This window comes from Bos grunniens, chromosome 15 (genome assembly GCF_055505025.1).
Source record: "Bos grunniens cultivar Pamir isolate PY7600 chromosome 15, Bosgru_T2T1.0, whole genome shotgun sequence".
In the NCBI taxonomy this organism is placed as follows: domain Eukaryota; kingdom Metazoa; phylum Chordata; class Mammalia; order Artiodactyla; family Bovidae; genus Bos; species Bos grunniens.
In genome coordinates this window covers 67,294,033-67,536,439 of record NC_141179.1, presented here as the reverse complement: position 1 = coordinate 67,536,439, position 242,407 = coordinate 67,294,033, and the positions used below count along the sequence as shown (strand labels likewise).

At 44.6% G+C, this 242,407-nt stretch overlaps 2 protein-coding genes across 14 annotated transcripts; one reads left to right on the top strand and one right to left on the bottom strand.

Moving 5' to 3' along the window:
• The first annotated feature begins 30,916 nt into the window (after positions 1 to 30,916).
• On the top strand, positions 30,917 to 52,067 carry TRAF6 (TNF receptor associated factor 6). Of its 6 annotated transcripts, none has more exons than XM_086341165.1 (8): positions 30,917 to 31,114; positions 37,826 to 37,900; positions 38,506 to 38,826; positions 43,051 to 43,201; positions 44,098 to 44,256; positions 45,631 to 45,702; positions 49,531 to 49,608; positions 50,929 to 52,067. In XM_086341165.1, exons 3-8 carry the CDS (start codon positions 38,528 to 38,530, stop codon positions 51,796 to 51,798), a joined length of 1,629 nt encoding a protein of 542 aa, XP_086197291.1. In that variant the 5' UTR covers positions 30,917 to 31,114; positions 37,826 to 37,900; positions 38,506 to 38,527; the 3' UTR covers positions 51,799 to 52,067. The 6 variants fall into 6 exon arrangements, with proteins under 6 accessions (XP_086197291.1, XP_086197292.1, XP_086197290.1 ...); XM_086341166.1 differs by having other exon boundaries at positions 37,821 to 37,900; XM_086341164.1 differs by lacking the exon at positions 37,826 to 37,900.
• A 27,600-nt stretch (positions 52,068 to 79,667) lies between these two features.
• PRR5L (proline rich 5 like) lies at positions 79,668 to 237,600 on the bottom strand. 8 transcript variants are annotated; one of them, XM_086341163.1, is made up of 10 exons: positions 158,432 to 158,563; positions 135,500 to 135,786; positions 133,374 to 133,454; positions 117,669 to 117,717; positions 103,663 to 103,720; positions 98,998 to 99,089; positions 93,661 to 93,801; positions 89,927 to 90,053; positions 81,848 to 81,963; positions 79,668 to 80,925 (listed from the first exon to the last, which is right to left on the bottom strand). In XM_086341163.1, the coding sequence occupies exons 2-9, from the start codon at positions 135,661 to 135,663 to the stop codon at positions 81,890 to 81,892; spliced, it is 786 nt and encodes a 261-aa protein (XP_086197289.1). In that variant the 5' UTR covers positions 135,664 to 135,786; positions 158,432 to 158,563; the 3' UTR covers positions 79,668 to 80,925; positions 81,848 to 81,889. The 8 variants fall into 8 exon arrangements, with proteins under 8 accessions (XP_086197289.1, XP_086197284.1, XP_086197288.1 ...); XM_086341158.1 differs by lacking the exon at positions 81,848 to 81,963 and adding an exon at positions 157,387 to 157,575 and having other exon boundaries at positions 158,432 to 158,562; XM_086341162.1 differs by lacking the exons at positions 81,848 to 81,963; positions 158,432 to 158,563 and adding an exon at positions 237,494 to 237,600.
• Positions 237,601 to 242,407: the final 4,807 nt, after the last annotated feature.

Below are 242,407 nucleotides of genomic sequence, written 5' to 3'. Positions count from 1 at the left end.
ACTCTGTGATCACTTTTACTATAATTTTGAAATGACCTACCTGGACAGTTCTCAGTAAGGGAAGTTTGTGCTCCTCGAAACAACACTACGTTTACATTACTAGAGTTTTGAAGGAACAGACTAGGATCTGTGCCTTCAATTGCTTTGGGTCTTGGATATATTACTTAAATCCAAGTAACAGATTTATGAGATGCTATCTCCTCGTCTACATCCCAATATTGATTATATTAGCCCCCTGTTATCCAGAGCAATAGGCCAGGCTTCCAAGTGCTTTACTTTACTTACTCTCACTTATTTGTCACCAAAACGCTGTGCATTCGACATTATTTTTTCTAAAGAGAAGCCACAGAAGTTTAAAGCAATGGAGAAGCTTACCCGTGGACACACACCACTAAATAGTGAAGTGGGATTCAAAGTGCATGTTCTCAACCACTTCACTATTCTGTAAAAGGAGAATACTGAGAGCCATCGGCAGCAAGAGTGTGAGGATGACTCAAAAACAAACTTCAGTCTACCTAGCAAGGTCTCTGTTTCAAATCCCCTTTATATTTCTTAGACCCAAGTACCCCTGTGCTCAGCTGATATGTGAGGGGCAGCCTTGTTCTCATCTTCAGCAAAACCTGTTAGCATCAGTGTGAGGATTTCTCTGTGCTGTGCTGCCCTCTTTAGACATTCCTCAGTTCAGTTCAGTTCAGTCGCTCAGTCATGTCCAACTCTTTGTGACCCCATGAACCGCAGCACACCAGGCCACCCTGTCCATCACCAACTCCCAGAGTCCACCCAAAACCATGAGTCCATTGAGTCAGTGGTGCCATCCAACCATCTCATCCTCTGTCATCCCCTTCTCCTCCTGCCCTCAATCTTTCCCAGCATCAGGGTCTTTTCCAATGAGTCAGCTCTTCACATCAGGTGGCCAAAGTATTGGAGTTTCACCTTCAGCATCAATCCTTCCAATGAACACCCAGGACTGATCTCCTTTAGGATGGACTGGTTGGATCTCCTTGCTGTCCAAGGGACTCCCAAGAGTCTTCTCCAACACCACAGTTCAAAAGCATCAATTCTTCAGAGCTCAGCTTTCTTTATAGTCCAACTCTCACATCTACACATGACCACTGGAAAAACCATAGCCTTGACTAGACGGACCTTTGTTGGCAAAGTAATGCCTCTGCTTTTTAGTATGCTGTCTAGGTTGGTCATAACTTTCCTTCCAAGGAAGAACATGTCTTCCAAGACATTCCTAGTATGTTGTTGTTGTTGTTTAGTCAGTCTTATCTGACCCTTTTGCAACCCCATGGATTGTAGCCCGCCAGGCTCAACGAGATTTCCATGAGATTTCCCAGGCAAGAATACTGGAGTGGGTTGTCCTTTCCTTCTCTTGGGGATCTTCCCAACCCAGAGGTTGAATCTATGTCTCCTGTTTGTCAGACAGGTTTTTTACCACTGAGCCACCTGGGAAGCTCCTCTCCTCGTATATCCCCATTGTTTTTTACTCAGGCCTGTCCAACCACGAAACAGTCCTAGGGGGACACAGTTTCCGGTCATAAAGATTGAGCAGGAGCCATTGCAGTAATATTGGGAGAGATGGCCTGTGTCTTGCAGGAGCTTCTGTGTTTATACCCAAGTTTCAAACACTATCATGAGGCTGGGTGGGTGGAACCTGAGAAGTTCCTGGAGAACGAAGCCCATGTTCAAATCAGCAGGAAGCAGGGCCTCCAGGATGTGACTTATGGTCTTGATATCCTCTTTGTACTATGGGGTCATGTAGAGAAGCATCAGAGCATCGCTGATGCAGAGGAAGTTTCCCTTCCCCTCCACTCTCCCACGCTGTAAAACCCTGCATCTCCACTGGACTCACATAAGGAGGAAGGGAGGGCCACCTCACCTTACCTCACCTTGAAGGAACCAAGGCAACAGCCACATCTCACAGAACTGGAACAGAGCAGCAAGTCCCAGCTTCCAAGGGTCAGCTTCAATTCCACAAACCCACTTAGAAGTTATGTAACACTAGAGGGCCCATCTGTTCCACTCTCCTGGAACTTTCTTGGGTTCGGCCCTGAAAATCCAAGGCAAACAGAGTCAGTGGGACATCCTTCAACCCCAAACCAGAGCTGGAAATTTTCTCTAAGCTCAAATATTCATAAATAGAATCCTTTTCAACTGTTCTTAGGAAAATTAGATGTTCAAAGAGACTCATTAAAGAATATGCATCAGGCCATAGGCACCAGAGACAAACCAGAGCTTTATCTGAGCTTTATCTTTTATCATATTTGCCAAGGATTTCTGTGTTGTTTAAGCTTTTATCAGTCGTATGTCTCCTTTAAAATAGAAAAAATCAAGATAACAAATAAAATATTAAAAATTTAAAACAAGGCAAAATAAGATATTGGGTACATGTGAAGAAACACTTCTAATTTTTTATATTTGAAAATCTAGATTTTTATACATCAGATTCTTCAGGGAGAGGATTTCCAATATTTTCCTGTCGCTCCCCATCACACCTGGGGACCTCTTTTTCCTATCCATGTTGAAATCTTGCAGCTGTCCCGTCTTCTCTGCTGAAAGATGACACCTCCATTGGATCGCCAGCAAAACACGCTGAGCCATGAATCCATGCCCCCTTTCCCTGGCCACTGAAATTCCACCCACTATTCCCATTTCAAGTCTTTGCCATGTGACAGACCCCCACCTGGAGCAAACCTCTTCTTCCATCACGAAACAGCAAAGTCAGAGCTGCCAAGACTTCCATGTTGTTCCAAGCAGATTAAAAATAAAACATGCCCGACTGATCTTGACCAAGTTTAGCAGGAGGAAACAAATGAAAAGGGCAAACTAGACTTTAGACGGTTCAAGGCCAGGCAGGTCCCAGCACTGAGTGGAGCCCTCCTGGCTGAGAGACTAGCTGTGGTTAATCCTAGAAATGTCGAAGGGGCCAGCACTGGCCCTGCTCCGTATGGTGCACAGGCAGCCTACTATCTCTCACTTCACCTGCCTCTCCACCCAAGCCCCAAATCCTCCTTAGCAGGTTTCCTCCACTCATTCCCCTGGACTCCCTGCAGGCCCTTTTAAAAGACCTTTTCAAATTCAATTTCCTCCCAGACTGCCAGGAGCTCCAGTTGCTGATATCAATCAAAATCTACTCCTGCAGCTGTGTCTGAGTGTGTGAACACTGCCTTCTCTGCTCTTATCATAATCCAGCAGATGCTGTTTACCGACACTGTGATTACATATAGAAGCATGTATCTGTGTATCTCCAGCTCACAAAACTCTTGTCTTCCAACATCACTGAATCGAATGCCAGAGCTGGAAGGGAACTTAGAGGTTATCTGACCCAATGGATGTCTCTTAAAAGTGAGAAACAGTCCCCTAAAGGTAAAGTGTCCTATTCAATGTCATAGAGGGAATGAGAATTAGTAGCAAAAATAGCATTACAAACGGGTCTCTGGAGTCCTAGGAAGAGATTCTTTCCAGTACATTGAAAAGGGAGCATCCGTCCCCCGCCCACCCCGATGCCTTCTTGCTTCTCTTAGCCTGGAAAGGAGCTCCAGTTGGCGATGAAGCAGAACCACAACAGGCCACTGCTAGGCTAGAGCCTTCAGTGATAACGCAGACTCTCACAGAGCTGGTGGTGGAGAGCCGGCACCCCACCCGCTCGTTTCTCCCCCACTTCCCCAGTCTTGAAATTGCTTTCTAATTAACTCAATGTGGATTATCCCTGTTAGTAAATTTTCTAATGCATTATTAATTGCTATAAACGTCAGCTGCAGCTCATTCCCCACAAATTCAGGAGTGCCTTGGCGGGCTTTCTGGCATTATTAGCTAAGCTGTTTTCTAAACAACTAGTGCCATCGTGTGGGCAAAAAAAGGCTGTGTCATTGAGCAGTCAGAAAAAGCCATCAGGAGAAGTCTTAGGAAGTTCATGAACTGGTTCAGAAGCAGTTAATAAGTTTGGTTCTCTTCTCTCTTCCTGTATCCTGACTTCCGTCTTTCTTACCCATCTCCTTCACTATCTCCTGCCTCTGTAGGGATCTCCCGTAATTCCTGTAGACTAAGAAACAGCATCAGAAGTTGAGATGGTCAAAGTAACTTGCTCACGACCTCTGACCTAGTTAACTCTAGTCTTCCACCAAAGTCAAAGGTCTGACATGGAACTCCCTACTTTGCTACTGCTAACTGGTCCCAGAAAATATTTAATGAGTGCCTTCTCCCCCTTCCTCAATAAAGTGAAGACCTAAGGATCGTGTCTTCATGAGGGAGTTTGAGGACTGAGAAGTGCCATCCAATGTTTCAGACTTTATTAGATATCCTTTCTAAACTGGAGACATCTGTTCCACCTTCCAACCCCAAACATTGAAAGGCATTTCTTTCTGCCTCATCTCATTCAGCTGTACAGGGTCTGAGTTCAAATATCAATGTAGGATGAATTTTATCCAAGTGCCCAGGGGTTAGAATTCAAGTCTGAGGAATGAGTTTCTCAAGCCTGGAATAAACATAATGGCCTGAAACGACTAATTCCAGGACAGCCACAGATATGTTTACAAAAAGCCAAACTGGGCATCTGTCTTAAGCTCTACAATTTGGGGGCTCCAAAAATTTTATAATTGTTTTTGGAGCGTGAGAAAGGAATACTCTTAAATGAAGGGAATTTAACTGTAATTTAACTGTGTGTCTATATATAGTTACTATGTAGCTTAACTTTTTCTCTAATGAGAACAGTTGCTAAGTTTTTAATAAATTTTAATTAAAATTATATTGTTTTTCAACTTATGAATAGATTTTTGGAAAGACATAGGTAGAATCAGCTTCTAGTTATATTTGTACAAAAACCTGCCATTGACTTGTCTATAATATGTTTATCAAAAAAGTTGAAATTTTATGTGATTTAAATGTATATCTTATTATAAATTTTTTTCTGGGACATTTATCCCACTCAAAAAAGAGTACTATTTTCAAATGCAGATAAAAGCACACTTTACCACTATCGTTACAGAAAAAAAAAAATTGTATCTTTATTTCTGTATCTGAAGATACTATTATTATTATTCATTTATTTATTTCATTATATAAGTTTCTATTAGAAAGTCTGGATTCTATTCTTTCTTATCCACATGTCAGTTTTAAAAAATAACTCTGGGGAATTCCCTGGAGGTCCAGTGGGTAGGATTTCATGCTTCCACTGCCTTGGGTGGTTTAATTCCTGGTCAGGAATTATTATTATAGTGAAGCCAGTAATAATAATAACATACATTTTTAAATAATAAAAGTAAAACATAACTTTGCTTTGTGATAAATAAGGGGAGACCAGCTGAATTCAGCTTGAATTGAGATGGCTGGATGGCATCACTGACTCGATGGACCTGAGTCTGAGTGAACTCCGGGAGTTGGTGATGGACAGGGAGGCCTGGCGTGCTGCGATTCATGGGGTCGCAAAGAGTCGGACACGACTGAGCGACTGATCTGATCTGATCTGACCTGATGCTCTTTACTTCCATCAAGAAGAATTTACCTTCACTCTCCTCAGGCTCCCCTCAACTTTTCCAGTCTCTCCCATGCCCTCCTACAATTCCCCCAAATCACCAGCCACAACAAAACCCATGAATACCTCTAATATGTACATATTACATATGTTATTCTAGAAAAAAAGAAAGGCTCTCAGTAGCATGACATCAGAGTAGTGCTCAAACTTCCTCAGTGACTTTGTGGCTTCTCTGTTTCTCATGGACCACAGACCATTACGTAGAAACTGCTGTAAGTTTCCAGGAATCTCCCCCGGGTTCCCGGGCCTTTTGGCCACCTGGACTCACAAATCCCTTTTTCTAACAAACCTATTCCTCCAGGTGGCAATCAATAACAATATAGTGTAATGTTGAAGTAACTTGTGGTTTGTGTCTGTCAATCTAAACGTGGGCTTTAGATTGAAATGTGAATGTGAATGTGCTGAAATGTTCACCCCTAGTACCTCAAAATGTGACTAGACTTCAAGATAGAGTTTTGAAAGAAGTGATTAAGTTAAAGTAAGGTATCAGAGTGATCCCTGCATTTCCCTGGTGGCTCAGTGATAAAGAATCCTCCTGCCAATGCAGAAGACATAGGTTCGATCCCTGATGTGGGAAGATCCCACGTGGGGAGGAGCAACTTAAGCCCGTAAGCCACGACTACTGAGCTCTAGAGCCCGGGAACTGCAACTACGGAAGCCAGAGCCCATGCTTCACAAGAGAAGCCACTGGACCGAGAAGCCCACACATCACAGCGAAGAACAGCCCCTGCTCGCCACGACTAGAGACAGCCCTCGCACAGCACGAAGACGTAGTACAGCCAAAAATAAATAAATAAAAGTATATGTTAAAAAATTTTGTAGAGTGAATCCTAATCTAATCTGACTGATGTCCTTATGAGAAGAAGGACACATGCATGCACAGAGGAAAGGCCACGTAAGGGTGCCATGAGAAGGCGGCTGTCTACAAGCCAAAGAGACAGGCCTCAGGAGAAACTAACCTGAGGGCTCCTTAATATCTACCATCCAGCCTCCAGACCTGTGAGAATATTAGTTTCTGCTGCTTAAGCCACCCAGTCTGTGGTATTTGGTTCTGGCAGCCCCAGCAGACTAAGAAAATGGGGATCGGTCTCTCATCTTGGATATTCCTTTCACCTCCCTGTGTATCAGGCATTACCATTGTGAAGGTCCAAGCAGATGCAAGGCCAACTCAGGTTACTTCTGGGCCAGCATTTCTTCCTTTGGGGCATCCTAGTCATAATAGCGGAGAAGGCAATGGCATCCCACTCCAGTACTCTTGCCTGGAAAATCCCATGGATGGAGGAGCCTGGTAGGCTGCAGTCCATGGGGTCGCTAAGAGTCGGACACGACTGAGCGACTTCACTTTCACTTTTTCACTTTCATGCATTGGAGAAGGAAATGGCAACCCACTCCAGTGTTCTTGCCTGGAGAATCCCAGAGACGGGGGAGCCTGGTAGGCTGATGTCTATGGGATCACACAGAATCGGACACGACTGAAGTGACTTAGCAGCAGCAGCAGCAGTCATAATAGATCCATGCATGTGTGCTAAGTTGCTTTAGTCATGTCTGACTCTTTGTGACCCTGTGGACTGTAGACCCCTAGGCCCCTCTGTCCATGGGATTCTCCAGACATGAATACTGGACTGGGTTATCATGCCCGCATCCAGGGGATCTTCCTGACCCGGGGATCGAACCTGTGTCTCTTAAGTCTCTTGCATCAGCAGCTGGGTTCTTTACCACTAGCGCCACCTGGGAAGCCCCAGTCATAACAGATGCCACTACTCAATTGTCTCATCTCTCCCAACTCAGCCTCTCGGTGAAACATTACAAAGAGGCCTCAGTTTCTCCATTTGTAGACGCAAAGGGGAGGGAATGGGATAGCAGTATCTCCATAATTTCACTCTGACCACATTCACGATTTTTGCCTCATCCAAATACCACCTGCACTATTATTTGTTTAATATTTGTCTTTAAAGGAAGCCACCTTCTTTACTTATTAATTTACTTAGAGAAGGATTTTTATAAGCTATCAAATGTTTGTAGCCGAAATACAATGTAGGAAAAAAAAATTCTCTCTGTGTTAGAAAGGAAGGTTAGTGAGTATAAAGATCTACCAAACAGATACTTTTTCCTTCCCAAATTTAGAAGGATTGAAAAAAAAAACAGAAAAAGCAATTCTGCAGTTAACTTGCACACGAAGCTAATGTCTCCACCTAAAGTCATCTCATGTGCTACCTAAACTCATTTCATGCTGCGCAATGAGACTTTTCAGAACACCAAAGGATGTGATATTTAAGAATCTTCCCAATTCTAAGAAGCTGCGACTTGTGTCTTAAAAATCGTGACACACCTGTCACGAAGCAGCTGACTGTGGAAAGTCAATTCAGGAATCCGCCCAGTAGGGGGCAGGGTTGAGGCAGTGCTGCAGATGGAGAGCTTTCTTAATATAGCGTCGCTTGTTTACAGCGCTCGGCGGGCTCTGCTGGGGCTCTTCCTCCTCACCTGCTGTTTGTCTACATCTTTCTGGAGGTCCCTGAGGAAAACAACAGACCAGCACATCACTTCATGTGGAAATCAGACTGGGGACTCCAAAATACTCACATTGTTGGAAGAAGCCCTAGTTCCCTCAGTCCCCTTGGAATCTGCCTTCACAATCTAAACTGAGGAAACAGGATCCCTGTGCCCTGGATCCAATTCAGGTTTTAAACCAATCGACCAAATCTCCAGCATTTTTAAGCATGAGCATTGTGTTAGACAGAGATAACAGAATTTAATAACCTGCTGCTTGCAAGCTAGGTTAATTGGGCAGATGATATGAAAGCTGTTGCTATTAATGAATGGAACAGATAGGGCATAACTTCTAAATTGCATGCTAGAGACCATAAGAAATGTACAGTGTCAGAGGAGATTAAGGGAAGGCCAAGGAGACCCTTCTTCTCCAATGCCCCCTTGAAGATGCCCATAAAAACATCCCAGATGAGAGAAAAATTTCAGCAGGACCAGATATAAGTGATAAAAATTAGCCTTATGCCAAGATCTCCAGAATCTCTATAGATTAGGAGAAAGAAATTGGGTTGCATTAGTTTGCTAGGGCTGACATAACAAAATACAAACTGGGGGAGTTAACCAGTAGAAATTGATTTCTGACAGTTCTGGAGGCTGGAAGTCCCAAGAGCAAGGTGTCATCAGAGTCAGTTTCTCCTGGAGCCCCTCTGCTTGGCTTAGAGGCTGCCTTCCTGATGGGTCCTCACATGGTCTTTCCCCTATGCTTACAGATTCCTGCTGTCTCTTCTATTTCTGAAAAGGACTCCCATCCTATTGGATTAGGGCCCATCCACATGACCCCATGACCTCTGTGTAGTTGTTCAATCACTAAGTCATGTCAGACTCTTTGTGACTCCATGGACTGCAGCATGCCAGGGTCCTCTGTCCTTCACTGTCTCCCAGAGTTTGCTCAAATTCATGTGCATTGAGTCAGTGGTGCTATATAACCATCTCATTCTCTGCCACCCACTTCTCCCTTTGACTTTAATCTTTCCCAGCATCAGGGTCTCTTCCAATGAGTTAACTCTTTCATCAGGCGACCAAAGCATTGGACCTTCAGCTTCAGCATCAGTCCTTCCAATGAATATTCAGGGTTGATTTCATTTAGGATTGACTGGTTTGGTCTCCTTGCAGTCCAAGGGACTCTCTAGAGTTTTCTCTAGCACCACAGTTCGAAAGCATCAATTCTTTGGCGCACAATCTTCTTTATGATCCAACTCTCACATCTGTACGTGTGTGTGGGGGCATGTGTGTTAGTCACTCAGTCGTATCCAACTCTTTGTGATCCCATTAACTGTAGCCCACCAGGCTCCTCTGACCATGGGATTCTCCAGGCAAGAATACTGGAGCGGGTAGCCATTTCCTTCTCCAGGGGATCTTCCTGACCCAGGGATCAAACCCAGGTCTTCTGAATTGCAGGCAGATTCTTTACCATCTGAGCTAGAGGGGAAAAGCCATAGCTTAGACCATATGGACCTTTGTTGGCAAAGTGATGTCTCTGCTTTTTCATATGCTGTCTAGGTTCTTTATTGCTTTTCTTCCAAGGAGCGTCTTTTAATTTCATGACTTCAGTCACTATCTGCAGTGATTTTGGATCCCAAGAAAAAAAAAATCTGTCACTGTTTCCACTTTTTCCCCATCTATTTGCCATGAAGTGATGGGACCAGATGCCATGATCTTAGTTTTTTGAATGTTGAATTTCAAGCTTTTAATTACCTCATTAATTTTAATGAGGTAATTCAAATTCTCAATGTTGAATGTTGAAATTCAACATTGAAATTCAATGTTGAATTTTCACTCTCCTCTTTCACCCTCATCAAGAGGTTCTTTAGCTTTCTGCCATTAGAGTGGTGTCATCTGCATATCTGAGGTTGTTGATATTTCTCTAGGCAATCTTGATTCCAGCTTGTGCTTCACCTAGCCCAGCATTTCACATGATGTACTCTGCATATAAGTTAAATAAGCAGGTGACAATATACAGCCTTGATGTACTTCTTTCCCAATATTGAACCAGTCAATTTCATGTCTGGTTCTAACTGTTGCTTCTTGACCTGAATACAGGTTTCTCGGGAAACAGGTAAGGTGGTCTGGTACTCCCATCTGCAAAGAATGTTCCACAGTTTGTAGTGATCCATACAGTTGAAGGCTTTAGCGTAGTCCATGAAGCAAAAGTAGATGTTTTTCTGGAACTCCCTTGCCTTTTCCATGATTCAATGAATATTGGCAATTTGATCTCTGGTTCTTCTGTCTATTCAACATCCAGCTTGTAGACCTCAAAGTTGTTGGTTCAAATAATGCTGAAGCCTAGTTTGAAGGATTTTGAGCGTGACCTTGCTGGCATGTGAAATGACCACAATTTAATGTTAATCACCCCTTTAAAGGCCTTATCTCCAAATATAGTCACACAGGCAGTTAGGGCTTCAACATATGAATCTGGGTAGGGGTATGGATATAATTCAGTCCATAACAGGGCTGCAATCCACTTCTCAATTTTTGCAGAGAAAATAGCCTGGAAGGAAAACAGGCAAGAAGGGGAGAGGGAAGAAGTAGAGAAGGGGAAAAGTGAGAACAGGGAAAGCTCAGTGAGAAGTAACTTGAAACCCCTTTCTTGACACCCTCAGGTATACCTTCCAACTTGGAGCTGGGAAGGGAGGCTGCCCTGATGAACAGGATCATCCAAAGCACAGAGGCTTTGGAGCCTAGAGGAAACGAGAGAATCTGCACAGAGAAGCAGCTGTTCCAAGCATCTAGAAGCTAATTCCAAAGGCACAAATGAAAATCCATTTCAGGCAAGCAGCAATGCATTAGCCAGGAAGTCAGGCAGAAACGACAGGTTAAAGAGCACCCCAAGAAGCCTCTCCCTAAAACCTCTTTTGCCTGACCAATGCTTCAGAGGCATATAAAATTTATTCTCAGTTCAATGACAGTGTATTTGTTTTACCATATTAAATTCATGCTAAGAGACTAAAAGGAGCCTGCAGAGTATACAGTCCTATCCCTATTTGCCTCCTTATCCTATCAAATAAGAAAGAACTTGCTGAATCAAGTAAGAGCAATTTCTCTTTGCATTTGCATTGAAGAGCTTTATGTTCAGAGAGAAAGATAGCATTGTTTTTATTGTAAGGAGACCTCATTTTTACTGTGCTTCACTTTATTGCCCTGTACAGATGCTATGTTTGTTTACAAATCAAAGGTTTGTAGTAACCTTCCATTGAGCAAATCCATGCCATTTTGCCAGCAACATTTACTCACTTTGTGTCCCTGTCACAATCTGGTAGTTCTCATAATTTTTCGTATTTGTTATGATGGATGATTTTTTTTTTTTGGCTGAGTAGCATGCGGTAATCAGTTTCCTGACCAGGTATTGAACTTGCCCCTCTTGCATCAGAAGCACGGAGTCCTAACCACTGGACTTCCAGGCCAGTCCCAATCAGTGATCTTTGATGTTACTACTATACTTGCTTTTGAGCTGCAACAAGCCATCCCCAAATGAGGTAGTGAACTTAATTGAAAAATGCTGTGTGTGTTCTGACCATCATTTCTCCTACTCCTCTCCCTATTCTTGGGTCTCCTTATTCCCTGAGATACAACAATTAGGGTTGCATTAGGCCAATTAATAACCCTGCAATGGCTTCTAAGTGTTCAAGTGAAAGGCTTCTAAGTGTTCAAGTGAAAGGAAGGGTCACACGTCTCTCAGTCTAAATAAAAACTAGAAATGATTAAGCTTAGTGAGGAAGGCATGACAAGAGCTGAGATAGGCCTAAAACTAGGCCTTTGATATGAAACAGTTGGCCAAAATGAAAGGTGATACTCCAGTGAACACACAAAACAAAACAGCCTTACTGCTGATTTGGAGAAAGTGTTGCTGGTCTGGATAGAAGATCAAAGCAGCCACAACTTCCTTTTAAGCCAAAGCCTCATCCAGAGCAAGACCCTAACTCTCCTCAGTTCTCTGAAAGCTGAGAGGTGAGAAAGCTGCAGAAGGAAAATTTGAAATAGCGCAGGTTGATGGGTGAGGTTTGAGAAATGAAACCATCTTCATAACATAAAAGTGCAAAGTGAAGCAGAAAGTGTTAATGTAGAAGCTGCAGCAAGTTGTCCAGAAGACGCAGCTAAAGTAAATAATTAAGGTGGCTACACCAAACAACAGCTTTTCAAGATAGACAAACAGCCTTGTAGAGGAAGCTGATGATACCTAAAACTTTCATAGCTAGAGAGGAAAAATCAGTGCTTGGCTCCAAAGCTTCAGTACTCGGCTTTAAGCACCAGATCCCCCTTTTGTTAGGGGTTAATGTCGCTGGTGACTTGAATTTGAAGCAAGTGCTTATTTACCATTCCAAAAATCCTAGAGCCTTTAAAAATCCTGCTAAATCTACCCTGTCTCTGTTCTATAAATTGAAGAACAAAACCTGGATGATAGCACATCTGTTGACAGCATGGTTTACTATCCCGAGCCCACTGAGATCTAATGCTAAGGGAATGGTGAAGGTGGCTATGCTAAACAACAGATTCTCAAGGTAGACAAAACAGTTGCCTTTCACAATATTGCTGCTCATTGACAGTGCTGCTGGTCACCCAAAATCTCCGATGGAAATGCACCATAACTTTAATGTTGTTTTCATGACTGCCATCACACCATCCATCTGAAGTCCGTGGATCAAAGAGTCATTTTCACCTTCAAATCTTATTGGGTAACAAATACATTTCATAAGGCTATAGCTGCCATAGATAGTGATCCCTATGTTGTATCTGGGCAAAGTCAATTGGAAAACCTGGAAAGGATTCACCTTCTGGATACCTTTAACAACATCTGTGTTTCGTGGGGAGAGGTCCAAATATCAATCTTAACAGGAGTTTAGAAGAGTTGATTCTAACACCTATGGATGACTTTAAAAGGCTCAAGACTTCAGTAAAGGAAGTTACTACAGATATGGTAGATATAACAAGAGAATTACAAATGGAGCCTGAAAATTTGACTGAATTGCTACAAGCTCATAATAAAACAGATGAGGAGTTGCTTTTTATGGATGAGCAAAGAAAGCGGTTTCTTGAGATGGTTTCTACTCCTAGTAAAGATGCTGTGATGATTGTTGAAAGGACAACAAAGGTTTTAGAATATTACATAAAGCTGTTGATAAAGCAGAGACAGGTTTTGAGAGGACTGACTCCAATTTTGAAAGAAATTCTACTGTGGGTAAAACGCTATCATCGCATGCTACGGAGAAATTGTGAAAGGAATAGTCAGGTAATGTGGCAAACTTCACTGTCATTTTATTTTAAAACATTGCCGGAGCCACCCCAATCTTTAGCAACCACCACGCTCGGAAAGCAGCATCAGCATCAAGGCAAAACTCTGCAACAACAAAAAGGTTAGGACTCTCTGAAGAGCCAGATGAAGGTTAGTATTACTTAGCAATAAAATACTTTAAACTGTTTATATTGTTTTTGTAGGCATGCTATTATTGCATACTTAATAAACTACCATATAATGTAAACGTAACCTTTATGTGTACTGGAAAATGAAAAAAAAATTATGAGACTCATTTTTTGTGATATTTGCTTTTTTATGGCTGTCTGGAACCAAACCTACAGTATCCCCGAGGTATACCTACTGAAGTTCTAATACTTTGGCCATCTGATGAAAGAGCCAATTCATTGGAAAAGACCATGATGCTGGGAACGACTAAAGGCAATAGGAGAAGCGGGTGGCAGAGGGTGAGAGGGTTAGAATGCATCGCTGACTCAATGGACAAAATTTGAGCAAACTCCAGGATACAGGAGGACAGAGGCGCCTGGCGTGCTGTAGTCCATGAGGCTGCAGAGTTAGACATGACTCAGTAACTGAACCACAACAGCTATATGCCTGTATGTGGTAGACAGGCAGCCTTAAACTCAAGCAGAAATGCAGGTAGCCCCTCGTAGGAAAGTGTGAGGGTTCTGATTGAAATAGACAGAAATATTCTTTAACATCAGTTCTATAGAGACTTCTTCTCTTTCTAGGATGAATAATAGAACAAAATCAATACGATATCTGTGAAGAAACTCTACAGCATGAAGAAAAGCCTTTGTAAATGACCAAATCATTCAGTGGGAAAAGCTTTTTCTGAAACAGAAGACAAATGGGTAAATATTTATTCACTTATGTTCCTATAAGGAATTGCCTCTGTTGAACAGGCAACCTCCTTGAAGAGAAGATAAGCCAAGATAAGAAGGATATGTAATGAAACTAACACTCAGGGAGAAGAAATAAAATGGATACACTGGGTGGGATAAAAGACACATTTGCAACTTACTGATCTAGAAGACAAACTGGAAAAAAGTCTCAGGTCACACAGGAAGTGAATGCAGAAATGAAAACAATGAGAAAAAAATAGGGATAGATATTATAAAAGAAATAATATAGTGAAATGAAACCCACAGATTGGTGTGTGTTCCCCCCCAAAATAATTGAATCCTGTCAAATCACGTGGAATGAAAGCATTATTGAGGATAGCATTGAAGTCAATTTTCCTGCACTAAACAAAGCTTTAACTCTAGAAGAGTTCATCACTGTGTTCTGAAAAAGGTAATGAATAGAGAGATCTCTTCCAAGGTGCATTGTGTTAAAATGCTAACATTTAAAGAATAATAAACATTATGAAAATATCCACTTGTGAAAAAAATTACCTTTGAAAAGCAAAAATTAAGTACAATCAATATAAAATGACCTTCATTGTGCTTGTAGATGTTCTTTCTTTGATTCCACTATGGTTAAGATACACTTAATGCCTTGCACTGGTTTGCTTTTGTTTTCATTTTTAATTTACCATAGATTGATTATGGTGATAGGTAGGTAGGTAGATAGAAAGGCTGACTCCATTCTTTTATATATCTATGCTACTTCTCTTTTTAATTTATTTGTTTTTTAATGTACTATAAGATATATTACATATACAGAAGACTGCATAAAAGCATTCATGTATAAATCGCTTCCCCTTGAATTCAGGTAGAACCTATGACTTGACCAAAGCCAGGGAACAAGACACAGGTGATAATCTTGTCTTGACTGTGCTACATCGTGTAAGACGCTGTCTTAATAGCCAGAGAGAGAGACTTTTCTCCTCTGCTGCTTGGAAGAAATAAGTTTCCACATTGCAAGAGGGCCTATGGAATATGCTACCAGATGAGGAAAGCCTGAGCTTGAGCCTTAACTTGAAAGCCCCAGGCAAGTGTCTGATGAAATTCAGTTCAGTTCAGTAGCTCAGTCATGTCCGACTCTTTGCAACCCCATGGACTGCAGCATGCCAGGCTTCCATGTCCATCACCAACTCCCAGAGCTTACTCAAACTCATGTTCATTGAGTCAGTGATGCCATCCAACCATCTCATCCTCTGTTGTCCCCTTGTCCTCCCACCTTTAGTCTTTCCCAGCATCAGGGTCTTTTCAAATGTGTCGATTCTTTGCATCAGGTGGCCAAAATGTTGGAGTTTCAGCTTCAGCATCAGTCCTCCCAATGAATATTTAGGACTGATTTCCCTTAGGATGGACTGGTTGGATTTCCTTGCAGTCCAAGGGACTCTAAAGAGTCTTCCCCAAAACCACAGTTCAAAAGCATCAATTCTTCGGTGCTCAGCTTTCTTTATAGTCCAACTCTCACATCTATACATGACTCCTGGAAAAATCATAGCTTTGACTAGATGGACAATTGTTAGCAAAGTAACGTCTCTGCTTTTTACTATGCTGTCTAGGTTGTTCATAGCTTTACTTCCAAAGAGCAACCATTTTTTAATTTCATGGCTGAAGTCACCATCTGCAGTGATTTTGGAGCCCAAAAATATAAAGTCTCTCACTGTTTCCATTGTTTCCCCTTCTATTTGCCATGAAGTGATGGGACCAGAGGCCATGATCTTAGTTTTCTGAATATTGAGCTTTAAGCCAACTTTTTCACTCTCCTCTTTCACTTTCATCAAGAGACTGTTTAGTTCTTTGCTTTCTGACATAAGTGTGGTGTCATCTGCATATCTGAGGTTATTGATATTTCTCCCAGCAATCTTGATTCCAGCTTCTAAGATCAAATTGCCAACATCCGCTGGATCATTGAAAAAGCAAGACAGTTCCAGAAAAACATCTATTTCTGCTTTATTGACTATGCCAAATCCTTTGACTGTGTGGATCACAATAAACTGTGGAAAATTCTGAAAGAGATGGGATTACTAGACCACCTGACCTGCTTCTTGAGAAACCTATATGCAGGTCAGGAAGCAACAGTTAGAACTGGACATGGAACAACAGACTGGTTCCAAATAGGAAAAGGAGTATGTCAAAGATACTGTTATTCAGCCTTAAAAAGAAAGGACATTTTGACATATGTTACATCAATGAATCTTGATTCAGTTATGCTAAGTGAAATAAATACACAAAACAAATACAGATTGATTCTACTTATATGAGGTACTCAGAAGTGTTAAAGATGTTAATGAATTAAAGCCCTTAACTCGTTACATTAAAGCCCTTAATGTTGTGAATGCTCTTTATCAAGTTGCAAAAGTTCAAAGAGCTGATGAAAGAAATCATAGATGATGTAAACAAATTGAGACATATTATGTTAATTAATTGAAAAACTCAACATAATAAAGATGTCAGTCCTCCCAGAAACTGAAACATAGGTTTCAGACAACTCCTATCAAAATCGTAAGATTTTTTGCAGATAGACAATATTATTCTAAAGCAATATATATGGAAAAGCAAGGGAACTAAAACAGTTAAGTGAAGTGAAATAAAGTCGCTCAGTCGTGTCCGACTCTTTGTGATCCCGTGGACTGTAACCGACCAGGTTCCTCCATCCATAGGACTCTCCAGGCAAGAATACTGGAGTGGGTTGCCATTTCCTTCTCCAGGGAGAAGTTAAAACAGTTAAAGCAAGTTTTAAAAAGAAATCAAAAGTAGGAGTAGCTCATTTATTTGATTTCATGGTATTATATAACTATAAAAATCAAGACTCTGTGGTAATATTGAGGAGATAGACATACCAATCAATGGAACAGAATAAAGGAACCAAAATCGACCCATACAAATATACCCAACTAATTTTTCACAAAGGTGAAAGAAACAATTTAGTGGAGGAGGGCATTTCAACCAAATGATGGTGGAGTAATTGGACATCCAAAAGCAAAAAAAAGAAAGTAGCAAGAAAGGGAATGAGGGAAGGAAGGAAACCTAGTTTCAACAAAACTTACATGAAAACTAATTCAAAACGGATCACAGTGAAATGACTAGCAAATTAGAAAATACCAAAAGACATGAAGAGACATTTTGCCAAAGATAAGGTACAGGTGGCAAATAAACACATGGAAAGCTGTTGTATATCATGAGCCATTAAGGGAATGAAAATTAAAAGCACAGTGATATATCACTATACAGCTATCAGCATGGCTAATATAATAAACCTGAATCACTACATTGCTGGTGAGAATGTACAATAATAGAGCCACTCTGGAAAACTATCTAGAGGTTTCTTAAAAAGCTAAAATGCAAATACAATATGACTCAGGGATTGCACTCCTGGACATTGACCCCTAGAAAAAAAACATTTATGTTCACACAAAAATCTGTATAGGAATGTTTATCACCAATTCCAATGCAAAAGTTTCCATGCTAAGTGATCCCATTATTGTAACATTCTTTTTTAAATTTATTTTTATTTTTTAAATCTGTATTTATTTATTTGACTACACCAGGGCTTCCCTAGTAGCTCAACTGGTAAAGCATCTGTCTGCAGTGCAGGAGACCCGGGTTCAATCCCTGGGTTGGGAAGATCCCCTGGAGAAGGAAATGGTCACCCACTCCAGCATTCTTGCCTGGAGAATTCCATGGACAAAGGAGCCTGGAGGGCTATGGTCTTTGGGGTCACAGAGTTGGACACGACTGAGTGGCTAACACGCACACACACTGGGTCTTTGCTGCAGCACACATGATCTTCAGTCTTCATTGTGGGATCTTTAGTTATGGCACGCAGGATCTTTAGTTGTGGTGTGTGGGATCTAGTGCCCCAATCAAGGATCAAACCTGGCCCCCCACACTGAGGGTGTGTAGTCGTAGCCACTGGACCATCAGGGAAGTCCTGTGTGACATTCTTGAAATGGTAAAATTAGAAATGAAGAACAGATTACTCGTGGTCCCCAGGATTGAAGGAGCGGGGAAGGAGGAGGGAAGTGGGTGTCGCTATAAAAGGGCAACATGGGGGATCCTCGTGGTTATGGAAATATCCAGTATCTTGACCAGATCAATATCAAGATATTGTGATATTGTGCTATGTTTGTTCGAGATATATTACCATTGGTGGAAATTGGGTAAAGGGGAAATGAGATTTCTCTGTATTATATCTTGTAATTGCATAAGAATCTACAATTATCTCAAATTTAAAGTTTAATTTTTTTAAAGGTTCTATAATGACAAGCAAATACAATTGCAAACTTGGGCTGGATCCTAGATGGAAAACCAAACCAAACTAAGAGCTCTAAAGGATTATTTGGAGTAGAATTGGGGAGATTTAAATACGGATGTATGCTAAACAGTAATTATTGCACAAGGTAAATTTTTAAGTGTGATCATAGTGTTATGATTATACAGGAGCCCATATAACTCATTGTTACACTGAATTATTTAGTATAATAAATTATTTAGGGATAACATGTAACAACACCTGCACCTAAATCTCAAGTAATTAGTAAATAAGTTTTTTTAAACTCTCAAATAATTAAGGGGGCTGGGGTGGAAGGAGGGCAAGAGTAAGCAAGCCAAGCGGCCAACATAGAACATTCCTGAAAGATGAACAAATAGACAAGAGTGATGAAACAGCCTCCATAATCAGTAGTTATGAAAGTTATGAACTCTGTCCCGTACTAGGAATCTTTCACTCCCTGCTTGCCTAGACAAACGTTGCCTACTTTTCTATCCCTATAGGTAATGCTATAGACTTTTTATAAAACATTTTACAGATCAGATACTGGAAACATTTTCAAATGTACATTATCAGTATCTTTAAACAAGTTTTTCAAGTTGGCCAACTTATAGCTGCAAAGTTTACCTTCCCCTCCTGTCCAAATGCCGTGGGGTCTCATCTTCTCCAGTGAAGTGCTAGGCGGTTCCCAGAGGTGACTCGATTGTACTCTCCTCGAAGTGTTGTGACAGTGATAAATGGTCCCCAAGTCCGAGCAATAGACATTCTCCTCCTTCCATAACATAGTCAGATGAGGAGCAAGGCCTTGTTTAAAAATGTTAAGTGAGTCATATTTTTTCCTTCACAGTGGTTTCTTCAGGAAAGTAGAACTGAGTTTCAAAAATGTAAGGAGAAATCTTTTTTTACCTTCTGTAATGAATAATTTATCTTGCATGTGTGTTTTAATTTCTTTCCAAAGTTATAGGGATATGTGATATGTGTTTTGTGTCTCTCTCTGTGTATGTGTTCATGTGTGTTTTAAAATAATACTCTACCCTAGAATCCTAGGGAGAATGAGTAAGAGACATACCAAGAACTCAGTGGAACAAAAATTGACGGTCTTTCAGGGAAGTCATTTGAAACAGTTATAAATATCCATAGCCTCTGACCTGCCAATTTCCATGTAAGGAACCCATCGTAAAGTTATAATTTAAAATGTGGACAAAGATTTATCCACAGAAGTTCACTGACACATTATAAAAGCAAATACTATATGAATAACCTGATGTTCCATTTAGAGGAATAGTTAACTTATTATACACGCAGGCATTTAGATAGGAAACTGTACATTCTTTACTATTATCTTATAATCAATAAAAGTAAATATTTTAATTACTTTGGAAATGTTTTATATGAGAAATAAAATAAATATAAACTATTTTATGGGCCACAGAACGAAAGCTGATGCATCATTTCCAGTTTCCAATTGTGTTCCAATCTCTCAGACTTTGTTTCCTCTTTGGAGTCTGTTACTTGGCTCTTTCCCAATTTAGCTTTGAGGAATTCCCTATCCGAAAACAATGCCTCTCTGGTCATGGCTGTAATGATATCTTCTTGTTCATTGATTTCTTTTACTGACCCTTATATCCCTAGTTCACTGGCACAGAAAAACAGAAAAGTGTAAATGATACTTAATAAATGCCTTGAGAAGAAATTACCACCACCATCCTCAAGAAACCGTTTTAGAAAAAAGGATATGTACATGTAGAGTTTTGAAAGATCATTATTAGTTTAACAGAATTCTTATATGGTGTATCCCCTACAGAATCTCCTTCAGGAAAGCCTGGAGGATTAGCCATAATTCAGAACATGAAGATTACTCTGTTACAAGAAAGTAACCATTCCCACATTATTCATCAAAGCAATGTTTTACTTAGAAAATCCAGAAATAAATTCATTTTGGTCTGGCAGAAACTGAGGTGAAAGTATGATACTTTTGGTGGATGAAATGCTGAAAGTTCTATTTGAAACTGAAAATTGTTTTGTCTTAACAATCACAGGCATTAATGACAGCACCACATGAAAAAGAAAAACACAAAGGTTTTAGAAGCCCAGAATGTGTCTTACTAGATATGATAAAAAATTTAAAGGAGTGACACCATTACCAACACACACACACACACACCCTTTCCATTCCCTTTTACAGTAAAGCAGCCTTTAATTTACTTGATTTTGTCATTGTGGTAATCCTCATTTAGGCTGTTTCCAAGCTATAAAAAATTGTATATTCTCCCCCAAAGGAATTTTATTGAGCTGTTTCCAACAAACTACACATGTTCTATGAAAACATTGTTAAAATCGGGACTCACTTTCCCCCTCCCCACTTCCACCTCTGTCTGCCCCACGAAAGACAATTTCACTCACACTCGTATCTGAAAAAAAGTTTGCAATGAAAGAGATATAGTTTTGAAAAATAATACTGTTGCATAAAAGACAGATTATCTCAACGTCAATTGTGGACAATCAGGGAAACGAAACATTTATTTAACTGCCTTTTGGGGAAATTATATTATAAAATCTAATGAGGAACACTGGAAATGTATCTCCTGTTCTTCCCACTAAGTTAGCTCAGACCGCAGTTCTGGACACTTCCTCTTTCGTGTCTCAGATTTTGTCTGCTTTCCACTGCAGCTGTGAGAATTTCCACACCTGGCAAGCAGCAGGAACTCACACATAAGAGGCTTTTGAACTTATAGCCTTCCAAACAGCAATCCTCTATTTGTTTCAAAATGTAGATAACCCAAACAACTATACAGTGCCATGATTAGGATTTTTTTAAGGATCCCAATGTCCTGAAAGGTTTAACATTGTTGTATTCAAACATCAACCAACCCTGCAAAAATCTAAGAGATTCATTCAATATGCAAATGTTGGACAGAAGCAGAGTTAAGCAGGAATGTTGTAATGTTAAAGCATAGTTTTCAAAAACTTCAACATGACTGCCACAGAAATCAAGAATGAACATACTGTAAGATTTTATTCAACCCATTAATTATTGAGAGAATTTTATAGTCAGTCAAAAGAAAGCGGAAATAGATTTACCAGCTTAACAGATACGAATTGGTTAATAGCCTACAGTGCGCTAATCTCTGGGAGTATTTTTTTTTTTTTACTGAACAAATCTATGAGTTAATGTTCAACTTCAGTGTCTCATCTCTAATCAAATAGTAAATAGCAAAGTCAAACAGGTGAATTATCAGACACAGATATGTGTTGTGTGCTTAGTCGCTCAGTCGTGTCCATTCTTTGCAACCCCATGGACTGCAGCCCGCCAGGCTCCTCTGTCCATGGGGATTCTCCAGGCAAGGATCCTGGAGTGGGTTGCCATGCCTCCTCCAGGGCAGACATAGATAGTTAAATGTAATAGTTATTATATGAGCATGGTAAACAATGACACGGTTGCCTTCTTACTGTGTTTCAAATTTTGGATGATCCTTCTTAACAATAATGCCTTCAAAAGAGTTTAGAAGAGAATGTACCAAGAGAAATCATAACGTATTATTTACCTTGGTAATATATTCTGACTCTTAGCTCTTTCAGCTCAAAAACTGATTTTTTTTTCCACGCAGTGTGCCTGTACACTAACTCAGCTCACAGGAAAAACAAATCTACAAATCAAACAAAAATAATCTGTTTACATTAAAAACATAATTCTTGTAGCCTATGGCTGGTACATTCTTCCTCTAAGGAAAGCAGTAAAATGGGTCAATTTATCCTCTCAATGGGGCTTCCCTGGTAGCTCAGCTGGTAAAGAATCTGCCTGCAATGTAGGAGACCTGGATTTGATCCCTGGGTTGGGAAGATCCAGTGGAGGAGGGCATGGCGACCCTCTCCAGTATTCTTGCCTGGAGAATCCCCACGAACAGAGGAGCAGCTAAGCATAGCACAGCATCATCTCACTATTGCTTGATGAGGTGTAGTGAAACTAACTAGGAAAATCAGGCTGCAATGCAGTGAAAATGCCCCCTGCCTCCCCATTTTTCCAAATGAAGCCGGGGGGGAGATCATCTCCTTTCTTCAAGAGCAGAAAAAATGAGTATGGCCACAGAATGTCCAGGTTCTTGACCAGCATTTGGGAAGAGGGAAGTGAAGTGAAATGAAAGTCGCTTAGTCGTATCCAATTCTTTGAGACCCCATGAACTGTAAGTCCATGGAATTCTCCAGGCCAGAATACTGGAGAGGGTGACCTATCCCTTCTCCAGGGGATCTTCCTGACCCAGGAATTGAACTGAGGTCTCCTACATTGCAGGTGGATTCTTTACCAACTGAGCTATGAGCAAGACTGGAGAGGGAAGGCAGGTACTTTTACTTCTTGCTAGTGGACAGGTTTTACCAAAGAAAACTCATTGTCAAGGACAGTATTAGGAACTTCCATAATGTCCAAGGCAGTTTCCAAAACTAACCTTCCGCCTCCTGGCTCAGAGTCCTACTCTCAGTCTGAATAGTGAAATGAGCCAAGGGCATAGTCACAAAGCCTGTTATTGTTTGCAGTCTCCCCAGGGGCCTCCCCATACAATCTGCCTGTCCACACACCCCACTCCCTTTACTACTCACCCCCTTCATTCTTCACCACGCATGTCCTCCTCCCTCTGAAAACTGTCCCTTATTTTGGTGGAGTGGTGTGGGAGGAGAGGGAGAAACAGTGGAGGCTACCCTGAGACTTACTGTGCTTGGAGTGTATCTCAGGACCAGAGCTCTGTACTGGGTAACCTCCCTCCTGCACTCCTCTGGCTTCCTTTAGCCAGTATTGTGCTTTGCGTGCTCAGCTGTGTCTGACTTTTTACAACCCATGGACTGTAGCCCACCAGGCTCCTCTGTCCATGGATTCTCCAGGCAAGAATACTGGAGTAGGTTGCTGTTTCCTACTCCAGGGGATCTTCCCAACCAAGGAATCAAACCCACGTCACTTGCATCCCCTACACTGGCGGCAGATTCTTTACCACTGCATCACCTGGGAAGCCCAAATCATCCAATAATTGAATTGCTTTTGCAGCTCAGAAGTCAAGGACATCAAAAAAAAAAAAAAAGAAGAAGAAGAAGAAGAAGTTAAGGACATCAAAAAAAAAAAAGAAGAAGAAGAAGTTAAGGACATCAAGACATCTCCAAAATCCTGCCTGCAAAAAAGGATAGCTAGGGGGAGATTATAATCCAGGGCTCTTCCTTCCCCAGACAGAATAAACATGAGAAATGCCACACTGAATCTCTTTGACCTTTTTCTAGGTTTCATCAGATCTAATGCTTCCTCTGATTAACTCAGTCTTTCTTGGTCTGTGATCTTATCCAAGGTTAACATATTTACTTTCTTACTGCTTCTAGTTTGAGAAAGGTTATGATTCTTGGGTTCTTTTGTAAGATGGTATATTCCACCACATGGACTTCCCTGGTGGCTCAGACAGTAAAGAATCTGCCTGCAGTGCAAAAGACCTGGGTTCAATCCCTGTGTCTGGAAGATCCTCTGGAGTAAGAAATGGTAACCCACTCCAGTATTCTTGCCTGGAGAATCCCATGGACAGAGGAACCTGGTGGGCTACAGTCCAAAGGGCCACAATCAGACATGACTGAGTGACTAATACACACACACACGCACACACACACACACATTCCATTGCCAACTCCAGATTGGCATGTGTAAAATTTTTTATGATAAGTTCAAATAATTGCAAAAGATACAATTCTGCCATACTGTTTATCCAGTACCCCACTCATGATACTAGAGAAAAGTGTGAGCATCAACAGAGGCCCTGTACAGCTAAACATAAATAAATAAACAAAACTCTTTAAAAAATCTAATAATATGCATCATGAAGATGATCTCATTTGTGAATTTTAACTTTAAAATAGACATAGAGATCATAGATGGGTAGATAGACAAATGAATGAATAAAAAAAGAGAGAAATGATAGAGCAAGGGGTCTTGTTTTGAATTCGTTATCTAAATAAAGTAAGATGGAATCACTTAGAAAATTTCTCTCTGAATCTGTCCTTTTTCACCAAGAAATTCTCCCTTAGCAGCTATGAATTCTTTAATTGGTTCCTTCCGTATCTTGGAGACTACCTAGTGTAGGAAGTTGCATTCTGTTATTTTCAGAGCATCCCATTGGTTGCAACTTTTGGTGCACTCTGTTCCTGTGGAAGGGGATCACACAAGGGCCTAAATATCATCTTCAAGGTTGATTGCCATACACACATGATGGTTGTTCAATATATAAGTTTTCAAGTAAATAATTTTGTTCTACCTTTATAATTTAAGACTTAGAGACCCACCTTATCTCTAAATAACTTAACACTTAGAGACTCTCCCACCCCCATATTGGACAGCCTACAAGGTGAATCATTTCAATTTTCAAATAGAAAGTGAAAAACAGCAACCCAGAAGTGATACAGTCATGATATTTTTGCTCACTTCAAATAGTTAAACAGGACACTGGAAAATATTTTAAATTAGCGGTATTTCAGGAAACTTAGGTAGTGTGGTTGCTGTCATATCAGGTAACCCTATTAATCAGAATTTTCAGATCCTTGCACTTGCATAGAGCTTCCAGTTGTAGAAAACATTTTCACATATATGATCTCATTTGCACTCATAAAAGCTCTGAGAAGACGGAATAGATTTTATTCCAACTTTACATATGAGGATACTTGACTGGGTCCCAATTTTACTTTTTTTCTAAACTTTTTTGGCCACGTTTTGTGGCATGCAGGATCTTAGTTCCCCAACCAGAGATCAAACCCTTGCTCCCTGCATTGGGAGCTCTGAGTCTTAACCTCATGTGTGTGTGTGTGTGTGTGTGTGTGCGCGCGCGCACGTGCATGCATTCAGTTGTGTCTGATTCTTTGTGACTCCATGGACTGTAGCCCACCAGGCTCCTCTGTCCATGGAATTTTCCAGGCAATAATACTGGAGTGGGTTGCTATTTCCTACTCCAGGGGATCTTCCTGACTCAGGGATCAAACCCACATCTCTTGCATCTCCTGCATTGGCAGCAGGATTCTTTACCACCGTGCCTCTTGGGTAGGTCCCAATTTTAATAAGCATAACCAGGAGTAAAACCTTGTTTTCTGATTCCTATTCCAGGAAGGGTATGAACTATCAGAAAAGACTTTGAGGAGGAACTTGCATAGGATAGGCGGGTTTTGCTACTAGAAAACACAACCCCAACGTCTCAATGGCTCAAAACAACAGAGATTTGTCACATAAGTCCAACGCAGACGGGTTGACTTTTCAAGGCAAATGCCCTCCACACAGCACTTTAGTGATCCACCCTTTTAAAGCTGCCCCATGGTTACCACGTGGGGAAGAGGATCTTTCAATGGAAGTCAAATGCTTTGGTTTTACAACAACATTTGCTGCCTCCCCCGACCCCATAGCCTGTGGGCCAGAACTACTCATAACATGCTATCTGACTGCAAGTTGTCCGTGTGCAGATTGGAAAAGAATTTCCAGACAGGAGGCAGAATGAAAGGAGAATAAAATTTATTAGAATGAGGGAGGAGGGGGGTTGCTGCCAGTACAGCAGGCCAGCTTCCTGATAATCAGGGAGAGCTGACCCCTCACATGGGTGCTTAGTCTGCTTTTATAGCTGGAGAACAAAGGAGCAGGTTAGGGGTCTTGCAAATCATTTGCTGATTGGATGAGGTATGTGTGCATTCCCTATATAGGGGTGAATGAAGGGTAAGACATACCTTTCCTTGTATGGGACAGATAGGGGACAGGCCATGCTACACAGGAGGGCTCAAAAATTCTGCAATGGTTACAGCATGGCGGGAAGGGTTATAAGGGTCTGGGTTTTTTCCTGTTCCTGAACTTCAAGACCTTTCTTGCTCATCTTGTTCTTTTTTTTTAATATTTATCATTTTTTAAAATTTTGGCTGCATCAGGTCTTGGGCTTCCCAGGTGGCCCAGTGGTAAAAAATCCACCTGCCAAGCAGGAGATGCAGTTTTGATCCCTGGGTCAGGAAGATCCCCTTTCCGAAGAGGAAATGGCAACCTACTCCATTATGCTTGCCTGAAAAATCCCAGGGACAGAAGAGTCTGGTGGGCTACAGTCCATAGGGTTGCAAAAAAGTCAGACACAACTTAGTGACTGAGCATGCCCACATCAGATCTTAGTTGTGGCACATAGAATCTCAGCTGCTGCTTGTGAACCTCTCTATAGTTGTGGCACTGGGCTTGGTTGCTCTGAGGCATGTGGGCTCTTAGTTCCCTGACCAGGGATCGAATGTGTCACCTGCTTTGCAAGGCAGATTCTTAACCACGGGACAACCAAAGAAGTCCCCTCATCTTGTTCTTTTTTCCTCAGGGCACCATATAAGGGGACAGGGAAGTATACGTTTTCTGTGTTCCAAGGGCATGGGTGAGCACCCACACTCTCCACCATGAATAAATATCGAAGAATAAATAGCATTTGTAGAAGTAGGAGGAGGCCCCTCAAGGACACTAATGAAAACAGTGAAATACACACATAACACCAAACCTTTTTGAAAGCTCAATGCTGGGTTCTCTCACACACATTTTTATTAGTTGATTCTGACAACAATTCGCCTGGAAGGTGAATATTGTTCCTTCTTTTATGGTTTAGGAAACTGAAGTTTATAGATGTGAGAAATGGAATATTTCCTGCCATATCATTAAACAAGGATGTCACAATCATCAGCAATTGCAGCCCTCCAATGTGGGATGGTGAACCCTGAGGGAGCTCAGGAAGGAGAAGAATATCTGCTATCTAGATGCTGGAAAGATTGAAGGCAGGAGGAGAAGGGGATGACAGAGGATGAGATGGTTGGATGGCATCACAGACTTGATGGACATGAGTTTGAGTAGGCTCCAGGAGTTGGTGATGCACAGAGGAAGCCTGGTGTGCTGCAGTCCATGGGGTTGTAAAGAGATGGACATGACTGAGCTGAGCGACTGAACTGAACTGAGCAGCCATCTGACTGTAGCCACTCCCCATGGTGAACCCAGAGGCAAAGAAGCTCAGGAAGTGAAAACAAAGGATACTGGCCACAGATTAACTAAGATGTAGGGCAACGGCAACCCACTCCAGTACTCTTGCCTGGAAAATCCCATGGACAGAGGGGCCTGGTGAGCTGCAGTCCATGGGGTCGCTAAGAATCTGAAACGACTGAGCGACTTTACTTTCACTTTTCACTTTCATGCATTGGAGAAGGAAATGGCAACCCACTCCAGTGTTCTTGCCTGGAGAATCCCAGGGATGGGGGAGCCTGGTGGGCTGCCGTCTATGGGGTCGCACAGAGTCGGATACAACTGAAGCGACTTAGAAGCTTAGCAGCATATCAAAGGAACAAAGCTGGTGGAGGTGATGGAATTCCAGATGGGCTATTTCAAATCCTAAAAGATGATGCTGTGAAAGTGTTGCTGTCAATATGCCAGCAAATTTGGAAAACTCAGCAGTGGCCGCAGAACTGAAAAAGGTCAGTTTTCATTCCAGTTCCAAAGAAAGGCAATGCCAAAGAATGCTCAAACTACCACACAATTGCACTTATCTCAAACGCTAACAAAGTAATGCTCAAAATTCTCCACATCAGGCTTCAACAGTATGTGAACCGTGAACTTCCAGGTGTTCAAGCTGGATTTAGAAAAGGCAGAGGAACCAGAGATCAAATTGCCAACATCTGCTGGATCATTGAAAAAACAAGAGTTCCAGAAAAACATTTACTTCTGCTTTACTGACTATGCCAAAGCCTTTGACTGTGTGGATCACAACAAACTGGAAAATTCTTCAAGAGATGGGAATACCAGACCACCTGACCTGCCTCCTGCAAAACCTGTATGCAGGTCAAGAAGCAACAGCTATAACTGGACATGGAACAACAGACTGGTTCCAAATTGGGAAAGGAGTACGTCAAGGCTGTATATTGTCACCCTGCTTACTTAACTTGTATGCAGAGTACATCATGTGAAATGCCGGGCTGGATGACGCACAAGCTGGAATCAAGATTGCTGGGAGAAATATCAATAACCTCAGATACGCAGATGACACCATCCTTGTGGCAGAAAGTGAAGAAGAACTAAAGAGCCTCTTGTTGAAAGTGAAAGAGGAGAGTGAAAAAGTTGGCTTAAAGCTCAACATTCAGAAAACTAAGATCATGGCATCCGGTCCCATCACTTCATGGCAAATAGAAGGGGAAACAATGGAAATAGTGAGAGACTTTACTTTTTTTGAGCTTCAAAATCATTTCAGATGGTGACTGTAGCCATGAAATTAAAAGACGCTTGCTCCTTGGAAGAAAAGTTATGACCAACCTAGACAGCATATTAAAAAGCAGAGTCATCACTTTGCTAACAAAGGTCCATCTAGTCAAAGCTATGGTTTTTCCAGTAGTCATGTATGGATGTGAGAGTTGGACTATAAAGAAAGTTGAGCACCGAAGAATTGATGCTTTTGAACTGTTTTTGTTGGAGAAGACTCTTGAGAGTTCCTTGGACAGCAAGGAGATCCAACCAGTCAATCCTTAAGGAAATCAGTCCTGAATATTCATTGGAAAGACTGATGATGAAGCTGAAACTCCAATACTCTGGCCACCTGATGTGAAGAACTGTTTCATTTGAAAAGACCCTGATGCTGGGAAAGATTTAAGGCAGAAGGCGAAGGGGATGACAGAGGATGACAGAGGATGAGATGGTTGGATGGCATCACTGACTCGATAGACATGAGTTTGAATAAGCCCCGGGACAGAGAAGTCTGGCATGCTGCAGTCCACGGGGTTGAAAAGAGTTGGACACGATTGAGCGACTGAACTGAACTGATACCAAAGGAATGATTTCAATGAGCCCAGAGTCTTGCATCTTCCCATACCTAGAAAAGCGCTAAATTCCTTAACTTGGGACATCTGGTTTCAATTAACAATAATCTTTTGATGTTCAGACTATCTATCCTTTACTGCAAAACTTCTAGATAACCTGGCTCCTTCCCTCACCTCCTTGGAGCATTTCTCTCAGAGTCACTTGAGATGCTGACTCCCAGGCTTGAAGTCCTAAAAATTCCCACTGAGTAAAACATAACTCTCAACTTCTAGGTTGTGAATATTTTTTAAGTTGACAGAAACTACAAAACTTGCCCCAGAGATCATATTAGTAAGTGGAGGAAAGTCTAACTCTCTTGAGCTTCCTTTTCTCCATCTCTCAGCTTCACATAATGATCTCTTCACCATTGCACAAAGGATTTATGTTTATGGAGCCTAGGGAATCACTGGGGAGTGATACAGAAGAGCTGGCAATCCTACTGGCCCTTTAGCAAGCTGGGTGGTGAGCACATAAATGTGTGTCTAATTTCTTTTATATCTTAAATATTTCAAAATACTTTTTTTTAAAAAAGAGAAGGGGGCAGATAGAATTGAAAACTTGTGACAGTTTCTTAAAGACATAAGTATTTTTAAAAAATAGATCAGCAATGAGAAAGCAGGAAATACATTATTGTTAACATTTACGGAGCACATACTACATCCTAGATAGTTTTAAAAATTTTATTTCTATGTACTAACTTATCTCACTCCAACATGCTACCAATGAGGTAGATATTATCATTATCCTTATTTTAATATGAAATCAAAAACTGAAGAAAGATTCAATACATTATTTAAAGTTCAGTAATTTATAAAACAGAAAAACTAGATTGGAACGAAGCACTCTGGTTTCAGGATGTGTACATATAAAATCCATCACCTGGCAATACCTCCGCTAAAAAGGTGAAGGATGAGTCAGGTTTGCAGCGGTGGGTCAAAATCTTTCAGGCATCTCCTGCGTGTTACATTCTTTACATGTCTGCATGTAGTTCCGCGGGGAATTCAAAACAGCTTTCTTGTGACAGTGACAGAAAAAGAAATGATGTGCTTGGCAGAAGTTTCAAAAAATTTTTTTAAATATACGGGTTTGACTCCCCTGGACTGGTTGAAGGGGAAGGTGATAAGAGGGTTCTCTTTTTGATGGAAACTTCCTTGGCAAGTCCGCTGGAGTTGGGGAAGGATTCAAGGATTCTCGAAAGTCGAGTGATTTCGTTGAGTTGGGATTTCTCTCCTGCTTGGATAGGTAAGCTGTCAGAACAGTGTGGAATTACTGCTATTGCTGCCATACACACACACACCAGTACACACACACACCAGTTCAGGAACACACACACACACACACCCCAGTTCACACACACACACACACACACACACACGAGTTCAGGACTGCGGTGTAAAGAACCCAGGTGGGATTCCCACCACCGAGGGACAGAAGCACAGCGGGAGAGCGCTAGACTGACCGCCTCGCGCCTGCGCCACAGCGCGCTCGCGTGGAGGACCGCCGCCAGGGGACGCCCCGCGCGGCTCGGCCCCTCTGTCTCCTCCCCGCCCGCTCCCCGCCCGTCGCTCCTCCTGCGAGCAGAGAAGGCGGAAGTAGGGGTGTCCACCTCTGGGGTTCGGGCTCCGGGCGCCCAAGAGACGCAGCAGTGGCGGCCTTCAAGTTAGGAGACTGGCTTTCCGGCCGCTTCGGCGCGGAGCGCGGCGCCTTCCTCTTCTGGCGCCTTGGCCGAGCGGAGTCGTGCTGCCGGGTGGAGTCGGCGGCCCAGCGAACCCGAACGGTGAGTCTTCTGACGGCTCTTAGAGGTCGCGGCCTCGCTCCGCACGAGCTGGGACGTCTCCTTCTCTCCTCTCGCTTCCCAGGGTTGGGGTCGCTGCCCCTGCCCCCTGGCTTCTGACGGGTTGGGGATGCCGCCCCTGTCCCCTCGCTTCCCAAGGGCTGGGGACGCCGCCTCCTCTCCCCTGGGCTCCTACAGGTTGGGGACCCCGCCCCCTGTCCCCTCTGCTGCGCCGGCCTGCGGGCACCTCCTCTCCGAGTCACTCCAACTCCCAGCGGGAGTCGCGCGCCAGCTTCCTCCGCCCGACCTGCCCCACTCCGCGCATTCCCTTCCCAGAAGAGGAAATCGTCTCCTGGATTTTCCCGTCGCTCGGATGTTAGCAGCTTTAAAAAAAAAAAAAAAAAAAAAAATCCCTCTTAAGTTCGTAGCGACTCCCTCTGTCACTGTCATGGGAAAGCTATTTTGAGGCTCCATGTTGAACTCGGTAGACTTCCCAGGCAGCAAGCTTTTTTTTTTTTTTTTATTCAGCTGACACGAATGTTTCCTCCCCCGCGCCTGCACTTGGGAGTTCTAGCGATTGTTCCAGACGCTGGGTTGATAAAGCTGTTCCTAGTATTTGGCTTCAGGGGAACTCCAGCTGAGAGTTAGGACTGTCTTGAGTGAACAGAAAGTACCTACAAGTTTTAGCGGCTTGAACCTGTAATATCTGCGTGTTTTCTCTGGTTTCTCGGGAGAGTAATTTACTACTAAATGCCTTGCTGTACACAGGCATAGAAACAAGAAAAACTTTCTGAGTGTTGGCCTTGAGAATCTGGCCACAGGCGCTTTATCCATCCACTTGTGAATGCTAGGGAAAGAAGAAGGGGCTTTTCTGATCTTAAGGCTGGGGGTGGAGTGAGGACGTTGTGGCCCCTTTCATGACTCAAGGAAGGACTGTGTCTCAGGCACTTGGTGCCCGTGTGAAAATCAGTTTGAACCTGCACGCGCTGCATACAGCACAGTGTTTCAAAATTGTAACTTGAGGGCTTTTCTGTGACAGATTTGAATACCTGATAAATTTGTGGCCTCTTAGATTTTGAAAGAAGTTGTTCAAATCTTTGCCTCCTGGAGGAGAACAAATAGTGCCTAGAAAGGGGAATGCCCCTCAGATTTGTGTTCAAGAATACGGGATAGCAGTTGACTCCTTTGGCCCGCACTTCTTGGCCATTGCAACACTTTTGCAGGTCTTTGCAATTTTAGGAATATATTTTAAAAACCTAATAAATAGTTCTTGTTTCTAAAGCTAATAGCAAATTAGAGGTGATTTCTCAGTGTTTTGTATTAACACAGTTTTACTTTATGTGAGTTACATGTTTAGCTATGAACAAATTTCCGTTGACTTAAAATTGACCATTTCAAGATATAACGTTGATTTCTTTAGCTTGGTGGGTTTCTCTTCCTAGCATCTGTAGATCTTACAGAAACAAATTTTTGTGCATAACTCTACTCCCCCTCCCACAAGATAATTTAACAGTATACTCTTTAGACTACTATACACACCATGCTAATAGGGGAATGTAAGCTATGATTTCTTATAAGGCTATTTTCAATATTCATTTTGCAGTCAAAATAAGTTGGCAGTGGATACATCCTACAATATTTAATTAATGCAGTGCTTACTAAGTTCACAAAGAGGGAATTAGTCATGAAACTCTTAACCTACTAAGGAACCATGAACTTTGTACTGTCTCTTCTGTTAATTCATGTAGAAAGCCCCATGAATTCTAAATGTTAGAATAGAAAAGAGGCTGTAAGAAATCTTTATTTGCAAGTAAGAATATCTGTTAACTCTATTTTAGCTTATGAAAAGCCAAGCCTACCTCTGTAGCATCTCATGCAGTGGATACCTGAGGCACCATGTGAAAAAAAAAAACTAATAGAACATAATATTTTCTAGTTGGTTGCCAGGTCATCTTCCATTCACTTCTGTAGCTGACTGTAAGCACTATTTTTTTCATTGGTGTTAATTAAAACAGTTACTCATTGTAGTTAGGAAAATGATTTTCATTTAAGTCATCACAATCCCGAAAATCAAAGGGAAAAATTGTTTTAACTTGCCAGAAAGAAAGAGTAAACCTAAAAATACTGAATGGCACTTAAAATACTGCTTTAGCTTAATTTTCCCTTTGCAGTATAGTTACATGGGACTGTATCCTGTAGACACAGTGACTACCTAAAATTTATTTGAAAGGTGTAAAGCTTCTGTATTACTTCTTAAAAGCTTGAAAAGTAGTGGCAATTAGATTTTTAAGACATGCTTACTTTCGTGTCTTAACACTGCATTCCCACAGTGGAATTCCTTTTAAGGAATTGTGACTGACTAGACAGGTTTTCTTAGTAACATATTTGCTATAAAAGGTCTCTTTCAACCTAAAGACCTTCAAGTTTTTTGAACTGGACAGCAAGAGGGCAGTATATAAACTATCCAATAAACTAAATTTTAACTGGACATTTGGGCAGAAAAAGTAGACTTGGCTCAATGACTTTTGCTTTTGTCTTCTGGCTAGTACTTTGATATATGCTGTATAACCAAACAAACATTAATTTCTCAAAAGTGATTTTACTTTAAAAAAATGAATAAAGTTTCAAAAAGTAACTATATGTGGAATTATCAAAGGTATATAAAATGTGTTCTCTCATACTTAATCTGCTCTTGGGAGTAGGAATTAGAAAGCCTTTGATATTGTGTATCAAAATGTAGCTCATGTTGGATAACCAGCATCATCTATAAGAAATCATAAAAAGTTATATACCTGAGCTAATAATTCTACTTCTAAGAAATTTACCTAAAGTAGTAATTAAGCACAAAAATGTATATGTGTGTGTGTATTTAGTTGCTAAGTCGTGTCCAGCTCTTGAGACCCCCATGGACTGTAGCCTGCCAGGCTCCTCTGTTCATGGGATTCTCCAGGAAGAATACTGGAGTGGGTTGCCATTTCCTTCTCCAACAAAAATGTATACGGGAAAATAAAAAAACAAAGGATATAAACCCTAGTATAGCATCACAGTGTCATCTGTCCTCAGATTTGGAGGGTGTAACAGGGGCCTTTCACCCCCTCCTGGAGCACAGGTGTAAAGACTAATTCTGTTCGTTTCCATTATCTTGCCTTTCCTTTCCTTCTCATCTACTTGTACAGCCTTCCCTGGGAATCTGCATTACCTGTAACAAGGATTCTTGAACTGTTTTTAACTCTTTGAAAATATTATATCAAAAGTAAAAAAATGAAACAAAGCATCAGCCTTTCTTTACTGATTTTTTAGAATTCTATCAACCCAACCTGATAATACTGGACAGCTCATGTTTCATTAAACAGCTCATGTTTAATAGAAGCTGTTGTCAGCATCTTAGTCTAGTGTCATAAAAATAATTGGAAAGAGTTTTAATACAGCTTGATAGACAAAGTTGTCAAAATATAGACAACTATAGGCTAGTACAAATTGCACAGGCTCTGGGGTCAGGTGGTCTTGAGTTCTGATCCTAACTGTTTCTTATTAGTTGGTTAATCCTTGGCAAGTTGCTTAGCCTTTTAAAGACTCAGAGTTTTCCCTTTGACAAGGGGGAAAGGGGAACAATGAAATTGTTAAATAAAATAACTCTTATGGAGTCACACAGGATAACTCACTTTACTTCCAAGCACAGTTCTAAGTGTTTTGCACATATTAATACACTTAATCAAAGTCTAAGGTGGATTCTTTTGTTATCCCCATTTACAGATGAGGAAACTGAAGCACAGAAAGGTTATGTAATTTGCCCAGGGCATACACCAAATAATGGAGACAGAAGTTAAACTCACATCATCCAATTCTAGCACCTAAGCTTTTCACCACTTCATGGTATTGCCTCTCCAGCCAGAATATTGTCTCATCCTTTGTAGGCGCTCATCAAATGGTTCTCAGTATTTCTGAGAAGGAAAATAAAGATTTCTATCATGGTAAAAAGATTGAGGATTACTGTCTTAATCCACTGTTTGTCATGGTGGCAGACAGGATTTTTATATAGAAATGAGACAGTGGAAGTGAGAAATAGATTTAAGGGATTAGATCTGATAGAGTGCCTGATGAACTATGGAATGAGGTTTGTGACATTGTACAGGAGACAGGGATCAAGACCATCCCCATGGAAAAGAAATGCGAAAAAGCAAAACGGCTGTCTGGGGAGGCCTTACAAATAGCTGTGAAAAGAAGAGAAGCGAAAAGCAAAGGAGAAAAGGAAAAGATATAAGCATCTGAATGCAGAGTTCCAAAGAATAGCAAGAAGAGATAAGAAAGCCTTCCTCGGCTATCAATGCAAAGAAATAGAGGAAAACAACAGAATGGGAAAGACTAGAGATCTCTTCAAGAAAATTAGAGATACCAAGGGGACGTTTCATGCAAAGATAGGCTCAATAAAGGACAGAAATGGTATCGACCTAACAGAAGCAGAAGATATTAAGAGAAGAACTATACAAAAGATTTTCATGACCCAGACAATCATGATGGTGTGATCACTGACCTAGAGCCAGACATCCTGGAATGTGAAGTCAAGTGGGCCTTAGAAAGCATCATTACGAACACAGCTAGTGGAGGTGATGGAATTCCAGTTGAGCTGTTTCAAATCCTGAAAGATGATGCTGTGAAAGTGCTGCACTCAATATGCCAGCAAATGTGGAAAACTCAGCAGTGGCCACAGGACTGGAAAAGGTCAGTTTTCATTCCAATCCCAAAGAAAGGAAATGCCAAAGAATGCTCAAACTACCGCACAATTGCACTCATCTCACACGCTAGTAAAGTAATGCTCAAAATTCTCCAAGCCAGGCTTCAGCAATACGTGAACCGTGAACTTCCTGATGTTCAAGCTGGTTTTAGAAAAGGCAGAGGAACCAGAGATCAAATTGCCAACATCCAGTGGATCATGGAAAAAGCAAGAGAGTTCCAGAAAAACATCTATTTCTGCTTTATTGACTATGCCAAGCCTTTGACTGTGTGGATCACAATAAACTGTGGAAAATTCTGAAAGAGATGGGAATACCAGACCACCTGACCTGCCTCTTGAGAAATCTGTATGCAGGTCAGGAAGCAACAGTTAGAACTGGCCATGGAACAACAGACTGGTTCCAAATAGGAAAAGGAGTACGTCAAGGCTGTATATTGTCACCCTGCTTATTTAACTTATATGCAGAGTCCATCATGAGAAACACTGGACTGGAAGAAACACAAGCTGGAATCAAGATTGCCGGGAGAAATATCAATAACCTCAGATATGCAGATGACACCACCCTTATGGCAGAAAGTGAAGAGGAACTCAAAAGCCTCTTGATGAAAGTGAAAGTGGAGAGTGAAAAAGTTGGCTTAAAGCTCAACATTCAGAAAACGAAGATCATGGCATCTGGTCCTATCACTTTATGGGAAATAGATGGGAAAACAGTGAAAACAGTGTCAGACTTTATTTTTCTGGGCTCCAGAATCACTGCAGATGGTGACTGCAGCCATGAAATTAAAAGACACTTACTCCTTGGAAGGAAAATTATGTCCAACCTAGATAGCATATTCAAAAGCAGAGACATCACTTTGCCAACAAAAGTCCGTCTAGTCAAAGCTAGATGTTTTTCCTGTGGTCATGTATGGATGTGAGAGTTGGACTGTGAAGAAGGCTGAGCGCTGAAGAATTGATGCTTTTGAACTGTGGTATTGGAGAAGACTCTTGAGAGTCCCTTGGCCTGCAAGGAGATCCAACCAGTCCATTCTGAAGGAGATCAGCCCTGGGATTTCTTTGGAAGGAATGATGCTAAAGCTGAAACTCCAGTACTTTGGCCACCTCATGCGAAGAGTTGACTCATTGGAAAAGACTCTGATGCTGGGAGGGATTGGGGGCAGGAGGAGAAGGGGACGACAGAGGATGAGATAGCTGGATGGCATCACTGACTCAGTGGACGTGAGTCTGGGTGAACTCCGGGAGTTGGTGATGGACAGGGAGGCCTGGCGTGCTGCGATTCATGGGGTCACAAAGAGTCGAACAGGACTGAGTGACTGAACTGAACTGAACTGAGACAGGCTGAGGATACATTGTCTACAACATTGGCTGGAGAGTTACATTCTGTTTTCTAGAACTCTGGTTGATACTTGAACACAAGTTTGAACTGCATGAATTCACTTATAGGTGGATTTTTTCCCAATAAATACTACAACATTATGTCATCAGAGGTTGGTTGAATAAGTGGGTATAGACACAGACCATAAAGTTGTATGTGGATTTTTACCTGCGTGGGAGTCAGCACCCCTAACCCGCATGTTGTTCAAGGGTCAGCTGTATATCTGGCACATAGACAGAATTTTCCTTCAGTGTAATTATCTACAGGAGGGACCTGGTTAACTAGGCTGTGAATTGCTTTTATACCTTAACTTGTTAACTTGTAAATTCCAGTAAAGGTTTGAATTTGAAAGCATCCTACCTACCCATGAAAGGCATAGTTTTCCATAGGCAAACAAAACCTCATTTTTTTTTCCAGTCATTAATAATGAAACATAGTCACTTGACTGAGGGCACGGGGACGTAGAAATAATACGCTTTTTTAATTCTGTTCTTCCTGCATAATAGAAATTGCCACACTGAACATTTGGAGGTACAGTTGACCCCTTGAACAACACAGGTTTGAACTGCACAGGTCCACTTATATGCTTTTTTTTTTTCCAGTACAGGATCTGTGGTTGTTGACTTCAAGAATGTGGAACTCTGAGAACAAAGGGCCAACTTGGATATTTTATCGTGTGCAGGGTGGCACCCCTTACACCAAGTTGTTCACGGGTCAGCTGTACCCAAAAGAATTTTAGGTCTAGAGGAGGAAACTGAGATCCAAATGGTTACATCGCCCTAAATCACATAGCTAATAGTTTCTCACGATCCTCTTATCCCACGTGCACTGGTCTTCCTTGCACTGCCTGCCCGTCGTACCGTTGCCTTCCGCTCTGAATACTTGAAGGAACTCGAGCCTCATAACTAAGTTCATTTCAGCTGCTTAATGAACACCTGATGGGTGAAAGAGCTTGTGCTAAGTACTGAGGAAACAAATATTCTTGAAACTCCAGTCATAGAAAACAGACATTTAAACAGATAATTATGCTAATTATTACAACTGAGGTATTTTTCTTCTGTTAACCTTATTCCGGCTTTCTACAAGCTCACGAATTTCTTAACTTATAAAATAGTATGTTTATGAAGCAAAGCTAAAAAAAACTTTGAAAGTTTTCTGTAAATGATATTAGCATAGCTAATGTATTAATATATCCACTAAAAGGTGGCTGGCATAGATAGCTATGATATATACGTGTGTGTGAGAATATATGTTAAGGGATTTTTTTTTTCCTTGCTGTGTCTACAGAGCAGTTGATGATCACGTTACTATGAGTCTGCTACACTGTGAAAACAGCTGTGGATCCAGCCAGTCCGAGAGCGACTGTTGCGCCGCCATGGCTGCCAGCTCCTGTGGGACTGCAGCAAAAGACGACAGCGTGAGTGGGACGGCCAGCACAGTGACTCTCTCCAGCTCTTTCATGGAGGAGATCCAGGGGTACGACGTGGAATTTGACCCACCCCTGGAAAGCAAATACGAGTGCCCCATTTGCTTGATGGCTTTGCGGGAAGCGGTGCAGACACCTTGCGGCCACAGGTTCTGCAAAGCCTGCATCATCAAATCAATAAGGTGCGTGAGCATAAAGAAAGAATCAGATGCTGTAACAACCAAATGGAACATTATTACACAGAATAATCTTACACATTTATAAAAAGCTGCCTCAGGGAAAAGAACAGTGGACAGAAAACTGAGAAATTTACATTCTTATTCCAGTTCTTACTGTAGCATGAAAGGTAATTACTATCTCCTTCCCTCTTTGACTATTAGATAAATAAACAATAAGTAGCTCCTTCTACTTAAAGCAGTTGTATTATAGTCTGGAGTGTGTCTTGAAGCTTTAAGAAAATAATATAAAAAGTACTTTAAATGATGATGCAGCTAGAATATGATCATCTCGACAGTACAAATAATGCTGACTCTATAAGTAATCATTATTCTCGTTTTAGCCACATTACGTTTTTGTCTGCTACCTGAAGCCTATGGACCACTGTAAAATAACCAGTTCTTTTAAGGTATTGATTGATGGGACTTCCCTGGTGGCTCAGTGATAAAGAATCCATATGCCAATGCAGGGGGCTTCCCTTGTGGTTCAGCTGGTAAAGACTCTACCTGCAATGCGTGAGACCTGGGTTCAATCCCTGGGTTGGGAAGATCCCTTGGAGAAGGGAAAGGCTACCCACTCCACTATTCTGACCTGGAGAATTCCATGGACTGTATAGTCCATGGGGTCACAAAGAGTCGGACGTGACTGAGCAACTTTCACTTTCACCTAAGGTATTGATCAACAGGGCTTCCTTGGTGGCTCAGTGATAAAGAATCTGTATGCCAGTGCAGGAGATACAGGAGACTTGAGTTCGATCCCTAAAATGAGAAGATCCCCTGGAAAAAGAAATGGCAACCCAGTCCCGTATTGTTGGGACAGAAGAGGCTGGCAGGCTGAAGTCCATGGGGTTGCAGAGTCGGATGTGACTTTGTGACTAAGCAACACTGATCGATGGCTCTGCCAACATTCAATGTCTCCTCACTGCCACCACCCTGCTGAATCCCCATCAGCTCTCACAGGCTGCCCTGCTGCTGCCCTTGCCTGCTTCCAGACTGTTCTCGATATAGCAGCCAAAACGAACCTGGTGAGATACATAAGATGATGTTATCTCTGCTCCAAGCATTGCAGCCCGTCATCTGGCAGTACACGCCAGAGCCCTTGTAAGACCTTAGTTCTGTCACTAAGTCATATCTGACCACCTTTCTATTAGATTCCCATTCCCTCTACCTGTTCACTCTTTTCTGTTCCTTGAATTTGCCAAGTATGCTCTTGCCTTGTGTAGTTGGCTATAGCTGTTCTCTCTGCATCTTATCAGCTAAGTGTTTAGTCAATGCACTTTACTCCTGAGTACCTCTCAATCTCACCTTCTTGTAGGTACCCTGGCCTCCTTGTTTATACCACAGCGTGCCTTCCACCTCATCTCCCCATACTCCCTTTCTCCCTTAAGTACTTTTTTTCTTCAGCATTTTTCATCTTTAAAAATGTAGATAATTTGTGTGCTTTTTGTCTGCTTGCCCCCCTGGAAGATAAGCTCCTTGACAGCAGGGATTGAGAGCTTTATTTCTTGATATTTCCTAAGTGCTGATACGTAGTAGGTGCTCAGTAAGTCATGACTGCTTCAACTGAATGAAAGTATTTGGGATTTCCACAAAGGAATAAAATTCATCTCCTAAGAAATAGATGTATTTTACTGTTATTCAGAAGTAGATGGGAACATTTTTAGGAATTCTATACAAGACCAAAAAATGGAAGAAGTAGAGGAATTTTAGGTTCTTCAATTAATAAGCATCTACTTATATTGGTGAAATCATTTCTAAGTAGGTTATCTGGCCATTCACTCATCTTGTAAGCTTTTCTTGTGACTTTTAAGTAAATTATTTTTTTCTTGTGGCATCCCTTGTCTGGTTTGGTGTCAGGGTTAACGCTTGGCTTATAAAAGGAGTTTGGAAATGTTCTTTCCTCTTCTGTTTTTTTTTTTGGAAGAATTTGAAAAGGATTGGTATTCTCCTTTAAATGTTTGATGGCATTCACTAGTAAAACCATCTGCTTCTAGACTTTTGTTTGTTGGAAGGTTTTTGATTACTGATTCACTCTCCTTACTGGTAATCTAGTCTGTTCAGATTTTCTGTTTCTTTATGATTCAGTCTTGGAGGTTGTATGTTTCTTGGAATTTATCCATTTCTTTTAGGTTATCAAATTTGCCGCCATATACTTGTTCACATGAATCTCTCTGCATCTGTGGTATCAGTTGTAATGTCTCCTCTTTCATTCTGATTTTATTATTTGAATCCTCTTTTTTCTCTTGTGAGTCTAGCTAGACCTTTCTATAAAATTTGAATTTGTGGTAACCTCATCCGTACTTGGAGAAGGCAATGGCAACCCACTCCAGTACTCTTGCCTGGAGAATCCCATGGACGGAGGAGCCTGGTGGGCTGCAGTCCATGGGGTCGCTAAGAGTCCGAAACGACTGAGCGACTTCACTTTCACTTTTCACTTTCATGCATTGGAGAAGGAAATGGCCACCCACTCCAGTGTTCTTGCCTGGAGAATCCCAGGGACAGGGGAGCCTGGTGGGCTGATGTCTGTGGGGTCGCAAAGAGTTGGACATGGCTGAAGTGACTTAGCAGCAGCAGCATCCATACTTGGGAATTGGCTTAATTTAAATTAAAAGGGAGCATGTGTCTCACTTCAGTTTTGGAGAAAAATTTGTTAACCAGTGGTGAATTGCCAATGTCTCTTTAGGGTTGGTTTTGTCACCCTCCACACTATCAGCAGTCTGAGCCAGATGGTTCTGAGTTGTGGAAGAATGTCCTGGGTGTTATAGGATGCTTAACTGCGTCCTTGACCTCTGCTCACTGGGTGGTGAAAATAGGCCCACTTCTGCAGTTGTGAGAACCGGAGCATCTCCAGACAGTGCCAGATGTCCCTGGGGGCTCAGAGGTGCCCCAGCTGAGACCACTGGTTTAGGGCATACGTGAGACTGTTAAAGGCTTACCTTTTCTTTTTTCTTCTGTTTATAGTGATTTTCAATTTATATTATATTTAGATTGAATCAAGACCACATTGTGAATTGTTGGCTTTTTCTGTAGGTGTACAGTATTTCACCCATGCCCAGGAAGGTAACTAGTCTTTAGCAGGTTTTTAATAGCAAGATATTCATGAAAGTAGTAGAACAGTGATCTGAAAAGGAAGTAAAACCCACAAAAGGAAGTCGAGGTCCTTTTTCTTTTTTTCTATCTCCTAAACTAGAAATGACCACTAACTTTGACTTTAATGTTCTTAAGGAACGGCTCAGGAATTTCTCGTCGGTATAGTCATTCAGAGCATCAAAAGACATCTCAATCAATTCCATATTCTTTTGGAGTGATTGCTTATGCAGTGGGTAATGATTTCCAGTTCACTTTGAAAGATTCTTCTTTCTCTTAAACACCCAATCATCTAGGTTTGGGGAATATATTTCAGTAAATTTGTTTATGTCCCTGCTTCTCAAAAAAATATTTGACAGTGTAATGATAACATCATGCAATGTGAGAGAGGCCCGGTAAACACTCTGTCACACCATTTCTGGTTCTGAGACGTTGGACAGCACAGCTTATTTTCAGCACTTTACCTCCACAGGAACCACCGCTGTTGTTCACACATAGGAAGTGCACCACCAGTGTCTGAGTGAAGGACGCTCTGTGGCCTCCCTGACCTGCCACATTTTGCGAGTGAAGATTGAAACATCCCCAAAAGTGAAAGGGGCATGACAGACACCCAAGCTTCTTGGGGATAGTTTTTCCCATAATTGGATGGAATAAACCATGGGGAAGCAGGACGTAGAGGTCCTTCTAACTCCCAACTGCATTGTACCCATGACACAAAGATACAAGAAACCGGTGTTGTCCATGAGCCAGTGTTGATGACTTTCAGAGTAAACCTTAAAAATGTGGCCTCACGGGGTTACTGCTAATGGGTGTAATTTTTACTTATGACTAATAACTGTAGACATGTTATTAGTGTATTCTGAGCAGCATATATTTAGTTACATCTCCCTAGTATGTTAAATGGCTGCTGTCAGAACACAGGCAAGACTGGTTCATAAACTGTCCGTAAAAGGACAGTTTATTTTGGTGATATTATACAATACAATGTGTTTATTTTCTATAGGAAATAATATATGAAGAATTTATATATGTGATGTATTATTGTTTTGTATTTTCTAAGGTGAATGTTTTAAATCTACTAAATAATGTATTTGTTTCTTTTAGGGATGCAGGTCACAAATGTCCAGTTGACAATGAAATACTGCTGGAAAACCAACTATTTCCTGACAATTTTGCAAAACGAGAGATTCTTTCGCTGATGGTGAAATGTCCAAATGAAGGTTGTTTGCACAAGATGGAACTGAGGCATCTTGAGGTATTAAAGTTATTTTCTAGCCATGTGCGTTTATGCAAGAAGTTCCTGGAGAACAGGGATTTCGCTTTGTCCATCTGGATATTGCCACTGCTTAGCATATAGTGATTGGCTAGTAAATTCTTGCTGAATTAATACCAACCCTTTCATTATTGAGTATAAATATAAGTAGAAACCAGAAATTTCTTTTTCCGTCTACTCTGGCTTTACACCCTGTAATAATAAAAAATAAATCAGTATTCTTCTAAAAGCTTTTTGGGTGAACTTTATCTGCAATGAAACTGAAGAGCGTTTTAAATGTGTCACGTTTTAATCCCATAGCTTCATTTCTCTCATTTTGAAATAAGCAACAAGCCCCAAGTAGTCATCATCTTAGCACCCTCATCATACTTGTTTCTCTGGTTTTCTAAATTATTCATTTTATTTTGAACTAAATGGAGTTCTCCTATAGCTTAAGATGAACTGAAGCCACCAGATAAAAGAATTTGTTTTTAAGTTAATCCTTAGTGTGGTGGTTTTTATGAGAAGTTAAATATCACTTAAGTTCCATTTGAAATTAAGCATTTAAAATATACGTATAACTTACTCCCTTAGCTCCTTTTGAAAGAGTGGCCTTTTGGACACAGCACTAAATTGACGATGAGAAAATCTGCTTCTTTTCATCTCTCTTCCCTAATTAGATAAATGAACCTGAAAAGTAAGTCCTTTGTATAAACTTTCAATTCACAACCATTATTTGAAAAAAATCCATTAAAGCCTTCATATTGTGGTTCTGTGGTGTGTACTACACAAAGCAGGTTCAGTAGCCAAATCTATAGAAGAGAACAGTATATTCTTAGAATATATTTAGAAAATTTCTCAAGGACTGGCAAATACTGCTTATTTCTTTTTCTTCATAGGAGCATCAAGCACACTGTGAGTTTGCTCTTATGAGTTGTCCACAATGCCAGCGTCCCTTCCAGAAATGCCATCTTAATATTCATATTCTCAAGGAGTGTCCAAGGAGACAGGTTCCTTGTGAAAACTGTGCTGTATCAATGGCATTTGAAGATAAAGAGGTATGTACTAAGTTGGATTTGTTGATTCAACTACTGTTTTATTTTTTTAATGTACAGTGGAAGGAGTTAGCAGAGATGAAGATGTTAATCTAGTCCTGAGTCTGTGTTATCAATTGTGAGAAGACTGAGTTTTAAGAAAGTAAGTTAAGTAAACCATTTTAGTAAATGAATGTAGGGTTTATATTTTCGTCTGTTTCTTAGAAAGCATTATTTCTGCTCCTTAACCACTGTAGAAGATATACAAGTAACAAAATCTTCTAGGAAAGTATGTGCTGATCTGTTTCCCTATGTGAATTTTAATAATCAGTTTTGGATTAGAGACAAATAATTACTGTATAAGACTTACATTTTTCTCTTTAAAAAAGAGAATGAATTGTTGAAACTTTGAGGAGATTACATCCACAAAGTATGCTTCTTTGGTGATAATTCATTGAGCTGTACACATAAAATGAAGTCACTTTTCTGTACTTATACTTCAATTAAAATGTTTAGTTTTTAAAAGAAACTCCATGGCACCTGACAGCATCATGATGATAGAACATTTTTTCCATTTATAGACAGATTAAGTGATTTTATATGAATGTTATCAATGGGAAGGCCAGCACAGAGATCCTAGATCTGTATCCCCATCCTATGTCCTTTTTACTAAAATGATGTATGTACAATTTATGTTCTTTTTACTATCAAGGTATTTCCTTAGACTTTATTTCTTGCAGGTTCATCTTGGTAATGTCCCTACTTATGAGATCAAGTGTATTACGCTTATTAAGTTGATTAATTATTCAGTGTCAGCTAACTTGCTAAAAACAGTGAAGTCTGAGGCATAATTACAGCCAATTGGTGTGTTCTTAAACTTTAAAAATGGGCCTAACCAGGAGGGTTAGTTATTTCTTAAATTTATTGTATTCTAGAAAACAAGACTCATTTTTCTGGGGCCTTCAAGAACCTAGGCAACCTGCCCCAATTATGCGTCTGTTCTTTACCCTCCTGATAAGAGTTTTAATTAAATCATCTTGCTGCTACTGGAAATTTCTGAAAAGAGGTCTTTGGAGAAGTATAGTATTGATGAATGATGTCCAAACAGTCACAGATGCTCTATGACTTTTAATCAGGTTTTCAAAAAGTGACTTAAAAGATTCTCTTATGCATACTATCATATTCTCTCAAAGAGCTGGAGGGTGAGATGAATCTCATTTCTTCACTGGCGAAGGGAGAGAAAATAACCATTATAGATTATTCTCACATTTTTATTTTACACATACCAGTGTCCCTAATTTATTCATAGTGAAAAATATTTCTTGTTATAAAAATGGGTTGTTTTTACCTTTTCAGATTTTCTCACATTTTTTCTTATATTTCGCCAATAAAATTTAGATTCATGAGCAGAACTGTCCTTTGGCAAATGTCATCTGTGAATACTGCAATACCATGCTCATCAGAGAACAGGTATAGTGATTCTCTTTCATAAACCAATATTTCCATAATTAGATTAAAGAAGTAAATTAGGTCTTTAATTGAAAATTTAAATCAATAAGGCAAAATGAATGCAGATTGGAGAAGAATTAAAACTTTGTGAGTTTTAAATGCAAATCAGAGTCACAATCAGTTGTCCTCTCATACCAGTCTGAATGGCTGTCATTTAAAAGTCTACAAATAATAAATTCTGGAGAGGGTGTAGGGAAAAAGGAACCCTTCTACACTGTTGGTGAGAATGTAAATTGGTGCAACCACTGTGGAAAACAGTATGGAGGTTCCTTAAAAAAATAAAAAGTAGAACTACCATGTGATCTAGTAATCCTACTCATGGGCATATATCCCCCCAAAGATGAAAAGTCTTAATTTGAAAAGGTGCATGGGGAATTCCTGGCAGTCCATTGGTCAGTACTCCACACTTTCACTGCCAAGGGTCTGGATTCAGTTCTTGGCTGGGGGAACTAAGATCCCGCAAGCCACACAGTGGAGCACAAAAAAAGAAAGCAAAGGTTCATGCACCCCAGTGTTCATAGCTACATGATTTACAATAGGCAAGACTTAGAAACAGACTAAATGCCCACGAACAGATTGGTGTAAAAAGATGTGGTATATGTATATAGACGTTAGACTATCACTCAGTCCATGGGGCCGCAAAGAGTCAGATACGACTGAGCGACTGAACCATGACAACAACAGGCATAGAAAAGAATGGAACTGCCATTTGCAGCAGCATGGATGCGCCTAGGGAATAGCCTGCTAAGTGAAGTAAGTCAGACAGAGAAAGACGAATGTTATATGTTACCACTTACATAAGGAATCCAAGAAATGATGCAAGTGAATCTATGTACAAAAAAATAGACCCAGAGATAAAAAAACAAACTTAGGGTTACAGAAGAAGAAAAAAAGCGGGGAAAGATAAATTAGATGTATTGAATTAACAGATACAAACTACTGTACATACAATAGATAAGCAACAGGTATATACACAGCACAGTGGGGAACTATATGCAGTATCTGGTATCTGTTATCTGGTAGCAACCTATAATGGAAAGTAATCCGAAAAATATAAATATATATGTAACTGAATCACTTTGCTATATACTTGAAACTAATATAATATTGTAAATCCACTATATTTCAATTTTTTAGAAAACTTGAGTTTTTTTTTTTTCAGATACATTGATACAGTACTTTCAGAAAGAACAAAGTACTCAGTCATAAGTACTTAAAATTCCTAAATCATTAACATAATACCTGTGTTTATGTATATTCATAAAAGTTCTAAATAAAGCCAAGTAATTTTTAGATAAAAAGAATTAAAAATGCTCATTTAAAGAACAGAAAACTTTATAAGAAATACATCTTTAGATTGTGAAATAAGGATCTTAGGTATCCAGAAACCACTTGAAAAAGAAGGAAACAAGTCTGTAGCAGAACGTTACTTATTGCCATGGCCCCTGAGGCGTGTTGGGAGATTTCCAGGATCTGTAGCCTCTCTGTTCGGTTGTCTGTAGACCCTTGATGGGGCATCATCAGAAGTAGCTGTAATAGAAAACTATTCATTTTTATTATTAATAGAGAAAGGAAAATTCCATCTGGTTGCTATCTTCTGACATTTGAAGAGTTTACCCACAGAATATGAATATTAGTCACTAAATATTTATACACCCATGAAATCTGCAAACCCAGAGATCATAATTGATTACCTTACTAAGTAGGAAAACCAAAACCTGTCCCTCGGCTAAATTTTTCCATTCATCTGTTAACAGAGTCCTTTAGTTTTTTTTCCAACAGGGCCTTAATTTGAAGGTGTTAAACTTGTTTTTGCTTGTGAACTCTCACCTACCTGGTTTTTCTTTTTTGCCTTGTTTTGATGTTTGAAGGAAAGCACATCTAAAACCTAGCAGAAATAAAACTTAATGTAGGAAAAAACGCTAGGTTTAGAGTCAAAAAACCTACATTTTGACTCTGACTGTGCCATTGTCTTGCACGTTGATCTCTGATAAGAAAGTTGACATTCTAAGTTAGGGATTAGTAAACCAGCCCACCAGCTAAATCTGACTGCTACCTGCTTTTTAAAATAAGTTTCATTGGAACACAGCCCTGCCCGTGCGTTTATGTCTTGTATATGGCTGGTTTTGTACTGCAGTGGGAGAGCTGAGTACTGTGACAGAGTCCATGGGGCTTCCTAGATGAAGCTGTAAAGAACCTGCCTCCCAATATAGGAGGCATACGAGACCTGGGCTCGATCCCTGGGTTGGAAAAATTCTCTGGAGGAGGGCATGGCCACCCACTGCAGTATTCTTACCTGGAGAATTGGACAGACAGAGGATCCTGGTGGGCTGCAATCCATAGGGTTGCACAGAGTCAGACACAACTGAAGCGACTTTGTACACACACACATGACAGGCTCCATAGGGCTTACAAGGCTGAAAATATTTATTCCATGACCCTTCAGAGACAATTTTGCTGACCACTGTTACAGATGTTGTTTCTGAAGGGTCATATAGGTTGCCATTTCCTCCTCCAGTTCAAGTCCTCATCATTTTCATTGGAGATTTAGTTACATATTTGGTCATTGCAAGAAACAACAATCTTGTAAAACAGACAAATACAAATAACATAGCAGTATTACTAAAGTCATAAGTGAGAATTAAGCCAAAAACTTCCATTAGGTGTAGCCCAGTATATTCTTAGGTCATCTGAGATTATAGCTAAACTAAATTTTTAGAGGAAATTTCATACCACTTTCAAAAAACATAATTCTGTGTAATGAATCTTAACTTAAAGAATGTGTTTTGGAGTCCCCAGATTAAAAGCTGAGACTTTCTTTAAAACCTAGGTGCTTAAAGTGTCTTCTAACATCCGAATCTCCCCATTGTAGTCAGAGTATGCGCAGGTTAACAGAAGCTAAGAAGCTATGAAAGGTGGTCATGAGGGAAGTACAGGGTGCAGTCAGTGGCTCTGACGTAGACAGTTTACTGGTCCCTCATCACGGGCCTGAGAGTTGGACCATAAAGAAAGCTGAGCGCCAAAGAATTGGTGCCTTTGAGCTCTGGTGTTGGAGAAGACTCTTGAGAGTCCCTTGGACTGCAAGGAGATCAAGCCAGTCAATCCTAAAGGAAATCAACCCTGAATATTCATTGGAAGGACTGATGCTGAAGCTGAAGCTCCAACACTTCGGCCATCTGATGTGAAGAGCTGACTCATTAGAAAAGACCCTGATGCTGGGAAAGATTGAGGGCAGGAGGAGAAGGGGACGACAGAGTACAAGATGGTTGGATGGCATCACCGACTCAATAGACATGAGTTTGAGCAAACTGTGGAAAATAGTGAAGGACAAGGAAGCCTGGTGTGCTCCAGTCCATGGGGTCGCAAAGAGACACGAGTGAGCGACTGAACTGAACTGAATCAGTGGCATGGACCTCAGTGAGAGTTCTAGTTGCATTGTGGATGACATCAGAAGGTGCTTTTTCTTTAAAATGCCGCTAGAGGGTGGCAGTTCCCCAACAATAGGAATAAACTCATGTTCTCGAAATGAATTTTGAGTGATTTGGGGGCACAGTATGAGATGTTGATATTTCCTTTCTCTGTGACTTTTGGAAGTAAATATCATTTTAATCTTTGTGGGCTGACTGGTTTCTGTTTCAGCTGTTCAGCTCAGCCACTGTAACAAAAGCAGCCATAGACAATATAATTTTGTTTAGATGAAGTGTTATTCTTTATTGTGAGTATGCTCTTGTCAAACTAGAATATGAAAGGCAGGGAAGGACGTTTTTCAGCCTCTGCTTTGGTTTTCAGATGCCCAATCACTATGATCTAGACTGCCCTACAGCCCCAGTCCCATGCACGTTCAGTGCTTTTGGTTGCCATGAAAAGGTAAGTTGTTGTTTTTTTAATTCTCAAATATAGATCACGAAAATCAAGTTCTATAGTGTGGTAGAGGATAGCAGTGGACTGGAGGCGGCGGACACGTTGTTTATGTGGTCTTTAGCTCCAAAGAGAAGTGGGGGAAGCAGTTGGTGATGGCAGGGGGAGGTGTGATTGGGGTTGCACGGAGTGTACTGGAAAGAGAAGCAGACCAGGAAAGGAGCCATGAATGAACAGTCTCAGACGCTGGTGAAACAGGCAAGGAGTAAGGATTGTTCTGATCTCTGACGTGAGTTTTAAGACCTGGTGATCAGTTTTGTCAGATACCTGAGAGACAGCGTCGTCTCTCTTTCTGGAGAGCCTGAGTACACTTGGTGCTTCTGCTGTGCCTTTATATCTGAATTTTTTTTTTATCGTAAGTATGCATTTAATAACTTAAAATTAAATGAGCAAATAGTGTATAGTATGATTACACTTGAGGGAAGATCCTCTATTGCTTGTGTTCATAGAGAGAAAGACTTAAAGAAAATGTATCAAAATGTTCATGGTAGGTGAGATAACAGGTAGCTTATTTTCTTTTTGAACATCTACACTTTCTTTCTATAATGTACTTGAATTACCCTCACAGTAGAATTGGTATATTATCTTTTTTTCATATAACAGTTAGACTATTCTTGATGACCTTAGAAAAGTAGGAAGACAGGGAAGATTCCACTTTGCAGTAGATTTGTAAAAATAAGTGTGGGGTTGGAGACAGTGCAGGTGGATGGCTCTTGGTTATAAAAGGAAGAGGAAGAAAATGGTATTAGCTTGAGGGAGATACAAGATCAATAAAGGGGTTGCTCCCCCCACACCCTGGTTTTTTTTAACAGGAAAGACTTTAATAAATCTGTTCTGAGGGGAATGGTTAAGAGGAGAGAATGTTTGAAGATAAAGGAGAAAGGAGATGGCTAAGCAAAACCTCCTGAGGAGGTGAAAAGGGATGGATGCCACTTGGAGCCCAGGTGAAGCATTAAGCTAGGACAAGAGGAGGGTCAGCTCTGAGTCCAAAGAGAAGGACGGGCATAGATCCTGATACTTTTACAAGTGGGAGGGAGGTTTGTCTGAGTGAAACCTGAATGAATATTCAGCAGATAGCCTCTCAGTTTTTCAGGGAATGAAGAGGCAAGATCATTTCTCTGGATGGAGAATCTGATGCAGTCAGAGAAGGTTGTAGGGGACTGAGGAGAGTGATGATGTGACTTCAGAACCTTTTATTTGACTTGGCTAGGTCCCTTTCCTAGTCCTCACATCTCTGTTCCCTACCTGAGGCCTGTGCTTGATTTTCAGATGCAGAGGAATCACTTGGCACGCCACCTGCAAGAGAATACCCAGTCGCATATGAGAATGATGGCCCAGGCTGTTCAGACTTTAAGCCTCGCGGTAGCTCCTGTGCCTCAGTGTACCATGCCTCTGTATGACTCTGTGCCTCCCACCCGGCCTTCCTCTGGGCGTCACTCAGAAGTCCACAATTTCCAAGAAACCATTCAACAGTTAGAGGGTCGCCTTGTAAGACAAGACCATCAAATCCGGGAACTGACTGCAAAAATGGAAACCCAGAGCATGTATGTAAATGAGCTCAAGCGAACTATTCGAACCCTTGAGGACAAAGTTGCTGAAATAGAAGCACAGCAGTGCAATGGGATTTACATCTGGAAGATTGGCAACTTTGGGATGCACTTGAAATCGCAGGAAGAGGAGAAGCCTGTTGTCATTCACAGCCCCGGGTTCTACACAGGCAAACCCGGCTACAAACTGTGCATGCGGCTGCACCTGCAGCTGCCGAGCGCGCAGCGCTGCGCCAACTACATATCGCTCTTTGTCCACACGATGCAAGGGGAGTACGACAGCCACCTGCCGTGGCCCTTCCAGGGGACAATACGCCTTACCATCCTTGACCAGTCTGAAGCAGCTGTGAGGCAAAACCACGAAGAAATAATGGACGCCAAACCAGAGCTCCTGGCCTTTCAGAGACCCACCATCCCCCGGAACCCCAAGGGTTTTGGCTACGTGACTTTTATGCATCTGGAAGCCCTCAGACAAAGAACCTTCATCAAGGATGACACGTTATTAGTACGCTGTGAGGTCTCCACCCGCTTCGACATGGGCAGTCTTCGGAGGGAGGGTTTTCAGCCACGGAGTACTGACTCAGGGATATAGCATCCCCTGATTTGTTCAAGAAACAACAGAAAAAACATCTGCAGCAAACTTACCCTGTTCTCAATAATAATGTACAAACAAAAAACAATGGGAAAGATATAATACTCACCAATGAATTTTATTTGACTTCCTATAGATTTCAGGGGATTTGAGCCATAATCCTTGGGAAGCTTAAGTTCTCATTCACCCTGGTTTTTCCTCCAGAGTGTTATTAAGGATATTCAGGGACTAGTTTAAACCCTAAATATAACCTTACTTATTAAATACTACTGTGTTGTCTGTCACATAATTCTCCTTAAAGTTGTTTCATTTTACCTTGCTTATTATTTCCTTTAGGCTACAAAGTAGCATTTCTCCAGAGTTAGAACTCTGAGAACCATGTGAAAACCAGCTGCTAGGTGTTAGGCTACAAGTCCCTTTTTGTCTTTTCCAGGAAGTGAATTCCACAGCCCCTCCGTGATTCTTTGTTCCCTAGTGCTCTAGAACAAGGGGACACACACACACATAATCACCAACAGAGAAAGTTTAAATTTCTCACCTAGTCAGCCAGTATGGCGGCTCATTGGTGGTGAGAAAAGCCAGTTGAGCCAAGAAATTTTCAGCTCTTTTGAACACTGCTGTTTCTGTGATTGTTGTCCAAAAATAAGTACCTGTCAAGGTACATGTAAAAAAATAAAGTTGTTCTTGTTGCATAGGTGAAAGAAAGCCTGAAGGACAGCTACTACCATTTTTTGATGACTTATTTTCTTCTTTGTGCAGCTTACCCATTTTACATTTTTTTCTACAATAAACATGTCCTTTTCTCAAAGAAAAAAAGTTACATGTTGCCACAAAACATTCAACCCTAACAAAAAAGGAAATAATATTTAAAAGCTTCCTGGTCAAACTTCTATTAAAAGCATGCCTGTGCATTAGGTACTGAGGTGAGTCATTTCCTGCTTTGGTTATGTTATTTTTTTTCTACTAACTTGGGAGCCTTAAATCAAAACAAAATCAGGTTTTTACCTCACTTATCCTAGCTTCAGGTTTCCCTGAAGGAATTGGATTAGATGTTTCTAAGGTCCATGTCAACCATAAAATTTTGTTTTAAGAAATGAAGTTCTAACCAGCAGAATGTTGACAATAATTACAAAAGGATTTTGCCAGTAGAAAAATTGGTCTATTTTTTCCTGACGTAGTACTTCAATTTAGTATCAATTTAGGGTCTCCTTTTAATTTGAACAATTTTTTTAAACTCACAACATTTGGCATTGTGTAATAAACCGGCCACTTATTATGTACTCATCATTCCTTGTGAATGTGGGATAAGAGTAGTGATCAGACTGTCTTTCCACATACGAGGTTTTGTTGACTCCAACTCAGAATCAAAACTTAGCTGGAAAGTGGATCTCTTCCTTTCATTTTTCAATCCTCCAGTTCCACTCTGAAACATGCTGGTTTGGACCCAGCTGACCTACAAGTATCTGTGCTGTGTATCTGTTTTATTACCCCTTTAACATTAATTTTTGGACATTGTTAAAAATAATTTCTTCTTTTCCCAGAGACATCCAGCCCAGTGTTCAATGAAACTTGCCGCAGGTCGTACCCTTTGTTATTAGAAAACAAGTCAGCATGCTGACTGGTAGTTTGGTGTGTGTGTGTGTGTGTGTTTTTAACCTCTCCTTTAGCTGTTGCAGCAATGGCAGTTTCTGGCTATTCTGCAGAATGATAGAGGGGCACTAAATGCATGTTTGTGCAGCTGCTCAGTTGTGGCCAACTCTTTGTGACCCCATGGAGGGTAGTCCACCAGGCTCCTCTGTCCATGGGATTTCCTGGGCAAGAATACTGGAGTGGGTTGCCATTTCCTTCTCCAAGGGATCTTCCTGACTCATTGAACCCAGGTCTTCTGTGTCTACTGCATTGGCAGGTGGATTCTATACCACTGCACTACCTGGGAAGCCCTGAAACAGGATGAAAATTGAGGATTTTTTTCCCCTGATGATGGATTAACACACTGGATGATCTCTAGCAATTAGTTTTTGTGGCAGGTATAGAATTATAAAATTGTCCTTCATTACTGTTTTTATACTGTAAGTCTTAGATAAACTAAAAGCATGCATGTGGGTAGAGTACATCCTCATCAGAGGGGAGCAGTTGCTGTCTGTCTTCCCTTTGCCCAGGGAATCCTCAAGTCTTTGGTGACCAGAAAAATGTTCTTAATTATTAGATTTTTCTAAATTAAGATTTTGAAATATCTTTCCTTAATTCAGTAACCGCTATTCTTGTTTTGCCTCAATTAAATTCTCATTGTTTTGTGAGAAATACCATCAACCCAGTTCCATAAATACCTAAGCAGTGCAGTGCCTTGAGGAAATGAAAAAGAAGCAATAGTTTTGAAGCTTTTTCCTCCTCTCCTCGCAATTCCAGTTGTTATAAAATTTCATAAAATGCAGGAAAGTAATCCTGGATGGGGAACACACGTGTAGAGAGAAGACGTGCTCCTTTCAAGGGGCGTTGGCAGCAGGACGCTGGCCCTGCCTATGGGACAGGAGTGGGGAGGGGCACAGTCCTCTCCTCTCTCAGGGCTGGAGGCTCTGAAGGTCCATGCATTCCACTCCATTTCCTAGGAAGTCTGCAAAGCACATCTGCTGTGCTGTCTCTCAAAGGGAGAACCTTCTCTTCGTAGAGCTTCTTTGTCTCTGCTGACTGATTGCACCTCCCCAACTGTCTCCTAGATTTCAGGATAAAAGCTAAATAGAGCGCCCATGGGAAAAAGGGCAGGTGGATTTCTGTATCCCAGGAAAGAGATGCAATCAGTGGTCCTGAAAGCACATAAGTACTTCCTCTTGAGCCCTGAGGGGCATGTCTAGCGATGAGCAGCAGGGCAAGGTTCTGTCCAAGGCAGAAACCTTAGACTTGACACCCTGCCTGGCACACAGCACACACTCATGATCATGAATGTTGAAGTTCACCATTTTATGGTAGGTGATTTGTCTTGTAATTTTTTCTGGTAAGGCCTAGATATTGGGGAGTTGTTTGGTTGTTTACTTTTTTCCCCCAGCACTTTATTATGAAATTTCTCAAATATGCAGAATTATTGAAAAAATTTTACAGTGATCACTACCTAGAATTCACAAATAGCATTTTGTTACATTGCCTTATCACTTGAGTGCTACTTTTAATAAGACTTGTTCAAGTTTCGTTTCTCTTTTAAAAGTGCGCTGCTAAAATAATTGAACAGCTTTAAGCGAGTTGTTTTAAACTCTGGGGAAATGTGATATTTGCATTATAGCTAGAATTGTAGTCCTTACTTTACACTAGTTTTAAACGTGTAAATCTGTCCTGATGAATTTCAGACTTAATTATTTTGCCTGAAGGAATGTTTTGTTATAATAGAATTATTTTAAAGTCCTTGATCAATTGTACAGAATATTCTGATGTTGTTTTCACAGTTGATAAATTATCTAATTAATTTTTCTGGTGAGAGTGTATGTGGGGCTCATTTTGCTTAAACAAAATTTCAGGATAGTGTTCCCAGAGGGCCTGAAGAGGCAGGGTAATTTAGCATATAAACCACTAAATTAGGAGCTAAGAGATTTAGATTTTATCCCTGACTGACCATGGACAAATCACTTCTCTTTATCTTTGTGTCCATTTATGTACTTGTAAAGTGGGGACTAGAATGTGATATTTAGGTTTTAATAAGTAATGGGTAACATCTACTAATGCTTGGACCAGTTAAGACGTTTTAAAAAAAAAAAAAATACACGATGCATCCAAGGAGGTTCTCATAATTATCTAACTGTGTGACAAGCTTCAGAATGAACTCTGATTTGAAAAATTGAAGGATGGGCCATGGTCAAAAGTATCTTATCAAATACTTAGAACTTGCTGTTGCCACAGAATTTGTGAGTGGTTTCCCTGATCCATCTGGACTGTGAAAATTATGTATTTTGTGAGAGGGTGAATGGGAGGCCATTTCCTCCTCTAGAAAATCTTCCCGACCCAGGGATCAAATCCTTGTCTCCTGTATCGCCTACACTGCTTTTGGATTCTTTACCTGTGATCCATCAGGGAAGCCCTAAAGATGGGAGGAGGCAGACATTAATCACAGCAAGATTGAAAATCAATGTCGAGTTAAAGAACAGGTTGTATGGAAGGGTGGGGCTTAAAGGAATCATCCTGATTCAGTGCCACAACATTCCACTGCTCCCCAATTGACCCACATAACACAACACCAGCCCTGCTCCTGCCAGCCCAACCTCAGGAGGCCTCCGTCAGGTCAATACAATTGAATTACAGGATCGACCAGGAGCTAAGCAGGGTCTCTCTGCTCCATTTAGTAGATGAGTGTACCCTGTTCTTTCTATTAGTAAACCCAGGTAATGAATGTAGATTCACATTTATCTTGCAAAGTCACTTGGAGTTTTTGCCTTAGATCGCATCTTAGTAGTGACTGCAAAATTTGACCAAAACCATGCTCCTTGACTGGCATCCTCAGTCAGTTCAGTTGCTCAGTTGAGTCCAACTCTTTGCTACCCCATGGACTGCAGCATGCCAGGCCTCCTGTCAACTCCCGGAGTTTACTCAAACTCATGTCCATTGAATCAGTAATGCCATCCAACCATCTCATCCCCTGTCATCCCCTTCTTCTCCTGCCTTCAATCTTTCCCAGCATCAGGGTCTTTTCAAATGAGCCAGCTCTTTGCATCAGGTGGCCAAAGTATTGGACTTTCAGCTTCAACATCAGTCCTTCCAATGAATATTCAGGACTGATTTCCTATAGGATGGACTGATTGGATCTTCTTGCAGTCCAAAGGACTCTCAAGAGTCTTTTTCAACACCAGAGTTCAAAAGCATCAATTCTTCGGTGCTCAGCTTGCTTTATACTCCAACTCTCACATTCATTCATGACTACTGGAAAAACCATAGCCTTGACTAGATGGACCTTTGTTGGCAAAGTAATGTCCCTGCTTTTTAATATGCTGTCTAGGTTGGTCATAACTTTTCATCCAAGGAGTAAGCGTCTTTTAATTTCATGGCTGCAGTCACCATCTGCAGTGATTTTGGAGCACAAAAAAATAAAGTCTGCCAGGTTCCACTGTTTCTCCATCTATTTACCATGAAGTGGTGGGACTGGATGCCATGATCTTTGTTTTCTGAATGTTGGGCTTTAAGCCAACTTTTTCACTCTCCACTTTCACTTTCATCAAGAGGCTCTTTAGTTCTTCATTTTCTGCTATAAGGGTGGTATCATCTGCATAGCTGAGGTTATTGATATTTCTCCTGGAAATCTTGATTCCAGCTTGTGCTTCATCTGGCCCAGCGTTTCTCATGATGGACTCTGCATATAAGTTAAATAAGCAGGGTGACAATATATAGCCTTGACATACTCCTTTTCCTATTTGGAACCAGTCTGTTGTTCCATGGCCAGTTCTAACTGTTGCTTCCTGACCTGCATACAGGTTTCTCAAGAGGCAGGTCAGGTGGTCTGGTATTTCCATCTCTTTCAGAATTTTCCAGTTTGTTGTGATCCACGCAGTCAAAGGCTTTGGCATAGTCAATAAAGCAGAAGTAGATGTTTTTCTGGAACTCTCTTGCTTTTTCCATGATCCCGCAGATGTTGGCAATTTGATCTCTGGTTCCTCTGCCTTTTATAAAACCACCTTGAACATCTGGAAGTTCATGGTTCATGTATTTTTGAAACCTGGCTTGGAGAATTTTGAGCATTACTTTGCTAGCGTGTGAGATGAGTGCAACAGTGTGGTAGTTTGGCATCCTATTGAATATTAATTTAGAACAAATGCCAGACTGACACAACTACCCCCTTCTGTCGGTTCTGGATACTCCCTTCAGTTCAGTTCAGTCGCTCAGTCGTGTCCAACTCTTTGCGACCCCATGAATCGCAGCACACCAGGCCTCCCTGTCCATCACCAACTCCCAGAGTTCACCCAGACTCATGTCCATCGAGTCAGTGATGCCATCCAGCCATCTCATCCTCTGTCGTCCCCTTCTCCTCCTGCCCTCAATCCCTCCCAGCATCAGAGTCTTTTCCAATGAGTCAACTCTTCACATGAGGTGGCCAACGTACTGGAGTTTCAGCTTTAGCATCATTCCTTCCAAAGGACACCCAGGGCTGATCTCCTTCAGAATGGACTGGTTGGATTTCCTTGTAGTCGAGGGACTCTCAAGAGTCTTCTCCAACACCACAGTTCAAAAGCATCAATTCTTCGGAGCTTATCCTTCTTCACAGTCCAACTCTCACATCCATACATGACCACAGGAAAAACATCTAGCTTTGACTAGACGGACCTTTGTTGGCAAAGTAATGTCTCTGCTTTTGAATATGCTGTCTAGGTTGGTCATAACTTTCCTTCCAAGGAGTAAGTGTCTTTTAATTTCATGGCTGCAGTCACCGTCTACAGTGATTTTGGAGCCCAAAAAAATAAAGTGTGACACTGTTTCCAGTGTTTCCCCATCTATTTCCCATGAAGTAATGGGACCGGATGCCATGATCTTCGTTTTCTGAATGTTGAGCTTTAAGCCAACTTTTTCACTCTCCACTTTCACTTTCATCAAGAGGTTTTTTAGTTCCTCTTCACTTTCTGCCATAAGGGTGGTGTCATCTGCATATCTAAGATTATTGATATTTCTCCCAGCAATCTTGATTCCAGCTTGTGCTTCTTCCAGCCCAGCGTTTCTCATGATGTACTCTGCATAGAAGTTAAATAAGCAGGGTGACAATATATAGCCTTGACGTCCTCCTTTTCCTATTTGGAACCAGTCTCTTGTTCCATGTCCAGTTCTAACTGTTGCTTCCTGACCTGCATACAAATTTCTCAAGAGGCAGGTCAGGTATTCCCATCTCTTTTAGAATTTTCCATAGTTTATTGTTATCCACACAGTCAAAGGCTTTGGCATAGTCAATAAAGCAGAAGTAGATGTTTTTCTGTAACTCTCTTGCTTTTTCCATGATCCAGTGGATGTTGGCAATTTGATCTCTGGTTCCCCTGCCTTTTCTAAAACCAGCTTGAACATCTGGAAGTTCACAGTTCATGTACTGCTGAAGCCTGGCTTGGAGAATTTTGAGAATTACTTTACTAGCATGTGAGATGAGTGCAATTGTGCAGTAGTTTGAGCATTCTTTGGCATTGCCTTTCTTTGGGATTGGAATGAAAACTGACCTTTTCCAGTCCTGTGGCCCCTGCTGAGTTTTCCAAATTTGCTGGCATATTGAGTGCAGCACTTTCATAGCATCATCTTTCAGGATTTGAAACAGCTCAACTGGAATTCCATCACCTCCACTAGCCTTAGCCTCTATATTACACCAATATCTTTATCCTAAATGTTGCTGTTCATTTGCTTGGCTGTGTCCAGCTCTTTGTGACCCCATGAACTGAAGCACACCAGGCTACTCCGTCTTCCACTATCTTCCGGTGTTTGCTCAAATTCACGTCCATTGAGTTGGTGGTGCTGACTAACCATCTCATCCTCTGCCGCCTTCTTCTGCCCTCGATCTTTCCCAGCATAGAGGTCTTTTTCCAATTAGTCGGTTCTTTGCATCAGGTGGCCAAAATATTGGAGCTTCAGCTTCAGCATCAGTCCTTCCAGTGAATATTCAGGGTTGCTTATTAGGACCCATTAGGATCGACTGGTTTGATCTCCTTGCAGTGCAAGGGACTCCCAAGAGTCTTCTCCAACACCACAGTTCAAAAGCATCAATTCTTCAGCACTCAGCTTTCTTTGTGGTCCAACTCTCACATCCATACATGACTACTGGAAAAACCATAGCTTTTACTATACAGACCTGTGCTGGCAAAGTGATGTCTTTGCTTTTTAATACACTGCCTAGGTTTGTCATAGCTTTCCTTCCAAGGAGTAAGCGTCTTTTAATTTCATGGCGGCAGTCACTGTGCACTGAGATTTTGGAGCCCAAGAAAATGAAATCTGTAACTGCTTCTACTTTTTTCCCTTCTATTTGCCATGAAGTGATGGGACTGGATGCCATGATCTTTGTTTTTTGAATGTTGAATTTCAAGCCAGCTTTTTCACTCTCCTCTTTCACACTCATCAAGAAGATTCTTTAGTTCTCTTCACTCTCTGCCTACCTGAGGTTGTTGTTATTTCTCCCAGCAATCTTGATTCCACCTTGCGATTCATCCAGCCTGTCATTTCATATGATATACTCTGCATATGAGTTAAATAAGCAGGGTGACAATATACAGCCTTGTTGTACTCCTTTCCCAATTTTGAATTAGTCCATTGTTTCATGTCCGATTCTAACTGTTGCTTCTTGACCTGCATACGGGTTTCTCAGGAGAAAACTGAGTACTCTTTAAAAAGTACCCTTAATCAAAATGAAAAATAGATATTCCAAGTATTTTTAATAAAATGACTACTTTGATTTTTGCCTTATCTTTGTTCTGTTTTGGAGACTATGTAACTCACTGTACTGGAAGGAAAGAACCATCCTAGGCACTAGTTTTCACTTGAAATAAAATTAATATCTTGTTCTTTCAGGAAATAGTAAGTGAGGGTTCATTCTAGTTCTTGGTCAGGCTGTGGTCTCGTCCCTGGGGCCTGTAAGACTGCATCTCACAGAATGAAATCAGGCCCAAAGAGAAAGGAACCAAACAGGTGAAAATGTGAAACCAGAAAACCAGTTGAACTTACTCCCAAACAGATACATAAATAAGTCTCTGTTCTCCCCAGTTCTTGGGCAATGGCTACCTTCCTCTCTCCTAGTCTGCAAACTCCCTAGATGAGTTCTATAAGTAATGGTTACCTCTCTTGTGGGGCAGTTAAAATCATTTTTAGTAAATTCTCAATGGGTCTTGTTGTTCAGTTACTCAGTCGTGTCTGCCTCTTTGTGACCCCATGGACTGCAGCACGCCAGGCTTCCCTGTCCTTCGCTATCTCCTGGAGTTTGCTCCAATTCATGTCAATTGAGTCGGTGATGCCATCCAACCATCTCATCCTCTGTCACCTCCTTCTCCTCCTGCCCTCAGTCTTTCCCAGCACCAGGTCTTTCCAGTGAGTCAACTGTTTCCATCAGGTGGCCAGAGTATTGGAGCTTCAGCATCAGCATCAGTCCTTCCAGTGAATATTCAGGATTGATTTTCTTTAGGATTGACTGGTTTGATCTCTTAGCTGTCCAAAGGAAGAGTCTCCTCCAGCATCACAGTTCAAATACATCACTTCTTCGGTACTCAACCTTCTTTATGGTTCAACTCTTAGTTCAATGGGTCTGTCTCTTCTAAAACAGACTCAGCTACCTTAAGTGGAATATAAACTCTGGTAAGACATGTAGTTGTTTTACAAAACTCCACCTTAATTTTTAAATTAATGTTCCAGAAATTAAATATTGGTATTAGTCCCAGAATAAGCCATAACATTTTTTTTTAAAAAACATTCTGCCTCTATTTTGGGTTACCTTCTTGACACTGTCAAAAGTTCAGGGAAAAAAAACAGAAGTAAAACCAATGAATCATTGAAGTAGTCATTGGTAAAAGTTCATCACACATACCCACAGAAAGCTTGCAAAGTGGGCGCATTCAAACCAAAACATGGAATGAGGCTCAGAGGTATATTGTTATAATGCAATTTATCTAGAGTGGAGATAGTGCTTATTCTGCAGTTATTGGTCACAATATTATAATTTTCTTAAAGAGAGTTGTTTAGTGGTTACTTCATATTAATTTTGGGGAACAATTGAAGTTTCGCTTATGATTTTCAGAGGCATAAGCAAGAAGTGACTCAGGTCAAGTTTGCCTCGCTTGTCTTGCAAAATAAGCTAAATTAAGCTTCGCTTGTATGACCAAACTGGTTTTGTCTGCTCGGAGTTTTCAAGTTTGGTCTTCCTTTGTCTTTAACAATACGTCTCACTCCCAGTCCATCCTCACGGATGTATGTTACACTGTCGTCACAGTTTCAGAATTAACTTTTGTCCACGGGCCAGCAGGATTACAGTGTAAAGTGATGATGGTAGCCTCGTTTTCTTGGTCTGGGTAGGGATTTGTACGTTTTAAAATAAAAGTGGGTCTGCAAGTCTGATCTTCACAGAATTTATACTGCTGAAAGCTAAAGAATAAAACGGCACTGAAAAATAGATCTCACAATCCTGAAAAATAATCCTTATCCATCCCCTGCCTTCCTCTGGCTGCTCTAGCCTGACAGGAGTTGATGTAAAAATAGAGAGCGAGCCTCTGTCTGAGGAGGTCTGGTCTCCTCGTCTCAGTCCCCGTTTCCTTCCCCCGGGCTGGTCATTTCACGTGAGGTGTCTCGCTAAAGTAGATGAAGCCCCACCAAAGGTGCTGAAAGGTGGTAACCAGTCATTCCCTTTCGACTAGTTAGGAACTTGAAAGTAAAATTTTTTCCAAACACATCTGAAATTCCTCTGGAGCCAGGGCGAAAGAAAAAGAGGAAAGAAGGAAGGTTTTCTGAATACATCTAGACTAATCGAAATGAAATTGACTGGGTTTTTGTTTTGCTTTTCAGTTGATTAAAGAAGTTGACTTTTTAATGCCTAGAGGGTCAGTGTTTTGCAATCCTTTTTTATCCCTCACTGCCCACAGTAAATTCGATAGAGATGAATGAATAAAGAGTATGCACACCAACTAACCCGACGCGATAGGTTTCTGAAACACTTGTTTTCACAAGCAGCCCCCAGAACACAAATGAACTTTTAAGGATGAGCTTGCCTCTTGAGTCAAGATCTGAGGGTTTTAAATAGCCCAGAAAACTAAAGTTCTTTCACACATACACACAACTACAGCATCAGTTGTCCACTGGGGCTAGTGGGGCTTCCAGGCCATGCCTTGCTCTTGTTCTATCCATCCTGACCCTGGAGCCTCGCCTCTCAGGGCCTGGTCCTGATGCTCCTGCCTCCGTCTCCTTCCCCCAGCCTGAGGTAACCTCATGGCTTTGTAAAAGGAAAGGTCCATCTCCTGTTTCTCCAGGATGTGGGTCCTCTCCTGCTCCCCTGCTCCTCTGAATTCTTCTGTGGACTGATGCTTTAGGAAAACAAAGCCGAGAAAGATTTACAAAGTCCTTCATGGTTTTGTTTCATTTTGCTTTTGCCCTGTACCTCCCCTGAGGCAGGGCTTTCTCAGTGGCTCAGGCAGTAAAGAATCTGTGTACAATGAAGAAGACTCAGGTTCGATCCTTGGGTTGGAAAGATCCCTTGGAGAAGGAAATGGCAACCCACTCCAGTAGTCTTGCCTGGAGAATCCCATGGACAGAGGAACTTGGTGGGCTACAGTCCATGGGGTTAACCCGCAAAGAGTTGGGCACATCTGAGCAACTAACACTTTCCTCTGAGGCAAAGAGGTGGTATGCTACCTTTATGAGGAAGGTGGGGGATGGGGAGAGGAAGGAGCAGATTTCTTAATACTCAAGAGTTACTAGCAATACTGAGTGTCTTCTTAATCAGAATATGAACTTTCAAGGAAAGGAATCAGAGATCTCTAATATGATCCTGGCCTTTGTTAAAGGATAATTTTCAAGAGTCAACTTATGGATCTCATACAGACCTGCCTCCTAAGAAATCTGTATGCAGGTCAAGAACCAACAGTTAGAAACAGACATGGAACAACAGACTGGTTCCAAATTGGGAAAGGAGTACATCAAGGCTGTATATTGTCACTCTGCTTATTTAACTTATATGCAGAGTACATCATGAGAAATGCTGGACTGGATGAAGCACAAGCTGGAATCAGATTGCTGGGAGACACACCTAGGCATATGCCCTGAGATAACCAAAACTGAAAAAGACACATGTGTTCCATTCATTGCAGCACTATTTACAATAGCTAGAACATGGAAGCAACCTAGATGTCCATCCACAGATGAATGGATAAAGAAGTTGTGGTACATATACACAGTGGAATATTACTGAGCCATAGAAAGGAACACATTTGAGTCAGTTCTAATGAGGAGGACCAAGCTAGAACCTATTATATAAAGTGAAGTAAGTCAGAGAAAGATAAATATTCTAACACATATATACAGAATCTAGAAAAATGGCACTGAAGAATTCATTTATAGGGCAACAATGGAAAAACAGACATAGAGAATAGACATGGGAGATGGGGAGAGGGGAGGAGAGGGTGAGATGTATGGAGAGAATAACATGGAAACTTACATTACCATATGTAAAATCGATAGCCAAAAGGAATTTGCTGTATGGCTCAGGAAACTCAAACAGGGGCTCTGTATTAACCTAGAGGGGTGGGATGGAGAGGGAGATGGGAGGGAGGTTCAGAAGGGAGGGGATATATGTATACCTATGGCTGATTTATGTTGAGGTTTGAGAGAAAACAAAATTCTGTAAAGCAATTATCCTTCAATAAATAAATTTAAAAAATAAAATTAAGCTACAAAAAAAAAGATTGCTGGAAGAAATATCAATAACCTCAGATATGCAAATGACACCACCCTTATGGCAGAAAGCAAAGAGGAACTAAAGACCCTCTTGATGAAGGTGAAAGAGGAGAGTGAAAAAGCTGGCTTAAAACTCAACATTCAAAAAACTAAGATCATGGCATCCAGTCCCATCACTTCGTGGCAAATAGATGGGGAAACAATGGAAACAGTGAGAGCCTTTATTTTCTTGGGCTCCAAACACTGCAAATGGTGACTGCAGCCATGAAATTGAAAGATACTTGCTCCTTGGAAAAAAAGCTATGACAAACCTACACACCGTATTAAAAAGCGGAGACATTTTTTTGCCAACAAAGGTCCCTATAGTCAAAGCTATGGTTTTTCCAGTAACCATGTATGGATGTGCAAGTTGGATCATAAAGAAGGCTGAATGCCAAAGAATTGATGCTTTTGAACTGTGGTGTTGGAGAAGACTCTTGAGAGTCCCTTGGACTGCAAGGATATCGAGCCAGTCAATCCTAAAGAAAATCAGTCCTGAATATTCATTAGAAGGACTGATACTGAAGCTGAAAGTCCAGTACTTAGGCCACCTGATGCGAAGAGCCAACTTATTAGAAAACACCTTGATGCTGAGAAAGACTGAAGGCAGGAGAGAAGGGGACAACATAGGAAGAGATGGTTGGATGGCATCACTGATTCAATGGACATGAGTTTGAGCAAGCTCCAGGAGATGGCGAAGGACAGGGAAGCCTGGCATGCTGCAGTCCACGGAGTCGAGAAGAGTTGGACACGACTGAGCAACTGAACAACAACACAGATATCAAATGAGCATGCATTAAAGGTTTTATTTAATTCTTGATGAGGGACCCAGATAATCCATTCAAAGCAGAAACTAAAGAACAGACACACCTAGAGACTGGGAATATCTACATGAATGTCCAGCTTCTCCCTTGGTGGGAGAGGGAAGTCAAGTCAGTCTCTCCCCACAAGACATAATTTGTATTTCTACAAACAAGAATTATTTTGTATTGCTCTCAGTTATCCATAGGGTGGAGCTGTAAAGTAGTTTCCGTAGAATGAGAATCTGATAACCCTGAAGGGTGTGCTCTGGACTAGACAAGGCATAGTGTGCCATCAAAGCACAGAACTTCCCTACCTTCAGCACTAACAAGAATTCATTCCAACTGTGTAATTAAATACTCAGGGGGCCCATTCCTGCCTAGGATTGGACTCCAACAGGTGTGGGATGACAGCTGGTTCTAGTCCCTGCTGCTGCTGCTGCTAAGTCGCTTCAGTCGTGTCCGACTCTGTGCGACCCCATAGACGGAAGTCCACCAGGCTTCTCCATCCCTGGGATTTTCCAGGCAAGAACACTGGAGTGGCTTGCCATTTCCTTCTCCAATGCAGGAAAGTGAAAAGTGACTTCAAACGTGACAGGCCTGAGTCAAGAGAAGCTGTCTGGAGAATCATTTGGCAGCAGGGGGCAGCAAAGCTTCATCCCTAAAGCATGCGACCTTCAGAAAGAAATTTGTACAATAGGAGTAGCCTAAAGTCCTTGCTGAAGAATTGATGCTTTTGAACTGTGGTGTTGGCGAAGACTCTTGAGAGTCCCTTGGACTGCAAGGAGATCCAACCAGTCTATCCTAAAGGAGATCAGTCCTGGGTGTTCATTGGAAGGAATGATGCTAAAGCTGAAACTCCAGTACTTTGGCCACCTCATGTGAAGAGTTGACTCATTGGAAAAGACTCTGATGCTGGGAGGGATTGGGGGCAGGAGGAGAAGGGGACAACAGAGGATGAGATGGCTGGATGGCATCACCGACTCGATGGACATGAGTCTGAGTGAACTCCGGGAGTTGGTGATGAACAGCGAGGCCTGGCATGCTGCAGTTCATGGGGTCGCAAAGGGTCAGACACTACTGAGTGACTGAACTGAACTGAAAGTCCTTGCACTTTCAAGGAGTCCATAAATTCCCCTAGATTTTTTGCAAAAAGTTGTACTTTGTACCTTTCTCTGGGAAGAGAGTCCTTAATTTTTTTTCTTTTTTTGCTTTAAGTCTGATGAAACCTACAAAGCATGTCCCCCGATACTGGAAATTCCATGTCTCAACTATCATATTTACACATTGATTGCCAAAGTAGCTTCACATTAGAAATACCTGAGGAATTATCAGGTCGAACCATACAAAATTGCTGTTTTTGTAAGGTCGATTAAAGAGTTGAGTATAGCAATTTCTCAAGGGTCAACCTACGTAATCAGATTCCTGATTGCCTACACCTGACTCCACCCAGCCCCTGTTTTGATACAGCCAGTAGGTGGATGAGCATTTGAGATCAATTGCTGTCTCCAAGTTGAAGCTTAGGTAAATACACTGTTGGGACTCCAGTCCATCCCAAGTCCTCAGCGTTTAACCCCAGTCATCTCTGTCCTCAGGGTGAGAATCAAGTGGGCATTAGGACTGTCGCCATCATGCAGTTCACTGGAAGACTTTCTGAAGATGCCTGGTCTGTGGACCACCAGCTTCAGAATCTCCTGGGGTGCTTATTAAAAATGCATGTCATTAGGTGCTAGGCAAACTCCCAAAATTAGACTTTTTGAGTGGTGGGCTGGAGAATCTGCACTCTAAATAGGCTCCCCAGGTGACCCTTCATGGGAGATGGGAGGAAAGAGTATCATCTGAGTCTACCAGCTAAATCAAATTATAATCATTCAAATGATAAAATCATGACTCATTCAAATATAAATTATGTCAAAGGTTTTGATCAGCTCATTGATTTAGGATGGAACCATTAGATGGTAAGACTGATTCCAAGAGCATTAGGGTAAAAAAGAGTTTATATAATCCACCAGGAAAAGCATTTCAAAACAAAAAAAAGAATGTTAGAATAAGATTGCTAGGTTACAGAAGAAACTGGTTAATGTGCAAGCTAATAAAGCCATGACCTTTGGGGTTATCTTTCCTATCAAATGGAAAAATACAAATGAACATGTGATTTTACAGGATCTGCGGAGAAGGGAATGGCAACCCATTCCAGTATTCTTGCCTGGAGAATCCCATGGACAGAGGTGCCTGGAGGCTACAGTCCACGGGGTTGCAAAGAGTCAGACAGAACTGAGTGACTAAGGCTTAACACTATGCTTGCAGTATCTGAGCTATGATCAAATAATAAATAGTAAAGCCAAACAGCAATACATTCACCCAGAAAATTAAATAATCTTCAGGTAAGCTTGTTAAATAATTTTGCAATGTGACTTTGAAAGGACATACAGCTCAACTCTTTGCCTTATTAAGTTTGGGGGATTCTTTTTAACAGAGGATAAAGACAGAAGAACTGGGAGCATGTGGATTCCATATATCTGGGTGAAAAAAAGTTCAGGATGCAGAAGATATATTCAAAAACAAGAACCAGTTAATTCAGAAGAAGGAGAAAACTGACTGATTCTCAGAATTCATGGGCCGCTTCCTTGGATTTATTTTAGACACTAGCTACAATCACTTTCTCCTGCTTTTTAAGTAAGTGGTTTGTCATCGTTGTAGTTATTTGGCTTACAAACTAGTCATTCCCTAATCATTCCTCTTAGAAGTTTGTCTTAAATGTTTGCTACCTTTTCAACATTGTTCTTTTGTGTTTCATCTAAAAGTTCTGGTGCTTAGTTTTTAAAAACATCAGAAGTATCCTCTGATTTTTATGAAACACTTGCCCACCTGGGGGATTAAACTTTGTTAAGAGACATGAAGTGAAATAGAAAAACCGCAGGTCCCAACCCGACCTCCATATTTTCTCATGACTTTCTTTTGCTTTTGGAGAGAGAGTTTAGGAATGAATCTCTGTTCTGGATAAACATCTGAGGTTCAGCAGCTTCTTCATTTCAGTTCAGTTCCTTCTACTAATTTCAAGTAAGATTAAAATTTGGTAATTCTTGTAAAATAGTCTTTCATTGGGTATCTTCAAGTGAGATTCAGATTTTTTTTCTTCTTTGTACTTTTCTGTGCTTTTCCTTTATCTAAACCAAGACCATGTCTTTTTCTATTAAATTAATTTTTAAAAATTCACTTCCTTGATCAACTTTATCACTCTCAGTTACTGATATAACAGTTCAGTTCAGTTCAGTCACTCAGTCATGTCCGACTGTTTGTGACCCCATGAATTGCAGCACGCCAGGCCTCCCTGTCCATCACCAACTCCCGGAGTTCACTCAGACTCACGTCCATCGAGTCAGTGATGCCATCCAGCCATCTCATCCTCTGTCGTCCCCTTCTCCTCCTGCCCACAATCCCTCCCAGCATCAGAGTCTTTTCCAATGAGTCAACTCTTCGCATGAGGTGGCCAAAGTACTGGAGTTTCAGCTTTAGCATCAGTCCTTCCAAAGAAATCCCAGGGCTGATCTCCTTCAGAATGCACTGGTTGGATCTCCTTGCAGGCCAAGGGACTCTCAAGAGTCTTCTCCAACACCACAGTTCAAAAGCATCAATTCTTCGGAGCTCAGCCTTCTTCACAGTCCAACTCTCACATCCATACATGACCACTGGAAAAACCATAGCCTTGACTAGTCGGACCTTTGTTGGCAAAGTAATGTCTCTGCTTTTCAATGTGCTATCTAGGTTGGTCATAACTTTCCTTCCAAGGAGTAAGCGTCTTTTAATTTAATGGCTGCAGTCACCATCTGCAGTTATAACAGTATCTATTATTTACTGGCTTTTTAAATTTTGAAAAAAAAGTTTTATTTTTAAAATAATTTTATTTAGATATGTTTTACATAGCATAAACCCACCAATTTCTAGATATTTATACAGCAATATTCAGAGAACTATTATTCACAGTAGTCAAAAGATGTGCTTAGTTGCTCAGTCATTTGCAACCCCATGGACTGCGACTCTTTGCAACCCCATGGACTGCAGCTTGCCAGACTCTGTCCATTGGATTCTCCAGGCAAGAATACTGAAGTGGGTTGCCATGATCCTCCTCCAGGGGATCTTCCCAACCCAGGAATCGAACCCAGGTCTCCTGTATCGCAGGCAGATTCTTTACCATCTGAGCCACCAACAACACAAGTGTCCTTTGAAGGAGGATAAACAAGACGTGGTACATACATACACTGCAATATATCTCATCCTTCAAAAGGGAAGAAATTTTGACACAAGTCACAACGTAGATGAACTCTGAAGACATTATTCGGAGCAAAATCAGTCAGTCACAGAGGGACAAATATTGTATGATTCCACTTAAACAGGGAGCCCAGAATAGTCAAATACAGGAGATAGAAGATAGAGTGGTGGCTGCCAGGGGCTAGAGGAGAGAAATGAGGAATAATAATTGCTTAACTGGGTACAGAGTTTCAGCTGGGGAAGATGAAGATATTTTGGAGATAGATGGTGGTGATGGTTGTACAACAATGTGAGTGTTTACTTACTGCCCCTGATCTATACACCTAAAAAAGATCAAAACAGCAAATTTTATGTATATTTAACCACAATTAAAAAAAAAGAAAAAAAATGCAATGTCAGGTGTACAGTTACATTTTAGTAACTTTCCAGGTGGTACAATCATCATCATAAATCAGTTTTAGGACATATGTATCCCTGTGATAAGACCACTGATGCCCATTTATCGTTAAGCCCCACTCCCATTCCCTGCCCCAGGCAATCACTCATCTGCCTTCTGTCTCTATAAGTGTGTCTTTGTTGGACATTTCATATAAATGAATCATACAATAAACAGTCTCTTGTATCTGGCTTCTTTCACTTAGCCTGACACTTTTTGAAGTCTGCCCAAGATGTAGCCTGTACTTTATTCCTTTTTGTTGCCAAGTAGAACTTCACTGTGTGGGTATATCTCATTTTGTCTCCGCATTCATCAATCTATGGATATTTAGGTTTCCAGTTTTTGGCTATTACACCTAAGGCTTCTAGGAACATCTGTGACTTCCCTAACCCAGAGACAGCCTGAACCTTTTCTATGCCATTTGTATGCATACATGTGTGTGTATGTAAGGAGTATATAGTGTGCACATGTGTGTGCACATATATATATATATATATATATATATATATATTATTTTTTCTCTAATCTTGCAAGGTAGGCATAATTAGTTGCATTTTGTGGAAGGAAAGAGAGTTCAAGTAACTTGTCCAAAGTCACCAGCTAGTATTGCTGGGCAGAGAAAAAGCTCTGTGTGACTATAGGGGCAGGAGGCGGACAGAGGAGAAGGAGACTGAAACTGTAAACAGGGGCCTCTGGTTTTCCTGTGGACCTCATTCTCTTCCTGCGCTCACTGGCTCTGAGAGGAACGTAATGGGGAAGCGCCTCAGGGCGCCTCTCGCACACTGGTGGGGAGCCTCACAGAGGGAACTTCCCTCCAGTAGAACACCCTAGGGAAAACCAGGGGCCCCACGGGGCCACCTAGCTAGCTCTCATCTTTCTCAGTCACTGTTCTTTGGTTTAGTAATTTAGGTTACACGTTCCAAAGAGTAGAAGAAGAGTTTATCAGAGTATAGTTAAAAACCTGGTCTCTGGAGCTGGACCACCTAGGTTCGCGTTCTGGTGTGGCCCCTTATTAGCTCTGTGGCCTTGGACAGGCTGCTCAGCCTCTCTGTGCCTCAGCTTGAAGTGAAGTGAAGTGAAAGTCGCTCAGTCATGTCCGACTCTTTGCGACCCCATGGACTGCATAGTCCACGGAATTCTCTAGGCCAGAATACTGGAGTGGGTAGCTGTTCCCTTCTCCAGGGGATCTTCCTAACCCAGGGATTGAACCCAGGTCTCCCACATTGCAGGTGGATTCTTTACCAGCTGAGCCACCAGGGAAGCCCAAGAATACTGGAGTGGGTGCCTCAGTTTAAAACATGAATAATATGTCTACTTCATTGCATTGTTAAGAGGTTTAAATGAGATAATATAGAAAGAGTTGAGTGTTACACTAGCGCCCAGTGATAGTTAGACTTGAGTGAATATTAAATGTTGTTCTTACAATTACTTGTTACCAAATTATTCTTGGGGGTGGGGTCCCAGAAGCTTGGAACACTCTTAGGGCCCCTGCATCACCCTGACTGTCCATCACCTCAGCACATGATGCTCCAAACAGCAGCCTGTCTTCTTTGTAGGCTTTTCCAGTTACTCCTACCTGGGAAGAAAGGAGACAGGCAGCTGACGACAATATTCCCTGAGAGAAAACACTCCCATCATAGCTCAAAGGCAGAGAGACCTCAGCCCGCGACTGAGCACTTTAGGAAATGCTTCATCTCCTGGTTTCCCTTCAGATTCTTCCCTCCCACCCCGAAGACAGGCCCATCTGTCCCCACTCTCTCTCTGGGCTCCCCAAGTCCCTTCTGCACAAGCCTGCCACCCATGCTTCCCTCAAAGCATCTTTGCATTTTGAGGGAAGAACAGAGCTAGAGATGAGTTGGGGAGGATTACCTGGGGTTTTCCTGCTCTGGTTCCCACTACCGGCATATGTGTAGATTCAGAAACAAGTCTTTCCTTTACCCTGAGAACTGCTGAGCCTCCTCTTCAATTCCAAGGGAAGTATTTAATGGTTAAATCTGAAACCATGTGAGATGGCACGCCTTAGCAGCCGCCTATCCGCTCCAGTACCCTTGCCTGGAAAATCCCATGGATGGAGGAGCCTGATAGGCTGCAGTCCATGGGGTCGCTAGGAGTCGGACACGACTAAGCGACTTCACTTTCACTTTTCACTTTCATGCATTGGAGAAGGAAATGGCAACCCACTCCAGTGTTCTTGCCTGGAGAATCCCAGGGACAGGGGAGCCTGGTGGGCTGCCGTCTATGGGGTCGCACAGAGTTGGACACGACTGAAGTGACTTAGCAGCAGCAGCAGCATCGACTGAATCAAGGATGGATACATGCTTGAACTAGACCAGATTCTTGAGAATTTGGACTGAGAAATTCAAAGAAATCAGACTGCGGGAGTCCATGAACTGGAAGGCCTCTGTACCTTTCAGGGGTCATGTGTAACAGAAGAGGAGAGCATTTACACAGAAGCTTGTGTGTGCGGGAGTGTGTGTATAAGTCAAGCAGACTACCTTAGGATCTTAGTTCTTGAAAGGTTCCAGTCTACACTTACAGGAATCGCCCCAGAATATCCTCCGCTTAGGTTACAATGTACTCCTGTGCTTTCAGGGACCCTCTCCAACTGCATACAAGCTTGTTCAAACAAGCATACCATAGGCAATATTGCACTTAGAAAGCAGAGCAGTGATTTAAAAGCTCTCTGGCAAGAGGTCAGACCAAACTACATTTGAATCTCATCTCTCACATTTTCTGGTTATGTGATCCTTGGCAAATTGCTCAATCTCTCTGCACTTCAATTTCCTCATCTAATGAAGATGATAACTTTTCTTCATAAAACTTCTCAGAGGATTATACAAAACAATGAATGTAAAATACTTAGGGTGGTACATAGCATATAGTTGATGATCAATAAATGATTATTTTATTATATTTATATTGTATTATATCTTTATTGACATTTTATCATTATGAAATTTGCACGATTCAAATTAGCAACACCAAATTTCTTTTGCTAGTATTTACATAGTATATACGTTTCCAACCTTTCAGTTTCAATCATTCTCTGTTCAAAGACTTAAAGTGTGTCTCTTATAAACAGAATATTGTTATCTTTTCATCTGATCTAACCTTCTCTGTCTTTTCGTTGGCGTGTTTAGTTCATTAATATTAAATGTAATTTCTGATGTCACTGTATTTTAGTCTACCGTCTTGCTACTGGGCATGACCCTTACTCCCAGAATGTGGCCTTTCTTGCGCCTCAACCAAAAGGTGGGACTTGAACCTCTGTCTCCTCAGCATTCTGCAACAGCTGAAATCTGTTCTGTTCTTTAGCGTCCCAGCTGCTGTTTTCTGCTGGGTTTCTTGGAGTTCTCACTGCATGTTCAGCTTGTGTGTGTGTGTGCGTGTGCTCAGTCGTGTCTGATTCTTTGTGACCCCATGGGCTATAGCCCGCCAGACTCCTCTGTCCATGGAATTTTCCAGGCAAGAATACTGAGCAGGTTGCCATTTCCTGCTCCAGGGGATCTTCCCGACCCAGGGATCGAACCCACATCTCCTGCATTGGCAGGCAGATTCTCTACTGCTGAGCCACCAGGAATGCCCCATGTTCAGCCTAGGAGTCAGTCAACAGCTGGAGGGAAACAAGCATGCAGATTTCCCATTTAGTCCTCTCCATCCTTCTCCCTTCCTTCAAGTTCCAGCTACTCTCTAGCCTTAAACTCTGATCTCAGTCCAGTAAGGCTGCTGCTTGCTGCCGCCACTCACTCTGTCTTACTCACACCCCTGCTGGTGACTTGGGGAAAAACCATCTGGAAAAACCAGGATGAATATCAAGTTTTGCCTCATTTGTTTCCTTTCTGTTAGGGAGGGATCTGTAGCAGTTCAGATCCTGCCTGCACTGGATGATCGCCAATTCCTCCGAACAGTTACTTTATATATTTTATCCAGCTTCTATAATTATTCTGGCAGAAAAGTTCATCTGATACAAGTCATTCCCCTATGGCCAGAACCAGAAGCTGTGTGCTATTTCCATTTATTGAGCCCGTCTCAAAACTGCCTTGGAGTGGGCAGCAAAAGTTTCTGTTGGCAGGTAACTGACTTGATCCTAGTTCAGTCTATAGAGAATGCAATGACCTCATAATTTGGACTCCAGACAAAGCTATCTCCAAGATATATAACTGATATCAGGCTTAAGTTTAGGTATTTGTTAAAAATTATGTGTTCCTGAGAATATGAAAGAATTCAGGAGACTGTTGGGTTCAAGGTATTCACATTGCTTAGTATTCTTCTCAAAGGTGATTAGACGTAGGCCAGAAGAACCAAGGAAATTAAGAACCAATGTAATGAGTGACTTGGTGAGAAAGGCATACTTCTGAAGGTAGACTGGGAAACTAGGCTCTTTTAGGTTATGAAGTCATTGACTAAAAATCATAAATAGCACCCAGTGTCTCTTGGGGTTGCTGGCAAGAATCAAGTCCATCAAGTTGGTCAGCTTCACTGGTAATTTAAAGAATGCTGAGGAACAATCACCAAAATTATTTGAAATGCTATTGGCACCCAACTCCAGTACTCTTGCCTGGAAAATCCCATGGATGCAGGAGCCTGGAAGGCTGCAGTCCATGGGGTTGCTGAGGGTCGGACACAACTGAGCGACTTCACTTTCACTTTTCACTTTCATGCATTGGAGAAGGAAATGGTAACCTACTCCAGTGTTCTTGCCTGGGGATTCCCAGGGACGGGGGAGCCTGGTGGGCTGCCGTCTATGGGGTCGCACAGAGTTGGACACGACTGAAGTGACTTAGCAGTAGCAGTATGGTTTCCTTAGGTGGGGGTGAGAAGAATCATTCTGAAAGCCTGCAGGTCTGGGTCTCACATTGAAAGGAAACTTCTGGTAATCCCTAAGCTTGGTCACCTGGGATGGTTACTGTCTTCTTTAGTAGGCGTGTGGTTTTCAACCCTGGTTCATTGGACTGGGTCTAGCCAGGGGACAAAAGCCACATCTGTCATTTTAACAGCATTTAGTAGAACGATTATTAATCATGTATTGAACAAATAATAAAATGGCAAAGAGCAGACCCCGAGGAATCACAGAAGTAACTACAGGAAGCAACGACAACCCACAGAAGGGAACGACTGGGGATGACGAGGTGTTAAGGGTTGGCGGGGGGGTTGCTGAGAGCTGGACTGCCAGTGTCTGAGGGGGCCCAGTCCAGGGTGCTGCTGTCTCTCGGAGAGGATGTTAAGGTGGGTTCCAGGAGGGAGGAAAACCTGCAAACTGGAGGTAGCTGCAGCTACTAGACCCAACTGCCAGTGCAATGCTGACAAGACAGGAAGCGGTGACTCCACCAGCTTCCCAGGCTCCCTCTAGCGCCCCCCACTGGCAGAACCAACAGTGGGCCCATCTCACAAAGCAGATGCGTGATGTGCAGAGGCCCTGCGCTTGCATCCCAAAATACAGAAAAGGCTGGAAGCTAAGACAACAGCTTAACAACCAACACACCGGGAAGATTTAGGCTTAAATGGAGAAAGATTTAAAATAAAACTATAGCTCTAATATTTTTACGTTAGGAAGGCAAAGTGCATTATTTGATATTTCAGACGTGATATTTAAGACAGTAAGTCCCATTAGAATGTCACTTTTATAACTCCACTTTAAAATGCATAATTGAGTAATTAATTTAGACTTGCAATTTTTAAATAGTGACATCTAAGTTTAAGTAGAGTATAAAAACATTTAAAGTTTCCCTTATTTATAAGCTTAAATGTATTAGTTTCTATAAGAATTTAGGATTGGGGAAGATTTTGCATGCTGTCAGAAATACTGAAGTACTTTAAAAAGAAATAAATATATTAAATTTATAAATGCATTTAAAGCATTTGAAGTGCTGAGCTAAGGTTGTAAATAGGACCAAGCATTATTCAAAGGCTCCTCCAAAGTTATTGCTACAATCTATTAGACTTATGTAAAGAACAATAAAATGTGTAAGCTGAACTCAAAAGCCCCCCAAAACTTTAACTTGCGTCTTAAATTGAATATTGATTCTAAAGACAAAATTATTAATTGTACTATTTATTAAATGATTACTAATGATTATACTTATTAAATATTATTTTTAAAGCCACATTTAAACCTATTAATATTTAAAGATTAAAAAAAACATTGAGGGGTTTCTCTGGTGGTCCAGTGGTTGAGAATCCGCTTGCTGATGCAGGGGACATGGGTTCAGTCCCTTGTCCGGGAAGATCCCACACGCCATGTGGCAACTAAGCCTGTGCACCACAACTACTGAGACCCGCTCGTCCTAGAGCCTGTGCCTCAACGAGAAGCCACCATAACGAGAAGTCTGCACACCGCAAATAGAGAGGAGCCCCCACTTTCTGCAACTAGAGAAAGTCCTTGAACAGCAACAAAGACCCAACACAGCCAAAAATAAATAATAAATAAAACAACACAAAAATTGAAATCTTTTCTACATAAGGAATCCATTGTCCAGGTTCCCCCAACCCCTGCTCCCTACCCTATGAGGTTTTCTAGAAACAGTTCAAGAAGAGCAAGAGAAGCAGCTTTGAGTGGACATCAAGTTTAAAGGCCCCCAGGCCAGGCAGACTGGTCTCCCTGGACACTGAGACTGGTACCCACCTGCTGACTGCAGCTCAGTCTTCTCAGTGTCCCCAGCACACCACGAGGCTGGCCTTTCCTCCCTGAGACATCAGTAGAGGGGGCAGCAGAGGCAGTGGTAATCAGAGGCCCATGGAAATCTTGACATAAAGATTATCCCAGTGGGCCCAGTGGAATCACAAGGGTCTAAAGAGTGGACAAGGGAGGCAGAATGGAGGCTGGGGTGATGCAGCGTGAGGGGGACTCAACCCATGGTTGCGAGTTTAGTGTTGAAGATGAAGAGGCTGCAAGCCAAGGAATATGGGCGGCCTCTGGAAGCTGGCAAAGGTGAGGAAATGGGTTCTCCCCTCGGAGCCTCCAGAGAGGAACGCAGCCCCGCCAACACCTAGATCTCTAGCCCAGTGAGACCCAGGTCAGCCTTCCAGCCTACAGAATGTGAGATCACAAATGCACGCTGCCTTTTTTTGGGCTGTGCTCGGTCTTTCTCTGGTTGTGGTGAGCAGGGGCTCCCCTTTGTTGCGGTGTGTGGGCCTCTCATTACAGTGGCTTCTCTGGTTTCCAAGCACAGGTTCTAGGCGCACGGGATCAGTAGCTGTGGAACAGACAGTTGGCCCACAGCACGTGGGATCTTCCTGGACCAGGAATCGAACCGGGTCCCCTGCATTGCCAGGTGGATTCTTAACCACTGGACCACCAGGTAAGCCCAGCGAGCACTCATTTGTGGTAATTTCTTATGGCATTGAGCGGGAACAAAATCAGATTTTAAGGCTGATCCCAAATTTAGAGCGACCTTCTCTAGCCACCTGGTCTGGGGTCACTCACACATTACCCACTAGTCACTGGGTTTTGCCATTCTGTTTCATTCAGTGTTGTTCATTACTTGAAATACCTGTGTTCACCTGACTGCCCGCCTTCCCCCATTGGATGGTAAGCCCCAAGAGATGCAGGCACACAGGTTTTCTGTCCCATCACCACATGCCCAACACCCACAAGTGCCTACAATGCAGTGGCAGTTCCACAAATATTTGGTAGGAAGATGAGTGGCTGGATGAGTGAATACAGGTAGTGCACCAGTGACATGAAATCTACCGAGGCAGACCTCTCGGCATTCCTAGTTCACTGTGCCAGTCTCTGAAGGCTCAGTGAAAAGTGTGACTGTTCTCCTTGACCTCCTCCAGGGTTTTCAATCAGTTCAGGATACACCTCTCTGAAGGCTCTTACAAAGGCTCCCTCCGGGTCAAACACTCAGGAAAGAGACCAGGCTGGCTTCAGAAGAGACCTTGCCTTTGCAGACTCTGTTCGGTGTTTTCCAAGCTCCTCCGCAGACAGGCTGTTCCTCCAGGAAATGACTTGCCAATCCAGATGAGGATGGCAAGCAAAGCCCAGGGGAGACTGGCTGAGGTCAGGCTGCTGCCTAACCCAGGGGTGGAGGCAACAGGAAAAGGGACCTAGAAGCCGGGAAGGCGGGTTCCTCACACCGGGAGTGTGCAGACAGGATGCAGAGGTCTAACGGACGCTCTCAGACTCAGAATTTGCAAATGGACACGCTTGCAAATTCAATCAAGACACACAGCCCGGGAACAGAGTAATGTACAAAATGATGTTTATTGAATCTGTTTTGGAAACAGACAGCATGAAAGGCTTTTGGTTTATGAGCTCACTCGGAGTTTAAGAGTCGTGATCGTTTCCTGTCATTAAACCTCAGGCACAGAAAGATCCTAGCTTAAATAATGAAAACGAATCTTCATCTCATGAAGGGGAGAAAAAGTGGTTAAAAGCACTACAGCTGTTGCTCTTGCAGTAGCTCTGATAGCCTGAATGCTCATAAACATCAACAGTTTTTCTATGTACAGTGTGAAGTATTTACTGTACAAATATCAGGTATGTACATCAAAGTTACAGTTGTGAACTAGCTAACATTCATTAGCAGTTAAGTACACTGGGTCTATACTGACGCTCTCATTCTTAACCTAAGGGCTTACACATTTAACTGATGACTGCTGTCCTCATCAGGGGCATTTAGTATATGGAAAAAGCATTTAAAAACATATATATCATTCATGTTGTAAACTAAAAAAGCAAACCCAACCATGATTAATGACTTTGCTGGGATCAGTAAATACTAGTCCCAAGTGCTAAGTGTGCCAATAAGGACAGAAGCCATTGGTTAAAGAAATCATCACATGTTACCTACTGATATTCCATTTGCTAATGCATGTTGGTGAATGCGTGGACTTTAGCCAACACATCCACAGATTATTTTTTGTTTGAAATTCTCAGAAGGTCTCCTTTGCGTATTTTTTCTTCCATCACTCTCTTAAAAGGATATAAACGAAACAACTTCTTAAACAAAATTTCCAAATCAGAAGCCATCAAAAGCACTACTCTGGTCATATTTCAATCTTCACCCAGAAGGGAAATACCGTCAAGGATGAGATGAGTTTAGAAGGTCTCTTCCTCTGTTGGCAGCTTAGACTGTCCTCATCCTCTCTCCAGCTGTACTGGAAGCCAAGCTGGCTCACAGCTCTGACATTTCATAAACAAAGTTTCCAAAGACTAACAGGATACCTAGAAGGTGCCAGAAGTGTTCAGGGCCTTCTTTTTTTTTTTTTTTTCTGGAGTTGTTATCAGGGGGCCAGCAGACAAATACAAAAAGAACAGTGGAGTGAAAGGATATAAAAAGTCCAGACCTGTATGGAGGAAGCAGTGTTGAGAAGATATTATATGATTCAGATGGTAAAGAGTCTACTTGCAATGCCAGAGACCTAGGTTCAACCCCTGGGTTGGGTAGATCCCCTGGAGAAGGGAACGGCAACCCACTCTAGTATTTTTGCCTGGAGAATTCCATTGTCAGAGGAGCCTGGTGGGCTACAGTCCATGGGGTTGCCAAGAGTCGGACACAACTGAGTGACTAACACTTTCACCTTTTATACATAAATAGTACCAAAGCCTGCTGATCCAAAGAACATTTCCAGACCCCAAAGGTTAGACATTCCAGGCACTTCTAGGCACTGCTTTAATCATAGGGAATGAACATGTCTCCAAAAGGTCTTGCCCACATCAGCCCTGGCTCCCCCCACTATAAAGCACTGAGACATCTCATTTGCTAGACCCCTCTGCTCCCGAGGCATGCCGAGTCTCCTCATCTCAATACAACTTTTCCTATAAACCATGACACTCACAAACACAGGGCTTACCAGACTCAAATCCAGCTGCTTCCAGAGCTCTGTACCTCGGGGCCCCACCTACCATGGATTGCTTTCACCCTGAACCACTCCTAACCTCCTTTCTTAGGGGGTTTGCTATTTTTCTGTGTGAAGACCCACCTCCATGGGAAATGAGCAGTGCAAGATCTACATGCAAATATTTGCAAGCGATTTTATTTTTGAAATGATGTACATTAAAAAAAAATTCAAGTCAAATCCAGGAACAGATTAGTTGGTTGGTATCAGCTGGCCCCTCCCCCATGACAGCAAAGGGGTCAGTTTCTGAAATGAAAGAGGAAGGCACCAGCTATTCCACCGGGAAGGTTAGTTCCTTGAGTTGGGGAGAAAGCCTTGGAAAGGGAACGCTGAAGCTTAATTAAAGATGGGGTTCCTCTAGCCGTGTGGCCCTCCTGGGCCAAAAGCCAAAGACAGCATAAAGGGTCTGGGTATAGGTGAGGAAGAACCCTCGTTGGCCAGTAATTCTGAAACTGAAATGGAAGATGCATTCCTGGTCAGGCTTGGGAGGGGCTGCAGTCTACTTTTACTCCACACGAGAGAGTCAAGAGGTACCTCTCTCTACTGCCTCTTTTCACCCACCAGCCTCTGTATCACGAAGACTCAAGGGGAACTCCACATGCCAACACAGCCTTGCTGGCTTTGTATGTGGTTTGGATGACCTCCAGCTATAGGAACGCCAGGGGCGCTGTGATATACAGTCAGGAGGACCGGACAGTCCATTATCTGAAAATAAAAGCCCAGTGAGGAAGATCTGGGTTGAGTCAAGCAGGCAAGAGGGCAGACATTGGGCAGTTAGATCTGTGTGGCTGCAAAAAGGTGCTCACCGTCCTGAAAATGGAGAGGCTTATGACAAATGTCCCCTAGGGCACTCAGACTAGCCTGTATCCAAAAAGGCAGAAGGTGGCATTGCCCAGAGGAAGTGCTCCCCTCAGTGATCCTTGGGGATGCAGCTGCCCTCATCCTGGTTGCCAGGCAGCAGCTGGGAGTCCTGGGAGATGGGGGTTCAGCTCAGGGAAGCACAGTTCAGCTCCGAGTCCTCCTGGCTGCCCGTGGCCCCCTGCTCTGGCTCGTCGGGACCGTCGGTGATGTTGGGCTCGCTGGAGCACTGCCGGTGGGGCGGTGGGAAGCTGGGCTGCAGCAGCAGGCACTTGTCCTCGCCACCAGACTCCTCCCCTAAGCCCGAGTGCATCATGGTGGCCATGGCCAGCAGCTGGATGTCCGAGTGGGCATTGGCCACTGTGTGTCGCCGGACGCTGCCACACTTCTCTAGGTAGGCCTCCCCCTCTTGCTCCGTCAGCGGGGTCAGGGCCATCTCGTTCAGGGGCCGGCTGACGGGGGTTATTGGGGAGGCGTAGTTCAGGAGCGTGACCTTGGGCCGGACCCTGGAGTGGCGCCTGGCTGCAAGAGAAAGACCAGCAAAGGCTGTGATTGGGTCGGGGTGGTAGGTGTCAAAAACTCCTAAAGAATTTGGCAGAAGAGGGAGGTGGCAGCTCCACCTTCAGGGACGGCTTTAGATGAAGCCCTGAAGCACAAGGAAGGAACTTGGCTACATCTATGTTTCTCTTGTAACTTCACTTTGTTCATGCCTGATCCTGCCTATGGCCAACATACCCTCCCATAGTAGGAGTACCAATGGATGTTCCATGACAGATGAAGGAGCTCCAAGGGAGTCCCCTCACATTTGCAGCTGCTGCCTCAGCTTCCTTGGATTTGCCCTCAATTCCCTTCTAACCAGTCTTGTCCGAAGACCTGAGCACCGGCTGGACCAGTTGCCCAGAGATGCTCTGGGCTCCATTCAGCATGATGAGCCCCCTGCAGTGTCAACAGAGGAAGTGGAAAAGGCCTCATAAGCTCAAGTTCAGAGGAATAGCTAACTGGGGGGACCTTGGCTATCAAAGCAAAGGCAGTGGCAGATCCTCTGGATCATCATGGACCAGAACCACCAACAGTCCCAGCAGCTTGATGATCTGAGGCCTGAGTTCTGTTCAAGTCGATATTCTGGCTTCAACCAGCCTTTCACAGCACCAAAGAGGAGATGAGGCTCCGTACATGGCCCATGGAGGCAGCAGAGAGCAGTGGACATGAATTATTTTAAAAACTGCTGCTTCTCAAATTCTTCCATTTTGGAAACTATGCTCAACCTTGACATGTGTTCATTTTTTGAATCCTCCTAAAAATTGAACCTAAGTTATGATCATTTTTCATAGTTAAAGTGGGAGATAATATGAGCATCAAAGAGATAGGAATTGGCCTACGCTCACACAGCTAGAACATAGAAGAGCTGGGATGCAAAACAAGGGCTGTCTCACTCCAGACTCACTTGTGCTCGCTGTCCACACAAAGCATATATAGCGATAGTTGACTAAGCATCCCGAGGGAAGGACAAGCCAAGTACATGAGGTTCGAATCCAGGGAGAAGAGTCGGAAGGAGGAAGCCTGTGTACAAATAACACCCAGTTGTGAAGGTCTCTCCTCTCCCACCTTTACAAGGACCATGCCAGTCCTGAGACCTCCAGTGTGGCCGGGGCAGGGCCCAGGGCAAGCTTGCATCCCCAAGGCCCCAGGAAAGCCTCCTCTGTAGGCACCAGCCTCCTATTCCACTGAGGCACCATGTTAGCAGCATGAATTGGATGAAAGACCCCAGCGAGGCAGAGGAGGTGAGGATGGAGGGCTGAGGAGGTGAGGATGGAGGGCTGAGGAGCGGTGGGGTCTGGTCAAAGCCTCTTTTTTCCTTCTGCCCTCTTCCAGCCAGTGCACACACCCCCAGCCTTCCAACCTCCCAACCCATCGGCACCTGTCACTGCTTTCCCCAACTCCCCCCATTCCTAAGACCTGGAAGACTCCTAACACATGCCTCTCTCAGCAGGGGATTCCAAGGGGATAAATGAGGAAGTCCTGACCTCGCTGGTGCTCCCTCCACCCCTGACAGGATAACAAAGGGTGGAGGGGGAGACCTGAGCTCTAAAGGGAGAGAAGACGGCACTCGCCAGTCACAGACTGGCCTTGGGACACTCAGCCCATGCTGCTCTAGTTTACTGTTGGGTTTTCCCATGGATCTGGAGGCCCTGAAACATGCAGTCATCACCTTCAAAGCTCATGCGCCTTGATGGGCATTGTAGTGAGGGTGCCGTGTTCATCTGCAAAGTTCTCAGCAGGTCCCATCACTGGATGGTCTTATATATCCATACATGCACATATGCATATGCATATAAGGGCTTCCCTTGTGGCTCAGCTGGTAAAGAATCCGCCTGCAGTGTAGGAGACCTGGGTTTGATTCCTGGGTTGAGAAGACCCCTGGAGAAGGGAAAGGCTACCCACTCCAGCATTCTGGCCTGGAGAATTCCATGGACTGTATAGTCCATGGGGTCACAAAGAGTCGGACACAACTGAGCGACTTTCACTTTTCATATGCATATATGTGTACACACACACGTGTGTGACTATATGCACATACACAAATATGTATATACAATGACAAGAGAATAAAATCCTAACCCTTAGGACTAAGTCACCATGACTACTCACTTGGAGCCCCCAGGAGCTATTTGATGGCAACAGCAATTATTTCTCAGAATCAGGTAATAATACGTAGAATTTAGAACTTACTGAGTGTCTTCCCATCCATCATCTTACTGTTGAGTCCCAATCTCCCTCTAAAACACTAGGACATCTCTCATCATCCCCATTGTTCAGATGAGGAAGACTGAGGCTCAAGCCAATCCTCTGAAGTCCTAAATGGCAGTGCCCAGACATCCCTAATACACACTGCTGCGTCTCCGGCCTCCATCACTGCCCTTGAACCAGCCCACTCTCTGAACTCAGGCAGCAGCAAACACTGCCTGCAGCAATGCCAGACAAGAGGCTGGGTCCTCACGCCCTTCTTTGGGGGAAAAATGATATAGGGGATAAAACGCCAAGGAGCCAACAGGACAGAAGAATCTATGCCAGACGTCGGCAGAGGTCCTCTCTGAAGCGTGGGTGCTTGCACGCGCCAAGTCTCACATTTCTAAAATGTTCCCACATTTTTACAATAACCATGTATTACTTTTATGATCGCAAAAATCGATAACTGTAAAACAGAAGCACCGGAAGAGTTCAAAGAAGCAGGGACCCCATTAAAGAACCATCCTTTAAAAAAAGTGCCCTTGAAAACAATTCATCTTCTCTCCTGCTGCTGTTAAAAGCAAACACTCAAGGTTGGCAATTGGAAAACCCAGGTGGTGGCGGCCCTACAACCAGCCTAGGAGGAAACTGGACTGGACAGTGAGTGCTTACTACCTGCAGATCAAGAAAGAGGAGAAATCTGGAAAAAAGCCCAGGCTTAGGATGCGGGATGAGGTCTGGGGGAGAGACGTGCATGGTAGACACACAGCATCTCTGGAGGAAAGAATTCCTTGGGTGGTTTCCATCGTTCCCAACCTGGCAGAATGAGCTAGCAAGCTGTCTCAGATGGGTGCCTGGACATCGTCCGTCTCTCTCACACTGTTAGTCTAGCAGCCTAAAGGTTCTGGAGGGTTCTACTTGGGCTTTTGCGGAGAGATGGAGCCAGAGGGGGGGTGGCCAGCCTGGAGGAGGGGGTCCCCATGATGCCCCCCTTTCAACAAACGTTTCAACAAACGTCTTGAGCTTTGTGCAAAATGTTGTGTTTGCTGCGGAGAGCAAAGAGGAGCATAAATCTGATATGAGGCCTCACACAGGGGCTGGAGCACAGTGGTGAGGGGTGGGTGGGGGAAGTTTTAGAAGCAGTCATTAGTTCAGCATCTACTATGCACTCTATCCAAACAGAAGAGGCTTCACTGACACGATCTCCTGACTGCTTTGCAGAAAAGGAACCTGAGGTTGACATGCTAAGTCATTTTACAGTCATGGTTAGTGATGAAACTGGGATTCAAGCCCAGGGCGGATAGCACAGCCCTTGCTCCTGACTTTCTGGAAGCCAGCACACACATTTGTGTTAAAACCAGGTCAACACAATGTTGACCAATATCAGGGCAACCAATGTCAGGGCAGGGGTACAAATGAGAGCAGGCTGGGGAATCAGAGGAGGAGGAGTTATGAAGAGGGGGCTTCTCAGATGGGCCTAGTCCTCTGAGGGTCAGACAGACTGCATGGCTGTCCGTTCATTCATTCCCTCCCTCAGAGGAGAGGTCTACGCCATGCCTAGCCAACAGGGGAGCCACATGCAATAAGTCTAAGGGGGAGACGGACAAATAATCAGGCCGTGACTAACACAGCATGGTAAGGTCTGGGATGTGGTTTGGGGTCCGTAGAAGGAAAGGGGAGGCACACACACCTCCTCATCTGGGGTGATTCCACAGGCCCCAGACCATCCTATTGGGCCTGTAATACAGCTGTTGGTAGCTCTGCCGGGCCCCTGCCCAGCGACAGGGCAGCCTCTTCCTCCTCTGTGTTCGGCCCTCCACAGCTCAGAGACGTTAAGTAACTTACTCCAGGGCACACAGCTGAAGCCCACCCTGGTGGTTTCCACAGCCCTGCTCCCTCTGCAGCCAGCCCCGCCTCTCTTAGGACAGTTCCCTGCTGCTGACCCGGAGGCCGCCAGCTCCTCCTCCTGCCTTCTGGGCACAATGTTCTGGCTCCCAAGCCTGGGTGTGGACACAGCAGAGACCACAGGGGCGGCTGGGCTGTGTGAGTCCCCTGGGCAGGCCATGTGTGCTTGCAAAGCTCCCCCCAACGTTCAGAGCCGCCTCCCAGAGAAGAGACCACAGGGGCCCCTTGGGAGGCCTTTAAACTGCAGAGTAGGCTTGGAGCTGATAGTCAGCTCGCCACACTGTGGCTGCTTGTCCTCTTTGCCTTCTTTTTCTTATTTGCATCAGGGAAAGCTGGGCCCTGCCATTCAGAGCAGGAAGTCTCCAAAGGGGATTGATTGAGCTGTGGGTCTCCCACCTGGTGCCTAAAAGCTGGCCCCTCCTTGGCAAGGGGGCCCACGGAGGAGCAGCAAGAGGGGCTGGACCCTGACGCCTCCTGCACCCCCCTCCCAGCCTCCTCCTGTATTTGCTCCTGCCTCACTCCCCAGGCGACCCGCGGAGCCCTGGCATTCGTCCCCCTGCTCTGAAGCCAGCCCTGGCAGCTCCCTTCAAACCCCCAGAGAGAAACAAAGCCCGGAGGAGGCGGTTCTTTTTGGGGACTCAGTTCCCAGGCCTTTGATCTCCCAGGCTTTCGGCCAGGCCCCACCGGAGTGGCCCCCATCAGGCGTGTTACAACGCCTGCCCATCAGGTTCACGGTGGGCGTCTCTCTTTAGGCCCTGGCACCTGAAAGTCCATGAATGCCGACTGATCAAGAGGACAAGTTACTGTATCTTGGGGCAAAGGACCCTCCCCCTGGAGCCACAATGGAGAGAGATGAGTGGGAGGCCCGGGCCTTTGTGCGGAAGAAACGAGCGCTAACTGAGCCAGGGCAGCGGCCTGGAAACTTGGGAAACTGGAAAGGTAGAAATGTGGGCCTGGCATCTGACAAATTGGCCTGTTTTTTGGTTTTTTTTTTTAAGATTTCATTATTTTCCTCCTCACCCACTACTCCCTCTGCCTAAGAAAAGTGACAGCTTTGGAGGGAAGGACACACACACACACACACACGCTCACTCCATCACATCCTGGGACTCATCTTTTCTCTCCGAAGCAAGCCTTGCCCATCCATGGGATGAGGCTTAACTCTCAGACCCATGGGCCTGGCGGGCAGGAAGAGGGTCCACCCGTGAGTCCCCGGCTCAACCTGCCTGAGCCCGTGAGTACAGGTGGGAGCCCTAGAAGGCCACTTCTCCAGCTCTGGTCACCTACCCTGTGTGACCCTGGGGACGTTTCTTACCAATGCAGAGTCTGAGGTCACGACAGCATGCATCCCCAGAATCTGGTAGGATGACTACATGCCAAGCGCTTGCTCAGGGCCTGGAAGGTGACAGGTGTTTTGAGATGCTGGGCCCAGCTGCCCTTCACCCCTCCCACCCTGTCAGGCCCAGAGAGGTCGTGGAAAGGCCTCCGGAGATTTCTCACGTCCACCGCCTCTGCTCTGTCTCTTTCTACCTCGGCCGGTTGTCACAACAGGCAGCTACCTCTTCCACAGACAGGAGAAGAGCCTCTGTTCAACTGAGGGGAAGACTGAGCCGCAGAGAGTCCTCTCTTTATCTAGAAAGGGGTGTCCTCCATAAGGAAGGGCGCTGTGGTGGCCATTTTAGCTTTTTGGTGTCCAGGGGTTGGTTGGGGATGACGTCCTGGCCCTGGATACCTCTGGCACTAAGGACCGCGTGGACAAAGAATGCCGGCTGCCATACCACTAAGCAAAGGATGCCCTGGCCATCGAGCCAGCAGCCACTGCAGCCACCCTGGACTGTGCACCCTCAGGGGATTCAGGATGGAGAAAAGCTATAGGAGAGCAGGCCTAGGCGTTAGGGTATGTATCAAAGGACTTTGAGGTCAACATGTACACACTGCTGTATTTAAAATGGACAACCAACAAGGTCCTGCTGTACAGCACAGGAACTCTGCTCAGTGTTATGTGGCAGCCTGGATGGGAGGGGAGGCTGGGGGAGAATGGACACATGTATGTGTTTGGCTGAGTCCCTGTGCTGTCCACCTGGAACTATCACAACATTATTAATTGGCTATCCTCCAATATAAAATATACTCCAATATAAAATATACTCCAATATAAAAGTTTTTTAAAAAAGGAATGACTTCAATGAGCCCAGACTCTTGCATCTTCCCACATGTAGAAAAGCACTAAATTCACAAACTTGAGATATCTATTTTTCTTTAATTAACAGTATTCTCTCATAGGAATAACAATATTCCAACTACCTGGTCTTTGTTGCAAAAACTTCCATACACCCTAGTTCCTCCTTCCCTCTTTGGAACAGTCCTCCAGAGCTATCTGAGAGGCTGTCTTCTATGCTCAAGTACTTAGTTTTTCCATTGACTAAAACATAATTCTCAGTTTTTAGGGTGTAATTTTTTTCAGTTGACAACTGAGAAGGAAGGACCAGTTTCTCTGCGGTCCCTCAGCACCATCAGTCACCTCTTGGAGCTGACAGGGTGGGTGGGGGGCGGGTGGAGTGTGGAAGAAGAGCTGGCCAAGGGCATAGAGCTAGGGGCTTTGAAAGCCTGTCTCCAACAGCCAGGTGACCTTGACCTGCATTTGCCTCACCTGTGAGTGGGAACGTGGTATCCAGCCCACCCCACACAGTGCCCAGGACGTGGTCTGTGTCCCGGGGCTTCCCCTGCCGTCAGCCACTCTGCAACTCTAAAGCTCTCTCGGTTCCTTGAACGTTGCACCCTCTTGCTCCCCACCCACCTCCTCATAACCTCAAAAGCCTCCCAGAGATCCTTCCCTTTGCCTGGTCAATCTTCCCTCCCCATTGACTCAGCTAACTTGTATTCATCCTCCGGGTCCCACTGCAGAGATCACCTCCTCCAGGGAGTCTTCCCTGATTGCCCAGTCCTCTTGCCGTGGGCCCTGGACTTCCCCACTCAGAGCACTTGTACACTGATGAGTCATGGTCCCTGTGCCAGAGGGCAGGGGTGGGTCAACTTTGTCACAGATATCACCTGCAGCAGTTCACGAGGTGCCAGGGACAGGGTCTTCTTAGTACACATTTGTTGAAATAATAATATAATAAAAAAGTAATCAAAAGAAGGTCATTTCCTCCCTTCTCGGGTTCTACTGTGACAACGCCCCAGAGACAACAACTGTCCTTGGCACAAGAATAAAACCTCAGGCCTTTGATTACAATTTGATGAAAGTATGTATGAGTCTTATTATAGCTGAAAAGTTGAAGGCATCCCCTCTTAGAGCGAGTCCTCACTGAACAAACTTCCAAATCCATTCACGTTCCCAGCTCCAGGCCCAGCAGATGGTGGGGTCCCTGCCATGGCCTGGCTAACCCGCTGGCACACTGACATCTCCTTGTATCCTCCTGCCCCAAACTTGGGGGCCAGCTGGCCCCACCAGAGCAGGAAAGTGGCGCCCAGCCCTCCTCACGGGGAGGGCAGGGGACTGTTTTCCTTCAGCCGGCTCTTGCCAGCTCCTGGGTGGAATCAGGGAGGAGGGAGGGAAGGAGGGAGGGAGGGTGGAGGACCAGGCAGGCAGAAGACTGGGGCCAGCACCCTCAGATTTGTGGTGACTGTGGTTAAACTGGTGTCTCCAGAGAAATATGAAGGGGCCCTAAAAACTGTGGCAGGCCTTGCTTTCTTCTGCAGTCGGGAGGCCCGGGAAGGGGTGGGAAGCCTGCTGGAGGCTGCTCCTCCCCTCTTTTCTTTGAAGCCCAGCTCTGTCTCCATTCAAGCAAGAAGAAGGGATAAAAGGTTTCAAATTCGGGAAATCCCTTTCCACCTCTGCACCTGTGTGTGGGTGCTGGTCACCCCAGCCTCGGGTACCACCCATCCATCTAACAAATAGTTTTTGACTGTCTACTCTATGCCAGGGCTTCCCAGGTGGCACAGCAGTGAAGAATCTGCTTGCCAATGCAGGAGATGCAAGAGATGCAGGTTCAATCCCTGGGGTTGGGAAGATCCCCTTGAGGAGGAAATGGAAACCCACTCCATTGCTGGGACAGAGAAGCCTAATGGACTATAGTTTATGGAGTCACAAAGAATCAGATGCGACTTAGTGACTGCGTATGCACACACACTGCATTGCCAGGCAGCATTTTGGCTGCTGAATTTAGAACCACAAGCCAAAAGTTCCTGCATTTGCGGGGGGTGGGTGGTTCCATTTCAGAGAGTAACTGAGGAATATATTTTATGATATTCTATAGCTATTTCCTCATCTAGACCATAGTCTCACTGAAAGAAGGAATAGACTCATTTCATCTCTAGATTCTCCGGGGTGAGTAGTACAGAGCCTGAATTTTAGCTTTACAGCCACTGGAAAGAGGCCTCAGTGGGATTTGTCCCCCAGTCCAGGAGCCCCTGTCCTGCATGTGAAGTCCCTGGCAGTACCTACAGGAATGCAGTGGGCAGCCAGCAGCTGGATCTCCAGCCACACACCCAGTAAGCTGGCTTCATGTTTTGAGCCACTTTCAAAAGGAAATTCATCACTGGTGGTTTTTCCAGTCATGAGGGGGTAGGCTGCAGTCAGGCATGGTTTTTGGTATCAGATACAGGAAAGTTAACACTGCAGGCACCAAAACAGATCAAAGCCACTGATCAAAGATGTGAATCAGACAAGCACCACCACAGAAGTTCAGTATCCGTTCCTGGGGAGGAATCGGCCAAGCGGGGAGGTTACTGCAACAACCAGGCCAGAGGGAAACACGAGCAGTGAACATGTAGAGGTTTGCACAACCCACGTGGGAAGCAAAGGGCTTGGTAGGTCATCAGGGCTCAGGGAAACATAACTGGTACCAGTCATTGCGGCTCCTGGCAGCTTGAGAGCCGGCCCCCTTACCCAATGTGTACGTGGGGCCTGAGAGGCCACGGTCCTCGCTGATGCCAAGGAAAGGAGAAACCACCTGCTTCACCAGCTCCTCCAGCTGCAAATAACCCTCACTTGGGCCTGTGGGCTCGTGAACACTCTGGAAATAAACACCCAAGAGAGACAGGTCAGTCCAAGTCACCATGGCCAGCGGATTCTGGCCACCCTCCCACTACATTCCAAGCAGGCTGTATCCTCATGGCTGAATGAAGGAAACCCAGGCTTGGAGCCCCAGGCACTGGTCCTGGGTGGCGGTGATCAGAACTGTGCATGGCAAGCATCGTGGCCTCTGCGGTGGGATCCCACCCCAAAGCAGGGCTGGTGGAACGGTGGGACTGTCCCCAACCCAGCTCCAGGGCTGAGGTCTGACCGGTCCCAATCACAGCCAGCTCACCCTCTCTGTCACAATAACTGTTCCACATCAGGCACACAGGAGCTTTATAAAGCACTTTCTATGTTTCACAGCACCTGCCAACAACCCTCACCATCCCCCCTTTTACACACAAGGAAAGTTAAGACTCAGAAAGCTTATGTAACTTGCCCAGGAAAATACAGCTGGTAAGGGGCCAAAACCCAGGCCTGGCACACAAGCTGCCTGGCTCTGAGCCCATCTTACTGCTCCTTGTTAACAGGCTGGAAAAGAAAGCGGGAGAGAATCTGGAAAAGACCAGAACAGCAGAAGAAAGGGAGCATCACTGTGGACCAGACACACATTTAGTACCAAGGTGAAGGGTCAGTTCAAAAGCACAGGAGTCCTCGGAGCTACAAGGAGCTGGAAAGTCATCGAGGTTTTCTAGAAAACCAGCTAACTCTGAAGGAATTCAATTTCTTGCTGGAAAGGCGTGGACGCCATGTGTTTGTATGGAGGGCTTGCAAGAGAGCAAGGCTTCGTGGGCACTGTGCTCAGCCCAAAGGGCCAGCTGTCAGAGTCTCAAAGCAGAAGAGATTTTAAATCACTCTCGTTTGAAAAGAGAAAACTCTCCCCTGCACTGGAGTTTAGGAGCTGGGGCCAAGAAGGGGGAGGGGCCCGTCCTACAGGTTGGATGGAGACCCCTGGGTGCAAGCTCCAAGGGAACTGGCTGATGTGGTATCTTGTCAGCTCCATCACACTGAGATGGAGGCAGCTGGGGGCAGTGGGAGGCAGGGGTGGCTTACCGAAACGAAAAGGAAGGCTGAGGAGGGGGCTACGGGGCAGAAGACTTGGTGGTTGCAGGACCGGGAAGGGGTCAGAATTGGTGCAGAGGAAACGTGAGCGAGGTTGTCTGGCACTTGAGGGGGCTGCTCATGGGAGAAGACCTGAGGGTTTTTCATGTTCGTCAGCAAGAGCAGAAGCACTGGGAAAGGCCAGCAAGATGCCTCGCTTGACACTCCACAAGGACCTGCTGTAGAGCGCAGGGAACTTTACTCATACCCTGTAATAACCTATATGAGAAACGGACCTAAAAGATAAGAGATCCATGTACACGTGTAACTGAATCACTTCGTGGTACATCTGAAAGTAACACAACATTATAAATCAACTGTACTGCAATATGAAACAAAAATTAAAAAAAGTAAAAACAGGTGGAATTTCAGAACTACTAATATGTGTAATGTGCTAAGTCACTCAGTTGTGTCCGACTCTTTGCAAACCATGGACTGTAGCCCTCCAGGCTCCTCTGCCATAGAATCCTCTGGGCAAGAAAACTGGAGTGGGTTGCCATTTCCTTCTCCAGGGGATCTTCCTGACCCAGGGATCGAACCCGGGTCTCCTACGTCTCCTACACTGGCAGGTGGGTTCTTTACCACTGGCAATGCTGCTGCTGCTAAGGCGCTTCAGTCGTGTCTGACTCTGTGTGACCCCATAGACGGCAGCCCACCAGGCTCTCCCGTCCCTGGGATTCTCCAGGCAAGAACACTGCAGTGGGTTGCCATTTCCTTCTCCAATGCATGAAAGTGAAAAGTGAAAGTGAAGTCGCTCAGTCGTGTCCGACTCTTCGAGACCCCGTGGACTGCAGCCCACCAGGCTCCTCCGTCCATGGATTTTCCAGGCAAGAGTACTGGAGTGGGGTGCCATTGCCTTCTCCGACCACTGGCAATATGGTATTACAAAAGCTTCTTTGTTAAAAAAAATAAGTATCTATCACAACTAACTACAGAATTACATGTTGAGAAAAGAAAGGCTTCACTTAGGAAGGCACACGAGACTCTCCACAAGGGTGAGGGGATCCTCCAGGTGGCAGAAGGGAGAGGGGAGCCTTATTCATGCTCTCAGAGACCCACCCACAGCCTCAAAAGTAGAGCAGTTTCAGCCCCAAAACCACCTCGGTTGGGTTTCAGAGCTGAGGACACTTTTATCTCATTTTTTCACCCCTTGATATTTCTCATCTGCCTTCTCCCCACAAGACTCTTCCGCTCTACGATTCCTAAGCACTAAACAAGAGAGGGATGCAGAGCGAGGAGAAGAGGCAAGAAGTGGGAAGGAAATTCTGAGCTGCATCAGAATCCCTGGGCAAAGAACCTGACTTGCACACAGCCCTCTGGGAAGGAGCTATCCTTGGCTTGGCTGCTGGACTGGCTATGTATTTGCAAGGCTCAGCACAAGATGAAAATGTGGGGTCCCTTGTTCAAAAATTAAGAACTTCCAGATGGTGATGAAAAGTGAAAGTGTTAGTCACTCGGTCTTGTCTGACTCTTTGCTACCCTATGGACTGTAGCCCGCCAGGCTCCTCTGTCCATGGGTTTGTCCCAGCACGAATACTGGAGCTGGTAGCCATTCCCTTCTCCAGGGGGTCTTCCCAACCCAGAGATCGAACCCGGGTCTCCTGCATTGCAGGCAGATTCTTTACCATCTGAGCCATCAGGGAAGAGAATTAAACCCAGCATGGGATCCTGTTGGTGGGGGGAACGGGGGCGGGGGAGGACCCTGGGGCACTGACTGGCAGGGGGCACACTGGCTTGATTGGGCAGGTCCCCTCAGAAGGGACCATTCTAGGACAGTCTCAGACCTGCCTGTGCCTGCCAGGGAGAATCAGATCTCTAGGGTGGTCAAAGTCTCTGGTTCAGCCTCTTCCTGGACAGCCTAAGGATAGGACCTCATGACCCATGGGAGGAAAGGTTGAGCCCCTTGTATGTTTTGAGGAGGGAGGGTTGGTTCAGGGCCATTTTGGAAATGCACTGGGAAAGAGAAATGGCTCTTCTCTGTAGGAAAGGTAGGCAGGGAAAAACCAGCCCCAGATCTCTTGATGCTGTGGACAGTGCGGACCCAGGCAGAGAAAACAGCAGTTCTAGCTACTGGGGCCCAACTTCCCTGCAGTGGGGATGGTCCGAGGGCAGTACAACCTGCACGTTTCCTTTAGATCCAGAAGCTGCCACCCCTGCCACCCAGAGTCAGTCCTGGGCTGGGGAAAGACCGGCCTTTGTCACCGTCACACCCCCAGCCTCTGGCTTCCTGACTCCCAGAGGGTAGAAGAACATGTCCCAGGAGGCTCTCAGGGAATGATGCCAAATTCCCCACGTTAAAGGGACCATCGCTTATGGGGCATCTCCAAGTGTCCTGGGAGACTGCGGGAGGAGAGGGACCTTGACAGGGCTCGCTGCACGCACAGCAAACGGACAAAGGAACTGGAACGTGACCGATGACACTAAAGAAGACAAACTGAGCCAGGGTGCTCCAGCCACAGGGGCCCTTTCCCTCATCCCTCAGTGACGTCTCCATAGCGCCTCACCTGCAGGATGAGCAACATCTGGACGATGGACGAGGGCAGCTGGGGCTGCGCTAGCAGCAGCAGGTCCTCCAGCTTCACCTTCAGCAGCACCAGGTCACGGAAGCCCAGCAGGGAAATCTGGCGGATGGTCAGCTCCTGACCCTGGTGGAAGAGAAGAGGCAGCAGCGGGATGTAAGAGCTTGTGGGATCTGTCACCAACCACATGGGAGCCAGGACCACAATCAGAGGGTGGGACTGGTGTCTCCAAGGCCCAGGGGGGCTGTTGAAGAGAAGAATATTTGACCCCTGTTCCTTCAGAATGAAAGCTTCATTTAAGATAAGGTATGACTCATGGGTTCAAAAAGATCCATGCACCCCAATGTTCATAGCAGCGTTATTTAACAGCTGAGACATGGAAACAGCCTAAATGCCCCTAGGCAGATGGCTGGACAAAGAAGCTGTGCACACACACACACACACACACACACTGGAACACTCAGTTCAGTTCAGTCGCTCAGTCATGTCCGACTCTTTGCGACCCCATGAATCACAGCACGCCTGGCCTCTCTGTCCATCACCAACTCCCGGAGTTCACTCAGACTCACGTCCATCGAGTCATTGATGCCATCCAGCCATCTCATCTTCTGTCGTCCCCTTCTCCTCCTGCCCCCAATCCCTCCCAGCATCAGAGTCTTTTCCAATGAGTCAACTCTTCACATGAGATGGCCAAAGTACTGGAGTTTCAGCTTTAGCATCATTCCTTCCAAAGAATACCCAGGGCTGATCTCCTTCAGAATGGACTGGTTGGATCTCCTTGCAGTCCAAGGGACTCTCAAGAGTCTTCTCCAACACCACAGTTCAAAAGCATCAATTCTTCAGAGCTCAGCTTTCTTCACAGTCCAACTCTCACATCCATACATGACCACAGGAAAAACCATAGTCTTGACTAGATGGACCTTTGTTGGCAAAGTAATGTCTCTGCTTCTCAACATGCTATCTAGGTTGGTCATAACTTTTCTTCCAAGGAGTAAGCGTCTTTTAATTTCATGGCTGCAGTCACCCATCTGCAGTGATTTTGGAGCCCCAAAAAATAAAGTCTGACACTGTTTCCCCTGTTTCCCCATCTATTTCCCATGAAGTGATGGGACCAGGTGCCATGATCTTCGTTTTCTGAATGTTGAGCTTTAAGCCAACTTTTTCACTCTCTACTTTCACTTTCATCACTACTCAGCCATAAAAAGAATGGAATTTTGCCATTTGCAACAATAAGGATAAATCTGGAGGGTATTTATGCTAGGTAAAATCAGACAGATAAAGACAAATGCTGTACCTTATCACTTACAAAACAAACTAATGAATATAACGAAACAGAAACAGACTCATAGAGAATAAACTGGTGGTTACTAGTGAGGAGAGGGAAGGGGCAGGGGTAACACAGGGCTAGAGGATGGACAGGTACAAACTACTAGGTATAAAAGAAATAAGCCACAAGGATATATTGTACAGCACAGGGAACATAGCCAATATTTTACAATAACTTTAAATGGAGTACACTCTATAAAAACACTGAATCACTATATTGTAAACCAATATTGTATCACTGTAAACTAATACTGTGAATCAATTATATGTCAATAAAAAAAGTAAGGTGTGACTCAACCTGCCTAAACGACGCAAAGGTGACACAAGGCCATATATTGAGGGTCGTGCTGGGCTGTGAGTGAGGAAGGAGGAAGAGGAGGAAACAAGAGGAAAGATAGACAGCGCCTCCCTACACTCAAGGCTGTGTCCTCAGCTTCAGCCATTCAATATTTGTGGACCTATCGTATGCCAGGCAAAGAAGGAAATATAGGACCTGTTAAGACTCTTCTGCCAATGCAAGTAACAGAGGAAGGAAAATCACTGAAGACGTAGAAGAAAAGGATTTGTTCAACCACGTAGATAGGGGCTGAGGATGAAAATAGTGACTGATAATTGTAAGAGCTCATCCTTATCTTAGGAAGGCTAAGTAAGACCCTTACCTCTGACCATGTGCTGGGCTTGATTCTCAACATGCCAGATATAAATGGCACGTTTGATCCTCATGACCACTTCTGAGATAGATATCGTAATAAAACCCAATCCACAGAAGAACAACCCTATACCCAGACTGACAGGAATTTACCCAAAGTAGAGCTGGATCTCAAAGATAAAGTATTTGATTCTAGAGCTCCTAAAGTTTCCCAAAACAGAAAGGGAAAGGAGGGCCCATTCCCAGACACTCCTTTGCATGTGTGTACACAGCACATACCCCAATTGGCTGCTCTTAGAGAAGATGAGATATCATCAGGGTATCCTCCCAAAGGGATGTGGCCTCCCATTCCTCAAGTTGGTCAAGACTTAAGGAAGCTTTGCACTTCCTATAACTCCTTAGGGTTTAGAGAAACACGGGCAAGAGTGGTTTTGCCATTCTCACAGCCCCCTACTCTCCAGTCCCAAGAGATACACCCCACCCACACCTCACAGGCTCAGTTTAACCATTTCTTCTCTTAAAATTTTTTTCTTTAGTTCTAAGTTCTTTTTTTGGGGCTGCCTGAAACACGTAGGATCTTAGTTCCCTGACCAGAGATCAAACCCATGCCCCTGGAGTGGAAGCATGGAGTCTTAACCACAGACCACCAGGGAAATCCCTAACCACTCCTTCTTGATTGCCTTCCCTGGCCACCCCCAATGGTAGTGGTCCCCCACCTTTCCCAAGGTCCTACAATTTCTATTCTTTGCACCACATCTTAGCAGTTGGCACTGACTGCCTATCTCATAAGTGTCTGTGCCCTTGCTTCCTCTCCAGGACTCCATTCACTCTACAAGACAGAAAAAGGCAGGCAAGTTTCTACACCCTTGAATACTGTGGGCACTCAAACACCTTTATCCAGTGAGGAAGCAGGTCTCACGCAGACACTTATGCAGGAAGTTAGTGTCTAGACTAACAGACACCCCGAGGGTGTTATTACCAGTAGTAAGAGCCCAGGGGTTCTCCAAGTGGGGTATCTGTATCAGCAGCAGCACTTGGGAAATTGTGGGTGGGCGAGGTGGATGGGGCAACAGCATATGTTGCAACATCTTACAGTTTTTCTTAAAAAAAAAATTTTTTTTTTTTTTTTACTTAATTATTTAGCTGCTCTGGGTCTTAGTTACAGCATGCACAATCTTCACTCTTCATTGCTGCATGCGGGGATCTTTAGTTGTGACATGTGAACACTTAGTTGCAGCATGAGGGATCTAGTTCCCTGACCAGGGACTGAACCCTGGCTCCCCTGCACTGGGAGCATGGAGTCTTAGCCTCTGAACTACCAAGGAAGTCCCAGATCTTACAATTTTTTAAGAGAAGCAGGACAGTGTCATCCTCAGATCCACACAACTGGGCTCCTGCCTGAATCTGGGGCTAAGGGAGCCCTTCTTGACCCTCCAATACCAGGGCCAAGCCCACTCAGCTTCCTCACTCCCCATTCTAACTCCATCTAGTGGGGAATTCCCTGGCAGTCCAATGATTAAGTCTCTGAGCTTCCACTGCAGGGGGTGAGGGTTTGATCCATAATCTCCTGGTCAAGGAACTAAGATTCTGCATGCCTCAAAGCACGGTGAAAAAGAGAAAAAACCCATCTGGGTATCTCTATCTTGGAATTCCCTGTAGACACAGGGAATCTTAAGAAGGACCTAGGTCTACACCCCTTCTCCAGTAGGGCTGCCAAATAAACCAGAGGCTGTCCAGTTACATTTGAATAACTTTCTAGTATAAGTATGTCCCAAATATTGCATTGTTTATTGTTTATCTGAAATTTAACTAGGCATCCTGTAGGTCAATTTGTGTTATCTGGCAACCCTGCCTCCCAAGCATGTCGTCTTAAGACCCACTGCTGGCCAAGGAGTGAGTATTGCAGCAAAGGGACAAGTCTGTGGACACAGAGGGTGAGCCATCCACAGAAAAGCTATAAATCCTCTCATGGGGGCGCAGCGGGGAGCAGGGATGGGATGAAAAGAGCAGTGGGCTGCAGGCCACACGCTTCTACTGGAATTGTTAGGGGCAAACTGGAATTGGAAAAAGGGACTCTGAAGGCGTAATCTTCTGATTTTAAAATATTTGACATGTATTTAAAAGAACCCAGAATTCCTTTAAAACAGCATTCAGAGCAAACAAAGCCCGTGGGCCCTTACCTCTGGTACAAGGTAATTCCTATCAATGGCTTCACATCTAATCTAACCTGATTGCATGCTGCTACTGCTGCTGCTGCTAAGTCGCTTCAGTCGTGTCCGACTCTGTGCGACCCCATAGACAGCAGCCCACCAGGATCCCCCATCCCTGGGATTCTCCAGGCAAGAACACTGGAGTGGGTTGCCATTTCCTTCTCCAATGCATGAAAGTGAAAAGTGAAAGTGAAGTCGCGCAGTCGTCTCCAACTCTTTGCGACCCCATGGACTGCAGCCTACCAGGCTCCTCCGTCCATGGGATTTTCCAGGCAAGATTACTGGAGTGGGGTGCCATTGCCTTCTCCGAACCTGATTGCATGCGAAGCCTTAACCCCAATGGGAAGAGCTATTGTGAGCACACAGCAACGGAAGCCTATGACAGACATGTACACTTTGGAGAAGAACATCTATTGGTCAGTCTGCCTGAGGGCGTGTCTATTCTCACCAGGCACTGACCAATCCTGTTCTTGGCCCCTGCAGCAGGGTAGAGGGAAACCAGCACATGGTAGAAATGAGCTGAGCTCGCAGAATAAGAAGCATAAGAGATGCTGTTCATCTCGTACTCTAAATTCCTCATTCTGCAGGAGATGAAACGGATCCATGCTCAGAGACGGGAAATGAGTTTGCCTACACTCAACTACAGATTCCTAGTCCGCAGTTCTTTCTGCTACATCATGGGCCTTCTCGTCTTCAGGAAATCGCTTACGGAGAGCAAGGAACACTACTCCTTTCCCAGAATTTGGGAGTCACAGGAAACTTGCCAGACCACTATGCTTCAAAGAAAGTGGGGAGGGGAAAAAAGGAAAGAAAAGGGAAAAAAGTCTCCTTCCCCCATCTTCCCTTATTTCTGAAAAGAAGAAACAAACCACTCTAAGAAGATACAGACATCCTCAAAACCAAGAAGGAAAGGAGAGCCTACAAATTGCTAGGTATGCATGCACTGTTCGCTGCTTGAGGTTAGATGCTAAATATAGAACAGAGTGCCTTCCAAAGATGTCCGAGGTCCTGATCCAACTCGGGCAGTGCCCAGGCTCCTGGTTTTCCCTCATTCGCTGGCAGGCCCCAGGGGGCACCGGTCAGGGAGTAAGACAGACTGCCCAGGCCGGCAGGAGATCGTTCCCCAGTGAGACTGACCTGAACTGGATAGAATATGGCCTGCAGGGTGGGGAGAGTCTCAGTGAAGAAGTGGTCCCAGACTTCAGCCAGAACCTCAATGCGATTTTCACCTACACAAGGGCGAGAAGATGGGAGGGGAGAAAGAAAGAAAAGAATGTGGTCATTACTCACAGGAGTGGTTGGGAGGCAGTTCCTAGTCAAATGGAGCACAGGCGGGGGTGTTGCGGGGGAAAGCTCATTACCTATATTGGATCTCTAAGTGCTACTACAGTAAACATGGAATTGGATGGGAAGATGGTCACGAATATGCAAATATGCCTTCTCTCCCTTAGTCTACAAAAGGGAGCTGAATTTTGAAAAGCACATAATTGCAATCATCATGAGAATGGTTACAACATGATCAGGCCCTGTGCTAGACTATTATCTATAAGTAATCTCATGAATGGATGTTATTACCCTGCTTTATAGCTCAGACATGCCAGGTATCTGGGCTCAAAGGAACACAGGTAGAAGGCCAAGCTGGGCTTCCAGAACCCATGTTCTTGCCAGTATAATCCAGCAAGATCAAGTGCACAGTTAAATATTATCTTTTTTTTTTTTTTTTGCAATCACTAAGACACTGGTTTTTCAGTCTAGATTTGAGCTATCACTTGAGAAAGATGGAAAGAGGACTTAGAAACTATCACCTGCACCCACTGTAACTGGAAAGGCATTACTCTCTGAACGGTCATCTGCAAAACACAGCCACCTCCTGACGCCGTGTCTATCCACACCCCCGGGATCAGGAAGCCCAGCCCTGGCCAAGCACTCCCCCCAGGCTAGATGGACACAGGTCACCCAACACCACCGGAAGGCTGTTTGAGGAACTTTTGCACCTGCAGGAAAGGCAGGCACTGGCAGAGGGGAGTCGGCATGGTGGCTGCTGTTTAATGACCTAGATAGCAGAGCTGATTGGGCACTGTCTCTGCCCAGCTGAGGCAGGGAAACTGGGTCAGCCGAGATTAAACACTGAGAGATGCGTCTGGCAATACATTGCCAGATCCACTGAACAGATCTTGAAAGATTCACTTAGTGATGTCCATCTATTAGTTTAACGGACAACAAAAGCAGTGGCTGCGAGAGAGAACAGAATGAAGCCATGACTTTTAACTGGCAGGACCAAAGATGTGCCGATTTTAAAAGGTCAGAGTGAAATACACCAGGGAAAATGCAAATCCATAACACCCTCTACTCTCCTTTGTAATTAGCCAAGAGCTAATTCCACTCTGGTGGAATCACTCATTCACTTCTCTGTCTCCTCCACTAGAACGGAAGTAATGGCACCGGCCCTGTCTTCCTGCTCACCTTTCTATTTCTAGTGCTTAGCATGGTGCCAGACACATTGGTGATTCACTCTTTGGAAATCTTTGATTGAATGAATGGCAAGTATTAAGTATATAGGTTTTTGTAAATGCCAAGGCTGGTGAGTGGAAGGAGGTTACCTTTTAACCCAAATACGGGACAGGACAGAGCAGGCAGGACTTAATAGTCAGCTCCAACATTTTCCTTTCCTCTTAGATAAAGAAAACCACACCATGGCAACCTGGCTGGGGAGAGTCTATTTTCTTCTTCTGTATCTTCATCCTCTTCTGAATTCCCCTTCTAAGTGAATTTTATTTCAGCCCCTTACACTCACCATCCTCCCTCCATGCCACAGGGCTTTTGCACATGCTAGTTCCTTTGTCGAGACTATTCTCTGCCTTCTCTCTTTGCCTAACCTACATCAGTTTATCTTCATAAACAGAAGATGTATTCATCTTCTTCATAGTTTCAACTCCAGCATCACTTCCACAGGAAAGTCTCCCCCATTGGTCAAACCCCCCTGTTATGGATTGTATTCTTAGTACTTGTCTCAGTTACAGTTTTATATTTGGTGGTGATTTGATTAATACATGTCTCCACTACAGGCTGTGAGCACCTTCAGGATTTGTAATCCTATGAAGTTTTGCTCACCACTGTGTTCTCAGCACCTAGCAAAGCACCTGGCATAATAGATAATCAATAAATGTCTGAATGAATCAATCAGTCACCATCCTCTTTTCAAAGGCAGGTTTGCTAGTTCACTGCAGGGAGGAGTCAGGAAATCAAGAGGACAGTTTGCAACATTGGGGCATGCTGGTGCCTAAAGCCAACATGAACCCCAACACTTGGAGAGAGTGTCTCAAAGGAGAAAAGGCTATGCCATCTCCTTTACTGATGGCCCTTACCCTGAGCCTTCCATCACAGAGACGAGCAGAGGCCCTGCCGACTAGAAAGATAGGACAGAAAGCCTGCTGCTCAGTGCTCCTCCTACTTTCTCCCCTTCACCTCCAAGACTGAGTACTCATTGGCACATGTAGTCATCATTCAACCCAGCAATGGGAAGGTGCGTCTCCTGGGAACCTGGGTCTAATTGTCAGCTTCAAACTTCAGAGAGGAATGGAGGTTTTGGAAAATGTTCAGAGAAGAACATCAGAGAGACAAGCTAAACAGAGTAGCCTGGGGAGGAAAGAGTTAATGGGAGGAAGTGACTCTACCTCCAAGAACAGCCCCCAAGTCAAGGGCTTAGTCCTCTACAAAGATGAAAAGGGTCTGGATGGAAGCTTCTAGATGATTATCTTATTAAAAACTGTCCTCTAATTGCCACAGAGGTTTAGATCAGAGGTGTACAGAATAAGTCTGAGAAATTCTTTAAAGCCAAGGTCACTAAAGCTCTAGAAAATATTACTGAAACTAACAAGGCATATTCTCCCTACGAAAGAGAACCACATAGCTAGGGGCTGCCTCTGTCCTTTCTGCAGCCATCAGTCAGGGTGGACGTGTATAAGTCAGGTCGATAAAGTACAGGTTATTCAATGATAAGACAGATTCCAAACTTGATTTTATAGCAAAACACTTTCATCCAATAAAATCTTTCTTGGAGTTATAACATACAAAATTAACATGTAGAGATGTTCTGGTTGAAGATGTAAGAGTGCCTTCACTGTGCAGAAAGGACCCTGCCGCCCAACCTGCAGGACAAGAAGGGACCCAGCAAGAACATCCCGGCCACTGCTCTCCAGTCACGCTTTGGAGCAGAAACACAGAAACTTGGATGCTCTTGTTTCTCCTATCAAGCTCTGCGCCTGAGTGTTCACTCTGAATGTAGTTATGTTGAGTGTCACCTGGGTGACAGACCGTCAGCTTTCCCTTTTAAGGTCCCTTGAATCTCTAGTTTTGCTCAGGATCTCATTCATAACTCTGGTTATCCACATTTCCAGGAGCATATAACTCTCAAATAACTCCCCAAATGACTTACAAACAACGTGGTCGAAGACGTGGAAGCCACCCACCTTTCACGCCTAGGTACTAGCCCCACTCCAAAATGCAAAAAGGCCATGAAGCACTCAACATAATTGCATTCGAGGGAAACAAGGCTGCAGGTTCAGTCAACTCTTGAGTAGACAGAGGTTAATTTCGAACCTCTGGTTTTTCAAAGTTTTGGTGAGCACTCACTGGGTGCTGGGCCCTGGGACTTTCCAGGGTCAGTTTCTCATTTTTCTTCCTACTTTGGCTTTCCAGGAGACACAGACACAAATGTCTTTCCCAGAGAAGGGGAAGAGAAAAAGGGATGGTCCACTGCCTGATACATCTGAATCTAGAAGTAAACTTGATCAACAGTAGAGGTCTCTGGGCTGGAGTAGAAAAAAAAGAAGGAACCAGTATGCATACCTACTATGTGCCAGGGACAGCACTGTGCTGGTTCTACTCCCATATCCCGTACAATCCCTACCTCCATTTTATCATTTAAAACATTATTTGAAAAACCAAGACTCAAAGCAACGAGAAACTTTCCAAAAGTCATCCAAGAAGTAGTGGCAAGCTGCAACCAGGATCCATGTTGACGGGAGCTGACAGTAGCCATCAGTGGAGCCATGGGGTCTATTGGCCAACTCTTGTCTTCATCCCAGCTCCCAGCTCCATCCAATGCCTTTCTATCAGTTAGACTCTAGAATCTTTTAAGGCTGGGGAAATTTTCTTTGCTTATTAAATCTTACCCCACTGAGTGGGTGCCTGCTAAGTCTCCCTCAAATGAGTGGACCATCTGACAGATACGACCTCAAGAGACAGTGAAAGTCTGCTCAGTCATGTCTGACTCTTTGTGACCCCATGGACTGTAGCCTGCCAGGCTCCTCTGTCCATGGAATTCTCTAGGCCAGAATACTGGAGTGGGTAGCCATTCCCTTCTCCAGGGGATCTTCCCAACCCAGGGATCGAACCCAGATCTCCCACATTGCAGGCAGATTCTTTACCATCTGAGCCACCAGGGAAGCCCCAAGAAACAGTACAAAGGTCAATAGGAAATAGCCTGGATCAGACCAGAGGGAACAGGATCTACAGTATAATGTATTCCTTCAAAGGAGACTCCTGGCATACATCTTTTGAAAACCAGCCCTTATGGGGGTCTCCCAAGAGGCCACCCTAATTCCCCCTCATTTCTCAAGCAGTCTGACTTGCACTGCCAGGAGTGACTCAAACTGAAACGCTGCCGCCTAGCTGGAGAAGAGGTGGCTGGGGTGACTCACGCGCTTGGAGCCTGCCTCTCTTGGACAGACTCATTTCATCTGTCCAAGCATCAAAGGCTGAGTCAGAGTTCCCACCAGATGGGGGCTGCCTTGTACTTGCCTTCACACAGCTTGATCTTCTCCTCCACGAACAGCAGTCCTTTTGCTAGAAGCTGGTTCTGCCAAAAGAGAACAGAGGACACAAGACTTCACTGCGTGACTAACCCTTGTCCACTCTAGGCGGGTGAAGGCATGGAGTTCTAGGCACTTGGACACTGTCATGCCTCCAGGCTGAAGAAGCCTTCGATCCTCTAGGAAGGCTGAGGCTTCGGGAGGAGTCAGCGAGACAGTCCGTCACGAAGGAGACGAAAGCCAAACCCAACCGGCATTCCCATCCCTCCAACCAGGGAAGATGTGACCACAAGCTTGGCTGGACTGTCTGGAAGGACTAGGGTGGACACCCAATGTCCTTTGAGCCCTTCATATAAACTCAGAAAGTGGAGCGTGGAGGCAATGGAAAATTATGCAGAAACGATAGACTTTTTATAAAAACTGACGGTTTCTCAAGCTAGCATGAAAGAGACGGCCTGCAAAATTTTAAGCAGCAGTGAGTATATGTCCCTCAGTGAGTGAGTGCATGAGAAAGTTGTGGGAAAACAGAGTAAGAAGAAGTCCCTTTGCAATTGCAACTAACAACTGTTTTGCAGATATCACAGGATATTTATTCTTCGTCTCATCTAATTCTGACCCTCCCAATAATCTGATCAAGTTGGTGCTATTACCCTCTGACTTTACTGATGGTCAGGGTAGACTTGCCCACAGGAGACAGACTCAATCTTCCTGGCTCCACCAGCCATGTTCTTTTTACTCTGCCTTGCTACCTTCCAGTAGGTCTTCCCACCCAGATCCCCTTCTTCCCTCAAAAGGCTACAGCTGGTCCCACACAATGCAGGCAGCTTTTCCAAAGGTCACAGAATCTCAGAGATGCCTCACCACTTACCTCACATCTTTAGATAATCAAAGGCCTATGCTTATGGCGTGGGGGATCCACAGTGGTATATATCCTATCAAAAACCTATGCATTTCTTAGTGTTCTCCTTTAGAAAAACCTAAAACCCTGTTACCATGATGGTGAGCGTGTACATGGCAGAGAGGAAAGATCAGACAGGTGTTCAAGTCCAGCTCAGCCACTTTCTAGCTGTGTGATCTTGGGCTTCCTTTCCTGAGTCCTGAGCCCCCTCATCTGTAAAATAGCATCACACCAGCAATATCATAAAGTTCTTATAATATTATAAATATACACACAGGGACTTCCCTGGTGGTCCAGTGGTTAAGACTCCAAGCTGCCAATGCTGTGGGCGTGGGTTCGATCCCTGGTTGGGGAACTAAGATTCCACATGATGTGTCGCACAGCCAAAAGATTAAATACACACACACACACGCACACGCGCGCACACACACACACACCCACAGTAATCAATGGTAATGGGCAGTGACGACAATAGTTGCTCTCTTAACCCAACTATCTTCACGAAAGAACAGGTGGGTAAAGAGATTCGATAATGAATGGACCCACATCAAACATATTAAAGTAGTTTATCAAAAGCACTATCACATTCCTGTGACTAATACATATATATGGAATTTTAGAGACCCAATTAAAATTTCCAGGCTATAACCTAATTTGAAAAGTAATTAGCCATCATTTAGTTTCAAGATGGAGTCCCAACTCAAAGTTACAGTGACATCCTATGGGAGTCCACCAACTCTGTTAAAGGGAAAAAGATCAATTCCTTTCCTAGGAATGATGGAACAGACAAGTAATGACAGTGAAAGTCTGTGTCCTCTGCCTTCCACCAAGCACACGAATCCCAGAAGCAAGAAAAACACCACAGCACCACTGAGATGATCACAATCAGGACTTTGTGCCACCTTAGCTGGGCAGGAATGGATGGCACAGGTGTTTCCAGATGTAACCAACCCCCAGAAAATGGCTCTGAGCAAAAATCCCAATTCAGGCCTGAAGTCTGTGCCCTGGTCCCTTTCACTGGCCCAGAGGATGTCTTAGGAGGTCCCCAGGCGCTCTGTGCGAGGAGTCCTGATGCCTTGCTCTCCATCACTGCCTCCATTGCCAACACGGGTACCCCAGCCTTCTTCCAAAATAGCCACAAATCCTCCTTAATTTCAAGTTTCTGAGATTTACCTCCAAATGTACGAGAGACTCCTCCCTGTGATGCAGGTTTCATCGTTATGTTCCTGCACTGTAATTATTTACATTTAAAGGTGAGGGGTGTCCAAGGCACCAAGAGAAATAAAAGCCTAGTCCAGGTTGTATCATTAGTCAGTAATAGTCAATATATCCCATGCGTCAGGATTTTAGGTTCTTAGGGGTGAGGACCATGTAATTTAGGTTACCTGGCTTGGAGAACAATGCTTAAAACATGGTAGAAGCTAATAAATATTCACTGAGTACATATTGCCTGTTTGGATGTTAGAGACCATTTTTGCTTTTAAGAAATCAAGGTAAGAGAATGTTTTTAAGAGAGAAAGTGACGTAAGTCCCTAAAATTCTAGTACGAAATAGGCTGTGTGCTCAGTCGTGTCCTACTCATTGTGACCGTAGCCCACCAGGCTTCTCTGGCCATAGAATTTTCCAAGCATAAATACTGGAATGAGTTGCCATTTCCTACTCCAGGGAATCCTCCCAACCTAGGGATTGAACCCAAGTCTCCTGGGCTCCTGCATTGGCAGGTGGATTCTTTACCACTGAGACATCTGGGAAGCCAAAATTCTAATACCCTTAGGCATTTGTACATTTTGCTCTTATTTTACAAATGGCATTTTATTCCCTTGATGAAAACTACTTTGCATCTTACTAGACAAACTTTAAAACATGGCATAGGCTCTCCTTCCTACTCTTTTCCAGGTCCTCCCCCTACAAGGAGACATTTGGGGAAACTTTTTTTAAAACTAAGGAAGTCATTTGTGTATTATGGAAGAAATGGAAAAGAAAACATTCTTGTTAAATTTCTCATGATACATAGCATAGAAATTCTGTAGCTTAGATTAAAATAAGAGTAACAGAAACCTGAGGTGAAAAGGGGCCTTAAGAATCATCTAGTCATTCTCACCTCTCGCCAGCCCTGTGGTCCAAATCAAATGGTCACACACAGTTTCAGTAATTTTTTAGGTTGGACTCATTTTCCAGAAAGCTAAAGCACATTTCAAAAGCATCTTAAAGAAAGCATTTTTACTCCTAGGCTTTGTAGATTTTGCTCTTATTTTACAGTTGAATAAACTGCAACTAGAAGTACAATCTCCAGCTTTTATTTGGCACGTGCTAAGTGAACTCGATCTTTTGGGCTAGCCTGGCCCTCAGCCCCACCTCTCTGGAGAGTCGCCCGCCACCTACTCAGTGACACTCGGCCCCCTCTTGCATGCTTGAGCCCTTTGAACCCAGCCTTCATCTCCGGCTACACTGATTGGCTGGATGCCCACCCTCCGACCCACCTAAGTCTCAAACTGAGCCAATCACTTGCTCTCCTGGGAACTGTAATCAACCAGGCCCCCTTTGATCCAAAGGGCCCTGTAATCCTAAGGTCCCAGTGCTTTGAAAGGACTTATGCTCTGCAGTTGCCTTCCTCACTTTGTAATATTTTTTATTTTTTAAATCTGTTTTTTAAAAGAGAAGGCTGACAGGGCAATGGAGCTCACCCCAGGGGCTTGACTTCAGCTCACTTGTGGTCTTGTCTCCTACAGCCACCCCCGGAGTGGGGATTTAGGTCCCTGCTCCCCACCCCCTGCTGTTCCTTGCCCTGCCAATCTCCCCTGCCCTGCCCCACCACTGCTGTCATCCTACTCCTAAGGTGATGACAGGGTCACGTCGGTGGGGGCCCAGGCCTGGTGCCTTACAGCATCTTGCAGAAAGCCAGGCGGCAGACCTCCCTGCCCTGGCCTGGCAAAGCTCTGGCTCGAGTGCTGGTGACTCAGTGGAGGCCTCTTGACCACCCCTGATCTATGTACCGAGACCGTGAAGGTTATAACTCTTGGGGGTCCCCTGTCCATGGTGGGTGGCAGCTGCAGGTCCATGGGAAGGGAAGTGCCTTCCACGCCCCGGTAGCAACCACATTTGCATTCTGCGTCTGCAAATGATGAAGCCCACCCTGTCTGCTGATCACTGCACCCAGGGACACACCAACTGGACATCTGTGCAGCTTAAAACGGCTGAGACTTAAAGAAAAAAGAAGAGAAAAACAGCCTGGATTCAGAGAGCTATCCTGTCTTTCTAAGCGTCTGTTCCCCCTGGCCTCACCTGCCAGTATTCCCAGCCCCAGATAAACACCTGACTCTAGAAGGTGCTGAGAAAATGTACGGGAACAGAGCTGGAGAAGATCCCGACTTTCCTCTTGTCCCACTCCCTGCCCAGTGGCACCAACCCCATCACCTCCCAACCCAAAGGCTTTGAGCCAAAGAACCAGTTATATTCAATAGCAGCCGCCTAGGAAATGGGCCAGTTGTTACTTAATGCAGCCCCCATAAATGAACTTGGACGGGGAATACATAGCCCTCTAATGAAGTGGCAGAGGATCCAGAAGGGAAAAAAAAAAAAAAAACAGCTGACCTGTGTTTATGAAGATGTTGAAAATGGGCTGCCAGCAGAAAAACAAGGCTCCAGGGAAAAAAAACGCAACAAAACAAAACACAAGGGTGTCTGTGGAAAAGTATCAAAACTATGCAGTCTTCAGCTCATCCTGGGTAATCCTGGAGAGTGGGCAGAAGGAGCTGGGGAGGACAGAGGAGAGAGTGGGCCTGTGACAACTGCAGAGCTGCTCCCTGACCCGGCCAGAAGGGCTCCGAAAAATGAAGAACCAACAAGCTAGGAGTTGGGGTGAATGATGCTACTCCCACACAGGGTAGGAGCTCTGTAAATGCTTAAGGCTGCTAACCATCCATTGCTTCTGGTGCTTTAGCAGTGATGATGACAGTAAGAACAGAAAGGATGACAGGAGGGATAACACTGGTTTTTACTCTTTGTCAGGCACTGTTTTGTACCCTTAGAATGCGTGATCTCACTTTACCGTTGCCACAAACTGAGGCCCTTTATACAGAAGAAGAAACTGAGGATCAGAGAAGTGAAAGTGAAAGTCACTCTGTCGTGTCTAACTCTTTGCGACCCCATGGACTAAACAGTCCATGGCATTCTCCAGGCCAGAATATTGGAGTGGGTAGCCTTTCTGTTCTCCAGGGGATCTTCCCAACCCAGGGATTGAACCCAGATCTCCCGCACTACAAGCGGATTCTTTACCAGCTAAGCCACAAGAGAAGCCCAAGAATACTGGGGTGAATAGCCTATCCCTTCTCCAGCAGATCTTTCCGACCCTGGAATCAAAATACGGTCTCCTGAATTGCAGGCAGATTCTTTACCAACTGAGCTATCAGGGAAGCCCTGAGGTTCAGAGAAGCAACTAGCAAACGTGAGACCAGAACTGGCATTCAGGTTGGTTGGAATCCAAAGCCCAAATCTTTCCCCCAGCATATGACTCTGTTTTACTTCAGCAATGATGATAAAAAAAAAAAAAAAATACTAAGGTGAACAGCTATCATTCCTTGATGGCTCAGTTTGTATTATACAAAGCACTTAATATATGTCATCTCCTCTAGTAACTGGCAACAATCTTTGGAAGTAGGTACTGTGATTACAGCTGCTGCTAAGTCGCTTCAGTCGTGTCCGACTCTGTGAGACCCCATAGACGGCAGCCCACCAGGCTCCCCCTCCCTGGGATTCTCCAGGCAAGAACACTGGAGTGGGTTGCCATTTCCTTCTCCAATGCATGAAAGTGAAAAGCGAAAGTGAAGTCGCTCAGTCGTGTCCAACTCTTAGTGACCCCATGGACTGCAGCCCACCAGGCTCCTCCGTCCATGGGATTTTCCAGGTAAGAATACCGGAGTGGGGTGCCATTGCCTTCGTGATTACAGCTAGATTATCACTGAGAAAACTGAGTTTCAGAGAGGCTAGGTAACATGCCTACAGTCACACAGTCAGAAAGTGTTCTGGCAAGGACTGGGATTCATACCTTCCCAGCAGAAAGGCTGGTGGTTTTAGGCATCACACTCTTCTGCCCAGTCAGTTGGAGAGATTTTTAATGCCCTTACCCACAAAGGAAAATAGATGAGATCCATCTGGTTCAGATATGGTGGGGAGGTTGGCTTGGCAATTTCAGGCTATGTAACCAGGTTCCACCAAAACTTTCATTCGTCTGGGTCATTGCTGCTGCCCAATCCTGCTACAGCTTCTCAACTTCTGCCTCTCCAAAAGGGCTTTCCTGGGGCTTCCCTCTCCGCTGTGCTAAGTCTCTTCAGTCGTGTCCAACTCTGAGACCCCATGGACTATAGCCAGGTTCCTCTGTCCATGGGATTCTCCAAGCAAGAATACTAGAGTGGGTTGCCATGCCCTCCTCCAGGGGATCTTCCCAACCACATTTTATATCCAGCAAGGCACACATCTGGCTCCCAGATGGATTCTATTGCCAGATAAGACATTCTTTCCTACCCCAGAAGGATTTGGCAGGATGTCACTCTGCCCACCAAGAACTTGTATTAACCAATAATTCTAGTTCACGCATTTGTTTTCAGGGACAGCAATGTCTACAGAGGTTGTTGTCGTTGGCATCAAGCCGATGATGGATTCATGGGTCACCTCCATTTTTTTCCCCTTTTGTGACTTTGAAAGTACAGCCATCATCTCTAAGGATGTCTACATTTCCTGTGAACCTGGATGTCTTCCTAGATAAGCAATAAAAAGTCTTACAAACAAAACTCACCCCCAGGTCCAAAGAGTTCTTAATAAACTAATGTGTAGGAGTGATGAGACCAGAGAGAAAGCCCCAGATGGGAGACTGAAGACAATTTAAAACTTGGTACAAATGCTAATTCTTCATTTAGCATCATTTTGCTGGTAAAATTCACTGAAAGGGTGAATTAGGGCTTTTTTCAAGTTATTTTATGAGGAAGCAGGAAAACAGTCCCATGTCTGTTTTGCTAGATACTGAAAAATATAAAGTTTAAAAGCATTGAAATTTTTCTTCTCCGGGGTTTTTCAGGGGATGTCTCCAGGGCATTTTTAACACTTAAATTATATAATCCAAAAGATTTTTTCCCGTGGCCAGATGGCCTGGGTTTGATCTATGCTCTACCTTTTACTGGGCTTCCCAGGAGGCACTAGTGGTAAAGAACCAGCCAGCCAATGCAAGAGATATAATTGACACAGGGTATGATCCCTGAGTCGGAAAGATCCCCTGGAGGAGGGCATGGCAACCCACTCCAGTATTCTTGCTGGAAAATTTCATGGACAGAGGAGCCTGGCGGGCTACAGTCCATAGGGTCACAAAAAGTCAGACACGACTGAAGCGGCTTAGCATGCACACTGTCTTTTACAAGTCGAATGATAGTGAATAACCTCTCTTTCCCCAAGTTCAGCTGCAATACGTGCTAAACAATAACAATGAAAATGTTCTCATCCTCTGTCAGGAGGACCACGTGACTTAGTGCAGGAATGGTTCTCAGATCAGGTCTCAAGACTTGAGCGCACATGAGAATCACAGAGGACTTGCTAAAACACAGACTGCTGGGCCGGACCCCACAGTTTCTGATTCAGTTCGTCTGAGGAGGGGCCGGAGGATTTGTTTATCTGACACTTTCTCAGGTGATGCTGAAAACGCAGGTCTGAGGACCACACTTTGAGAACCAACAGATTAGAACAATGCCTGACACATAAATGTTGGAAAACATTGGCTTTTGTTACTATGATGGTTATTTTTGTCTTCCTTTAGTTGTAGAACAGCCTCCGAGAAAGGCCCCCTGCTGCTTCCCAAGTCTAACAATACTCTTTAGCCTCAGTCTTTACTTCTCAGGCCACTGAAGTGCTAGATGTTTTCATGTGTCCAGCATGTCTTCCATCCCTTCTCACCCTGGTTCCCTAAACCCATCTCCTGCCATTCCCAGCCTAGTCACCCAATTTCATCCATAATGGGTTTCCAAAAACACATACGCATGTGGAACAAGGCACTGACGTGTTATAAGGGGGAGTTCTGTTTCTATAGAGCATTAGATGATAAAATCCCTAATTACACCTCATTTTTGGTGCTCATCTTCAGGTGCTATATTTGCAGCATTTGGTATGTACATGTTCCTTCTTTAACAGTTGAACGTGTAATAATCTCGTCCGATGAAGCTACAGAGTTGCTGTTTCAGCATGTCCACAGATTTCTATCTTTCTCTCACTTATATTAAGATTTATGGTTATCCATTTCAAGACTCATTTTTCCATTTATCTCCATGAAATAGGAGGAAAGTCCAGTAAAAATATTCAAATAATTGCACAAAATTCAAGTAATTGCCGAGGAACTTAAGTACAGCAAAGCGGCTGGCTGGTGGGCAACCCCACAGAAGGCAGCCTGAAAGAGCCAGGGGTCATCCTGGAAGCCCCCAGACTATGCCAACTTTTTCTCTCCCTTCTCAGCAGCCAAGGGAAGCGTTAGGCCACCCCAGTGTTCATAGACTCTGTACGTAAGTTAAGGCCTCTCTTCCAAGAGCTGGCCAAATTCAAAATGCAACCTCTAATGACCTTCTCACCGAAAGACATCATCCTCTCCCCATCTCTCCCATCTTCATCCTGGAGTTCAGCTCCTCTTGTTTAAAGCCCCTCTGGATCCTGGCTCCAGTTTCACCTTCAAAGCAGTATATGGGAACTGTCCCTCACTACCTGCGTGCTTGTATGCTAAGTTGCTTCAGTCATATCCGCTTTTTTGTGACCCTATGGACTGTAGTCCACCAGACTTCTCTGTCCATGGATTCTCCAGGCAAAAATACTAGAGTGGGTAGTCATTTCTTCCTCCAGGGGATCTTCCCGACCCAGGGGTCGAACCCAAGTTGCTTATGTCTCCGGCAGTGGCAGGCTAGTTGTTTACCACTAGCGCCACCTGAGAAGCCCTCCTAATTTATCCTTTTTCCCATTTCAGGAATCACTCTAGCCTTCCCAAGTGGATTAAAGAAGAGTTTAAACTTTTGTACCCTATTCCATTTGGGTTTGAAAATTGCAAAAATTATTTCCCCCACTCTTTATTGCTTCTCCACCTTAATTTTTCTGGATTCTTACAAGCCCTATCTTTGTACCTAAACAATGTATTTATTCTGGGCCTGTTTTTAAGCCTTTACCTTCCACTCAGTGCTTCAGTTAACATAATGTTCTGTATTACTTGTATGGATGTATCTACAGCTCTGCACTTCAGTTTCATACTCCATGGTGACCAGGACGCTTCTATGGGTCTCTCCTTCAGCTTCCTGCCACGTGCCACGTGCCCTTGATGAATCCTCTCTGATAATGGTGAGTTAATGGGAAACTGGCCTCCTGGGACTCACAGATATGAGAAGATGGAAACATTCTATCACACACTACTAGGCCATCTGTGACCTACTGACAAGTGTGGTTGCCAGATTTCCCCTTTTGCTAGGTAGTGTCTTGTTCAAGGGCTTCCCAGGTAGCTCAGTGGAAGAGAATCTGCCTGCCAATGCAGAAGATGCAAGAGACGTGGGTTCAGTCCCTGGGTTGGGAAGATCCCCTGGAGATGGAAATGGCAACCCACTCCATTATTCTTGCTGGGAAAAATCCCATGGACAGAGGAGCCTGGTGAGCTACAATCCTAGGGTCACAAAAGAGTCAGACACGACTGAGTGACTAAACAAAAAGAACAAATCTTGTTGAAAGTCACTGACTACACACTGAGTTTCTGTATCAAGCAAAACTCTGGTTGCACCAAAAGTAATTTAACTTTCTGGGCTTGAGGAAAAGCTTCCAACAGACACAACACAGCCAGCAGATACAGAAACACAGAGTGCTATCTGCACTCTTCCCATCCCCACATCCCGAACCACTAAGGTACCTAATCAGTTAAGAGAAAAATGCAGAGCATTTCCTATCATCCATTTCCAGAGTTAAAAGAAACCAATTACCCGCCCAGGGCTGTCTCTAGGATAGAGTTCCTGTCGGAAACCCCAATTTTCCTTCTGGGCGCAATTCAAAACAGACCAAAGGATAAAGAAAATCAATACTGCAAATGTCAAAGATTTTTTCTGGCCGGTGTCTTCTAGAAATCTATCTGTGCTTTTGCCAGTCAAATGGGCTGTCTTCTCTGTGTGCAGGCATAAGATAAGCACCATTTTCCCACCTGTTTTCCTCCTTCCCTCACCTCGGGTCATTTTCATTATACTTCCCTGAAGACCATCTTTTTTTAAGCTGCAAAATGAGAATGTTCACTTTCAAAAGTGGAGCCCCAGTGATAGATTTTACAAACAGTAATCTCTGGGTTGGGGGTTCTGGGTACCAGGAAGCAGATCTCACTGCTGAGTACAGATGTCTGGGAGGGTGGTCATCTGATCCTCCACACAGAGGAGCCCACTCGTCACCTTACCCAACAGCCATGTCCATGGCATGTGGGTTGCAACAGTCCACCCCAAGATTTCATTCCTCACTTGTCCCCAGACCTTGCCCCTTCCTTCTTTCTGGAGGAACGCTCTTCCTGGAGCCCATCCTGACTGTCCCTCTTAAAACTACAGCTGATAACTGAGTGTGAAGGCTGAGGTTGCCTCTATCCGCCTTCCCTCCTGGATTTCCCTCTTCATCTGAAGAACTATTCTCGGTGTGGCTTTGAAACCAGACCATTACTAAGGGTGCCTGGCAAATGACTTTCCAAACCTGAGTCTCTCTTGAACCACCATCACCACTTGGCCACAACCAGGGCCGCTTACAGTTATTCCTGTATACTATTTTTCTTCAATCTATCCATTTTTTTCATTCTTTATTTTTAAAGATTTTTTTAATGTGGGCCACTTTAAAAGTCTTTATTGAATTTGTTACAATATTGCTTCTGTTTTATGCTTTGGTTTTTTGGCCCCAAGGCATGTCAGATCTTAGCTCCCTGATCAGGAGCCCACACCCCCTGCATTAGAAAGCGAGGTCTTAACCCCTGGACCACCAGGGAACTGAGGGAAGTTCCCCTCAATCCACTTTTTCAAAATATAAATATGTTTAAAAAAGAAACCATAGTAACCCCATTTACCATAAACAGAATGTAACTCAAGGATCTACTCAATGCAAACTAAACGATGTTACATAACTCTAATTAAGGGCTTCTGGCTGAAGACACTAAGTCTGAAACCTGCTGTCTCTTCATTAAACAGCATAGATCATCAAGTCTTGCAGAAGTGTAACAGACACAAGGGCGCAAACCAAGACTTTCCCTGGCAGGATCAGAAGTGCCAAAGGAAAATAAGGAAACACCATGAAGACAAAGGTTGCTCAATACCACGGCATACACCTCCTCAAATCTCTCATGTATCCACGGTGGACAACCCCCTCCTCTAGCCCAAGAAAGTTTACTGGGCATCTACTATGTGCTGGGTAATTTCTAGGGACTACAGAATCAAACGCATTTTAAAAAATGGCTCTGAGCTCGCATGAGACCTAAAACCTACATTTTAACAAACAAACAGTATCTAGGATAGCCTTTGTTCCAATCTAGCACCTTGAACTAAGGAAAAACCCAGATTTGAAATCATGAAAAACTCCCAGAAGGAGACTCAATAGTCACGAAGCAGTCTCTCTGATTAAGCTCTAGATAAAACATGACATGTGGTTACCAGCTGTTAAGTGTCTGACACACTTTGTAAGCAGTACTAACTGCCCTCGAAACCTCAGGGCTTCCCAGTTAAACAAATCCCCACCCAAAAGCCCTCCCCAACCCATCCGAGGGGGAGCCCCCAAAGCCAAGCAATGACTGACACGTCAAACCTGGTTGAAACCACACAGGGAACCTTGTCTATTTTAAATGTCAATGAGGAAGGCAGCTGGGCCAGCAGGTTTCTCCAGGAGGGGATGAAAAACCACTTCTGTAGTGGGATTTAAAACTCAGTCACTAGAGACAGCGAGAGAAGACAGTGTGGACAAGACTGACCTCTGAGTCAAGGGCAACTGAAATGATTCACATTTGTGACTAATTATCTCTTCTTTAATCTTTGTTTGTCTCTCTCCCTGGACAGGGGTGGTCTTTCAAGCTGCTGAGACTTTTGACCTGACTGAATTCCGGGCTTCTGTTGGGTCTTGCTTTCTCCAGATTTAGAATGGCCAAGTGGCCATTTTCTGGTGTGGGTGTGGGTGTGGGTGTGGGTGTGGGTGTGGGTGTGGGTGTGGGTGTGGGTGTGTGTAACAACTGACATTTGTCATTCTTTCAAAGTGCACATAAAAGTTTAAGCTTCCTGATCTATGCAAAGAAAATGAAAGGATGCTTGTGTTGTTTTTAAAACCTACAAACTCTTTATACTGTCTTAAAAGTATGCTCACCTGGGGCACAGAATAACATCACCAACCTGAAACCAATTTGTTACGGGTTTTATGTCACTTCCCCATTAAAATGGGCGGGTTACACTTTAGAATAAAGAATATGTATACAGCTGATCCTTGAACAACATGGGGGGCTTTGGGGGCCAACCTTCCACGTACTTGAAAATCTGCATATAATTTGTAGTCAGTCTTCTGCTTCACAGGATCTTTGATATTCACAGATTCAACCAACCATGGATCCTACAGTAAATACAGTAGTATTTACTATTAAAAAATAAACCAAACCTGTGTGCAAGTGGACCTTTGTGATTCAAACCCATGTTGTTCAAGGGTCAACAGTATATAGATATTTAATGAACACATTATTCTGTTTTACTCTGTACTAATCACTGTTCGAACACTTAACAAATAATAATTACCTTAGTCCTCACAACAGCCCTATAAGGGTTACATTCTATGACCCCTGTTTTTACAGAACAAGATACTAAAATAAGAGAGGTAAAGTGACTTCCCAAGGTCACACAGCTAGAAAGTGGCTGTGCTGGGCGCTGAACCCAGGCAGTCTGGCTCTCAGCGTTCTGCTCTGCTTCCCCCCGCCCTGGCCCTTTCACAGTATGTGCTGCGTGCTTTTCATGAATTATTTCATGTGGACAGAGCAGCGACCTATAAGATAGATCATTTTTTTTTAATTCCATTTTACAGATGGGGAAACTGAGGCATAGAGAGGTGAAGCAGCTTGCCCCAGACACTCAGCTCTGACTTCGTGGAAGTCACCCACTCAGTTACATGACACCTCCCCACGCCCTCCCACCACGTGCCTTTGACTGGAGTCAGGAAGCCAGCTCGTGCCAGTGGGTTAGAAACCACCTGTGACTGAATTTGGAGTCTTGAGTTGACTAGCTGCATGACAACAGTGTCTAGGCAGGAGGGATGTTAGCTTGTCTGATTCAATTCTACCTTTAACAGAACAGACTGAGAGGCTTAATGACAAGAAAGAACTTGACTAAAGGGACATTTCATTACACTCAATTAGGTACCATCCACTGGGTGGGAGGGAATGGCAGTAGAGAAGCAGTTCTCCAAGTGTGGTTCAGGGTCCCCTGGGGGATCACCCAGACCTCTTCCACATGGTCAAAACGATTTTCTTAACAACGCTAAGCTGTTATTTGCCTTGCATCCTCCATGAGTGTACTGTGGAATTTTCCGGAGACTATGTGCAATATTTTCCAGATGTGCATTATCACAATAGACTGATGATGAAGCCGATTCGAGGATCCAGTCTGCAGGCAAATTTGCAGGCATATAACACAATGCCACACTTCTACATTTAGTTTGAAAAAGTTATTGTTCATAAACATGTCATTAATGCTAACATGCAGGAGGTTTATTATTTGAATGAATTAAGGCATACAGTAAAGTTTCTCATGTCTAATTTCTATCATGCTGAAGATACAGTTAATCCAAATAAATGATTGTTTTTAAGAACATAAAGGGGTTCCTGAGACCAAAAAGCCTGAGAACTGCTACCTGAGACTGTAATCTCCAAAAGAGCAAGGACACTTGTCCTGTATGCCGCCACAGCCGCTGCACTGCAGTGCCCAGCACATAGGAGGAACTCAGGATACATAATTTTGGATGTTGAAGGCATGTCCTGTGTACCGTTATCAGTCATCCCTTAGGGTCCATGTACCCACGTGCAAAATACAACCCATGCTCAGATGCACAGAACTTACCTGGAAATAGTCTGTAATGAATGATCCAAGTTCACTCTTCAGCAGCCGCCTGGAGAGAGAGAAACACCGTCAAGCAGTCCTTGATGCCACAGCTCCTGGAGTCTAGTTCACGGATGCACAATGAATTGGCGTGCTTGCCAGCGACACAGGCACTGAGACCAGGCCTGGGAAGGGGGTGTGCTTTCCTAGGCCCTAGGAATGCCCTACCCCGACCAAGGTTAGTAGAGAATTGGGGGGGGGGGATGGGAATCCTAGAGGGACTTCTGCTCCTTCATTCACTCTATGGGTAAAGCATTTCCAGAGGGCAGCCACAGGGGATCCTATTTCTAATAGAGGTGGAGGCAGGCCGGGGCACCTTGCTTCACGTGCAGCAAAAGATAAGGAAGAGGAATACCACAACTGTGTAATTAATTCCCCCATCTTTGCAGACTTCCTGGTTTAAAATGCATTTTGCATACATTCTTCATCCAAGTATTAGAAAGTATGTGTGTGGGGGGAGCAATTATTATCCCTCATGTATAGATAAAGAAACTGAGGCACAGAGAGGTCTCCCAAATAAGTCAGTGGCATAGTTAACATTCAAACTTATTCTTCAAATTCAGCATTTTTGCATAACTCTACCCTGTCTTGCCTCGAAAATTCATGGAAGAATATATTCAGGTACCATGGTTTCGGTGGTCTCACTGCCCATCCCCAAGCGGCTGAAAAGTCCTTCAGGGGAGAACGGGTCTATTTTATTTATCCAGCACCAACATTCATTCAGCTGCCCTTTATGTGCCAGACATTGTTTTAGCACCAGGCATACAGAAGAGGACAAGAACAGGCGAGGTTTCTGTTCTCAAGGAGCTTACATCTTTGCAGGGAGGGTTATGAAGAGCCAGCGGGTTAATCAATACACTCCCAAGATAAGTTCAAAGAGCCTTAAGAGCTACACACACACAAAAAAAAAGAAAATGAAAAATGGGGGTATTGGCACCAGACCTCCTTCTCCCCGTGACAAATCATGCGACCATTGCTACTGGTCTTTCTTTAATTTAACCCAAACAAGGTGAGGAAGCTGAAGCCAAGAATCCAGCGAGTTCCCTAGAGAAGAAAGCCTTCAGAACATCCACTGACTTTATTTACGCATCCCATCAGCCACGGTTACTAAGGAGCAAACATTCAAACTTCTGACCACACCGACTGGGTTTTAACTCCTCAAAACAATGCGTTCCCACGTGTCGGATAAACAGGAAGTTGTTACAGCAAGATGTCACAAGGCGCAGAAGACAGACACAACAAGACTGGGTCACAAGAGGAAGAAACATCCATGACCTAAACTTTTGTCCCAGGAAGAACTCTCGAATGCTGAAAACCCACACTGAGCAAGGAAAATACCTTCTTTTTCCTAGGACTGAAGATGTGTCTGTGGTGGACACTGCATTTTCAGATCCAAGAGAACTGCATTTTCTGATCCAAGAGATCAGAAGGCCACCCCACCCAGAGAACCTAAGGTTCACCGACATGTGTGGAGATTTGACCAAGCCAGGGAAGTCTTCCTTGGTTACCAGGCCAAGAGCAGGTGGGTCCCGCCTGGACTTCGAGGCTAGAGGCATCTCTCAGACCAGACACGGAAATCAAGTGGGCAGTCCCAGGGGGAGGCCCTGGGACAGGAAGAGGCAGGGAAGCTGCTCCCGGCTGCTGGCTCCCAACAAGGTCTTCACGGCCACCGGGAAGTCTCAAAACCACAGGTGAAGGAGCCAAGCTTCATCAAAAAGTGGGGGAAACAAGTCAACACAGTCAGTTATTACTAACAGAGCTGCTCAAGTGTATCTTCGGGGCCCACAGTGTGGAGGGGTCAACACGGTTCTGAGACTAAACTGCATGCTATGGAATTGGTGTCCCAAGGAAGCCACACTGGGAGAACACTGTGCTCATGAAGATGCTTCAGGTAAAATCGAAAAAGAGGCTTCAGCAGTAAGAGCAGGCCTTCAAAGTTAAGAGCTAGGGAAACCTCCTGGAGCATGGCAGGGGAGTAATCACTATTGACTGGGATTGGATGTGATTAAGCAGGTGGTTATTGCCCAGGGATTTTCACAGTGGCACCCTGGGGGCATCGTGATGCTACCCAACTGAGGACTTCAAGGGGTCTCCTCCCCTGCCAGTGACAGGAACGGTACAGCACCCTAAGGTTTCAGCCAGGGCTCCATCAAGCCATGGCCAACGTCAGAGTTCTGCAGAGCATTACAAGAAGACAAAGCTCGAGATCGAAACCAGCTCATAAAGGCGCACAGACTAAAGAGTGAACTTGTTGCAACTGCCAAGACAAAGGCATAGCAAAAAGGACTCAGGAGCTAGCAGCAGCCATCCCAGGGCAGCAAGATGCTGATGGATATGAATAAAGAAGCAGAATATAAACAGGTGCTCCCACCACACTGATAAGGGTGGTCCTCAGTTCTTTACTGAAGCGTGACCAGACACAGGTGTGGAAGTCTGCTTTAGATACATTAAATGTAATGACTATAACCAGATCTTGTAAGAGAACTGTGCAATTGTCCTTGTAGCAAACCCCGAGTTCAAAACCCTCTCCACCAGGTATTTTTATTACAGAGTTACCAGAACAGAATGGACCTTACCTCATCACTTAAATCAACATTCTACTGGCCTGGGTGGGTAAATCAGCAAGCTATCTGTCCCTGACAAAATCCTGTCTTATTTCTGTCTGCACATGTTACTGGTTAGACAAGGTCAATGCATATATGTACAAGGTTTTTACTGCAATGAAATATAGGGATTAACATAAATTGTACCAATAAAGTGCTCATAAAAATTTGGTTCACTCATACAGTGAAGTTCTAAGTAACCATAAAAAAAAAAGAGGAAATAAAGAAGTGCTCTTAGTAATGATATGAAGATGTCTACATGACATTGTTTTTTTTTTTTAAGTAAGTTGCAGAACAGTGTATATCATATGGGAAGAGGAAACAAATATATATATGGTTTTTTATGTACACAGTATCAACAAACTCATGTCAAATCTGCTCTAACTTGCTGTTCTGTCATAACTACACGATTTGGTGTCCAAGTGGCCCTTTGAACTGAAATACACGGTACCTTGGGGCTTCCTAGGTGGCACTAGTGGTAAAAGAGCCTGCCTGCCAGTGCAGGAGACATAAGAGACACGGGTTTGATCACTGAGTTGGAAAGATCCCCTGGAGGAGGGGACAGTAACCCACTCCAGAATTCTTGCCTGGAGAATCCCATCAACAGAGGAGCCTGGCAGGTTACGGCCCATGGGGTCACACAGCCGGACATGAATGAAGCGACTTAGCGCGCGCACGCACACACACACACACACACACACACACGCAGTACCTTAATTTTTAAACAGGCAAAACAAACATGCATTTTCAAAATTATCTGTAAATGCACTATAAATGTCTTCTCCCCTCTATCTCCCCAAAAAGAAGGCTACAGAAGGTTGAAGCTGTTACTGGAAATTAAGTCGGGCTACAAAACGCTTTGCTGGGGCTTCCCAGGTGGCTCAGTGGTAAATAATCTGCCTGCAGTGCAGGAGTCACAGGAGACACAGGTTCAATCCCTGGGTTGAGAAGATCCCCTGGAGGTGGGCATGGCAACCCACTCCAGTATTCTTGCCTGGAGAATCCCCATGGACACAGGAGGCTACAGAAGGTTGAAGGGGAGGGAGGTGGGGGGGGGTGGGGTTCAGGACATATGTATACCCATGGCTGATTCATGTCGATGTATGGCAAAAACCACCACAGTATTGTAAAGTAATTAGCCTCCAATTAAAATAAATATATTAATTTAAAAAAAAAGGTTGAAGCTGTTACTAGAAATTAAGTCGGGCAACAAAGCACTTTAGCAAACTTTATTCCTTGAAGTTGGGAAATGCAGTGCTATAGACACCAAATCACCTCATCAGACCCCAGTTTGTGGGCCTCATATAAAGTGTCAAGTAAGTATCCCCAGCTGCTTTTCTGTAAGTATTCCTTCTGTATGTATAAAGGAACTCTGGAAGAATAGCCAATAAACGACTATAATAAAAGTGATCTTTGGCAGGGGAGTAGGAACTGGGTTTCTGGAGTACAGGGAAGGGAGATTCCTTAGATATTTAAAATCTGGGAGTACATGGTGAACATGTCCTACTCAAAACCCCTAAAAACGATGGTTTCTAATTAACGATAACCACCACCAAGGTTACCAGCGGATGGCTCGAGGCCGAGAAGGAATTGTGGGAATGTGTTCCCACATCAAGGGTACAGTATCAGGAAGCAGACTGACCTCAGGGAACAGAATCCCACAAGGCCTGAGACTCTGCCAGTGCAAACCCACCCCGGGGCGGGTAACTCGAGATCTTAACACAGAGAGCGTGGGGTAAGGTGAGGTCAGAGCTCGCTGGCCAAGCTGAGAGCAGTCAGCCGCCGAGTCAGTGTGGGATCCGCCATTGATTTGTATACTCTGTGTTTGCTCTGCTTGCACTTGGTTTACAAGGAAAGTGCACTTCTGAAAAACTCTACCCTGGCCTTAGCTGAAGTGAGAGAAAGGGATTTTCTGCCTCTCGGCCTTGAGGCGTCATATCAAGGGGAACTTGGCAGTAGCTTCTCCACCAAAACAGGAACAGGGGACTGACATCAGGACCCCAGGAGTTAATTCCACCAAGTCACAAGCATTTCCTGAAAACCTACTGTGTGTCAGACATGGTGTGAGGTGCTAGGAGAGGAAGATAGAAGAGCTCAGACAATGATTCCTCACCGTCGGGACCACTCTCTCAGGAGACAGGTTACCATCTTGTCCCCAAATGGAAAGGATGAAGGCATTAGGGATGCACAGATTTAATCCACAGAGGGATCACTCAACTCTATAATCTGCCTCACTAAGTTTTCTAGTTTAGCTTGTAAAGTACAAGAAAGAAGAGAAAAGCAGAAGAAAGACAGGATTAAAGAGCCTGTGCTTTGTGGCCCCCTCCATACAGAAGAGATGGAAAACCTTGTTCCCAAAACCTTGGCTGCATGTTTCTCCTGGGCACAGAGGCACAGAGGTCAGCAGCCTCCCTTCCTCTTTCTCCATCCTTTTCTCCGGTTTCTTCCCAGGACACAGGAAAGTAATTACATATTGGAGCAATTCATAATAATGAATAAAAAACCAATTGCTTCTAGGAAGGAGCCTGACTTTTTTTTCCCAATTAGAGTTTACTGAGCACTTACTAAGTGCCAGGTGCCACTGTCAATAATGTACATGTGTTTCCTCATTTAAGCCTAAAACTGTTAGGTGATAGTGATATTACTGTTTTTTAGACACAAGAAAACGGAACCTCAGAGGTTACTGAGGAGGGTGTGCAGTGGGCTTAGGATAGAGAGGAGAAGAGTTTCATCAAGAGTGCAGTTTCATTAAGACCTGGGTCTGAACCCTGTGGTTAGCAATATCTTTTACAAGTTAACTTACAAGTTAATCCCTTGTACCTGTTTCCTCAACTGGAATTTGGGGATAATAAAACTACCCACTCCACAGAATTACTGCAAGGGTAAATTAGTTAATCTTTGAGTGGTGAGTTTATAGAACAGTGCCTGGCATACCGCAAAGCTTGGCAAGTGTCACCACCACCATCACCCCCATCACCAATGTCACCACTATCACCATCACCACCATCATCATTACTAGCACCACCACCCCCATCACCACCCCACATCATCACCAACACCACCATCGCCAACACCACCACCATCACCACTCGTTACAAGCATCACCACCACCCCCATCATCACCATCACCACCACCACCATCGCCAACAACAACACCATCACCACTCGTTACAAGCATCACCACCACCATCACCACCACCACCACCATCACCAACACCATCACCACTCGTTACAAGCATCACCACCACCATCACCACCACCACCACCACCACCACCATCACCACCACATCATCACCAACACCACCATCACCAACAACACCACCATCACCACTCGTTACAAGCATCACCACCACCACCATCACCAACACCATCACCACTCGTTATGAGCACCACCACCACCATCACTACCCCCCCATCACCACCACCATCACCACTCGTTACAAGCATCACCACCACCATCACCACCCCCCCATCATCACCATCACCACCACGACCATCGCCAATAAAAACACCATCACCACTCGTTACAAGCATCACCACCACCATCACCACCACCACCATCACCAATACCATCACCACTCGTTACAAGCATCACCACCACCATCACCACCACATCATCACCATCACCACCATCACCACCCCCACATCATCACCAACACCACCATCACCACCACCACCACCATCACCACTCATTACGAGCACCACCACCATCACTACCCCCACCACCACCATCACCACCCCCCACCACCACCATCACCACCACCACATCATCACCATCATCACCATCACCACCACCACCATCACCAACACCACATCATCACCATCACTACCATCACCAACACCAGCACCAACACCACCATCACCACCACCACATCATCACCATCACCACCACCACCACATCATCACCATCACCACCATCACCACCACCACCACCACCATCACCACTCGTTACGAGCACCACCCCCATCACCACCCCCGCATCATCACCATCATCACCACCATCATTACTATCCCCACCACAATCATCATTACCATCACCGCCACCAGCAGCCATTGAGCTAGAATGAGAAGGAAGTGGGGACTTGAGAGTAATGGGAAGTGAATGTTTATGTGGGACTCAACCCAAAAGGGAAACAGGGCATGAAGTTCAGTCAGAAGCCAAAAGGGCCATAATAAGGAGAATGGGGAACCACTCGCTCCCTAATCTGCGTTATCTCACCCCCCACCCTCCAGGCTGACCGGGTGAGACACCACCCCAGATGACAGGATTTCCTGTTATTACACAGGCCTGCCATCTCACCCCACACCATCTTGTCAACTCAACTTCCCACTTCTGTGGGCTCGATGGTAAATGAGGCACAGAAGCTGGATTCTAGCCAGTGGAGAGGCAGAGGGATGACCGAATGGCAGGCAGGGCAGGAAGTGGCAGAAATGACGCAGAGAAACCACCTTTGATGTGAGCCACAATCTCCCCTGAGCACAAGCCCCAAAGTAGCAAAATTCCAAAGGATGATGAAACAGCTTAGAGAGAGGTGCCTCGGGGCTAAAGTCTAGCCAGCGTGATTGGGGAAACCATATCAGTTGGGTAGTACTTCTGTGTCACATGACCATCGGTGGCTGCCCCAGGCCCCTTGGCAGGATCTGGCCAGACACCCTCAGGGTCCAGGAACAGAGGGAACCTTACAGGATCCTGATCTTAAGCTAGTCAGTGCCTCTCAGATTTGATCATTAAATTCTCCCAAGATCACCCACCTCGCATCTACAACAGGGTGTGTTTCAAGGCAGCGGCATCCTTTAAGCAGGAAAACATGGAAACGACCTTTCCTCACAGGCCCCCATTCTATAGGGGCCCATCAGAGATCGTGTGCATGACTCAGATAAAACGCTAGGACTCTCACAGCTTTCTATATTCTGAACCACATGGGTGGCAATGGGGACAGTGAAAAAGATGGAGAAAGCCAACAGCGAGCATTTCCAGAGCTATACATTATGTCATTCGTACTGTGCTAAGCAGCTGGCACACAGAATCTCGAATTCTCCAGTAGCCTTTAAAGTAGGAATTTATCCTTGTTTTGAAGACAAGGAGACTTGACACTCACAGCCTTGCCTGAGGCCATACGCACCGGCAGATCCCAACTCAAACAGAGGCCCACCTGAACACCAGGCAGTGGTACCCGCCCCCACGCCCACAGGGGCAGGCAGAAAAGGTGAGTGAGGGGCAGAGACGGGCACCAACAGTGCAGCAAACTCTGCGGAAGCCAGCAGCCAGGTCTTGGTCCCGCTGACCAGCGGACCAGCTCCAGGTCCAGCACCGCCCAGTGTAAACTTTCCAGAGAGCTCTGGGTTTTCAGGGCAGATGCCCAGATGCTGTGCAGGCCAGCCACCGCATGGGCTGGTCCTGGAGGTTTCTCATGAGCTCCTTCCCTCAAATTACTCTTCCTGCCCCCAAAGATAAGGCTCTTTCTCAATCAGAGCAGACACACGGTGTCAACATGTTGTAATCAGGCAGAGCAACCCGGGCTAGAAAGACAGCTTGCCTGAAGGGCTCTCAAACGAGGGTTCTCAGAAGACAATGCCCCAACCATTTGATGATCTGTTCATGAACCTCTGTCCAGGGGAATCAGGCTTAAATCTGGACAATGCCCATCATGCGCCTCTTGGAGCCCACTTACATTTTTCAGTTGTTGTTCTTATTCTTCTGTTTGTTTTTTAATTTTATTTCCCTATATATTTATTTGGCTGCATCGGGTATTAGCTGCTGCAGGCAGGAGCTTTTGGTGCAGCCCTGGGTTCAGTAGCTGCCCAAGTGGGCATGTGGGATCTTAGTTCCCCGACCAGGAATCAAACCCACATCTTCTGCATTGGAAGGTGAATTCTTAACCACTGGATCACCAGGGAAGTCCCTCACTGACTGTTTGCTAAGGAACATGGGAAGCTCAAGCTCAAGTCTCAGGTCAGCTGCTAACTAGCTCTGTAAACTCTGGGCCAGTTATCCCACCTCTCTGTGTCTCTTATTTCCTCATCTGTAAAAGGAAGATACAGCAGCACTCAGATCACAAGAGTGTGGTGAGTTTTACCAGAGTTAACACACAGAGCCTGGTACGCACTAAATCAATGTTCTACTGAAGTCTGCTATTATGTCATGGAATCTTGACTCAGACTGGTCCCCTCTGCCAGCCTGCGGGTTCCATCTGGGTTCTCCTCTCCTCCCCTCCCAGCTCTTGCCCCAGCTGCAGATCTCAGTTGGGTCAACAGATTCCTCCCAGGGCTGGACCCAGCTGAGGCGGAGCTCTGCTCTGGGACTTGGGCAGCCAGCTGACTCAGAACAAAGACGTTTCAACTCCAACCTGTCGGAGATGGAGCTCAGTTCTTGGAACCTCCTCTTTCCTTGAAAATCTCTGGGGTTTCCTTCATGACGCCTCCCTCCCAACAAGAACAGAAGCAGGGTGGTTGGAGAGAGAAGGAAAATGTGAGTTTCCTGCCTTAGGCCAGCTGCAGATAACTCATTTCTGGTTTCCGGAAACCTCCATCTGTGAGCATTTATTTCTGCTGAGAAAAAAAAAAAAAAATCTCCCCAGGAAGAAGGAGGGGTGAAAAGGTATGGAGAGACGGGTGGCAAGATTTTTCTCTCCTCACTTGCCCTTTCTACCTGACTCTCACCCACCCCATCCTACAGATTTCAACAGGGTGCCCTCTCCCAGATCTAATGGTGCCCACTCCCCGCCTCACACTTCCCCAGCACTCTGGATTCTCCCACCACCGGACTTAAAATATCGCTTGATAGCTGCTTATTCAGTTCCTTCATCTCAATCTGTGGGACGTTCCCTAAGAGCAAGAACTACCCACCCCAACGGCTGCCCCAGGATCTGACAGACAGTCCACAAATATTCACTGATGAAATGAAGGAAAGCATCAATGACCCCTCTCTCTATGCCTACCCCCTCACCTCCAGCCAACCACAAATTGAAAGCACTTTTAAGAACCTACTTGCATAGGCTCCTAAGAACCAGGACACATGAACAGTAGCTTTCTCACACTTTCCTAACTTTCTACAATCAGTGGACTAGTTACTGAAAAGAATGTTTTAGCAGGAGCATGCGTCCGTGTCTTAGTTTGGCTATTCTTTTTCCTGGGAAAGCTCATGAAACCCAAACCTCTAACCCCGACTTGTCCCCACTGTCAAAATGCAGCCCCATTAGGGTGGAGGCTGGAGAGGGGCGTTCAAAACCGCACTGATGCCCCATAGAGAATTTAAACCAAGAACATACTCAGGTCCAGCCCACGTCAGGGCAGACAGAATTGTAGGTTGTGATAACAAGGGTTTCACTAGAATATGTCTATTCTGAGGGGTCATTTTCTAAGGCAGTTTCAACAGAAAATAATCTGATTCATGGTCTTCACATTGACAGACCATGAGCCTTGGCTTTAATTTAGGGAAAATTTGCCACTTTATTGAGGTGGCCACCTGATGTAAAGAGAAAAAAACTAGATGCTGGGAAAGACTGAAGGCAGGAGGAGAAGGGGGCTACAGAGGATGTGATGGTTGGATGGCATCACTGACTCAGTGGACACGAGTTCAAGCTAACTCCAGGAGATAGTGAAAGACAAGGAAGCCTGAAGTGCTGCAGTCCATGGAATTTGCAACGAGTCGGACACAACTCAGCGACTGAACAACAATTCCTGATGAATTTGCTTTTAAAAGTTCTCCGCATCCTTCTCTTGATCTAATGATCTATTTTATAACCCGACCATCCTTAGTCCAGAGTTCTTCCTCAGAACTACCCCAAAGTCTATCTGCCAACGTTTAAACTGGAGTTCATTTTTCAGACATGGAGACATGTCTTAGAAGAAAACACCAATTATTTGTAACAACTGCATTTCGGGACCCAGTTATATAACACTTATCTTTTTGGTGATCATTTGCATTGGCTAATATTAACATGAATTCACGTTTCCCGGGGAACACACTAACTCCACAATTAGGAAGATGGCCAGGGCTGGCTGGGGTAACCTGGGGAAGCTGATTTAGGTTTTGACATTGGACTTGGATAATCCATCAAAGTTTATTACTGTTTGGCTGAAGTAGAATGAAGAACTGAGAGTCATTTCCTCTTGGTCTTTCCTCTGCAGAAAGGAGAAACAGCTGGCTCTCCTTGTAAGAACTTAGCCTCACCCTCACTCCCAGGCCAGCACATTCTTGGAGCAGCCTGGCCTGGATCTTTCTAGTTCAAAGTCAGCTCACCTCATCGAAACAATAAGAGAACTCGTTATATAGTACTGCTCACAAGGCGACTGGTCACACTGCCCTGTGCTTGCATGCAAGGTACTCAGGCAGCATTTATCACTTTATTATTGCTAAATTTTCACAATACAAATAATAATGGCTAACATCTATTAGACACCAGCTCTTGTACTAATAACACTTTTGGCATTATCTCAGACCTCCCAATCACTATGATTTTGATGTCATTATCCTTATTTCGTAAAACAAAGAACAGAGACTTGGATAAGCCATGGTCACATAGCTGGTCTAATCTTCATCCCTTACCAAAAGCTGCTCTCTGAAGTTAAACAATTCTCTTGAATCTGGCAGGGATCTTCCTGCACATAGAACTGTCATAACTGATTGAATAATGGGGTTGAGAATAACAGCCTTCTTTCACTCCACATCTTCCTCCCTCATCCCTACTGCCTCTGCCCCTCATCCCACCTGGTGGCGTCTCAATGCTGGTGAGTTGGCGCTTGCATTCTGCGAACAGGTCTTCTTAGAGAAAGAAAGAGAGAGAAGAAAAACCAAAACCTGTCTATCTGAATGTAACCAGAGACTAGCATGCTTGTTTTGGTGTTTTAATTACTGAAATAAAGGCAGCTGTGTTTATTTCCATGTTGGCTCTTGCAGACAAGAGTTCACTTATTTAACTAGGGACAACCAGGTCATACAAAGTCTGGGATGCGTTTCATGTTCTCAGGTACACTCTGAGTGTCTGTGCTGGGAAAGCCCACATCCATTCTAATAACCAGCCTCAAGAAGGACAGAGGATAGATGGTCCAGAGCATGGTCATTGGAAGTCCGGTTTTTGACAGCTCTGATGTATTCTGGGCCCAATTCACATCCAGGCAATTAGCCTCAAACCCCTACAATATGTGTTTCTCATCATCCTCAAAACAGAGGAATATCCAACACCTAACACTAAACCCAGTACTGGAAAGGAGTGTTGGGGGAGTGTTGTGGTCCTCGGAGGATGTTAAGAATCAAAGCTCATGGTGAGAGATGGGGCCTGGGAGGCCTCAGGAATGGAACCGTGGCAGAAAGAAAGATCAACACCATTGGCTTAACCCTTCTTCCAGCTAAAACCTCTCTCTCTGACACTATTATGCAGTGCAAAGAACACAGGTTTCACTGCAGGCTGACTTGTATCTCCACCCCTCCCCACCCCCCAAATTCATATGTTGAAGCCCTATGTGTGATAGTATCTGGAGACGAGGCCTTTGGGAAATAATTAGATTCTGAAGAGGTGATACAGGTAGGCCCTCAACACTCATGCTGGGATTAGCATCCTTACAAGAACGGACACCAGAGCATGCCCTCTCCTCCGTGCACACAGAGGGGCTGTGCAGGACACAGCAGGAGGACAGCCAGGGAGAGAGCTCTTACCAGGAGCTTAGTCTGCCAGCACCTTGACCTTGGACTTCCCAGCTTCCAGATCAGAGAGAAATAAACATCTATTGTTTAAGTCACCCAGTCTATGGTGTTTGTACGGCAGCACGAACAAACTAACACAGGTGTCTAAATCAGACAAGGATTCATTCTTGTTTGTTTTTAATTTTTAATTGGAGGGTAATTGCTTTACAATGTTGTATTTGTTTCTGCCACAGAACAACGTGAATCAGCCGTAAGTATACATATATCCCCTCCCTCCTGAACCTCCCTCCCACACCCGCACCCCATCCCAGCCCCTCTAGGTTTGTCACAGAGTACCACCTTGAGCTCCCTCTGTTATACAGCAACTTCCCACTAGCTATTTATTTTACACCTGGTGGTATATATATATGTCAGTTCAGTTCAGTCGCTCAGTCGTGTCTGACTCTTTGTGACCCCATGAATCGCAGCACGCCAGGCCTCCCTGTCCATCACCAACTCCCAGAGTTCACTCAGACTCATGTCCATCGATCAGTGATACCATCCAGCCATCTCACCCTCTGTCATCCTCTTCTCCTCCTGCCCCCAATCCCTCCCAGCATCAGAGTCTTTTCCAATGAGTCAACTCTTCACATGAGGTGGCCAAAGTACTGGAGTTTCAGCTTTAGCATCATTCCTTCCAAAGAAATCCCTACTATCTTAATTCGTCCCACTCTCTCATTCCCCACTGTGTCCACAAGTCCATTCCCTATGTCTGCGTCTATATTCCTGCCCTGCAAATAGGTTCCTCAGGAAAAGGTTCACATTCTGACTCTCCTTGTGACCTTGGACAAGCTATTGTGCACCTCTTGCCCATCATTTTGTGGGCGGGCTGCACAATGAGAACAATGGTTGTCTGACAGCTCTGTGAGGTGGGTTGAGTGTGGTGGAGGTGAAAGGCACCCGGCACTTTTCCTGGCACCTCCATCCATGTCAGCTCCCTTTCCCCCAACTCAAGGGTCCTGAGTGCTGGAATCTGGGATGCACCATTCCCATCAGCCTCCCATGCATGTTCTGGCTGATCTCACAAATGGGCACCTCCTTGGTCAAGTTCAGCCCACGGGTGTGTTTTGTTTGCCCTATACCTATGTTTGGGGACATCTGGATCATTTATCAACATTTGTTACTGCTACTGCTAAGTCACTTCAGTCGTGTCCAACTCTGTGCGATCCCATAGACGGCAGCCCACCAGGATCCCCCATCCCTGGGATTCTCCAGGCAGGAACACTGGAGTGGATTGCCATTTCCTTCTCCAATGCATGAAAGTGAAAAGTGAAAGTGAAGTCGCTCAGTCGTGTCCAACTCTCAGCGACCCCATGGACTGCAGCCTACCAGGCTCCTCCATCCATGGGATTTTCCAGGCAAGAGTACTGGAGTGGGGTGCCATCGCCTTCTCCATTTAAATGATATGAAATGTCACATAAAAATCTAAGTCTCTGGTTCTTCTTGAGAAATAAGATGGCATGACACTGAACCTACATTCTTCCAGCAGGGGGGGGAGTGGAATCCCCTTGGGCAGAGGGTTAGCCCTCACCTCCATCCACCAGGCTGGCTTCACCCACTTAGACCTGCTGGCACCTGCGGGCCTCTCGGTGAGTAGCCCATGGGTTAACAGGGCTGGCGCAATCCGGCATGACCCATACTTTTCCTAACTGCCCACAAACAATGGTGTTTCAGTACAATTTCAGGATCTGTCCCCTGATACAAGGAACAATCAGCACGTCCCTGAGTCACCGCTTTATTTATTTATGCATCTATTGTGACCTAAGGAACATTCATAGAGAGGCGGGGATCTTAGTTCTCAGAGTGAAACTCAGTTTTTGCAACTGGGGGGTTGGCTGACCCAGCTTTGCCCCTGTCACCCAGCTTCTCGGGGCCTCAGTTTCCTCCTCTGTAAAAAGGGGGCCTTGGGTGAGATGATCCCTATTGTGTCTTTCCATATTTGTGTAATTCTTATGTGAAATTCAAGCACATGGCTAGAAATTTAAGACAACTCTCTTTATTTCTGAGCTCTAAAGGTTTTCAATGAAAGCAGAGCTCTTAAAACACTTCACTGACCCTTAATACAGGTCTTAACTAAATGTAAACAGGACTCAAAGAATGGCCTTGTTTAATGTTCTGCCCACTCCAGGCTTGGGTCTTTAGCCTTGATGTTCTGCACTTAACACACCCAAGAGGAATGAACACCAGCCCATTAAAAGAGCTTATGTCCAACTTCCTGTCCCCAGGAGATCCTGGGGCTCTGGGCCATGCCTGCTTCTCTGCGCTCCTTTTACCAACACACAAATCCAACCACACGACCACCCAGCCCCCAGTGCTCTGGGCGAGTGGGCTAACTTTCAGTTCTGTGCTCAGGTCCGTTGCTGCCGCAGGACCTTTGCACCTGCAGTTGCCACTACCTGGAGCCCTCTTCACTTAGTTAACATCCACTGACCCATCAGATGACAGCACAAGCACCACATCACCATTCCTGGCCTCCTTGGCAAAACCAAGTCCTACTGACACAGGCTCTCATCATGTCAATTGTGTTATGGTAGCTGTCACAGGTACATTATTATTAATGCATGTTATATGTGTGATCAGTTGACTACTGATTATTGCCCCAACTGAACATATTGTAAATTCTAGGAAAAGCAGTGTCTATCTCTGTCTTTGTTCATTATTGTGTTTCCAGCACCTGGCTAATGGGGAGGCGCTGAAACATTTGATGTATGAATGAATGAACGAGCAGTGGACACTACTGGGAAGATTCTGGAAGACAAACTCTTCAAGGACCATACCTTATCGAGAGTTTTATCACCAAAACCTGACAGCAGTGACAGTGACAATGATGGTAAGAGCTCCAAGTACCAAGTACTTCATGTGTTTCCAACTCTGTTCTTACAGACTATTTATGCAGTAACTCAATACCTCACAAGAATCTTATGGAAGTAGGCGCATTTCCTATCCCTATTTCATATAAGAGGAAGCCAAGGCACAAAGAGGTTGGTAAACCTCTTAGTAAAAGAAAGAACAGCTATAAAATCCTAAGTAGTCTACTCCCAAGCACCAGACCATCCTGCCTAATATGGTCAATCAGGCATAAGAAATGTTTACAGAGTAAACGACAGCTGCTAGATGTCCCTCTCTACCCGCTGTGCCCCAGCCACCCACAATGCACTATGTACATGGACAAATGGACAGGCCCTCTCTGGAGCAGAAGTCTAGATGGACAAGGGCCCCGGAACAGTCAGAAAAGATTCAGCAAAGCCAACAGGAGCAGCAATAAGAACCAAGCAGAAAACAGAACTTAAGGTGAGGCTCCCGGAGTGACGGTGAGGGGTAGCCCCTCTGCCCCAGTTCAGGCCCATGGAGGAGAGGGTCCCCAACTGGCCAGCCACGTACCTGATGTTTTCATTCAGCGCATAAAGCTCATTGCTCTGCAAGCCGCCCCCCTTAAAGACGTTGATCACGGCAGTCTGGACGCTGCGGGGAAATAGAAAGACCCCCGGTGAGTGGACCTGCCTCCCCGGTGCCACCTCCACAAGCAGCTCAGAGCCAAAGGTGGGGAGAAGGGCCAGGAAGCCCGGGGCACAGGCAGGCCCACTTTTTCTCTCCCTGGAATCCATCACTGGCACACGAAGGTCCTTGGAGAGGAGGAAGACCGAGGCCAAGAGGACAAAAAAAGGCCATCTCCCTGCGCTTTCTCGCAGGCTGGCAGCCCTGCTGGGGAGCAGCCTCACTGAAGGGCGGGCGGTGGGATCTGCTCTCGGGAAACTGCGTGGCCGGCACCTGCAGGTCTGGAAGAGTCCCGCGTGGCATTGGCTACAAGCAGGAGTTCACCCCAGCCTGAGGTCCTCTCCCTTAGGAGGCCTCTGTCTTCACAGCCTGGAAAGGATCACGCCTTGCCTTATCTTAATTTTTTTTAAATTTTGCAATTATGGATTTTAATTGTCCTCGCCTTTTATTTTACTTAAAAAAAATTGGAGTATAATTGCTTTACAATGGTATATTAGTTTCTGTGATACAACGAAGTGAATCAGCTATATGTATACATAATGTCCTTTCCTTCTTGGACCTCCCTGCCAGCTCCCCCCTCAATCCTACCCATCTAGGTCATCAAAGAGCACTGAAGTGAGCTCCCCGTGCTATACACCAGCTTCCCACCAGCGATCTATTTCACAGCTGCTGGTCTGTGTATGTCACTCTCTCCCGATTCATCCCACCCTCCCCTTCCCCCTCTGTGTCCACACACCCCTTCTCTATGTCTGCATCTCTGTTCCTGCCCTGCAAATAGGTTCATCTGGACCATTTTTTCTAGATTTCATATTCATGCCGCAATATACGATATTTGTTTTTCTCCTTCTGACTTACTTCACAGTGTATGACAGACTCTAGGTCCATCCTTTTAATAGTACTTTCTGGGAAGAACTCCAGAAGGGCTGGCCTCACTTCCCCTTCCCCTCCCATGAGTGTCCAGGCAGGAGAGTTGATCCCTTGAAGGACCCAGGTAAGTCTCTGGACCCAGCCCAGCATTTCAGCAAGGAGCTGATCACAGGCTTGTTTTCACCCCAGGTTTCAGGCTTTTTAAAAATGAACCAGGTTCTACTTAACATCAAAACATTTCAGTTCTCTCCTCCCTCACAATCATGAGTTGTGCATTCATTTAAAAAAATTGATAATGATCCAAATGACACACACACACAAACCCTCAGTAATGCTTTAAAATAACAATGCATTTGATTTATCCAAAGAGGAACCACACAGATTTGAAAAACAGCTCCAGGAAGGTGAGACATAGTATGGATTCAGTTTCTACTCAGTACCTGGTACACAGATTGGCTGGGCACCTTACTAAGGCTCAGAGGCTCCTCTCCCAGCCACCAATAGCTTCCAGGTGGGGATCAACCCTGGTCTACGCTGCATTGCTAGCTTTTCACAGATACATGTCTCATCTTCCCAAATAGGTAGCAGGTGACTGGAGGTTACTTAGATGTTCCCACCCTCGGGTCCTCTGACAACTGGCATGGGACTAATGTTAAGTTCTGATCCAACTGTCCCGGGCTGGTTAACTGACTTTGAGAGCCTAGAAGCCCCCAGTGGTCCGCTTTCCCTCTATTCAAACAAGGAAGGACAGGGAGAGAGAAAAAGGGACAAACTAGGAGTATGGGATTAACAAACTGGGATATAGCAAACAGATATGCAACCAGGATTTACTGCATAGTACAGGGAGCTATGTTCAATATCTTATAATAACCTATTGCGAAATATAATCAGAAAAAATAACTGAATCTAACACAATATTGCAAATAACTGTATATTAATACAAAAAGAAAAAATACATTAAAAAAAAAAGAAACGCTGATGCATACAGTTGCCATAGGGAAACGGGCACACTGTGCCAGTCACCCCTACCCATGACCTTCTGGAGCTGTGATCTCAGGAGATGCTGAAGCTCAGCCAGCCCCTGGCCCTGGCACCCCAACCCCTACCCCACCACCACCTTCCCGCCCACCCAGTGCCTCCCATACCTGTTCCAAGCGGAGTTGGAACTCAGCTGCAAAGCCTGGCGGGCTGCCTGGAAGCGGGGCAGGTCGCTGAGCGCCGGGGAGCTCATGAAGCGTGGTCTGGGCCTGCGGAAGGAGCCCATCTTGGGGAACTCGACGGGCAGGCTGGGGGCGAAGCCACGGGTCATAAGTCCAGGTGAGGGGGCGGCTTCTCCTCTGACCAGAAGGTTCCGACTGCCCACCCAAAGGGCTTCTCCCAGGGCTGTCTTTCGGCCCTCAGGCGTTCTCAAAACCACGATGTTGGCCAATACCTGAAAAGAGAGGCCAGCTTTTCTTGAAAACACCTGGGCTGAGCAGACCCCATCGTGGGGGAAGCTGGTTGGGACTTCCTGGCCAAACTACCCTAAAAAAAAAAAATTCCAGGACCCCAGAGTACTATCTATAACTTGCAGGGTCCCATTCACAAGTGTTCACAAGCCTCCTTTTGGTTATAACCTTGTGGTCATCCCCAGGTGGAGAGGCACTTACAGTGAGTTGAGGCCAGTCCTACAGAAAAGTGATTGCTAAGCTATGTTTGACTGTGGTTCCCATGCACACCCATCAAAGTTTGGGCCCCCACTGAGTCTCTGTAGCTTCCACCAAGTTTTCCATTGAGATGACTTTAAAAAAAAAAAAATAGAGCACACAAGAGCTCCTTGTCTAGGCACTGAAGATGGTCCATGACACGCCCTGACCACAGCAGCCCACATGCATCGCTCAGTATTTCCCAAAGCATCAGTGCTTCTTCCCTCAGGCTCATCTCCTCACCCTCCCTTGCCTGCCATTCATTCATTTATTCTATCAGAACATATTTATTAGCTACTATTTACTAACCAGGCTTCCCTGGTGGGTCAGTGGTAAAGAATCCACCTGCTAATGCAGGAGACGTGGGTTGGAACTCTGGGTCAGGAATATCCCCTGGAGGAGGAAATGGCAACCCATTCCAGTATTCTTACCTGGAGAATCCCATGGACAGAGGAGTCTGGTGGGCTACAGTCCATGGGGTCGCAAAAGGGCTGGACACAACTTTGTAATAAACAACATCGATTTATTAACCACGTGAGCTGTGTAGCATCCGAAGATTTCTAAGACCGAGTCCCTGCCCTCAGGAGGCTCACGGTCTATGGGAAGAGAAGTTTCCTGTATTTGCTCATGCAACAAACATTTACTAAGCCCCTACAGCACTTTGAGCACTCGGGTATTGGGGATGCATGGTGGCCATGGAGAATGTGGTCCCTGCTCCATGGAGCTGTTCCATGTGAGGCTGCAGGCTTTTGATTGTATCTACTATTTCCCTTAGGGCTTCCCTGGTAGCTCAGCTAGTAAAGAATCCACCTGCAGTGCAGGAGACCCCGGTTTGATTCTTGCGTTGGGAAGATCCACTGGAGAAGAGATAGGCTACCCATTCCAGTATTCTTGGGCTTCCCTTGTGGCTCAGACGGTAAAGAATCCACCTGCAATGTGGGAGACCTGGGTCTGATCCCTGGGTGGGAAGATCCCCTGGAGGAGGGCATGGCAACCCACTCCAGTATTCTTGCCTGGAGAAACCCCATGGACAGAGAAGCCTGGCAGGCTACAGTCCTTGAGGTTGCAAAGAATCGGACACGACTGAGTGATGAAGCACAGCATAGCCCTGTTTCCCTTGCCCAGAACCCCCTCCCTCTTCCTCTCTGTTTATCTAAATCTAACTCACCCTGCAGGGTTGGGTTCAATGATACTGTCTCCTGGAAACCTTTATGACTCCATGGTTAATGACTTTGAGTGAATCTGGATTCGAATCTTAACAAGGTCACTCCCAAGTTGTGTGACTTTGGGCTGATTGAGTCGGAGTCCTCAGCTGCTAGCAATGCCAACTTCACAGGACAGATAAGAGGGGAAATGAGATGGTGTGACATGCCCAGCAAAATAGTAGACCCAAGGCTCTCAAGCATCGGCTATTTCTATTCAGACCTGTCTCTCTCTCTTTTCTGGGCACTTTTGAACCTGCCATTTCAGTCTTTTATTCTTCAGTCAGCGTCAAGTCCAAACTGACGATGCAAAGTGAGTTTGGGAACTGGTCAGAGGGAAGAACAAAATGAAATCACCAAGATCAAAGTCACTTTTTTCTTCCAAAGCTTTAGGGTTTAGCCCAAAAGTATTCTCAGTAGCACCTCACCAGCTTACTCTGCTGTGTCCCCAAAAATAACACTGAAAGAAAAAGATATTCCAGCTACAAACGCCAACTTTCCAGCTGGCAGGGGGAGCAGATTTTGCAGGCCCAGCTGCGGTGTTAGAAGAAGGAAGAATCCAGGTCCCTCCTCCCAGGGAAACAGGCTGCCCTGGTCAGCGAAGCACTGAGGCTGCTGGGCCCTGAGACTGTCCATCCAGAGGGCGCGGGCAGGGCTATCACTCCCTGTAGACAGTGGGCACAGTGACAATGAACTTGTAAAACCAGGAGCGAAGAAAGGAATGGCTCGTCCTACCTCTGACACTTTTTAAACGTGTCCCACTTTCTCTGACAGTCTCCTGCCCTTCACCCCATTCTCAGAATGAGCCGACGATGACTAAACTTTACCAATAAATGCTGAGGAAGTCATGATAGGCCTTCTCACTTTCAGAGGGTCTCAATAACCCCACAAGTGCCCCTGGAAGGTGGAAAGATCTATGCAAATAAATGAGTAGGGCAATGCAGTAATAAAACCACGGGAGCCCTTCAGACGCCTTAAACTAGCTGGCTTTGGGATTTAACTTGCCTGGTAAAGGTCACACGATTAAGAGAGATTCTGTTTCACTGCCTTTCTTTAAATGGGCCTGTTAAGTGCAATTCATCTGTGTAATTATGGGATATTAACTCCATTTACGAGGATCCTAAACTCCAGGTGATGGAGCTGCCTCCCACTCAGGGGCACCTGTACAGGGAAGTAGAAAGGTGAGCAGAATGCATCATTCATGTCTTCTGGTTTCCTGCCGAAACACCACTTCTGCAGGAGGCTGGGCAACACAGCGGACCCCGGGAGCGGGCTCCTGCCCCGCATCCCACTTCTCAGTTACTGCCTCCTGCCAGGCTTCCTGCTCCAAGCCATGTGCACATCCAGCAAGCCTCATGGGCAGCCCCATCCACATATGCAACCCTTTTAACTATGGGTGACTTTCAGCCAAAAGGATGATGACCACGGCGTCCTCGGCCTTGCCTCAGCCGTGCAGTAACACACAGCCAGGAGCGTCTCTGACTCATTCGTCCCCTGCAAAACCTGCCACCCTCAGATTCAGACATTCCAAAGCTGTCTTCATCCACCATGCCTACTTCCGGCTGGAGCCGAGAGGCCTCCCCAGAGCTCCAAGAGGAAGCTGCTGGGCGCATTGATGAGAGGGGCCTAAAAGGGAAAAGCTGACACACCCTGAATCCACCTGCCATGGCACTGCCTCCTCACACCCGGGCTCGTCCCGACCTAAACAGGGCAAGGCGGAAACTCACAAGACAGGCGGAGCTTCCCAGTGAAGCCAGGCCAGGCTCTCGCTTACAGGGGACAAAAGTGAGGCTCAGAGGAGCAGAGCAAAGTCTGATATCCGAGGTAGGAGAGAGCTGGGACTGGCTAGAACTCAGGTTCCCTCATTCCTGATCTAGAAAGTTTCCCAGCCCCCACCTAGACCATTCTGTAGGCTCTTTGAAGACAGTAATCAGATCGAGACTTACTCATCCCTGTAACCTCAAGCCTAAGGGCACTGCTGAAGATAAAAATGAAGAAAGACTAGCAACTCATAAGGCACCAACTGCCTGCCTGACCTGATGACAAATGCTGTCACCAAACCCCATCTGATGATCAGAGAAGTTAAGTAACCTGCCAGAAGTCACACAGCTATTAAGAGGCAGATCACTGACTGACGACTGGCCTCATCCTACAGCCCATTCTCACTTTGCCGGGAGACCAGACCTGGCCAGGAGAATCACAACTGAAGCTACCAAGTTAGGCCGGAACATCTAGTCACAGAATTTCATATTAAAATTTAAACCTCATGCCCCAGAGATGGATAAACAGACGTAAGGAACACTAAGACCACATTTGACACAGGCCAGGGGAGCACAAGGAGAAAAACATGAAAGGCGAAAGCTTGGGCTGCTTTAGTTAGACACCCCACCCCCTACTATCTGTGTGACCTTGGCAAGCCTCTTGACCTCTCTGAGGCTCAGTTGCCTCCTGCACGAGATGAGCTAGCTAGCATGACAACCTCAGGGTTGAATGAGGATAAAAGGAGGATATATGTAAAGCACTTAGATGGAAGAGTGCGTGGCAAATAGCAAATGCTTCATAAGTGCTTGTTAAATAAATAACTTGTTATTTCTAAATCTCTAGGCAATGACAGCAGTGGGAGCATAGTAACACTTCCTCCGGCTTATGGCGACCTCAAAAACATCTGGGAAATACTCCACTTGGGAGCAGGCCAGGTCTCTGAGCCCCCATGGTGGTCATAGAGCATTAGGGCCTTGGGTAACTCAGGATGTTATTTACTGAGGCATGATGCCTTTCAACTCCTTTCCCATAGCATGGTTTCTGGGTGGCAGTGGGGTGGGGGTTGGTCACAGAGTGAAGCAAGCTAAGAATTACTGGCCCTTTGGCCCAGCAGTTCCACTTCTAAGAATGTACCCTACAGAAATGGTGACATGGTCCTGAAGCCTGGCAAATATGCCAGTTTTTTTGCAGTAATGAAAAATTGGAAACCACCAAAATATCCACCCAAAGGGGACAGGTTAATCAACTATGTGAAAATGAAGTCACTCAGTTGTGTCCAACTCTTTGGGACCCCGTGGACTGTAGCCTACTAGGCTCCTCTCTCCACGGGATTCTCCAGGCAAGAATACTGGAGTGGGTTGCCATTTTCCTTCTCCAGGGGAGCTTCCCAACCCAGGGATTGAACCTGGGTCTCCTGCATTGCAGGCAGACGCTTTAACCTCTGAGCCACCAGGGAAGCCCCCTAATCAACTATTGTACCCCCTAAATGGAATGGTTGCTGCTCAGTTGCTCAGTTATGTCTGACTCTTTGCGACCCCATGGACTGTAGCCCACCAAGATCTTCTGTCCATGGAATTTTCCAGGCAAGAATATTGGATTGGGTTGCTATTTCCTCCTCAAGGTGATCTTCCCCAGCCAGGGATCAAACCCATGTCTTCTGCGTCTCCAACATTGCAAGAAGATTCTTTACCATTGTGCCACCTGGGAAGCCCAAATGAAACAGTTAACACACCATTAATTAACAGGAATGACTGTAGCTCTCAAGGATGAGTGGTCACTAGAGGCTTTCAAATCAGGCAAACCCTGGCATCAACGCTCATTCTGCCACTCATTGACTGTAGGAGGCAGAAAAACTGGCCCCCAAAGATGCAGTCACTTCTTAGTCCTCAGAACCTGAGACCATTGTCTCAGGTGGCAAAAGATGTAATTAAGTCAAGGATCTGGAGAGAAGTAGCTTAGTGTGGATTATCCAGATGGGCCCATAAATACATGTACCCTGATAAGAGGGCTGTAGGAGACTGGAGACAGAGGAGGAGACACAGATACACACAGAGAAGAAGCAAAGACAGAGGAAGAGACAGGAGAGATACAGCCACAAGCCAAGGAATGCTGGCAGCCACCAGAGGAAGCTGAAAGGGGAAAGAAACAGATTCTCCCAATGCAGCTAGAAGTCGGTCTGCTGTGAAAAAGAAAATGAGATTCACCCCTAGCGTCTCTGGAGGGCATATGATGCTATGATACGTTGATTCTGGACTTCTGACTCCAGAACTGTGAAAAAATACATTTCTGGTTGTTTGTTTTTTTTTTAAGACTTTTTTTTTAATGTGGACCATTTTTAAAGTCTTTATTGAATGTGTTACAATATTGCTTCTGTTTTATGTTTTGGTTTTTTGGCTTAGGATGTGGGATCTTAGATCCTAGACCAGGGATCAAACCTGCATCCCCTGCATTGGAAGTCTAAGCCTTTTTTGAAACTCTACATGTTAATTTTGTAAAACTGTTTGTTTTGTACTGGGGTATAGCCAATTAACAATATTGTAATAGTTTCAGGGGAGTGGCAAAGGGACTCAGCTATACATATACATGTATCCATTCTCCCCCAAGCTGGAAGTCAAAGTCTTAATCACTAGACCAGCCAGGGAAGTCCCCACGCCTGTTGTTTAAAGCAAACCAAGGTTGTGGGCATTTGTTACTGCAGCCACCACAAATGAATATACTCACTGTGTCCCTGGTCCACCCTGCACAGCAGGGTCTACATCGAAAACATGGGAGCCTGCAGAGTTGTGGTGCTGACGAGCAAGATGATCTACGAGGTGCTTGGCATGGTTCCTGGAATTACACAGATGCCACCCCACGTGCTGGGGAGGTTCAGACCGAAGGGGCCAGAGCCAGGCTCTGTGTCACCACCTCCAGCGGAAGCAGGCGACTTAGGATTGGTGGTGGTAGTGATGGTGTGGGGCTGGATGAGATGATTCAAGGAAGGCTTAAAACAGGTTGGCATGCAGCAAGTGCTTGATATCTGCTACCTACTGCTTATTTTTATTACCACCACCACCACTGCCGTATTAGCCTGCTCAGTCTGCTATAACCAAATACCACAGACGGGGTGGGTTCAAGCAACAGACATTTATTTTCTCACGGTTCAGGAACTACAAGTTCACGATCAAGGTGTCAGCAAGGTGGTTGTCCCCTGAGGCCTCTCTCCCTGCCTTGCAGACAGCCACCCTGTGTCCTCGCGTGGACTTGCCTCCGTGTGCCTGCATCCCCGGGGTCTCTCTGTCCAAACTTCCTCTTCTTATAAGGACTCTAGTCATATTGGATGAGGGTCCACTCTGATGAGCTCGTTTTAACTCAGTCACCTCTTCAAAGTCCCTATCTTAAAATGTTACGTTGGCCAAAATAACTTGTGGGTTCTTTTTTCCCGTAAGATGTTACAGAAAAATCCGAATGAACATTTTGGCCAACCCAATACAATCACAGTCTAAGGTTCTAGGGGCTGGATCTCACCATACGAATTCTGCTAAGTCCCTTCAGTCGTGTCCGACTCTGTGCGACCCCAGAGACGGCAGCCCACCAGGCTCCCCCGTCCCTGGGATTCTCCAGGCAAGAACACTGGAATGGGTTGCCATTTCCTTCTCCAATGCATGAAAGTGAAAAGTGAAAGTGAAGTCGCTCAGTCGTGTCCGACTCTTAGCGACCCCATGGACTGCAGCCTACCAGGCTCCTCTGCCCATGGGATTTTCCAGGCGAGAGCACTGGAGTGGGTGCCATCGCCTTCTCCGATACAAATTCTAGGGGACACAATTCAGCTACAACCACCACTGCCACCACCACCATCATCACTGTCACCATCACAAAACCTTCCTTGCCTAAGTCTCTGAGTTACAGAAACCATGGGGTTTTAGTAGATGTTCACTCATGAAGGACCAATGAGGCTAACACTTAGGAAAATACGCTTCTAGAATGATTAAAGTAGCTAAGTTTTGGGTGCTTTTCAGTTATCTGGAAAGCCAGAGTCCTGCGTTCACGAAGCATGAGGCAGTTAAAGGGTTCCTGGGTGCTGTCACTGGCCTTGCTCACCCGCCGGGCTCATTGCACGGGGTTACTTTGGAAACTCGGGATCCACAATGTGTATCTTGGAGAAGAATGTGGTGTCTTGCATTCTCCTCCCGGCTTCTAGGGCCAGGGCATGGGAAGGGGACGCAGCCTACGGGCTGGGCCAGTGGGCAGAAGTAGGGGGTATACCTAGTGGAAAATGCAAATGAATTCTATTGTACTAAGACTGCAACCCTCTGAAAAGGGAAGTAGGATCATGGCAAAAATTTAAAGAAGTGGATGGCTTATAATGACTCTGAGGCTTCCAGGAAAAAGCCATTCTGAGGGTAAATAACAAAGAAGTCAAACAAAACTGGGTACTCAGTCTGATGTGGCCGCCCAGAAAACAGAAAACAGAAGAAACCCGTTCCCAGGGAAACCAGATAGACAGCTCATCTGATAGATCCCCTCACCCCCACCCAGGTGCCCCTGAAGGCAGGAAGCCCAGCAAGGAGCTCCTCCCCTGGGACACGAACACAGAGATGAAGAGCCAATGACCTTCCACACCCTCAGGATTTAGATACCGTCATTCAACTCCACCCATCCGTTCTCTTAACTATGGCCAGAGCAATCTTGATCATGATGACCACAGAGAATGATGGCATATTCACTGAGGGCAAGGAAAGGACAGGCACTGGACACGCATTATCTTGGTGCCTCTGAAATGAATTCAGGGGAACTTGACCCAAAATCTTTCATGATACAGATTAGAAAATATCAGAGTGCACCCATTTGGGGGAAACGTGCATATCACACATTTACTGAGACTAAATATATCAGTATTTCCTACTGTCAAAATGTTAGAAAGCCCCTGAAAAAGACACATGTTCATTGTAGCCCAACGTTCATTGCAGCACTATTTACAACAGCTGGGACACAGAAACAACGTAGATGTCCACTGATAAAGAAGCTGTGGTACATATATACAGGGGAATATTACTCAGCCATAAAAACGAATGCATTTGAGTCAGTTCTAATGAGGTGGATGAACCTAGAGTCCATTATGCAGAGAAAGTCAGAAAGAGAAAAACAAATAACATATATTAACACATATATACGGACTCTAGAAAGATGGTACCAATGATCCTGTTTACAGGGCAGCAACGGGGACTCAGACACAGAGAACAGACTTGTGCATACGGAGGCAGGAAGGAGAGGGTGGAATGAATGGAGAAAGTAGTATTGAAATATATACACCACCATATGTAAAATAGATAGCCAGTGAGAATTTGCTGTATGACCCAGGGAACTCAAACTGGGGCTCTGTGACAACCTAGAGGGGTGGGATGGGGTGGAGGTGGGAGGGAGGTTCAAGAGGAGGGGACATATGTATACCTATGGCTGATACATGATGATGTATGGCACAAACCAAGACAATATTGTAAAGCAATTATCCTTCAATTAAAAATAACTATATTTTAAAAAAATGCTTGAAAGCCCTGTGTGCTATCATCTTCCCCATCTTACAGAGAAGGAAATGGAGATGCTGCTTTGAACAAGAACCCAACACCCCAGTGCCTGCAATGCTCACAGAGCTGTTGCTTCAATGCTTTCAAAGGCTCCCTACAGGTCTTAGAATAAATCCCCAAACCTCATCCTCACATTCTCACTTCCCTTCACTCTGCACACCAGCTTCCCCTCATTTCCTCTAATACGACCTGCTCTCTCCTGCCCCGGGACCTTTGCATGTGCTGTGCCCTCCGTGGGAAATAGTTCCTACTCACTTATCCAGGCTCAAACCTGTACACCCTTTATCACCTAAACTTCACTTGCTCAGAGAGGTCCTACTCCTTCTCCGCCCACCCCCCCACCCCGATCAGGTCACACCACCCCACAGAGCACCGCCCCCCGTGCCGGCCCCCCCACCCCCAATCAGGTCACACCACTCCACAGAGCACCACCCCTGCTGGCGCCCTCCCCACCCCGATCAGATCACACCACCCCACAGAGCACCCTCCTTACCAGGGACCAGTTTTGTGGAAGACAGTTTTTCCATGGATGGGGCCAGGGGATGCTTTGGGGGTGATTCAAGTTCATTACATTTATTGTGCACTTCATTTCTATTATTATTACATCAGATCCACCTTAGATCATCAGGCATTAGATCCCAGAGGCTGCGAACTCCAGAATAAATCACTACAGAAATATTCCTTTTTGTTTCCATGAGGTCCATAAGGGCAGGGGCTGTGTCTACTCTGTGGTCAAGTGCATCCCCAGAACGTAGTATAGTGCAAGAATCCCACAGAAATTCGATGAATGAGCAAATGAACTAGCCAGAGAGTGATGGTCTTGCTGGGAGACACAGAAACCATAAACAAGTATCAGCTGAGGAGTCTGATACCTCAAATTACAGACAGCTTTACTGCATGAAAACATCCTAGTATTGAAATCCGACAAGCCTGGGTTCAATCCAACCTCTACAGTGTATCAGCTGGGTGACCTGGATAAATGGCTCAACCTCTCCGAATCTCTGTTTCCTCATCTGTCAAATGAATGTGATATTTATCTCAACGTTGTTAGCATTAAATGAGGCAGCCTAGATCATGGCCTCACCCACGGTAGGAAACCCCCTAATTGGAGCTAGTATTAAATTTTTATAGAACACTGTTCTCCACGAAGCCTCCATAGGTTCCCAGATGGGACATCCAGTCATGGTGTAGGGCTTGATGGAGTGCAGTCTGGGGCAACTGCCAGGGAGGGAAATTTGACAAGATTACAACCTGGTAGCTCAGATGGTAAAGAATCTGCTGCAATGCGGGAGACCCGGGTTTGATCCCTGGGTTGGGAAGATCCTCTGGAGAAGGGAATGGAAACCTACTCCAGTATTCTTGCCTGGAGAATCCCATGGATGGAGGAGCCTGGCAGGATACAGTCCACGGGGTCACAAACAGTCACATATGACTGAGTGACTAACGCACACAAAATGACGAAGGTTGTGTCCTCGGACACAGCAACACTACTTCCAGGGATGTTACTCTGGGCGTGTCGAGTGGGTTCTAAAACCAGAGCTCTTCTGCAGCCTTCTTTATAACATTTAGGGAAGACCCTAAATGCTTAGCACCGAGGACTGGCTCTGTCAGCTACAGTGTCCCATATGCTGGGATCTCAGAAAGAAGGGTCAACAAACTTCACGCACTGACTGGGGTGCTCTCTGGGGATGCTCTGAATGAAGCAAGTTGAAAAGCTAAACATAGAATCATGTTTATGTTAGGCTTCCATCTACATAAAAAAGATGAAAAAGCATATTTGCATATTTCACTCAATGAGCATAAAGCATCTCTGAAAAGACAGACCAGAAACTGGTAACCCTGGTTTTCCCCAGGAAGGAAGCTGGGTGGCAGGAACACAGTGGGGAGCACTTTTCTCTATAAACCCTTATGTACTTTTTAAATTTTGAAACATGAAAATGTATTACTTTTTCAAATAAATAAGTAAAAACAAGTGACTCCCCCCAACTTCCCTCCCCTTCTCAAAAGTCAAATACATCATAGCTTGTATACGATTTGGTCAAAGTCACTCAGCTCTTAGAAGTTGGATTCAAACTGGGCTCCTGATCCCCAGGGCAGTGCTCTATCAATTACCACTCATTCATTCAACACAAATTTATTTATTTAGCATTTATTCTACAACAGGAGCTGCCTTGTGGAGGGATATATGGGCCAGAAAATAAACCCTGGTAAGAAAAGATGAAGGGGAGAACCAATTTCTTTCCATCTTCACATCATGCATCACAAACCATCCCAAAGGGCTATGCCTAAAACATCCCAAAGAGTGGACAGAAACAACCCAGGTTCAAGGAGGCATCCACAGACCAATCCAATCTGGATTTTGCCATCTTAGGATAAAAGCCCAGCTGTCCCAGATCTGAAGTTTTCAAGAGAAGACCCAAATCCAGACCTATTAAAATGTTTAAATCACTCAATGTGGAAGAGCTGGCAACTAATTCACCAGGTGGACTAACACCTTAGGGGCCTCACATAACCCCTCCCAGCTGGGGCAGTAGTAAAGAATCTGCCTGCCAATACAGGGGCTGCAGGAGATCCATGGGTCAGTCAGGAAGATCCCCTGGAATAGGAAATGGCAACCCACTCCAGTATTCTCTCCTGGACAATCCCATGGACAGAGGAGCCTGGTGGGTTACAGTCTGTAGAGTCACAAAGTTGGACTCGACTACAGCAACTTAGCATGCATATGGGTCTGTGACCTTTATTTTATCCCATCATAGCTATGACCACCAGCCTTCTCACACTTTTTACCCAGAGCCTAATCAGAGTATAATGTAAGCCCGCACTACCCAGCCACTGTGGCCTTGGAAAAGTAACTTCACTTCCTAAGATCTATTGATATCTCAGTTAAGTACAAGACTTGTTGATGGCCATGGTAACCTCTCAGCATTGCCAGCCATGTGTTCAACCCCTACCCTGTGAGGCCCACATAACCAGGCACCTTTGACAGATCAGGAGGGGGATTAGACCATGACACAGTGCAAACGCAGAACCAGCTCTCAGCCTTCTGTCATCTCCCACTTGCCGTATCATCTAATCGGTCAGCCTCTTAACTAACCAGCTCTCTCTCTTATCTCACCCTTACTCCATCATTGCCTCCTCAGTGGAGTCACAAGCACCCTCTCCTCCCCTCTACACTACATACACACTCAGATACACTCTTCAAACAGGGCCAGTCAGCAGCCCCTGAGATCCTCACTAAAAGAAACACATAGCAAACAGAGCCTGCTAAGCCAACCTAGGAAACCAGATCTGAGCTACCTGGTGCCCGTACGTCTTTAAGAACAGTGGGACCATTTTCCAGACCACTTGTTTCCCATGATGATTTTCCTCGTGTTGGTGCTGGTAAGAATATACTAACCATCATCAGAGGCTGGCCCAGATGGTGGGGTAATACTGAGCCTCTGTGAGCAACTATCATCTCAGCCCATTTCTGTCCTAAACCAATGAGGCAGCTTTTATTATTTTCATTTTGCAGAGGAAGAAACTGAAGCCTGGGAATTAACTTGCCCAAAGTCAGAAGACTAGTTAAGTGGGACCAAAAGTCAAATCCCACCTGATTCCACGACCTGAACCCCCAAGTTTTAACAACAGGTCTGCCACATGTCCACCTCCCATACTTCCCTTCTCAACCATCGCCAACAGCTTCTTACCCAGTTCAGGCAGCCCGTGAGCTCTGTCCTTTACAGGAAGGAGGTTTTTGTTTCTTCATAGTCCCTTCGAGAGAGCTGATGTCATTGTGCTTGTTTACTGGTTCACAGCCTGACTGGCCCTGAGAGCACGTAAGTTCTTTAAAGACGTGTGAGAGCTGGCTGGACTCGCTCACTGTCGTATCCTGCTATGAGCACAGTGCTAAGCACATAAAAGATGCCCAGGAAATAAGGTTGAATACTGGGATGAAATGTGGACTTCCACGCCAGCAAGTGGAACAACCCTTCCATTTCTGAAAGTGAAAGTGTTAGTCGGTCAGTCATGTCCCACTCTTTGCAACTCCATGGATCACAGCCCGCCAGGCTCCTCTGTCCATAGGATTCTCCAGGCAAGAATACTGGAGTGGGTAGCCATTCGCTTCTCCAAGGGATCTTCCCAACCCAGGGATCGAATCTGGGTCTCCCGCATTGCAGGCAGATTCTTCACCATTTGAGCCAAGCATACATAAGGGACCAGAAAAACACCCTTCTTTCTGCTTGAACTGGGGTCCACCTTAGCATCACTGGACCTAGGCCATGTGGGCAAGAAGTCCTAGGTCTGCCTGCTGGTCAGTGGAACCTACAAGCACAGCAGAGGAAGGTGCCGGCTGCTGGACATGACACACTCATTTGGATTAAGACCCACCTTTGCAACTTGTAGGAGACAAAAACCAGCGGGAGCCAGACATTCTCACAAACAAGAAAATGTTAGGAGTCAAGTTTGGACTATGAAAAAGTTCAACAGGAAGAATGAGACAACTTTCTCAGTCCTCCGCTGGAAATCAGACGCAGACGGAAGAGTCTGGGAGTCCGAATTTGTGCAAGAGTAAATATTGGCACAAACAGGAAGCAAGCGCCTGTTTCTCTCTGTTTCACAAGGTTGGCAAAATCTCCCCAGAACTCAGAGCACTGACAATCCCGATCCATCTAGAAATAATTATTTCATTCCAGCATCATCTCCCAGGCCTACTAACCACGATATAATCATCAGAATAATCCCCTCCTGTGATACAAGTCAAACAAAACTGTGGGGAATAACCACACCTCTTATTTACTCCTCTCGAAACCCCACTTTAAGTATCAAGTTTCTTGGAGTGCAAATTGTTTGGGTGTGGCCCATAAATGCCATCCAGAGTGATTCTGCAGTGCCTCCCAGATGATAAACTGAAAAGTCTAGACACCAGTGGTCGCAGAGACTGACCACGCATGATGTTAGCAATTACATTGCTGACATGGAACATACATAAAACCCTGAGGGGTGACAGAGCGGTCAGCAGCTACTGTCTGGCAGCCAGCAAGAGATTTCAGTGTGGGGAAATGTGCTCTAGAATAACATGTGTGATTTATTAAAAATTAGCTTCACTCTCTCGTTGCAGGAACAAGATGGAGTGCTTTCTCATAAGAAAAGGAGGCGAAGGCAAAGGGCTCTTCTCCCATGTCATGGGGCCAAGTGCAAAGAGCACTGAAGAGAGTCAGGAGCCTAAAGGGGCTCTTGGGATCTGATCATTTCAGGGAGGTCATGAGTTCGATTCAAGTTCATGTAACAACCACGTTAGAAGCTCTGCTGTGTGCCAGGATCTGAGTAGGAAAAAACCGTTCGGGACGAGGAAGAATGGAGTATCTGCCCCCAAAGGGCTCAGGGGCTCACAGGAAATACTCAAAAGTCATGCTGTAAATGCACTATTACACCAACGACTGTAATTGAAGATGGACAGTTGAGACAAGACCGAGGCAGAAAGATTAAATCGCCTTCTCCAGTTACAAAGCAAACGAAAGGTCACCCGAAAAATACATGCTCTCCTCTTTCTTGTCTGTTTCTCTAAAGAATATGGGCACTGGACAGTGGGAAGGAAATTTGGGGAAGAAAAAACAAGCTTTCATAGCTAAAGCTCAACAGGTACCCTTTTAAAATCTGGCAAGGATGGGACCAAATATTACGCTTTAATAAATATCAGTAAGCACCCACTATCCAGAGCACGAAGAAGAGCCAGATGTGGTCCTATCAATAATAAAGAAAAGAGAAAAAAGAACAGGAATTTGGTCATGATTAAAGAAAAACACAGGAAGGCCTAAAGCACGGATGGCAAACAACGAAAAGCCTGCAGTGGCCTGAGGCAGAGAACACACCCAGGCTCAGAGGCCCAGGGGGACAGCAGCAGACTAAGGAGAACCCTCAGGCTTCTTTCTGTTTCTTAAAGAAAAGCTGGAAGCCCGGGTTTACATGTCAAATCTCCCAATTTTTAAATACTGGAGCAAATAATCTATTTTTTTTTTTTTTTTCAAAACAGGATTCAAACCAAACAGGACATTTCTGATGCCAAAGTCTGGCGCCTGGGCTGCCAGTTTGAGGCCCCTTGGCTTAAAGAGTGACTACAGAAAAACAAGTATAGTTCCTACCTGCCAGGGCCAGAGGAATAACAAGGAAAGAGTGGGATGGTCATTCAGGGAGGCCTGTAGGAAGATGAATCCAGTCCTGGGAAAAATAATCAAACCAGTAAAATAAAACTTCAGAGGCCTGTGGTATACCACTCACCACTGACACCTGCACAACACTTTACAGAGTCAGCTTTAGGGATCTGTGGGTTCTGAGCCCTCGAATACAGAGGCCCAAGTGTAAAGACTTGAGCATCCTTGGACTTCAGTCCAGGGAAGAGAGACCTCCTGCACCAGTTTCCTACAGATACCAAGGGATGACTAGTTTCTAAAGCTCATTTTCACATTCACCTCATCTGATCTCCCCAACAACTCTCAGAAGTAGGCATCACTATGACCCCTATTTATTTTAGAAGTAAAGAGTTTCCGGTTCAGAGGCCAGAGAAGGAACTTGTCTCCAGTCCCACAGTTATGAAAGGGCAATAGCACCAGGACTCAAGTCTGGGACGAGTACTTTTGCATATTTCAAAGAGAAGAACTCCAGGCTATCTTGATGTACAGCCAGCCTTTACAACACCGGTCTAGCAAAAACTAATGTTCTGAACCAAGGGTGATCTTGCCCCCATCTCCTCCTGAGGGAGACATTCAGCAATGTCTGGAGGTATCTTTGGCTGCTATACTGTGGGGAGGTGTGGAGTGTACCACAAGCATCTAGCCAATAGAGGTCAGGGATGCTGTTAAACATTCTACAGCACACAGGACAGCTTCCTATGACAAAGAACTATGCAGCCCCAAGTGTCAATATGGATAAGGTTGAGACCCTGGTCAGACTCTAGTGCCTGGCTACTTAACTTGAGACCTGAGAATCAGCAGAATCGGCATCACTTGGGAGCTTGTTAGACAGTCAGGCCCCAACGCATGCCCACTAAATCAGATTCTGTGATTTAACAAGATCCCTGGGTGATCTGCATATACCTGGAGAAGCACAGCCCTAGACCAGGCTTCCTTGGCCATGCCGGAATTTTTGCACAGGAAGGAACCTTTGCAGGAGACCAATCGCGTTATTTTGTAGACAGCAACAGTGAGCAATTGGCCCCAGGTCAGACTGCTTGCCCATGGCAATCTCTGATCTCAAATCTAGCTCAATCCAGATCTCAAATCCCTGTCCTGCACTATCTCCGAGACGCCAGCCAGGACCAACATATGACCTCTTTGTACAACTTTCTCGTCTACAACGGCAACCCATTCCAGTGTTCTTGCCTGGAGAATCCCACAGACAGAGGAGCTTGGCAGGCTACAGTCCACGGGATCGCAAGAGTCGGACATGACTTAGCAACTAAACCACTACCACCACTCGTCTGCAAAGTTGATACTGACCTTTGGGGGTGTCTTGGGGACTTTTCTGAAGCCTGAAAGGAATCGATTATCCTGCTGGCTGAGATTTTTTTAAATGATCTCAGAACACTGCATGGGATAACCATGTTCACCCACCACTTTTGCCAGCAGATATTTTACAATGAAACTGGCCACACAGCTGCCACAGTGGTGGACTCCAGTGGCCAGCAAGTAGCAGAGTTCTCCAAAATGACGGCGGCAGTTGATGTGGTCTCCCCCAACGATACCTGGGGAATAATGCTGAAGCCGTTCCAGAGGAGTATTTAGAATTCAACGACAAGCGTAAAAGGCTTTACACAGAGGATTTACGCAGCTGAGGTCACGAGCAGGTTGTAACAGGGTTTGAGGCAGCTTAGTTCAGAATAATACAGACGCACATCAGAGTCCTTGCTGGATTTTTGCCCCCAGTCCTTGGGAAGAAGAGGAAAACAAATTCCTTCACGTATTCTCCCAGACTCAGCTAAATGGACATATATTCTAGTTCCCGAATGGCCAAGGCAGTCCCAAGCAGTCCCTTAATCCTAGTATTTGCTAGAAACAACCGTTGTCACAGATGCCTTCAACAAAACACAGAACTCGGCCTGCATCCAGAAGAGCCAGCAAAGTTGAAGAAAGTTCTGTAACAAATGAGGAGAGAAGCAAGAAACTGGAGGTGTTGCTGGTGTGTGGTGGCCAGCTAAAGTGAAACCAGAACACTGATGAGTATGTGAGAGAAATCTCATATTTACCCCCCAAAATTAAGGTGAGGTGTACTTAGAGGTAAGTACATGTTTTTTGGAGCCTATGATTATATGGAAAATAAATCATAAAATAATTATGAGAGGCTGTTTGGGCATTGGCAGGGGTAGATGTTGACCTGGTTTTTCCAGAGGCCATGGTCAAGAGGGAGAGGGATCTTAGGGTGAGTCCCATGGCTCTCCAGGACCCTCTGGGCACAGTTCACCCATAAGCGCAACAGGGCTAGGAAGAGGGTGAGTGAGGTATCTCTCTCAGGGCCATGCCCTTGACGGCTCACTCACCTCACCCTAGTGTGTGTGTGCATGCATGTGTGCATGCGTGCGTGTGTGCATGCGTGCTCAGCTGCTTCAGTCTTGTCCAACTCTTTGAGACGCTATGAACTGTAACCAGCTAGACCCCTCTGCCCATGGGGATTTTCCAGACAAGAATACTGGAGTGAGTTGCCGTTTCCTCCTCCAGGGGATCTTCCCAACCCAAGTTGCATCTCCTGTGGCTCCTGCATTGCAGGCGGACTCTTTACTGCTGAGCCACCAGGGAAGAGCCCAGCTCACTCTGGACCTAGCCTCAAAGCATACATACCACCTGCTTCCAAAAAGATCACTCATATTTTTGACTGAAAGCTTACACAGAGTAAAGGTGGTTGATTTTCATTTTAAACCTAACCTTTAACTACAGAGAAAAATTAGGAAGCCATACCCCATCCCCAAAACCTCACAGAGGAGTCCTCACATTTCTGACAAAGAACTCAGATAACTGACTTGCTCTCCAATCAGCACAGAGCCAGCTAAACCAGGCTGCTAGCTTCTGCTTCGTAACGAAGCCAGTTTATAATAATATCATTTATTATCCTGCTACAGAAATGGAATATTTTTAAAAGGGAGGAGACAGAGAATGTCCTCCACACATTTGAAGAATATTTAAAAAGCCCCCAAATCACCAGAATATGTTAGGAGTTGGAACTATCAGAGGGGGAAAAAAAAAGTCAGCTTAAATTTAATAGACCATTTAAATTCCTAGTTGACAGTAATTAAAGAGCAAGCAGTATTTCTTTAAACGGCTGCTAGACAGAACTTAATCCAATTTAGGTAATCACTAACCTTTACTATTTTTTTCTCTCTCTCTCTTTCTCTCTCTAAATGGAATCCAAGGATTGATCTACAAAGGTCATAAACTGGCAAAGCATAAGAAAAGAATATTTAAAGAGAGAGAGACTGGGTGACTGTTACCTCAAAGAGTCAAGTCCAATTAAAACGGAGACAACTCTGGGGCTCCCTAATTTAAATTGACTATAACCTAGGGCTTCTAACGAGGCTTCTTCACAGCAGAAGCCAGGCCAAGAGAGGTGGCAGTACTTCCTCCCGCATTCTCCCGTTTCAGCACCTGTTGGGCAGGCTGATCACCAGGTCCTGCCCACCAGGGTGACAGCCAGCCCCTGCCAGACCAGCACCAGTAGTTCTTACAGTCACAGTACCTTCTGGGCCTTTCTCTTTCTTCCATGGAATAACTGCTCTCAGAATTACCCAGACTGTCCCTTGAGTTCCTCCAATGTTCACCCAGCCCCTGTCCTCTCATTTTAATGCAACCACACTGCTCTGATTCAGAAACTTCCATGTGAACAACTAGGACCTTCTTGAGATCCTGGGATCCTAGGTTCTTCATGGAAGGCCTTCAAGAATACATATCAGAATATACTAGAAAGAACAAGGGGCTTGAGTTAATAGCTGTGTGACATCAGGAAAGTAATTAACCTCTCTGAGTCTTCATTTTTCACATCTTAAAATAGGGAAAAGAATATCTACCTGCTTGACTGTTGAGAGGTTCAAATAACATTACCATGACTGTACCTAGCTCACAGTAACTGCCCAGTAAATAAGTTGGCTCCTTTAACTGTACATGTTTTAAGGTAAACCTTGAATCTCCAGCCCCTGCCCAAACCATGAATTAACTCCAGTTCACCGCTGATGCCCCACCACTGCTTAGCATCACTCAACCTTCTTCTTAGCTCCAAAGGGGACTCTTCCCTTGTAAAACAGTACCCTCTGCTCATCACGGTACCACTGTCTCTGTTCCCAAATTATTAAACTCATAGCCTGTACAAAACCCACAAAATATTTTATTCCCAACACTCAGGCACTGAAATATTAATTTATAATAAACAGTTAACAAATGATAGTTTCTATAAGCATTGGTTTTAGCAAGAATTTAGTTTTGCATATATAGAGGCAACTCTAGGGAACCAACTTTAAATGATGAACACAACACAGAAGAGATCTTTCAGAAGGCCTCACACTATTTCTCACATCAATTCTGTATCAATCTATCTCTGCAAAAAAAAAAAAAAAGGTGGAAATGAAAAAAGGCTACAATTCAAGTTTATGTGTATACTACATGTACAACGGCAGTACAAAAGGAATGACCACAGGAGACTATTCATATGCACACCGACAAATTCCCTAGGATAGAGAACTCGTTAAGAAATCCACAAAGTCCTTATTGATTTAAATTTTCTACAGATGAATGGTTGAAATACTGCACATACATTGTTAATAAACAAAGTGAAGATTATGACATTAGGTCTGGATCCCCAGAATGAAATTTTCAAATACCAGTGCGATGGTTTTTAAAGATAAGACGAGGATTTTTTTTCCCCCCCAGTGACTGAGCCACTCTATGATATTTAAAAGAAAGAAAGAAAAGCCACCAGTTAATCAACTATAAAATGATCTTATCAACAACTGAGGCCCTGAAAGGAAAGACATCTTCAGAGCTGGCTGGCACTTCAAGGCTGGAGTAACAGATCTGGAACCCATTCTCAGCTCCACTCCAGGGTGTGTGTGCCTGTTACTGAGTCCAGGCTCGCTCTGCTTGCCGCATAGAGGTCAGGGAATCTAAGGGGCAAGGTATTAAGGCAAGGAACACAACTTTATTTAGAAAGTCGCCTGACCAAGATGGCAGACTAACGTCTCAAAATAACCATCCTGTCAGAGTCTGGATACCAGATTTTTTTATACATCAGTGATGGGGGGTGGTGAGGAAACAAACTAAAAAGGCCATTTAATATTGCAAGTATCTCCTAGAGTAGCAAGCCTCAAACAGGGTGATCTGTTAATGTCTTCCTTCCTGCCATTTACAGGTAGAGGAGTTCTGAATAAAGGCACTTTAGCTTAACAGTCAAACAGAACCCACTCCAGTGTTCTTGCCTGGAGAATCCCAGGGACAGGGGAGCCTGGTGGGCTGCCGTCTCTGGGGTCGCACAGAGTTGGACACAACTGAAGCAACTTAGCAGCAGCAGAAGCAGAAGAGCAGGATTCTCAGAGGCAGGCATTATGTGTGATTATAATAACAAAAGACATAGATCTAGCAGGGAAGAGTCAAAATTGACTCTTCCCTGTTATATGACTTTAGACAAATTTAAGTCCTCTAAGCCTCAGTGGACTTATCTATGTCATGTGGAAATAATAGTACTTATCTCATTTTTGGGGGGCAGATTATATATCAAAGTTTCTTAGTGCAAAGTCTGATATAATAAGACTTCAAGAGGTGTTTGTTCCCCCCACCCTTTATAAAATAAAGGCAAGATTTTTGAAATGTTCAAACAGACCACTGTTGAAATCTTACCCATGTGAAATAAAAACACAACCATGACCCTCTGGATCTGAAAGAAATTAAGTCTCCTCATTGAGAAATAAGCTTGTTTAAACTAAGTCCTCAAGAAATGACCGGGTCAAACAACCTTATTTCTAATACCTTTCTTTTTTACACTACTGACGGTTCTGGCTCTAACAATCATCAATGGAATACTGAAAGGATGATGGTTGGGATTGAATAAAACCAAAGACAACTTTGTGGATTAACCAAGCATTGTTTCCCTTATCTGCAACCTTCTATAAAAACACTGAACAGCACTCATGGTCAGATTTCCTGGGCTCAATACAACCAGAGAAGACCCACCAGCCAGGTTCCAGAGAGAGGAGTGTTGCACTTTTCTTAGTCCTACTAGGAAACTCACAAGAGGCTAAATTTAAAATGTGGCTAAATTAGTTCCTGCAAGTGCAGTCTCGCCTTCTGATACAGGTGCTGTTCCTGTTGTCAGTTACAGTGCCTCCCGCCGCCCCCCCCCCGCCCAGCAATTTACTAGAGCACAGTTCCATGACATTTTGCAACATGCAGGCCAGTGAAATGTCATGACTGCACCCACAGTGGTCAGGATCACTAAAGGGAAGTAAAAAGGGCCACCTCTGAGGTTTGATCAGCAAGCACCCTTTGGTGGGGAAAAGGCGGGGGGGGGGGGGGGGCGGGGGGGGGCGGGGCGGGGGCGTGCAGAAGATGGAGACAATCTGGAGTTGGTGTCCTTGACCGCTTTGGTACTTTGCAATGGTTTGGATCTGCACGGACCGTGTGGGCAATAGGTCTAGAACTCTACCCGGCAGGAATGTCTGGAGATTCCAGCCCAGAACTTTTTCTAAGTGGGTCTCCTGAGCAGATGTGCCTCTGAGCCACCTCGCGTGAGCCTTCCGTCTTGTGAGACGCATCGTAGTAATTGAAACCTTGCATACCGCAGGACTGCAGTGGTGTCTATAAATACTCACCGCCTTACTGCTGACCAACAAAACGCGGGCTCCCGGCATCGCCGGGGAAGAGGCGGTGGCATGTGACCCAAGGCGGAGGCTAGGTAGAACAGGGGAAAACCCTATTGCCAACCAGGGAGGCACCCCAGAGCTGATTCCTGAAGCACGGTTTGCAAGTACAGAACCTGATCTGATCCTGGGCGGCCGCCCCTAGGAAAAAGAGGAGAAAGCAGGAACCAGAGTCGAGAGGCAGGAGTGAAGATTCCAGAGCGCCCCCCTGTGCTCGCAATGAGCTCTGCGTGCGCGCACAGTAGGCGCACAGGGGAAAGCCTCCTCAAAACGAGGGCGGGCGGGAAAAATGTTGCGGAGAGGGGATGCGGCTGGCGAGGAGGGCCGCCCTCCCCGCCGAGGTCTCCGCTGGGTGCTCCCCGGCCCGCCCCAGTCTGCGGAGCGCGCACTCCAGCGGCACTCGGGACAAAGCGGCTCCCTTCTCTGGCCTCCCGTCCCAAGCCTCTCTCGGAAAAGAAGGGGGAATAGTAGGAAAAGATGGAGTGTTTGGGGGCGCCAAATCGCCCGCGCCCGAGTAGGGGCAGCTCTTGAGATTTGCACCTCAAAAGGGCCAAAGGGAAGAACGAGAGAGACCGACAAGCAAACTTTCTTTTTCGATCTCCAGGCACAGCCTGGGTCCTAGGATCGGCAGCGTCCCTCGCCCACCCTAAGCCACCGACGCGGGGAACGTTCCTCCCCTCCCCGACCCCCCACGGTGGTCGCGAGCCCCGTCCTCCGTGCCCGCCTGCAGCGTCGGATCCGAGGACCCTTAACCACGCGAGAGCCTCCACCCGGTTGCCCCCAGATGTAACGCTTTCCCCAAGCCCCCTCCGCGAGCCCCGCCGGATTGTGCCCGGTGTGCCTGGCGATTGTGTTCTCAATCCCGTGCCACTGCTGAGCCTAAGGCTCCAGCCCCTCCCGAGTCACCTCGAGTCAACGCACCCCCGCAGCTCGCCTCCGCCCCAGACTCTGCGCGCCTGGGGAAAAGTTTCCGGTCTTCCCGAAAAAGTTTTCTCACCCGCGAGCAAAGAGCGACCTGGATGGCTCTCGCCACCGCGCGGTGCCCAGCTCCCTTTCCTCCCTCCTCTCCCGGCTCTGCGGGGTCCTGTCCAGCCTCAAGTCCTCTCCGGCGCGAGTCCACAGTCGCGGTGGCGGCGGAGCTCCCGGACCCAAGCTGGTGACACGTTTCCCTCCTCGCTCATCTTACGACCTCCCCCTCCTCCTCCCACCGCCCCCCGCTCCTCCTCCTCCCACTTTTCCTGTCCTGTGCTCATCGCTTTAGTTTCTCTCCAGCAGCTGGCACCCCACCTCACCCCATCCCACTGCTCCTCCCCACCTCACCCCATCCCACTGCTCCTCCCCACCTCACCCCATCCCACTGCTCCTCCCCACCTCACCCCATCCCACTGCTCCTCCCCAGCAGCAACTCTCACTCGGCTAGGGAGGCGGGGGGGGGGGGGGGGGGCGGTGATGCAAGGGGAAGGGGTCGCCTGCACTTCGATCCAGTGCAACAATTTCAGGAAATTCAACACTTGAAACGCTGGAGAGGATGCAACAGGTCATGGGAGCTTGGCGCTGCGCTTCCCTCACACAAGAGGAGACCCCACCCCCACCCCCACCCCACCTCCACGAAAGAAACTCTACCAGGATGCCAAGGGGGTGATTCTAGGTCTCAGTGGAGGACTGGAGCCTGGGACTTCTGTCATTGCTTGAAGGGACAATCTTCAGGCCATTCCAGAAGTTAAGTGCATTAATGGCAATGTAATTCCAGTGAGGTCTCTATCTTAGATTTGGTAAACTTTTTTTTCAGTTTCTCACTTCTCTTTACCGCTGAAGGTTTAGTGAATTGGAGGGTCCTTCAGAGTTTGAAACAACAGAAAGCCAACGGATCCCCAAATTAAAAACAATGAAAAACTATTTTCAAAACTGTTTTTCTTTTGCAGGTGTTAAGAATTTGATGCAGCTGTTCTCCGGACTCACTGGCTTGCATAATTTCACCCTATGGCTGAGCAGGAAATACTTTACAAATGGGCTTGTTCACACATCACACTTAGGCTTTGAAACCACAGTGACATTTGCTGAAAAAAAGATATCTTTTTATGTCAAAACTGAGAAAACAATTCGTGTTTATTTTGAGCACTGTGACCTTATGAAAAGGTTGCTGGTCAGAATGTGCCCAAAGGGGGTTTCATGAAGCTCGGGGTGCTCCCCTTGTCCAGAGATATCAGATAAAGCTAAAGTGTTCTCAGCAAACCTCAGCATGATGAAGAGACTTTAAATCCCATCCCAGGAATCAAAGACAATGAAATAGACTGGACAAAGCACGTGCCTGGGATCAGAACGCTTGAGAGGGCAGTGGTCAATGAGGGGACCTGGGAAATGCAGCCAAAGTTACATTGACTTTTTCTATTTCATATTCAGTGCTCCCATTTCATTTAGTTTATGTTTTCCAATTTCTCCATCTCTTCTGTTTTATTAGATGTTCTTTCTCAAGCCTTTATCAAGTGCAGTAGAAAAGCTTTTGTATACATATATATGGTATGTATAATATATGTATTTTAGAAAACATGAATTTTTGCCTAGCTAAAAAATTTATGACAATTTTTATTCTACCTGTTTGACTTAGTATGAATAGAATGCTAGGTTTCTAATTTAAAAAAAATAGATACACAACAAGCAACAAAGATATACTATATAGCACAGGGAACTATAGCCAATATCTTGTAATAACCTATAATGGAAAATAATCTGAAAACTAATATATGTGTATACGTATTACTGAATCATTTTGCTGTACACCTGAACCATTGTAAGTCAACTACAATAAAATATATAAACATTTTTTTAAATGAACTATCAATCAAAGTCAGTAGGATAGAGAAGCAAAAAAAAAAAAAAATAGATTACTAATAAGGACCTACTGTATACCACAAGGAACTCTACTTAATGCTCTATAATGGCCTATATGAGGAAAGAATCTAAAAAAGTGGATATATGTTTATGTATAACTGATTCACTTTGCTGTATACTTGAAACTAACACAACATTGTAAATCAACTATACTCCAGTAAAAAATTAAAAAAAGAAAAAAGCAGTTGTGTAGAGCAGTTGAGAGCCAAAGCCTGGAACCAGAGGTCAAGGGTAGTCAACCACCCTTTCTGACTAGTTGCAGAATATTAGCCAAGTTATTAACCACTACACTTCAGTTTACACCTATGCAAATGAGGATAAAAGTAGTAGCTATCTCAGGCTTGTTATGAGGCTTTAACGAATTCGTACAGAGAAAGTGCTTAGAATCTCTGCTGAGATTCAACAGACACTATTATTATTACTGTTATTAGTCTGCAGGTCTGGGAAGTGGAAAGGGAGTCTTTGTTCAGTGAGGGCTTCCCTATTCAGTCTATTTAAAATTGTAACACTCTTCCCTCCCAATCCCCCTCATTCAACTCTACTTTTTCTTTTTCCATCTATTACCATGTAACATTTTGTATGACTTATATTTTTAAAAATTTAGAGGATAAGAAGGTTGGATGGCATCGCCAACTCAACAGACATGAATTTAAGCAAATTCTGGGAGACGGTGAAGTATATGGAAGCCTGGTGTGCTGCATGCAGTCTCCATGGGGTTGCAGAGCCGGGCACACTTAGCAACTGAACAACAACAAATTCTCTCTCCCATCACCTCCTGTTTCCAGACCAGAACATCAGCTCTTCAAGAACCTGGATTTGTTCTGTTCACTGATATTATCCAAAATCCTAGGAGAGTGCCTGGGATATTTTCTACTAGAATTCATGAACAGATTTCATCTAGCAAATGTATGCTGTACTAGTTGCCTGTGGTGGGCTGGGCTCTGTGCAGTAAGAAAAAACGTAATTACTGGGCCTATCTGAGAATAAAAGAGGCTCCCTCCAAAAGAAGCACACTCCCTGGTAAAGAGAAATATTCACAATACAGGTGATGCCAGCATGGTGGGGATGCCATAAAAGAGTATTCAAGGATTGGAAGGAAGGTTTAAAAAGGTTAGAGTCTTCAAAACTCTAAGAAATTGCTAATTTTGTAAACAGAAATTTCTAAAAATTAGAAGGAGCCAACATTTTGGTGCAAATAAGAGCTTTGCTCTAAGGCCCATTGATACCAATATATTATACTTGTTACCACTCAAATTTTCACCAAAATTCTAACTAAATGTCAATGGAACATTGCCTTTTCTTATTAAGAAATAGAATTTTGTTAGGAGAAACTAATACAGTTTATTCTATTTAAACATTCATTTATGGAGGAGAAAATTCTCATTCTTTCTTAGATATATCAGATACACAGTTTACCATGGCCACAGCTTCTGAAGTGGAAACTGGTCCAATCAAGTTTCCTGCTGAAAGGGTAGGCCTTAAGCAGCCTCAGTGGGCCCTGACCCAAAAGTAGCCAAACTCTGTGACAAACTTCACTGAGAAACTCCGGCCTCAAAAAGTATACTGAGTGAATCAGTTTCCATATCAAGAATATAAACACACACACACAGACATACATGTAGCTAGTATCCAGAACTGGAGAAGGCAATGGCACCCCACTCCAGTACTCTTGCCTGGAAAATCCCATGGACAGAGGAGCCTGGTGGGCTGCAGTCCATGGGGTCGCAAAGAATCGGACACAACTGAGCAACTTCACTTTCACTTTTCACTTTCAAGCACTGGGGAAGGAAATGGCAACCCACTCCAGTGTTCTTGCCTGGAGAATCCCAGGGATGGCGGAGCCTGCTGGGCTGCCGTCTATGGGGTCGCACAGAGTCGGACACGACTGAAGCGACTTAGCAGTAGCAGTATCCAGAACAAAAGCTGAAATGTCATGACTTTATCTGAACTCTAGTGTCTAGTCACTGCAGATTGGCTGTCTGTAGACTAGATATATATTAGATGAACCTGTTTAAACCTTGTGGTGTCAACACTTTTTAAATCACTTGCCAACGTGTAAAAATCAGAAAACTTTATGCAAAAATATGGATTTTCAGCTTGCCTTGAAAACTCTGGACAACCTGGCATTGTCCATGGTGGAGGCCTGCACAGCCCCGATTAGCTGGTGCCACGGTCCTTCTCTTCTGTTAAACAGGGCGTGCACTTTCCACTTTGCACAATCCCAGCCACTCCCTACTCTCTGCTTCTCTTATTCCCAGCCTGCTTCACCCACTTCTCTGGCACCCGCATTCAGCTAGAAAAGGGATGCTGGCATATTGTCAGAGGGGCCAGAGGTCTGAGTCAGCAGAATTTATGCTAGAGTTCAAACCATTTTTCTCCCAGCAAAAGAACCCATTTCTAAACAAAACTTTGCTTGGAATTGCAGAGTTTGAATGCTGCTGAGGGAGAGGAAGCGATGGGGTAGATATGGAGGTGAGTGAGCATCAAGATGGGGAGCAGCTGAGGCCTTCACTAGGGTTGCCTTGGGATCAAAGCCACCATCCAGTTCTGCTCTTTCGGAAAGCCTGTTCTTTCTACTTTCCTCGGTTCCCATGACAATGCCTGCCCTTCCCAACTCCATCACTCATTCTACCCCATTCTACCCCCAAAGCCTAATCAGACCAAGTTCAAGAAGGGTTAGGTGACTCGTCTAAAATTATACACAAGCAAGAAAAGACAGGGCAGGCAATGCCAATTCAGGGCTCCTGTTTTATACTGTACTCCTTCTTGTTCTGATTAAGTGCTTTCATCTCTAAATTATAATTAAATTGCTTCAATTTACAGAATCACAGCAGCTAGTACCTTAAGGATCTGGTATTCAATAGGAATAAAATAAATATCTGTTGAATTTAGGTGTTTAAAGTCTGATTTCTAATTCAGACCTCCTTCCATGACACCTCAAGGTTTCATATCATATTATAGAAGTCTTCCAATGAAGAGAAAGATCATGTCCTTCTATAAGTTTTCTCCTCTTTGTAGATAGAAAATTAGAGGCCCATAAATTCCGAAGTCTTTTGCTAATGCCAGGTACAGAGCTTGTGAGGAGCACAGGTAGGTGCCCGGGCATAGGCAGTATCAGAACACAGTCTTTCAGGTTCTTAGAGCTCAGGTCATAAAATGAGTTAATGTAGTTACTCATGATAAATACCAGTCTAGATATAGAACTTGCGTAAGCCCTCAATATACATATATCCACAGCACTGCACCATCCATAAAAACAGGATCATTTGAAAAATAAGCTCAGCATCTGATCTAACACCGGGGTGTAAAATCAGTGACCTTTGTTACAGCAGGAGGACTTAGCACACAAATGAGAAACCTTGCCCGCTTTCTATTCTCTTTTTAACTTCCACGGTAATACTGAGAAACTTAAAGTCTGTGTATTGAAAGAATTTTGGATGACACAAAAAATTGTCTTTGTCTTTTCATTCTTTTCTTGATAGCAATGGGCTGTTTCTGTTATGTTGTGTTTTTTCCAATTATTTTTGTCTTTTAGTATTGGGAAGTGCCTCCCCTTCATTCTAAAGGGTGAAAGTGAAAGTGTTAGTCACTGAGTCATGTCTGACTCTTTGGGACCCCACGGTCTGTAGCCCACCAGTCTCCTCTGTCCATGGAATTCTCCAAGCAAGAATACTGGAGTGAGTTGCCATTTCCTCCTCCAGGGGATCTTCCCAACCCAGGGATTGAATCCGTGTCTCTTGCATTACAGGCAGATTCTTTTACTGTCTGAGCCACCAGGGATTCTCAAGGGGCTGGTATGTAATTCTGAAGGTATTTTGAGAATAACTTGAATGAGCCAGTCTTAAGTGAAAAGAACTTTAGCAATCCTACACAAATTTTCCCTGGATAATCCAGATTTCAATTATTCCTTCCCACAATTCCAGATTAATCAGTTGGTGGACAAATATTGATCCGTCACTTATTGTTGTCAGATACTGGGAAGGCTACAGTGAACCAGAAAGATGAAACATCTACTGTCAAGGAACAGAAAACAATAAACATGGGAACGAACATAGAGGCGACTTCATGTAATTTCAGGTATTGATCTGTGCTATGATGAGGCTCAAATGAGGCATTAGGGTGATTTGGAGGGAAGAAGAGAAATGCTTTATCTATGGTTATCAGGCATGGTCTCTCAGAGAAGGTAGCCTTGGAGTTGAGATTTAAATAACAACAAGAGGGGGACTTCTCTGATGCTCCAGTGGTTAGGAATCCATGCTTCCTCTACTGGGGGAGTAGTTTTGATCCCTGGTCAGGGAACTCAGATCCCACATGTCACATGGTGTGGCCAAGGAAAAAAAAAAAAAGGGCTGAAAAGATGATAACAAGAGGCAGACATAGGAACAGAAGAATGTTCCAAAAGGAGAAGTGGCCAGTGTAGATGCCTTGAGTCAAGAAGAAGTCTGACAAATTAGAGGGACTGAAAAGAAGGGCAGGATGGTTGAAGCCCAGCAAACAGGTCCAGGAAAAAAGATCAAGGTCAGATCATATGGGACCTGATAAGTCATGGTATGAGTTGGGTCACAGTGGAAAGTTACTGGAAGGTTTTAGAAGGTAGGATGTGATGTGATCTGATTTCTGTGTTAGAAAGATCCCTCTGGCTAATACATGGTGGATAAACCAGGAAAGTAGCAGAAGTGAGGGGCTGGCAGTTCTTTTAAGGAGGTGAGTGCAGTAAACCAAAGAAGAGGTAATGAAGCTTGGATTAGGTTTGAAGCAATAGTATTTGTAAAACATTAGAGATGATGGGATTTTCTGATGGATGTATGAAGAAATGACAAGCATCATGGGATATCTTCCACTCTTTGTTAGAGCAATGGGATGGAGAGTGATACCAACTACTGGGATGGGAAGGATGGGATGGAGGGTGAGGTTAGAAGGAGAATTAGTAGTTCTGCTTTAGCCATGTTATGTTTGAAATGCCTAAAGTGAGAGCCAAGCAGAGATGTCAAACGGACACTGGAATATATGAGATGGCATTGAGGGTTAGAGAGAGAAGTATGAGACCTCTCAGTGTGTATAGATGGCACTGGAAACCAAGGGCCAGGTGTGAGGCCTTGGAGAGTATGGATGGAGAAGAGAAATTGGGAAGAATAGAGCAGTCTAGTAAAAGAGGAGAAACCAGAAGAATAGAAAGAAATGCGTTTCTAATGAGACAGGGAAATCCTAGAAAGTGTGATACAAAAACTTCAAGAAGATGTACAAAGAAGGAAGGATTGATCAAGTATGTTCAACACTGTCAAAAAGTGAGTTAAAATGAAAATAGAGTTAATGTTTCTTTGGCAAGATGTAGGTTGATGCTGATCTTGATAAGGGTTCTTTCAGGGGAGTGGAATGGAAGGAAATTCCATCAAAGTGAGCTGGAAAGAGAAAGAAAGTGGAGACGGGGAATACTAACAACTCTTTCAAAGAGTTGTTAGTTGTTATAAAGGGGAGCAGAGAAATGGGTCTGTACCTGGAAGATACAGAGTCAAAAGACAGTCTGTTGGTTTGATTGTCTGACAGTTAATTTTTAAATGGGTGATAAATAGCAAGGCATGTTTTAAAGGCTGATGAGAATTATCCAATAGAGAGGGAAATTGATTTATGTCCCTGCACACATTTTGGTGGGAGGGAATAGGGAAATAAATGCTCTTGTTGAACACATCCTTCAAACATGGCACCATTTAAACACATTTTAAATGCAATAAATTGACATGTTGAGACTATGACAAAAAGATGATAGAGGAAGCAATGTGGAAGTAAGATATGGACATGCACAGAGAAGCGTCTCACATCACAGCTTCTATATTACATAACTGGAAAAAGCATCAGTCACTTAGACCACAGTGTGAATGATGTCTTTTGGGACTTGTGCAGTAGGGCAGACTTGAACTTAAGACTAAACTTGAACTTCAGATTGTTTGGGCCAGGACTTCCCTGGTTGTCATGATTAAGAATCTGCCTGCCAATGCAGGGGACATGGGTTCGGTCCCTGGTTCGGGAAGATTCCACTTGCCAAGGGGCAACTCAGTCCATGTGCCACAACTACCGAGCCCGTGTGATGCTACTGCTGTAGGTCGCACACCCTAGAGCCTGTGCTCTGCAACAAGAGAAGCCACCTCAATGAGAAGCCCATGCACTGCTACTGGAGAGTAGCCCCGCTCACAACGAGAGAGAGCAATGAAGACCCAGTGCAGCCAAAAATAAATAAATAAATAAATTTTAAAAAATTGTTTGGGCTAGATCCTCTACCAACCAACCATTGGTGCAGACCCATGTCTGAATTTTCTCTGCAGAGTTAAGAATGTGAGACATACATCAACCCACTCACCATGACCACCTCCAAAGATGCTGACATTGTTGCCCGATGCACTTCTCAGAAGTCTTTTGCCTCCAGAGGTAAAGGAAGACATGCATGATAAACCACATACCCCAAGTTTTATGTCATAAAGTAGGATCAGCACTCACTCAATACGTCTCCACACCTTCAGACAGAAGTGAATTTGAAACAATTCAGTATTCCAAAGAAATATTCAAAGTTGTTCCCCACCCCTGCAATTTTTTTTCCTCCATCATTATCACAGGCATTTGATAATGCGTGTGCAGACCATACATCCTTGTCCAAGAACCATCATACACTTCAGATTCTGCAGGGTTGGGTAGCCAATCATCCTATAACTGGTGATCTCCACCCCTAGGGCTGCCTGGGGTAGGTAGGTGAGGAGTACCTAACAGATTGCCCTCTAAAAATTCAAACTGTGTTGTGATGCTAAGTCAGCTTCATACCTCCCACAGCAAGGTCTGGCTCTGTGTGCTCCTGACTTCCTGGTAACACTCACACCACTCTCTGCCTTCAACATGAGGAGCCAGGACTCAAGATCACTGTTAATCCTCCAGATTGTCATCATCACACTTTTTTCTATTCCTATTTCTCACCTGCTCCCAGGCCTTCCCCATTCCCCCAAACCTTCTGTTGTATGGTCTAGAACCCACAGTTCATCATCAGCAAAAATACGCTTTGTCTTCAGTTTCTCTGAACATTTCATTATGTTCACAATTTATGCCCTAATTGTGTAGTTTTCAAAACATTTTGGTTTCAGGGCACTCTTAAAAAATATTTGGGATGCCCCCCCCCCAAAAAAAAACCCTTTTTTGTATTTGTTAGATCTATAAATACTGGATTTGAAATACAACATTTATTTAAAAATAACTGTAATAAAACCATCACATATTTTATGAAAAATAGCTATACATATACATTTTTTCATTCCCGGGAAGAATGGCATTGTTTTACATTTTTGCAAATCTCTCTAACTTCCAGCTTAATGGAAGACAGCTGGATTCTTCTGCACTCCTGCATTCAATCTGTCGTGTTATTACACATCATGTAGCCTCTGGAAAATTCCACCGTAGATTTGTGAGAGAATGAGAGCAAAGAGGCAAATAGTATCTTAGTGCTACTGTTGCAGGAAGGGGGACCCCTTCCAGGGCCCGAAACTCGGCTCTTGTCTAACGTTTGGAAATGAATTGTCCTGAGGAGACACATGTGCTGACAAAGCAAGAGATTTTACTGGGAAAGGGCACCCGGGTGGAGAGCAGTAGGGTAAGGGAACCCAGGAGAACTGCTCTGCGGCATGGCTCGCAGTCTTGGGTTTTATGGTGATGGGATTAGTTTCCGGGTGGTCTTTGGCCAATCATTTTAATTCAGAGTCTTTCCTGGTGGCACACGCATTGCTCAGCCAAGATGGATGCTAGCGAGAGGGATTCTGGGAAGTGGACGGACATGTGATGTCTCCTTTCGACCTTTCCCGAACTCTTCCGGTTGGTGGTGGCTTATTAGTTCCATATTCCTTATCAGGATCTCCTGTCATAAAACAGCTCATGCAAAAGGTTACTATGGTGCCTGGCCAGGGTGGGTGGTTTCAATCGGTGTGCTTCCCCTAGCACTAGGATGAAAATACTTTTTGGTTTATGGATCTCTGACAGGGTTTTAGAGGCTCCCTGGGGTTCCTTAACTACACTTTGAGAGTCACTGTTCTAAATGAACACCGGTTCTGCCCTGAGGGCCGTCCCTCCTCTGAAATCCTGAATGGAGGTGGTTCTCCCCCACCGTCCTTGTGTCACTGGACTTCAAGGGAGAGCAGTTGTTCTCCTTGTTCCTTGTGCCACTTCCAAACCACAGTCCCTCCCTAAACATCCCATCAAACCATCAGACCACTCTACCCACTCTCCCTCCTTGTTGTGGTCATTGCAGTCTCCCAGTTAGCCTCCTCTTTCCTTGAAGATTTGAGTCCTTGTTCAAGGTCACTCTGCCTCTGATGGTTTCAACGTCCACTCAATATCCATTGAAGAATTATGTTGGTGATTTCAATATCCACAGAAAGACTTCTTCCAGTGTCCTGGAAGCTCAGTTCCTCAACCCCAGTTCCAATGACCTTTTCCTTCATTCTACCACAGCCACCCACTCTGATGGTCAGCCTTGACCTTGTCATTTCCTATTGCCACCCTGACCCGCTCTCTAACTTTCCACTTCTCTCCCTCTAGTTTCCTGCCTCGCATAATTCTTCAGCTCGCTGGGATGTATTGGGTTGGCCAAATAGTTCCCAAATGAAAATGGCACGTAACCCCTCATGTCCTCACTTCCCTTCTCATTCAGCTTAGATTCTGTTATCATGTTAACTTCTCCCCACACATCCTAGACTCCCTTGCACCTTTCTCATTTCTTTGCTTTGCTACATTAAGGTTGTTTCATCAAATTCTCCTCTACTCAGTGCCTACATCAATATGAACATAAGTGGAGAAATACAGGCTACTCAGCATCCACACCAAATATGTCTAGTCTTTTCATACTTCTATTGTCTCCTACATGCCAAAGTTTTCCTCCACATCCTCATTCTCATCTGAGAACCTTACTTCCTTCTTTGCATGATAATACAGGAACATCTAACAACAATTTCGACAATGCTATGGACTGAATGCTTGTATCCCCCCAGATTCATATGTTGAACCCTTAATCCCTGATGTGATGGTATTTGGAAGTAGGGCTTTTAGGAATTAATTAAAGTTAGATAAGATCAAAAAGCCCTCACCAAGAATCAAACCTGCTGGTTCCTTGATCTTGGACTTCCTGGCCCCCACATCTGTGAGTCAATGGATGTCTGTTGTTTAAGCCCCCAAGTCTGTGGTATTTGTTATAGCAGCCTGACACATTTATCACTACTGCTGTACCTATCCCCTAGCTGTAATCAGCAGCCATATTCTGCCTCGGTCCTATTGCTGGAGATGAACTGCCAATGTGGATTCTGAGGCTAAACCCTCCATTGTGCAATTGATCCCATCCCTCACATTCCCCATCTCCTAGTGGAGCTGGTAGGATGCTCCCCTCCCGCACCCTTCCAGTTTATGTACAGCAAAACACCTTGAAAGAGTTTTCCATATTCATTGTTGCTAATATTTCTTCTTTTTCATTCTTTGACCCTCTCCAATCAGGCTTTCCTGTTCTCTATTCTGCCGGAACTACTTGTCCAGGTTATCCATGATTGCCATGTCATAGGAACTCAAATACTTGTTGAATGAATGAATGAATGAATGAATTCTCTGATGGTGAGGCTCTCCCAACAGAAAAGTCACACATGTGTACATGTGCACAAACAGACACACACACACACACACACACACACACACACACACATAGAGGGCAAGGGGGAGAGGGAGGGAGAGAGAAGGATGGAGAGAGAACTCTTTCTGGCCCCAGATCCTGCAAGGCCTGACTTGGCCTTAAGTCTGTGAGTGGCCTCTTTTATTTTAAGAGCAGGGTATGGGTAAGGCTGTCTTCTGTAACATAGTTATCTTGACCAAAACAGTCCTCCCTTCTAGTATAATCCACATCTTACAGTCGAGCAATGTTCCCTTGTGGGGAAGAAGCTTAAACTTTGATCTAGACTAGTATTAAGAGTATTATTTCAGGGAGAGCCTCCCACGTGGTCCAGTGGTAAAGAATCTGCCTGCCAATTCAAGAGATGCAAGAGACTCAAGTTTGATCCCTGGGTCAGAAAGAACCCCTGGAGTAGGAAATGGCATCTCGCTCCAGTACTCTTGCCTGGGAAATCCCATGGACAGAGCAGCCTGGCCGGCTACAGTTCATAGAGCTGCAAAGCACTGGCCATGACTGAGCGCACACACGCATGTTATTTCAGGGCAGTTCCTTAATCCATGCATCTCAGTTGCAGATACAACCTGGTTTCCAGGGATGTTAGAAAGTCTAAATGAAGCTTATGAGAGATATGTGAAATATTTGGCATAGTGCTTAGCACAATGTAGGGCATTTTTTACTAGCAAGAGAAAAGTAATGAGGCGCTATATAAGAACAAGGGACTGATGTGTGTTTATTGTCCATAACATTTGTTTCCCTAGATAAATAATCCCAGTGCCTTCACTGTAAAGCCTAGTATTGTGCTTGATTTCCAATTTGGTTCACATGTGTTTCGACCTTTCTTTATACTCTAATGATTGCTGTATTCAGTTCACTTCAGTCGCTCAGTCGTGTCCGACTCTTCATGACCCCATGAATCGCAGCACGCCAGGCCTCCCTGTCCATCACCAACTCCCGGAGTTCACCCAGACTCACGTCCATCAAGTCAGTGATGCCATCCAGCCATCTCATCCTCTGTCGTCCCCTTCTCCTCCTGCCCCCTATCCCTCCCAGCATCAGAGTCTTTTCCAATGAGTCAACTCTTCACATGAGGTGGCCAAAGTACTGGAGTTTCAGCTTCAGCATCATTCCCTCCAAAGAAATCCCAGGGCTGATCTCCTTCAGAATGGACTGGTTGGATCTCCATGCAGTCCAAGGGACTCTCAAGAGTCTTCTCCAACACCACAGTTCAAAAGCATCAATTCTTCGGCGCTCAGCCTTCTTCACAGTCCAACTCTCACATCCATACATGACCACAGGAAAAACCATAGCCTTGACTAGACGGACCTTTGTTGGCAAAGTAATGTCTCTGCTTTTGAATATGCTATCTAGATTGGTCATAACTTTTCTTCCAAGGAGTAAGTGTCTTTTAATTTCATGGCTGCAGTCACCATCTGCAGTGATTTTGGAGGCCAAAAAAATAAAGTCTGACACTGTTTCCCCATCTATTTCCCATGGAGTGATGGGACCGGATGCCACGATCTTCATTTTCTGAATGTTGAGCTTTAAGCCAACTTTTTCACTCTCCACTTTCACTTTCATCAAGAGGCTTTTGAGTTCCTCTTCACTTTCTGCCATAAGGGTGGTGTCATCTGCATATCTGAGGTTATTGATATTTCTCCCAGCAATCTTGATTCCAGCTTGCACTTCTTCCAGTCCAGCGTTTCTCATGATTGCTGTATTACTGCAATGCAAATATACTCTCGTGTTAAAAAAGTACTGTTGAGTATAAAGGAGACTTTTCAAGTGGTCCAAGAATATGGCAATAAAATGGTAATCCTAAAACGACTTTCACATGCTCCCACTTCAAACATAGATAAAAATAAGGAGCAGAATCACATAAATGTAACAACAAAAGATAGTAGTCTGCATTCCAAAGACAAATGGGAAAAGCAGCAATGAGTTTATGCTAATTTCTGTTGGGGTAGGGAGGGGGAGAGGAAGGGGATAGGAAGAGGAGTGTTAAAGAAGATAAAGAAAAAGGCACAGGGAGGGCTTCCCTCGTGGCTCAGTGGTAAAGAATCCACCTGCCAGTGTAGGAGACTGGAGAAGGCAATGGCACCCCACTCCAGTACTCTTGCCTGGAGAATCCCATGGATGGAGGAGCCTGGTAGGCTACAGTTCATGGGGTCACTAAGAGTCGGACACGACTGAGCGACTTCACTTTCACTTTTCACTTTCATGCATTGGAGAAGGAAATGGCAACCCACTCCAGTGTTCTTGCCTGGAGAATCCCAGGGATGGGGGAGCCTGGTGGGCTGCCGTCTATGGGGTCGCACAGAGTCAGACACGACTGATGCGACTTAGCAGCAGCAGCAGAAGCAGCAGCAGCAGCAGTGCAGGAGACGAGGGTTGAGTCCCTGATCGGGAAGATCCCACATGCTGAGGAGCAACTCAGCCCCCACTGAGCCTGTGCTCCAGAGCCTGGGAATAGCAACTACTGAGCCCACGGGCCCCAATTACTGAAGCTCAAGCTCCCTAGAGTTCGTGCTCTGCAACAAGAGAAGCCATCGCAATGAGAACCCGTCCACCACAATGAGAGAGTAGCCCCTGCACGCCAAAACTAGAGAAAAGCCTATGCAGCAACAAAGATCCAGTCCAGCCAAAAATAAATACATAAAATTATTTTTTTCAAAGGCAAGGTAAGAGAGATGGTCTTGTCCAGCAAAAGACTTCTGACCAAGAGAGTTTGTCCAGGCTATAGTCAAGAGGCCTGATGAAAAAAATTCCTCAAGGCAATCTATTCCTCTTTCCTCAGAATCAGTACCCATCTCACAAGCCTCTAACCTTGAATTCAGCGTCCTGGGTGCCATGATGCAGCCACAAGGTGTATCCCATGCAAAGTAATCTTCTGAGGACTGACTCATGCTAACTAAATTCTCCAGAGCCTGATGTATGAGTGAAAGAATCAGTCACTCAGTCATGCCTGACTCTGCAACCCCGTGGACTGTAGCCCACCAGGCTCCTCTGTCCATGGGTATTCTCCAGGCAAGGAAACTGGAGTGAGTTGCCATGCCCTTCTCCAGGGGATCTTCCCAACCCAGGGATTGAAGCTGGGTCACCTGCATTACAGGCAGATTCTTTACCATCTGAGCCACCTGGGAGGTTCCTGATATATAAACTAGGGTATTAATTAATGTATAACCAGTGATTCCTGGGTTGGCAAGATCCACTGGAGAAGGAATAGGCTACCCACTCTAGTATTCTTGGGCTTCCCTAGTGGCTCAGCTGATAAAAATCAACCTGCAATGTGGGAGACCTGGGTTTGATCCCTGGGTTGGGAAGACCCCCTGGAGAAGGGAAGGGCTACCCACTCCAGTATTCTGGCCTGGAGAATTCCATGGACAGAGGAGCCTGGCAGACTACAATCCATGGGGTCACAAAGAGTTAGACTTGACTGAACAACTCTCACTTCACTTCACTTCAACCAGTAATCTTGGTTTCCAGGACTCTGCCTAGTATCACATTGATAAATTGTCTCTTTAAGTGAAAGAGATAATTAGTAGGAAATTTATTCATTTGCCATTTTAATCTAAATCTTCCTCTGCAAGATGGAATTCCCATTATACCTTAAACATTGCATCATATGCCTCCCACTTCCCTCTCTTCATTCTTTTGCTTTCTCTCTCTCTCTCTCTCTCTGTCTCTTACACACACGTGGAATCTACACTAGCAACAGTTACAAGTGACATGAATATTAATTGCAGACACACGATGTGCTGGCACTGTGTTAGGTGCTTTGCAAGCAGTAGCTCACTCCTCAGACAACAAACTCTGTGACATGGGTGCTATTATTATCCCCATTGTACAGATGAAGAAATTCAGGCTTAAATGAATGGTTGATTCCTTTCCCAAGGTCACGCAACTTGTCAGAAGTAGAAATAACCACAAATAACAGTGTTTTCTTTCTCACTGTAAGTTCTTCCCTACCCTGAGTCATCTCGACCTCCCAATTTAGGGAGGGGAAGTTGCAGAGCTGTTTGGGGAAGATAAATATTCTCATCCAAACCACCAACTGTAGGGAGGTTTTCTGCTGGACGTGGGAAATAAGGAGAATTCTGCAGTAGGAGAAAGTAAACAGGAGCCGGATACCCTGTCCACTTGGACAGCTATCCCTAGCAACTCGGTCATGGTAAGCCAAGCCAGAGTGTGGATGGCCACGGTGCACAGAGAATTCTCTGTTCACTCTCTGGCGTTAACTGGGGCAGTTCTGATTTGACATCACTCAATGTCTGTTCCACCTCTTCTAAGTATGGTATTCATATTACCAGAGTTTGGGTGTTTCTGCATGACTTTCATCAGTGAAGTCTAACTTAGGACATTTCTCAAACTCTTCTCTGAGGAAGAGTAAGCCACAAGATGTTGCTAGTGTTGCTGGAGAAAGGTTCCTCACTCAAACAATCTTTGGAAATATAGCATACAATATTGCAACATGCATCTGTATGTTAAGAACTTGGGGGTGGACTGCAGGAAAGAAACATTCAATAATTTCATTTCTTTTCATGGAATACTATTAACAGTTTAAGGATATAATTTTCCATAGAGCACAATTGGTACAATGCTGTCCTAGACTGAAGAATTGCATGTCAGTCAAATTTTGCTTTGAAGACAGCCCAGGACTAAATAAGATCATAGGGAGGTAGTAGTAGAGGCTTCCTGGCAGACTCTGCTTTCAGCTTTTTAATTTCTTGGATGACGAATATATGATAGTATCCTAAATTTACAGGGGAAACGTCTGCCTGCTTCGCTGTGACTACAGAAACAAAATGAATAACCTGCACAATCACTCCTTCTGACCTATGCATCTCATCTGGGCTGGAGAAAAGAATAAGAACCAATCACCTCCTTCAGGAGAAAGGCTGATGAGAGCAGATGCAGATGTGATCAAGGCATTTGATAGTGAGTTAGCATAAGCAGCGATATTTGCTGAGAGCACATGGGTACCACGTGAAGGCTAGGCTCCCAGCAGACAGTGGGTGGCCTGCTTAATTGCACAGCCTTCTTGTGATGCATCATGGGCCTGTCCATTTGGGAAGTACCCAGAACATAGCACTGTGCCTCGACTGAATAGACACTTAAAAATATTTATTAAAGGAAGGAAGAGTGGGAGGAAGGAAACAAATTGAGGTTTAGAGATGCTCACTTGCCCAACAGCACACCTCTGGTGAGCAGGAGAGCCAGGACTTAAATGCCAAATAGCTGAGCTCTCCCATGACTCGCCGACTGCCAAGATTTTGGTTAGCTAGCACACAACCAGCTTCAAGGAGCTGGCTTGAGGTTCTGGCCACATGTGCTCTGTATGTTAGCTTTGGCATTATTATTACTTGTGCAATCACAATTGCTGTTTTGACACAGCACTTATAGTGGGGGCGGGGAGGGCGCTGCCTGATACTGACAGCTAAAATTTGGTGAGCACTTAGTACATGTCACTTACTGCACTGAGAACATGAGTCAGCTCACTCCCCATGACCATCCTAGAAGTCGGTACAATTACAAACCCATCTTATAGATGCAGAAACTGAGGAGCAGAGAGATTAGATGACAACCTCTAACTAAGTGGTGGAGTCAGGATTTGAATGGAGGCAGCTATTCTAGTTCTAGTGTGAGTGCTCAGTCATGTCTGACTCTTTGAGACCTCATGAACTGAGGCCCAACAGGCTTCTCTGTCCACGAAAATTTCCAGGCAAGGATACTGGAATGAGTAGCCATTTCCTGCTTCCAGGGGATCTTCTGTGACCCAGGAACTGAACCTTCATTTCCTGTGTCTTCTGCATTGGTAGGCGGGTTCTTTACCACTGTGCTACCTGGGAAGGCAGAACTGAGGCAGTTTGACTGCCCAAATCCCTGTTTTTAACCTCTTAGCTACATGTATTCCATCTGGCCAATTACAGATATCCCAAGAGAAGGAAAAGAGACAGGTACCACACACAGCTGGATAATTTTATCTGCTTTATTAATCTAACCCTTAAAGATGTTTACATAGGTCTAAGCACATCACCAGTACCAACTCATTTGATCTTCAAAATACAGCAAAACAGTATGAAAGTGAAAGTTGCTCAGTCATGTCCAACTCTTTGGGACCCCACAGACCATACAGTTCATGGAATTCTCCAGGTCAGAATACTGGAGTGGGTAGCCTTTCCCTTCTCCAGAGGATCTTCCCAACTCAGGGATTGAACCCAGGTCTCCAGCATTGCAGGCTGATTCTTTACCAGCTGAGCCATAAGGGAAGCCCAAGAATACTGGAGTGGGGAGCCTATCCCTTCTCCAGCGGATCTTTCCAACCCAGGAATCAAACTGGGGTCTCCTGCATTGCAGGTGGATTCTTTACCAACTGAGTTATCAAAACAGTGTTCTGCTGCTAAGTTGCTTCAGTCGTGTCCAACTCTGTGCGACCTCATAGATGGCAGCCCACCAGGCTCCCCCGTCCCTGGGATTCTCCAGGCAAGAACACTGGAGTGGGTTGCCATTTCCTTCTCCAATGCATGAAAGTGAAAAGTGAAAGTGAAGTCGCTCAGTCGTGTCCGACTTTTAGCGACCCCAAGGACTTCAGCCCACCAGGCTCCTCTGTCCATGGGACTCTCCAGGCAAGAGTACTGGAGTGGGGTGCCATTGCCTTCTCCATTATTTCCATTTCATAGATGAGAAAACCAAGGCACAGAGAGCTTAGTTGCTGAAAGTCACACAGCAAATGGCAGAGCTGGAACTCAAACCCAGGCAGACTGCTCCCTAGTCCTTAGGCTTAACCCCTACAGGATGAAGCCCAATGGGAACAGGCAGGCACCTCATTTAAAGGTGAAATACCCTCCCAAGACCAGTGGCTAAGGTGGTACTCCAAGTTCCTACTCAGAGCCATCTGCAGTCCTGGAAATTAAACAGGGGTCAGGGAGCTTGAATGACTTAATTGCTGTTCAATTTAGATTTCCTGGCTGAAAGGGTTTCTGCTCATCCTACTGGAAATTAATAGCCAATTGTTTCTTTGCATTCTTGTGGGAGGGTGAGCCATTCTGCCTGGGCCCTGGCTGTTTCTGGAACAGTAAGCACTCAGCCAGCATCAGCCAGGTAAAGGCTGGGAAGTGAAGAAACCAAATCTCTTGTCGAACCTGGTAGCTTACTCCACTGGTCTAGGAGCTGGGGCCCCTCCTCCTGACTTTGCAGGAAACCTGCCCCTGTCGTGGGTCAGTTCAGCGCCCTTCTGTGCCTCTAACAGAGGGAGTCAGAGGAAGGAAAGGCGGTTATTTGTTAGGAGAAGGGGCAAAAGGTCTTCAAAGGAAGCATGAGAAGCAGCAACCATAGCATCTATAGGAGTGACCCTGCACTATTAACAGTGGATGCCGCTTAGCACAGTAAGTCTACCCCCAGCCTTGCTGGATGGAAGTGCGCTTGGAGACACGGTGGGAGCGCCCTCTGCCTGGGCACAGGGCAGGGACTCCGTGAATACACACTGAATATCTTGTAACATGAGTATAACTGAACATCCTTGAAACACTGGGTTTTACTTTTTCCTGGTCCCTGGTCACCTCCTTATTCTGTCTGCCAGTGTGACTAGAGGAATACTATAAGCTGGCTGGATCCCAGCCTCATCTCCAGCTACTCTTTCTTTTCACTCACCTTGCAGTGCGCCAAGTCACACTGAGCTGCTTGCAATCTTGGAAAGGTGGGACTGCATTCAGATCAAGGGGCCAGGCAATGGAGACAAACTAGATTTCAGCGCTGGTCCCCAGTACAGCACTGTGAAGTTGGGCACATCACAACCTCTCTGGGCCTGGAGCGCCCTGTTCTCCCTTATAAAATACCACTTCCCCCTCCAGGCGCCAGGTCAGGATTAGCCCTTTTCTCCGCCCCAGGTGGCTGCCCAGCACTTTGCACACCCTCCTTTGTATCCACCCTGGGCACCCGGCCTTGCACACCCTCCCCTGCAGCATTTGTGTGAGCGCCTTACAGAGATCAGTTCACCTGTTCTCTGCTCACAGATCAGGAAATCAGTGATGCCGTGTGATTTATCTTCGAATCACCAAACCTAGGCAATGCCTGGGATACAATCGTGCATGCTCAGTCGCTCAGTCCTCTTCTGAGTCTTTGCGACCCCATGTAATTCACCAGGCTCCTCTGTCCATGGGATTCTCCAGGCAAGAATACTGGAGTGGGTTGCCATTTCCTCCTCCAGGGGAATCTTCCCGACCCAGGGATTGAACTTGCGTCTCCTGCATTGACAGATGGATTCTTTACCACTGAGCCATCTGGGAAGTCCCCTGGGATATAATACAGGCTTAGGAAAAGCTGTTATGGAAGAATAGAGGAAGAATATAAATGAAGAAAGAAACACAGATGGAGAGAGAAAGGGACCCATCTCTGATGACCCCTTAAAAACAGCAGGTATGGTTTGAGAAGTTCTAGAAAAAAATGTCCTTATCCTGAAAATATCTCTTTTGCTTGCCCAGAGTCTAAGATTTCCTGCTTGGGAGACTTGTTCCTGGGGTTGAAGATTCTGTCTCCCCTTGTTTTTTTTCCAAGGGTAATGTGTTCAACTATTATCAGCCAAGCACCTTAGCGTTCCATCACAAGATGGACTTCCAAAAGACAAGTGGGGAAAGCACGTCAGCGCTTTGGTGCTAAAGGTGGAGGAAAGGGGCCTTATAAAGGGAAGGGAGGGATCAGTGACCTAAAAAAAAGTCCATCTCAGTGAGTCAGAGTCATAAGAATGAGAACATGCAATTCTCATTCCCACCCTACCCTGCCTACCCGGTTCTCCTTTGCATCAGTCACTCCAAAGCCCTCTTCTCAACTCCAGCTGGTGCCTGGATCCTTGCATGCAAGACCAGAAACTCTAGTGATTGCTGCACTGCTTTGATCTGATGGAATATCCTTTTTCTCCTCCTTTCTTGTTTTTCTTTCTTCTCCTCCTCCTTCCTTTTCCTCTTTCTCTTCTCTTCTTCTTCCTCTTCTCCTCCTCTGCTTCCGTTTTCGTCTTCTATCTTCTCTCTCTCCTTTCTTTTTTCCTTGTAAGATGTGTGTACCATTCGCTATGACTTTAGCCCTGTGAGTCTGGACTAGGTAAGGGAAGACCCTCTCATCAACTAATGCTCCAGAATGTCAAGGGACCTCAGAAGTCACTCACCCAACTCTGCCTCATGCCCGAATCCTTTCCAGCACCCACTCCAGAAGTGGCTTCTGCTTGAACCCTTTCAGGGACAAGATGCTCCCTGCCTCTCAGGGCAGCCGTTCCATTCTGGGAAGCTCCCATGGCTAGATGAAACCAGATCTGCCACTCTGAAGCTTATCCAAAGGAAGAAAAACAAGTAGAAATAAGTGATTTGTGTTAGACGACGTTGGGAAATTCTGAAGAAGTTCAAGGGTAAAGAAAAGGTTGTGTCTGTCCCAATAGAGGTAGATTTTTTTAAATTTTATTTTATTGAAGTATGGTTGACTTACAGGTTTCCCTGGGAGCTCAGCTGGTAAAGAATCCACCTGCAATGCAGGAGACCCCAGTTTGATTTCTGGATGGGGAGGATCTCCTGGAGAAGGGATAGGCTACCCCCTCCAGGTAGCCTATTATATTCTTTTCTTATGGTTTATCACAGGATATTGAATACAGCTCCCTCTGTTATACAACAGGACCTTGTTGTTTATCCAGCCTGTGTGTTGGGTTGGCCAAAAAGTTCATTCGGGCTTTCCTATAAGATACTATGGAAAAACCCAAACAAACCTTTTGGCCAGCCCAATATACTAGTTTGCATCTGCTAATCCCAGACTCCCACCCACCCCCACCCCCTCCCTCCCCCTTGGTAACCCCAAATCTGTTTCTGTTCTGTAGGTTCATTTGCGTCATATTTTAGATTCCTAGGCATAGATTTACCTCCATAAATGAGCAAGTGTGGTGGTTAATTTTATGTGTCATCCTGACTGGGCTAAGGGATGCCTAGCCAATGAGTAAAACATTATCTCTGAGTGTGTCTGTGAAGGTCTTCTGGAAGAGATTTGCATCTGAACAGGAACCCTGAGTAAAGAAGATAGTCCTCTCCAATGTGGTGGGCTCTTCCGATCCACTGAGGGTGTGAATGGACCAAAAGGCAGAAGAAGGGCCAATTTTCCTGGACACCCTTCTTCTGCTGACCCTGGACATCAGTGCTCCTGGCTCTTGGGCCTTCAGACTTGGGCCGAATTACTGGCTCTCCTGGGTCTCCAGCCTCCTGGCTTGCTTCTGTTGTCATTTGGGCCGATTCCTATAATAAATCTCCATTTATGTATATAATCTCTCCGATTGGTTATGTTTCTCTGGATAACCCTGACTAGTACAAGTATAAACAAGGACACTGTACCTTTGGTCACATCCCTTCAATGATTTCTTTCCTATAATAGAAAAAGTAAATACCTATAAAGCCTTAAATAGCTTTCAGACAGCCTTAAATAGCTTTCAGACTTTTTGGACTCAGAATCACTTTATACTCTTAAAACTTATTGATGATCCTCAAAATTTTTGTTTTTTGTGAGTTGTGTCTATTGATATTTAATATGCGTGCGTGCTCAGTCGCTTCAGTCATGTCTGATTCTTTGCCACCCTATGGACTGTAGCCCACCAGGCTCCTCTGTCCATGGGATTCTCCAGGCAAGAATACTGAAGTGGGTTGCCATGCCCTCCTCCAGGGGATCTTCCTGACCCAGGAATTGAACCCCTGTCTCCTGAATCTCCTGCATTGCAGGCAGATTCCTTACCCACTGAGCCAGCTGGGAAGTCCAATATTTAATATATTAAAAGATAAAACTGAGGAAAATTTAAATAGCTATTTATTGATTCACTTAAAAACCATTAAAAAAAGATATTTCATGTTAACAAAATTAAAATACATTTATGAAAACTGTTTTTCAAAAGCAAAATATATATGGTGAGCTGAGTGGCACTGTTTTTCAAATCTGCAGATCTCTCTAATGTCTGGCTTCAGAGTAAATAGCTGGATTCTCGTATCTGCTTCTGCATTTGATCTGATGCAATAGAGCTCCAATTCATACAGACTCTGGAAGACTCCACTGTGTACATACTTGAGTGATAGGAGAGTGGAAAAGGCAAATAATATAATAAAATTATCATCATCATCATTATTACTAAAATAGTTTTGAACTCACAGATCCCATGGAAGGGTTTCAAGCAACTAAGATCAGGTACATAATTTGCAGGCAAATGGGAGGAGTCTCTTGGTCAAAAGTTATTTAGAATTTCAAGACAGCCACAACGCAACCTTAAACGGAGCACTAGCCCTTCTGAGCAGGGGGCCCTGTGTGACAGGACCTGAGGGCAACTTCAAAGGTCCCTGGACCACATTTTGAGAGTTGCTTCTGCAGAATACTGCCTGCATCTTGCATCAGATTGCTGACTTAGGGCCATGAGTATACCAAAACGCTACAGAGGTAGCAGTCTGCTTCTGTGTGTGTGTGTGTGTGTGTGTGTTGTTTGAGCTGCTGGATCACCAGGCATAAGTGTTTTTGATCAATAACACATCCATAGCAAGACAGAAGTACCGCTCGTGCACGTTTACCCCTGGGTGCCTTCCACATAACCCAGCCTTTTACACAAATACACATACACACACACACACACACCCCTCTAGCTAAAAGGTTGCACCCCTTGTGTTCCCAATGGCTGCGCACCAGATATTCACCACGGTTTCCTGTTTTGTGTTTTTATTGTGGTTACGGGCTTCTATCAGCCAAGCTGACATCTGTGGTCCCCATTTTCCTGTTTCGTGCTTAACACATAGTGGGCACTCTATGCTTTTGCTGAGCTGAATTCTATAGTTCTGATGGTTGGGGGGAAATTCTACTTATTAAATGCTGTTAACAACTGATGGTTGGCAACATAAATACAGCGATTGCCCCTCCTTCCTCAGAACCAGGCTCTTGGGGCGATAAGCAACCCCTGACTAATGGGTGGATTCACGCATTTGAATGACAGCGACACAGCATTTTCTAGCAACAAGTTGGTAATATTTCTTGATATTCCTGAGGCTAAGATAAGTACATAGTTAATAAAGGAGCAAAGTTTTTATGGTGTTTAGAAGGATGGCCTTAGAATCCTGGTAACAAATAAGTCAATTTCAATGAACATTATGTGTGTGCACGCGCAAAGTCACTTCAGTCGTGTCCAACTCTTTGCAACTCCATGGACCATAGCCCACCAGGCTCCTCTGTCCATGAGATGCTCCAGGTAAGAATACTTGAGAGGGTTGCCACACTCTCCTCCAGGAGATCTGACCGACCCAGAGACTGAGCCCACGTCTCTTATGTCTCCTGCATTGGCAGGCGGGTTCTTTACCACTAGCGCCACCTGGGCAGCCCAATGAACATTATACACCTTTATGAATACAATACAGAGCAGTTTACAATGCTGGTCAAATCACCTCTCTCTCCAGCACAGAAGAAAGGGACTGCAACCTCTCTCTCACTCAGACAAAAAATGACACAACAGAGGTATGAATCCTCCCCTTCTAAAATAGACCTTCTTCTACTCATATTAAAAGTTAGTACTGCTGCAAGTGCAAAAGATCCAGGATCTTAAATTCAAATCTACCACTTTACAGGACGGGGAAATTGAGACTTAGAGATAAGAAGTGACTTTTGTAAAGAATTTTTCTTACAATTTTATTTATTTATTTTCGGCTGTGCTGGGTCTTCGTGGCTGCTTCGTTTCTCTAGTTGTGGTGAGCAGGGGCTGCTTTCCACTTGCAGTGTGCAGTGGCTTCTCTTGTTGCGGAGCGCGGGCTCCAGGGCACACAGGCCCAGGAGTTGCAGCTCGTGGGCTCCGTGATTGTGGATCCCGGGCTCTCGAGCACAGGCTCAGTAGTTGCGGGGTGCAGGCTTAGTTGCTCTGAGGCATGTGGGATTCTTCGGGATCAGGGATTGAACCTGTGTCTTCTATAATCTCTGTGGCAGATTCTTTGCCACAGAGTCACCAGGGAAGTCTAAGAAAAGACTTTTTTTGCCCAAGATCACAGAGCTGTTTATTAGTAGCTGTGGGACATACACCCAATTCTCCAAATAGTTAGATAATGGATCATACACACCAGGGCTTTTAGGACAGTGTGAGTCCAGATTACTGAAAGTTTAACCACTACTTCATCTAGGATCATTAACAAGTAAAGTCCAAAATATTTCTTCCAAATACAGCTGGGCATCAAACCCTCCACTAGTGCCCTGAGCACCATCCCTTCCCTGACATTCATTTGAAACACCTTTGCTCCATTTTCAGCATCTTTATCCTCTTCTCTTCCATCAGCCTCCTTTCCTTTCCTCCAACATGCATTCGTTGCCTTGGGGAGAAGGAAAAGAAAGCTTTCCCATGGCTAGCTGCTCCTTGTAGCTGTAATTCTATTTCTTTCTTGGTTGTTACTGCCAAACCCCTGGAAGTGATCTATTATCGGGGCCTCCCTTTTCTCACCTCCCTTGACTCCCTTAGCCCTTGCAGTCTGGCTGTCATCCCAGCGCTTTACAGAAACCACCCACTCAAGGGTCAATGATGTGCCTGTCCTAAATCAAATGGCTTTGACTTGGTCATAATTCTCTTTGACGTCAATGACTGTGCTTCCCTAATAGTGATAGTCATCGTGATAATATGAAGCTTTTATACTTTAAAAGTAGGTCAGGTCTTAAAAAGCCATTTGTAAGTTCAGTAGTTAAAAGGACTTTGGAGCCAGACTGCCTACTTCATCTCTTGCTTGCACAACTGACTAGCTGGATCCCTTGCATCTCAGCTAAACTGGAAACATAACAGTAGCCAGCTCACAGAGTTGGGGTGAAAGTCCATGAGATATATTTAAAACACTGTCTGCCACATATTACATGCTCAATAAGCATGAGTTGCTGTTGTTAGTATAATATTTGTAAACCTAAGAAGACTGAGAAGAGTTTAAGCTTGCAATGTCTGTTCACATAGCCACCAGACGGAAGGGTTGGTTGGCACTCTGACATTCCCGTTTCTTCTTGCTGCTCTCATACATCTCTCAGGCATTTTTCTTTAAAATAGATCAATTTGGAAATCTATAGAGGCAATTGACAGTCCATCCCCAGATGGTCTCCATAAGTATCTTAGCAGCCTATAGGATCCATACCCCATTCACCCAAGGTTCTTTCTAATGAGGAACAGATTCAAATGAGCTTTAAATTCATGGATCACCATAGCTTGTGATAGAAATCTCCAAGCAACACTTTCCACTTTCTGCGAACGGAAATGTATAAGCCCTTGCATTTTCCAAAGCCTAGCCTACTCCTAAATTTGCATGAGGCTTCTAGGGTTGACACTCTGCTCTGGCCTCCTAGTAGCGATTTTTTTTCCATTTTGGTTTTCTTTTTTTCTTGCCTCAGGCTGATAACTGTAGAATACATGAGCTCAACATTTTCCAAATATAATACAATGCCCTCTTCATTCGACATGATGATGATATGATGATGACAAAGATGGGAGAAATTTCTTGAGTGTTTACTATGTGCCCAGCTCAGTTCTCAGCACTTTATATGCATCACTGTCCCACGTTCTCACTTCACCTCAAATGCACATGCACAATTCTTTTTCTCACTTTCAGTTGAAAAAAATGACCTCTACTTTCATTTCCATTATGAGCAAATCTCTCAGCAACATGCTCAATGCTTTCCCTGCTTTTGCGCATACAGGAAATTAAGGATTTAGTAATAAATCATAAGACACCTCAAAACAAAGCAACATGCAACTAACAAGCCATTAAATAAAGGATAATCAAAAGACTGAAGCTGAAGTAACTACCCCAGTGACCCCCTCCTGTCTTTGGTGGCAGTAGATATGTCATGTCCAGAACTTACCTTTCTTCCTAAGTACAAAACAAGCTGAAAGACGATTAGAGAAGCTTCAATAGGACTGCTGAGTGTTTACCAGGTCCCAGGCTCTGTACTCAGAGCTTTAGAAGTATTATCTTCTTGAATCTTCAAAACAGTCATGAGCTGAATATTGTTAGTGTCTCCATTCTACAGATAAGGAAACTGAGGTTAAGAAGGTTATTTGCCCAAGTCATATTAGGCCAAGATTCAAACACCGGTGCATCTGCCTTCAAAGCCTACGTTCTCAGCAGCTCAATTCCTATGCTGACTTCTGCAGCAGTATGTTCTCCAAATTTTCCCAGAGAGAGAAAAAGATATGTGACTGCCAATGTCCTTTCTGCCTTCTCTCTTTTCTCCCATTCCCCTTGGGACTGGAGGAGAGCATTCACTTTCACCTCATCACTAACTTAGACTGGAAACATTTTAAAGTCATCTCATTCACCCCTGCGTGTCTAAAAACTTCCATAACTCCTGGCATATATATACTGGTCTGGATAAATGAACAAAATACCTTTCTAAAGGTGCTGGAAAAAAAAGTAATCATTGTATTCTCAAGGAATGATCTTAGAGCTTCAGGTTTAAACAATTTATGAGTTTGGGCCCATGCAATGATGGAGCTTATTGTAAGCAGACTGATGGAAGGCACTGGTTCTCAAACTCGGGTGATTTTGTACCCCCACCGCCACCATGCCAGGAACATTTAGCAGAGTCAGAAACATTTTTAATCCTCATGACTGGGGGTTGGGGGAGGGATGCCAGTGGCACCTAGTCGCAAGGATGCCATTAAACACCCTCCAGTACATAGGAAAGTCACCAAAATAAAAAGCTATCTGGTCCAAGTGTCAATAGTGCTGAGACTGAGAAACCAGTCTAAGGGTTTGTTCTTTCTGAAGCTGGAGTCCTGGAGGCTGAGGTGGGGCAGGGATGTATAAGCCCTCTGTTTAGCCGAGTGCCAAGCACCGTAATCCAGGGTCACCCTCTTATTTGAATGGAAGGAATGGGGAAAAGGAACAGCTTGAGGATCCACAGATGTAACTCCTGGTCCTGAAACCTACAACTAACATGATTTAGTGCTACAGAAAAGGGCTGGGCTCAACTTTTCACCTGTGAAAGGGGTGTGGATAAAGGGGACCCCTTTTAGTTCTTAAATCCCCTAGTTTTAACAAATTTTGAAAGCTGCACAAGGCATACATTTCTCCTGAGAAAGTGCCCTCCTGGTACCAGGAGGAAAAGAACATTCTTATTACCCGAGATGGGGAGTTGAGATGGAAATGGGCTTGCACAAATAAACATTATTCAAATAACCCTTATTTAATTTATTATAAATTAATTTTTATAAATTATATATATAATTTATTATGCTGCTGCTAAGTAACTTCAGTCAATTATTATAAAAACTTATAAAATAACCCAATTTAATGAAATTAAAAACGCTTACTCCTTGGAAGGAAAGTTATGACCAACCTAGATAGCATATTCAAAAGCAGAGGCATTACTTTGTCAACAAAGATCCGTCTAGTCAAGGCTATGGTTTTTCCAGTGGTCATGTATGAATGTGAGAGTTGGACTATAAAGAAAGCTGAGCACTGAAGAATTGATGCTTTTGAACTGTGGTGTTGGAGAAGACTCTTGAGAGTCCCTTGGACTGCAAGGAAATCCAACCAGCCCATCCTAAAGGAGATCAGTCCTGGGTGTTCACTGAAAGGACTGATGTTGAAACTGAAACTCCAATACTTTGGCCACCTGATGTAAAGAGCTGACTCATTTGAAAAGACCCTGATGCTGGGAAAGATTGAGGGCAAGAGGAGAAGGGGACGACAAAGGATGAGATGGTTGGATGGCATCACCAACTCAATGGACATAGGTTTGGGTGGACTCCAGGAGTTGGTGATGGACAAGGAGGCCTGGCATGCTGCAGTTCATGGGGTCGCAAAGAGTTGGAGACAACTGAGCGACTGAATTGAACTGAAACAACCCTTATGTTCCATTAGTTTCCCCTATATATTTCCTATTCACTTTCCCACAGTTTACCACCCTAGAAGCCCAATCCCCTTTCCTTTGTCTAACTACTTCTCCACAATTTAACACCATTTGTTAAAATGATATCTAAGCCCCCAGAGATTACTACTTCTTTCACATTCAAATATTGATATCAAACAAAATGTGTATGCTTTTCTCCTGTTACTCTGTCTGTCAGCTTAATTCACAGTCCTGACTCAGAATCTAAGAAGGTAGAGGAAAAGTTTTTCCTCCTCTGAAAAGGCAAAATTATTAAAAGACTACTGTGCTGTGCTAAGTCACTTTAGTCGTGTCCGACTCTTTATGATCCCCGTGACTGTGGCCTGCCAGGCTTCTCTGCCCATGGGGTTTTCCAGGCAAGAATACTGGAGTGGGTTGCCATTTCCTCCTCCAGGAGATCTTCCTAACTCAGGGATTGAACCAGCATCTCTTAATTCTCCTGCATTGACAGGCAGGTTCTTTACCACTAGCGCCACCTGGGAAGTCCCACGGCTGCTTGCACACGATGAGCACATTTATGGGCATTGTCCACTGCTGTAATGGCAGGGGAGTGAGGAGTGGACTCATCTTTGTTTAGAAAAACATGGTGATGAGTCTGTAGGTATAAAAAGTTATCCAATTCAGACTGTAATGAAGAGGCGGAAATAAAGGGAGCTAAAAGTGTCCTCCAAAATAAAGTAATAAGAATTCTCCATTTTTCCCTTGAAATCTGAGCCACAGAGATATTGGAAAGGCTCAGGAATTATATAACAGAAGAAAATGAAAGCAGTTTATCAGGATAAGGGCGACCAGGGGACCCAGCAACATAGAAACTAACCAGATCAACAACAGAGATGACCTGGATACTGCGGTAGTTATTTAATAACTGATTATCTGCTGGTTACCATGTGCCAGGGGCTTCCAAGGTGGTGCTAGTGGTAAAGAACTGCTCCCAATGCAGGCGATGTAAAAGACGCAGGTTCCACTCCCTGGGTTGAGAAGATTCCCTGGAGGAGGGCATGGCAACCCACTCCAGTACTCTTCCCTGGAGAATCCCATGGACAGAGGAGCCTGGCAGGCTACGGTCCATAGGGCCATAAAGAGTCAGACGTGACTGAAGGGACTTAGCAGGCACACACCATGTATCAGGCATGGTTCTAAGCACCTTACAAGTATTCAGTCACAGAGTCTTCACAACAATCCCATTAGTATTGTTTATTATCACTATTTTATAGATGAGGATGCTGAGGCAGAGAAGTTAAGTGATTTACTTCAGATTCCACAGCTGGCAGGGGGCACAGCTGGGATTTGAACCAAGGCAGTCTGACTTGAAGATCTGTTCTTTTAAATGACTGTATTGCAGATACACGCGTTTGCTCTGTGATGGAATTCTGTTAGCTCAGAAAAAATCTGGGAAGTTAAACTGAGACAGAACAAAATCTATTCTCTTTAGCCTGGGAGCTCAGCGGTGCAGAGCTGAAACCCCCAGCAGCAGTGAGGATGGGCTAAAGGCGATGGAGGAAAAGCAGGTGGCCGGAGGTCAAAGCCAGAGATGCCGCTGGGCTGTCTCCTTTGCTGACTCCTCTGTAGGGAAGGCTGGAGAAAGGAACGGCAACCCACTCCAGTGTTCTTGCCTGGAGAATCCCATGGACCCAGGAGCTTGGTGGGCTACAGTCCATGGGATGGCAAAGAGTCCAACAGGACTGAATGACTAGGCAACCTGTAGGGGAGGGTAGGTCTCACAATCCTTTCTCTGGTTATTAAATGAAAGAGATGGATCTGGACCACCCCAAGGTGTCTTAGGTCGAGTTAAAAAAATGATAGGCTTTTAAAAAGTGATACGCTAAATTTGCCATCCACCAGAAAACAAAGGAAGTTGTAACCCTCCCCTCACCCCCGCAACACACACACACACACACACACACAGACACCCCAACTCCCACCAGGAGTTCCCTCCTCACCCCTCCCTGCCTCAGGAGCAGGAGCTGGAGAGCTCCCAGGAGGGTGTGGGGGTTTGGGTGAGGGGATAGGGGCCCCTTGCCGTAGAGTGTGGGCATCACAGGATTCCGGAGAAAGAACAGAAGGCCCCTTGCCTTCCTTCCCCTGAACAATCGACCAGAAGGAAGTCGGGACACTCAGCGCTTGGATTTTCCCCCGCAGGAAACCCGGGCCCTGCAGGGCCTCCCGCTTCCCCTCCCCCACCGCCCCGGGTACAGCTCCACGTGAGCGCTGGGTTCTTTGGCTAAACAGAAAGGGCGGGGTACAGTCCGTAATTTGTCTTGCTGTCTATTTTAACCTTGTTGCTTCTAGAAATAACACTTTCTTAAATCTGAATTCATCAGAGAGGGGTACTAAATAATACTACATATTTACTCTGAGCCTGCTGATACTGAGCCCTAACAAAATAGGAAAGAGTCAGCCTCTTCATATATGGATACATGGGTGGTACTTCATTCCTCCAGCTACTTAATCACTTTCCTGAACTTCATTTTTCATCAGTAGGGTGGGAACACAGATACATACCTTAGAGCGGTGCTGTGATATTACATTTAAATTCTGTGTGAGGGCATCTAGCACCATATCTGACACACAGCAATCTCCTTGAATTTAGCATCAATGATTAGTTTTTAACTCATCTCTTTTTTATAGTTATTCGCTTGAAAATACATGAGACAAAGTTCCTGATCTCCAAGATCTCACTTTTGGTTGTGGCACATCCATTCAACTACCAGCCCACACCAAAATGCCTAGAAGTCTTGAAAAGGGAGCTACTGTGTGGTCAGAAGAAGCAGGACTTTAACTGGTTGAAGGAGGAGCAAGATTTGGGTATCATGTCACTTTCATTTGCATCCTGCCTTTTACACTCCAGGTGTAAAAGGGTCTTTCATACCTCATCTGCCTGAGTAGATGGGGACAGCAGGTGCCAAGAAGGCTTTTATAGGTGAGAAAACAGCTCTAGAGAAAGAATACAAGCAAGCCAAGACCAGTCTGATGTCAAAGATTACGAGGTGAAAAGCTAACCAAAAGTTAACACAGTCAAGAGTAAACCAAAAGAGTCATCTGGTAGTTGTGTAACAACCCCAGTGATGACTGTCATGACAGCAAACTGTTAATATCTACCAAGCGCTTATTCATTTGTGCCAGGAGTCACAGAAAGCGCTAAATGTGTGTTGGCTCATTTGGTTCTCATAATCAGTCTATGAAATACGGGGTAGTATTATAATTAATTTTCTCTCTCTTACAGAGGAAAAATGAAGGCTTCCAGAGGTTCAGAAACTTGGGCCAAGGTTGCTGGGCTAGCTGCTACCCCAGGTCTGTCCACCCCAGAGTTCAGGCCCTGAGTTCAGGCCCATGGAAGTTCTGCTGAGACCAGCTTGTTCTAGACTATTTTAGACAGGAGCCATGTAAGGATCCCTTAGTCTGATCCTATCCAGTACCCTCAGTGGCTGGACTGTTCCCTGCTTAACAGGAGGTGATGGGTCGCCGTGGTTCAGGCACAGACTCTGAGGCTCCGTGAGCGGATGGGTCTCCTCTCCACATCCACCCCGACGCCTGCTCTCTCTGCTTCTGGCTCAGCAGACTCTACTCTCACAGGAACTCCCTTGACCTTCACCTTCCCAGCCTCTGTCCTCCGCGATCACCGAGTTTGCTCATGTGTGTCTAATATCCCAGCACCCTAGGCTAGAAAGAGAGCCCTGACATGACTGGTACAAAGAGTGAGACTGACCCTCTATCATAAAATCATGCTTCTGTAAGCAGCTTTTGCAGGAAAGAGCTCTCAGCAGGAGGCACCCTTTGGTCTTGTCACTAACTTTAATCTGCACACCCCCATACCCTACTCACCTCCAGTCCTAGCACCCTTTTCAGACCTTTTGATCACACAATAGGTAATTAATAGGTGACCAGATATCTTCCCCTGCTCCCCCTTCAGTAATCTTGTGAAAAAATTCTGTGAACAAGAAACCTTTTAAAGAAAAAAATCACAAGAGATCAACAAGCCTGCACACAGTAGTTGGATCTGAGCTCCAACTCAATGATTAATTGAGATTGTTTCCTTTTTTTCCCTTTAAAAACTCTCATGACCAAGCAGAATCATTGGAGATGGTTTTAGGGGGACACTGAGCCCACGGTCTCCCCACATTGCTGGCATTTTGATTAAAAGCAACTTTCCTTTCTGCCAACATTTCCCTCTCTCTCTCTCCATTGAGTTTTGAGCAGTGAGCAGCCAGCTGGACCTGATTTGGTAGTGCTTTCTTTATCATTGTCTCAAACTGAGTTACTTTTTTTGTCTGGTTTTTGGTTTTGTTTGTTGGTTGGTTTACCAATTACTGATTTCTCTGCAACTTGTGGCTAACTAAAACTTCCTTCAATAAAGTCACAAATGTCTCACTGTACAGAAGGCACTCCCACACAGCTGAGAATTCCCAATAGTTATGTCATTTGGGGAGTTCAAAAAAGAAATGACAAAAAATGCAATGCATGTATTCCATCTCAAATCACACAAAACAGAAATGAATAAAGAAAAGTGAATAACCTCCTTGCTACCTTTTTTCTGCCCAAGGTACCCAACAATAACAGCTTGGACCTATCTTTATAAAATATATACACACTATTCAAGGGGGATCGAAGCCAGGTCTGCCCTATATATGACATTCCAATCCATATTGTCACAAAGTATCATGGCCACCTCTTAGGTCACACCAGAGGATCTAACATTCTTTTTAAAGCTATTTAATGTTTCATAATATGGATGAATTGTAACTTATTCTATGACTTCAGTATTTGTGACACCATGATATAATAAACATATGGACCTCCCTCGTGGCTCAGACAGTAAAGAATCTGCTTACAATGCGGGAGACCTGGGTTCAGTCCCTGGGTTGAGAAGATCCCCTGGAGAAAGGAATGGCTACCCACTCCAGTATTCTTGCCTGGAGAATGCCATGGACAGAGGAGCCTGGTGGCCTATAGTCCATGGAGTCACAAAGAGTCTGACACGACTGAGCTACTAACACAACAACAAGAAATATTGTATTTCTTCTTTCTCTCTGGTTCCTGACAAAAGCTTCCTAAAACCCTAGTAGTTTCCCATGTAATAGGGGTGAGAGGAGTCTTGTTATTCATTATACACCCCTGTCAACCAAAGCTGAGTCAATGCTAATAAGGTGACCCTTGGTGGTTCCCTAGGTCATTTCAGGATGGGGATTGGTTGCCAAAGGAACCAGCCATGTGATTAGAGGGACCCCCACAAATCCCCCTTCCTCCAGGGAGGGGAGGCGGGATCTGGGGATTGAGTTAATCACCAATGACCAGAGATTTAATTAATTGTGTCTATGTAATGGAAAAATGTATGGATGCAAGAGTTGGACTGTGAAGAAAGCTGAGCGCCAAAGAATTGATGCTTTTGAAGTGTGGTGTTGGAGAAGACTCTTGAGAGTCCCTTGGACTGCAAGGAGATCCAACCAGTCCATTCTGAAGGAGATCAGCCCTGGGATTTCTTTGGAAGGAATGATGCTAAAGTTGAAACTCCAGTACTTTGGCCACCTCATGCGAAGAGTTGACTCACTTGAAAAGACTCTGATGCTGGGAGGGATTGGGGGCAAGGGGAGAAGGGGACGACAGAGGATGAGATGGCTGGATGGCATCACCGACTCGATGGATGTGAGTCTGAGTGAACTCCGGGAGTTGGTGATGGACAGGCAGGCCTGGAGTGCTGCGATTCATGGGGGTCGCAAAGAGTAGAACATGACTGAGCAACTGAACTGAATGGAAAAATGGAAGGGTTTGGAGACCATCCGATTGGTAAGATCACCCACGTGCTGGAAGGTGGCACACCTCAAACTGCACAGAGACAGAACGTCCTGTGTTCAGGATCCTTCCAGACCTCCCTGTAAACACCTCTTCATCCGGCTGTTCATTTGTATCCTTTAAAATATCCTTTGTAATAAACAGGTAATAGTAAGTAAAGTGTTTCCCCAGGTCCTGTGAGCCCTTATAGCAAAGCAAATTATTGAACCTAAGGAGAAGATCCTAGAAACTCCCAATTTGTAGCTAGGTCAGACAGAAGCCTGAGTAACCTGGAAACCCACTACTTTTGATTGAGTACATCTGAAACGAGGAAGGCAATTTTGTGAGACTGAGCCCTTAACCTGTGGGGCTGGACTAACTTGGGGTAATTAGTGAATTACTAACTTGGGGTCAAAAGTGAATTGATTTGTAGGATAACCAGCTGCTATCCACAGAGGACTAGAGAATTGTTTGGTGTAGAAAACCCACACATCAGGATCAAATACAGAATATGGGTAAAAATACTGATCATATCAGTCATACTCTTGATGGACCCTTAGATTGTTCACAGGTTTCTTCAGCTGTAATCAATACTGTAATAAATGTTTATTTTTAGAATTCCTGTATGATACAGCAATCTCACTCCTGAACATACATCCAAATAAAGCTACAGTTCAAAAAGATATGTGCACCCCTGTGTTCATAGCAGCACTGTTCACAATAGCCGAGGCGTGGAAACAGCCTACACGTCCACCGACAGATGAGTGGATAAAGAAGATATGGTACACACACACACACACACACACACACAGAAATACTACGCAGCCATAAAAATGAACAAAGTAATATCATTTGCAGCCACATGGATGCAACGAGAGATTATCATATTAAGTGAAGTAAGTCAGAAAGAGAAACACAATACATATGATATCACTAATGCAGCATCTAAAATATGACACAGATGAACCCACCTATGAAACAGAAAGAGACTCATGACATAGAGAACAGACTTGTGGCTGGATCATGGGAAAAGCAAGAGAGTTCCAGAAAAGCATCTATTTCTGCTTTATTGACTATGCTAAGCCTTTGACTGTGTGGATCACAATAAACTGTGGAAAACTCTGAAAGAGATGGGAATACCAGACCACCTGATCTGCCTCTTGAGAAATTTGTATGCAGGTCAGGAAGCAACAGTTAGAACTGGACATGGAACAACAGACTGGTTCCAAATAGGAAAAGCAGTTCGTCAAGGCTGTACGTTGTCACCCTGTTTATTTAACTTCTATGCAGAGTACATCATGAGAAACGCTGGACTGGAAGAAACACAAGCTGGAATCAAGATTGCCGGGAGAAATATCAATAACCTCAGATATGCAGATGACACCACCCTTATGACACAAAATGAAGAGGAACTAAAAAGCCCCTTGATGACAGTGAAAGTGGAGAGTGAAAAAGTTGGCTTAAAGCTCAACATTCAGAAAACGAAGATCATGGCATCTGGTCCCACCACTTCATGGCAAATAGATGGGGAAACAGTGGAAACAGTGTCAGACTTTATTTTGGGGGGCTCCAAAATCACTGCAGATGGTGACTGCAGCCATGAAATTAAAAGACGCTTACTCCTTGGAAGGAAAGTTATGACCAACCTAGATAGCATATTCAAAAGCAGAGACATTACTTTGCCAACAAAGGTTCGTCTAGTCAAGGCTATGGTTTTTCCTGTGTTCATGTATGGATATGAGAGTTGGACTGTGAAGAAGGCTGAGCGCCGAAGAATTGATGCTTTTGAACTGTGGTGTTGGAGAAGACTCTTGAGAGTCCCTTGGACTGCAAGGAGATCCAACCAGCCCATTCTGAAGGAGATCAGCCCTGGGATTTCTTTGGAAGGAATGATGCTGAAGCTGAAACTCCAGTACTTTGGCCACCTCATGCGAAGAGTTGACTCACTTGAAAAGACTCTGATGCTGGGAGGGATTGGGGGCAGGAGGAGAAGGGGACGACAGAGGATGAGATGGCTGGATGGCATCACTGACTCGATGGACGTGAGTCTGAGTGAACTCCGGGAGTTGGTGATGGACAGGGAAGCCTGGCGTGCTGTGATTGATGGGTTTGCAAAGAGTCGGACACGACTGAGAGACTGATCTGATCTGATCTGATCTGTGATTGGTAAGGGTGTGGGGGCTGACGGGGGGAATGGAGTGGCAGGTTGGAATTAGCAGATGTAACTGATTACATATAGAATGGATAAACAACAAGGTCCTACTGTGTAGTACAGAGAACTATATTCAATATTATATGATAAACCATAATGAAAAATAATATAAAAGAAAGAATATATATATATGTGTGTGTGTGTGTATAATCCAATCACTCTGCTATACAGCAACGGGGTATCCCAGGTAGCTCAGCTGGTAAAGAATCTGCCTGCAATACAGGAGACCTGAGTTCAGTCCCTGGATTGGGAAGATCCCCTGGAGGAGGGCATGGCAACCCACTCTAGTACTCTTGCCTGGAGAATCCCCACGGACAGAGGAGCCTGGTGGGCTACAGTCCATGGGGTCGCAGAGTTGGACATGACTTAGGGACTAAGCACATACAGCAATAATTAACATTGCAAATCAACTATACGTCAATAAAAAATTAAAAGAAAAAAAAATAAATTATTTTTAAGATTTCCCAGAAGAAATGGGATATAATAAAGAGATTCATAGGGCTCAAACATGAAGCTCCCGCTGTGCCAATAAGCCTCTTCAAGCAGCAGTTCTAGTCAGCCTTGGGTGTTGCCAGACTCCCATGGGAGGAATTAAACTTTTAGAAAAGAGAGTACATCTCCAAGTGGAAATTTTGCCTTGATAGATTCACCTGGATGCGTCCCAGCTTTCTGCTGTGCCAAAGAGCTTTCCCCTGAACACTCAGTCTCTGCCACCTGAGCCACCCACACCTCCTGCTAAGCCCTCCATCACCCAGGAGATAGGCTGGAGACCCTGTTGTTCCATCCAGACAGGGTTTTCTGCCAATTGTGGGGAAGGAGGTGCCTTTGAAATAGGGCAGAAGGAGTTCAGCTCTGAAGAGAGAGTACCTTTAATCCTAGAGATGGAGGGAGTGTACACAGATTACTTGTTTCTGATTTTCTGGGGGTCATATACTCCTGAAAGCTATAGGTTTTCCCCCCTAGAAAAACGTGCTTATTTTTCTGTGTTAGTCGCTTAGTCATGTCTAGCTCTTTATGATCCCATGAACTGTAGTCCACCAGGCTCCTCTGTCCACAGAATTCTCCAGGCAAGAATACGGGAGCAGGCTGCCATTCCCTTCTCCAGGGGATCTTCCCAACTCAGGGATTGAACCTGGGTCTCTTGCATTGCAAGCAGATTCTTTACCATCTGAGCCACCAGGCAGATTCTGCACAAATTCAGGGTATGCACAAACTTCCTGAAGATGTTATCCAAGGCACACGGTCCTCAGGTCAGCAACCCGGCTCCAGGTACACGGCAATCACGTTCCTTCCTGAGGTCCACCCAGCCCTTGGCATGGATTTGACACGGCATATTTTTCTGTGATTCATTAATGCTTCCCTTCCTCCCATCACTGACCTTGTGCGAGGTCTCCCTCAGGCTGGATGTCACGTGCCTCCTTCTCCTCCAGCTATCCTGTTTGGAAAGATAAACCCACTTCCTCGCCCTCAGAAAGCTCTCGCTGGGCACAGAAGGCCGTCATCAATGCCACGGACCAACACCATTTTTTCCTGCTGTTGCTATTACCCTGACCTGCTTTCCTAGCCTCGGGTGCAAACCCACACTGGAAAGACTTTTCTCTCTAGCCTTTTGCCATCTGGATCGGTCTTCCGGAATCTTCCTGAAAGCTCTAAATCTTTCAAGTAAACTAGATTTTCCTCTCTGGCCTCTGCTTGTAAATATGATGACATTGTAGTTGCTAAATTTTTACAAAGGAAGTTTGGCCAAAAAAGAAAAAATGCTAAAAAAAAAAAATGTCAAATTCAAATGGTCAAGAAGGATTTCCGTTGGTATTCGTGCTGCCCCCTCCTGGTTAGAAAGGAGGCACCAAGTAAACCTGAGTACTTGGTCAGTCGATTCTTGCTCAAAATCCTCACCATTTTACTTTCTCTTGATTTTTAATAGGAGTCCTACAAAGAAATGCTGGTCTTTGTTATTTACAAAGGCAGGGTACATGGGTGTCTATTTTAGTACCTCATAAGGTCCATTAAATGTTCTTGCCCTTTGATCCAGACATTTCCTTTCCAGGAACCTGCCCTGAAGAAACAGAGAAATGTAAGCAAGAGATTACCTTCGGGGATGGCCATCTTGTTATTGATGGTAGTAAAGTACAGAACAAGGTTAAATGTCTAATAACAGATGGTATAACACAGCCAAAGGGTGAAATATTATGTTCACCTTAAAATGATGTTAATGGAGAATTTTTAATAATATGAAGAAATGTTCATAACATGTCAAGTAAAACAGGACACAGGATGATAAGCAATGTACAATCACAACTAAATTTGCATTAAAAAAGAAATCTGGAAGTAATACGTCAAAGCTTAATCCAGCTTTCTCTGAGTAGTGGAATTAGGCTATTTAATACATTCATATGTTTTCCAGTCTTCCTATGAGTGTGTGATATTATAAAATCAAGAAAAAAATCATAAAACTTATTTCTGCATGGTGTAAGGAACATGGACTTTAGAATCAAATAGCCTAGATCTATATCCTGTCTGTGTCCTTGGAGTGACTCAATCTCTCCAGACTTGTTTCTTCAACAGTAAGTGGGGCATGTAATAGTATCTACATATCAGAATTACTGTGAGACCTGAGTCTGCAGAACAAACCTTATTAAACAATCCTTATCTTCCATTAGTTTCTCTCACGTATTTACCTTCCCCAAACTTACCACCACTAGAAGCCCAAACTGCTCTCCCTTTGTCTTGCCTGTCTGGCCACTTCTCCACAATACATCACCCTTTATTAAAATAGTATATAAGCTCCAAGGTCTAGCCTCTTTGAGGAGTTTTCACCTCTTTTCTCTAAGGCCCTCCATGTGCATACAAAATAACTTTTCTTTCCTGTTCATCTTTTGGTCAGTTTAATTCACAGATCCTAGGTACTAACCCTAAAAGGATAGAGGAAGCCTTCTTTTTCCTCTTCCTTACACTATCAGCATTTGCAAACTTCTATCAGTGAGCAGGAATGATGCAGTTCCTATAAATTGTGCTGCATGTGTAGTTGAAGTCCCTTATAGCTGTCTTTTTTTAGGAGAAGGCAACGGCACCCCACTCCAGTACTCTTGCCTGGAAAATCCCATGGACGGAGGAGCCTGGTGGGCTGCAGTCCATGGGGTCTCGAACAGTCGGACACGACTGAGCGACTTCACTTTCACTTTTCACTTTGATGCATTGGAGGAGGAAATGGCAACCACTCCAGTGTTCTTGCCTGGAGAATCCCAGGGATGGGGGAGCCTGGTGGGCTGCCATCTATGGGGTCGCACAGAGTTGGACATGACTGAAGCGACTTAGCAGCAGCATAGCTGTCTTTTTAGGTGCTCAGACCAACTACCATCTTGCATCAAAAGGATCACCAAGGCAGTTGAAACAATATTTCAGAGATAGGATTGTAAAACCCTTACAGTCAGTCTCAATGAAGAAAATCTTCAAATAGATAGACAGCCACTTAGGGGTAAAAGGGGCCTTCCCAGTGGCTCAGTGGTAAACAATCGGCCTGCCAGTGCAGGAGAACTAAGAGATGCGGGTTCGATTGCTGGGTCAAGAAGATCCCCTGGAGGAGGAAATGGCAACCCACTCCAGTATTCTTTCCTGGAGAATCCCATGGACAGAGGAGCCTGGAGGGCTACCGTTCATGGGGGGTGGGGATCATAAGAGTCGTACATGACTGAGTGCACACACATGCATTTAGGGGTAAAGACTTGAAGTCTTACATATTTTTCATACAAGGGTAGGAATAGTAATAATAAAACACTCTTGCCAATCTATGAATCTTGAATACCACTCAATGATAGAAGTTGAGAGCTCCTTTCTAACATCCATTACACTTATCAACATCCTACTAATTTCACCAATGAAAGTCTATTTTTGACACTTAGTTTGCTCATTTTGGTGTCTCTCAGAGGTAAAGGGAGCCAAAGTACTTTAAATGGCCTCTTCTGGAGTGATAATTTTCTGACATAACCCTAGCTGACCACCCATGGAGAGCAGATGCCTGATTAGAATGGTTGCTGCCCTAGGGTGTCACTTAAAATGTGTGTGCATCCTCTGTCACTCAGTCATGTCTGACTCTTTACCATCCCCTGAACTGTAGCCTGCCAGGATCCTCTGTCCATGGAATTTTCCAGAAAAGATTACTGGAGTGGGGTGCCATTTCCTACTCCAGGGGATCTTTCCTACTCTAGGGATTGAACCTATGTCTCCTATGTCTCCTGCATTGGCAGGCAGATTCTTTACCACTGAGCCACCTGGGAAGCTTGTCACTTCAAATAAGTATATATAAATATCACAGGACCTATGTTGCAGTGTTTTAGAGTAAATCACACAAATAACACCTATAAAGCAATAAAGGCTCTGAAACATGTAAGCACACCAAATTATGTGATTAGTAAGTCTGATGCAAAAACTCTAAGTAGCTCCATATTCTGAACTTTGCGTTGGTTCCATGTACTCCCTTACAGATTTTGAACTATAAAAGTGGAAAGAGGAAACCTCATTTAAAATAGAATCAGGACGCCAGAAGCTCTCTTGCCTTCCTACTTCTTTCTCTCTGCAGATCCCAAACAGGAAGAGACCTGCCTTTCATCTCCAAGTGGAAGGTTACTACTTTGGAACCCCCGAAGGAGGAAGGAGGATTTTCTCCTTGCCTGGCAACAGCCTAGCCAATGAGAGATTGTTGCAACTCAGCCAATGAAAAGTCACCACACTTTGCACTCCCACTTTCCTCCAATGGACTCTTTATTTACAACAGGCTGTCCCAGCTTCTCCTTTTCCTCTATGAAATAAGGGTCTTCTCTTTTGCTTCTCAGAACGTGCCTATGGTTTTTGCTAGAGCATGCTTGTCTCAAATTTCAATTCTCTGCCATTTCTAAATAAACCCGTTTTTGCTGATAAGCCCATTTTTGTGAAATAAACATAAAATTGGCTGTTTTATTTGTATAAAAGGTCAAACAGATTAAGTTTTTTTTTAAATGAATTTCTATTTTCCCATTCTTTTCTGAAATGTGGCTGTATTGAATGGGACAAGAAGCCTGGATGGTAAAGGTCTTCAGTCAGAATACCCAGAGTAGAGAGTCAGTGCTGATCTCCAGGTTCCTAGGGTCAAAAAGTTTATCCCCCCCACCCTCACCCACTCCAGGGCTCACTGCACATCAAGAATCCCATTAGAAGGGCTGCTTTGGCATTCTGAGAGTTCTCCATTTAGTGTGGTTTCATCAGAGGAATTAAGCCAGAAAGCATGCAGCTCAGATAACAGGATTAATTAACATTCTTCTCATTCTGCAGACAACTGATCCGGGAGGAGTGCCTCCTGTGTCTTGCTGGTCCTACTGCGGTAGGCCAAGCGCAGGCCTGGAGCTGCCCAAAGCTGGTCTGGGATTTAAATGGCTCTGCTGAATCCTAGCCTTCTCTAGGAACCGTGTGTTGTGACCAAAACAAAACAAAACTCCCCTTTGTTCTCATGGGGCTTTTCCCCCTCCTATCGGCCCCACTGGTTTTCGGCTTTGAATTTCCAGGCTGGTCTTGATATACGGAACCTGGCAGCTAATAATGATCGTAGCACTAACATTTATGGAGCCTCCCTGTGGATCCGCACGAGGTATTCATGAAATCCATGTGGAATGAGCCTTCACTAGAGGTCTCAGTCTCACCACCAGCCCACCTTGAGTCTGTGGCATCGTCTCAGGAGGCTTAGTGGTAAAGAATCCGCCTACCAATACAGGAGACAAGGGTTTGATGCTTGGGCTTGGAAGATCCCCTGGAAAAAGAAATGCAACCCACTCCAGCATTCTTGCCTGGGAGCTGTCATGAATAGAGGAGCCTGGTGGGCTCCAGTCTATGACGTTGCAAAGAGTTGGACATGACTGAGTGACTGAGCACCCCCACCCAAAAGATCTGCCTCCAGTATGGCATTTGTGAGCAATGGCTCCTCCATTGAAGACCGTAAGCAGAGATAAATATGCAGACTTGGACTCTCAGTGTTACCAGCTAGCACTGACTTAAAATTTTTCCCAATAGGTACCTCCTCTCCCTACCATCCCCAAACTTCTCTCTTCTTCCGCCTGTCTCTTCATTTCTCCTCTTTTTCTTCCCCACCCTCACCGTCTATAATACCCTTGATTTTCCAGAGCTGTTAGGCACTAGCTCTCACTTTGCAAAGCCCAGCTGACACTCAGATAAGGAAAGCTAGCTTCATCCTTGGAACCCAACTTCGTGGCCTCAAGCACCTGTCTTGTGGGCAAGGGGTCCTCAGTACATTCCAGTCACTACATTAGCTGATATAATCCTCTTGACATTCTTGAGAGGGAAGATTCCTGGGGATCATTCCCATTTTGGACAATGAGAAACAGGCTCAGAGGTTAACTTGCGCATGGTCACAGCCAGCTTCAGAATCAAGAAATCCAGACCTGTGAGGGCTCTTAGTGGCTTGGCTTACTGTGACCATATGTCTCAGTTAGCCCTGCTGCTGCTGCTAAGTCACTTCAGTCGTGTCTGACTCTATGTGACCCCATAGATGGCAGCCCACCAAGGCTCCCCCATCCCTGGGATTCTCCAGGCAAGAACACTGGAGTGGGTTGCCATTTCCTTCTCCAAGGCATGAAAGTGAAAGTGAAGTTGCTCAGTCATGTCCGACTCTTAGTGACCCCATGGACTGCAGCCTTCCAGGCTCCTCCATCCATGGGATTTTCCAGGCAGAAGTACTGGAGTGGGGTGCCATTGCCTTCTCCATCAGTTAGCCCTGGAGAGTCCCAGTTTAAGCCAGCGTTCTTCATGCTCCGCAGTGCCCTAGTCTGGAACCTTATGGTTACTCTAACTATGCCATGGACTTGTCCGTCTTTGCACCCACAGGGCCTGGCAGCCGGAAGTGCTCAATGAATAGCTTCAGAGACACTTCCTGGGTGGGTCTTGAGATGGACATCAACCGTCTGAACCAGCCATACTTCCCCTGCCTTTTCCTCAAAGCCTATGAAGAGGGCTCTGTTGCAAGGCTGTCAGGCAGCTAGCCTAACAAAATGAATTTCTCTCTGTGCTTCAGGCTCCATTCATCTCCCTGTGGGTCCGCAGCATGGTGAGACTCAGACAGGCTGGGCGACCACGGTGGACACCTTCACAAAGGCTGAAGTCATCATATTTCATCCTTACCTCCCTCCCTGGGAGACAATCAGGATTGAGATGGATTACACTTGTTCATGGGCTAATGTTTCAAGTGAGAGTTGGATGGAGGCTTAATAGAATTAATTAATTCTCCGTGTTCCAAGGGAAGGGAGGGAAAACGAGATAAGGGAAAACTCTCCACCACAGCAGGCTCTCCGATGGCCCCAAAACCCCTGGCAGGTGCTTACTGGTTTCTTTCTACGCCCTGATTTCCTTTGGGTCAAGGTTAGTTTTGTTCAGAGCAATAAGGAAAAGCAACCTTTCCCTGATGGCTTGTTATTTGTACAGGAAATTAACTCTATGGGTTTGGATTTTCAGTGTGTCAACTTTAGGCTGCATAAGGGCCAGGTTCCTTCCCTGCTCCGCCGTCCAACCTCTTTTGGAGCAGGGAGATAAATCTCAATCCATAGTGAGAGAGAGCTGCTGCTGCCGCCGCTAAGTTGTATCAGTCGTGTTCGACTCTGTGCGACCCCATAGACGGCAGCCCACCAGGCTCCTCTGTCCCTGGGATTCTCCAGGCAAGAACACAGGAGTGGGTTGCCATTTTGTTCTCCAATGCATGAAAGTAAAAAGTGAAAGTCAAGTCGCTAAGTCGTGTCCAACTCTTAGCGACACAATGGACTGCAGCCTACCAGGATCCTCTGTTCATGGGATTTTCCAGGCAAGAGTACTAGAGTGGGTTGCCAGTGCCTTCTCCGTGAGAGACAGAGGTGGTGCTTAAAAGCTAAGACTGTGGGGCTAGAATGTCTTGCTAAGAGTTCCAGCCCTGACACTACTTTTAGTATGGACCTTCATGTTCTCATCTGTAGAATGGGGTTAATAACAGTACCTCTTCCAAAGGTGACTGTGACAAGGAAAGGGGGAGCCCTTAGTTCAGTGTCTGACATATAGTGCCACATACCTATGCTATGTGCTGCTGGCTGGTAAGGAAAATTAATGTGGATAAAGGTGTCTGGGTAATAGGGAGGGGGATGCTATGCCAATTTAGACAGCAAGTGCTCCATCTGAACTAGACAGCCTGAACCTGTGGGCGTACAGACCCAGTGTTTCCAAAATCTTCCAGTTTTTCAAAAGAAGCTCCCCATGTCCAGATTTTGTGTGACATCTTCTAAGTTGTGAATGCTGATGATGAATTTAAAAAAACATGAAATGCTGGACTGCACAGGACAATCAGTGGGTCTGATGCAGCTTGGGGCCTGCAGACGGCAGCCTCTCCTTACTTACTCCATGCCGTCACCGCAGAATGGAGGAGACCAAAGTCATGCAGCTTCCAGGAAATACAGAGGTGGATGAATTGCTTTTATTGCATCCAAAGTAGTATTTGACAATCAAAAAGGAGAACAGGGGACAGGGGTGAGCAGCTGAGACTCAAATGGGCAGTGGTAGGTTGGCAGTGCCCAGCCCAGGGGCACTCAGTAGAGAAAAGGCATCCCAGTCTAGGCAAGCTTCCTGCTGGGACAGGTGGCAGATAAAATCCAGATTGTGGGTGGCTGCTTACAGGATGTCACTAAATCTTTGAATCACCAGACTTACCCTTACTTTCCAGTCACCATCTTAACACAGGACCAAGAGCTGGGCCTCAGGCATCAAGCTTTGTGGATTACATCCTGGCTCTACCCACTTTCAGCTATGTGACTTTGAACAGGTAACTTTACTTGTCTGTGCCTCGTTTTTATTTGTAAAAATTAATAGTGCCTGCATCCTGTAAATAGCCATTCACAATCTGGACTTTATCTGCCACCCTGTCCCAGCAGGAAGCTTGCTTGGACTGGGATGCCTTTTCCTTACTGAATGCCCCCGGGCTCAGCAGTGCCAACCTACCACTGCCCATTCGAGTCTCAGCTGCTCACCCCTGTCCCCTGTCCTCCTTTTTGATTGTCAAATACTACTTCGGATGCAAAAGCAATTCATCCATCTCTGTATTTCCTGGAAGCTGCATGGCTTTGGTCTCCTCCATTCTGCAGTGACAGCTGCATTAGAAAGAAATGAAGTGATATATGGGAAAAGTTAGCATAGGACCTACCACATCATAATTACTCAAGAAATATTATTATTGATATAAGTAACCATCATTTAAATAAATGTTAGCTCTTATTACTCACAAAGAAACAGAAAGTTATGAACAACTTAATGGATCTGAGTTTTAAAACCAGACTCCATGGGAAACATTAGGACATTGAGGACAGGCCCTAAATCTTACTTACTACTAAATCCCCAGCATGGAGCACAGTGTTCATTGAATAAGGGTCTCCTGTCCTCAGGGAGTGGTGGGGAGAAGCAAGACCTAAATGTGTGAAAAATTAACAATGAAAAATTAATGCTGCTCAAGTCATCAAAAGAAGGTCAATCTGAAGCAGAAGGGTATGAATATCTGAGAGTCAAATACAATTCCATTGAATATTCAGTTTCAGAAGAAATCAACTCAGATGCAGTCAGGGGAAAATCTCAAGGAAACAAAGGTGTGGCTTGGATATGAAGCAAAAACACATTCCATGAGGGCTGAGTAAATGGAGAGACGGTGACAAAGTACTAGGTGTGTTTCAGAGACAGTGAGCAGAGGAATTCGATGGGGGCAGAGTGGTCAGAACAGTTAGTAGGTAAAGGAAATCTGGAAAGCTGGATTGACACTTTATTGAAGAAGGCCTTCAAAGGCAGGCTATGGTAGAGATTGCTAGATGTCTCTCCTTCCTTTCAAACAAAATTCTTAGTTTATTTACCCAAAATATATTGATACTATACTTCTCAGCCTCAGTGGTAGCTGGGTGCAGCCATGTGACTAGATTCTGATTTTAGTTGAGACTTAATGAGATTTAAATTCTGGGATATTGACACAATGGCTGGAGCTTTAGCAGCCATCCTAGCTCTTGAGGCAAAATGCTAAGGCTTTTGGCAGGAAGGAAGGAAGGAGCCAATCTCCCTCATCAGCCTCAGATATTCTAACTCTGAATGGCTACTAAAGAGAGAAATAAACTTTACTGTTTAAGCCACTGTTATTTGGGGTGTATTTTAACATGCAGCCAAACCTAATCCTAACTGATACATAAGTCAAAGACTTTATGCTTTATCCTGGGATATCAGGCAACCATTGGAAATTTTTTTGGTGAGTAACAAGATTCCCTGGTGGCTCAGATAGCAGAGTCCACCAGCAAGAGAGACCCAGGTTTGATCCCTGGGTCAGGAAGATCCCCTGGAGAAGGAATGACAACCCACTCCAGCATTCTTGCCTGGAGAATCACATGGACAGAGGAGCCTAGTGGGCTATAGTCCATGGGATCGCAAAGAGCTGGACACAACTGATCAACTAACACTAACAATAAGATGAATATTTGGTACGGAGTCTAGTCAAGGCTATGGTTTTTCCTGTGGTCATATATGGATATGAGAGTTGGACTGTGAAGAAGGCTGAGCGCCAAAGAATTGATGCTTTTGAACTGTGGTGTTGGAGAAGACTCTTGAGAGTCCCTTGGACTGCAAGGAGATCCAACCAGTCCATTCTGAAGGAGATCAGCCCTGGGATTTCTTTGGAAGGAATGATGCTAAAGCTGAAACTCCAGTACTTTGGCCACCTCATGAGAAGAGTTGACTCATTGGAAAAGACCCTGATGCTGGGAGGGATTGAGGGCAAGAAGAGAAGGGGATGACAGAGGACGAGATGGCTGGATGGCATCACTGACTCGATGGACGTGAGTCTGAGTGAACTCCGGGAGTTGGTACTGGACACGGAGGCCTGGCATGCTGTGATTCATGGGGTCGCAAAGAGTCAGACACGACTGAGTGACTGATCTGATCTGATCTGATACAACCCAGAATAGTCTGGAAGCAGCTATGCAATAGGGATGGAAGGAAGGAGAACCCAAAGGCTGAAAGCTCAGAGAGGAGGTTAATGCAGTAAGTGAGTAAATAAGTAAGTAAGTGTTGCTCAGTCGTGTCCGACTCTGTGACCCCATGCACTGTAGCCTTCCAGGGTCCTCCATCCATGGAATTTTCCAGGCAAGGATACTGGAGTGGGTTGCCATTTCCTTCTCCAGTTAATGCAGTAGTTTAGGCAAAATGAACAAATGAGTGTATTAGTTGAATTATCCAGAGAAACAGGACTAATAATATTCTTGCCTGGATGATTCCATGGACAGAGGAGTCTGGCAGGTTACAGCTCATGGGGTCACAAAGAGTCAGACATGACTGACTAACACTCATTAGAATTATAATAGAACTAGCAGAATTATATATATAAGAAGGAATTGGCTCACACAGTTATGGAGGCTGAGAAATGCCCAGATCTGCAGTTGACAAGCTGGAAACCCAGAAGAACCAACTGGATAGTTCCAAGTCCTAGTCCAAGTCCAAAGGTCAAAGAAGACCAATGTCCCAGCTCAAAGACGGCAGGTTGAGAGAGATTTCTCTCTTACTCAGCTGTTTTTGTGTTATTCAGGCCTTCAGCTGATTGGATGAGGACCACCCACATTAGGGAGCACAACCTGCTTTACGTAGTCTATGGATTCAAATGTTAATGTCATCCAAAATACACACTCCCACAGATACACTCAGAATAATATTTGACCATTATCTGGGTAACCTCTGGCCAGTCAAGTTGATGCATACAATTAGCCATCACAAATGAGCATAGGTTGAAACCTGTTTTGAGGGAAAAATCATTCTAGGAACTGGGATTAAAAAGTAAAATATACATGGAATATGATGTATTTTGATAATGTTGAAAAAAGTTACTGCTTATTAATTGATCCAACGAAAATCTTGCCTTGGTGGCTCAGACCAGGCCAGAGAAAATCAGATAATATCATATAATATTTTAAAAGGAGGCTCCTGAGTTAGACTTCCTCAGTTTAAATCCTGGCTCCTTCAATCACCAGCTCTGCAACCTTGTGCCTTGGCTTCTTCTTCACCTACACGACAATTGGGGATAATCGTTTATGTGCTAGAGTTGCTGTAAGCATTAAATGAGAGAAGACACTCATTCATTCATGGGCTGTTATATTGCACCTGTTGCGTGCCCCTCACTGTGCTAGACGCTCGGAATACAGGCATGAACAAAAGAAAATCCACTATTTGGATTAACTAGCAAGGACACTTTGAAAAGAGAATATTTATAAAGAAAAGTGGCTTTCACTTTTGCTTATTATCTAGTTGGCAGACCGAGAGTTGCCCTATGGAGAACTTGTTTTTCTGGATTTACTAATATCCTATAATTATCCTGTCAAAGCTTCCACTGAAGTAGACCACACTGTATCTGGATTGTCCCTCAGGTAGATCAACACAGTCTTGTCTCCCCAATTAAATGAAAAACACAAATATGTTAATGCATGCTGCTCCCCAGCCCATTTCTTATTTTGAAAATAAGAGTAAGCTTTACTTTGATTGTCTTTGATCGGAATGGGAGTGATTGTACAGAGAAACTTTATGTTTCAGTGAACAACTACAATCAATTCTTGTGGGTTATCAGATTCTAGTTCTGTTCATTGAGCCTATTTCTCCACTTTCTAAACGGGATCCTGGTATCTCACACATTTCGTCAGTAATTAATGTTTCCAATTTTTCTCTTACCTTCTTGTCTTGGCATCACTGAGAGCTAAGATGTCCTTTTCCCAAAGCCCTGCACACTGAACTGGACGACTTGACATAACTTCAAAAGACTTATCACCACAACAGTGTGCACCGCTCAACTGAACTGGATGAACAGCGTGCACCACTCAGAAAGCTCACCCGAAGGCTGCATCTTCTGTGGTCCCCGCTGGGGAATAACCACGACCATGATGTTGCCAGCTGCCATCTTCACACTACTACCCAAAGATATTTTGAGCTCAATATTTAGAAATCTACACTGGCTGTACTCTGGATTAAGAAGAAAACTGGAGAGAAGAGAAGAAAGGGGAGAAAAATGGGTTCTGCAGTCAGTTCCAACCATTAATCTTTGTTTTTCTTTTGTTTCCACAGAAATGCTCCTCATTAACTGTCCTCATCGCTTGCACCATTTGCTGTTGTTTAGCCGCTCAGTCGTGTCCAGCCCTTTGTGACCCCACCGCCTGTAGCCCAGCAGGCTTCTCTGCCTGTAGGACTTCTCAGGCAAGAAGACTGGAGTAGGTTGCCATTTCCTTCTCAGTGGATCTTTCCAGTCCAGGGATGGAATTCATGTCTCTTATGTTTCCTGCATTGGCAGGTGGATTCTTCACACTGCACCATCAGGGAAGCCATATAAAGGCCTGCTTTGGCCCTACTTCCCTCTACACCATTACCTCCTGCAATGACACACAGCTGTTAAACTGGACTGATTTGTTCCCAGGACTGACAGGCTGGCTTAGTGGGATGGGAGCCAGTCCATTAATAACTCAGCTCCTTATCTGTGAAACTTGTAGGGAGGTTTCAGATGGGATAAATGAAGGGATCTGGAATATACCACGGTGAAGAGTCTTTGTTCTGAATTCCCCTTATCTACGTACAAGGAGACCCTTCCCAAAGAATTACATTTTCATAAACCTCTGCCCCCAGGAAATCACAACCAGGGAAGACTGACTCCTGTCACTGGAGGTGAGAAGTTGGCCTGAGGATGAGAAATTATCTAAATTCACATGATTACAAACAGATCATCTCTCTCAAGTAATTCCTAAGGGCCCATTTATCTTTTCTAAATGTTGTTTGTTTTTCCATAATTGCCCTTCTCTTCCTCCTCATCCTCTATTAAGTTGGTTTACAAACTCCAAATTGTGCCTCCTTGAGTCACATTTTTCTGTGAACTCCCACATGTGAATAAAAATCTGCCTTTTCTCTTGCTAATCTATATTTTGTCAGATTAATTTGCAGAGCTCCAAACGCTGAGCATAAAGAGAGTAGAAGAAGAGTATTTTTCTCCCCAGAAGATTGATTCAAATTGAGACTGCCTTGCGGGTGGTATTAAATGGATAGCTACCTGTATTACCATCATTCTGCTGTTTATCCGATGGATCCAGCTGTGGAGCACAGAGCTAGAAAACAAATTTAGTAAATATAGAATGACTTTGGCTTATGTCTTAAAGAGTTCATACCACCTCTGTATTTCATCTTCCAGTGGTCTCTAGGGGAATTTACCCAGACGAGGATAACAGGGTTTTATTTTTATTGCTCCTAACTAAAGCCAGGTTTTAACAATCACTTACCCTGACATTTAATTGGGTCCTTAAGGATGGTTTAGATTCTTTAAATAGTTCTAGTCTTTCCAGGGGACATTTAAAAAGTCATTTCAAGAGCTTAGCAACTTTAAGAGAAACAGTCTAAAGGATCCAGGACCACCTGCCACCTGGTGGGGAGATGGGAGACAGAGGAGGATGTTAAGGACCGCAAAGGGTATGGTCAGTCAAATGAGGAATAGGATCTAAATGAGTAATATAGGATAAGTGATTGAACCAGGGACTTCAAATAAATGGAATTTGGGGGTGGCGGGGAGGAAATGCGAAAGAGAGGACAAGGGAAACTGTTAATGATTAAACAGCACAAGAGGTAGATCAACCAAGGGCAACTTTGGTTTGGATCTTGATTCCAATAAAGCAACTATTAAATTTTTTTTTAATATGAGGAAGTTGAATGGATTGTATTAATTGTGTGTGTTATTGGTTTGAGTTGGAGTGTTTTTGTTCTTTGCTACTGGAGATACATTCTAAAGGATTTATGGATGAAAAGCTAAATTTAACTCACTTTTTACTGATAGTCATTTTAATTGTTTCCTGTGTTCTGACATTATAACTGCCATCCACCCCACCCCCGGAACAAATATCCTTTTAGTGATCTTTACACATATCTGGGATTATTTCCTTAGGGTGGATTTCTATGAGTGCATTGTTGATGTTTGCAAAAATGAATTTTTTTTTTTTTTTTTACCAATTGAGCTATCAGGGAAGCCCTATGAAAAGCTATAACATCTATAATTTACTTCACATCAGGAAAGAAAAAATAATGTATAATGTAGGAAAAGGGGATGCAAATTGTACAAGAATAGCAAAATGATAATTATTAAAGTTAGGTAATAGAGACATGAGGGTTCACAATACTATCTGAATTTTGCATGTTTGATATTTTAAATAATTAAAAGTAAAATAAAATGGCATACATCATTGCCAGTAGTGTAAATTAATACAAACTTTTTGGAAAGCAATTTGGAATACAGATCCAAAGTAATAAAAGGGTTTACTCTATTAAAAAAAAATTGTCATTTTTGCTAATGTCAACAACGCACTCATAGAAATCCATCCTAAGGAAATAATCCCAGATATGTGTAAAGATCACTAAAAGGATATTTGTTCCAGTGGGGGTGTTATAATGTCAGAACACAGAAAACAATTAAAATGACTATCAGTAAAAAGTGAGTTAAATAACTCATGGTGAAGAACTATGTTGGAATATTATGCTGTCATGAAAAATGATGTTGCTGAAGAATACTAACATAGAAAATGTTCATAACAGGTGAAAAAGGTAAAAAACTGGTTCCCTATAATCGGATTTTTGCTTTTCTAGAGAAAATGAAAAGACATATCTCAAAAGTCATAATGATTTTTTCTAAATAGTGAGAATGTAGATGGTTTATTTTCTCCTTTTAAATTTTTCATGTTTTTCTAAAATTCTAAAAAGAGGGGCTACCCTGGTGATCCAGTAGTTAAGACTTTGTGCTTCCATTTCAGAGGGCATGGGTTTGATGCCTGGTCAGAGAACCAAGATGCCACTTGCCTCATGGCATGGCCAAAGGAAATGAGAGAATGGAAAGAGTATATATTGCCTAAGGCTTCCGTAACAAAATACCACAAACTGGATTGCTTAAAATAACAGAAATTTAGCTTCTCACAGCTCTGGCAGGAAGAAGTCTGAAATCAAGGGGTCCATATGGACATGTTCTGAGGGCTCTTGGGGAGAATCTGCCCTGTGTCTTTCTCAGCTTCTGGTGTTTCTGGCAATCCTCAGTGTTTCTTGGCATGTAGACTCTACTTGCTTATGGCATCACTACAGCCTCTGCTCCATCCTCATTTGGGGTTGTTCTCATGTGTCTCTGTCTCTCTTCTCTTCTTGAAAGGACACCGGTCAGATTAGGGCCCAGCCTAACCAACAATGACCTTATCTTAGTTTGATTGTAACTGTAAAGACCGTATTTCCAAATAAAGTCATGTTCACAGATATCAGGGATTAGAACTTCAATATATCTTTTTGCTGGGACTCAGTCCAAGCCACAATAGGAGGGCTACCCTGCCCCTCCAATTCCTAACATCCAGTTAAGTACTGACATGAGTCATGTGTCCAGTCCTTCAAGGATAGACAATCACCTTGTCCCAAGGATGCTACCACCTGTTTAAATCTGTGATGAGGCAGGAGGTGCTCAGTGGTGGGTGGGGTAGGCAATGATTTGACTCAAATACTCAAAGGTCACGTGCAGTAGAGAAAATTTCCCAAAGAAATGGTATACCAAAGTATGTTAGGCAGATGAAAATAATAGCTGCCACAGTTTACTCTAAACCATTATGTTGGTGGTGGGAAAGAATCTACCTGCAATGCAGGAGACCCAGGTTTGATTCCTGGGTTGGGAAGGTGCCCTGGAGAAGGAAATGGCAATCCACTCCAGTATTCTTGCCTGGAGAATCCCATGGGCAGAGGAATCTGGATGGCTATGGTCCATGGGGTCACAAGAATTGGACATGACTTAGCGACTAAACCACCAATACTTATTAATAAACCATTATGTTAAATCATCCCATTTTCTGGGATTATATTTATTATCAATCCATTTTGAGAGATTCACCAAGAATTAATGTTGGGTATATTGGTGCATTTTACCTTTTAAAAATAGGAACTCGAATTACTGGTAACACCTGCCTCAAAACTTTTCCAAGGTGAAATTATCAGTTGTATGAAACATTTCCTGACTGTTATATATCATGAATAAAACAGCTGCTATAATCTCTTAGGCAAAGTCAAGATAGGTTCATGTCAAAGAATGTTTTTGGAATTATTATGAAACTATAGATATGTCACAAACCATTAAAAATGGTTAAAACTTATTCTGAAGAGTAATCTTGGAAGTTGGGAACTGTTATGGGCTGAACTGTGTCCCTCACTCCCACCTCCAAGCTCATATGTAGAAGTCCTAATCCCTAGAACCTCAAAATGTGACCATATTGACCATAGAGCCTTTCAAGAGGTCAAGGTAAAATGATGTTCTTAGGGTAGGTCCTAATCTAATGTAACTGGCATCCTCATAAGAAGAGATTAGGACCAAACACACATGGAGGGAAGACAAGGTGAAGAGATGGAGAAAGAAGTCACCTGCCAGCCAGGGAGTGAAGCCTCAGAAGAAACCAGGCCTGACATCAGCTTGATCTTGGATCTTTAGCTTCCAGAATTGGGAGGAAATCGATGTATGTTGTTCTTTGTGGTTCATATGTGGTTCTTTGTCGTGGGAGCCCTAAATGAATACACAGACCTAGAAACAACACAGAGGATCCTGGCAGACGTGGTGGGGACGCACCAGAGCTCAGTGCTTGCCATTCAGTCCTGGTGTACATTCCCTGGAGCCTGCCTCTTTTGGCATCCTCCGTGTGCAGTGGGGACAGTCAGGCAGCTTCAGAGGGGAGTCATATTTGGCTAGTGATGGGCAAAACCTCTGAGGCATAACTTCTCTTGGGTATGAGATCAAGACCTCATCTGGGCAAATGAGGCTTGAAAAGACATCTGTTCCAGGGCTTCTTCCCAGGTAGCGCTACTAGTAAAGAGCCCATCTGCCAATGCAGGAGACAGCAGAGACGTAGGTTCAACCCCTGGGTCGGGAAGATCCCCAGGAGGAGGAAATGGCAACCCACTCCAGTATTCTCGCCAGGAGAGTCCCATGGACAGAGGAGTCTGGTGGGCTACCGTCCAGGAGGCTACAAAGAGTTGGACACGACTGAGCACACACAGTATGGCGATAAAGGCTTATGGGAAAGCCACTTTCTTGTTTTTCTGAGAAAGCCACCAGAGAAGATCTTTTCTCTTTCTGAAGGATGTGGTAGAGGAAGCATGTAGCCCCTGGATCCATTGGAAACCATCTTCTGGCCATGATTTGTGATCATTTTAGCATGAAATTGTCCTCACAGAATGCAGAGTATAGTGAAAGGAAGAAAAGAATCTTTGGTGACAATTTTGAGTGCTATATTAAACCTTAGATGACTTTGCAATTACATGGGCCAATAAATGCCCTTTCTCATATCAATCAGTTATTTTAACTGGAAGTATCTTTCTCTAATGGTTAGAAAATCAATATTTTTTTAAAGGCATGGATTACTTTCATAAGTTTAGAGAAATAACTGAAAGCAACCAACAGCAAGCTTGCTCGCTCAGTCGCTTCAGTCGTGTTCGACTCTTTGCAATCCTATGGAGCACAGCCCACCAGGCTCCTCTGTCCATGGGATTCTCCAGGCAAGAATACTGCAGTGGGTTGCCATTTCCCCCCCCAGGGGATCTTCCTGATTCAGGGATCGAACCCCAGTCTCCTGTGTCACAGGCAGATTCTTTACTGGCTGAGCCACCAGAGAAGACCCCAAAGCAACCTACAGCATCAAAATCCAAAGAATTACTTTTGGAAAATTCCATAATAAGAAAAGTAAGAAGCAGGAGGAATTTTCTATCAGGAACTTATTTCTAAAAGTGGAATAAAATCATTATAAGCAAACATAATAAACAATTACCCTTTACAGATTATCTTTGGCCAGGCTCTGCACTAAGTGTATCATATGCAGTAGCTCATTTAATCTACACAACACTCCTGTGAAGAGGGTTCTACAAATTTTCCACTTCTACAGATGAGGAAACAAAGATTCCAAGAGTTTAAATAACCTGCTCAGTGCTACCATAAAAATGGCTAAAGGAAAATTGGGTCCTGCTAGTCTAACTCCAGGCGCTTCCCAGGTGGCATTAGTGGTAAAGAACCTGCCTGCCAATGCAGGAGACATAAGAGACATGGGTTCGATCTCTGGGTCAGGAAGATCCCCTGGAGGAGGGCATGGCAATCCACTCCAATATTCTTGCCTGGAGAATCCCATGGACAGAGGAGCCTGGCAGGCTATAGTCCACAGGGTCATAAAAAGTTGGAAATTACTGAAGTGACTTAGCATACCATCTAACTCCAAAGCCCCACCTTGAACAAGTACACACACTGCCTTCTCAGCGTATATCAATTTAATCCTTACACCACTTTCCAGGGTGGGACCAATAACAGATGAGGAAATTCATATTCACAGAAATTAAGTAACAGGAGGGAGCTCCATAAGCTCATGATTATGCAAAAAGGTGAACCACAGGGCACAGAGTATTAAGTCAGAGATTAACAGGCAAGATAATTGATATACGGAACGAACCACCAAAACTTGGCACTTGGTGAGCCCTTAGAGTCCTGGTTCATCACGTTCTTTTAGTACTGGAAGATTAAGGCTCAGAGAAGTTTCATCTCTTGCCCAGGGCAACAGAGCATGTTAGGGACAGAGAGGGCATGTGTAGGGCATCTGCTGAAGGTGCTTAATTTGGGAACTTTTCCCTGTCTTAATGGAGTAGATCAAGCCTCCAGGGCCTGTTCATCTGATAATAGCCCCCTGATTTTTGCTGTAGAAACCACCCCTTCTCCCTGCATGTGGTCTTGGAAGAACTGGTGAAAGTCTCCCTCCCTTGGACATGTGATTTAAGCTAGAACAATGGGAATCTGTCTCCTGGGAATTTAAATTTGAGCTACCATTTATTTTGATAACAAATCTCTGTTTTTCTTTAAGGAATTCAGAGTCAATTTGTATAGTTTAGAATCTGTGAACCTGGATTAGTTAAGGCTTTTTCAGTACAAGTGTTAGAAACTCAAGCCCAATATACTTAAGCGAAAAAGCACTTAGTGCCTTAGGTGAGGGATCTGCAAACTGTTGCTCTTGGGCCAAATCCTGCTCACCACCTACTCTTGTAAATAGTTTTATTGGAGCCTAGTTACATCCACTGGTTTATGTACTCTCTATGGTTTTTACACTGTAATAGCAGAGGTGAGTAGCTCTGACAGAAAGCTTTTCTAGCAGGCCCTTTATAGGAAAAGTCTGCCGATCTCTGATTTAGGTGGAATCAAAGTCAAGTGGCTTGATCGAGGGACTTGATGATATTTCCAAACTCCAGACCTTCCATCTCTCAGCTTCTGCCTGCTTTCCTCCATGTATTAGCTTCATTCTTGGACTAGCTTTCCCCTTGCAGTTGTAGCCCAAGCAGGGACAACAGTTTATTCCCTCCACAGGCAAATAAAAGTCTTGGGTCAGCAACTCATTGGCCCAAATCAGCTTTTCCCTATGGGCAGAGGAGCGGGGCTTACTGATTGGTTTAAGTCAATAAAGATTCACCCCTGAAGCTAAGCATGGGGTAAATCAGGATTCTGTAAGGATATGAGGAGCCTTAATTTACCAGATTTGCTGAATGGCTTCCCTGGTGGCTCAGATGGTAAAGAATCTCCCTGCAATGTAGGAGACCTGAGTTCCATCCCTGGGTTGGGAAGATCCCCTGGAGGAGGAAATGGCAACCCACTCCAGTATTCTTGCCTGGAGAATCCCAAGGACAGAAGAGCCTGGTGGGCTACAGACTATGAAGTTGCAAAGAGTTGAATAAGTCGGAGAGACTTCACTTTCTAGCGTCAATACTCCTATCATACATGACTTCCAATGCAGAGTTGGGAGGAGATGCATGGTAGCAGGCCATTAAATAGTATTTCCACCATAAACGCCATAGACATAAATATTTCAAGGGCTAAGACGATAACAAAGTGTAGCAAAATAATTAGGAAGTGATGAACTTGGAACATTTATTACTAATTGCATGTTTATATAAGTTAATTTTTAATAAGGGCCATGTTTGACAACTGGCTTATGCTTAACAGTCAGCTCTTACTCACCAGCTCCAGCACAGCATAAAACTTATGGAGACTTCTTTTACCAGAACACAAATAAATAGATATTAGATGGTAAATAGACGACAACAACAACAACAAAAATACCACACAAGTATCCACTGTGGAAAAACGGATAAACCAGGTAAAGGTGGGAAACAGCATGTGACTCCAACAGGGGTGGGAGGCTGGAGTCAGGCCCTGTGAGGCTACAGATGTGTGGGCTTATGTAGGCTGCCCACTGTCCCTCAAGGAGTTCCATAAAGCACTGGTTTATGCTGACTTCAGGTGGCCTCCTCAAGTAGGTAAAGTAGGTAACGTGACCCATTAGGCCATGCTGAGAGCTAATCCAGAAAGTTCCATAGGAAGAAATCAGGCCATGTAGGAGGGCCAGACACCAAGGAAAATTAAAAGCACAATATGATGAAAATACAGATAAATATTAAACGCCATTACTATGGAACACAGTTCATTGATAACAAGTCTCTGGGAGCATTATTAATAAGAAAATTAAGAAATGTCTTGGATCTATACTGTCTGGGAAAGCTCTCAAAGGACAGTCCTTTGCACCATCTGATTTTGGCCCCATGCTCACTCTCGGAGGGGACAGTGTCTCTACAAATGAGAAACAGAAATGTGGGCATGGTTATAGCGGACAATTGATTGTTGCTGCTGTTCAGTTGCTAAGTCGTGTCCGGTGGGGTCTTTTCCAATGAGTCGGCACTTCTCAACTGGTTGAGCTGTGCCTATAATTCTAGTCTTTTGATTCTAAACTCTATTTTATGAGCTGTAATCCCACAAATAACATGCTTTTGCCTTGGGATATCCACATAAATAGGTTAAAACTAGAGAACCAAGTTACCACATAAATAGGTTAAAACTAGAGAACCAAGTTACCACAAGAAAAAATACCAGGATAATAAATGCTTTTATTTAGCGATTTATTTGTATAGGCTAATGAGTCCATGAATATATTTTGATGAATTATATATGTTAGCACCCAAAAATGGAGCAGGTAAATTTGACTCTGCCACTTGACTTTCAAAGCAGTAGGTTTCAACACTATTACCATGGATAATATAGTGGTTCAGAGTTCAGATTGTAGAGACAGGATGCCCGGATTTGAATCCCAGCTCTATTATTGCTATCTGGAGAATATTGTTTATTTTTTGTGGCTTAATTTCCTCATCTGTAAAATGGGGACAGTAACAGTGCTTAATTCACAAGGTTGTTTGAAGGTTAAATGAATGTACCTGGCACACAGTAAACCCTTGATATATGTTAGTGGTTACTACTTTTTATCATGATCAACACTACTGATTTTACTTGGCACAAATATTAGCTTCAGAAGTTGAATTTAAACGGATGTGCTTATTTAAATTTAGATTTATTTCTGCTATGATCCTTAGTAATAAAAACACCATACACTCACATTCATATTTTTTTATATTGCCCAAAATCGGTCTGAAAATATTCTCTCATTTACTCCAATAGTAACAAGAGCACTGGCATCATTTCCACACTGGACAGATAAGGGATCTGAGAAAAAGAAAGGTTGGATACTTAAGTGTTAAGCATTGGAGCGACAATCCAGCCAGGTCTCCTGACTCCAACAGTTACCAAAGAAAGCTGCACTTTCTTAGCATTTTAGCTGCTGAATCACTGGGCTGTTCTTTGCTCACAAGGCTTCCCCGAAGCCCTCCGTCCCCTTGCTAGGTTTAATGGCTGGTCTCTGATGCTCCTTCAGCATCACCACCTTTCCTTTCACTGGAGAATCCACTCCTCCCCCTTTCTCAGCCGTGCAGTTTGAGTGGGACCAGCTTCACACACTCAGTCCCATGAAGGATCCTGACTGATACAATTAGCCTGCCTTAGACTCTGGGCCACGTGATTGGGTGTGGCATGAGCACGTGACCCACTGTGGACCAATGAGAGCTGCGAATCCTAGGTCTTCAGCTGGAGGCTCGAGAAGAGATTCCCAGTATTCCTGAGTCCAATGTGGGTTGAGGGTTCTAACTGGGTTAGTTCTGTTTTTCTCATGATAAGAGAGCAGGAAGCCGCCAGCAGAGGCAGGTGTGCATCTAAGCAAAGGACGAAATCCACAATAACAAAGGCAGCATGAGGATGTGGAGAAAATCCTCAATGACATCATTTGAGCAGCTAGAAATTGCCTCACTGGAGGCCAGCATCCACTCCAAACTTTTTGGTTATTAGGATCAAAATTTTCCTTTTATCATGGAAGCCTCCAAGTTGGGTTTTCAGCCATAGCAAACAAGAGTTCTGTCTGATAGAAAGGGCCTTCCAATATGACCTACACAGAATACTCAAAGCAAAGAAAAGATTTAGGCTAGACTAGTTCTATAATCTTGACATGGGATATATATATTCTTCACAATGCTTGCTTCTGGTTCTAAATTTCCTTTATTCCTCCTTTTTTTTTTTTCATATAGTACCTATTGAAGAGTTAATAACCCATTTTATTTTCCATCAGGAGAGAAAAAAGTGATGAGTATTAAGTGCTTCTATTACTTAAAAAGTTATTGCTATACGATTTGGACTACCAGGACTGTTCTAGTAAAAGGATAAAAGGTGTGGAGGGGGTGCGGCAGGGAGGGTAATTAAAGGAAACCGGTTCTCATTCGGCCAACCTCCCAAGAACATCTTCTTTCATTATATTTCAGTCTCTGACACTTGTTACCAAATTTAAACCTCCTTTTCTGCCTTTCCCCCATCTTCCTTCTCTCTGATGTATCCTGTGATCCACTCCCTCGTAGTTCCTCTCCACTTTTCCGGATATCCCAGACACGTCCCTGGCTGTGCGTGTTGCCCACACCTCCCTCTCACTGCATGACTTATGTCACATATGTCCCTGTGCGCCCGTCCTAGTGCAGGCTGAGCACTCCAAAACTCCCACCCTCAGGGTCCTTAGTGACTCATAGCTGACAGCAGCCCCACACGTCCATATCCTCCCTTTCCAAGATGATGTAAATGAACCCCAACTATCAGGGTTTCATGGATTCATCACATCTCAGGATTGGAAGGAAATTAGCTATCTAATGCAATGGTCCTAAATGGTATGTATGGATCAGCTGTATGTAGTGTCCTAAGCAAGGTGGTAAAAATAGTAGCAAATAATTTACTTAAATCGGTGAACTTTAAAAGATAAAACAAAGACTGATAAAAAGAACTGCATTAAAATCAGGGACTTCTGTTTATCAGAAAGCACCTATCACAGCTAAAGTTCTTATATCTAGACTCCATGAAGAATTTCGGCAAATGAGTAAGAAACTTCAACAGACTCTTTCCGGAAGAGGGTATTCGAATGGCTAATTAGTATATGAAAAGCATACAAACGCATCACTCACTTCCGAGACACCAACGAAAACCACCAGAAACCAGAATGATAACTGAACTGCTCATAAGAAGTCTCATGGGAATGCAAATTGTTGTTGTTCAGTCGCTCAGTCTTGTCCGACTCTTTTGTGGCTGAATGGTCCATAGCTCACCAGGCCCCTCTGTCCAGGGGATTTCCCAGGCAAGAATACTGGAGTGGGTTGCCATTTCCTTCTTCAGGGGATCTCCCCAACCCAGGGATTGAACACAGGTCTCCTGCATTGCAGGCAGATTCTTTACCATCTGAGCCACCAGGGAGGCCTACTATTAAGAGACATTTCTAAGTGTAAAGACAGGTCAACTTTAAAGTATCAGCAGATCCATATGGCCCTCAATGCCTATAACATTTATTATCTGGTTCTTTACACAAAAAGTTTGCTGACCCCTGCCTAGACTAATAAACTTCCCTTGCAGTCAAACCCCTATAAGAGGCAGGAGGAAGTTGATTTCATCACATCCTGGTCCTAAACAACAAATTTTTAGGTGCCCCAAGTCCCATCCCAAAGGAGAGACATCTGGATGCTCTGGGTTTAGGAGAATTCACAGGTGCTCGGAAGCTCCTTTCTGCTCCTAACAAACCCATCCCTCTGGTAGCCACTCCTGAAAGGACTAGTTTGGCGGCAAGGTAACTACGGTCATCTGTGTGAACTCTATTTATGTCTAATTACCCCACAGCACAGGTTGGTTTTGCATATCCTTTACAATGTCATATTAAATTTGTTGCAAGCCTTATTTGATTCCAAACTAAACTATACTCATGCATATTCTATCTTCCTAATGAGTTGTCTTTGGAAAATGGTCATTGGCTCACAATTTACACAAAATCAAAGGGAACACTGGTCAGGAGTGCTGGGCTATTGGCTCATGCCCAGAATTATTTCTTCATGTGTAGCTGAAGAAAGGAAACGACTATAAAGCTAACAGCCCCCAAAGAAGTTACAATTTCCAAAACTAAATATCAAGAGAGAACCATTAGGAAGTTTATGAATTGTGTACTGATTTAAAATTTCTAAAGCCAGAGCTATCAGCTTAAATTAATCAATTTCTGTCTTGACTACAGCTTTTTGTAAAATAGCACTGGGATTTTCTCAATACATCTGAACTTTTCAAATGTGAATTTTATACCAGGAGAGAAGACAAATATACTTTCCCAGCCTAATAGTTCGATTCAAGGCATAAGCTTTTAATAATAATAGCTACAGTTTCTTAAACTATTAAATTGCACAAGTCTTTGTCTTTAAGCACATTATTTGATTTAATCTTCCCCACAGCCATATAAACAGCTTCTATTAGTATCCCCATATTATGACAGAGGAGACTAATGTGCGGAGTGATTAAGTAACTCGCAGAAAAATTTCGCAGTGTCGTCTAGATAGCCCTGTTTCCTTCTTTGTGCTCTTATTGCACATACACATCTCATAAAAAGTTATCAATGCCCATTTTCTACTGAGAGAAATCCCATTCATGTTTTGTGAGAGTTCAGGATATGATTTATTCAAAAAGTGTAGATGGCAATTCTGTTAAACTCGAGTCACTGTTCTGTGTTTTGCAGGCATGATTTCACTTTGTCTTCACAACAGCTCCATTAGCCCTATCAGTATCTTCATTCTTAGGTGATCATCCTGGGATTCAGAGAGCTCATGTACCTTGCTTGCCATCACACAGCTTGTAAAGAACAGAGTGGTAGGTTTCCAATTGAGCAATGGGCCTTTGAATGCTGCAGTGTACAGATGTGAGTGCATCTGTGCACGCTCGGTGGTATCTGACTCTTTGCGACTCCAAGGACTGTAGCCCACCAGGCTCCTCTGTCCATGGAATTCTCCAGGCAAGAATATTGGAGTGGGTTGCCATTTTCTCCTCCAGGGAATCTTCCCAACTCAGGGATCCAACCCACATCTCCTGCATTGCAGGCAGATTCTTTACAGCCAAGCCACCGGGGAAGCCCATGGATGTGAGAGTTGGGCCATAAAGAAGGTTGAGGGCTGAAGAATTGTTGCTTTCAAATTGTGGGGCTGGAGAAGACTCTTGAGAGTCCCTTGGACTGCAAGATCAAACCAGTCAATCCTAAAGGAAATCAACTCTGAGTATTCATTGGAATGACTGATGCTGAAGCTGAAGCTCCAATACTTTGGCCATCTGATGTGAAGAGCTGACTCATTGGAAAAGACCCTGAAGCTGGGAAAGATTGAAGGCAAAAGGAGGAGTGCCAGAGGATGAGATGATTAGATAGCATCACTGACTCCATGGACATGAGTTTGAGTAAATTCCTGGAGATAGAATTACTGGAGGAGAAGGGGACGACAGAGGATGAGATGACTGGATGACATCACTGACTCAATGGACATGAGTTTGAGTGAACTCTGAGAGTTGGCTATGGACAGGGAGGCCTGGTGTGCTGCAGTCCATGGGGTCACAAAGAGTCGAACACGACTGAGTGACTGAACTGAACTGAACTGGAGATAGTGGAGGGCAGAGAAGCGTGGTGTGCTGCAGTCCATAGGGTTGCAAAGAGTTGGACCCAACTTAGTGACTAACCAACAACAAGGTGCTCTGATGCCCCTTTGGGAGAGCAGCATCTTGATTCATACGATGAATCAAGTTGGGGTTGTTGGGCTATGATGCTTTTGATTGGGTAAGTTCATGCACTGGACCTGGGGCAGAGCTAAACGGCTCTGCTTATTAAAAAATAGTGAGGAACTGAGGGACTTCCCTGGCAGTCCAGTTGTTAAGACTCCAAGCTCCCAATGCAGGTGGCCTGGGTTTGATCCCTGGCCATGGAACTAGATCCTGCATGCTAAAACTAAGACCTGGTGCAGCCAAAAAAAAAAAAGTGAGGAATTTTAAGTTCCCAAGAGGCAGAGAGAACAACCCTGGAAGCTGGTGTGGGGAAAAGGGCACCAACGGAAAACAGAGCCAAGCATGCGGACTCTGGAGGAAAGAAATCCTGAGGCAGAAGTGGGTGTGGCAGTGGTGTGTGTGTGTGTGTGTGTGTGTGTGTGTGTGTGTGCACTCAACATACACTCCCATCCCCTTCTCAAACCTCACCAGGATATTGTCAGTAAAGTCCACCTTGCTCGCTGATGATGAGATTTTTTTTTAGGGTAACTTAGGCACCAAGACAAGAGCTGGATTGCTGCAAAGCAAAACCAGAGACAGCTCATGTGACGTGAGAACCCCAGCCCAAGGTGCCAACTGACACCCGTCCAGGTTACAACAGTCATCTACAGGGGGCACATTTCAGTTTCCTCTTGCCAACTACCCCACTCAATTGTACTTGTTAGTACTGCATTAAGTACTCCTTAGTGCCAGGTAACAGACAAGGGAAAAAAAAGACTCTTAGAGGGTGTTTGAGACTAAACTTCTATCCTACTTACTAGGAAAAGAGTACTTTGCTCATTATTAACTCACCCACCCCTCACAATTGCAGAAGATAAATTGAGGCACAGAGAAGTTAAGCTCCTGGGTCAACATCACACAGCAGCTAGGAAGACACGTGGCTGGGACTTGAACCCAAGACAATCCAGCTTCAGAGCCCAGGATCTGAACAAATGCTAAAGCACCCAGAACACACTGCCCGGAGTACAGTGCCTAGAGAACTCAGCAGGGCCCTCCAGCCTCCGATATCTGGTTCCTGAGTTGACAGACTCCAGCTCGTATTCTTCCTCAGGTGGATTTAATGGGCAGTGCGGGTAAGGTCACTGACGCTTGGCTGTTGCTGGGCCCCTATTCTGAGGTGTTCATTTAAAAAAAAAAAAGACCCTAGGGATGGGATGAGACTCGCAAGCCAAGTGTCCAGAGCCCAGGCTCCTCCCCGAGCTGAGCACAGTCTTCTCGGTCAGATTACACCCACAGGGCGGGCTTGTCCTTGGCTCACCTGCCGCCTCAAAAGAAGGCAGAGACAGCCTCCGGCCACACAGCAATGCAAAATGTGTCTCTCACCAGAACCCGGGGACCAGCACAAAACCATCTCTGATGTTTTCAATGTTTCTGAAACCTGAAGCACACTTAACTCTTAAACACCGGTGTGGCTTAAAACTTCTGTCACAAAAATGGGATCTTAAAAAAGTAACCATTTTAAGAGCAGGAAATCCCCAACATCACAGCTTACCCTGGCTTTACTTTTTCTCCCGTCCCTCCCCCATCAAGACTAGATCACCACAGACAAGATTCCACGCGAGTGTCTCACCGGGGTGAACTGGGGGGCTTTTGTTTCTTTCCCTGAGACTGAAAGAAGATGGAGAACGAATTATCTGGTGCAGCTGAGAAGTGCGAGGAGGGTTGTCCTTTTAAGGGGAACCATTAAGTTTTAGAGTCATTTTCACAATAACATTAAGCCATTTACTTAGCAATTATGCAGGGAATAAATACTGATAGAGTGTTCCATGAGCACAGCTGCACGCCAGCATCTGGTGCTGCCTCTGGAATCCTAGAGGACACATCTGCCAGCAGAGAGGCTCTTCCGGAGAGCGCCTTGGAGGTTGGATGGGAAACGCAGCTTCAGTATCAGCCAGTGAGGTCAGGAAGGGGTGGGCTGCCCTGATCACGCGAGAAACCCTAGACTTCGTTCTGTATTTTATACAGAGTTGGGATCTGCGCTCCTGGCCACAAAAAGAAGTGACTGAACTAGTAAAAACAAACTCCCTGAGTAACTGAGCATCCATAATGGGCCAGGAGGGCTTCCCAGGTGGCTCGGAGGTAAAGAATCTGCCTGCCAAAGGAGCAGACTCCGGTTTGATCCCTGGGTCGGGAAAATCCCCTGGAAGAGGAAAAGCCAACTCACTCCAGTATTCTTGCTTGGGAAGTCCCATGGACAGAGGAGCCTGGCGGGCTACAGTCCATGGGGTCGCACAGAGTCAGACACTACCTGAGGCGCACACACAACCACGACCACGACCAATGGGCCAGGCACGGTCCCCTCACTCTGTGTGTGACGCTTCCAACAGTGAGGGCGTCGCTTGTATTATTCCTGTTTAACGAGGGAGGGCAGGATCAAGGGAGGACTTAGGTACTCAAGCCCAAGTATCTAGCAGCGCCAAGACTTGAACATGGGTATATTCTGATGTTGGAGCCCATGCTCCTAACCATCACCCTATATTAACTCCCAAGTCGGTGATCATATAGAGCTGTGCCAACAGATTCTGCAGCACTCTGGCTTGCTTGACTCTAACAGTAATTTTGCAAAGTGCCTACTCCGTGTCAAGGGGCTTTCAGGTGTGACCAATGCAAGCGACTTAAGAGATGCTTAAAAACTGCTCTATGTATAGACTGAGTAATTCAAGATGTTAGATTTTTTTTTTCTGAGTTGAAGGGAAATGTAATTTTTAAAAATTAATTATTTTTGGCTGCGCTGAGTCTTCATTGCTATGAGTGGGCTTTCTCTAGTTGCCATGCACAGGCTTCTCATTGCCGTGGCTTCTCTTACTGACAAGCATGGGCTCTAGAACTCGGGCTTCCGTAGTTGGGGCACACGGGCGTAGTTGCTCCACAGCATGTGGGATCTTCCAGGATTGGGGATCAAACCCATGTTCCCTGCACTAGCAGGAGGATTCTTAACCACTGGATGACCAGGGAAGTCTGGAAGTGGAATATTTGGTTCCATTTTGATCCCTGGGTTGGGAAGATCCCCTGCAGGAGGGCATGGCAACCCACTCCAGTATTCTTGCATGGAGAAGCCCATGGACAGAGCCTGGAGGGCTACAGTCCGTAGGAACTCAAAGAGTTAGACATGACTGAGTGACTTAGCGCACATGCACTCGGCATCCGACACATCCAGTGGACTGAACTGTAGGGAGCACACCAGTGGGAGAATCAGCAGATGGAGGTGTTCTGCACTGCGGGCAGAGCACCCACCCCAACCATTCATCACTTGTACCTTCTCATATTGCCCCACCTACCCTTTTCCTTCTCCCTTTCCCAAAGTGATGAGAAGAAGCAATCAGATGATTTATGATGGGGGCAACGCAACTATGTCTTCCCCTCTCTGAGTCATTCTTCCGATCTCTAGATATCAGTTCAGTTCAGTCACTCAGTTGTGTGTGACTCTTTGTGGCCCCATGGACTGCAGCACACCAGGTTTCCCTGGCCATCACCAACTCCCAGAGGTTGCTCAAACTCATGTCCACTGAGTCAGTGATGCCATCCAGCCATCTCATCCTCTGTCATCCCCTTCTCCTCCTGCCTTCAATTTTTCCCAGCATCAGAGTCTTTTCCAATGAATCAGTTCTTCACATCAGGTGGTCAAAATATTGGAATTTCAGCTTCAGCATCAGTCCTTCCAATGAAGATTCAGGACTGATTTCCTTTAGGATTGATTGGTTGGATCTCCTTGCAGTCCAAGGGACTCTCAAGAGAATTCTCCAACACCATAGTTCAAAAGCATCAATTCTTTGGCACTCAGCTTTCTTTATAGTCCAACTCTCACATCCCTACATGACTACTATATATCTCTCTAGACATTTACAGGTATAAATTTAGGTACATGTTTTAGTATTCAGTGAAACATGTCCCCCCCCACACCCAGGTCCCACCCACTCTGTTTCCATCTCTGAGTTCTACTGATTTGCATTTTCTTGTGTTTCCTGCCAAATTTACATATACATATGTAAGACACTACAAACTTAGTAGTTATTAATTATCCTCACTCCTACTCATTTTCTTGGTGCTCTTGCCCTGTGAATACTCAGAGAGCATCTTCATTCTTTTCTATAGCTGCATACTATTCCATTTATGGATGTGTCAGCCTTATACTTGAGTTTCCTCCTATTAAAAGACATTCTGATGGTCTCTAACTATTTTGCTATTCATAAACTGACACTTTAGAACTCCATGAAAAATAAAGAGGTTGATGGACATCTCCAATTTCAAAGAACTACCACTACAGAGTGTCAGAGCAAAGAAGCAAAACGCACTCAGGAAAAGCCCCACTCTAAGAAGATCTTTCTATGCCAGGAGAGACTGCCATGTCCACCTTGTCCCAAATATCCCATTTCCAGACTTCCCTGATCATCCAGTGGTTCAGAATCCTCCTGCCAGTGCAGGGGACATGGGTTTGATCCCCAATCCTGGAAGATCCCACATGCTGTGGGGCAACTAAGCCCGTGTGCCCCAACTACTGAAGCCTGAGCTCTAGAGCCCATGCTTCTCAATAAGAGAAGCCACGGCAATGAGAAGCCTGTGCATGGCAACTAGAGAAAGCCCAGTCATAGCAATGAAGACTTAGCGCAGCCAAAAATAATTAATTTTAAAAATTTCCATTTCCCTTCAGCTCAGGAAAAAACCTGACATCTTGAATTATGCAATCTACACATAAAGCAGTTTTTAACTATAATTTGGTTGGGGGGAGGTGATAATTGAGATAATGTAAAACTCAGCCCAGCCTAGCCTACCAACTCAGGAGGAGACCAAGTATGGAGGTCTTTCCTTTGCCTCTCTGGCTGGGCCCACTAGGGGCTGAGCAATAGTCCTCTCGATGAAGACATTCACTTCCCCAGCCCTCCCCCATCCAAGCCAGAGATGTGTGCCTGCGGTTGTGAAAATGTCCCATTAGTGCTGGGTTTGTCACTGAGAAATGATACGTATTTCTTCTCTTACCCCTTTCAGATCTTTACTAAAAACAGCAGTCACACCTTAGAGTGGGAGCAGCACTAAAATAATGAGAATTAGGACAATCTGTTTGCCTTTGGTTTGTCCTGACATCCTCCCCTTCCCTAAACTCGGTCACTGCATTCTCCAGCTACCTCCTCCCTCCTCCCACCTGTAGTTGATGCTGTTGGTTCCCTGCCCACATTCTCTTAGGTACCATTTCAGGGTACAGTGGCCTGGCTTTCAATGACTAGCATCTGCATCTCTTTGCCTAAGGGCTTTCTCCAGCTACCAGTGGCCATTCTGCCCGTATGTAAGGCAGACTGGAAGGGCTCAGGAATTAATGCCCAGTGCTCTTTCCCTTACATTCTTCTACATTTGAGCATTGATGATGAAACACGTAGTGTAGCAATTTCTTGGCCATGAAGAGTGTTTCAGTGAGAATCGGTCAGAGAACACTTCATTAAAAAGTTCTTAGAATTTGGGCTGTTTCAAGAAATTCACCAAAACATCTCCAGTTCATTCCCTCCCTGAGTTATATTTAACACATGCTGTTCCAGGGGCTGCTCCGATGGGACCTGGTCTCATATCTTGTCCTACAAATCCCTCACACCATCCACACCCTTTGGGCAATACTCGAAAATATCACCTCTGGGAGTTCCCTATTCCTGCAACACTGCTGCAAAATAAAAACTGGTGACTTATGAAATCAAGCATTTATTTTTCTTATTCACAGGTCTGCAGATTGGCTATGGTGATGCTACTTCAGTCTGGGTTTGGATGTGTTCCATATGACTAATCCTGGGATCCAGAGACAAAGGGCACTGGCTACCCAAGGCATGCTCTTCTCATGGCGGTTACAAGAGAAGCCACACAGTGTAACCATCATTTAAAGGCTCTGCAGCAGTCAACAGCCACTCACATTCCATTCGCTGAAGCAGGTCACTGGCCAAGCCCACAGTCAGTGGGGTAAGAAGCATACAAAGTCGCAGATTGCAAGTGAGATAAGTTAAGGTTTGCTGAGTAATACTTCAATCGATCACGTCAGCTTAAAGTGTGATTCCCGGGGAGGGCGGGAGGTCAAGTACATCTTCCCAAAGTTCTCTAAATCTACACACTGATACTGTCCTATTACTGAAGTCAGTCCAATAAGCTGCCAAGAAGTGATAATCTCAAAGCGACTTTTCTTGAGAGACCCAAGGGGATGGGAAATGGCCTTCTCCCAAACTAGAAAGCCCCGAGATGGAAAGCATCTAGTTGATCGGGGATAGTTTAAAAACCTTCCATTTTACTTCTCATGATCTGCCCTAAATCAAGCTTTCAAACTTCCCTTTAGAAAGGATGGGACCTGAAGAGAGAGAAGAGGCAGATGAGGGTGGTTTATATGCTTCACCCTCAGTAGTCAATGTCTAGCAATAAAGGTCCTGGCCAAGATCCAGAATAGTGCAGTGGCCAGAAATAGCTACTCCTGAGTTTGACAACACACATTTGAATCTTTCTTATGCTGGATACTAATTGTCTTCCCCACCCAACTTCTTAACTTCCATTTCCCCTTCTGTCTCCCAAGAAGAATCCTCATTTTGCTCATGGAACTCCCCTCCTCAGGCAACAATGACCCACCTCCAACACAAGCCTCAGCCTGATTGGCTGGGAGTCGTTCTGTTCCCTTTGCCAGTGACTGGTTCAAGAATAGGTAAGTGACCTAGAAGGGGCTGATGAGATAAACATCGTGGCTGCAGGAAGAGTTTGCTGGAGGGAAAATATTCCATCACTGTAAGGAGAAAGCTCTAGAAAGAAACCAATCCTTTCTTCTTTTTCTGAACTTTGTTGTGTCTGGATGTCACTGCTAGAATCCTCTAACTTCCCAAAGATGAAAACAACTAAAAGATGGCAGAGCAGAGAGGTGGAAAGAAAAAACATCCTGAGGATATCATTGAACTGCTGAATCAGCCTCCCCTGAAGCTTGTCTTAACTACGACCTTGCTTTGCAGTGAGGTCATAAAAGATCCTGGTTCCTGACTCTTGACTCACAGCTAAACCATCTTAAGCAGTGTCTACCCTATCACTGACTAGCACTGTGTCCTTGGGCAAGTCACTTAATTTCTCTAACTCCATTTTTGCACCAGAACCTATTGCCAGGATTAAATGACAATGAGTATGAAGCATTTGAAAATTTGCAGTGTCTGGTGTCTGGTAAGGATGCAAATGACTCCCAGGCATGATTTTTATTATAGGGCTTTGGGGCACCATCAAGCAAGAAAGTGCAGGCCTGGGCTGAGAATTGTAATTTATGTACTTCTCTGTGTTTACAGTTGTTGCCCTCTGGCTGATCCTTCTAGAAAGTTACAACCCTTCCACTCCCCAAAACCTATTTTGATAATGGACTGAGAAGTATAAGGTCTCCTACCCTAATCTCTGAAGCCTGTGAGGTGTAAAAGCCCCATGATGAAGAGTACAAGGGGGATGTGTGTATGTCTTATTTTTTAAACATTACATAATTAATACATGTTTTTTTTAATATGAAAAATGCAGATAAGCAATATGAGAAAAAGAAAAGAAAATTTACTTATGATCCCAACACCCAAAGGAAAGCATTCTGAATACTATGTACGTGTTCTTCCAAACTTCTTAGTTGGGGGCATCTTTGAAAAGGGGAAGAAGAGAGAAGAAACAGGCATCCTTGTATGCTACTTTTGAGGGTGAATTGGTGATGACCTTTAGGCGGCAAACTTTGTAGAGTCTTTGGAAATTAAAAACTATATATATTTTTAATGCACCAACACTTTGGCTCCTCTTGAGAGTCCCTCAGACTGCAAGGAGATCAAACCAGTCAATCCTAAAGGAAATCAACCCTGAATATTCATTGAAAGGACTTATGCTGAAGTGAAAGCTCCAATACTTTGGCCACCTGATTTGAAGAACTGAATCATTGGAAAAGACCCTGATGCTGGGAAAGATTGAAGGCAGGAGAAGAAGAAGATGACAGAGGATGAGATGGTTGGATGGCATCACTGACTCGATAAGTTTGAGCAAGCTCCAGGACCTGGTGATGGACTGGGAAGCCTGGCATGCTGCAGTCCACGGGGTTGCAAAGAGTCAGACATGATTGAGTGACTGAACTGAGGTTTGGCTCAACAATTTTGCCTTTAGAATCTGATCTCTAGAACAACAGCAAGAGGGGTGGATTATTGGATAGAGCTTGCAGAATGCCAGGTACTGTTCTCCACATTTTTGTACCATCTCAGTTAATCCTCACTACCCATGAGGGAGATATTATATATTTTATAACAGCTCAATTGAGATACATTTCACATACCATATAATTTGCCCACTTGAAAGTGTACAACTTAATGGTTTTTTAGCATATTCATCAAGTTGTGTAACCATCATCACAATTTTAGAATATTTTGTTGTTGTTATTGTTCAGTTGCTAGGTCATATCCAACTCTTTGTGACCCCATGGACTGCAAAACCCCAGGCTCCTCTGTTCTCCACTGTCTCCTGGAGTTTGCTCAAATTCATGAACATTTTAATCATCCCTAAAAGAAAGCCTTCATGGTAGTCATTCCTCATTTCTGCAACCCCTTAACCCCTGGCAACCACCAATCTATGGATTTGTCTATTTTGGACATTTCATAGAAATGAAATCATACAATATGTGGTCTTTTATAATTGGCTTTTTTCAGTTAGCATAATATTTTCAAGATTCAGCTACAAGCTACAGCTTGTATCAGAACTTACATCTTGTTAATGCCAAATAATATTCCATTGTATAGATACACTGTATTCTGTTTATCCACTTATCAGCTGATGGGCATTTGGGCTGTTTTTACCTTTTTACTAATATGAATAATGCTGCTGTGAACATTTATGTACAAGTTTTTGTGTGAACTTGTGTTTTCATTTATCCCAGGTATACACATTGGAGTAGAACTGTTGAATCATATAGCAAGTCTACTTTTAACCTTTTGAGGAGCTGCCAAACTTTTTTCTAAACTGGCTGCAATGTTTTACTTTCCCACCAGCAGTGCACAAGGGTTCCAATTTCTTTGTATCCTTGCCAACCAACACTTATTATCTGTCTTTTTGATTACAGACATCTGAGTGGATGTGAAGTGACATCTCATTGTGGTTACTTTGCATTTCCTTGATGAGTAGAGGGAGGTACAATTATTATGTTTATTTCACACATGAAGAAACTGAGTCATAGAGAGGTTAATTAAGTACCCCTGGTTACTTAGTAAGTGTACAGACTCTTGTGAACACAACAGTATATGCAGAAGATAGTTTGCTGCAGTACTGTGAAAAAAAATTAGAACACCAGGGGTTTATCCCTACAGAAGACCATTCTCCAGTTTTCAAAGAATGAGGAAGGCCCATTTATGTGTACATGAAATGAACTCAAAAGCAAATTGTTAGTGAAAAAGGCAGTCACAGGATCATGTGTACAAAATGAACCTACAGATACAGTCATTGATACAGTTATGAATATATATGATATAGCTATAGATTGGAAGGTTATACAGTAACTTCGTTAGGAAGCAAGCTCCAGGAGGCCAGGGGTCTTTTCATTTTGTGTACTGCTGTATCACAAACAGGCTTCCCTGATGGCTCAGTGGTAAAGAATTCGCCTGCAATGCAGGAGACACGGGAGATGCAGCTTCAGTTCCTGGGTTGGGAATATACTTTGCGGGAGGAAATGGCAACCTACTCCAGTATTCTTGCCTGGGAAATCCCATGGACAGAGGAGCCTGGCAGGCTATAGTCCAGAGGGTCACAAAAGAGTTGGACATGACTTAGCAACTGAGCAGGCACACATATCACTGATACCCAGAACTGGATGTGTAGCACATCAGTTCAGTTCAGTTCTGTCGCTCAGTCGTGTCCAACTCTTTGCGACCCCACGAATCGCAGCACGCCAGGCTTCCCTGTCCATCACCAACTCCCAGAGTTCACTCAAACTCATGTCCATCGAGTTGGTGACGCCACCCAGCCATCTCATCCTCTGTCATCCCCTTCTCCTCCTGCCCCCAATCCCTCCCAGCATCAGGGTCTTTTCCAATGAGTCAACTCTTTGCATGAGGTGGCCAAAGTATTGAAGTTTCAGCCTCAGCATCAGTCCTTCCAGTGAACACCCAGGACTGATCTCCTTTAGAATGGACTGGTTGGATCTCCTTGCAGTCCAAGGGACTCTCAAGAGTCTTCTCCAACACCACAGTTCAAAAGCATCAATTCTTCGGCACTCAGCTTTCTTCACAGTCCAACTCTCACATCCATACATGACCACTGGAAAATGTGTAGCACATAGTAAGAGCAAAATAAATACTTGCTGTAAAATGGGCAATTCCTTTGGAGAGAGGATTGGAAAAAAAGAATATATACAGAAGAGCTCATGCTTCATTCTGCAGAGCCATGTCCTCTGTGAGTGAATCCATATAAGTTGTATCATTTTTGACACACAAAAATAAGCTGGATAAATACAGGTAGCAAGGCAGGGATGATCTCTGCTTCCCGTAAGCTGAGATGCCAAAGGCTCTCCTAATCCTCTACATTAAGATCAAAGAAGAAAATGGACATGTCTAATGAAGCTGCTGTATTTATGAATATATAAATATAATATAATATATATATATTTATATATAATATATATAATTATATATTATATATATAATTATATATATATAATATGATAAATAAAAACTGTTTGGATGGCTTAAAAAATTAAAAATGAAAAAAAAAAACAACACCTGGAATTCTTGGGGCCTTTAGCAAGAGAAAAATGAGGCCCCCAAGAGAATTGGTATGGAAATGATACACAGCCTCAGTGTTTTCCTGGGACACACGAGGACCTTCCCGGCATCGCCCCCCACTTCAAGTGCATACAGCTTCCTCCCAGTGGGGCTCCATCTCCGGGGCTGATCACCTGCAGGGGATACAGGCTGGCTCCAGCCCTGCTGGGTATCCCAGCCTGATCAATAAGTTGTTCTTTCAGTTAACAGGAATCCAGTGTCAAGATGCCAGCAGTGAATCTTATTTTCATGCCCGAGAAGATCTTAAAAATCAATAAGCATTAGAAGGACACAGCCAAGTATTTTCCTTTCTATTGTTTTTCAATATTTGTTTAATTTGTCATCCCTGATGAGCCCTCTGAGGAGGCCCAAAGGTCAAGGGCTGCTGGTAAAACACCCCAGGTGTTCACATCACATTATGTAAGGCTAACCACCTTGGAAGACAATTAAGAGACATTTGGAGTTGGGAGACAGGAAAGGGACCCGGGCTGTGGCCTATTCTGGTAAACTTAGGGTACAGGGCTGACCTACAAATTGCAACAGTTACAGGTGACAAAATTCAAACACTGAAAATGTCAAGTTGCACCAAAAACGATGGTTGGCAGGGGCCGGATGCTTTCAAATTGTGGTACTGGAGAAGACTCTTGAGAGTCCCTTGGACAGCAAGGAGATCAAACCAGTCAATCCTAAGGGAAACCAACCCTGAGTATTCATTGGAAGGACTGAAGCTGAAGCTCCAATACTTTGACCACCTGATTCAAAGAGCTGACTCATTGTAAAAGACCCTTATGCTGGGAAAGACTGAGGGCAGGAGAAGAAGAGGGCAACAGAGGATGAGGTGGTTGAGTGGTATCATCGACACAATGAACATGAGTTTGAGCAAACTCTGGGAGATAGTGAAGGACAGGGAAGCCTGGCGTGCTGCAGTCCATGGGGTCACAGAGAGACGGACGTAACTTAGCAGCTGAAGAACAATGACAGCAGAGGCCGGGGCAAGAGCAACGTGAGCTGGATGCACAGCAGGCTGCTTCTCACAGATGAAGGGGACATTCGGGATTTGCTGACACCCTCTCCACTTATGATGAGGAGGACATCTCTTCTCTGACTATGTCCCAAGGCTCAGACCAAGATGGGGCAGTGGGGTAGACTCTGGCCACCATCTTGGACTCTTCCTTGAGAAAGGAAGTATTTCCTGCCATCAGCAATTGCAGTCACCACAGATAGTGAGCTGGTGAGTCCCAAGAGAACTCAGGAAAGAAAGAATACCTGCCTTCTAGCAGCCATCAGATCCTTGCTCCTCCAGGTTCCTCCATATCTGTGACCTTGGGCAGGTTACTGAACCCGGCCATGCCTGTTTGCCTCATCTCTAAAATAGAGAGGCTAATTTTGTAGGTCCCTGGGAAAGGCACAGTGAGGATTAAGTGAACCAATCTAGATTAAGTGCTTAGAACAGTGGCTGCCAGATGATAATGGCTCAATACTCATTAGTGACATCTTTCTGAAACACAACCTCCTTGCTTCCACCCAGATCAGGACAAAATTCAAGCCCTCCTACCCAGCCCACAACTCTACAGGACCAGCTTACCTTTCCCATCTCACCTCTTGGTGACTCTCTGCTTCTCACTCTATATTCACATTCAATATCCTTTTGTTCCTCTAGCAAAACAGACTACCAGGCCTTCATGCACAAAACAGACGACCATGCCATTACCCATGCCTGGAACCTTCGCCCATCAGTTCTTCCCCAACCCCCTGCCTATTGACCACTCATCTCTCAGGTCTTAGATGATATTTTCTTTGGGAAGCTTCTCTCATCTATCTGATCCAAGTAGGAGCCCTTCTTTGTGTTTCCACTGTATCTTACTTCCAATTAATGCCCTTGCTACACTGTATTTTAAAATTTTTATTATGAAAAGTCAAAGCCAAAAGAACAGTACAATACTACAGGGAACTCTCATACACTCCCAACAACTGATAACGTTTTACCATATTTGCTTTCTCTATCAGTGTGTGTGTGTGTGTGTGTGTGTGTATGCAGATGGTGGTGGTGTTTAGTCACTCAGTTGTGTCTGACTCTTTTTTGACGTCATGGACTGCAGACCACCAGGCTCCTCTGTCCATGGGATTTTCCAGGCAAGAATATCAGGGTGGGTTGCATGCCCTCCTCCAAGGGATCTTCCCAACCTAGGGATTGAACTCACGTCTCCTGTTTCCAAGCACATTACAGGCAGCATGACCTTTCAGCTCAAAACATTTCAGCTTGCATCTCCGAAAAAGAAAAAAAAGCTGAGGGTTATTTTCCAATCTAAACTATAATACCTTAATAGCACCTATAAAAAAATGAATCATTCTCTAATAACTGAATACTTGTCTGTATCCAAACTTCCCCAATTCCTCCCTAATTTCCTTTTCTGTCTTTCTGCAAGATTGCGTTTGAATTGCTCCTTTCCTTGGGCTGCAGCTCTAAGAGGAATGGAATGTGTCCCTTTGCTCCCCTCACCCCAGCACTCAGCCCTCCTTGGTAGGAATCTGTTGTAAGAATAACCTCCATGTCCCACCTCTTCCTGCATCACCATGCCAGAACCTGGGCCCCCAGCATGGGGAGCCCAGAGTCTCAACCACTGGACCACCAGGGAAGTCCTTGTATAGATCCTTTTAAGACAATCACCAGGAAGAGTGGAGAAAGAAGCCGAGAACGTCTGATATGGCTGAATTATGTGCCCCCAAATTTATATGTTGAAGCACTGTGCCCAACCTTGAAACACAAATATATTTGCTGATGTGGCTCTAACATGATGATTATGTCAAAAAGAGGCATTTAGTGTGGACCCCAGTCCAATCTTTACAAGAAGAGGGATTTGAACACACAAAGAGATACCAGGGTGCACATACACAGAGAAAAGGCCACGTGAGGACAGTGAGAAGACGCCGTCTGTAAGCCACGGAGAGAACCTCAGGAGAAATGAGCCCTGCGTACACCTTGATTTCCGCCCCCAGCCCCCAGAACTGTGAGGAAATAAATTTCTGTTGTTTAAGCCACCTAGTCTGTGCTATTTGTTTTGGCAACTCTCGCTGACTCAGACAGACTGCTCGGATGCTGGGGACTCAGGAAAGAATCTTAGGCACCTGCTCCAAGGGACTGGCAGTTTAGAAATCCCCAAAGTTAAGGAAGGAGGGCATTCTCTGTAGCATCCACAACATCGTATCAAGAGACAAAGAAGCAGGTTTAACATCCACCAGGCCCAGCCAGTGGGGGAGGAAGACTAGTCTCCATTTGGATGCAATACTGAAGGTCTGGGTTACTGCACAGACCTCAGTGTATCAGTTACTGAGCTGAAACAGTGCTGGAACTAGAAAGGTGATCAGAAGAATGAGGCAGTGGCCTTCCCTAGTAGTCTAGTGGTTAACAGACTCTATCTCCCAATGTAAGGGGTGTGGGTTCAATCCCTGGTCTGGAAGCTAAGATCCCACAGGTCTTTTGGCCAAAAAACTGGAACATAAAACAGAAACAATTTTGTAACAAATGCAATAAAGACTTAAAAAATAAAAAGGCCCATCATAACATCTAGCAGCAAAAAATATATATTAAAAAAAAGAAGTCAGGGAGCTGCCCTAATTTTCATCCCAAGGCAAGGAAAGAGAAGGGCAGCACATACACAAAAAAAATTAGAGGCAGCAATAGACACAAATAAAGTTGGCTTCCTGAATATACCTGGTGAGTTCTGCTTATTTAATATCTGTTTGCTTACTTAGCCTGTTGCTGGCCAAGTAAGAGATGGCATTCGTTGAGCAATTATTATCATTCCAAATTCCTTCCCTGTCACCACTGGGCAATTCCATCTTCCTTGAGCTCAGCAAAAGCCAAGGAACAATAGGCAAACCACTGGGAGCTTCTGCATTCCTGGAGCTGACAACTCAAGTGCTGATGTTCTACAAAGCCAGGATCAGAACACCACCCTCCATAACTCATGATCCAGAGAAGGAGACTAGCTCCCAACCAGCTGAAGGGTAGGGCAGGCTTCAGATTCACATAAGGCTCCAGAGAAAACTGAGTTCAAATCCTGACCCTGCCACCTGACAGCTGTGTGACCCTGGGCAAGATACTTAATGTCTCTGTACTTCACTTTCCTTATCTATAAAGTGGAGATGATAGAAGTACCCACCCCATAGAGTTTATGTGGAATAAATGAGGAAACAGACGCAAAACATTTAGAACCTCGCCTGACACAGGAGTTAGCATTACACATGGTTACATATAGCTAGTATTATAGGTCAGTGCCCCTCAAAGTGAAAGCTTACAATAACCTTGGTTTGCTGTAAAGGACATCAGCCAAGAAGTGTGGTGATGCAAGCACAGATTCTAGAACCAGACTGCCCCGGTCTGAATCAAGCAAGAATGGAAAGCACACGCTATAACTGTTTGCTCTAATTGCTAGCAATACTGTCAGATACCTATAGTCATATGTACACATATGCAATACACAGAGTAAGAGCTTATCATTAGAGAACTAGTCTTCCCAACAAACCCACAAAGACCCTGAAGTTGCTGGTCACCCAGAGACGTCAGAGGCATTGAGTGGGGGGTCTGACAGGAAGTGTGCTTCCCTACTCAGTAGGTTGCGGAACTTGACCTCAGCTGCTTTTGCTTCTTTGTCTACCAGCAGACAGTGGCTCTCAAGCCAGCAGGGTGTCTTGAAGTCAGAAACCCACCCTCCTCGGGCTGGACACTCAGCCATAACCTCCAGCCCCCATGCCACGCCAGAAGCTCTCAGCCACTTCTGTGTTACCTGGTCTGCTTCCTTCCTCCAGGGCAGGTGAGGTGCCACAGCCCTTCGGCCTCCCGAGAAGATGACATTTCGAGGAGGCCCAGCTGTCCCTGGGCTTGACTGTCCACTCAGTTCCCACTTCCCTGGGCCCTGAGGACTGGCAGAGGAACAGGCGGAAAAGATAAAAAGCTGACACCCGCTGCAGGAAATAATTGTTTAGCTGGTTCCAGAACTGAAAAAACAAATGTAACGTTGGAGAAAGGAGAGCAAAGTGCCATTCAAGCCCATTGTTCCAGCCTCCTCTCTGTGGACGGAGGAAACAAAGAGGCCCTGTGTTTGTGACACAATGGTGTGTGTCACCAGCCACTGCTGTGCTACTCCTGGGGACGGGAGGACGGCAAACGAGGCCACAGTACCCTCCTGGGTCTGGCGTGCTGTGGACTTCACTAATCACAGCCCCCAGCCTGGTCAGAGATGGGAAAGCAACTTCCGACTCCCAGCCCATAGTGCCCTGTAGTGGGGGGCAGGGGACACCCGTCAGGAGAGACCAATCCGGTCCAGGCTAGTCTTCCGGGCATGGCGAATTGCCAAGTGACGCTTCCTTTCCCTCTGCTCTTCTCTTACCAGTTTTCAGAGGCTCACCACAAGTTAGAGCTGAAAAGAATCACAGCTATCTTGTCTTCAAACACTCCAACTCTCGGTTTTCATGAGGGGGCATCTGGCCTGGACTGGTGCCTGGCTGTGTCGCACGTCAGCCACAGTTGGCGAGGCCAGATGAATCATTATGTAAGAGCATCCCTGGGACCCCCTCAAAGACCTGACACTCTCTTATGAGCAAGCTCACAAAATGAAGCTTCTGTCTTTAAATCCTGGTTCTGCCACTAACTACTCATAGATTCTCCAAGCCAGGCTTCAGCAATATGTGAACCGTGAACTTCCTGATGTTCAAGCTGGTTTTAGAAAAGGCAGAGGAACCAGAGATCAAACTGCCAACATCCGCTGGATCATTGAAAAAGCAAGAGAGTTCCAGAAAAACATCTATTTCTGCTTTATTGACTATGCCAAAGCCTTTGACTGTGTGGATCACAATACATTGTAGAAAATTCTGAAAGAGATGGGAATACCAGACCACCTGACCTGCCTCTTGAGAAATCTGTATGCAGGTCAGGAAGCAACAGTTGGAACTGGACATGGAACAACAGACTGGTTGCAAATAGGAAAAGGAGTTCGTCAAGGCTGCATATTGTCACCCTGCTTATTTAATGTATATGCAGAGTACGTCATGAGAAACGCTGGACTGGAAGAAACACAAGCTGGAATCATGATTGCCGGGAGAAATATCGATAACCTCAGATATGCAGATGACACCATCCTTATAGCAGAAAGTGAAGAGGAACTCAAAAGCCTCTTGATGAAAGTGAAAGAGGAGAGTGAAAAAGTTGGCTTAAAGCTCAACATTCAGAAAATGAAGATCATGGCATCTGGTCCCATCACTTCATGGCAAATAGATGGGGAAACAGTGGAAACAGTGTCAGACTTTATTTTGGGGGGCTCCAAAATCACTGCAGATGGTGACTGCAGCCATGAAATTAAAAGACGCTTACTCCTTGGAAGAAAAGTTATGACCAACCTAGATAGCATATTCAAAAGCAGAGACATTACTTTGCCAACAAAGGTCCATCTAGTCAAGGCTATGGTTTTTCCTGTGGTCATGTATGGATGTGAGAGTTGGACTATAAAGAAAGCTGAGCACAGAATCAATGCTTTTGAACTGTGGTGTTGGAGAAGACTCTTGAGAGTCCCTTGGACTGCAAGGAGATCCAACCAGTCCATTCTGAAGAAGATCAGCCCTGGGATTTCTTTGGAAGGAATGATGCTAAAGCTGAAACTCCAGTACTTTGGCCACCTCATGTGAAGAGTTGACTCATTGGAAAAGACTCTGATGCTGGGAGGGATTGGGGACAGGAGGAGAAGGGGACGACAGAGGATGAGATGGCTGGATGGCATCACTGACTCGATGGACGTGAGTCTGAGTGAACTCCGGGAGTTGGTGATGGACAGGGATGCCTGGCGTGCTGCGATTCATGGGGTCGAGAAGAGTTGGACAAGACTGAGCAACTGAACTGAACTGAACTCATAGATTATGAGGGTTCTTTTTCTTCCCCCTCTCTGAGCCTCAGTTTTACCACCTGTAAGCTGAGATCATCCTTGGATTACCATGGAGATTCAATGAGTTAATAGGATCTCAGTTGTAAAGAATCCATCTGTCAATGCAGGAAATGCAGGAGATGCAGGAGACACGGGTTCGATCCCTGGGTCAGGAATATCCCCTGGAGAAGGAAAGGGCAACCCACTCTGGTATCATTGCCTGGAAAATTCCATGGACAGAAGAGCCTGGCAGGTTACAGTCCATGGGGTTGCAAAGAGTCGGACATGACTGAGCAATTAAACAATAACAATATAAAATTCATGAAACATTACTTGGCCTATAAAAATTGCTTAAGAAGCAGGAACGACAAGTTAGATGCTCACATTACACCTGGGATTTGCTTAGACTCACAAGAAGGCATGAGGATGGCTGGAATCCCAGCTACTCACGATGGCTTCAGTTTGCCCCATTAGGTCCCTCAGGGAAGTTGGGCGCCAATAAATACCCTCAGGGATGAGGCAGGTGGCCAGCTGCGACATGACAGGGAGCAGCTGGGACAGTGGGATTCCAGCTCCCAAGCCAGGATACAGAGGCAGCCAGGGCTCAGCTCCGGGCGACCGCTGCAACATGCCAAGGTGGCAACAGCGTGGCCACGCCTGTCGGTTTCAAAACAATAGAGAAACCTGGGCTTTTATGTCAGATTTCCCAATTTTGACACGTTTCCTGAGAAATTGCTAGTGCAAAGTCAGCCTCAAATCATGTACCTTGTGATGCTTGGTCTGGCCACAGACGTCATTTTCCACACCAGGCCACGCCTGTCGTTTTCAAGTCTCCTGCCCCCCGTTTGCCAGCAGATTCCCTGTCTGCTGATCAGGCCACCTCAAACCCACTCTCTGACTTGGAATAGGTGGCCTAAGATCACAAAAGATGAGCAGCCCTGTCTCAGACCATGAAATGGGGGTGAGGAAGAGGTCAGCCAGTGAGATGAGGGGGCTCTCCCCAAAGGACTGCAGTCCCTTCGCCTAATCCATCTCCTGCAGGCACTCCCCTGATAAAGCCTGGACTTGGTGGTGGGACCAAAGGGCAGACTGAGGGCTCATGCCCCTGTAATCTCCATCAATCACCTCAAATGAACATAAGTAGTCTAAGTGACCAAAAGTGCTTGGTAGGCAAAAGCAACTTCAAAACAAGATTGCTCATAATGAGATACCACTTCGCACCCACTAGGATGGTTACCATCAAAGAGACAGATAATAACAAGCATTGGGGAGGATGTGGGAAACTGGAACCCGCAGACATTGCTGGTGGGAATGTAAAATGGTGCAACCACGATGGGAAACAGTCTGGCAATTCTTCAGAAAAGTTAAACACAGAGTTACCATATGACCCAGCAATTTCACTCCTGGGTATATACTCCCAGAGGAATGAAAACATAAAGTTACACAGAAGCTTGTTTGAGAGTGTTCACAGCAGCCTTATTCACGATGGCCAAAGGCAGAAACAACCCAAACATCCATCAAATGATGAATGGAAGGGCAAAATGTCGTGTATCCACACAATGGAAATTATTCAAGTCAAAAGGAATGAAGTGCTGAGACAGGCCATCAAAACATTAGGACATCCCATGAAAAACATTAGGCTGAGTGGAAGCTAATTAAAAGACCACATTTCATAAGATTTCATTTATATGAAAAGTCTAGAATAGGCAAATCTATAGATACAGAAAGGAGATTAGAGGTTGCCTAGGGCTCGGTGTGATGAAGAGAGTTGGCAGAATGATAGCTAAAGGGTATAGTTTTTCTTTTGGGAGTGATAAAATATGTTCTAAAATTGGCTGTGGTGATGGTTACATAACACTAAAACCCATTGAATTGTTATACTCTAAGTGGGTAAATTGTATACAAGACTAATATCTCAAAAAAAAACCAAAAACCTCAAAACTAAGATTGCTGCCTTTAATTACCTTCTTTTTTCTTTTTTTAAAGTTTTTTTTTTTCTGATGTGGATCATTTTTAAAGCCTTTATTGAATTTGTTATAATATTGCTTCTGTTGTTTATGTTCTGGTTTTTTGGCCATGAGGCATGTGGGATCTTAGCTCTTCAACCAGGGATCAAACCCACACCGTCTGCATTGGAAGGAAAAGCCTTAACCACCGCAAAAGAATCCCCTTAATTGCTGTTTCTTAGTCACTAAATTGTGTCCAACTCTTTTGTGACTCCATGGATAGTAGCCCAGCATACTCCTCTGTCCATGGGATTTCCCAGGCAAGAATACTGGAGTGGGTTGCATTTCCTTCTCCTGGGATCTTAATTACCTTCTATTAAAAAGAAACTATCCATATCACTCTCTTCACTGCAGCCACACTGGAGAAGACAGGTCAAGAGCTCTCAAAGGGTGGTTTTCCTCAAAAGCGTAGGGCTCAAACAAGGGTAACCAACTAGCCTGGTTTGCCTGAAACCGTCCAGTGTTAGCAAGAAAGTCTGGTGTCCCAAACAGAGATGGTTGATGATCCTAATGCTCACTCTTTCCCAGAGCACAGGAATGTTCTGCCTTCAGTGCAGCCAATGGCTAGAACTAAGTCTCCATATAAATAATCCTTCCCCATTTTGGGTGTAAGTCATCCTTAGTCAATGACCCTTTTGACCCTCTAATGGTCAGAAGGTATTTTTAAAAAATTATTCTTGCTCCTAATTTACAGATGAAGAAACTGAGGTTCAGTGATGAAATAACCAGCCAGAAGCCTACAGGAGCCAGAAATTGAACCTGGGTCTTTTTCCAAAACCCA

Bases quoted from the DNA above. Each gene is read 5' to 3' on its own strand.
- TRAF6 (XM_086341164.1), top strand. From the start codon at position 38,528: ATGAGTCTGCTACACTGTGAAAACAGCTGTGGATCCAGCCAGTCCGAG. The intron at 43,202-44,097 runs GTATTAAAGTTA...TTTTCTTCATAG, and splicing joins TGGAACTGAGGCATCTTGAG to GAGCATCAAGCACACTGTGA. The intron at 49,609-50,928 runs GTAAGTTGTTGT...CTTGATTTTCAG, and splicing joins CTTTTGGTTGCCATGAAAAG to ATGCAGAGGAATCACTTGGC.
- PRR5L (XM_086341155.1), bottom strand. From the start codon at position 145,155: ATGAAGTGCACAATAAATGTAATGAACTTGAATCACCCCCAAAGCATC. The intron at 133,455-135,499 runs GTATGGGAGGCA...ATTTCCCCGCAG, and splicing joins TCCAACTCCGCTTGGAACAG to CGTCCAGACTGCCGTGATCA. The intron at 80,926-89,926 runs GTAAGGGGGCCG...TTTCTCTTGCAG, and splicing joins AGGCCCCACGTACACATTGG to CCAGGCGCCACTCCAGGGTC.